This window comes from Sorex fumeus, unplaced genomic scaffold (genome assembly GCF_029834395.1).
Source record: "Sorex fumeus unplaced genomic scaffold, SorFum_2.1 ptg000044l, whole genome shotgun sequence".
Taxonomy (NCBI): domain Eukaryota; kingdom Metazoa; phylum Chordata; class Mammalia; order Eulipotyphla; family Soricidae; genus Sorex; species Sorex fumeus.
The window spans coordinates 52,973,973-53,209,760 of NW_026606101.1; the positions used below are offsets into that span (position 1 = coordinate 52,973,973).

The window sequence follows — 235,788 nt, forward strand, 5'->3', positions numbered from 1 at the left end:
CCCTTAGGCCACATCATCGCTAAACCAGGAAGCAACTAATGTTTCCTAAACACTGAGTCTGCTGGTTCCTTGATTGTGGACTTTGTAGTCTCCACTGGGGCAGGGCAGGAAAGCTTTGGTCTAGTTTTCCATTCTGGGCATCAAACCTAAAGCTTCACATTCAAGAGCTCTTCCACTGAGTCATGTTCCTGACATGCTTATGGTCTTTTATCTCCTGTTGGATAACATTGGTTTGTCTTTGCTCCTCCTACAGGGAGCTTAGGTTTATTGAGTTGCACCCATCATGGTGCTTCCAAGGCACACCCAATCCCATCAGGAACTCCTAGTCCTATGTTGCTTTTCTCTCCCCTTTGTGTCATTAGCATGGTTTAGTAATGTCCTTTTTGTATAGACACAGGATGACAACTGATGCTATGCTTTCGTAACATGGGAGTTAATTCACAGTGAATAATATTTACTCCTGGGCATCCATCATATTTACTTGACTAAAACCTCAGTTGCCCTGACTTCCTAACACCCCCAAAAGGAGGATCCCAGGGAGGGACTTGGATGGATCCAGGGGCAAAGCATAAGCTACCCTAGCATCAAAAAGGGACCTATACCATAAGAAGTATAATAAGTTAAGAGCAAGTTAAGAGAATGATCATGGAACAAACTCTGTTGTGACCCAAAAAGAAGTAACTGAATAAGGACACTGCTGGGGTTAGGAAAAACTAACCTGGCCCAAGAACTGTAGTCGGGGATATATAGCGAGATGTCCTGAGGAAGAACCACTTTTTAAGGTTAATATATCTCTTACTGTGTTCATACAAAATGACTAAAGATACTAGTATTTGATATGATTGTTTAAATAGATTACTACCCAAGGAAAGGAGAAAGCAATACACTCTTAGATGGAATCCCACCTTTGAGTGGATCTCCTAGTAGAGTGCTGAACCCTCAGATGAGATTTTGTCCTTGAGTTAATCTCTTAGGAGAACTTCCCCTGAAGGAGGGACTTTCCATTATGATAACAATAATAATGTTCAACCCCAACTGTGTGTACCCCTTGTGTACACCCAAAATTTCACTATTTTTTTTATAACAACTAAAGCTGTGAGAGAAGAGAAACAACTGTTACTGATTACCAACCAGCCCAAGGCCCTGTTCCTTTTTTCCTTCATTCCTCTGTCTATTAGCCCTCTTAGATGGGAGGTGGTTCTTGGCCACTGAACGCACCCACATTTTGAACTCACAATCCCTCCTCCCTGAATTATCATGGGGATTTAAACAGTTGGCCACCATTTACATTTTTTTACATTATAAAAACATTGACTTTTGAGAATTCTCAAAATACAATTCTCAAAAAACATTGACATTAACTTACACTTTTTCATTTCAGAGGCGTGAAAGTGTTAAGTCCTAGAGACAGAGATATTCCGAGAAGAATAGCTCATTCTCACATCACTTTGCCTCCAAAGAAAAACTGATGAGCATGGTGGTTAAGAAGTAGCTCTGAAGTCATACAGATATTGATTCAATTTCCACCTTTGCCAATTATAAGATGTGTGGCCATTGGCCAGCTATTGGAACTGCTGAGGTTTCACTTATCTTGTTTTCAAACATAGCTGATGACGCACACAGTACAGGGTCTTACCGAGGCTTAGTTACTGCGGTGCTCAGATCCTGGTACAGTACAGGCCTTGGAGATACTGTGGATTTAAGTTTAGACTAACTCAAAAAAGAAAATCCCACAATAAAGAGAGTCGCATATATTTTTAATTTCCTTGTGTACACCTAATCTATGTTTATACTAGACTAGTCTATTAATCTATTAATCTCCTGCCCCCGCGCCTGGCTGTCCTCGCCAGGGCCCCTTGGAGGGGAGCAGGTTGAGCTTCCCTCCCCGCCCCGACCAAGCTCCGGCAGCCGAAGACCTTCAGAACCAGCCACCACCATGCTGAGACCACTCTCCACACGCATGAAGATACTGGCAGAGGAACAAAGTCATGCGGGTTCCGAGGCTGAGATCTCCAAGCCTGCTTGGATCAGGGTTGAGAATCCTCCACCCAGATCCTCCATATTCCAGTAGGCGGAGGTCATACCCACCAACTGGCCCCCTGGCGCCGTGTAATCCCATCAATGACCAAGACCCAGAGACTATAAAACCCAGATCCCGGACATTTTATTATCTCATTCTTACTTTGGACAAACTGGCAGGCTACCAAATGTAACCTGCCCACATGGCAGAGTCTGGGAAACTCCCCGTGGCGTAACCAATATGCCAAATACCAGTAACAATGATGGATCTCATTCTCCTAACCCTGAAAGAGCCTTGAATCTCTGGGCTAGGATGAAGGAGACGTTACTGGGGCCTGCTCGAGGCAATCGATGAACAACAGTATGGTCGTGATTGTGATCGTGAGTCTATATTAATCGCACAAAAGCATTGTGTCTATCTATGGTATTGTAAACCAATGTTGACCTCAATTGAAAAATTTAAAAATAGTTTTGTATCTAAAAACATAACATACATACCCTAGTTAAAAAACAGTATTGCTGAAAAAATGTTAACCATCATCAGAGCCTTCAGTGATTTGTTTTGTTTTTGGGTCACCCCTAACAGTACTCAGGGGTTGCTCCTAATTCTGCACCAGGAATTAGTCCTGGGATGCTGGGGATTGAAACCCAGTGGGCCATGCCAGGCAAACACAGCAACCACTGTATTATCTCTCTGTCTCCATTTCAATGACTTTTAATCTTTTTTGCTGGTAGAGAGTTTTATCTCAATGTTGATGACTATTGACTGATCAGGTGGTTCTTGGAAGTGGAGGTGATGGTAGCAATTTATCAAAATAAGACAACAATGAAATTTGCTGCATCAATTGACTCTCCTTATCAAGAAAAATTTCTCTGGGTGGGGGAGAGATAGTACAGTGGGTAGGACACTTGCCTTGCAGGCAACTGATTTGGGCACAATCCCTGAACTTCATATAGCCCTCTGATCTGATCAGGAGTTATCCTTGAGCATGACCACTTGTAGCACATAAAACAAGAAAAAAAGAAAAAGAGAAAGAAAAAATGCTCTAACACATAGGAGTAGTGCAGTGGCTTAGAACATGTTTTGCAAGCATGTGGTTATAAGTACAAATCCCTGGTGTTCCCCATGTACAAGGTATAATCCTAGAAGCTCTGCTATTTAAGCTTGGCAGTTTTGCTGTATACAGTCATTGGAGCTGCGAGCAGTTTCTGATTACACCATACAGCCCGCAGAGGGATGCAACTCCCAGTGAACACTGCAACCAAAACTATGTATGAGTGCCATAGACAGAAAGCATGGTTCCTCGTGAATGTGTGGGAATATCTCAGAAAACCCCACACCACAATCATAATTTAGGTACTTCAAATAAAAGCGTGACTCCTTAGCAAGTATGTGTGCAAGCATCACAAGGAAAGGTGTGTAAACCTCAGTGAGGACACAGTTGAGTGTGTTCTAATGTGTAATCTCCAGAAAGCATAATAGCTAGAGAGAGGTGCATGTGAGCAAGCTCCAGAGATCACAATAACAGTAAAAAGAAAGGGAAGGAGGAAAGGAATAAAACAAACTCTGTTCTTCTCTCTCGTTTTTTCAAAAGAGATTTTTCTATGATATGTGTACTATTTGTCAACAATTTGCCCATTTCTTGCAAAATTGGAGTTAATCCTCTCAAACCCTTCAGTTACTTTATCTGCCCAATTTATGTAGTATTCTAAATCCTCTTCTGACATTTCAGCAATGCTTACAGAATCCTCACCAGAAGCAAATTTCATCTCAAGGAACCACTTTCTTTGGTCCTCTATTAGAAGTAACTCCTCATCCAGTTACATTTTGTCATGTGATTGCTGCAATTCAGTTATATCTTCAGGCTCTGCTATATAAACTTTTTTTTTTTTGCTGTTCCTGTCTCATCAGTCATTAACTTACTTCATAGAGTTAACATTCATAGCATTCGTAACGCCCGCCTGTCCTTTGCCAACTACAAGACCAAGATGACTGCCCTCTGACGTCCTGATGGATCTATCACATCTTCCAGAAGGGCAATGGAGAAGATTATCCATGACTTCTACTCAGATCTCTTCGATAGCCATGTCCACCCGCTCACATACCAAATTCCACAGGATGGATATGTCGTTCCCAATGTTCTCCCTTCCGAAATCTGACACGCCATTTCATCGGTAAAGAAATGAACAGCACCTGGGCCCAGACAAGGTCAGACCTGAACACCTGAAGAACCTGCCATCAATACACATCAATACGCTGGCTCAGCTCTTCACATGCTACCTGTCTGAATGCAAGGTTCCATCCCAGTGGAAAACCAGCAGGACTCTGCTATATACTGTACAAGAAAGGAGACATCCACGACATTAGCAACTATCGCCCGATCTGCCTATTGTCTGTCATCTACAAGCTGTTCACTCGAGTCATCCTGAATTGGATTGGTAGAACACTAGATGAAGGACAACCATGCGAGCAAGCAGGGTTCCGCAAAGGATTCAGCACCATCGACCATATCCACACGATAAATAAGCTCATTGAGGCTTCTCAGGAGTTCAAGATGCCGCTCTGTCTAGTGTTCATTGATTTAAAGAAGGCCTTTGATTCTGTTGAGACGGAAGTGGTCATTGAAGCCCTAGCCAATCAGAGCATTCAAGCTCAATACATCAAGATTCTCTGTGAGCTGTATTGCGGATTCACTACCAGGATCTCACCATTCTACAAAGAAGTAATCATCAATGTCAAGAGAGGGGTTAGGCAGGGTGATACCATTTCACCGAAACTCCGGGCACATCTCTTTGATTCCACTGTTCTTCCTGCATTAACATATGCCTCAAAGACCTGGGCCCTATGCAAACAGGATGAGAACGCTATTCGGGTCTCCCAAAAAGGAATCGAAAGAGCTATGCTTGGAGTATCACGTTTCACTCAAATGAGAGAAAGAATCCAGAGTTCTGACCTCTGTCTATGATCAAGAATCAGGGACGCTGTCTTGTTTGCCAAGGCGTCAAAAATCAGATGGGCTGGACACGTAATGAGATTTAGAGATGACTGCTGGACTAGAGCCGTTACTGACTGGATTCCACGGGACGTCAAAAGAACGTGTGGCCACCCCCCTACCAGATGGTCAGATTTCTTTATCAAGATCATGATTGATCGGTTTGAGGCTCTTCGTGTTCCTAGAATGAACAGACGCCATTGGGCTACACTAGCATGCGACAGGGACAAATGGAGACATTACTGGCGCCTGCTCAAGCAAATCGATCATTAACAGGAAGTCAAGTGATCAAGTGAAGTGATCATAGAGTTAAGGCCCCCAATATCATCCACTGGAGGTTGGCATCGATTTCGACTAAACTCTTATTAAAGTTGATATTCTGAACTTCTCTCATGAATCATGAATATTCCTAGAATGAGTGATTGTTTTCAATGTACTTTGCCCAGATCCGTCAGAGAAATCACTGTCCATGAAAGCTCTAGCTTGTGAAATGTATTTATCCTTCCTTCCTTCCTTCCTTCCTTCCTTCCTTCCTTTCTTTCTTTCTTTCTTTCTTTCTTTCTTTCTTTCTTTCTTTCCTTAGTTTTTGGGTCTTACTTAGCAATGCTCAGGGATTATTCCTAGTTCTGCTATCAAGAATTATTCCCGGCATTACTCAGGGAACTATATGGGATGCTGGGGATTGAACCCTGGTTGGCACATAAAAGGCAAGTTCCTTATTCACTATTCACTTTACTATCTCTCCAGATCCTGAAATGTAGTTTTTATTTGTTTGTTTGTTTGTTTGTTTTGTTTTGAGGCCACTCCAGGCGATGCTCAGGGCTTACTCCTGGGTCTGTACTTAGGAATTACTCCTGGCAATGTTTGGGGGATCATATGGGATGCAGGGAATTGAACACAGGCCATGTGCAAGGCAAACACCCTACCTTCTTTACTCTCTCTCTGGCTCCTGAAATATATTTCGGTTTTTTTTTTCTTTTTGGGTCACACAGGCGATGCACAGGGGTTACTCCTGGCTCTGCACTCAGAAATTACTCCTGGTGGTGCTCAGGGAACCATATGGGATGCTGGGAATTGAACCTGGATTGGCTGCGTGCAAGGTAAACGTCCTACCTGCTGTGCTATCGCTCCAGCCCCTGAAATATATTTCTTAAATAATAAGACTTCGAGAGAAAAATCCAAAAGACTTCTTGATCCGTGGGCTGCATAACAGATGTGAAAGCAAACATGAAAAAATGTTAATCTCGTACATCTCCACCAGATCTCTTGGGTCACCAGGTGCATTGTCAGTGAGTTATAAGATTTGAAATAAATCTTCTTTTCTGAGTAGCAGACTTAAAATATTCTGCAACCTTATTATAAAGTGATGTTCTTTCACTCGGGTTTTGTTGTTCTGTTAGGGAAAAAAGGTAGAGTGAATGTAACATCATTTGGGGTTGGGGTGAGGATGAGGAAGCACTGTGATGCTCTTTGCTTTGTGCTGGGGGACCATGTGGTACCAGCTGCAGCAAGACCAACACCTTAGTTCCTAGAGTATCTTTCTGGCCTCAACATAATTTTTGTTTTTCCCTTCCCACAACATCATTCATTTTTTTTTTTTTTTTTTGCTTTTTGGGTCACACCCGGTGATGCACAGTTGTTACTCCTGGCTCTGCACTCAGGAATTAGTCCTGGTGATGCTCAGGGGACCATATGGGATGCTGGGAATTGAACCCGGGTCGGCTGTGTACGAGGCAAACACCCTACCCGCTGTACTATTGCTCCAGTCCCCCAACATAATTCTTAAGGATTATTGTAATGTTAAATTGTTTTCTGCTTAAGTTCACCAGCTGCTTTACCCTCAACCCAGAGAGCCAGTCCTTGGAAACTTGAAAGGCAGGCATTGACTTCTCTGTAGCTCAGAAAGTTCTAGAAGATGACTTCTTTCAACAGAAGGAAGTTTCCATTGCAAATTATTGGTTTAGTGTAGCCCACTTCATCTATTATCTTTGTTGGATCTTCTTGTATTTTGTTGCAGTTTCTACATCAGCACTTCCTGTTTCACTTTGCCCTTGTCTGTCATGGCAATGACTTTTTCCCTTAAATCTGGCAAACCAAGCACTATTAGCTTCAGACTTTTCTCTTGCAGCTTTCTCACTTCTCACTTTCTTTATATAAAATTGAAGAGAATTAGGATCTTGCTCTAGATGAGACATTTGTTCAGGAGATATTGTGACTGGTTTTATCTTTCATCAAAGCCACTGAAGCTTTCTTTTTCCATACCAGCTACAAAACTTTCTTATCATCTATCAACTTTTGTGATCTATCTTGACTTTGGTAAGCATCCCTCACTAAGTTTAATTATCTCTAGCTTTTTGGGCCAGAGCAATAGCACAATGGGTAGGGTGTTTGCCTTGCACGCGGCCGACCTGGGTTCAAATCCCAGGCATCCCATATGGTCCCCCAAGCACCACCAGGAGTAATTTCTGAGTGCAGAGCCAGGAATAACCCATGAGCATGGGTTATGGGTGTGACCCAAAAAGTAAAAAAAAAAGAAAAAATATCTCTAGCTTTTGATTTAAAGGAGACATGTGTGACTTTTCCTTTTGCTGTTCAAGTGTTTGACTTAGAGGTCCTGGTAGAACTTTTATTGCTCTACCATCAGCACTGCTGTGCGTCTGGGAACAGGGAGACCAAAAGAAAGGGCTGAGGACTTGGGAAATAGCTGTTTGGTGAAGCAGCCAGAAGACATAACAACAGCTATCAAGTGAGTTTGCCAAGGCAACAGTAACATGAAAGATCACTGATCACACCACCATAGCAGATATAATAATATTTGAAATATTGTGAGAAATATTACAAAATGTGACCCAAGAGAGGTGAGCACAGGATTTTGAGAACCTGGTGCTGTTGTAAATATTGTCTTACCTCCGGGTTGCCACAGATGTTCAATTTGTAAAATGCACAGTATCCACAAACTCCAATAAAGTCCAGTGCTTCAAAATGAGCAATGCAAAGAAAGTCATTATTTCTTGGATCATTCTGGAATACCAAGATCCAAATCTTAACAGGATCTATTTCACCTCAGTAATCAATAACTGAGACTTACAGTTCTCTCTAGCTCATGAGATTTAAGAATCAATAAAACAGCCTCTCCCTCAGTGCCAGAAACGACAGGGTACAGGAAATGAACTATCAGAGGTCGGGCTGCACACAAAGCTATCTCAGATGAGTAACTTCCTTCTTCCCAGCAGTAAGAACATTCCACCAAGCTTCTGGTTATTCTCTCCAACCTTATTTATCACTTTATATGTTTCTCTTAGTACTTCGAAGAGACAGGCCGAAACCAAGTGTAATGATCCTTGACTGCTTTGGAAAGTCAGAAAATAATGAGCCAGTCCTGATTCCCCTCAGGGGCCTCATTATGCAAGGCTGATCCATAGCAATTTCTGCTTTTTTTCCCCTCAAATCTTTGGCTCTTTATGGATTTCCCTGGGTTGACCCAAGGCCCCTTATTACCATTTATAGCAGAATCAGAGTGTAGGCTCTAGTCCAATCACTGCCACTTATTAGCTAGGGTATCTTTGGCAGGCATTGCAGTTTCTAGGCTCAGTGAATTTATCTGTAACACAGAGATCTGTGGGAAGATACAGAGGGAAAGTCTTAGGAGTCCCCTAAATGAATAACACATCTTAGAATGGGTTGTTAATCAAGCAAGTGTATGGTCTCTCCTTAATTCAACTTAAAATGGGCTGGAGTGATAGTACAGCGTGCAGAGCATTTGCCTTGCAAACAGCCAACCCAGGTTTGGCCCCAGCATCCCATATGGTCCCCCGAGAACCACCAGGAGTGATTCCTAAGTGGAGAGGCAGGACTAACCTCTGAGCACCACCAGTGTGACCCAAAAAGAAAAAAAAGTCCTATATCTGCAAATAAAATCCTTCCTCTGTGGTTTACTTTGAATGTGGACCGTGACCCATGACCCAATTGCATGTGTTTTGGGCAAGGAACTACATTTCTTAGTATCTGTCCTCCCTGTAAGCTTTAGAAAGTTTTCAGGAGGAAATGGACACAGAAATGTGAGAGATGGTATCTCTTGCTCCCTGGAATTATAGGCCACTTGGTGGGATCCCAAAACATTTTGATGTGACTCTATTAACACAAGGACATATAGTTAATACAAGAGTCTGCACTTCTCATACCTCAAAGACTAACAAGCACACATGAATTTCCTGTTTTGGTGGACTTGCTCTTGTATTCTTCTAGATGCAGTCATTTTGAAACCATTCAATCATGGCTTCATGAGTTGTTAGGTGAGTGCAGAGGAGGCTATGAGCATCATAATAAAGCACTAGCTTTGTAATTGAAGTAGACAGTGTTTTATGATATCACTAAGAAAGTCTGTAAATATTGCTGTATTAGACTCTCAGGCCAATTGGATAAAATTGAGAGGCCAGAGACAGACCCTCAGGTATATAGACAGTTAATCTTTGACAAAGGAGCAAAAAGTCTGAAATGAACCAAGGACAACCTCCTTAACAAATGGTGCTGGGAAGACCATTTTTGAATGTTTTTGAATCATATAAAAAAAAAGAATTCAAACCCTTTTCTAACACCATGCACAAAAATTAAATCAAAAGCAGATTAAAGACTTTGATATCAGATCTGAATCCATAAATTATATGGAAGAAAACATAGGTGGAACTTTTTATGACACTGATAATAAAGATAAAGAAAGATAAACAAGTGGAACTACATCAAACTGAGAAGTTTCTACACTACAAAAGAAACGGAGAGTGACTACAGTAAAAAGACATTCCCCTAACTGCGTAAAAATATTCACCTACCACTCTTCTCCGTATTCAGGACACATAAAGTACTGGTAGAAATTTACAAGAAAAAAAAAACCAGCAAACTCCATCAAAATATAGGGGAAGATAATGAAGAAAAACTTCCTTATAAAAGGTATCAAGCCAGAAACTAAGAACTGTCTTCAGGATGAAGCTTACCAAGGTACAGGTAGTAGGGGAAGTAAGGGAGAGGAGGGGTACACTGGGACCATAGTGCAGGGAAGGAGACATTCTGGTTGAGGGTGGGTGTTGGAATAGTTTGTGTCCAAAGTCCTGCAGTGAACAGTATCGTAAATAAAGGTGCCTTAAAAAAAAAAGAGAGAGAGGGGTTGGAGTGATAGCACAGTGCGTAGGGCGTTTGCCTTGCATGCGGCCTGACCCGGGTTCGATCCCGAGTATCCCATATGGTCCCCTGAGCACGGCCAGGAGTAGTTCCTGAGTGCATGAACCAGGAGTAACCCCTGAGCATCGTCAGGTGTGACCGGGGGAAGGGGGGGGGAAGAGAGAGAGAGAGAGAGAGAGAGATTGCAGGGCCTATTTCTTTCACTAATCCTTATCAACATTCCCCAAATGCCTATCTGATTGCCCAAACACTTTTAGGGAAGCTGGTTACTGGTTAATTTAAATCACCAACTGGTGAGTTTCTTCACTAACTCCTGACAGAAAAAAATGTTACAACTTGTACATTCAATTTTTTCCAGGGAAACTACTCAAAGTTTTGCATTGCACACTATGCAAAGAAGGCCTCTAGGTATATGTGAAGTCCTGTTTAGTGACACCATAATCAAAAACAAACATAAAACAAGGTAGCCTCTTAGAAAACTTTAAAATTTAGCAACTACTCCAGTGTTGGGGGAATGTGATGTTTTCCAAAGGTTATTGCCTTTGAACTTAATGGGAATTTATTGGTGATGATAGTTAACAAGAATATGGCTGAGATTATAGTCATATCTCGGTTGTGAAAAGTACATAATTTCTTACCCTGGATGAATTTGAGGGAGATGTTTTTCTTGACCTTGGAACACCAAGTATGGCCCTGATGTAATTGTTGATTTTAATATTTTTTGCCCTGCAGAGGAACTTCTCTGGAACATGCAGAAAGAGTATTTGGCATAACCTAGTTAATTTTTCTGCAAAACTGTTGATTCTTAATATTGCCTGAGAAATATATTAGTAATTATGGATAGCCAGGGTCCAACTCTAGAGCCACCAAATGTAAGAGGGAGGATAAAATTAATTTTATCCAAGTTTTATTTTATTAAAGCACCATGAGTTACAAAGTTATTCATTGTTGGGTTTTGACACACAATGTTCCACCACCAACCCTGTCACCTGTGTCAACTCCCTTCCACCAGTGTTCCCAGACCCCTCTCTTCCCTCCTGTCACCATCCCCAGCCAGCCATTTTAAGTTTGGTTATTGAAGTTTGGGTCTCGTGATTTTGGTACTATTGACTCTGGTTTGGATATTTAGCTCTATCATTCCTTAATGTCACCGATGTACCTGAATCCTCTTGACCCCTGACCCAATTCCTTCTCATCTATCTCTTCTCCCCTCCCCCTTTATTCTTTTTCTTTCCTTCTTCCTATACTCTGGGGCCAGAGTGAGCTAGGCATCCCCCACACACACAGCCACCTTTTTTTTTTTTTAAATTTTCACAATAATTTATTATATTTAATATTTCAACACCAATCCCATCACCATTTCACCTTCCCACCACCATATTTTTTTTCCCTTTATTTTATTTTATTTTTTTTTACAGTTGTAGATTTACAATTTTTTGTGCTTTGGTTTCAATTATACAATGATCAGATACCCATCCCTCCACCAGTGCCCATTTTCCACCACCATGGATAATATCCCTCCCACCCCCATCCCCCCATCCCCCCTGTCTCTGTGGCAGGGCAATCCCCTGTGTTCTCTCTCTCCTTTTGGGTGTTGTGGTCTGCAAAAGAGGCATTGAGTACACACAGCCACCTTTAAACCACTGAACTTCCTTATTAAGTTACTTTAAATACCACGCGTTCTAAGTGATATTATGCTGTGTTTATCTTTCTTCTGGCTTATTTCATTTAACATGATACCCTCCAATTCCATCCACATTGCAGCAAATTGCATTATTTCATCATTTCTCACAGCTGTATAGTATTTCATAGAATTTATATTTTAAATGATTTCTACAGATTATTCCATAAAGTCACTCAGTTTTATAGAAAACTTATTTACCTTAACTGTCCACATTTCACAAAGAAATAAAGGTCATGTGATGTGGCTGAGGCTTGATGTGGTTTCAAGAGAATTGAAAATAGAAGTAGGTCTGTTGAGGCCTAAACTGGTGTAACTTCTATTGGGTAGTTTCCCCCAAAACATCAGCTCTCTTTAAGGTGAGTTTTTTTTTAATACTTGTGGGTAAAGCAAAATAAACAATGGCAAAATCTGTTGAGCATCCATGTCATCCAAATTCAATGCAGATTCCCTATCTTACTGTAACTAGTCATAAGATTCCAACTTCACCACTTATACTTGCAAACGTGGTTGAGTCACTTACCTCTAAGTTTCCACATCTGTAAAATCTGACAAATACAGCAGAGCCTGGCAAGCTACCCATGATGTATTCAATATGCCAAACATAGTAACAACAAAGTCTCCAATGGAGACCTTACTGGGCCCACTTGAGCAAATCGATGAACAACGGGAGAAGAGTGACAGTATAAATATAACAGAGTAGCTGCAAGAGTTCAATGGTTATACACTGATTGAAAAGTGCTTGATTGATGCAGTATCTGGCATATCTTAAACGTTCCCAAAAAGTTACCCATTATTTGTTTAGAATTTTCTCTGTGCCAGACACTATGCTAAGAGTTCTAGGGAAGCATTGCAACTGTTCACAGCATCTCTGCGAAGCAGGCTTTCTTGAGCAAGTCTTTCCAACAAGAAGATGAGAAAGGTTAGATTGAGCTTTCTGCTATGTTCATCTTTGGTAACCTGTCTTCTCAGAGGTATAAAAGAAGGAATAAGTTGTAGTGAAAAATTCCTCTAGAAATGATAGTTGTTAGTTTTTGGTAAATCTGACGAAAGTTTCTTTGCGTGGAGCCTGTCTTGTTTCTCTTAGTGTCCCCTGTTCATTCTGGAGTTCCTTGACCTAACCTTGTCCCTTTCTTGGCCCATAGTGCTGAATAAATGTTTGTCAAGTAGAATTAAATCTCATATATTCAAGTTGATTGGATGCTTCATTCTCAAAAATGTTTTTCTCCTAGGTCATTTAGCCCAAGTTTCTCAATTCTCAGTGCTTTATCTTGCCTTTCAAATACCTTGACAATGACGTTTCAATTCACCTTCATTCCTCTCCTGTGCACATTAAATGCTTTATTGCAAGGCTACATTTAAAATAGAGGAAAAATTGGAAACAAATCTGATAAATGTCTAGCTTCAGGAGAATGGCTGAATAATTTATGATTCAGTCCCACATTGCTAATAGCTGCTATTGACTGGTGCTGGCTATGTCATGTATTATTGTTCTGGGTACTTTTCATGTAATTAACTCACTTAATTATTAGAACAACTTAGTAAGGTTGGCACTACTATCCTCATTTTCCAGGTTAGGAAATAGTCAGAGAGGTTAGTTAATATGTCCAAGGTCACAAAAGTAGGAGGTAGCAGATTCTTCAAACTCTGGCAGCCAGTCACTACTAAATTAAGCCATTTCTCAGCTAACAAATGATAAAATAAACAACTAATAACTTGCTTAAGAATGTTTGTCTTAATCCCATCAAGACTGCAGGTAGCAAAAAAATCAATTGAGATATATATATATATATATGAAATTCTTAAGTTATACTGAGACTTAGGGAGAAAAGAAGTAGGATAGCACTAATTTATATTATGTTCTCAACTATAGACAAATACAATGACTGTAAGTGGAAAAGAAAATAGATGGAGATGTTAATTTTGCCTATGACTGATGGTAGAATAACACTCTCTCTTGCTTCTTTATTCTTGTCTGATCTTTTTTTTTTTAGTTTTTTTTTAATTAGTGAAACACCATGAGGTACAGTTGTAGATTTACAAATGTCTGACCTTTTTTAATTTCCTAAAGTTACTTTTATCTATTGATAGCACAGCAGATAGGGCGTTTGCCTTGCACATGGTTGACCCGGCCGACGGGAGTTAGATTCCTCTGTCCCTCTCGGAGAGCCAGCAAGCTACCGAGAGTATCTCACCTGCACGGCAGAGCCTGGCAAGCTACCTGTGATGTATTCGATATGCCAGACACAGTAATAACAAGTCTCACAATGGAGACATTACTGGACCTGCTCGAGCAAATCGATGAACAATGGGAGGACAGTGCAGTGCAGTGCAGTGCTACTTTTATCTATAAAAATCAGAAAAAGCAATTAAGAACAGGATTTTTATCCTACACACTTTTGGTTTGGGAGTCCATACTTAGAGGTTCTCAGGACGTCTCTGGGCTCTCTTCTAGAGGTTTCTAACAGCAGTGCTCTTGGGGATCACGTGGTGCAGGGGAACCAGATGTGCTTCCTGCATGCACTCAGACTATTGGGCTAATCTCGCTGGTCCTACATACGGTTTTTGCAACAAGACACTGTATAGAGGCAGACTTTGGACAAATCAACAACTGCCATCAAATGTTCTTATTATTGTTTTAAGCTCCTTAAACATTTGTTAATTTCAAAGAGGTATTTTTGACTTATGAACTCTCTTGTACAATATTGGACCATTTCTGCAGGCTATATACGACCATCCACAGGTCATATATACACAGGAAACCACTTTCACTGTTTTGGGGGGCAGTCGGGTGGGGTGAGGATCACAACTGGTAGTGCTCGGATGACAATCTGAAGTGCTGTGATCACCCTCTGTGCTCAGGGGACCACACTATTGTGCTCATGCCCCTTTAAGCTGTCTTCCCAGCCCTGGTTTCCACTTTGTTTCTGAGAGTTGCCTTTCAAGGGAAACCAGTTTCCTGGATCTTTTTGAAGGTATTCACTGTAAGAATCTTGGATTCCTCAGATCCTGTTGCCCCACGTTTCCTGCTATTGTAGGGGCATCTGGTCTTCTGGGAGCAATTAATGAACCTTGTGAAAGTATCACTGACAGTTTGATGGGCTTGGCCAGGGTTTTGTAACCTGGGGGCCAGATGTGGTATGAAGGTCAAGAGACTTTGGTTTCAAGGCGCGGCTCAACACTTACAAAAGGAATGTAAACAACTCACTTCATTTCTCATTTGTAGATGGAGATAATAAAGAGCCATACTTGGGCTAGGCAGATAGCTCCAACGGCTGGAGTGCATGCTTTGCACGTGAAAGCCCCCGATTTGCTTTCTGGCACTACATCATTGTCCCCTGATCACAAAACTGGTACTAGTTCCTGAGCATAACCAGGTGTGGTCTGTGTCCTCTCTCCCCTGAAGAGTCATCCTTACCTCAGAAGTTTTTGAGGGTCACAGAGATAGTACAGGAGGTAAGGCATTTGCCATGCACATAGGTGACCCTGGTCTGATCCCTGGCATTACATTTAGTCCCCCAAACAGTACCACAAGTGACCCCTGAGCACAGAGCCAAGTGTAGCCCCTGAGCACTGCTAGATATGTCCCCAAATCCCAACTCTCACCCCAAAGAAGTTATTGTGAGTCTTAAGGAATAATGTATATGCAAATATATTTATTAATGTGAAGGTCTATATTCATGTGAATTCTTTACTTTTCTTTTTGTAGTTTCTCACTTTCCCACATCTTCTGTAATCATGGAATGAGTTTCTCTCTCTCTCTCTCTCTCTCTCTCTCTCTCTCTCTTTCTCTCTCTCTCTCTCCCATTTAATACTATATGTTTTCTTTCCTTCCACTTATTTTATTTTTATTTTGGGCCACAGTCAATGATACTCAGATCCCCAGCATCCCATATGGTCCTCTGAGTACTGTCAGGAGTAATTCCTGAGTGCAGAGCCAGAAGTAACTTCTGAGCATCACCAGGTGTGGCCCAATTGCCCCCTGCCCACATCCCCCCAAAATAGTAAGGATTAATTGAGAATATGTACACCATCAAATATCAGCACATAGTAATTAATGAAACAGAAATATTTTGCTCAAACATAAATGCTTGAGAAAGGCTTGGATTCTCTTGGTCTCTCTTCATGGATCGAAGACAGCTAGACACTGAGATTGTGGGTCACACGGGACCCCACACAATATGCCTACTGTTCTGATCTGGTTATACCTTGCTTACCTTGGTTATATCCTGGTTATACTTTACCCATATCCTCCTTTGAAGTCTTTCAGTCACTAAGTTCTGTGTAGGGTCAGTCATTCCCTTGTCCTGTGTGATCCTCCCACAAACTGACTACTGTCCAGTCTCTGTCATCTAGTGCTCTTCTTGCCAGCTCCACTGCATGGAGCTCCTTATCCTTTTATGCAGCAGTCACAGGGTCAGTGCTGAATGGCTAAAGGATATCTGCTATTACTCAACCTATTTCTGTTCTCTGAGTTGTGTTCTATAGACTTGACTGTGTACAAATAGCTTTACCCTTGAAACTGGCCCAAAGTAGGAAACACAGACAACCATAGGTTCCTCTAATCCCAAGCCTACCCTTATACTGGATGAAAGTGCTGAACTGGTACGGAGAAGAAAGGACTGATCTGGGAAGCATCTGTGATGGGGTAAGGAAAAAAGATTGAGGAGGCTATTTTCAAGAGTTGGCCACTTCCTTCCTTTATATGACACCATCTAATAATCCCTTTATTTTTTTAATTTTTAATTTTTTAAATGTAGGAGTACTGCTATTTATTCAGTCACTGATTAAGCTGACTGAAGCTGGCATGAACTCCACATTCCTTCTTTTTTGAAAAAGTTTTTATTGAATATCCATGAGACAGAACATCACAATGCTGTTCATGATTGGGTTTCAGTCATACAATGAACCAACACCAATCTCTCCACCAGTGTACATTTCCAACCAACAATATCCCCTATTTCCCTACCACCACTCCCTAACACCCAGACTTTCATTCTCTCTCTCTCTCTCTCTCTCTCTCTCTCTCTGTTGTTATGAATTATAGTTTACAATAGAAGTACTTAGAGGTCATCATATTTGTTCAGGGTGCTCAGTATTTTTTTTATCATTTTTTTATTAGTGAAACACCATGAGATACATTTATAGACTTATAAATTTTTGTGCTTGGGTTTCAGTTATACAATGATCAAGTACCCATCCCTCCACCAGTGCCCATCCTCCCCCACCACGGATCCTAGCATCCCTCCCCCCCCCATCCCCCCCCATCCCACCCTGCCGCTGTGGCAGGGCATTCCCCCTTGTTCTCTCTCTCTTCTTTTGGGTACTGTGTTTTGCCAGAGAGGCATTGAGTGGCAATCATGTTTGGTCTATAGACTACTTTTAGCATGTCTCTCCCACCCTGGGAGGGTCTTCACAACACCCTTTATTTGGTGCTCTCTTCTCTATCTGAGCTTCCTTTTCACCTAGCACATGTGGCTGGCCTTCAAGTCATGGAGCAAAATTCCTGGTACTAATCTGAGCCATTCCTGGGTGTTAGTCTCCCGTTTTGTTGCTTTATGTTCCCCAGATGAATGCAATCTTTCTGTGTCTATCCCGCTCTTTCTGACTCATTTCGCTTAACATGATACTTTCCATGTAGTACCACTTGTATGTAAATTTCATAACTTCATCTTTTCTAACAGCTACATAGTACTCCATTGTGTAAATGTACCAAAGGTTCTTTAACCAGTCATCTGTTCTCGGGCAGTCAGGTTTTTTCCAGATTCTGGCTATTGTAAAGAGTGCTGCAATGAACAAACAATTGCAGATGTCACTTCGACTATACCTTTTTGCCTCTCTGGGATATATTCCCAGGAGTGCTATAGCTGGGTCAAATGGGAGATCAAATTCTAATTTTTTGAGAATCGTCCATACTGTTTTCCAAAAGGGTTGGACCAGCCTGCATTCCCACCAGCAGTGAAGGAGGGTCCCTTTCTCGCCACATCCGCACCAAGGGTGCTCAGTATTTTTATTGGGAAGGTAAGGTTGGAGTAATTTTTTTCCTAGGTGGCAGCTTTGGGGTGTGGATGTGACTACCGAGGCTTCAGGAACTACAGGGAGGTGGGGAGAGTTAGCCCACCCCGACCCCAAGAAAGCCTGGAGATTTCAGTCACAAAACCCACATACCTGAATTTTCAGCAGATTGTGTCTTGGTGAGTTCTGTCCTGAGATGATGAAGTCTGGCTCGGGGCATGGCAGCGATTTTGGATTGTGGAAGCAAATAGTTGCGGGGGCTCTTGGGTGGGCACCAGGTTAACCCGCTCCCCCACTCTGCCCCCCTGATTTTACCCTGGTCTATTCAGCCTTGCATGGGTCAGAGATTAACTGAGGCTTTTGATCTCTTTTGAGATTTATTTATGGGTCTTTAAAGCAAGACTGATAAATGAGCTTTATAACTGAACCGAGGGGGATTTGTGGTGTGGCTCCCACACACCTAACTTTTGGCTGTTTTGTTTCTCGGGAAACTTGGTTCCAAGTTGTTGAGGTCCAGTCAGAGGCACAGTGGTAGTTTTGGGGCATCAGGAAGCCTGAAGGCTGCTGACACATGGTACCAAATCCCCTCTAATTCCTTTATAAAGGAGGAATTTCTTGTTATTTCCTTTATAAAGACTCTATAACGGCACCATCTTTATTCAAGAGTGGTATGGAAGTATTCTTTTTTTTTAAAATGTAGGAGTATCGCTATTTATTCAGCCATTGATTAGGTTGATTGAATTGGGCATGAACTCCACCTTACTTTTTTCCTTCTTTTCTATAAATTTATTTATTGAATCACCGTGAGAGCAGTTACAAGGCTTTTGGGTTTAAGTCTCAGTCATACAATGATGAAACATCTGTCCCTTCACCAGTGCCCAATTTTCACCACCAAAAACACCCCCTTCCCAGACCCTCCCCCTACCTGGGGGGCAGATGATTTCCACATTACTCTCCCTCCACTTTGATTTCATTCAATATTTCAACCCCAGACCCACCATTATTATTTGGGATTTTACCCCAACACTCAGATCTGCCGAAAAGGCACACATAGACAATTTGTTTTATATTTCTGGTTATGAATAACATATGATGTCATGCAGTCGCAGTAGTGACCGCAGGATTTTGGAATTCTGAAATTTTAACAATGAAATCTGGAGGGATTTCTACCAAAACCCGCTGGGTTCTGAGATTTGTTCCTGAGTTTCTAGGATCATGGCCCTTAAGCAACCTGATTAGGAGCCAGAGAGGCCGTTCGTGGGCGGTGACTCAGGGTCTCCGGGCAGGGAGGAAAGGGCCGGCTCCACTCCCATCCTGTGAGTCCCTGTGTGTCTGTCACTGCGGGGCCCAAACCTGACTGTCCAATGGCCTCTGGAGGATGGTGGCCACCGAACTGTCAAGGGGGAGCAGGCGGAGGGATAGCACCCTTTCCCCCCTGGATGGCCCGGCGCCAGTAACCTACTGTGGGGAGCAGGGGCATCTCTGCCAAAAGCCGCTAGGTTCTGAGATTCGTTTTTGAGTCTTTGGCATCATGGCCGTTAAGCAGCTTGATCAGGAGTCAGAGAGGCCTTGCCTCCAATGATATAGCTGAGCCGGAGATGGTTTGTGGGTGTGTCTCCCACATACCTAACTTTTGGCCTTTACTTTCTTGGTAAACTTGACCCCAAGTTGTTGGTGTCTGGCCAAAGGCACAGCAGCAATTTGGGGGTTTTCTAGAAGTCTGAAGGCACCATCAGGCTGCTGATGCACTCTCCTCACAGGTACAGATTGACCTGCTGGCGGCACCATACCCCCTGAAGTATTCTTGATGTGAGGATTACTGTTAATCAATATATAGCATAGAATACTATTATTTTGGCTCTTTTGGGGGTCACAGCTGGCAATACTCAGTGGTTACTCCTAGCTCTGCTTAGGAATTAGTCCTAGCAATGGGCAGGGAACCATATGGGATGCTCAGGATCAAACCCAGGTGGGCTTTGTGCAAGGCAAATGTCTTACCCATTGTACTATTGCTCTGGCTCCTAGCATAGTGTATTACTTGTATTAGCTTAGTAGAATGCTAAAGTAACTGAGTAAAGCACGACCTAAACTATTATTCATGGCAGAGGCTGAGATCATAGGTGGTGGGGGCTGGGGGAGAAGATGGTGTTCAGTGGGAAGGTAAGTATATGAGAAACAAACTATAAAAGCAGTGGTCCCAGAGACAATATGCAGGGGGGCCTCAGAGCTTTCTCTTGGGGAGGATAACATTGTTCCTCAACTAATGACCTGGCCTCCTGCTTCTCAAGTGCAGACCAGAAAACCCCAACTGAGAGGAGAGCAACCTCAAGGAAGTAGCTTCAAAGGCAACATGCTACAGCTACTTTGGCCATGGAATTTTCCCAAAGGCATGTCTACTGTGGGACCACCTGCCTCAGAACCCTGTCTGGGGTTTGTCACATCATCTCCGTTCCACAACCCAAGAGTTCAGAACCGTTGTAAGTAAGTGTGTGTGTGTGTGTGTGTGTGTGTGTGTGTGTGTGTGATAATTTGGCTGGAGTTTTTCCTGGTAGAGAATTGTGGAGTGGGGAGTGGTCACCTGAAAAAGCACCCTTATTTTTTGTTAAGTTATTATTCTTTTTTTGGCTCCTTTTTTTAGGGAGGTGGGGTGAGGGGAGGGAGCAAACCCTGCAGTGTTCAGGGGTTACCCCTGGCTCTGTGCTCAGAAATTACTCCTGGTAATTTCTCTGGGGACCGTATGAGGTGCCAGGAGTGAACCTGGGCTGGCTGCTTGCAAGGCAAATGCCCTAATGGGTGTATTATCTCTCTGGTCCATTTTGTTCAGTTTATAACGTTGTGTTGACACAACAGTGATACTGAAGAATGAGCTGCTTAAGCCTTTCACTGTACTAGGAAGAGAGCCGAGATTCATATCCTCTCTTTCTTAGCTGACTTTAGTTTCACAGAAACTAGATAGGCCATCACCTTACTGATTACAGGTCAGAGACAACACAGCAAGCAAAGTGTTTTTGCTCCTCCAACAGTAAATATTATTGAATATCTTTCCCCTTGCCTGTTATTGCCAGAGCTCCTGTTATATCTCTGCTGATGTCAGCGTCAATCTCTGACCTTGCAGCCACTGCTCTTGCCATCCATTCCTCAGAAAGCTGCCACAGAATTAATGCGCAATCAGGTGCATATTGCGTGCACTGCAGGCAATTCGCGGGGAAGGATTTGGGCCCACACCGGGAGGTTCTCAGGGGCTGTTCCAGACTACAATGCTCAGGGGTCATTCCCAATGGTGCTTGGGGGAAGATACAATGCAGGGGGTCAAACTTGGACTCCTTACATAAAGCATTCATGCTGGTCATTTGAGTCATCTCCACGGTGCCCTATTTAATCTTTTTAATTTTATTTTTGCTTTTGACTCACATTTTGCTGTGCTCAGGGCTTTCTTCTGGCTCTGCACTCAGGGATCATTCCTGGTGGGTCTCAGAGGACCATATGTGATACTGGGGATCTAATCTTGGTTGGCTGCATACAAGGCAAGTATCCTACCTGTGGTACTACAGCCCCTGTGTGCAATTTTCTTACATCTTCCAGTTTCCTCAGGGTAATGCATGAACTTCTGGTGCAGTATCTTCCGTGAATGGCCTTCTGAAAATGTGTGCTTCCCTTCATTCATTCATAGCTTACTTTTATGAGTACCTTCTGTATGCTGGACACTAAGCTAAGCGCATCAGAGAGGCTGTTTCACATAATCCTGCAAATAGCGCCATCCCCAACATCACCATTTTATGGAAGATGGAAAGAGGTTCCCAGGGAACACACAGGAGACCTAGAGATGTGAATGTACTCTGCCTGGCAGCACACCCAACTGAAGGTTTGGTCCTGTGCAAAGAGTACTTCTCAAGTAGGATGGGGTGGAGGATTTGGGGAAGAAAGCAGTCGTGTTTCAAAGTAGGGTGCTGGGGATGAAGGGAGGCTGTCTCCCATCTCTGTCTTCCAGCGTCCGTGATGGGAACTGCACCTGGATTTGGAGAGACAATCCTGGGCCTGGTCTTCAAGCCTTGGCACTGTGTACCTGTATTAAGTTCAGGGAACCCAGACTGCTTCCCTCCTCCTCTTCACCCTCTAAGTACAGGAGGTGCTTAGCAGACGGTTGAGGGGCACTTATTAAGTCTGGCTGGGACCACAGACTTCTCTGTAGGGCAGTCCTTCATATTGACAATGTGGCCTAGGGACCATTGGGGATGTCAGTTGGCTTGTTCAAGAAAGCTGTTTCCTCTCATTTTCTCCTAAGAGCCCCAGAACAGCCCCAGGGAATGGATCCCCCCCATCCCTACCCCAAGACCCTCAGACAGACTGAGGCTGAACCTGCAGGAACTCGCCCACCAGTGCTTCTTTCTGGGTCCACTTCCAAAGTGCCTCTCCTGAGGTTGGGAGAGAATTGGTTGTTCCCTTTCCCATATAGTAAGCATCCGAGGCTCCAGAGGGATCCAGTGGCGGCTGTCCGCCGTCAGGAGCAATCCCGGGACGGACGGACAGCAATCCCCAGGTTGGCACAGGAGGCCCTGGATTCAGCCCTTGGGCCGTCCTGTCCCGGAGTGGGGAAGCGCTATAGCTTTTGGGGTGCCACACTCCGCCGCGTGGCTCCGCCTCCTGATTCCTGGGTCCGCGCTCCTGCGTGAGTGTGTGTGTGTGTGTGTGTGTGTGTGTATGTGTGTGTGTGTGTGTGTGTGTGTAGAGAGGCAGAGTCCCAGCATCTCCCGGTGCCCTAAGCAAAGCACCCCGAATGAGAACGGCCGCTCTCGAGCGACCTCCGGAGGGCCGCGGCGGTTTGGGGGCGCCGTGTGCTCCGAGCCACCTGGTCTTCCCGTCTATTTGCATAGCCGAGACGACTCACTCCCCCCCGCCCCTGCGCCGCGCTCTTTCCCCTCCTTCCCGGGTCCCCTCATCCCGAGCCCGGCTCCCCCCCGACCGCAGACCCTCCTTCCGGGACTCCGGCTGGCCGGCGGCCGCGGGGCGCGCAGTCGGGAGGGACCCGCGGGCGGGAGTCTGGGCCGGGCCGGCCCGGCTGGGGAGGACGCCCGGGGCACTGCCCGGCGCTAACAAAGGGAACCGCTGCCCGGGCTCCTGCGCTCGGCGGGCGGAGCAGACGCGGCGTCGGCGGCCGAGGAGGCAGAGTGAGTCGGGGTGCGGTGGGCGGCGGCGTGGTCAGGCCCTCCCCCCCGGGAGGATGCGCTGGAGCGCGGAGACGCGGGGCCCGGGGATCGGGGTCCAGCGCCCTCCGGGCGGGCCGGCCACCTTTTGCCTGGGGCCAGGCGGGGTGTCCGCCCGTCCGTCCGTCTGTCCGTCCTCCCGAGTCGGAGACCCTCCCGGCCTTCTCCGGGACTCGGCGAGCCTTAGGACCCACAACAAACCCACGTGCGCGCGCGGCCCCCGGGAACCCGGTGTCCTCCCCAGTCCCCCTCGCAGGGAGAGCGCTGGGGGCCGGGGGGCGGAGCCGGGGGCCGCTTTGCAGACTCCCAAGTTCATTGAGGTCCCGTGGGCTGCAGGTACGGACCTGGAAACTGAGGCCCGAGGGGAAGGTGGGGGCACAGGTACCACAACAAATGCACGTGCTCGGGGCGCTGGGCTCGGGGCGCTCCACCCGCGCTTAGGTGCCGCCCTGCGGAACCCGGTCTTTGTCTCCGGCGCTGGGGAGGGATTGGCGCCGGGGGGCTCCGCTGGCGGGAGGAGGAGGACGAGGAGGTCGGCAGAGACTTGTGAAAGGTACCACTTGGGGGCACAGACCCCGCCGCTCGACTGTGCAGGGGAGAAAGAAAACAAGAAAGCCAAGGCGAGCAGATCACCCCAGGCCCACAGTGTGCGTCCCCGCGCCGTGATGCTTTCAGGGGGAGACGTGCGCGGCCTCCGACTTGCATCTCCCCGAGGTTTCTTAGACGTGGAGGGGGGCGAGTTTAGGGCCCGTGGGGACCCCCAGTCCAAAGGAACCTTGTGCGCAGAGCCCCGCACCATTGTCCCCGCACTCCAGCTCCGCCTGCGTGGGGAGACCGCGAGCGCCTCCCCTGCCCGCCCGGAGAAAGTCCAATTTCAACTGCGCCCAGTGCGGTCTGGGGCTTTCCGCGGGCGCTTTGTTTTCTCGGTCCCGGAGCCTCCTCAGCCTGGGTGCCAGCCGTCTTGGTTTGCCCTTGTGTGTTTTTCTACCAGCAAGGCCAGCCGAGGCCTCTCGTTGTAGGAGCGGCCGATTATGATTTTTTTTTTTTTTAAAAAACTTCGTTCTGTTTTAAACGGAGCGAGGTTTCGAGACCAGCAAAGAGAGGGCATTTGGATTGCTCCCCTCCTACCCTCTTTGTTCCGCCGTGCTCAGCTCAGCTCTGCGGATCCTACTTAATCTGGCCTGTTCAGGCAGAAGTTAAACAGTGCGGGGTCTCAGTCAGCCTCCCAGGAGGTGGTGTTGTGGCAAGATGAGATCCTAAGGTTATGCGGGTGGGTAGGTGTGCGCAGGTAAGGGCTGAATCTTCGGGATGATGCCTCGCGGGCATCCCTGGATGAACTGTCTTGGGGGAGAAGGGGAGAGATTCCAGCCTCACTCCAGTCCCTTAGAGTCTAACAGGCAACCATTGTCCCCTGGTACTTTACAGGAAGCAGACTGAGGCAGGGGTGTGGGGTGGTGTTGGGGTGTACCCCTCACTCACCCCAATTTAAACTGGGTGAAATCCACAAGGGAGAAAAGGGCTTGAGTAGGGGTCACTCACTTCTAACAGGCCACATCTCCATGCTAATGACTAAGACAAGGGTGGATTCTATGTCTCCCTTCACCCACAGGGGCACTGAGCAGAAGAGAGTGGACTGAATTCAGATGGGAAACTTCATCCTTCCTGATCCCTCTTGAGAGTTCTGTATTCATTTGAGAAGAGACTTAACAATTCCTTAAGTTCTCTCCCTCCTGGCTGTCCTCTCTACCCCAGTGAAAACAGGACCAGTGAAGAAGAGTGGTGTCTTTTCCCTCAGCTTTTGTTTTGTTTTTTAAAGCATGGGCTGTGGGCTCAACCACACTGGGGAGAAGGTTTTCTTAGAGTTGGCGACCCACAGCCACCTGTGGGAGAACTAGCTTTGTTTTCACTTTTTATTTAAGTCCCCCCGCCCCCCCCCCCATCAAATTCCCACGGAAGTAGCATCTTATTTTTGTACGTGGCAGAGACAAAGCTGGAAAACCAAAAACCCCTCTTAGCTACACTCGGTTCTCTTCTTAGAGTTTCCAGGATGCTTCCTTTTCTTGGTATTTCTGTTTGGCATTGGAGTATGGTTTTTCTCATCAGGACACTTGCCCTACAAGGAATTTCTGTATATCTGGCCATCAACCCTTTCACCTTCTACACGGGAAAACAAGCCACTGAGGGGAAATTACTTGCCAAGGGACCCAGGGCCTGTACTGCCTCTTTTAGTTTATTTATTTTACATAAATGGGACAATGTTGCATCAAATGAGTTGTTGTTGGTACCCCAGAGAAAAGTGTGAGTTGTGATGGTTGTTATAACAGCACCCTTTAAGTCAGAGAGTGAATTCCTTAAGGATTTAAATTGGCTTTGGTTATTAAACAAAGCCATGGATCCCACAGGTAGAGATGGTGAAGAATATAACAGTTATTGGAGATCCATTTTTTTTTGTGTTTGCTTTTGCATTTACTAAAGCCCACTTTAGCCCTGGGCTTCCATGAAAACTCCTGCCCCATGTTTTCCCACCAGGAAGCTGATTGAATATAACCATAAAGCAAAGGACAGTGACAAATTACGAGAGAGGAACTTTACTGCACTCTTTATTGTTACCTGAGCTCTTGAGTTCCGTATTAGTATCTGCATAGGCTTTTCTTGTGGAGTGGAGGATGCTTAGGTCACAGAGACAGACAGAGGAGTGGGTTTGGGCCATCCCTCCTTTCTCCAGAGTTCTTTTAATAACCAGTGGGCTATATGGCATTGTGTTATATTGAGGGAGGCGATCATGTTTCTTTCTCCTGGAATTGTGGGTATCTAGTCTCTTGACGCATGTTTTCCACTGCTCAGACCTTTTGGCAGGCTTGAGTGCTCGCCAACTTTCTAAGTGGTGGAGAACGATGGTGGGAGAATAACCCTATAGGGTAAGCTCTGTGCTTGTAATAGGAGACCTTACCTAGTCATGAGGGCTGTGAATGCTTGCTAATCTATAAAAGGGGCCCTTTAGGTGCTTGTGAAGTGTGTGTAACTCTAAGGTAATTAAACCAATAGTGGAGAGCAATAAAAAGCAAGACCAGAACTTTCACACCCAAGTTAGAGCATTCTCATTCATTCTTTCATTTTGTGTTTATTGGTGCCAGTGGGTCTGGAAGGTTAGTTTTCTCATGCTTTGCCTACAGTCACAGAGAACAAGTGGCCTGTTTGCAGAGAAGCAATGCCTTTCACCCTGTTAAAATATTGTAGTAGCTTTCTAAGTCATTATATAAGGATTGGTTTAGCTTCAGAATAAGTTTGGTGTTTTATATTTTATTTACCATTCTGACTATAAAAATGTGTGTCCACTGAATACACTTTGTAAAGTATAAGAAAAAGCACAGAAAAACAAAAAATTCATATTCGAAGGTAATCACTTAACACTGGGCAATTTTCCTTCTTGCTTTTATTTTGTCACTAAAATTTTCTTTAAATGGTTGCGAGTATAGGATGGATGAATGCTTGCTTTTTTCACTTGCTTTTCTCGTTTAAGCTTCTTCTATACACATGTCATAGTTTACATCTGCGTTAAATCTGTGCCTTTTCATTCATCACCCATGCCAGCTGCTCTGCATCTCCATGGTCGTATGGTCCCATGGGTCCGTTTACTTCAGTGATCCTTTCAGCGAGGGCCTGGAGAGAAAAAAAGACTCCAGCATTCTCCCTCTTCCTTCTCCATCCATGTCTTAAGCATTCAAGCCAGATGCTTACATTTTATTGTTTATATGTATTTTTATTTTAGAAGTCTGAAATCCCATCGGGGGGGGGGGGGGAAGGTTTCAATGTCACTCTTGCTACCTCCCCACAACTTACTTTAACATCTTGGCTTTCTCTTTACAAATGTGTTCACTGAGCATCTCCAGGGTCTTTGATTAATTCAGTCCTCGAGGATTCACGAGCTCACTCTAAACCACAGAAGCAATAAGAAGAGTTAGCTTTTGGGAAGCTCAGAGTGCCGTGGAGGAGCAAGAGACCAGTGCAAGATGCTGTGGGACTCTAAGGAGGCAGGCAGCTGCCCAAGACTGCAGTCTGGGGAAGGCTTCCTGGATGCTGGCCATGGTCAGCCCACAGCTGATTTCTCCCTATTATAATTGACATTATGATTAAGAGTCATGTATAAATCGCTGTGTTCCAGACTTTCATAGGGTAGACTTCTGCAATTGGAATTACTGAGCCAGACTTTATTTTATTTGGTGTTGGGGATGGGGTGGGTTGTGGGGGGGGGATTCTCCCAGGGTAGTTTAGTGGATCACGTGCTTCTGGACATTTTTTCCAGCCCTTTGACCCATCACGCAGACCCTGGGCCACACTTTGATGTGATCATTTCATATTCTGCATAGATTTCATCCTAATTACATATGCAAGTCTTTCTGTTTTTGCTTTCCTTTTTTTTCTTTTTGTTTTTGAACAACACTTGGCAATGCTGGGGGACTCTTCCAAGTTTGGTGCTCAGGGGTTACTCTTGGTGCGACTTGGGGGAACCAAGCAATTGCAGGTACTGAACCTGGGGTTCCCACATATAAAGCGTGCTCTCAGGCCCATTGAGCCCTCTCTCCTGCTCTATTTACACATTTTTGAAAATATCTGAGTATTCTATGTGGGGACAGCAGAAACTAATAATATAGTATTTGGAATTTGAATTCTTGCTCAGCATTACTACCTGTGGAGACTTTTACTAGCTACGTAAGCTCACTATTTCACTAAGTTAAATGGGCATAATAATGCTTGGAAATTGTAAGGATTAAATGGTCCACTGTACTACCAGGTATACAGGAAGCACTCAGTACATCATAGATATGACTGCTATAATTGGGACTTTTGAAAGATTGCAGAAACTATAGAGCCTATTTAAAAAAAATTATTTTAATGGCTGATGATTAGGTAGCTTTCTATGCTGAGGGAAGCAGAAAATTAATTAAAATGGGACTTCCTACTAGGTGACAGACTGAGAGAAATGTTCAGTCGCATGTTGCATTATATTAAAAGTCTTTTCTTACAGGTTGGAAAAACAGCACAGGGGTTAAGGTGCAGCCAGTCCTTGATACCACATAGTCTCCTGAACACTGCCAGGAGTGGCACAAATCTCGCACCCCATTAAAAAAAAGTCTTTTTGTTTTTTGGACCACACCCAAGGATACTAAGGGCTTACTCCTGGTGTGGTACTCAGGAATTACTCCTGGAGATGCTCAGGGAACCATATGGGATGCTAGGGATTGAACCTTGTTTGACTGCATGCAAGGCAAATGTTCTCACTCTGTCCCCAAAAGAATCTTTCCTATTATAGAAAATTTCAGATGGTAAAAAGTAGAAAGAGTGAGGCATATGCAATCACTTATCCTCCACAACGATCAAAACTCAGGGGTTATCCCAAAGTCCACTCCAGATTACTTTGAATTGTATCTCAGACATCGTCTCAACCCAGCCATAGGAATTTTATTGCCATATGTTGCCCAAGTTTTTGTCACCCCCATAAACATTCTGTTTTTCTTTTTTAAATTTTTATTAGTGAAACACCATGAGGTACAGTTGTAGACTTACAAATTTTTGGGTTTCAGTTATACAATGATTGAGTACCCATCCCTCCACCAGTGCCACTCCAATGCTCCCAGCATCCCTCCCACCCCCCACCCCTGCTTTCCACCCCACCCCTGTGGTAGAGCATTCCCTTTTGTTCTCTCCTTTTGGGTGCTGTGGTTTGCAAAAGAGGCATTAAGTGGCAATCATGTTTGGTCTATAGTCTACTTTCAGCATGCATCTCTCATGCGGGAAGATCCTCCCAACACCCGTTATTTGGTGCTCCCTTCTCTATCTGAGCTGCCTTTTCCCCCAGCATGTGTGGCTGGTCTCCAAGCCATGGAGTGAACTTCCTGGTACTTACCTCGGCTATTCTTGGGTGTTAGTCTCCTATTTTGTTACTCTATATACCCCAGATGAATGCAATCTTGAATGAAGTGATTTATCATGGTTTACAATACTATAGGAATCCAGAGATTTAGCTTTATAGTGTTAGATGAATATGACTCATCACAACCACCACCAAAATTTGAGTGTGTTCTTACCACCCCTCCCCACTTTTTTTTTTTGCATGACCTTGGTTTCTATGTTGTTCCTATAGATAAAGGTAAAGGTAAAGGCCCTCCCGTTGATCGTCGATTTGCTCGAGCGGACCCAGTAACGTCTCCATTGGAGACTTTGTTGTTACTGTGTCTGGCATATCAAATACTCTCGGTAGCTTGCTGGGCTCTCCGAGAGGGGCCGAGGAATCGAACTCGGGTCGGCCATGTTGGCCGCTTGTAAGGCGAACGCCCTACCCACTGTGCTATCGCTCCAGTTCCTATAGGTCGAATATTATTTTGTTTGTTTTTGTGGAGGGGCCTCCCAACCGTGCTCAGGGAGCCCACAGACCACTCCTGGGAAAACTTAGGATTAGTGGAGCTCAGGGACCTCAGGGTTACATCTGCCATGCTGGAAATGAAACCCAGGTCAGTCGTGTGCCATGCATGCATCCTAACCCTTGTTCTAGATTCCTGGCCCCCAACTTCTGGGCTCTTTATTCTGTTCCATTGGTCTGGGAGCCTGTTTTATTACACTGTCTTAATTACTACCTCTCAATACTAAAGTTTATATGTAGTTTATATCAATATGCCTTCATTTTTCTTCTTTTCTCTTAGAATTGCTTTGATTATTTAGGGTCTTTGTGTTTTGGTTTTTTTATAGTAATGCAACATTTTGGAGGTGGGGGATATAATTCTGGTGATCATACCCAGGGCCTTGTACAGGAAATGCACGTGCTTCATCACCGAGCTGCATTCTCAGCCCTGTCCATGATAGCTGAGGCATTGAGTCATGCTGTCTTGGAACCTATCTCTACTGTTACTGCTATGGGATTTTGTGTGTGTGTGTGTATGTGTGTGTGTGTGTGTGTGTGTGTGTGTGTGTGTAAGAGGGAGAGGGAGAGAGAGAGAGAGAGAGAGAGAGAGAGAGAGAGAGAGAGGCGGGGAGGAAGGAGAGACAGATGGGAGGGGAGAGTGAAAGGCAGGGAGGAGGGAAGAAGACAGTTCATTAAATTTAGTTGCCTTATCCCAAAGAAATAGGTTGGACGCATTATAAAGTTCAGAGACTTGATTTTGCTCAGGTCCACTCACCCCAAGCCCCCACCCCTTAACCAGTTGTATGCTTTTGGCAAGTGGCTTTTGAATTTCCTTGAGCACGTTCATGAAAGTTTGGAATAAGGACTAGGAAGACAGGTTGGTGGCTAGAGTGCCTGTGGTGGAGGCAGGAGCACTGGGTTCTATCCTTGGTACCAAACAATCCTCTAGCACTGGCACAAGCCACCTGGAGTGTCAAGCTGGGAGTGATCCCTGAATACTGATGGGTGTGGCCCAAATAAAAAAAAAAAGAGGGAGCTGGAGAGATAGCACAGCGGGTAGGGCATTTGCCTTGCACATGGCCGACCCGGGTTCAATTCCTAGCATCTCATATGGTCCCCTGAGCACGGCCAGGAGTAACTCCTGAGTGCAGAGTCAGGAGTAACCCCTATGCATCACTGGGTGTGATCCAAAAAAAAAAAAAGAACAAAAATTTGGAATGGAATAAATAAAGTGACAGCCCAAGCAACTCGATTCTAGTTGAAGCTAAATCAGACCAACCAGCCTTTCTTGGAGAAGCAGTTTCCATATGAAACAAGGTCACAAGTTGGGGCCGGGGCAGTGACTTGAAGGACTGGAGTGCATGTCTTGCATGCTAGAGGCCCAGATTTAATTCTCAACGCTGCCTGGTTACCCTGGGCACCACCAGAAACAATATTGGAGCACAGAGCTGGGACTAGCCCCGAGCACTTTCCTCTGAACACCCCTCTCCCCACCTCCCCCACCCCGCCCTCCAAGAGATTGTCAGCCTGACTGCATCAGGATACACCAGTGAGCCTCACTGCCATAGTCTTTTTTTTTTTTAATTTTATTTATTTATTTTTTTTATTAGTGAAAAACCATGAGGTACAGTTATAGGCTTACAAATTTTGTGCTTGGGTTTCAGTTATACAATGATCAAGTGCCCACCCGTCCACCAGTGCCCGTCATCCATCCCCACGGGTCCCAGCATCCCCCCCCGCCCCCGTCCCATCCTGCCTCTGTGGCAGGGTATTCCCCCTTGTTCTCTCTCTCTTCTTTTGGGTACTGTGTTTTGCAAGAGAGGCTTTGAGTGGCAATCATGTTTGGTCTATCGACTACTTTTGGCATGCTTCTCCCACCCTGGGAGGGCCCTCACAACACCCTTCATTTGGTACTCTCTTCTCTATCTGAGCTTCCTTTTCACCTAGAGCCTGTGGCTGGCCTTCCATTTATGGAGCAAAATTCCTGGTACTAATCTCAGCCATTCCTGGGTGTTAATCTCCCTTTTTGTTGCTTTATGTTCCCCAGATGAATGCAATCTTTCTGTGTCTATCCCGCTCTTTCTGACTCATTTCGCTTAACATGATACTTACACTGCCATAGTCTTATCTTGACATGGTCGTTGCGGGGAAGAGTATCTAGCATACCACCAGCCCCCTAACACCGTGAAGTCTTCTCATTCCCTCTCTCCTGTGGCCCCTTTCTCCTGATTTCTGATCCAGGGCAAGGAAGCTGCTGGTGGTGCCTATGTGGTGGGCCCTCCCTGAGGCTCCCTTTCTCTCTGTAAGAAGAGCTGAGCTCTCCTTTCCTCCCTCCAACTCCGGTAGGCCTCAGTTTCTTCAACTTGCACCCAAGTAGGAACTTTTGACTCATAAGAAGCAAGTGAGTCTGACTCAGTCATTCAAGTTGCAGTTCTCTCTTGAGTCCAGTGGCATGGCCACGCTACCGTCTTCTGAACTGTGGTTGCACTGACTCCTGCTGGCCGTCACAGCAAGGATTGGCCGTGGGCATGCTGCACGCCATCCTGCTTAGCCCCCAGGGGCTCGGCGCTCAGCCGGCATTTGCCTTGCATGAGGCCAGCGCAGGTTAGATTCCTTTGTCCCTCTCGGAGAGCCTGGCAAGCTACCGAGAGTATTCAGCCCGCATGGCAGAGCCTGGTAAGCTTCCTGTGGCATATTCAATATGCCAAAAACAGTAACAAGTCTTACAATAGAGACGTTACTGGTGCTCACTTGAGCAAATCGGTGAACAGCGGGCAGACAGTGCTACAGTGCTATCTCTGACAGTGTCAAATAGCAAAAGGGGGAAGGTATGCTTACAGGGGCATCTTACAAATTAGAAATGAATTCCCATATCTTGTTGGATCACGTATTTCTACTGGGTTATTTTGTACAAGGTGTTAGTCTTTGAGCATAGAGTTCTTTATGAATAGTAGCGATTATATGTATTCATTTTTTAAAGTTTTATTTATTTATTTATTTATTTTTATTTTATTATTTTTTCTTTTTAGGTCACACCCGGCGATGCACAGGGGTTACTCCTGGCTCTGTACTCAGGAATTACTCCTGGCGGTGCTCAGGGGACCATATGGTCTGCTGGGAATCGAACCTGGGTCTGCCTAGTGCAATGCCCTATCTGCTGTGCTATCGCTCCAGCCTCCATAAAGTTTTATTTATTATTAAACAATTGTTTTGCTTTGGTTTTGTCTTTGTGCCACACCTGGCATGCTCAGGGCTTTCTCCTGACTGTGCTCCGGGATCACTTCTGGCTTGGGGGGAGCCATATGGGCTTGAATCTGAGTTGGCTGTGTGCAAGGCAAATGCCTACTACTGTAAAAGTAACAATTTAATTTTGAATTTTTTTTTGCTTTTTTGAGTCATGCCCAGTGATGCTCAAGGGTTACTCTTGATTCTGCACTCAGGATTTAACCTCTGGTGGTATGCGGGGAACCATATGGGGAACCATAAGGGATGTCGGGGATCGAACATGGTGTCAGCCATATGAAAGGCAAATGCCCTAACCACTGTACTATCATTCCAGTCCAATAGTAGTAATTTTAATTCTACTGTGGTACCCTTTTCATTTTCTTAACTTACTGCATAGAGTATTTTGATGATAACAGCTGATTTTTTTTCCTAGCTGCTTTTTAAAAAAGTACCTGATTGAAGCTGATTAGTTCTTCCTAATTGCTAAGTTTGCATCTTAAGTGGATATTGATTTTGTTGATGGCTTTTACTTTTTGCATATAATCATGTGAATATATATTTGTCCTATCAGGGAGGAATTATGCAGACAGATACTTTGCATTGCTATGATGACTCACTTTGTTTTGATTTGCATAGAGATGGGTTTGACATGTGAGTTCAAAAGCAATAGGATGTAATTTTCTTCCTTGTGACTTTTAAACTTACTATGTTTATATTTTTATATTGGTAGAAAATGAGTAAAAAATGTAAAATCAGTTTTAAAAAGAGATATAAACCATTGCTTTTCTTTGAGACTATTCAAATAGTGTCAAAAAATTATTTCCCTTGTCTTTTGCCTTTCACCCCCACCTTTCTGCTTCTCTCCAAAATGCTACGATTAGCAGGTTATTGTGGGTCTTTGCAGTCCTCTTTGTAATACAGTGAGAGGGTTATATTATGATGATCACTTTACAAATGTGCCTTTTTTCACTTTCTTGTTTTATTTATTTATTTATTTATTGACATTTTGGGTCACACCCAGCGATGCTCAGTGGTTACTCCTCACTCTGCACTCAGGAATTACTCTTGGTGGTGCTCAGGGGACCATATGGGATGCCGAGGATCGAACCCTCGTCAGCCGCATGCAAGGCAAACACCCTCCCTGCTGTACCATCGTTCCTGCCCCCTTTTCCTACTTTCTTGTATGTACTCAAGGCACACTGATAGGAGAAACGACCAGTGTCTGTTTATTTTTTCCATACTGGCATCCTATTCTATAGTTTTGCTTAACCATCCTTCTGTTGCTAGGCATTCATCTATTACCATAAAAATGTATTTGTAGATATATTAGACCTTGAACATATGGAGTCATAGTTTTAAATGTTCGTGGTGAAATGAAAACCAGCCCATACAGCTCTTGAAAGGGTGCCAAGAGAATGGACACAGGGAAAACTGTGGGTGGGCAATGGGATTGGGCGCTTCCAGGAAAATGCTGAGAGGCTGCCTGTTTGGATGGAAGGTTATTTTTGGAGCTAGCCTGCCTGCCTGGGTGCCCTAGACTGGAAGTGCAAGAATGAGCTGCGTCATCGTCTTCTCCTTCTTCCACCATCACTGGCACTTCCAAGTTTGTTGTTGTTCCCAGGGTCAGTGAGGACGGAGTGGGAGGACTGGAACGTGAGTGATGGAAGGGAGGAGAGAGCAGTGAAGGAGAGGAGTATTCGATCTCAGCTCTAAAAGAGGGTCTGTGCCAATTCTATGTTACTCTGTCTGCTGGTTTCCCTGGGTCTGAGATCGATCGTGATCAAATGAAGCACACCTCAATGGGCTGCTTAGCTGATGGAGGTTGAGGTCACTGTATTGGAGGTGGGGTGCTTGTGGAAACAGAGGCCTAGGCTTCATGGGAGAGAGTCCCACCTAGTGGCTGTTGTGGAGGAGAGAACCAAGGCAGAGTGGTCGGAGGTAGAGGTCTAGAAGGTCAGATTAAGAGAGAATTTACTCAACGAGATGATCCAAGTATAGAACATGCTGTTACAGGGCTGAGAGTTCCTTATCACGGTTGTATCCATGCCAGAGTCCTAAGTGAACTTGTTTGTTCTCAGAGGATTCCTGCTTTGTAGAGAGGCTGACCTCAGTGCCAACTGAGGTTCTTTGCAGTTTTAAGAGTCTCCTGTGGGCCAAGAAGCAGAAAGATGCAAATAGGATTGAGTGGGTGGGACTGATTGTGGACAACATCACTGGGGCAGAATTTGCTTCTCTGTTCTGGAAAGGTGGAAGAGGGTGGAGGTCTTCAAAGGAGGCCTAAGCATTCTCTCTTTCTCTCTCTCTCTCTCTCTCTCTCTCTTGGTATGTGTGTGGGGTCACACCCGGCAGTGCTGACAGATTACTCCTGGCTCTGCACTAAAGAATTACTTTGGGCGGTGCTCAGGGAACCATATGGGATAATGGGGATCGAACCTGGGTTTTTCTCATGCAAAGAAAGGGCCCTACTTGCTGGACTATTGCTCTGGCTCACATTGTCTCTTTTGGATCTTGGCTTTCCTCTTCCTGTTCTGTCCTTGGCTTCAACTCTGCTTAACGGGATATTCATGAATTATTTCCACTGGAATAAATATATCACATACACTTTTAGATGACCAGAAACTTTGGCAGCCAGAAAAGAACTACATGTCCTGGGAGGATGATTGTAAACTTTGTTCATGATGGCCTTTCTATATTTGCATTAATCTCCTGGGTTCCTTAGCATGGTGTTGGGAAGTCACTCGGCTGTAGTTTTAGGAAGACTTTGTTCTCTGCAACCTGGGGAAGTCCTCTGAGTTGGACTTTACAGTGTTCTCCTTGTTGAATACTTCTGCCTTTCTTTCCTTCAGATAAGAACCTCTGGGACTTAAGTCTTTGCTGAGTCTTGGTGAGGGAAACAGCGAAACTTTTGGGCTAACTTTTGGGCTTTTGCTGTATTCCTGGTATGTATCAGGCACTGTCTGTATTCTCTAACCCAATCCTCAGAGGAATACTTGGTCTGTTTGTATTTTTACCCCTGTTTTGCAGATGAGAAAACTGAGCTTCATGGAGTGGTAGAGACTCATCTAAAATCTTATTGCTACTAAGTAGTGAGACTGGGATTGGGCATAGCTCTTTCTCTACATGACATTATTTTGCTGCTAAAAATATCCAATTCTTTGGATCTGAGACATACTTAGTCCTTGTGTCTAATTGGGAGATTTAGTTGAGAATCTCCTTTCAGAAGTTGATAAAAGATTTTTTTTTTTACCATTCTCCTGAGAATATATAAATGAAACAACTCATGGGCTAGTCATGTGAAAATAACTTGGCGTTTGAATGCAGCATACATAGCATACATCGACTCATTCCTCTTGTTGTTAAGAGTTGTTTTATGGTCAAGTTTGCTTTGCTTTTTTTCCTTGCCTTGTAAGCTATACAAAAATCATTTGGTACTCATCTGATCATAGCTGGGAATAAATGCTGTGGAAATGAGCATGGTCTCAGGTTAGTGGGTTCCAGTGCTCAACTGTCTGTAAATGCTTTTTTGTTTTTTTTCAGTTTTATTTATTTATAAAAACTTTTTTTTTTTTTTGCCGCACTTGGTGGTGCTCAGGCTGGCTCTGAACTGAGAGATCACTCCTGGCAATGCTTGGGGAGCCATATAGGATTCTGGGGATCAAACCTGGGTCTGCTGTTCTAAATATATAGATGAGATCCAACATAAGCAATAAGGACTTATTTTGCAGCTGCATTTTCTGATTCCTTAACATTTTATCCTCTTGCAAGGTTTATTCAACATTAATTTTTTCATCAAATAGTAGATGTCTAACACATGCTGAGTATTGGGAATAGCTACATAAAGAACATGCATTGTAGATATGCACACATAGATACACCGTTCAGTGTGGCTAGCAGGGTCTTGACAGTATGTAACAGCTAGATATCTATATCAATTGTTCCTGTCTTCTCAGAGACCTCAGCTTTGTTCAAATGCTCATTTTAGAACAATTTTCTAAGCATTCTCAGTTTGAAGCATCCAAGTATTCCTATTGGTATGTTGCTTCTAGAATTTAATTGGTTATTCCCCTGGACAGAAACCAGGGCATTAGCACTGTAGCACTGTCCTCCCGTTGTCATCGATTTGCTCGAGCAGGCCCAGTAATGTCTCCATTTTGAGACTTGTTGTTACTGTGTTTGGCATATTGAAGACGTCACGGGTAGTTTGCCAGGCTTTGCTGTGTGGGTGAGATACTCTCAGTAGCTTGCCGGGCTCTCCAAGAGGGGAACCCAGCTTGGCTGGGCTGGCTGTGGGCAAGGTAAATGCCCTACCGCTGTGCTATTGCTCCAGCCCCAGAATTTAGTTGGTTATTGATCATAATATAGTTTGATCAATATCATGAGCTGGGTGTGTGCAGAGATTGGGAAGAAAATACAGCAAGGTTGGAACAACTTTGTCAAGGAGGGGGCGATACCTAAACTGAGTCTTAGAGGATCTTACTTATTGGCCTTGGGGATGAGCAAGGGAAAGAGCCACAGGGGCAGAAGTGCATTGCGGAGCTCAGTGTCTGTGCTTGGGAGCCCCTGGCCTCGAGCTGCCCAGGCTGGTGATCCTGAAGAGAGCTCATGAGACAGGAAGTGGTGGGGGACGAGTGGAACCATTCCAGGCACCATCTAGTAAACTGTTATCACCCCTCTATATGCACATGCTGTTATTATCTCCATTTATTAGGGGGGAGAAATGAGGGCTAGGTTGCTCAAATCAACAGGGAGTGAGTGGAGGTGCTTGGAATGAGGCCTCTTGCTCTGTTGTAACAGTGCCTGCAGGGGCGGCTGGTAGATGAGGCTGCCGGCCCTGCCGCAGTGCCCTCAAGCTTTCAAGCCCTCATGCTCTTGCTGAATCCTCTTCCTTCCACTGGCATTACTGTGTTATCCAATGGAGAGTTAAAGTGGGATTAGAATGTTTTATGTTGAAGGCTACTTCTGGATTGCCCTTCTTGCTTTTATGCTCATTGGGAAAGCCAGTGGTTCAGAAATCTTCAAGGAAAATTCTTACGTGTTCAATTGTGTGTAACAAGGCAGAGAGTTTTCCTTCCTTCCTTCCTTCCTTCCTTCCTTCCTTCCTTCCTTCCTTCCTTCCTTCCTCCCTCCCTCCTTCCTTCCTCTCTTTCTTTTTTCTTTTTCTTTCTTTCTTTTTCCTTCTCTTTCCTTTCTCTCTTTCTCCCTTCCTTCCTCCCTCCCTCCCTCCCTCCCTTCCTTCCTTCTTTCCTCTCTTTCTTTTTTCTTCTCTTTCTTTTCTCTCTTTCTCCCTCCCTTCCTCCCTCCCTTCCTCCCTCCCTCCCTCCCTCCCTCCCTCCCTCCCTCCCTTCCTTCCTTCCTTCCTTCCTTCCTCTCTTTCTTTTTTCTTTTTCTTTCTTCTTCTCTTTCTTTCTTTTCTCTTTCTTTTCTCTTTTCTTTTCTCTTCCTCCCGCCCGCCCTCCCTTCCTTCCTTCCTTCCTTCCTTCCTTCCTTCCTTCCTTCCTTCCTTCTTTCCTTCCCTCCTCTTTTTCTTTTTTCTTTTTCTTTCTTTTTTCTTCTCTTTCTTTCTTTTCTCTTTCTTTTCTCTCTTTCTCCCTCCCTTCCTCCCTTCCTCCCTTCCTTCCTTCCTTCCTTCCTTCCTCTCTTTTTTCTTTTTCTTCTCTTTCTTTCTTTTCTCTTTCTTTTCTCCCTCCCTCCCTCCCTCCCTCCCTCCCTCCTTCCTTCCTTCCTTCCTTCCTTCCTTCCTTCCTTTCTTTTCCTTCCTTCTGCCACACCTGGCGATGCTCAGGGGTTATTCCTGGCTCTGTACTCAGGAATCACTTTCTGATAGTGCTTGGGGGAACTGGATCAGCCGGGGTTGAACCTGGGTCAGCCGTGTGCAAGGCAAACTCCCAACCCACTATACTATTGCTCATGCCTCAAGCTTTCTACTTTCTTAATAAAGTCCCAGATTCACTTAATTGCCCCAGCATCACTTATAATTCCTTTAGTCCTTTAGAATTCCCTTGGGGATTGCAGAGGGAGCAACTTGTGTGGGATAGAGGAGGCCAGAACCCGTGGCCTTGAACTACCCTTTTAAGGATGCATAGGGAGGTAAGGTAGATGGCTTGGCAAGAGTAAAATTACTGTCTTCCGCAGTGATAAATGGGACACATTGGCCTTTTCTCCCATCCTCCGGGGCAATTTATGGCTTAGAGTCATCTTGGGTTGGAGATGCAGGAAGGGATATTCATTCGTTTCTTCAAATGAAAGGTTGTTGAAAATGAATCAGTCAGAAACTCAAAGACAAGATGATGAAACTACAGGATGAAATAAAAAGGGTAATTACACAAGTAAGGAAAAAATGAGGCTACAAATAACATCATTACAGAAAAAGGAACTGAACACAATCAGTTCCTGTGTACAGGAACTGAATACAATCTACCGAGAAATAAATTACTAACAGAAAGGAAGGTTTGAGGAAAATCCCAGAATATGCTGAAGGAAAAAAAAGATAGAGAAACTAACTCAGAAAATCAAGAGATCTAAAGGAATCAGAGATGAGCCCTGGGCTGAACAGTGGGGTGTCTGTGAAAGGGCATTTACCTTATCACCTTCCAGGCCCATGTGCAGTCCCAGGGAACTCCAGGCTACCCAGGAGGTAAGAAAAAGTCGCCTTTGGGTGGCCCTGTGCACTCTAAAAGTCAGGTTTGGGAAGGGCCTTTTTCCCCAAAGGAAGATGAAGAAAATGGATCCGGGGAGCCAGTCATCTCTGCCCCAGGGCATGCTGGCCAGCTCAGATTTGGCCTGAGCTAGAAGACAAGTTTAAGAGGGGGAGGAGGAAGGCCGAGTGATGGAGTGAGGGCTTTTACATTCACTGAGGTCCTGCGGCCCCAGCCAGCGAGGAAGTCGTTCTGTTCTCCCACACTCAGGAGATCAGGCGCAGTCAAGCTCAAGGAGGCAGGCCTTCTTGGAAAAACCCACTGGATGCTGAAGCTTAATGCAAAGCACACTTGGGAAGGAAAGATTCAAGTCATTTGACCCGGGCTTGATTCCTCACTGGGAATTAGAATGGGACATAACAAGAAGGTGGTAGGCAGTGGGAGCAGAGCTAGATGCCAGCTCCCATATCTCACACTATCTTAATAATGTGTCAGAGCCTGGGCTCCAACCTTTCAATTAAGGTTCTGTTTTTTTTGGGGGGGCTCACACCCTGCGATGCACAGGGGTCACTCCTGACTCTGCATGCAGGAATCACTCCTGGTGGTGCTCAGGGGGCCATATGAGATGCTGGGAATTGAACCCGGGTTGGCTATGTGCAAGGCAAAATGCCTTATCCACTGTGCTATTGCTCCAGTCCCTCAATTAAGGTTCTTTTTTTTTTTCCTTTTCTCTTAAAATTGCAAGGGGAAGTCTAGAAAAAAATACTTTCTCTCTTGGTAGAGAGACTTTTATTCACAGCCCAGCTTTTCTCTTTGCTTGACCTTTCTGTTTCTTAACCTTTCTGTTACAATGACAGTGAAATTAAATGTCAAACTATTTGACGAAGGTGAGCTATTTGACGAAGGAGTTCCCTGCATTATTCTTCCTTGTATCCCCTCACCCTCTGTCACCTGTCCACATGCTAACACAGAGCCAGGTAAAAAGGGATGCCATCTGTTCTTTTTTTTTTGTTCCTGGATGGAGGGAATCTTTGGGTGATTTTCAGCTGCGCATAATTTATTGTATTGTTTGGTTTATTGTTATTGTTGTTTGAGGGTTATACCTGGTGGTACTTAAGGGCTAGTCCTGGCTCTATGCTCAGGGGTCATCCCCGGTGGTACCGGAGATCAAACTTGAGTTGGCCTTGTGCCAGACAAGTACTTTAACCCCTGTGCTATCTCTGTATTTAATTTTTTTCCCACACCCAGCTGTGCTTGGGGCTGACTCTATGCTCAGGGATTACTCCTGGTGGTGCTCAGGGGACCATATGGGGTGCCGAGGATAGGACTCAGGTTGGCTGTGTGCAAGGCAAACACCTACTCACTGTCCTATCTCTCCAGCCCCTGATTTTCTAAAAAACTAATGGGCTGGTTCTGTTCAAATTGAACCACTAGGCCTGTTCTGTAAGACATCACTAAGTTCAAGTTCTGTTATGGGGTGTAGAAGAGAGGTAGCTGGGGGTGGGAGAGGGGGTTGAGTGCTGTCTCACATGTTTGAGACCCTGTGTCCACCTGCTTGCACCCAGTCAGGTCTTTTTGTCTAGAGGCTAAAAGAGTTGCAGGGCCCAAGGCACAGCCCGGAAGAAGAAAAAGTCACCTTTCCTGGAGTTGGCAGGTCAGTTACATGACAGGAACTCCAGACAAATACAAAATACCTTGTCAATTAGATGAACACTGGGGTGCTGGGACACTTCCCAGGGGAGCTGAAGTCTTCTGTTTTTCTTTTCTTTAAAAAAATTTTTTTTTTAATTATTGAATCACTGTAAGATAGAGCATTACAAAGCTGTTCATGATTAGGTTTCAGTCAAACAGTGTTCCAGCACTCATCCAGTGTCCCCAGTTTCCAGTGTAATTTCCCACCACCAGTGTCCCCAGTTTACCTCCCTCCCTCTCAAACCACCGCCTACTCCCTCTTGACTGTGTCAGGCAGGGAGGTGAAGTTGGAACTGGATGTGGCGGGCTGAGCTCAGCTGAGCTCCCATAGGTTGAGAGTGGGAGCAAGGGCTTTCCCGGCCTGGGGAACTGGAGCAACACAAGCACTTACCCGGCCTGTCTGAGTAACCTGGAGTCAGCTGTTGCGGTTGGAGAACAAAGGTGGGATGAAAGAACAGCTACTGTTCTTTCAGTGCCCATGAGGCGCGCACCCCACAGCCCTCTCGGCTGCCCCACACCCCCGAGATTGGGCACTACAAGCTCTTGTGTGCATCTGAGGAAACAGATTTCACTGTGCCAAGTTGTCTAACCGTGACTCTGCGACTTGAGCCCCCCCACATTTGTTTGTTTATACAGCCAAACCTGCAGTTAGTCTAATATCATGCTGCTCTTTATAGTGCAGAGATGACCAGAGCCAGCCACCGTTGTGAAACTTAGAATGTAAAAATGCATATGATTGGGGCTGGAGCAATAGCACAGTGGGTAGGGAGTTTGCCGTGCACGCAGCTGATCCGGGTTCGATTCTCAGCATTCCATATGGTTCCCCTGAGCACCGCCAGGAGTAATTCCTTAATGCAGAGCCAGGAGTAACCCCTGAGCATCGCTGGGTGTGACCCCCCCAAAATGCATATGACATCCATGTTTTTCTTTCTTCTTGATGTTGCAGGGATGGTGGGGGTGGGAGGAGTGGTTACAGCCATGCTTGGCTGTGGTGTTCATGCATTTGACCTTGCTGCCCACAAGAACTGCACCCATGGACAAACACAACAGGAAGTAGTGTTTGTACATGCCTGGCTGCCTTGTGTTGTAGACTGCACCATCTCTTGGGGAATTGGGGGTCCCAAACAGCAGGATGGCTGGGACTCCGGGGCAGGTGAGCAGCTCTGGGGATCAAACTTGTGTTCTCTGGCTCTCTGGCTCACAAGGCAGGTGCTTTTTTTTTATTATTATTATTAGTGAAACACCATGAGGTACAGTTGTAGACTTACAAATTTTTGTGCTTGGGTTTCGATTATACAGTGATCAAATACCCATCCCTCCACCAGTGCCCATTCTCCACCACCACTGATCCCAGTATCCCTCCCACCCCCATCCCCCCCATCCCACCCTGCCTCTGTGGCAGGGCATTCCCTTTTGTTTTCTCTCTCCTTTTGGGTGTTGTGGTCTGCAAAAGAGGCATTGAGTGGCAATCATGTTCGGTCCATAGTCTACTTTCAACATGCATCTCCCATCCTGGGAGTATCCTCCAAACATCCTTTATTTGGTGCTCCCTTCTTTATCTGAGATAAGGCAGGTGCTTTTTGCCACTGAGAAACCCCCAGGCCCTGCAAAATATATTTTGTAGGTAAATATTCTCTTAAAAAAATTTAAGAATATTTTTACGCGAAGAGCTACAAAATTTACATATATTTATATGCAAATTTATATGTAAGTTTCGAGGTAAATATAAAAACTGAAATTATGCTCCAAACTCTACTTTCCAGCAGCTGTGCGACTCCCAGGATGACTTAATCCTAACCCTCTCCCCTTATTCCTAAAGGGGCTAGTCACAGCGGGGCTGCCTACCCTGAGATGCTGTTTTATGTTGAAATTAGATCACAGGCGTGGAAAGACGAGGCGACACACAGAAGCCACTCAGAGAGCCTGGTACTGCTGTCACCCGGCTCGCTCTCCTGAGAGCGCAAACATCTGCTCCGCGCCCACAGGTGTCTATAACAATTCCCCAGTCATGGAAATGCTCCTGCAGGTTTTCCACAAACAACCGGGTGCGCAGGAGGGGCCGCAGCTCTCCTGACTCAGATCGGGAGAGCAGGAGAGGCCTGGCTCCCTCAGGCTGCCTTGCTGCCTGCCGCCTGCTGAGAGAATGCTCCTGTCGGCCTCCCTGGGCCAGAGTTGAGTCAGTGACCTGTCAGCAACTCAGTGAGTTACACTGTGCAGAGGAGGGTGTGGCAGGTGGACGTTTGGCTTTGGTGAGGGAGAGAGATGCTGCTATGCCCACAGACTCCTGCCCGCCCCCATCTGCTCAGAGGCTTCTGGTTTGAAAAGGGGCAGGAGGGCCAGAGCGATCAGAAGACTCTGGAATAGTCTGTCATCACCAGACAAACTGGATTCTGACACTGGGCTTCAGGGCCCACCCAGAGCCACACCCCAGGCCTGAGCAGGTGTGGCCTGAGGCAACGTGCATTTGCACTGAGAAAGTTTTGTGTGTGTGTGTGTGTGTGTGTGTGTGTGTGTGTGTGTAGCATTTGCACTAAGAAAGTTCTCTCTCTCTCTCTCTCTCTCTCTCTCTCTCTCTCTCTCTCTCTCTCTCTCTCTCTTTGTGTAGCGGAGAGGGAGTGGTTGATGATGGTGTTGTTTTAGCGCTAAACTGCTTCTGACTGCCCAAGAGATCAGTTCCTTCCTCTTGTTCCTCCTCTGTTCAGTCACCCTCAGCTTGGGTTGGGCCTCGTCAGAGTCTGGCCCCTGAGCCCTCTGGCATCAGAGCTGCAGGAGAACCCAGCCTGAGGAGGCCCGGTGGCCGGAGTTGAGAACCTACCGAGGCCAGGACCAGGATGTACTTTCACTGGTGAGGGGCATCTCCAGTCAGGTTCAGAGGTAAGAGCATCGGGAGGGTGAGAGGCCCCAGGGCGGTGGCTCTGGTGGGTCCCTTCTGGCCCTCTGGACAACTCATTTTCCACCTGCTTTGACAGGGAGCGGCAAGCAGTAAGGTGGAGGCTGGCATGACTCAAACCGGGGCCCTCAGTAGGTCCCCAGGATATTCCCAAGGGATCATAGGTGGAATTTGTATAGGTAGAGGTAAAGGGAGGCAGAACACAGACTAGGGGGCCATTGATAGAACAGGGGGCTGTAGGAAGGAACAAGATTGGAAGAGGTTGCTGTCAGAAAAAGGCTGAGGAACACCAACGCAGGGAACATTCCCTGGCTGGCCCAGGGGTTTGAGCTCTGGTAGAGCGTCAGACTCCAGATTATCCTTTTCCTCTTTATTTGCAGGCAGGGTTGTGTAGTTTGGACCAACCTGGCAGTATTCAGGATTTACTCCTGGCTCTGTGCTCGGGGATCACTTCTGGTTGCACCCTGGGGGACCACAAGGGGTGCTGGGGAATAAACTTAGGTCAGCCATGTGCGAGGCAAGCACCCTACCCACTGTCTCACATCACCTTCCTTGACTATTCTTTTTCTTATCGAGGGTGGTTGCAGAGTCAGAGAAATTTGTTCCAGGTGAGAGGGGGAGGCCAGCTGAGAGAGCAGTGCCCAGAGCAGTTAAGCTGAATCATCATTTATCTAAGCAGACTGCAGGGATTGCTTTTGTCAGTTGTACAGGGTGTTGGCAGGATGCTGGCCCCGGGCCTAGGCTGGGGGTGGATAATGACAGTGTTGGGAATAAAACCCCAGAAGATGCTTTGCGCCCCAGGTCTTGTGGCATTCCTTTTTTGCCCTACACAATGAGCACCTTATTCCTTGTAAATTTGAAGGAGAAGAAAGGGCCTAGGGAGGAGGTGATGAAGGAAAAGTACCTCCCGGGGAAACTTGGAACACTTGGAGAGTCCTCCCTGCTCCGCCTCCCCCGCCCTCAGCTTCCCAGCCTGTCCAGGTGACTCACAGTGGAAGGGGCTTCAAGGCAACTGGTCCTCTGCAGGGTCTCCTTCCTCAGGAAGCCTTTATCAGATTGGGGTAGAACATCCTTTACAGCCGGACAGGCTCAGGTTTAATTCCAGTGGTGCTGTCATTGTGTGATCTGGAAGGCTCACCCCCCTGCCCCTCAGTTTCTCATCTGGGATTTGCATTTATCATCGCGTGGGTGTGAGGCTTCAGAGTCAGCCCAGGGCAGCTATTTTTCATATCACAGTGGTCATCCTCGGCCTCTGGTCACTGGTGGTGGTGGTGGGGGGTGGGCAGTGAATTGGACATTCTTTGAGGTCAGGTGGATATGAAATGCACAAGGTAGGGCCTCTCCTTGGGGAATCTTCCATCCAGGAGGGAAATGTGCCTGGGCAGATGGAGGGGAATCACTCAAACTGCTGTGGCAGGGAAGGGAAGGATAGAGTGAGGTTGGAGAAGAGGTGAGTGCCCACCCCATCTCCTGGAAGTTTGCTGAGAGCATCTCAGTTGGAACATCACCAAGAGCGACAGGACCAGGGAGGAGGAGATTGACAATTGGGCTTTAGATTGGAATTTGTCTTTTCTCAGGGAGGGCTCCCCAAGGCACCTGAGCCCACAGAGCTTCTGTTCTCCGGCATTCCAGCCCAGGCTCTGTGGCTCAGGAAAATGTCCCCAGGGGTTTTGTTTTGTTTTTCCTAGCAGTGGGGTGGGCACAGAAAGGGATCCAGTCAGGCTTGACAACCGAAGAATGTGCTGAGGTGACACCATCACAGAGACCTCTCAGGGCTTGGGTCAAACTTGGGATCCTCCCCACAGAGAATAGAGCAACCGCCTGGTGAGACAGAGCAAACATGGAGCCTACGGGAATACAGGCTCCAGGGGGTGTGCGCTGGAAGGGAATGTGCAAAATGTTGGCAAGGAACGATTGTTTTTAAGATTGGGACACCCAGAGGGTGAGCTATGATTTCTGGCTGTTGTGGGGAAGATCATTGACCCATGTCCATTCATTGTGATTTCAGTGGTTTGCAAATGACTTCTGACAACCTTATATTTCAGGAGGCAATTCTCAGGTAAAGCAAGGGATGGAGAGTTAGCTCAACAACAGGTCCAGGGCATGCTCTGCATGCAGGGGGACTGTGTTCCATTCCTGGCTCCGTATGGGTCCCCAAATAGGACCAGGAGAGCCACCTGAGTACCGAGCTGGGAGTAATCCCTGAGTCCCATCAGGAATGTTCCTCAAAACAAGAAATAAATGTAGAACATATTTATTTGGGTTAAAAAATTGCAAATCCCAACACATACATACACTACTTCTGTTTCAAATGAAAAATTAAATTGTGCTCTGAAAAGGGATAAAGTTGTGGGATTTTGTGGAAGGAAAAGATTAGGTAAGTAGTTAAATAAAGAAAATAATTTTTGTTAACAGACAAACTATTCTTGCTTATACATAATTGTTTAATGCTTTTCTAGAAAGTATGAAAAGGGAACTGATGGATTAATCCTCCAGATAAAAGTCCATAATCATGTTTACATGATGTTGATGAATTACTAGTGTCTTTATTTTTAAAAGTGGTTCACAATAATTTGTCACATTTAATATTCCAATGCCAAAGCCACCACCATTACACCTACCCACCACCATATTTTGGATGTTTCCACCCTGACTCCCAAACCCTACTCCCAAAACCCTACCCCCAAAGAAGACTTAAATAATTTATTTTGTATTGCTTGTTATGAATAATCCACTGAAAATGATCCAAAAAGTTCCTTAGAGGAAAGTGTATAAAGATTTTTGTATCTCCATTTGCCACTGCATGCTCCAGGAATTCTAAAATTTTAAATATGGTTAGACAGCTGAGGTTAATTTTTTTTTAAACTGGATGGTTGGGGCCAGAGTGATAACACAGCAGGTAGGATGTTTGCCTTGCATGCGCCCTAACTGGGTTTGGTCCCTGGCATCCTATGTGGTCCCCCGAGCACTGCCAGGAGTAATTCCTGAGTGCAGAGCCTGGAGTAACCCCTGGGCATTGCTGGGTGTGACCCAAAAAGCAAAAAAAACTAAAAAAAAAACCTGGATGGTGACTTTGGGGTCTGAAGTCTTTCTTTCTTTCTTTCTTTCTTTCTTTCTTTCTTTCTTTCCTTTTTCTTTTTCTCTTACCCTCTCTTCCTCTTCCTCCTCCCTCCCTCCCTCCCTCCCTCCCTCCCTCCCTCCCTCCCTTCCTTCCTTCCTTCCTTCCTTCCTTCCTTCCTTCCTTCCTTCCTTCCTTCCTCCCTCCCTCCCTCCCTCCTTCCCTCCCACCCTTCCTTCCTTCCTTCCTTCCTTCCTTCCTTCCTTCCTTCCTTCCTTCCTTCCTTCCTCCCTCCCTCCCTCCCTCCCTCCCTTCCTTCCTTGTTAAAACATTGGCTAAATCAAGCCTCTCTCTATCATGCCTGCTCCACACAACTGAATGTGAGTGAACTCCCATCATCCTGACCGGTCTCACTGTTTTTCCTGACCTTCCCCCTTGAGTGGAATTTTGTCATCCTCTTACTACATTCCTTTGGCACAGTGCTTCTCAGTTCTGCCTGCTTTTAGCACTCCCTGGGGAAGAATATAAACAGTGCTGCTGCCTGAGTCCCACCCCAAACTAATGAAATCAAAGTTTTTGTGGCTGGACCTGGTCATCAGGATCCTCTCCTATAACTCGGAGTTGATTTTCATGGGCCACCCTGGTGGAGGCTGCCACTCTAATCTGGATTATGACTTCATATCCTTTTCTCTCTCTTTAAACTATTAACACCTCCTCTCCCATCATCACTCTCAGTTTTCCGTTTGTTGAGAAAATAATGGCAGAGGAGAACTTTCTACCTTTCCACTGACAAATTTGTGTAACAGAGGGACCACATTCTGCCTGTTAGTGGTGGGCAATGCTTTTATTTCTGCTCCTGTTTAAGGTAATGCCTCCACTTGTAGATTGCATGGCATTCATGTATTTAATGAAGAACATGATTCCAGCAAAAAAACTTTTTCTTTGTTTTCCAATGTTTCCCACTTTGCTAGAATAGCCCTGCTTTTAAGCACTTTCTTCATCTTTGTATCAATGACTGTTGTTTCTCCCACTGAAACCCACCCACACATATATGCACATGGATGGCTGCTGACCTCATACACTCCTCCAGCTACTGCTTCATCTCTCTGCTCCTTGAAAGAGTTGTCTGGACTTGCACCTTGCATGTCCTCATCTCCCATTCTCACTGAAATCTAGTCTAAGCTGTGTTTTCCTTCCAGTACTCCACCAATAGCACCTGTATTAGATAATCTCTATGTCACTAAACCTTATGGTCAAATCTCAGTCCTTACCTTAAGGAGCAGTAGCACTTGATATAGCATGCCCTCCCCCATGAAAATATTTCTTCTCTCTACTTCATACTCATTGCTCTCTTTTTCTCTTATAGGTTTCCCCTTCCCATTTCTTTTCATTGGCACATCTTCACTTATTTACTCTGGAGAGACCCAGGGAATATCTCTCAAATGTGACTTCTTCTCCCTCTCCTCACTCCCTGGTGATTGATTCTCATTCATATGCCCACAGTCCTCAGTGTACTGCTCCATCCCTAACCTTTCCCCTGCACACCATTCCTGTGCATTCAGCTATGGACTCAACAAGTTTGTTTAGATGCCTAAGAGACTTCTTTCTTTCTTTCTTTCTTTCTTTCTTTCTTTCTTTCTTTCTTTCTATATTTTCTTTCCATTTTTTTTCTTTTTGGGTCATACCCAGCAATGCACAGGGGTTACTCCTTGGCTCATGCACTCAGGAATTACTCCTGGCGGTGCTTGGGGGACCATATGGGATGCTGGGGATTGAATCTGGGTCGGCCGCATGCAAAGCAAATGCCCTCCCCTCTCTAGCCCTAAGAGACATCTTAACCGTGACAGATCCAAAATGGAACTGCTATTTTATCTCTAACGCAGCCATGTTCCCTTGAGCAAGTGATAGCAGCATCTTTCCTGTTGCCTGGGCTCAAGAGTCTAGATTTTGGGGATGTGACTTAGTGGTAGAGCCCTTGCTTGTATGCGTCAATCCCCAGCACTGCCCCCTAGTCCCCACAAGACAAAATTAGAGTCACTGTTGATTCTCATACTACAGTCAGTTTGCAGACTGTGTCAGCTGTTCTTGCACAGTAAATCAAGAAACTGGCTACTTGTTTGATCCACCAACTTCATGTTGGTCTAAGAAACATCTGTCTCTAATTTTTAGAATCACTTCATAATTGTGCCTCCTTCTTACATTCTTGTTCCTGTGGCATGTTCTCTTGTAGCAACTAAAGAGATGATTTAAGGACGAAGGAGACAGCTCAAAGGGTTAGTATGAAAGCTTTGTATGCCGGAGGTCCATGTCTGATCCTGGCCACTGTTCCTGAGAACTAAGCAGAGAGTAGTTCCCGAGTGCTGCTGGGTGTGGTGCCCAAATAGACAAATCATTTGAAAAAGAGGTAGTTTCATGGCATCTTTATTTGCTTAAAACCGAAGACTTGGAGCTGGAGTGATAGTACACTGGGTACTATTGCTGGGTTTAAGAGTCTAGAGTTTGGGGATGTAACCCAGCCGACCCAGGTTTGATTCCCAGCATCCCATATGGTCCCCTGAGCACCGCCAGGAGTAATTCCTGAGTGCAGAGCCAGGAGTAACCCCTGTGCATCGCTGGGTGTGACCCCAAAAGAAAAACAAAACAAAACAAAACAAAAAACAAAGACTTTTTCCTTCCTTCCTTCCTTCCTTCTTTCTTTCTTTCTTTCTTTCTTTCTTTCTTTCTTTCTTTCTATTGAGTCACTGTTAGATACATAGTTACAAAGCTGTTTATGGTTGGATTTCAGTCATACAATCTTCTAATACCCATCCCTTCACCAGTGTACATTTCCCACCCACCAGCAATGTCTTTAGTTCCCCTCTGCCAACTCACACTCACACCCCCCCACCCCCTCCACTCCCACAGCCTGTACTTTATCTCTCTCTCTCTCTCTCTCTCTCTCTCTCTCTCTCTCTCTCTCTCTCCCTTTTGGGCATTATGGTTTGCAGTGCAGGTCCTGAGAGGTTATTATGTTTGTTTCTTTATCTATTTTCAGCCCATGGTTCTTACCCAGAGCAATCATTTCCAACTATCATTGTCGGTGTGCTCCCTTCTCTATCCCACTGCCTTTTCCTCCACAGCACTTGAGGCAGGCTTCCAGCTGTGGATCAGTTCTCCTGGCCCTTGTTTCTACTGTCCTGGGATATTAATGGCTTCCCATTTCCATCTGAAGTTATTTCTTAGATTGGGATGGTGGGTGGGGCTGGAAAGGCAGCTCCTGTGGTAAAGCACATGCCTTCGAATTTGATCCCAAGCACCATGTGGTGTCCAAGCACTGCTGGAACAGCCCAGGTCGCCCTAGTGGTAACTCTGGGGACACCATGATGACAGAGATCATGTTGGATCCCCCTATACAAAACATGTGCTCCAGCTCTTTGAGCCATCTTTCCAAGGAGTAGAAATTCCGCTGTTAGAACTGGATTGTTTATAGTACTGGAAGTTCTGGCCATAGCAGTTAGGCAAGAAAAAGATATCGGGTATACAGATAGGAAAGGAAGAGGTCAAGCTATCACTATTTGCAGACGTTATAATACTATACTTAGAAAATCCTAAAGACTACAAAAAATCTCCTAGAAAAAATAGGTTTGTATAGTAAAGTGGCAGGCTACAAAATCAACACCCAAAAGTCCATGGCTTTCCTATATGCAAATAATGAAAGAGGAGAAAGAGATATAGTACTTTCTGGCGCCTTTCACTCAAGTACTATGTTTTTTACAGGTAGGAATGTCTGAAATGCTTTACCTGTTTTGCTATGCCCACTTCCAAAAGGAAATGGGACAAAGCTCAAGTCTCACACACCTTTGCACTTTTTCACAAGTGGCTCTTTGCAGACTGACTTGAGTAACATTTAGGGCTTGTTAGAAGAAACAATCCTTAGAGATTGGGAATTGGGAGAATTCATCCCAAAGGGATTGCATCCAAGGCCAATATTCTCCTCCAGGGCTTGCCTTAAGTAGGAATCTGCTCCAGCTGTAAGTCCACCAGAATAACACAGACCCTTGGGGGACTGGGGGTGGGGCCACTATATGCACGCTGGTATGCATGTGACAAGGCCTCAATAAAGCAGCAGTTTCTCAATAAGCTCTAGAGAGATTCACAGCAAATTTGAGGAATCTTGGACCCAGGAAAAACATTTTTGACTCCAGGAGTGCCAGAGAACCAAGGAGCCCTGGCTGGCCGTGAGGGCATCTTCACCTACAGCTCCATCATCTAGGGGGGTTTGGAAGGAAATCTCTGGGCCCCAACTTGGATGCCAGATATCTCCATCTCGAAAAGGCTACAAATTAGTAAATTCAGACAGGATCTTCTTTTTTTTTCTTTTTGGGTCACATCCATAGATGCTCTGGTATTACTCCTGGTTCTGCACTCAGGAATTACTCTTGGTGGTGTTGGGGGGACCATATGGGATGCCAGGAATTGAATCCGGTCTACTGCATGCAAGGCAAACACCCTACCCTCTGTAATATTGCTCCAGCCCCCCAGACAAGGTCTTTTTTAATTTAAAAAATTTTTTTTGCTTTTTTATTTTGGGGCCATACATGGCGGTGGTCAGGGGACCATGTAGTGCTGGAGATTAAACTCAGATTTCCCCATTACAGAGCATGTGCTTAGCCTGTTGCCCTGTGTCTCCAGGGCCCAAACAGGTCTTATTCGGAATCAGAATGGTAGAACAGATGGCAGCGTGCACACCACTGCCTCCCTCCAGTTCTGCCACAGAAGATGCCAAGAATCACAGATTCTGCATTTTCAGATCTAGGGTTGCACTGAATTTTCTAGCTTCCAGACCCCATTTAAGCAGAGTTCAGTGAAGAAAAGTGACTGCCATAGAGGCAGGCTGTGGGGAGGGGAGGTGGGGTAGTGGGAGGGAAACTGAGGACATTGGTAGTGGGAAATGTACTCTGGCGGAGGGATGGTTATTGGAATATTGTATGATTGAAATCCAATCATGAACAGCTTTGTAATGCTCTATCTCCTGGTTATTTAATTTTTTTTTCTTTTTGGGTCACACCCGTCAATGCACAGGGGTTACTCCTGGCTCTGCGCTCAGGAATTACCCCTAGCAGTGCTCAGGGGACCATTTGGGATGCTGGGAATCGAACCCTGGTTGGCTGCGTGTAAGGCAAACGCCCCACCCGCTGTTCTATTGCTCCAGCCCCTTCTGGTTATTTAATTTAAAAAAATAAATAAATATTTACTTATATCTATTTAAAAAATAGGGTTCTGAACATTACTGTTGAGGGACTCCAACCTTCCATGTGACTAAGTGCCATGTTGACTTTAGCCACCCTCACCTTCCACCCGCCCCCCCCCCCCCCCCCCCCCGCCTCAGCTGCAACATCTCAACCTGTCACATTTTCTCACATCTACTTGCAAACACAGAGAGACAAAATTCGTGTGAAAATGCCTCTGATGTTACTGGAGGTGTTAGAAATACATAGAAAATGCATACACAGTTGTGTACCCACATTTCCAAAACCCCCAACCAGTGAAAACTTACTTTTTTTTTGCTTTTTGGGGGGGCATAGTTGGTTCTTCTCAGGGCTGACTCCTGGGTCTGTATTCAGGGTTCACTTCTGTTAGGGCTTAGGGGACCTTGTGGGGTGCTGAGGTTTGAACCTGGGTCAGTCACATACAAGGCAAGCCCGATACACATTTACTATTGCTCCAACCCCAGACTATTTTTATTCTTAACTCATTTGGTGGTAAAAACTGACTTGGGAGTCACAGTTTTAAAGGGTGGAGGGAAAAAAAACCCTGACAGGCTGAGGGAAGGATGTTTATAAGTCTTCACTTTACCTACTTAATATAATTACGCATTTGTTTTTCTGCAGATCTATTTATCTATCTATCCATATTGACTTTTGGGCTATATCTGGTGGTGCTTAGGGCTTACTCCTGCCTTTGTGCTCAGGGATCATTCCTGGTTCTGCTTGGGCGACCATACGTGGTGCCAGGGACTGAACCCAGTTTGGTCATGAGCAAGGCAGGCACCCCACCTACTGGAGGGCCAATATCTTTGGTCATTTCTGCAGAAATATTAATTCCTATAAAAATGAAGAGTTGCCCCAATCCTACTGCCAGTGTTTTGTATTATCAAATCGAGGCAACATGCTACTTTTCTAAAAAATTAACAATTTTGAATTCTAATGCCAGTTTGACCCCAAACATTCCTCATCGGTGATTGTGACCCAGTGTTAAAGTTGGCTTAAATGTCATTTGAAACTATGCCTATGAAAATTGATATGTTTTCATGGTAAATAGGAAAAGTTTTATTTCAAGAATCTTTTTAAGGGGTTATAGTATCAGGGATGTAGTATCAGGGATTAAGACACATGTCTTCCATGTGGCCAATCTTGTCTTGGTCTCTGGCATCACAGAATCCCCTGAGCATTGTTGAGTGCAGCTCTGGACGCTTCTGAACACCATGGGGGTGGCTCAAGCCACACTGTAGACCCCAAGTAGCATGGGATCCAGGGGCCTTTAAAGCGACTCACTGCCTTTTTGGGTGAGAATTGCTGAGTGGGGCCCCTGGGCCTCTTGAGAACTACTTGGTAGTTCAGGGGGCCATGCAGTGACAGGGATCAAACTCGTGACTTCCATATGCAATGTGTTCTACAGCTCAACAGCCCTCTCTGCCATCTCCCTGGCATACACCCCCCCCCCCCCCCCCGCCTGGGACCCCCTTCCCCCACTTTCTTCTCTCCTCATTGCTCTCTTCCCTCAAAGAATCTTTTCAGGAGCACACAAGTTTTATTCTTTTAGATGGGGTGGTTTGGGCCACACCGGATGTGCTCAGGGCTTATTTCTGGTAGTGCAGGGATCAAACCAGGGGCCTTAACCCATGTACTATCTCTGGCCCCAGAACATATACAATTATTTTAAAAAATTTTTTTTAATTTATTTTTTTTATTGAATCACAGTGAGATACACAGTTACAGCATTGTTCATGATTGCATTTGAGTCATGTCATGTTCCCACACTCGATTTTCTGAGCTGATGAGAGTCAGGCACAGCAGGCTAAGTGTGAGACACCATTCTGAAATGAAGGGGCTGAATCAATGGCTGAGCACTGACCAGGAGCTCACCACCAGTGCCCCCCACCCGCTCCCCACAAGCTTTTCTCTCATCATGAAATGAAGGAGTGTCTTTGTATAAACTTAACAGCTCAGCTCAGGAGACAAGACCTATACACGATGATTTTTAGGGCTGTCTAAAGAAAATGAACAAATTACTCTTGATACCTTTCTGGTAAAATCCCCCAGGCCACCTGCTCTGCTTATGTGCACTGAGCTTCCAGTTGGTCTTCTTCCTTTTTTTTCCCCATTTATATATATTTTTATTTTATTATTATTTTTTTGCTTTTTGGGTCACACTCGGTGATGCTCAGGGGTTACTCCTGGCTCTGCGCTTAGGAATTACTCCTGGTGGTGCTTGGGGGATAATATGGGGTGTGGGAGATTGAACCCGGGTTGGCCGTGTGAAGGCAAACGTCCTACCCACTGTGCTATTATTCCAGCCCCTATATATAATTTTAGATTTTATATTATTTTTATAAAGCTGTCCATGATGATTTATTACATTCAATATTCCAACACCATTACACCTTCCCACCACCAATATTTCCAATTTTACAGCAATCTTCACACACTTTCTTCTAAGGCAATCCTTTTTGATCATTTTTAGCGAATTATTTATAACAAGCAATGCAAAAATGAATTATTTAGGACTAGGTTGGTGGTTGGGAAAATCGGTCTGTCCTCTAGTGTCTCAATTTTACATTTTAAATTAAGAAAAAAGCCTGTTTGCGGGGGGGGGGGGAGGGAAGGGGGTGCTCAGAAGTACAGTATTTGCCTTGAATTTGTGAGGTCCTGGGTTGAATTCTCAATACTGCCTTCCCAACCTTCCCAAGAAAGAGAAAAGAAGAAGAAACTCTGTATGTGTATGTGTGTGTGTGTGTGTGTGTGTGTGTGTGTGTGTGTGTGTGTGTCTGGGGTGCCAAGGAGATGACGGAAAGGGCCGGATTGCATATACTGCATGTGGGAGCCTCGAATTTGATCCCTGACTCTGCAGGGTTCCCTGAACACTGCTGGTAGTGATCTCTTAATATCTAGAAAGTAGCCCCCAGCACTGCAGTATGTAACACAACAACAACAAAACAGCAACAGCAATGATTAAGGTAAAAAAAGGTAAAGGCCCTCCCGTTGATCGTCGATTTGCTCGAGCGGGCCCAGTAACGTCTCCATTGGAGACTTTGTTGTTACTATGTCTGGCATATCGAATACTCTCGGTAGCTTGCCGGGCGAGCAACGATAAAAGTCAATAAAAAATTAAATAAAAATAAAAAAACCCTCAAGATCAATACATTTGAGTAATTTGAAACAAAAGTCCAAAACTAAGAGCAACATAAAAAGAAATTAATGAGAAATAGTGAAATGTATGTAACAAAAATGTTTCCTAAAACTTTACTTTTCTCCTAGAGGAGAAGGTTTCAGAAGTTTCCAGAAAGAAAACTGTTAGAAGTTTAGAAAGAAAAGAGTGGGGCTGGAGAGATAGTACAGCAGGTAGGGCCCTTGCCTTGTATGTGGCTGACCCAGGTTTGATGCCGAGCACACATATGGTCCCCTAGCCTCATGAGGAGTAATTTCTGAATGTAGAGCCTGGAAATTTCTAAGCACTGCTAGGTATGCACACCCCTCCTCCAATTTTTTTTTTTTTTTAAGGATCGAGCTGTTGAAAAGTTGAGAGTTTAATTAGTGACACAGGAAACTAAATCGTCACATAGAAAACTAAATGAACAAATAAATCAACAAAAGAGGCATTAATGGACTACAGAAATTAAAACTAAGGAATGTGTGTGGAAGGAATCAACCCTAAAGCACTCAATCAAGCTATGAACAATCTTTGATCTGGCCAAAATAATGTAACATTATAGTGTTGACATGATAAGAAATAAATTTATCCCAAAAGGGTAGGAGGGGAGAGAGAGAGAGAGAGAGAGGTGCTTTCCATAGAGACAGACTTGGGATGTGGGTGGCAGGGAGGAAACTGGGGACATTGGACATTGGTGGTGGGAAAAATACACTTGTGAAGGGATGAAGGGACAGGTGTTGGAACGTTGTACGACTAAAACTCAATCATGAACAGCTTTGTAACTGTGTGTCTTATAATGATTCAATAGAAAAAGTAAAGAAAAAAATTAAATTTATTTTTTAAAAAATAGACTTAATATATTAGAATGTGTGTGGGATAGTGGTCGGAGAGCTAAATCCTCAATTTTCTGTAGTGGAAAGTCGGTGAACTGTCTAGCACTGAAAAAAAGTAAATTAAAAAAAAAACCCAAGAGTGAATAGGCATTCACCAACATAACTCAAAATTGATGAAACAGTTGAAGGTTGTTACATCTGAAGGCAGAAAATAGAGGTTGGGAGTGGTGGAACAGCGGGCTATTTCTCATTACAGTACCATAGGACTTGAAAATCATGTATGTGTGTAGTATTGACTTTTCTGTTCGTTTTTTGTTTTTTCTTTTGAGCCTCACTCTGCAGTGTTCAGGGTTTACTCCTGGCTCTGCACTCAAGAATCATAGGAGTGGTGCTCAGGGGACCATATGGATTGCTGGGGACCTAAAATCATTCTGACCCAACTAGAAGATATCGTGTGGAATGAAGTAAGCTAGAAGAAGAAAGGCAAACACAGGATGATCTCACTTAATTGTCGTATATGGAATACTAGATGAGGAAATGTAATAATGGCGGGATGCCAAGATCACCCTGACTCCAGTGTTTAGAGAAAAGAAGGATAGAGAAGGAAAGAAATCAAGAGAATGGGAAGCAATGGGTGAACAGACATCGATCAGGACTACAGTAATACCGATGATATCGGTGAGTGGCATAGCCATATATCCAAAACACGGACTCTACAACTCTTGAAAATGTGAGAGCTAAGCTTAAGTCACTGAAACTTTGTAATGTGCCTATCAAGTTGACAGGTGGGGATGGGATTGGGTTGGGGTGGGGAGGGAGTATGGGACTCTGGTGGAGGAAAATTGACTCTGATGGTGGGATTGGTGTTGAAATATTATATACCTAAAATTCAACTATCAATCACCTTGTGTGTGTGTCCTCCCATTGTTCATCGATTTGCTCGAGTGGGCCCAGTAACGTCTCCATTGTGAGACTTCTCGTTACTGTGTTTGGCATATTGAATACTCTCGGTAGCTTGCCAGGCTCTCTGAGGGGGGCAGAGGAATCGAACCCGGCTCGGCCGGGCTGGCTGTGCACAAGGCAAACGCCCTACCGCTGTGCTATCACTCCAGCCCCATCAATTCTTTCTTTCTTTCTTTGCACTTTTTTGACCTGGGAGATAGTTGAGAGTGGTGGAGTGCATGTTTTACATGTGGAAATCCTGTTTTTGATCTGCAGTGCCAACCACTTACCCCCAAAGCCTACCACAAAAAGACTGACTGTCTCCCCATATATCCACATTAACACCAAAATCAGGCGTGACACCGAGAGACTGCTGTATTTATACCTGCACAGCACAGTGAAGAGCAGGAAGGAGCACGGGGTGATTTGCATACAGCTGTGGCAGAGAGCTTCCCTTTTTTTGCTTCCCTGTAAATAGATTCTCTTTCTTGGTTGTTGCTATTTTCATAGAGGCAACACTAATTATATAACTTTATATAAGGGGCATCATTATAAATCAATATCTGTTTATACCACTTTAATTTCACCACTGAACATTCCTATTCTGTCTTTTGCCAACCCTTTTATCTGAATGACCCACCTCTCTTTCTCCTTCTCTCGTGGTAATAGAAATTCTCACATCATTTTCTTCTTCTGGAACAATTCCCTCCCCTTCTCTTTCCCTCCATGGTCGCTATTGTTATTATGATGACTGCAGGGTGCACCTGTGCCTGGCTGTGGTACCACTCAGAGACTGTACATGAAGGTGAGGTGCCCATGGCCTAGGCCGCAATGATCACTGAAGTTTGTACCCCCAGAGTTGCTGTGCTTGTTGGGGGTCCCTTTAGTTTGTGGCGTACAAGTTATGGTTCGGCGCTGACACAGGTGCATTCTAGAAGGCGCACTTCCAGGGCCTGGTGCTTGCACCTCTTTCGGGTGGTAAAGCTTGCTGGGAGTCACCCTCTTCATGTGGTGCTCACACATGCTTGGCTGAAAATCCCTTGTAGTGTCCAAAATTGCCGACAGCTGTTCCAAAAGCAGAACTGCCAGAATCTCACTCAGCAGCCCTGAGGCTTGAACTCATGACCATACACTTGCAAGACAGGCATTTGAAGCCACTGAGTATTCTTCTGGGCCTCCTACACCATTTTTCTTTTTCTTTTGCTACAACCTGGGCTCTGCATAAACTGTTTACGAAGTCAGCTCTCCAAATGAAAAGCGCTTTGTTTAACTGTAGGAGGTAAAAGCCTTGTAGAGCAATAGCTTTGAAAACGGCGTTGTGTTTGGGTTAGTAACAACTTGAGCTCTGATTCCTCATCTGAGAAAAGGGAAAAATGCTCCCTGTTTTTGTAAGACCCTGTGAGGGATAAATGAATCATTCTGTCCGTAAAGTGTCCGATGCTTAGTAGTTGCTAAAAATACATTTCTTTTGAAGGAAGGGAAACCAAATGTGCTATTTGTTGTTCTCAGCTGGGACCCCCATACTGTTGGGTATGGGCCTCGCAGATGAGCAACCCAGAAAGAGCATGAGTTCTGGAATGGAAGAGACGGGCAGAAATAATCCAAGAAGACTCTGACTTTAGCAGAAGTTCTTATTGTAGTTTGGGTACTGTATCTTCTGAATAGCCTGCCAGGTCCAGCACATTTACAGAGACCCAGATCCTGGAATGTTTTATGCACAAAGATCAATACAAAAAGCTCTTAGCTAATTTCATTTTCATAGCCAAACAATGCAAGCTACTGTTCATAGCCAAATAATGTGGATTAATGGGTTCTGAATTACTAATGTTCCCTTTACCTACCAAGATAAATCTCAAGGTATATTCCAAGATAAATCCATTGTGCTGATTGCTCTTGAAAGTCAGTGACCTGGGTCTGAGTGTTTCGACAGGCTAACCCTGAGGCTCCCAAAGTAAATGGTACTGCCCTCAGGGGTGCTGAGACAATAGACTGGAGGGGACAGTAGTAGAAGCTAGTGCAAGTGGGGGGGCACGTTCTGTTTATTTATTAAAAGAAGGTAGATGTGAACTGGAGATAGCATAGTGGGTTGGGCGCTTGCTTTGCATGTGACCAACCTGAGTTTGATCTCAACATCCCATATGGTCCCCCAAGCACTACTGGAAGTAATTCCTGAGTGCAGAGCCAGGAGTAACCCCTGAACGTTGTGTGGTCCCCAAACAAAACAAACAAAAACAACCCCCAAAAGGTAGATGTCACACGGCAGGGGAGTTTCTGGGAAGGGAGTGATAGGTGAAATAAGTTTGATATCTCCTGGGCTCACCTCTTCTGACTCAAAATTGAGCCCATCAGTCATGGTTCTTCTTGCAGTAGGGGATTCTGGGTCATGAAATTCTTTAGGTGTTTGTTCTTGGAGCATTTCCTAAACTTCAATGGGTTTTTCTGATACTTGGCACAGTCTCCAAATCTTGGCTGTGGTGCAGTTTGGGCCTTGCGCATTGTATAGAGCCAGAAATGCTTGCTCCAAGCTCATGAGGTCAAGGCAGCCCTTGTTTTTTCTGCTCTCTTCCTTAAATCATCAGCTGCCACCTTTGGGTCGGACTAGACATGGAGGAGAAAAGGGAGGAAGTCAGGAAGTTGCCAGGGACTGCATGAGGGGGGTGGGCAGGGAAAGGGATAATGCAGAAATCAGGCTCTGAGTCCAGTTGTGAGCTGAGTGAAATTGGCTGCCTAGGAACAGAGGTGAGGTAGCACGGTATTACTGTCACTGTAGCTGTGACATCGCTGTTCATCGATTTGCTCCAGCGGGCACCAGTAATGTCTCCATTTGAGACTTGTTACTATTTTTGGCATATTGAATACGCCATGAGGAGCTTGCCAGGCTCTGTTGTGCGGGCGGAATACTCTCGATAGCTTGCCAGGCTCTCCAAGAGGGACGGAGGAATCAAGCCCGGGTCAGCTACGTGCAAGGCAAATGCCCTGCCCGCTCTAGAGATGAAGCCAGTAATCCTTTCAGAACAGGAGGGAGGTCAAAGAGCAAAAGATACACAGATTTAACCTTAGAAGTATACAGATGGCTCAGGGGTACAAGTTGTAAAAAAAACATTTTTTTAAAATTGGGTAGAAGTGATTGTTCCCTGAGGCTCTTCTTTCAACAGGAGAAAGTATTTCCCTCAAGCACAAAATGGTTGAGTAACCCCAACCCAATGTTCATTTCCAGCCTCTTTTGATCAGTAAGCTCTTTTAGCAACTGGGCCCTGGAGCCTAGCATTTTTATCGTGGTTGTCAAATTCTTACTTTGAGGACTGCATTTGCTCCTAACTGTGGTAACACACCCCACTTCAGACTCTCAAGCTGTCAGCGGCAGAATTTTGATGGACAGAGTGTTGGCATAACCAGGAGCCATGGAAGGACAGATAACCTTATCTCTTCCTAACTTTCTTTAAACGTATATTTCTCCTCTAGTAAAGATAGTCTGCAGTCCAAGCCTTAAAAATTTGTAATTTCTGTGTTTCTAGTTTTGTTTGTTTGTTTTTTGTGTCACACCTGGCCATGCACAGGGGTTACTCCTGGCTCATGCATTCAGGAATAACTCCTGGCGGTGCTTGGGGGACCATGTGGGATGCTAAGAATTGAATCTGGGTCGGCTGCATGCAAGGCAAATGCCCTACCCGCTGTGCTATAGCTTCAGTCCCTGTGTTTCTAGTTTTTGCTTGAAAATGTTTAGGCTGTATCTGGCAGTACTCAGGGGCTGCTCCCTGCTCTGTGCTGCAGCTCTCCCAGGGGACCATTTGGTGCCCGGGGAGACCAAACCTGGGACTCTGCATGTGAACTTTATGCTCCAGTTCATTGAGCTCTCTCTACAGTTTGTGCTATGAAGCAAAAGACCTACAGAATAAACTCCATCTGACTTCTTCTGGGACCCTTGCAAAGCTCAAAATAAATGTTATGCCTCAAACCCTACCAGTAACAGTATTGTAAGCCATAGTGACTAAAAGGAATAAAAAGGTGCTTGCCATAGAGGCAACTGGTGTTAGAATATTGTATCCCTGAAACCCAATCATGAACAACTTTGTAATTCATGGTGGCTCAATTAAATAATACCAAAATATCTCAAAATAATTAAAATTCTTTTATCCAATGGGCAGAAGTGATTTATTTAAGTTGACTGAGTTCATATAAACCACTTAATAGAAAGGGCTGGAGCGATAGCACAGTGGTAGGGCGTTTGCCTTGCACGCAGCCAACATGGCCGACCCGAGTTCGATTCCTCCGCCCCTCTCGGAGAGCCCGGCAAGCTACCGAGAGTATCTCGCCCACACGGCAGAGCCTGGCAAGCCACCTGTGATGTATTCAATATGCCAAACACAGTAACAACAAAATCTCCAATGGAGATGTTACTGGGCCCGCTCGAGCAAATCGATGAACAACGGGAGGGCCTTTACTTTACTTAATAGAAAGATCTCATTTTAAATAATTCTGCCATCCTTACAGCTCTGCCACTCTTTCAATTTTGCGTTTCTGCAAAGGACAGTTCTGCTTGCCACCGAGGACCATCCCTTTCGGTTGCTTCATGGTACCAAAAGTCCAGCCACAAACCTTAGAAGGAAGTTAAAAAAAATAAAAGGTGAGTAGCTGTAATGGATGGCCAAAGCTGGGTTTATGGGCTCACAGCTGTGTCAGACTTCAGTGTCAGCTGGACCCGGATCTAAACCGAGCTCTTCCGGAATTGGAAGATGTTAGGGGCCATGGATAGGATTATCAGGTAGACAATACAGTGGGGTCTGTGGGCCCTATAAGGCATCTGCTCTGCCTGGGGCTGCAGGGTTTCCTGCCTGCCTTGTGCAGAGCCTTTGCCCTGTTTTCCTTTGTAGCCAGCTTCCTCCGCCTTCCGCATGGCCTCTGGGTCTCTTTGTTTAGACTGTGCGTGGTACTTTCTTCTCCTGGCAGTGCTTCTTCTACCTTTCCTTTGGAGTTCTAGGGTCCATCAGCAATTGACCACTGATCTTTTATTTTATTTCTTTTTAAATTTTTTATTTAGTCTTTTGGATCATACCCAGTGGTGCTTAGGGCTTACTCCGCCTCTGTGCTCAAGAATCACCTCTGGCGGTGCTCAGGGAGCCATATGGGAGGCTGGGAATTGAACTCAGATTGGCCCCGTGCAAGACAGACACCCTCCCCACAGTACTATCTCTCTCTGGCTTCTACAATTCTTTTTTTCACGATCACAACCTTTGAAGAGTGTCGGATCTCGTTCTCTTATTTTTGAGCGCTGTACTGGGTGGTTGATTTGTTTTGGGGGATGGTAGTGGCACACCTGGCCGTGCTCAGGGGCCCCTCAGCTTGTTGCATGGTGGTGCTCAGGAGGCTGTGCCATGTTGGGGACTGAACCCTGGCCTTGTCCTCATGGAGCACACATATCTGCCCTTTGAGCTCTCTCCCCACCCTGTGACTGGCTTTTGGTGGCAATGGTGGTGCAGGTCACCCTGCTCTCCTACTGGTGCCTTATCCTCAGCTTGGTGAATTGCTTTCAAATCCAGGTTCCACCCTTGGTCTGTGTGGCACAGTGTGTGAGCAGGTGGGGTTGACGTTGGGGAGGGCAGGGGATGAACTTCATTCATTTAATAATATTGGAAGCCCTACAAACCTTTTAAGGGGTTTAAAAGGCAGGGATGACACCCCATGGAGTCTGCAGATAGTTGTGGCTGGAGGGTGGATACATGTGTGGATCAGCATGTTGGAGGCCAGTCAGCTGGGAAGGGGTATGAAACCTGGCTCCCCATGGCGCCCTGCCTGGGTTACAGAGCCAAGGGCATCAGTGAATCTGTTTAGACAGGCAACCTGGCGAATTTTCTATCATCTCTGGAAGCTGGGCCTGGACTACAAGAAGGGACGCCGAAGGGCTAGAGAGTGAGGCAGGGGTGCTCCTTCCTATGAAAGAGGGGGCTCAGCAGCCCTGCAATGCCCCTGCCCAGCACTTGACTCTCTTTCTGGGAATCTGGGATATGGGTAGCAGAATTTTCCCGGTAGGCTTCAGAGGTCCCCAGCTTAGCCGCATTTGCACACAGGGATCTCTTCCTGGTGACCTGCACACTCCCTGCGGTGACACAGTGCAAGTGGCTCCTGGTGTTTTGTTGGCATTAATTACAGCAAAGTAGCCTTCGTGCTGTCAGTGACATTTTCTTTTCCATCTCCCCGAGGCCTATGTTGGTCCTCTTCTTCCTGACCCACCCTCAGGCAGCTGGCTGCAGCCTCCACTTCCTCTATCCATCTCATCAGGGTCTCTCTCCTGGACCCCAAGCTCGTGTGCTCCCCCTCTTTCTCTCTTTCGACGTGGAATTCTCCGGATTCTTCCTCCTCCATCCATTCTCCTGCCTTAGGGATCTTCCTGTCAGCCTTATGGATCTTAGACTTGGGCTGAGCCGAAGTTGTGCATAGAAAGGGAAAAACCGGAAGTCATGTTCCTAGCCACGAAAGAAATGAAAGCCATGAGCCATGAGTTGAGGAGGCACCGGGGGAGGGTGGGCAATTTTGCCCCTGGCTGGGAAGAATTATTGTGCCACCAAAGTCGTGGAGGTCGCCTGACAAGATTGCTCAAAAGGCCTGTGAAATTTGGGAATCGACTTCAAAATGACTTCAAATTTGACTTCTGTGTTTTATTATTTTATTTTTATTTATTCCCAGCCCCCCAATGTACTCACTTTATTTACTCACTAATTAAATCAAAAAGGTTTATTTCTTTGTTTTATTTTGGGGCTACACCCAGCAGTGCTCAGAAGTCACTCCTGGCTTTGCACTCAGGAATTACTGCAGGCACTGCTTGGGGACCATATGAGGTGCTGGAATCAAACTTGGGTCAGCCGCATACCAGGCAAGCACCCTACCTGCTATACTACTGCTCTGGCTTTTGAGATTATTTTATTGTCATTTAGATAACTAACATGGTTATTAGTATAGTGTTAATGTGTGTGTGTGTGTGTGTGTGTGTGTGTGTTGGGGATGTGTGTGTGTGTTGGGGATGCTCCAAGCAGTGCTCAGAAGGACCATGAGCCTCTCCCATCATGTTTGGTCAACTTGGCCTGTGGTTCAATGTAGGGGCTCAAGAATTCACATCACGCTCAGTGCCTGCAGTGCCTGGGATTACCAGGTACTGGGGCCTCTACGACTACTCCTAGCTAGGCTCAGGGGACCAGGCTGTACTGAGCATCAAGCCAGAGTGGGCTGCCTTCAGGGCATGCACCTAACCCCTAATGCACCTATCTAGCCCCCAACTTTTATGGCTTTGTTGTATAGTTACTGCAGCTTCACCATTACCCAAGTGCCCCAGACCCTTAACCACTGTCTTTAGGTCACTTCCTGGTTTCCTCTGTCTTGTACCCTACCTTTCCTCCCCACAGCTTGATAATCTGAATTTTGTAATCAAAGCTAAGGATGTGTCATCAGTCATTCTGTCTATTCCCTAGCTTCTCTGTATACCACATATCTTGAGATCATCTGATATTTGTCCTTCCTGATTTAGTTTGCTTAAGACAACACCCTCTAGTTCCCTTCAAGTTGCAACAAACTGCAAGGTTTCATCGCTATATCTTCTGCAACTGTGTGTTAAGGATCAGAGAGCTCATGTGATTGGCAGCATGCTTTACATGTAGGAGACTGGGTTTGATACCTTGAGCATCACCAGGAGTGATCCCCAAGCCTAAAACTGGGCGTAGTCCCTGAGCACTGCTGAGAGTAGCCCCAGACAAGAATAAAACCCAATTAAAACCATTTAAAAATGAATTTATTGGGCTGGAGAGATTAAATACAGAAGGTTAAGGCACTTGCCTTGCATGCAGCTAACCCCAGTTTAACCCCTTCTGGCTGTAAACTAGTCCTTTCCTTAAAGACTGAGGTGGTGGGGAAAACAGAATTTCCCCCAAAGATTTAGTTTCAAGAAATAGCTGTAATTTTCAAAACCAAAAACCAAACCAAAACAAAACAAAACACCTACCAGAACTGGAGATTTTTGAAAATTTCAGCCTTTAGCAGTGGGGCCCAGTTGGTGTTCGAGCGACACAGTGGCATATCTTGTCCTTATTAAAATAATGTTACCAAAGTCGCAAGAGAAAACACTACCCCATATTTTTTTTGTTGTTTATTTAAAGCCAGGTAAGGACTCCAGAGATACTCAAAGCAAAGGATAGGAGTGCATATTTTACCTGGAGGGATCCCAAGCATTGAGCGCAAATGGGTCTATCCCACTTCCCCCCAATACAAAACAAAACAAAACAAAACAAAACAAAAACCCAGGCTAAACAAACAAAACAAAAACAGAGTCAAGTGATCAGAGAAAACCAAGAGGCACAAGAGGGTGGGTAATCTTAAAACAAAGAAAGAAAGACAGACAGAAAGAAAGAAAGAAAGAAAGAAAGAAAGAAAGAAAGAAAGAGGGAGAACCCTTCCATTGACAAGTATGTTTTCTAAAATTTCTAGATTACACATACTTGTAATTGCCTTTTCCAAAACAATCACTTTAGAAACAAATGCAAAGGGGCTAGAGCAATAGCACAGCGGGTAGGGTGTTTGCCTTGCATGTGGCTGACCCAGGTTCGATTCCCAGCATCCCGTATGGTCCTCTGAGCATCGCCAGGGATATTTCCTGAGTACAGAGCCAGGAGTGACCCCTGTGCATCGCTGGGTGTGACTCAAAAATCCCCCCCCCCCAAAAAAAACCCTCACAAAAAACAAAAACCAAAACACACACACACAAATGCAAAAAAGAAAAAAATCCCACAAAAACCCCAATGCTATTCACCCAACGACTACACAACTATAGTACTATTTGGGCTAAAATTCAGGTTAAAATTCAGTTAAAAATGGTCCCTGGAGGGGAAGGTGGGGAAGAATGAAGTGTGGACAGAGATGACAGTACCAAGGCATTTGATCCAGATAACATATTACTTAAACTATAATACAAATATTTCTTTAAAAAAATAAATAAAAATTCCCCAGATAAGTTAGCAGAAAATTAACTCACATTTGTAACAGTGAATTAATTCATTTGTCTTCCAAGGGAGTCAAAGGTGGATTGTGAGTCAGTTTAGGGCATTTATTGATTGAAATCACTTGTCCACAGCCTCAGTGTAAAACTCATGCTTTTTTTAAAACCACTAACAGCAAGAAACCAAAGGAATCAAGGATGAAAGTTAAGAGTTCACTTTCCCTACTCTGAGAGCATTTGGCCCCAGGAAGGGGTCAGGCCTGGGTGGGGAGGGTCAGTGTGAGCCCTGGGCTGCAGGTCTCCCAGGAAGGGCTGGGAGTGGGAGGAGCAAGGCTGCTTCCCCTCCAGCCTGTCTTAACATATGTAAGTGCCGCCACTGGGCTCCGTGCACAACTTTGCTTTGTTGTTTATCCCTGCAGGCTGGGTAGAAGCTCTGCAGTGAGCCCAGAAGGCAGCTGCCCAAGCAGAAGCTGCTCCTGAGACGGGCTGAAACAAACTGGCCTCCCCGAGCCTGCTCAAGCCCTACGGCTGGGTCTCTCTGTCCCAGCACAGAGGTAAGTTGTTCCCCCGGAATCCCACGCTTGGCACAGAGGTGCAGCCTCCTGTGGCAGGTGGCTGATGCTCTCATCCCTAAGGCTGGGGAGAGACGGGGACCCCTTTGTCTTGGGTTCATTCACATCATCTTTAGCCCACTGGTGGACAAAGCCACTTGGTGGCCGTCAGTCTTTTGGAATCTTGTAGGGAGTTATTGTTCAATTGTTGTGAAATGTGAACTCCAAAGGGATGGAATTTCTTCAAGTAAGACTGCCATACCAGTTCCAGGTGAATGCTTAACTTGGGTGCACTCTGTTTTCTACAAGGGAAATCCAGTTCTTAGGTAGCACGGTAGCACTGTCCTCCCGTTGTTCATTGATTTGCTCGAGCGGTCCCAGTAATGTCTCCATTTTGAGACTTGTTGTTACTGTGTTTGTCATATTGAATAAATCACGGGTAGCTTGCCAGGCTTTGCTGTGTGGGCGAGATACTTTTGGTAGGTTGCCGGGTACTCCGAGAGGGGTGGAGGAATTGAACCTGGCTCAGCCAGGCTGGCCGTGCAAAAGGCAAACATCCTACCGCTGTGCTATTACAGTTTTTAGGTAACTCTTTTTATTTTATTTTATTTTGTTTTGCGTTTGGGGTCACACACGGCGATGCTCAGGGGTGGTGCTTGGGGGACCATATGGGATGCCGGGGATCAAACTCCCGGTTGGCCGCATGCAAGGGTAGCACACCCTACCCTCTGTACTATCACTCCAGCCCATATGTAACTCCTTTTTTTCCCTCCTCTGTTTTCTCCCCTCTTCTTCCCTTCCCTTCTTCTCTGCGTCTTTCTCTCTCCCTTTTGCTCCATCTCTTTCCTCTATTCTCTCTCCATCTGTCTCCTTTCTCTCCCCTTACCCAGCCCAAGGAAGCCACAATGGCAAATCATACAGGTATGTTAGAACATTTCATTACATTCCTTGCTCAGCACTCCTCCCCCCATGACTTTAAAAATGTGTACGTGTCTGAAATCTTACATTAGTCATTTTTATTAAGGTGCTTCCATGAATTTCCTGAGGATGTAGAGAGGTAAAGCAGAAAGGTACAGTCAATTAGGGGGCAGAAGGATTTGTCTTTAACCTTTAACCTTTTTTTTCCTTTTTGGGTCATACCTGGCTCTGCACTCAGGAATCACTCCTGGCTGTGCTTGGGTGATCATATGGGATGGCGGGGATCGAACCCAGGTTGGTCATGTGCAAGCTAAACACTTTACCTGCTGCACCATTGTTCTGGCTCCTAGCCTGAAGGTTCTTTAGAGCCATTTCAAATTAAAACATGTTTTGGGGGGATGGGGAATTTGGGGGGCTATACTTGGCAGATCTCAGGGCTTACTACTGGCAATGCCCTGGTACCAAAATACGGTGCCGGGAATTGAACCAGGGTTGGCTATGTTGAGGCTAGCACCTTAATCCCTTTTTCTTTGATCCAAGAAACATCTTCTTTATCATTTATTTTTTCAGTTTGAGGCCATACCCAGTATTCATGACTTTCTCTGGCTCTGCACTCAAAAATCACTTCTGGTGGGGCTCAGGGGACCATATGGCAGGTACTAGGGATTGAGCCTGGGTTGGCCACATGCAAGGCAAATGCCCTACCTGTTGTGCTGTCTCCAGCCCCCCACCTCCTTATTTATACTTTTGTGAAGTCACACCTGGTGTGACCAGGGGGAAGGAGGATCTTATGGGGTGATGCTGAGAATTAAATCAGGCGAGACAAGTCCATACCCTCCCTACTATGTCTCTTCTCTGCCCTGCCCTCATGCCCTCGTACCCATTTTGAAATATTTAGGAAATTTGCAAACTAATGGTTAGGAATTGTTGACAAACTGAAATGGGTCATGGCATGAGAATTTGGCAGTACAGAAACGAGCCATTGCTATCAAACAGCTTTTTGTTTTGATTTTGTTTTGTTTGGGGGCTATACATAGCAGTACTGGGGGGGGGGCTACACCCAGCGCAGGTCTTGGTGCTCAGGATCCTTCAGAGTACTTGCAGCACTGAGGGCCAGTGCCCTGAGGTGTCCGGCCGTTGATCTAGTCAGTGTTCTAGGGAGGAGCCGTCTCTCCTGCCTAAAACATTCAGAACACCCAGGACTTACGTTTTCCAACCCCCCCAGGCTGTGAAGCTCCTGTGAGTCTCTTGCCTGCTCTTTCGGTCCTGTAAGCTGCTGGGGCTCTGGAAGCCTGTCTGGGTGAATGAATGACCCTGCCTTACGGGACCCTTATTTTCCCTGAGATAAGATCTCATTTCTTTTCTCCCAAGAGAGGTGTGCAATTCCAATTCCTATGTGTGGGCCTGTGCTGTAAGGCTTTCTGCCCGTGAGTTAATGGACGAACCATGGGTTTCTGGATAATGGAGAGAAGCTGGCTGATTTTGCTTCCTTTAGCTCTCACTTCTTTAGTTCGTGGTGTGTGTGTGTGTGTGTGTGTGTGTGTGTGTGTGTGTGTGTGTGTGTGTGTGTGCACGCTCATACATTACTGACAGCCTTTCATAAGGCAGATGAAAACTCCATTTACTGGTGGACATCTGGGGCAAATTTCCTTCCTGGAAAATCAAGAAGTTGGTCAGAGAAGTGTGAAAAGGAAGCTCTGGCACTGTTGGCTGTGAGAGCTGGGACTGAAATCAGCTTTGGGCTCCCGCATTTAATGGGGGGGGGGGTTGGGGGGGCACTTCCTGCCAAAAGTGAAGTTTAAACAAAAGCCTCTTTCTTGCAGGCCTGGCTGTCAGCAGATTAGACCTAATTAAATCAGCATAATGGAGTTCCAGTCTCTGACCTTCTTTCTCCCTTTCCTTTCGGAGGCTCTGGGCTCCCTCTTCCTCCCTGCTCTCACTCAGCCCGGGAGAAGGTGGGACAGAAGTTAAACATTCATTGATCTTTGTAGAATTGTGATTTGGAAAATTATCAAGGGGGCAAGGACAGAGAGGCCATGGCCAGGTCACTGGGCTGGTATGCTGAGGTGCCATCATCAAGGTGTGTGTGCAGGGAAGGCCAAAGCCCAGCTAGAGGAGGGGACACCACTCCTCAGGCCATGTAACTATGAGGACTTGGCCGGGGGTGACAGCACATGGATGCTCGTCCCACCTCTCCCCTGTTCAGCCTCTTCTCTGTCCTGCTGCCACAGCCCTCGCTGGCTCCAATACTATTTCCTTTCCAAACCCTTGGTTCCCCAGGCCTGTAAGAGGAGCTAAGACACTGAATTCTGAGGATTTCAGGATGTAGGCATGGAAGGGAGCGGGAGGGGCTTTGGCTCAGATGGCTCCTGGCTGGCTCTATGCTTTGTTCTGTCTCTCTGGGATCTCTTTTAACTTAGCAACCACCAGGGGTCCCACCGGGTGGATGTGGAAGTTGAGTCTTGCCCCCGTAAAGACACTTGCCCAGGATTTCACTGCTCCTAAACAACAGCCTGGTAGATGCGCCTCCGTGGAACCTAGTCTCAAGGGAGAAAGTGCTCCTGACAGTCAGCACTCGCCCCCACCCCATGGGCTGGAGTTCTCAAATCTAGTTGCAGCTAGCAGTATTTCTTCCCTTGGGGGATTATCCTTCCCAAGCTCTGGGGACTGCACTACCAGTGCCAGGAAGGTGGCTCAGGTGTGTCACATCTTAAGGACTGGCTCTTCCATAGGCTCTTGGCATGCACGTAGGATGGCATTGGAGCTGGGAGCATCCCACAAGAGAGTCCTGGGGCTGGAGCGACAGTACAGTGGGTAGGGCGTTTGCCTTGCATGTGGCTGACCTGGGTTCAATTCCCAGCATCCCATATGGTCCCCTGAGCACAGCCAGGAATAATTCCTGAGTGCAAAGCCAGAAGTAACCCATGTGCATTGCTGGGTGTGGCCCAAAAAGAAAAAAAAAGAAGAGAAGAGAAAAAAGAGTCCTTTAACCTGGTCCCTTTAGGGATATGTGATGCTGCAGGGTCAGATGGAGGGTTGGTGGCCCAGGTCTCTGTCAAGGGGAGGCAGGGGCCTCTGGACACTCCTTTTGTTTCCAGGGGAAAGGGGCTAGGTCCATCTGTGTTGTTTTCCCCTCCACGTTTGGTAATAGATCCTTCCTCTGAGCACAGTTGTTTTCAGAGATAGTCATTGAAAGCCTCCTGTGTGATAACCTCCATGTTCTGGCCCATCTTGGCAAGAGATTCTGGAGCAGCGTGGGAATTCAGTTGTGACAAGGATCACCGGAGTTACCCCTGTATTTTAGGACTTAGGATCATTCACGCTTCATAGTGGTGATCTGTCCTGAGAATTGTATCTTTAGTGCACCAACCCAAATCTGGAGGTGGGACCGGCTACGCATCCAGACTCACCTGGAGCCATTACAGTTTGTGCTGTCCTATCTGTGACCAAAACATGGATCGGGGCACAGGACTGTATACCACCATGCAGACTGTAATGATGAAACGCCAACTTTTTCTGCCAAGAAATCCAACAGGAGAAACGAACTCATATTGCTCTGTATGTCTCAGACTTTTGGGAAACATCCTCAACCTCCTGACGGTGGAATAAAGTAGGAAATGGAGGTACAGAGTCTTTGGAAGATCCCTGCAGAGGGGAAGGTCTGAGGGGAGGAAGCAGTGACAGAGGGAACAAATTGGGGCGGTCCTGCTAACTGGGGTGGGTGGGGGAGCCCCACGTCCACATCGGTGGATAGTCACCTTGCTGGTGTTTGATCTACTCACAAGGAAGAGAAATGTGAGTTGAGGCAAGGGATGTTGCTCAGTTATCTAGTCAGTGTGAGGCCCTGGCTTTGATTCCTGGCAACTCTCAAAGGAAGGCATGAAGTGATAGAGGGAAGGAGGAAGGAAAGAAAAAAAGAAAAGGGTTGAATAGATAGTACATAGTTAAGGCCAATGTTGCATTTTTCCATAAGACCCTCCACCAGCAAAAAGATTTCATTTTCCTTGAGGCTCACATGATGGGTAACATCGGCTTGCTTTAAGATGTTTTCTAATAGGAGTTACACTTGGCAGTATGGGGGCTTTATGTGTTGATGAGATGGAACTCAGAGCCTACCTGTCTGCAGCACAATAAAGCTCTTCTAGTTTGTTTGTTTGTTTTGGGCCCACACTTGGCTGTGCTCATGGCTTAATCCCGGTTCTGTGCTCTGGGATCACTCCTTGCAGCCTCTGGAGACCGTATCAGGTGCTGGGGATCAAACCCTGGTTGGCATCATGCAAGGACAAGCAACCTACTCTACTATCTCCCCGGCCCCCAGCAAAGCATTTTTCTTTTTTATTTATTTACTTTTTTAAGTTTTATTAGTGAAACACCATGAGGTACAATTGTAGACTTACAAATTTTTGTGCTTGGGTTTCAGTTATACAATGATCAAATAGCCATCCCTCCACCAGTGCCCATTTTCCACCACCAATGATCCCAGTATCTCTCCCACCCTCCTTATGTGTTTATTTAAGATGAAGTGTGTACTAATAAAATATTTAGAGCAATTTATCAACTGCCACTATATGCAATCTCAGTCATCTTTAGGGTTTGAGCAGATGTTATAACACCCCCAAACCATATGTATTGCTCAATGATAAAAATGTATGAGCTAAGTGAAATGAGTCAGAAAGAGAGGGACAGACAGAATTGACCGCAACTCATTTGTGGAACATGAAATAACACAACATGAGACTCCCACCGAAGGACAGCAGACACAAGGGCCAGGAAGGTTCCAGCAAAGCATTTCTAATTGAAGTCATGTACATTGTTTCTCAGATGTAATGTTATTACACACTTCAGTGTAAATATAACTTCCTCTCAGCACTTGGAAGTCAAACTATTTGTGTCATTTGATTATTGGTGTATGTCCTTTATTACAGTGGTCTGGAACTGGACCAATAATTTCTCTGACGTATGTCTATTTTATCGAACTGCATAACTTTCCAGGGGGGATTGCCTCCCAGGGATAAATAACCTGTATGTGTTGATTTTTTTTCTTTTACCGTGTGCCACCGTTTGTGCTCATTGGGAGCTGAGATGAAGAGCCCTCTGGTGTTGGCCCAGCAAGACTGTATTCTCAGAGTTTGGGCGTCTGAAAGGCCAAGGGAAGCTGTTATGCCTCAGGCTTCCTGACACTCTTGTCATCTTCTCGCCTTGCCACTGATTAGTGAGAGACGCTTTGTAGAAAAAAATTCCTTTTATCTACTTATCTATTTTCCATAGCCTGATCTACAGTAGGATTTGTTGTGTTTTGTTATGTTTTGTTTTGGGGCCACACCCAGCAATACTCAGGGATTACTTCTGGCTGTGCACTTAGGAATTGCCCTGGCAGTGCTGGGGTAGGGTGGGGGAGACCATATGGGGATCAAACCCAGGTCATTCCCGTGCAAGGCAAGCGTGCTACCTGCTGTACTATGACTCTGGGCAGTTTTTATCACGGGTCCATGCTCACAGTCATGCTACACTGTCTCTGCTAAGGTAGAAAGAATCTCCTGTGGCATCCACGTGAAGCAAGGGATCACCTCTTGAGAGGCAGAATCTATAATATAGAAGGTTGGAGGTTGGTCGTTAGCCTTGTACGTGGCCAACCAGGGCCAGATCCTTGGTATGCTATATGGTCCCCCGAGCGCCGCCAAGAGTAATTCCTGAGTGCAGAGCCAGGATTAACCTCTGAGTATTGCCAGGTGTGACCCCATTCGCCCGCAAAAAAAAAATCAAGATCACCCCTTGGGAGCATGTAGGAGGTTCAGCACTTTGTTAATGTTGAGAATGGAATTGGAGTGGGAAGTGCTTTCCCAAGGGAAGAGAGAGTTGCTTGGGGGTTTGCATCAGGCCTGGGTTGAGCAGGTGTGAGCAGTCTCCCACTTGGAAGACAAACTGTCCCCTGAGCCTTCAGGGCCTTCAGCTGCTCCCACACTGTGAGAGGTGATGTGGGGCGTTGATCTTGGGTGGCAACATTGACCTTGGGCGACACACAACTGCAGTGCTCCTGACTTTCAGGCACCTGCCTCTGGAGTGGTAACCTTGGCCCTGAGCTATAACAGATACCTCCCTTAAAGACAGACCTGATGGAGCCTGAGTTTTGTAGTTGACAGATTCCAGGGGTGGAGTTTTAGGTCCTCTCTGGTAGATAAGACAATGCCAAGATTTGGTGTATAGATTTCTGCAAGGACTGAGTTGGGTGTGGTGGAGAGAATGATGCTAAAGGGTGTTGGTTCCTTCTCTATGGAGTTGGGGATCTTTTCAAATGGTGACCACCCTAGTGCAAAACTGCTCCACTGTGTGTGTGTGTGTGTGTGTGTGTATACGTGTGTACCTTGCCCTAATTTAATCAGGGAAGAGTGATTGAATTCTAAAAGCATTCAATAAACTTTATTTACTTATTTTTTATTTGTCATTTATTTACTTATTTTGGATTTTTTTGGGGGGGTGGGAAGTGGGAGCACACCTGACTGTGATCAAGTTTTATTCCTGGCTCTGGGTTCAGGGGCCACTCCTGGAGGTACTTGGAGGATTGAACCCAGGTCAGCCACATCAAGGCAAGCACCTTACTCCCTGCACTGTCTTCAGCCCCATTTTAAAAATCTTTAAAATTAATTTTCTTTTGTATGTTTTGGGCACACACTTTGATGCTAGGGGTAGTGGGGGTGGGGTCACTCCTGGTGCTGATTGAGAGGCCACGTGGATCTGGGCCTCCATCATGCAAAGTATCTGCTCAGCCCTTAGAGTTCTCCCCAGGCTCCCATATTAGCTTTCAGATAGGCACGTGGCAATGTGCTTGCTTCTCTACTAGGCATTGGGAGCGCAAATGCCCCAGTCCTTGGGCTCCTATAGCATATGATCCACAAGGAGAGATTTACAAGTGGTAAGCAAGTAGCACAACCAAATGTTTAGTCATGAGCTTTGGGGATTGTCATGATGTTAGTGCTGTGTGCCAGGTGAATCAACTAATCTGCGATGGGAGGACCCTCACTCAGGTGAATAATCGACACCTGGCTTCTTACCCTTGACCCACTGAAGAATCCACGTGGAGAGTTCTATAGGATTAGTTCACCCTGAAGGCCTGACCCGACTATACACAGACCCTGGGCTCCCCCTCCCCAAGCCCAACAAGACTTCTGGGAATCCCCATCCCTACCTATTCCCAGAGCTCTGTGCCGTGAAGATGAGACGTGAGCCACCCCACACAGAGCTTCTGTTTGTGACTGCGCATGACTCAGTCTCTTTCTTAGTCAGCTGAACAGTGAGCCATTGGAGGATTAGTTTTTCCTTCTTTTTGGGACACAACCAGAGTCCTCAGGGGCCACTCCCATCTACTCTGGGGACGATGTGGTGCGTGGGATCAAACCTGGAACTCCCACCTATAAAACATATAAAACATGTGCTCCAGCCCTTGGAGTCAGCTCTCCTGCCCCCATTAGGTAGCTTTAGAAATGACACTATATTGAAACAGTTAATGAACTATTAATTTACCTATTATTCCATGAACTATTAATTTACCTGTAAGTATAAAGTCTGTGGTTGTTGAATTAGACAATCATCACTAAGGTTCAGTTTTAGGACATCTTCATCATTGTTTGAATCATCTTTACAGGGAAAAGATAGAAAAGTTCTTTTGCATGGAAATAATTCCATTATTATGTTGCATGAAATTAGTTGTGTTTGCAGCAGGAGGAGCTTATTAACTAATTAATTCAATTAGCATTTTGCCAAGAGGCTACAGAGGACCCCATCTGGGTGTGCAAAAGGGAAGGAAGGTAAATACTTTCTTGCAGTTGACAAGTTTGCACTAAAAATGGCTGCATACTACTCCCCCACACCTCACACCTCACCCTCGGCAGGATGGCAACAGAGTATGAGCCAGTTCCTACTCTGTGGCATCTTTTGGGGGAAGGATGGAGAGAGTTTGGGCCACAATGGCCGTGCTCAGAGATTACTCCTGGTTCTGTGCTCAGAGATCACTCCTAGAGGTGCTTGGGGAGCCCTATGTAGTGCTGGAGATGAAACCAGATTGGCCACACGTAAGACTAACATCTTAACCAGGGGACCTGGAGAGATAATATAGTGGATAAGGTGCTTGCCTTGCACATAACCTACTCAGGTACAATAACTGGCACCCCATATGGTCCCCTGAGCACTGTCAGGTGTGATCAGAGCCAGGAGGAAGCATTGAGCATCAGCAGGTGTAAACAATAAAACAACAAAACATTTTTTTAAAAAAAAAATAGGAGTATTGCTATTTATTCAGCCACTGATTAAGCTGATTGAATTGGGCATGAACTCCACATTACTTTAATAAAAATATTTTTTAATTGAACATCCATGAGATAAACCATTGCAAAGCTATTCATAATTGGGTTTCAGTCATACAATGATCTAGCACCCATCCCTCCACCGGTGTACGTTTCCCACCACCAATGTCCCCTGTTTCCTACCACCATCCCCCGAACACCCCTGAACCTCCCTCTATGGGAGGCACTTTCCTTCTTCCTCTCTTTCTCCTTTTCCTTTTTTGCATTATGGTTTGGAATATAGGTGCTAAGAGGTCCTGGTGTTTGTTCAGGACATTTGGTATTTTTATCAGGATGGTAAGGCTAAAGTAGCTTTTCAATTGGGTGGCCACTTTGGGGTGTGGATGTGACTGCCAAAGCTTCTGGAAGTACAGGGAGATGGGAGGTGGGAGGAGGTAGCCCATCTGACCCCGAGAAAGCCTGGAGATTTCAGTCACCAAACCCGCATACCTGAATTTTCATCAGATTATATCTTGGTGATAACAAATCATAGAGAGAATATCTCAGAGAGCCCAGCAAGCTACCGAGAGTATCCTGCCAGCAGCACAGAGCCTAGCAAGATCCCTGTGGCATATTCTATATGCCCAAAACAGTAACAATAATGGGTCTCATTTTCCTGACCACGAAAGAGCCTCCAATACAGCAGCATTGGGAAAGACGAGTAAGGAGAGTCAGCTAAAATCTCAGGGCTGGACAAATGGAGATGTTACTGGTGCCTGCCCGAGTAAATCGAATAACAATGGGATGACAGTGATACAGAGATATCTTGGTAAGGTTCGTCCTGAGACCATGAAGTCAGGCAAGGGGTATGAAGGTGATTTTGGATTGTAGAAGTAAGCTGCTGTGGGGGGCTCTGCTTGGACAGGAACCAGACTAATCTGCCCCTCCCCCCACTTCAATTTACCCTAGTCTTTTCAGCCATGCACAGGTCGAAGATTAACTGTGGCTTTTGATCTCTTTCAAGATTTATGGATCTCTAAAATAAGGCCAATAAGTGAGCTTGTATAGCTGAGCCAGAGGTGCTTTGTGGGAGTCGCTCCTATATGCCTAACTTTTGGCCATTTAAATTCTTGATAAACTTGGCCCCAACTTGTTGGGTTTGGCCAAAGGCACAGCTGCAATTTTGAGGTATCATGAAGCCTGAAGTCACCATCAAGCTGCTGATGCACTTGCCCCACAGGTACAGTTGACCTGCTAGCAGCACCATACCCCCAACAATAAAACATCTTAGCAGTTTTATTTATTTATTTATTTTTCTTTTGGGTCACACCCAGTGATGCTCAGGGGCTACTCCTGGCTCTTCACTCAGGAGTTATTCCTGGCAGTGCTTGGGGGACCATATGGGATGCTGGGGATTGAACTTGGGTCAGTGGCATGTAAGGCAAACACCCTACCCACTGTACTATTGCTCTGGCGCCAACAAAACATCTTTTTTAAAAAAATTTTTATTAGTGAAACACCATGAGGTACAGTTGTAGACTTACAAATTTTTGTGCTTGGGTTTCAATTATACAATGATCGAGTACCCATCCCTCCACCAGTGCCCATTTTCCATCACCACTAATCCCAGTATCCCTTCCACCCCCCATCTCTCCCATCCCACCCTGCCTCTGTGGCAGGGCATTCCCTTTTGTTCTCTCTCATCCGCTGTGGTTTGCAAAAGAGGCATTGAGTGGCAATCATGTTCGGTCCAGAGTCTACTTTCAGGATGCATCTCCCATCCTGGGAGGGTCCTCCCAACACCCTTTATATGGTGCTTCCTTCTATATCTGAGCTGCTTTTTCCCCTAGCATGTGTGGCTGGCCTCCAAGCCATGGAGTGAACCTCCTGGTACTTAACTTGGCTATTCTTGGGTGTTAGTCTCCTGTTTTGTTGCTTTACAGCAAAAACATCTTAAGTCCTGTACTATCGCTATCTTTCTGACCCCTGCCCTGTGGTTCTTGATGACAAGGTAAGGCCTTACTTTTCATTACCTTCTGTTGCATTGAAATTATTCACTCACTGGAAAGAAGGAAGTGTATTTTCTCATATCCTTAGACAGCTTACAATTTCTGCAAGTCTAGGCAGATTCAGAATCTTGAGAGAGGACAGTTGATGTGACATGTGATATTGGGGTAAGGGCTGGGTGTACTGAGTGAAGGAAGGCGCATATGCAGTCAGGGGGTAGTGGTGTAGGGGGAGGCCCATAGCTTAGGGGTGCATTTCTGCACTTCGGTGGTGTTATTTGGGAGCTGTAGGGAGGGGAAGGTGGAAGTCCCATCTTGTGTATTAAACCAAGGAATATGGATTCAGAGGAACAAACCCTTGAAGACACTATTTGTCATCTCTGAGGACTGTGTGATGATGCAGAGCCAGAGTTGAGAGTGTCATATTGCCTGAGGAGAGAGATGAGAAGCAGATGCTTTGGATACCTATGGATCTTCCTATTAGGTAACATGGACCTGACTTGGTCAGTGGCAATGTAGCAAGGGAAGAAGTGATGAGAGAAGATTCTGCCAGGTGAGGGGAGAAAAGTTTCTTTGCCCCAATCTCTTTTTCTTGCCTGTTTCACTTCAACCAGCTCCTCAGACTTATCTTCAGCACACAGAGTGGTCATTTCCAGCTCTCATTGTCATGGTGGTCCCTTCTGTATCCCAACTGCCTTCTCCCCCATCACTCTAGGTAGGCTTCTGACTGTGGACCCACCCTCCTGACCTTTGTTTCTACTGTCGTTAGGTATTAGTCTCATACTATTTTTTTTAAATATCCCACAAATGAATGCAATCCTTCCTTGTCTGTCCCTCTCCTTCTGACTTATTTCTGGGTGGAAAGTAAAAACCAAAACAGGTTCTACGAGTTGGCTTGGTACTTAAGGGTAGTTAAAAAAACAAAACAAAACTGGTGACAATAGTGGTGGAAAATATTAACTGGTGGGGGTATGAGTGTTGGAACATTGTATGACTGAAATCCAACCATGAATAGCTTCTTAATTGTGTATCTCATGGTGAATCAATAAAAATGAATAAATTAATTAAGTATGTCAAAGAAAGCCTTCCATAGGACGCTTTTGAAAATTCTATGGGAGAACATTTTTCTCCCTTCTCCCTACCACAAGAGAGCCCCTCTGGGGCTCCATGGTCTTGCTGGGACCAGTGCACAGTTTGAAGACTACTTATTCAATCCAGCCCCTCAACTTACCATTGAGACCCAGAGAATTAAGTGAATTAATCATCCATTGCCATACAGGGAGGTGTGGTTGTAGAAGTCTTTGATTATCCTCGTTGTTTTATATTCTCTTGTTATTTTTTGTTTTTGTTTTATGGGACATACCCAGTGGTGCTCAGGGCTTATACTTGGCTCTTTGCTCAGGAATCACTCTGATGGACTTGGGGTACTGATGTGCTGCTGGGGATTGGACCCTGATTGGCTGCATGCAAGGCAAGCTCCCTACCTGCTGTACTATCACTCCAGCCCCTGTACTCTCTTTCATTATCCTCAATTTCTCATCTTCTCCCCCTTGTCGAAGGAGAGTTGATACTCAAGGTGTTATCTGTACTTACAGATTGAGATTTAATACTATTTAATAAATGGAAAAATCCATTTATTGAGTGCTGACTATCTACCAAGAATATTTTAAGGGCCTTTAAATATATTATTTAATTGTTACTAGAAACTGTCTCTTTGCTTCTTTTCAGTTTACAAATGTTCTACTTTCTTGAAAAGTCCTACTGGGCTTTCAATAGGCATTGTGTCGAATCTATAAATTGCTTGAGGTAATGTGGTCATTTTGACAAGGTTTATCCTTTCGATCTATGAACCTGGGATAGCTTTCTATGGTGGCCTTTTAAGAACTTTTCAAAGTACATATTAGGACTGGAGTGATAGCACAGTGGGTCAGGTATTTGCCTTGCACGTGGCTGACCCTGACTCAATTCCCAGCATCCCATATGGTCCTCCAAGCACCGCTAGGAGTAATTCCTGAATGCATGAGCCAGGAGTAAAACTTGTGCATCGATAGGTGTGGCCCAAAAAGCAAAACAAAAATGAAAACAAAAACAAAAAACCAAAGTACATGTGGAGCACAATAGCACAGCAGGTTGGGTGTTTGCCTTGCATGTGGCTGACCCAGATTCGATTCCTCTGTCCCTGTTGGAGAGCCCGGCAAGCTACCGAGAGTATCCCGCCCACACTGCAGAGCCTGGAAAGCTCCCCGTGGCATAGTCGATATGTCAAAAACAGTAACAAGTCTCACAATGGAGACGTTACTAGTGCCCGCTTGAGCAAATCGATGAACAATGGGAAGACAGTGCTACAGATAGTGCTTTCCTGATGTAACTGAAGCTTAGAGGGAGCGAACTGACTTGCTTAGGTTTGCAAAGTTACCAAGTGGTGCTGCTGAATGTGAACCCTCCACATCATGTATTTCTTTAATCATTTACATAAACTATGTGCCTGCCTATATGCCTTGATGCGAGACATGATTATAGATCAAGGTAGCAAAGGTGTCTTTGTCCTACCCTCCTTGCTTTGCTTGTGAGAGGAGCCCTGCCTGCTCTTTATAAGGTCTCTGGGTTCCTGTGGAGACTGCTGTGTTTTTCAGCTGTTGCTGAGATGAAATCCAAGGCCTAATTCCTTCTTTAGCCAACAGTCACATGGATTCCTATCTCTGTGCCCCTGGATCTCTGAAACATTCCACTGAAACCTCCCTTCCACAGGGAAGGAACACAATTTCCTCTGCATTTCTTAGCTGTTATCACCAGCAGTTTCCTTCAGTTTCCCTAGCCCCACTCCTGGCCTCTCCCAGCAGAACTCCGAACCAGTTCCATGATGTTAGCCCTGATAAGGGCCAGTTATTTTGGCTCCTCTGTCCTAAGCTGCAGTGAAAATTTGGACCCAATGTTTTCACTTGTCACATTAGACTATTTGCCAGAGTTTGCGGAAAAAGGCCTGTATTATTAATGCCCTTGCCGAGAACAGCTGTGCCCTGCCAGATTGTTATGTGAGCCCTCTGTAAAGCCCTGAGCTCTGAGGCGCACAGCTCTCCAGGACCCACTGACTCAGGTGGGAAATGTGATCCTCAGCTCCAGCAGCTGCCAGCAGCCACGGAGAGCAAAAGGCAGCGAGGAAGGGGCTAATCAGAGTCTTACCCTGGGATTCACGATAAGCCAGTGAGTGGCTTAGGGTGCTGATTTCATCCCGGTGCTTCCATGGAAAAGCTGGATGCTCTGATAGGGCATTCTCTGCCCGGTTGGCTGCATCCTGTCTACATTCTCATTAACAGGGATTCTAAAAGAAGATATCTGTTTCACATGCTTGAGAACACTTGTTGTTTCTTGTCTTTTAAATAATAGGCATCCTCACAGGTGTGAGTGATAGCTCACTGTGGTTTTGATTTGCATGGAAGTCCTTATAGGCTGTGATCAACATCTTTTCCTGTTCCTGCTGGCCATCTGCTTGGCTTCCTGGAAGAAGTATATATTCAGGTTTTCTGCCCATTTTTCAATTCCTTTTCTTGTGGTGGTGGTAGTTGTCTTTGTGTTCTCATATATTTTGGATATTGACCCCTTGAAGATTTTGTCAGTATCTTCTCTCATTAAGTAGATTTTCTAGCATTTATTCCTCCTTGCCATGAGTGGAGGCACTCAAGTTTTGGGCATGGTCCGATTTGAGTTTCAATCTCCTCTCAGGCACTTTAATAGCTAAGTGTAGCGCTGAGCAAAAAAATAATAGGGTTACTGTTTTTAATAGAGTCCTTAAAGTCGGGGATGATGACATTATTAAGAGGCTGTGTTTATGGCATCTTGTCCCTTTCAGCACTCTGTAGATAGATGCTATTATTCTAAAATCACAGATAGTAACTGAGGATCAGTGAAGTAACAGTGAGTAATCAGTTGCCAGTTTTCCCGATCCTGAGAATCACCCAGGGCTCTTTAAAAAAGAACAATCTCTAGGCTCAGTGTTAGTTACTCATTAAAATTTTTAAAATTATTTATTTTTTAACTTGGGTGGTGGTGGAGGTCAGGCCACACATGACTGTGCTCTGGGCTTATTCCTGGCTCTGTCGTCAGGAATCTCTCCTGGTGGAGCTTGGGGAAACCATATGAGGTGCTGGGGATGGAACCTGGATTGGGTGGCAACTGTCCTACCCACTGTACTATTTCTCTGGCATCTTAGGTTTAGTTTCTTATTCAACCCAGTTGGGGTGGAGTTTGGGGAACAGTACATGTAACAGGTACGCAGGATGATTTTAGGACTTTACAAGGTTTTAGGAATTAATATTTTATGCTTTCATGCCAATAGGGTATGGTTCATGGTCATCAGCCCTTAGCAAAACTAAGTGTTAGAATTATATAAATTGGTTGAAAGGATATTGTGAAATGTCATCCTCTCTTAGGAGCTCATTGCCTTCGAATTAGACAGAGAATGAAGTCAAGGGATGTCGATTCTCAATTAGTCAATGCACATTCTAACATGGACTGGAGCGATAGCACAGCGGGTAGGCTGTTTGCCTTGGGCGGCCGACCCGGGTTTGATTCCTTCATCTCTCTCAGAGAGCTGGCAAGCTACTGAGCGTATCTCACCCACATGGCAGAGCCTGGCAAGCTCCCCGTGGCGTAGTCGATATGCCAAAAACAGTAACAACAAGTCTCACAATGGAGATGTTACTGGTAGGCACTGGAGCAAATTGATGACCAACGGGAGGACTGTGGTACAGTGCTGCATTCTGACATTCTAAACTCAGAACCATCTGTAAATGAAATGAGCTGTCTCCAAAGGTCTCTGTTGCTTGTGAACAAATGGACAACACATACTGGGGGTATGTATGGGGGTCAGAGTTTGAAGCAACCAGAATCCTACTAGAATGTGCTACATGCATGCCCGCACAGAGGAGGGCTGATTGTTTTCGTATTCCAGCAGAGCTAGCCTAGGGCAGGTATGCAACCAGGAAGGATCCCAACTTTGAAAGGAAAAGAAGGAAAGATGACAGAGAATGAAGTGTCTAGATACCTCAGCACTCTCTGTATTGTGGACTGAGGCCTCCTATATACTGCAGCCTCCTGGAGGTGCTGTAGAGACTCCAGTCCTGTCCCCAGACCACTAGGCAAGGCCATGTTTCTGAGGGACTGATGGCTGGGCAGGATCTTTTGTTTCTTATCAGTATCCATGGTTGATCTTGTACACATATAAATTATAGACTGTATTTCGAGAATATTGCCGCCATGCTCCAGGCCACTTTCTGGATGCTCGGGCTGAGCCTCACGCATGAATGAAGTTCCATGGAACCCAGGTAATGCGGAACTTTGTGACCTTGGACTCTGGGCTCAACGGGACCCTGGAGCAGAGATTCTCTGCCTGCCTCCCCCAGTCTCCGTGACCCAGAGGTCACACCCATAAGCCATTCTCTGCCAGTGTCAGATAATCTCATCAGTCACTCTCCAGAACTCATTGACTGCTTCTCCTGTAAGGGAGTATAAAATGAGGCTCCCATAACCATGCCACCGGACTCCATGCCAGATTGTTTTCACTTGGGGCTTTGTGGCCTTGAAACACATCATGAGACACTTCCTACCCATTTTCCATAATTACCACATCATATTTGATGGGGTTTAGATATTAGGCAACAAATAGTAGAGAGAAATATATATATATACACCTCTCGGAGAGCCCAGCAAGCTACCGAGAGAGTATCCCATCCACATGGGCAGAGCCTGGAAAGCTCCCCATTGCGTATTTGAGATGCTAAAAACAGTAACTATAATAGGTCTCATTCCCCTGACCCTGAAAGAGCCTCTGGTCATTGGGAAAGACGAGTAAGGAGAGGCTGCTAAAATCTCAGGGCTGAGATGAAGAGACATTACTGGTGCCCACTCAAGTAAATCAACGAACAATGGGATGACAGTGATTCAGTGGTACAGTGATTGCCCCATCAGATAAAAACTTGACGTCTACCTTGATTCATTGATCTGCTTCCAACCTCAATCATGATGGCAAAACACAACATGGCTTTCTTATAGACAATAATCAAGATGCAGGGCCTTCTTGATTATTCTTGATTATTTCTAAAGGAAATGTACCAGATGATTAGATCCATCCATTTCTAAAACCTATGCTGTCACTTTGAACACATATTCCACTTTGAACATCGATTGTGTGCTGGTGCTTTGCTTACTACTTTGCTTATTTAGACCAAACAACTCTGTGATCTATGTAATGTTATCTTTGTCTGTTTGTTCGTTTGTTTTTGTTTTGGACCACACCTGGTGCTCAGGGTTACTACTCTTGGTTCTATGCCCAGAGATCTTTCCTAGCAGGCTGGGGGGACCAAATGAGTGTGTGTGTGTGTGGGGGGGGGGGGATTGAACATGCAAGACAAGCATATTACTTGTTGTATTATCACTCCTGCCTCAGTAATGTTGTCCTTGTCCAGATGAAAAAAAAAACAAAGACCCTCAAAATCATCAGAACTGGAGATTTTGTTTGTTTGTTTTTTTGGGGGGCACATATCCAGCATGCTAGAGCAGGACAGATGACCTCTGGGTCATCTAAGGGGCAAGAGATGGGATCCCTTTTAAAGTGTTGGGGAGAATGTGAAGGAGGAGACTTGTTTATTTATTTAGGTAAGTTCTAGAGAAGTGTTTTCTAGATTTTTCTTTCAGAAATGCAATTTTAGTGGAATAATGTTGGTTGTTGTCAATTAGAGGAACAAGTGGAAAGTGGGGAAGTGAGGCCCGTTCAGTGTTTTTTTTTTCTTGAAAGAGAATTTGGTTTGAGGAAGTGAATCACTGAGACCTTCCCTCCCCCGCCCCCACCCCCTTTTTTGACTGTAAAAGAATAAACATTTGGATGTGAGTGGGTGTGAGTGGGTGAGCAGGGTTGGGGGTGGGGAAATGACACAATCAGCTCATTACATCCAGATTGAAAATGGAGCATTGTACAAATCCTATCTGGGCCTTATGTGAGAGATGCACTATAACTGTTTAATGCCCAGACCTTTAGCACTGTCCTCGTACCTAGAGAGTCTGCAGTCAATGTTTATACAGTATGGCATCCGTAACTGTAGGGTGGAGTGGCAGGATGTTGTATCAGCAGCGGCAATAACAAAATTCCAAGCATGTCTGTTGCAAGGAGAGGCTGACTGCCTTTTGCCCTCTGACTCTTGACTAGTGTCATCTCTCAAGGATCTACATCTCAGTAGTTCGGGCAACCTTATGTAGTTATTTTTCAGTTCCTCTTTATAGTGCAGTATGGTTAAAAAAAATTATTATTATTACCTTATTTTTTGGCTTACAATACTATTCATGGGCACAGCACCACACCCATCACGAGTATACCTGTTTCTCTTTCTCAAGGACCCCAATCCTCATACCTCTTACCCCTCCTCCTAAACACACACACACAGGTGTGTATGTATGTGTGTGAGTTCCCCTATTATGTTGCCTTTGGTCTTTGTTGCTATCTTAAAGTCCCACGTATGAGAGAAATTATTTTGTATCTGTCCCTCTCATTCTGACTGACTTCACTCAGCATGATATCCTCTAGTTCTGTCCATGTTGAGAAGTGCTAGAACCCCGAGATACCAACGGGAAACAAGGAAAAAACAGGGGAATCACTGATGCCATCAGACTTCTGTAGTTTACCTGAGGAAGCCTCAGCTCAACAAGCATAACAACGTTCAACAACAGAGCTCAGAAAACAATGTCTGAGCTCTGAGCAAAGAATCAAACTTGAAGAGAATTTGTTGGAAAACATGAAAGTATCATTTCGTTTTTCAAGATACTTGGGTGACTAGATTGCTAAGAGTTTGCATGGATGGAGGGTAATGATGGTGTGTGAGTCCTTGTGGGCTGCAATTAGAAAATGCCAAGTTGGATAGCTGATCCACATGGAAATTCATCTCTCACAGTTCCAGAGGCTGGGAAATGTGGAAACAAGTTTCTGGCATGGTGAAAATCCCTCTTTCTTGCCATAGCTTCTCACTGTGCGCTCGTGTATGGAAAAGGACTATGGCATTCTGTAGTACCCCTTTCAGAGGGCACTGATCCCATTCTTGGAGGTTCCACCCTTGTGAACGGTTCCTAACATTCCCACCTCCTCCATACACAAGTACTATAAGTACCCTCCTCCTTAATACCATCACATATAGGGAGTAATGTTTCAACATCTGAACTTTTAGGGAACACACAAACATTCCAACTGGGAAACAGTGGGACCAGAATTGATCAAGGGCAGCAAAAAGACTGTTTGATTCTGTTCATTCACTGGAGTTAAGCCAGCTTCGTTTCATAGCTCTGGGAGTTAGAATGAAATAATTCAAGTTTGTTTGATTTGGGGCTAGAGCGATAGCACAGCAGGTAGGGCTATTGCCTTGCATGCGACCTGAGTTCGATTCCTCTACCCCTCTCAGAGAGCCCGGCAAGCTACCAAGAGTATCTCGCCTGCATGGCAAAGCCTGGCAAGCTCCCCGTGATGCCAAACACAGTAACAACAAGTCTCACAATGGAGATGTTACTGGGCCCGCTCAAGAAAATTGATGAACAATGAGATGACAGTGCAGTGCAGAGTTTGATTTGAGTTTTGCAATAAAAAATTGTGTGTTTGTATATATATATATATATATATATATATATATATATATACATACATACATATATATATATATAGTGTCAACAATGGAATACTATTTAGCTGAAAGTAAAGATGAAGTTCTGCAGTTTGCTGCTAAGTAGGTGGCTGTAGAGAGTATCACATGTTGAAGTGAGTCAGGGGGAGGGAGAGGGACAGATACAGAATGATTGGTCTCGTATGTGGGATATAAAAACCCTTGGAAAGGGAATGACAAAGCCCCAAGACAACACAGAGGAAGAGCAGGAGAACTGGTCTTCAGTAGGAAGTTTGCTACTGAACTAGAGGTGGACAAGGGGAATAAATTAGGTAAGGGAACTCTAAGACAATCAGTGGGGGAAGGGGGAAAAGTGCCTGCTCCAGAGGCATGGGGTGGGGGGTTGGGAGGGAAACTGGGGACAGTGGTGGAGGGAAGTGGACACTGGTGAAGGGCTTGGTGTTGGAACAGTGTATGCCTGAAACTTAATAAGGAATAACTTTGTAACTCTGTAATAGGCAATGTTTAAAAAAATAAAATAAAATAACCTATATAGAGGAAAAAGAGGTGTTTTGGTACAGAAAAAAATAAGAACTGAGAATTGCAAAATGTATCAAGAACTAGGTTTTCTCCCCACCATTCACACAGAAAAGAGATAGCTATATAAAGACTTAGTCAAAGGCATATATGCAAAGAGATATACCACAATAATACTAGCAAATGACACAAAATTCACAGATGTCCTGGCAGGAAGCAGAACAGTTAGGCTTGTTTTTTACTGCTACCTTCAATAAAAGAAACATATTTGCAGACATAGCAAAGAGTGGAAGAACGAAAACTCCCTTGATGGGTTAAGTGTCATAAAGGTCTGCGCTGGGTCCTCATTTGGCTTAAAATATGTCCTGGGACACAACCTCAAGGCCCTGGGCCAAAGAGGGAGGAATGCATTTACTTAAATTCTGCCAGATTCTCTAGTATCCATCACAAACTTTCAGGAAAACGTGAAGAAGTAATATTTATGTATCAAAGGGATGATTAATTGGTTGATTGAATTACTGGGACCCTGAGAAAACTTGCAAATATTTTGCTGAAATACCATTGGATTCCTCTGCCTCAATGGTATTTCAGCAAAATACCACTGGAGAGCCTGGCAAGCTACCACGAGTATCCTGCCCGCATGGCAAAGCCTGGCAAGCTACCTGTGACGTATTCAATATGCCAAAAACAATAACAACAAGTCTCACAATGGAGATGTTACTGGTGTCTGCTCGAGCAAATCGGTCAACAATGGGAGAAGAGTGCTGCAGTGCTACCATTGGAAATCTTCACTGTAATTGGAGAAAATTAGGAAAAGAAAGAGAAATACAGCTTCATTTTTAAAAAGGAATCATTATAAACCATCAACCCAGGCAATAACTGAGACAACCAATGTGTTTTCATTTTGCTTTGTTTTGGGGACCACTTCTTGTGGTGCTCAGGGCCTATTCCTGGCTCTGTGCTCCGGAGTGATCCCTGGAAGTGCTCAGGAGGCCATATGTGGTGCCAGAAATTTGAACTAGGGTCTGTCATATGCAAGACAAGTGCCTTAACCCTGTACTATCTCTCTGGCTCTCAGATGACTTATGTAAAAAAGGCATGGTTGTTAGTATCCAATGTGGTAATAACTGTGCTCCATTAGGGAATTACCATTATAATTACCATTATCTAAAGCCCTGCTCCTTCTTACCCCAGGATATGAAACCTATGATTCTAAAAAAAAAAATTTTTTTTTTTTGATGTTGGGGCCACACCTAGCAGTGCTCAGGGTCTACTCCTAGCTCGTTGCTTGGGAGGGTCTCTCAGTGTGGTGCTTGGGGGCCACACAGCTAAGGAGAGAATGGGGGCCTCCTGCCTACAATGCTTGTGCTTCAGCTGTTGCACTATCCTCAGGCCCTTGAGGCTTTTAATTTGGGGTTTACATTCAAAAGCACAAACTTCTAGCCATAACTTCTTATTATGTAAGATAAATGTTCCCTGCTTGGCAGTCTCACCAACCTCTTATTCCACAGTGAAGCTACTCTTTTGTGGTGTCTGCACAATTGAAAGTTGGGTCTGGTTCTGTGGCCTATATTTTTTTTTTTTGTTTTGTTTGGGGGCCATTCCTGACAGTAACCAGGGTCTACTCCTTGCTTTGCTCAGAGGACAGTATGTGTTGCTGGGGATTAAACTGGGGTCAGTTACATGCAAGGCAGGTGCCTTATCCCCTGTATATTTCCATTTCAACTATAGTCTATATTTTAATGTTCATCCCAAGTATCCCCTTGATAATCAGACTTTGTGTGTGTGTGTGTGTGTGTGTGTGTGTGTGTGTGTGTGTGTGTGTGTGGTGGGCATATCTGGTGGTGCTCAGGGTTTTATTCCTGGGTCTACACTCAGGGATCACTCCTGGAGGGGTCCAGGGGACCATATGTGGGCCCCAGTAGTACTGGATATTAAAGTTGGTTGAACATATGCAAGGCAAGTTCCCTGCCCACTTATACTAACACTGGCCTCTAGAAGCAGACATTTTTCATGATATTGAAATAGAGAAACTTGATGGGAATTCTGTTGATAATTAAATATTTGTATTCTCAGTAACAGGGTTTTTAGTCTCCTAAACAAGATGTAAGATGTGTACAGACTGCTGCAATATAGTGCTTCTATCATTAATGAATGCTAATTTGCAGGAGTCAGAGAGTAGTACCAGAGTAGTACCTCCAACCATGGCTCATGTTTTCGAGGGGATTAGAGAATGCTTGCTAACAACATTCATGGGTAATGCAAAGCCAGGAAGTGAAGTAAATGCATGTAATGAAGGACTGAATATGAAAGAGAATAAACCAGCATAAAAGTAGTATAAAATCTGAGTTCCTAATACTAGTGGCCCCAAATTAGGTCACTGTGAGATGTGGTGAGAGAGACTGGCAAGAAAGATTAGTGAGCTCGATTCCAGTAGATGTTTAGCTGAGGATGAGCTCATGCGTGTGAGGTTGTGAAAAATGAACCAGAAACTTGTAATATCACATCCTAGATGTGAGGTCAGTCTCCACACACGCTGAGCCACCGCCGAAATTGAATGTGCTTAATTCTTCTTTTTATTTTTTTAAATTTTTATTTATAAACAAACCAAACACAAAACCCAACCAAACAAACAGAAAATCAAAAATTTGAGGCCTGTTTTACAATGCGAAGGAATTGCATAAAGACTATTCTAGTGCTGTGTTAGAGCTGAGAAAGGAAAGCCCAGAATGGTTAGATTAGTTGCCTGGGGTCAGGAAGCTGCAAAGTGACTTCTGGATTCTGACCAAGATCTGTTCCTCTTCCCACACTGGGAGACTGCCAGCCCAGGTCAAGCGGTGATTTGGTCCTGGAAGGATCAGTGAGGCAAAAGGGGGGAGCCAGGGGCTTGATGCTGTGATATGATGCCTGAGGATTTTGATCTGTTGTGGGTGTTGGTAGCATTGTATGTGGTGGGGAAGGGCCCACAGTTCAAAGTTAGGGGAGCCAAGTTCCAAGCTATTGTTGCACACATTACCTTCTAAGGAAGTAGCTGAGAGTCTACGGAGGTGAAGAGACCCTTTGTCTACGGAAGCACCAGCCAGAGTGAAAGGGGACCTTTCATTAGGTGCTGAGCCTTTCCTGGGCACTTGGGACCCTGAACAATGCTTTGCCTTCAGAAAGCATCTGTAGAGCCTGGTTCTAACACCTAGAGTGGACTCTGTTTCTCCAGGGCAGGCAGATGTCAGCAAGCTGGCTTGCCTTTCCCTGACCCAGTTTCATCCCTCTCCAGGAAGTCTAGATTGTTCTTTTTGGTTTCTGTTTTTGGGTCACACCTGACAATGCTCAGCAGTTACCTCTGCTTCTGTGCTCAGGAATTATCCAGAGACCATTGATTGGGATGCTGGAGATTGAGCCTGCATTTGCCGCACATGCCTTACCTGCTGTACTATCTCTTCAGCCTCCATGGAAGCATTTATGTGTGCAACATTGCAAAGAGATTTCCTTTGCCTACACACCTGTGCTTTGTGGACCATTGCCTCATTCCGATTCCTCCACACTCTTAGTTTTTCTTGGCAGCTTCTTTTTTTTAAATTTTTATTAGTGAAACACCATGAGGTACAGTTGTAGACTTACAAATTTTTGTGCTTGGGTTTCAGTTATACAATGATCGAGTACCCATTTCTCCACCAGTGCCCATTCTCCACCACCACGGATCCCAGTATCCCTCCCACCCCCTATACCCCATCACACCCTGCCTCTGTGGCAGGGCATTCCCTTTTGTTCTCTCTCTCCTTTTGGGTGCTGTGGTTTGGAAAAGAGGCATTGAGTGGCAATCATGTTTGGTCTATAGTCTACTTTCAGCATGCATCTCCCATCCTGGGCGGACCCTCCCAACACCCTTTATTTGGTGCTCCCTTCTCTATCTGAGCTGTCTTGGCAGCTTCTTAATTCTTGTCTGTGCTATAAGGGTTTGAGTCAAGGATGAATGTTGCCTTCCACAATTATCTGGTTAGAGAAGAATCTAATCCTATGGGTTAAAGAAGGGCCAGAGCACCCCTGACTTTCCCTGGGATGGCAGGAACTGGTGGAAGAAGATGCTAGGCAGATGGAGGAATAAAGTGGCATGCAGTGAGCTTGGCTCTTCAAGGTTCGGAAACATCTAGGGACATATGTATGTATTGTGGCACTCTTGTCTCTAGGTCTGCATCTTCAGGCTTTCTCACACTAACGTTAGTTTTCTGGGTGACTGCTCATTTGTGACCATCATTCGTTCCTTGACTTTAAAGGGATGAAGCCCTTCAGTATCTATTATTTTCCTTTTATTATAGTGTGCTTTTTGTGTTTTAAGGAATGCTTGCATAACCCAAGTTTATGAAAATCTTCAATACCTTTTCCCCAGAAGTCTTGCAGTTTTAAACTTTAGTTTTCCTTGTAGCACTGTAGCACTGTAGCACTGTCCTCCCGTTGTTCATCGATTTGCTCAACCAGGCATCAGTAACATCTCACAACAAATTGTGAGACTTGTTACTGTTTTTGGCATATTGAATACGTCACAGGTAGCTTGCCAGGCTTTGCCATGTGGGTGAGATACTCTCGGTAGCTTGCCAGGCTCTCCGAGAGGGGCGGAAGAATCGAACCCAGCTCGGCTGCATGCAAGGCAAATGCCCTACCTGCTGTGCTATCGCTCCAGCCCTAGTTTTCCTTAAACCTTCTTTAAAAATTGAGGTTCTGTGATTTAAAATACTATTAATGGTGTCCCATGCACGTAATTTCAACATCACACCCATCACCAGTATATTCACCTCCCTCCCCCAAGGAACCAGCACTGCACCCCCCCCACCCACTCCACACACACACACCAAACTCATTTGTGTAGATCATTTCTCTTGTTTTACAGCCTTTGGCCCTTCATTGCCACCTTGCTGTGTATTTTAATGTCCTACATATGAGAGAGAAAATTTTTTAAAATCTTTTCCTTTCTTTCTCACTGACTTCCGTCAGCATGGTATTCTCTAGTTCTGCTCAATTCAGCAAATTGCTGAGTCTTGTTCTTTCTTAGAACTATGTTGTATTTCATTGTGTCTATATACCAAAATATCTTGATCCATTCATCTGTGTTCAAGAATCATCTGTAGCTGGGCATTTGGGTTGTTTTCATATCCTGGCTATTGTGCAAATGTCCTTTTGAATTAATGTTTTTTTGTTTTGGGGACAGATACCAAGAAGTGGTATTACTGGGTTTCCAAATTTTAATTTTTAGATTTCCTCAAGTTAGCTCTGTGGTTGGAATATGGTAGAGTTAAGGCTCATTTACCCCTTCCCTACCTATCTAGGCACTTCAGAATAGCTTTTAAGAAGACTCCATGGAGAGATAACTTAATGGACTGAGTGCATGCTTTGCATACAAGAGACCCAATTTTGATCTTGAGCACTACTTGGTCCCCTGACTACCAATAGGATCTCTTGAGCATGGTTGACTTTGTTGGGAATGGCCCCCTAACTCCCAACCCCTCCTCACACACACAAAAGAAAACTTTTCCTTGACTGAGCTGCATTGGTATTACTGCAAAAATTAAATGTCTCTATGTATGTGAGTTTGTTTCTGGATTTTGTTCTTTTACTGATCTATTTATCTGTTCTTTGTTTATTTTTGGGCGATTCCTCGTGGTGCTCAGGGTTTACTACTGGCTCTGTGCTCAAAAATCAGTTCTGGCAGTGCTCAAGGGACCATATGGGGTGCCATGGATTGAACCCAGATCTCCTGCATGCAAGGCAAGTGCCCTATCCACTGTACTGTCTCTCTGGTCCTATTTATCTGTTCTTATACTGGTAACATTGTCTTGGTTACTGACAATTAAATCTTCTGATAATTCCAGTAGTATATATAAGTTCGTTTACTTGTTCTTCTAATGCCTTTTCTATTCTAAAATCCTTTGTGCTTCCTTATAAATCTTAGAGTTAGCTTGTTACTTTCTATAAATTTGCTATTGGGATTTTGTGGAAGAGGGCCCTCCTCAGCAGTTTTCTGAAGCCCTAATGGGCTATACTCATTGATGCTTGGCTCAGCTGTATTGGCCTGTTGATGAAGCACTCAGCCCAGAGATGCTATCATCCTTGGGCATGATGATGGCTTGGAGGCACAGAACCATACCCAGAGGTGCTAGATGGGGGAGGGTATGTGGTGCTGGGGATCAGACTCAGGGTTTTGAACAGGTATATACTCTAGACCTTTGAGCTATTTCTTTGGCCTCTGGTGGGACTTTGAGAATTCACTGAACCTTAAGATCAATGTATGATGATTAGTCAGGTTTTTGCTCCCTTTCAAAAGGAAAGAAAGAAAGATAATAAAAATGATCTCATTGAGTTTGGGGGAAAATGGATATTTCAACAAAATCAAACTTTCCAACTCAAATATGCTTATGCCCCCTTTTATTTCAGCCGTGATTTCTTTTAGTAAAGTTTCATAGTTATTAAAAAGTCTTGCCTATCTTTAATTAAATCTGCTTCTTCACTCTGCTATTTGCTTCGTTTCTCTTTGCTATTTGTTACTTTACTTTTTCACCTATTGCTATTATAAATGACATATAAGATCTGTTTTTCAATTATTTTTGGATTTGCTCTTTAATGCAGTATACATTTTTTTAAGAGTGGGTTAGTCCCCAGTCTATCAGACAGAAATGATGTGGAGGAATTATGATTCTGGACATGGTCATAAATCATTACTAAAATATCCTTTACAACTGAATGCTACTTTATCATTGCCAAAGCATTTCCTCCCCTCAGTGATCACAAGGGCGGTCAGAAAGAGACAGGGGAGCTATTATTATCTCATTTTCATTTGAGGAAACTTGGTCTCTGGGGTAAAAGTCTTATGACTGGCAAGGGCAGAGCCCCAGAACACAGGACTTTTGCTGAGTAGAGTTGCTGTTCTTTATACCAGTTACTCCCTGTAAAGCTGGTCATTTCGAGGCCAGAGATAGCACAGCTGTCTTGCATACAGACAACTCAAGTCCAGAAACCCATATGGTCCCCTGCCGGGAGTAATTCCTGAGCCTAAATGCAGATCCAGGACTAACCCCTGAGAATTGCTGGGCATGCCCCCAAAATAAAACAAAGCAAAAAGATGGGCATTTCATTTTAAAAGAAGCAACCTCTTGGGGGACCCTCCTGCCTGTCTCCTCCATAGACATTGCAGAAGGGAGGGAAGAAAAGAGCAGAGAGGAAAGGCATGAATCAAGAAGATTCTATATGCGACACTGACGGGGTGGATGTTGACTGTTGACACACCAGCAATTCTGTATGTTTGCAATGATGGTCCTTTCTGCCCTTCCCAGTGCCCTTCTGTGGTGAAAAACTTACATCACTCAAAGTGGCATCTTAGAGGAAAAACAACACAGGTAGAGTTAAGTAAAGATGAAAGATCTAGAGTAGTGTTTTAAGTGTTCTGCACTGAGCTATATCCACAGTTCCTGTTTCCTACCTTTTGAGAAATTTACCACAAGTGCTCTCAGTATGATCCAAGGCTCAGAAGGAAGAAAGAAGCTGTCTCCTTTTTTTTCTTCCCCTTTTCTCTGTCACCTTCTCTTCTTTGTCCACATCTAAATTACACAGTATCTTTTCTTGGGAACCTCAAGTCTTAGAGAATATATATATGTATAACATATATATATATGTTATATATATTCTCTATCTGTTACTACTCAACGATAAGTAACATGTTTTATAGTTCCATGGTTACTTCAACAATCTAGAGTTTGGGAAATATGTACTGAAATATTTCTGAAATCAAAGGCATGGCTATTTGGTGATTTGTTTTTTCAAATCACCTATGGGTGTGGGAGTGAGCAGGAATATAGACAAAATAAAATAGCTATCTGTAGTGGATAATTACTGCGTCTGGATAATGGGTCTACATAAGTTCATTGCCTTCATGGATCTCCTAATTATTTAGGAAAAAAGTTTCATGAAATACTACAGTCCCTTATTAGGCTGAATGAATGTTGATATTTTTTAATCTTGTTTATACTTTTTTTGTGTGTAGGGGGGACCGGCCCAGTGGTACTCTGGATTTACTCCTAACTCTGTGATCACTCCTGGCCATGCTCAGGAGACCTTATGCTGTGTCAGGAATTGATCTAGATCAGCCATCTGCAAAGCGATTGTCTTACCCTCTGTACTATGGCATTTATTCTTTTTTTTTTTTTAATTTTGGGCCATACCCCACAATGCCCAAGGGTTACTTCTCACTCTATGCTCAGTAATTACTTCTGATGGTACTCAGGGAACCATATGGAATGCCAGGGATTAAACTTGGGTTGACTGTGTGCAAGCCTGTACACCTCTCACTATCTCTGCAGCCCCATGTTTATTTTTGTTTGTTTGGGAGTCACAAATCATTGATGCTTAGGATTAACTCCTGGCTCTGCACTCCTAGTGGTGCTCCAGGGACCAAATGGGATGCTGGGGAAACCAGGGTCAGTTGCATGCAAGGCAAAAACCCTACTCACTGTACTGTCTCCTCAGCCCCTCTATTTTGTTTTCTTTCAAGTTACTATTTTGTTTTATTTTTTCTCTTTTTAATTTTAATGTTTTATTATTTTTTAATTTTTAAATTATTTTTTATTTTTTGGCTTACAATACTACTAATAATGATTTCTCATGGACATAATTTCAACACAACCCCATCACCATTGGGGTCCTTCCCCAAGGACCCCAATCCCCCTGCCTCTAATCCCTCCCCCATTGAACTCTATTGTGTGGGTCAGTTCCCCTGTTGTTAAGCTACTGTTCTATTTTATTTTTAAGTTTGTGATAATTCTCCAAGTTGATTTTGAGATCACTGAATATTCTTTAGACATATTAGAAAAAAATTAGTGGAGGGGCTGGAGCAATAACACAGCGAGTAGAGTGTTCGCCTTGCATGCAGCCAACATGGCCGACACAGGTTCGATTCCCAGCATCCCATATGGTCCCCCGAGCACCGCCAGGAGCAATTCCTGAGTGCATGAGCCAGGAGTAACCCCTGAGCATCGCCGGGTGTGACCCAAAAAGGAAAAAAAAATTAGTGGAGGGGCTGGAGTGATAGCACAGTGGGTAGGGCGTTTGCTTTGCATGCAGCCGACCCGGGTTCAATTCCAAGCATCCCAGATGGTCCTTCGAGCACCACAAGGAGTAATTCCTGAGTACAGAGCCAGAAATCACCCCTGAACATCACTGGGTGTCACCCCTCCCCAAAAAAATCAGTGGAATGAGGAAGATAGGGATCTATGAAATTAGGGATTGCCGTCTACTTGAGAATATGGCCAAAGGTGTATAGAGTAAAATACAGGACACAAGAGAGAGAAGGAGGGAGGGACTGACCAACCAGGGCCCTGGAGAGTCTGAGAAAACCTCAAAGTCCTTCAGCAGTTTGAAGGAAGATGAAGAATTTATCTATTGGACAAGATGTCAGGGGTGATGATTGAGTTCAAGGGTGAGGGCAGTGGTATAGGGACAAATGATGAGGTGGCATGAGAGAAACTTAGGTCAGCACAGCTGGAATGAGAGGGATGGGATGTTAGGTGCAGCAAAAATCATGAAAGGCCTTGTGGGACAGTCTCAAGGAACCTATGTGTTGTTATAGGACTGTACCCCTCACAGCAGCCTGGGGCTGCCCCTGCTACGCTCCTCTTGTGTGGGCCTTCATGGTTCCATGGAGCAGTCTCAAGGTCTTATGCATGCTAGACATCACTATTGTTCTGTCCCAGGCATCTGGATTTAATACTGTGTATCAGGAAGGCATCAAAGGCTAAGTTGGAAAACCCTTCTATTCCATTTGCTTTTTATAAAGGCCACTGTCAGCTCTGTGTAGGTAGACAGTGTATTACATGCAGTCCTGATTTAGAACAGAAACCCAGGCCCAAGAGAAAAACAGTCCGGAAGTCAGGTCTTCTAACCCACTTGTAGTTTTCCCCTGACTTTGCCATATGGCCTCTCTGAAGAGCTACACAAACACACAAATTAGCCTGCTACAAGTATTTGCCAGAACAAAAGCTATAAAGGTTTCAGAGCACAGTGAGAGGTAGGACTACAGCCAATACTCCGCTCATTCTTTAACTTATGTAGGGTTCCTGGGTGTGCTGAGTAAGGTTATGGTAACCTGTGAGAAATTGGTAATCACTTATATTTACAACTTGTCATTTTTCCAAAGTGCTTTATAACTATTAGGTCATTTAACATTCAGACAGTTCTCTGTGGCGATTAATTTTTTTTCATGTCATAAATGAATATTCTCCAGGACATGGAAGTAAGTGACCTAAGAAAAGAGATCCAAAAATTAGCCAAGCTAGGTTTTACACCAAGTTAACTCTCTTAACTACCATGTTGCTTCGTGGTTATGTTTGGTTTCATTTTAGCCATATTTGTACACTCAGATATTTAAACAAAGTTAAAGATGAAAATATTTGACTTTCAGCTTGGTGTTCTATATTAGCAAATATGAATCTTTTTTTAATTCAGAGGAACAGGAAGAGGAGAACTTTCTAGCTGCAAGAAAAAGAATAACTTTTTGAAATGACATATTATTTTACTGGAGTTCTGAGGGATGGATACTTTTTTTTAAGTGTCACACGGTTGTGTTTATTTTTTTGAGGGGGGCAGGTGTGAACCACACCAGTTAATGCTCAGCACTACTCTGAGGTTATTCCTGGAGGTGCCATGTGGTAGCAGGAATTGAATCTGAATCTCCTGCTTTGATACTAAGCCCTTTGAATTACTTCTCTAGCCCACAGGTATGCTTCTTTAACAAGATAAACTGCTTTTCTGGAAGGACTTCTTAAAGACTGAAAGAATGATGAGATCTGTGAAGATTGAATTTTTGAGATGGATACTCTAGCACTGTAGCACTGTCCTCCCGTTGTTCATCAATTTGCTGGAGCGGGCCCAGTAATGCCTCCATTGTGAGACTTGTTGTTACTGTGTTTGGCATAGTGAATACATCACGGTTAGCTTGCCAGGCTTTGCCGTGCGGGCGAGATACTCTCGGTAGCTTGCCAGGCTCTCCGTCCAAGAGGGACGGAGGAATCGAACCTGACTCAGCTAGGCCAGCCATGCGCAAGGCAAACACCCTACCGCTGTGCTATCACTCCAGTCCCAGAGAGATGGATACATTTTTTGAAAATAAAAATTGCTGAGGAAGAAGAGGTTATCCAATTATAGTTTCCTTCCACTACTCTTTATAAGTGAAAACTCTACAGAACACAAAACGCTGCATAAGGACCCTGAAAAATAGTAGAAGGGAGCAGGGAAGAAGAGTCAAAGCAGAGGGAGAGATTGTCCCCCTCCTCATCACCCATATGAGGATGAAAGCAAACGAAGATTCTGGTAGTTCATGGCTGGGAACCCTGGATGTGCCACCCACTAGTTCCTGACTTTCTGCATTCTTACCCTCTGATATTTTTTAACCAAAGGAATAGAACCATCATCCAGGCCTCTTTGAGGGTGAGGTAATGGAGATATTTTTTTTGGGGGGGGGTCACACCCAGTGATGCTCAGGGATTAGTCCTGGCTCTGCACTAAGGAATTACTCTTGGTATTGCGTGGGCGACCATATGGGATGCCGGGGATTGAACCTTAGATGGCTAAGTGCAAGGCAAACGCCCTATTATTCCCTATATTATCACTCTGGCCTGGTAATGGAGATTTATGGGAAAAATCCTGGTACACAGTGGTGAAATGTAAGATGGCAGCTTTTTTTTTTTTTCTTTTTTGGGTCACACCTGGCAATGCACAGGAGTTACTCCTGGTTCATACACGCAGGAATCACTCCTGGCGGTGCTCAGGGGACCATATGGGATGCTGGGAATCGAACCTGGGTTGGCCGTGTACAAGGCAAACCTGCTGTGCTATTGCTCCAGTTCCAAGATGGCAGCTTTTGACCTCTTTGGGAATCTGATGCTCAGAGTACAAAGGACAACTAGTTTTCTGCACACAGGCAAAAAGGAGCTGAGAGCTGGGTGCTCTGCAGAGAACTCTCCAGAAAATGCTGCTTGGGTTTTGGTCACTACTACTTCACCTTTTGTTGCAACCTCTTGCTTGGTGGTCTCATGGTACTGCGGGGTGATGGTGGCAGCTCTCCCAAGCCAATAACTCCATCTTGGGAGGCTGAGTCATCTGGAATGAATTATGATTACTGTACAGTTGTGAGTCAGTAAAAAGGGCACCTTATAATTCTTGGTCTGGAAATCAGGGTGAACTTCTTGTGTGTTTTTCTCACAATGTGTTTTCATACTCTTCAAAGCAAAATTCAGACCTTGAATCTGTTCTCCCCAAGATTGCCCAGCCAAGTTGGGGTCATACTGCCTCAATTAGCTGCCCCTTCCCCTTCATCTTCATTTTCCACTTGCACTCTCTGCCCAGACACAGGGTTTTTAGGTTGAACATATTCCCAGTACACACACACACCATCCCCCCTCGCAGCAGTAGATTTAGGGGTGAGGCCGGATAACCCTACAGCCCTCTCAGCTCGGCTCAGCATGAGTGCAGCTGACTAGGCAGAGAAATATTTCTTATGAAATCAAGATAGGGTGCTTTAGGCTCTGTGCCACCAGCCTGCCCTGATTTTACTGCAGGACCATGTGACTGATTTCCTGTTTTCTTCTCTGGCCACACTCCAGTGCAAGGCACCATAGGTGGGCTGGGAGGTGAAGTGAGTTTGGCCTGTTTTCTAAGGCCCTCCCGTTGATCGTCGATTTGCTCGAGCGGGCCCAGTAACGTCTCCATTGGAGACTTTGTTGTTACTGTTTTCTAAATTGAGGGTAAATCCAGAGAAATGTCCTCAGGCTTGATGGTGGGGATTTGGGTCTTCCGGCTCTTTCAGTCTCTGGTGGCAAGCCCTGTGCTGTGGAAATGGCAGAGTCATTTCTTCTGGTACATCTGCCACTGATATGTGAATGTCTACCTGCTTGTGAGCACAGAGACATCTCATGTCTTCATCTTGGTGACCATTGAGAAAGAATTCTTGATACCAGTGATAATTCTCAAGTCGTAACTGAACTGCACTTTAGTAGAAGAAAACTAAAAGTGTCTGACATAGGTATTTGCCAAACTCTGTTTCTTCCTCTTTGAAATGAGAGGGTATTTTCCTCTCAGCTTGATTTCCTGTGGCTTTAGAGAGGTGCCAGCTACACCACTATAACTCCTCCTTATCAATGATGTTTCCTTTACCCACACCCTATGAGAGAAGAAATAAGCTAAGAGAGGATAAGTACATGTAGCGTACCACATTAGATGGGGATTAAAGTAGAAGGCAACCAATCTTAGAGGGAAATATATTTTTACAGATACACACACATATACATACATACGAGGCTCAACCTTTAACAACATATTAGTAATCTCTTATGGAAGGGCTTAATGGCCCCTGGGTGAAATACAACAATCTTCACACACTCCCCTGAGGAAAGTTTTTTGGAGCATTTTCAGTGGCTTACTCATAACAAACAATAAAAATAAATTATTTATCTTTTGCTTTGGGGCAGGGGTTGGGGTTGGGGATGGAAATATCAAAAATAAGGTGGTGAGAAGGTGTAATGATGGTGAGATTAGTTTTCGAATATTAAATGTAATCAAATATTGTGAACTACTTTATAAAAATAAAATAAAATAAAATTAGAAAAAAAGTACATGCAATCTGGCTGGAGAGCTGGTACCTTGCTGCCATGCTCCGATACTCACAACTCATGACTTCGGGCTTCATGATATCTCTTTACGAATGACATACTTGGGTTCTCTGCTGTGGAGCAGTGAGCAAGATAACTACCAAAAGCAGTAAATACCAGCCCTTTTTGAGATAAATATTTTTCTTGTTCAACTAAAGAAAAATGATTCCTGGCACTCTCAAATCATACCTAGAAAATGAAGATTCAGTCAACCCTGGCAGCAAAGTCACACCCCTGATGACTCCCTGACCCTTCTGCCCATTCCCAGTAATGAAGCTTCTGTCCTCTGCCATGCCCGATGCAATCATTCCAATCCTCAATGTATCCTGGGAAGGCATGTAGGGGTTTTGTTTTGTTTTTTGGTGGGGGCTGGTGTTCCCAATCATTTTTTCAGAGTCCCTGAGGCCACTCTTGGCGACATGCATTCAGCTGGGCTAGAAGGTTCAATGCTTTGGGCCAGGTGATGGGGCGGGGCTGAGGAGAGGGGGGTGGCAAGGGAGCTATAACCTCTGGTTCTGGGGATAGGGGCATGCGGTGCTGGGGGTTGAACCTGAAACCTTGCATATGCAAGGCAGGTACTCTGACCCTGGGCTCTCTTCGAGGTCCTGGGGCATGTGATTTTGAGGCATCCTTAATAGATGAAAAAACTGGAGGGAGCTCATGCACTTACACATAGGCTAGATGGCTGCACCTGTGTTTTCTTGGTTTATGTTTCTTAAATCAGCATTGGAATTCTGGCTCTGATCATTTTTTTTTAAAATTATAGTTTAGGTAACATGGTCATAATAGTGTTAATGTTTATGGTATTGATGTTCAATTGCTTTATCTTCACCACCATCAAAGTGTCTAAGATGCTCTTCTATGACCAACATGTCATTTTTAGTTTGCCTTGTCCATGCTCCACTATCTTCAACCCTCCCTCCACAGTTTAGTTCTATAGTTGAAGGCCAAGATTTATCATCATTTGACACTGTCTATTTCCTTTTTTTGTTTCTCTATAAACCACAGGTGAGTGAGATCATCTGCTACTGGCCTTTGCTTTGACATTTTGCTTAATATGATGTTCGCAATTTCATCCAACTTGCAGTAAACTATAATATTTCATCTTTTCTTATAGCTATGTAGTCTTCCATTGCATGTATATACAATAACTTCTTTATCCATTCATCTGTTATTGGACATTTGGGTTGTTTCTAGATCTTGGTTATTATACTAAGAACTTCAGTGAACGTAGGGGTTCATATATTTTTGAATGTTTGTTTTTATGCTCCTGGGGTCTATGAAAACAAGTGAAGTTGCTGGGTCACATGCAATCTCTATTCTTACTTTCTGAGAAATATCCATCTTTTTTTCCATAGAGGCTGAACCAGATGGCATTCCCAATGAGCAGTGAATCAGTGGGGTGATTGTGGGAAGCCACCACCAGCTTTCTGAGACTAGACGGCTTTATGACCCCCCCCCCCTCCTATGCTATGTTTCCTTTTTGGTAAATGGCTTTAAAAATCACCTGCCTTGTGAGTAATTTTGGAGATGATACAGGTAGTTGGCACAGTGCCAGGCCTATATGCCTAGGAAGCAATAGTTGTTATTTGCTTGTTGGTCACTTGTGGGAATGGAGGTTGGGATAGCTGTGGGTTGCAGAATCCACATCTCCTCCTGCTGAGCATGTTCATCTCTTCACTCACTTGTCAGTTCCCCTCTCTGTTTTGAAACTTTTGTTCTCAACTACCTACCAGATGGGGCTGGAGCGATAGCACAGCGGGTAAAGCGTTTGCCTTGCAAATGGCCAAATATGGTTGACCCGAGTTTGATTCCTCCACCCCTCTCCAAGAGCCCGGCAAGCTACTGAGAGTATCTTGCCCGCACGGCAAAGCCTGGCAAGCTCCCCGTGATGTATTCGATATGCCAAACACAGTAACAACAAGTCTCACAATGGAGGTGTTACTGGGCCTGCTCGAGCAAATCGATGAATAATGGGAGGACCATGACCGTGACCTACCAGATAAGTACCTTCCTCTTCCAACAGACGATCACAATCATGACCATCCTGTTATTTGTCGATTGCCTTGGGCAGGCCTCAGTAACGTCTCCTTCGTCCTAGCCCTGAGACTTAAAAAAAAGTGCCATATTCAAGGCTCTTTCAGAGTTAGGAGAATGAGACCCTTCATTGTTACTGGCATTTGGCATATTGGGTATGCCACGGGGAGTTTGCCAGACTCTGCCGTGTGGGCAGATTACATTCGGTAGCTTGCCAGTTTGTCCAAAGTAGAAATGAGATGATAAGATGTCGTGGCCGCGCGCGCTTCCGGGAGCTGGGTTTTATAGTCTCTGAGTCTTGGCCGTTGATGGATTACACAGCGCCAGGGGGCCACAACACCCCCGCCTACTGGGATTTGGAGGATCTGAGTGGAGGATGCTCAGCCCCGATCTGAGTAGGCTTGGAGATCTCAGCCCTGGGACCCGCGTGCCTTTGTTCCCCTGCCGGTACCTTCATGTGTGCGAAGAGTGGTCTCAGCATGGTGGTGGCTGGTTCTGGAGGTCTTCGGCTGCCGGAGCCCTGGTTAGGGTGGGAAGGAAAACTCAACCCGCTCCCCTCCAAGGGGCCCTGGCGAGGACAGCCAGGCGCGGGGGGGCAGGACACTCTGCCAGATAAGTACCTTCCTCTTCCAACAGAAACTCATCATAAAGTCCAGTAAGACCCAAGTCTCTCTCTTCAGCTTTATCTCCAGATCAACTTGGTACATATGTGTACTGCCCCCTCATTCCCTGCTCTTGAGAACCTTTTGGATAAAAGAAAATGTTCACTTACTTGAAATGGAGCCCAATTAGTTAGTACTGGGAATATGAGGGTAACTAGACAATTCATGTCATTATTAGGGAGAAACTGACAAAGCAACCAAAGTATTTGGGTTCTTGTTTGATTTCTTATGATATTTAAGACAGTTGAGGGCAGGATGAATATCTATTACTTCTTGGTTCACTGCTCTGAGCTTATAGTTATCAGTATCTTGATTGACCTAATTGATGTAGTAAAAAGGCGAGCTTACAGCTCTTCCAGGTCAGTAACAGTGGGGTTGAGGGAGGATGGGAAGCCAGGGGGCTGCTAATTCTCTTGGTGACCCCCACTTCCCTCCTCTATGCTCTTAAGTTACACTTTGAGATTGGATTAGTGTGAAGGGGTTGGTACTGTTTTCTTTTTTTTTTTTCTTGTTGTTTTGGCCATACCTGGTAGTGCTCAGGAGTTAGTCCTGTTTCTGCCCTCAGAAATTACTCCTGACTTCAGGAATTACTCTTGGTGGTGCTCAGGGAACTATATGGGATGCTGACGATCAAATCTGGGTCAGCCACATGCAAGGCAAATGCTCTACCCGCTGTGCTTTTCCTGTGGCTCCTTTGCACATTTTTTTTTATTATAAAATTTTTTAATAGTGAGACATCATGAGGTACAGTTGCAGACTTACACATTTTTGTGCTTGGGTTTCAATTATACAATGATCAAACACCCATCGCTCCACCCATTTCCCACCACCACGGATCCTAGTATCCCTCCCACCCCCATCCCCGCCATCTCACCCTGTCTCTGTGGTAGGGCATTCCCCTCTGTTCTCTATCTCCTTTTGGGTGTTGTGGTTTGCAAAAGAAACATTGAGTAGCAATCATGTTTGGTCTATAGTGTATTTTCAGCAAGCTTCTCCCATACTGGGAGGATCCTCCCAACATCTTTATTTGGTGTTCCCCTCTTTATCTGAGCTCCCTTTTCCCCTAGTATGTGTGGTTGGCCTCCAAGTCATGGAGTAAAATTCCTGGTACTAATCTCAGCCACATTTTTGATGCCTTGCTGTTGGGTTGTTGGGAGGGAAGCACATTGGTTCACAGCAAGCACAGCAAGGCATTCCTAGGAAAGTCAGATGGTTCCCTCAGCCTTAAGTTTCCCCTTATGTAGCGTCTTGACATTTACAAGCACTCATGAGCGGTCTCTTGAGATTGATGAGAATTTTCAATTGATGCCTTTTCATTGTCAATACATGTCAAGATCTCATGTATTGGCAATAGCCCTAAGGGGAGATATTTTACTTCTGCAGACAAATGAGGAAACTTGGTACATGCTTGCTACCAGAGAACATTATTTCTCCCATCAATTTGGTCATCGATAATTGAGCAATTAAAATAATTTTTGTCTTTAACGAACAAAAATATGGGGGCAATAATATGGGGGCACTGGGCATTTATAAAATTATTGAAATTGATTAATCATTTAGTATAAACTTTTATTGCATACACAGTTGTCTTGTTTTTTGGGAACTGTAGTTTGTAAGCAATCACATCTATCACTTTCTGATACCTTATTTTGTTTGTTTCGGGGCCACACCTGGCAATCCTCAGGTGTTATTCCTGGGTCAGTGCTCAGGAATTACTCCTGTGGTACTTGGAGAATCATTTGGGTATGCCAGGATCAAACCCAGGTTGATTGTGTGCAAGGTAAATGCTGTACCTGCTGTTCTATCACTCTGGCTCACCTGATACCTTCTATCACTTCCGGAACCCAGAACATAGTGAGTAGTGGTCTGGGAATAAGCTCTCTCTAAGATCCCTGCCAACTTTCTGTTGTACACACTCAATACTTCTGAGAATTTGAGATTGTATTATGTCAAGGACCTCTGTGTTTCCTGAATAGTCCAAATCCCAAATGTTGACTCAGTAAATGCCAAAAGTCAACCATTTAATTATAAAAGCCATTGAGGATTGTTGAAAGATCCAGTGAGATAATATGTTAAGTGTACTGTGGGCATGAAACTTTCGTTCTACTGCTCTTATTAACTGAAAATCTTTTGCTTCTGGAGTTAAGTGAGCAGGGTGAGCAGGGTTCTGGCTGGGTCACCGATCTAATAAGACTTTTAGTATCAACACTAAATGCATGGTCTTCAAGAGAAGTTCTGGTTTTGTCTTGGTGGTGCTACTTATTAGCAAAAGCCTTTGAATGTCCTTAGGATTTTTGCTTCCTTATCTGTGAAATGAAAATCACAGTGGCAACCGTGGAGGATGGTGCATAGTGCTGAATGAACTGCTGTATATGCAGTATTAGCACCATGCCTGACATCTAGAACCAATCCCTGCCCCCGAAAGCACTCATACTTCTTTCTCTTCCTCTCTGTAGAGGGCTACACACTCCACACTCATAGGTTTTATGTTTGCTTATTATTTCATATCTAGTCCAAAAATCATCTTTATTCTTTAAAATGAACTACTCCCAACCTCAACATACACACACATCCTAATTTCTGGTAATTGCAAATAATAAGTGCTAATGGTATACTCTGGGCTTGACCATGCTTTGGAGACATAAAAGGGTGTTGAGGATCTTTATCCAGGGGGTCTTGGCTTATTCCTGCTTGCAGCACCAGAGGAGCTTAGGCCACAGATGTGTTAGAAACCTACTAAGGGTGAGGACTCCTCACCAAGGAATCTGGAGTCGTGGGCTGGTGCTGGTCTGCCCCTTGGATCCCTGAAGCTAAGGAGGGTTTGATGAGTGGGGAGTTTCAGGGGGGTGAGATTAACCACTAGTAGGTACTGAGATCTGAACATTTAGCCCCTGATGAAAAATATCCAAAGCTTTCACTGATGAAATGCTCCAATAAGCACAAAATAGGTTCTGGTCTGGTATTCTCCGTGTGTATTTGTGTATGAGTGTCTGTGTGTGTGGGGGGGTGTGGTGTGTGGTAGGGAGGGAAGTGAATACAAAAAAACCAATACCACAGACTAGAGTTATGGTAAAGTGAGTGGGGTGCTTGTCTTGCAAACAGCCAACTGGAGTTTAAATCTCTGACTCCCCAGATAGTACCCCGAGTCCCTCCCGGAGTTATTCCTGAGCACAGAGCCAGGAGTAACTGCTGATCACTGCCAGGTATAGCCCAAAATTTAAAAAAAAAAGGGAAAAAAAGAAGCAAAAGAAAACCTATCCATTGTCTCTGAGTGGGCAAGAGTTGTGAGCCAAGAGTGGAAGTTGAGACTTTATCTGACTGCTCAAGACTGCTAGGTCCCTCTGTCACCAGAAGGGTCCATCTTCAGTCACAAAGCTGTCTGTGATGTCTGATGACCAGCGTCAAAATTCACAGTTGAGAGGGGAGAAGAGTGAAGGCATCCCCCATTGATGCCTGTCTGTGTTCTGTCTCTGCTAGTGTATACCCATTACAACAGGTGCATAGTCCCATTCCTCCTTCGGATAGGGAGCCCAGAGTCCCCAACAGTGTAACCTGAAGTTTGAGACTGATGGAAAATGGGACCCTAACACCTTGTCATGAGTCCTGAGTCATCTGGGACAGTGCCCTTGCAGGGCTTTGGAGAAACTTGTTTCCTAGGGGCTTAAGATGTTGGAGCTCTTGAGTTGACTCACCGAGCATGTGAATCTACTTGAGGTTGGACTGGCGGGGCCCCTCCACTCCTAGTAGAGGCTTGGTCAAGGTATGTGTTCTGTGAACTCTCACATTCTTCAAGACCTCTTGCTTTCTGGTCTAGAACAATTAAACCTGAATCTATGAAGATTATGTGGGGGTGTCTGTATTTTCAGAGTGTGAAATGTGAACATGTACTGCCCAGGCAGGCTGGAGGAGCCTGACGGGTTCTAAGTGGTTCCTTTCTCCCTCCAATGGTTATGGGTGAAGGGTGAGATACACTTTTTGGCACAGACTTGTACCTACATTTTCTTTTCTTTTTGGGAAAAAGAATTTTGGACCATACTAGGTGGTGCTGAGGGACTGCTCATGGCTCTGTGCTCTAGGGATCACTCCTGGAAAAGCTTGGGAGACCATGTACACTGCCAGAAATCAAACCAAGGTTGGGCATTTTTTGAGGGGGGGGGGAGTCACATCTGGCAGTGCTCGAGGGTTACTTCTGGTGGTGCTTGGAAAACCATATGGGATGCCAGGGATCGAACTCAGGTCAGCTGTGTGCAAGGCAAATACCCTGCCTGCTGTGTTATCTCTCCAGCTCCAAATGGAACCTGGGTTGGCCTCATGCAAGGCAAATGCCTTCTCCCTGTCCTATCTCTTTGTCCCTTTATTTGAAATTTTCTTCACATGATGAAGAAACTTCACTTTCCTTGAATTGGTCCCAGAAACATCTATATGCTGAGATGAGAGAAGTGACCAGGTAACATTGTCTTGGCTTGAAGTGGAGGCAGTTGCTCTTCTGTGATTCTGGTATTTAGGACACAGCAAGGGACTCTGGTCCTATCACTTCCTGACTAGACAGGTAAAGCTGCAGTAGAAAAAAAAAAGGCACACAACCAGCAGCACCACCCCCAGCCCAGACGGTTCGGGAGGAAATAAAGTTAAAGATGTGTGCTGATTGTTCTCACTGTTGTTCTCACTAAAGACAGAGTTTGATAGTTGTTTGGAGAATGAGAGTACATTATCAGACACTGGGTATCAGCACTTAAGAGAGGTTTATTTTTCTCCAGTTTTTTGAGAAATAATGAAGTGTGTGTGTGTGTATGTGTATGTGTATGTGTATGTGTAGTGTGTGTGTGTGTGTGTGTGTCTAATGATTACCTTAAGAGATATGCCTGACATCCATCTTCTTTTTCCTTTTTTCTTTTTTGTTTTTTGGGCCACACTCAGCAGCAGTGCTCAGGGCTCACTCCTGTCTCTGCTCTCAGGAATTACTCCTGGTGGTGTTCATGGGACCATATGGGATACTAGGAATGGAACCCAGACCTGCGTGTGCTAGGCAAGCGCCCTACCTGTGGGACTATTGCTCCAGTCCCTGAAATCCATCTTTTATCTATACAAAGAAGAAAAGAGTTTTCTCTTATGACAAGAATTCTTTTATTTATTTATTTATTTTAAATTTTTATTAGTGAGATGCCATGAACTCCCTACTCTTTTTTTTTTTTTGGTCTGTTTTGCTTTTTATTTATTTATTTATTTAATTTTTAGACAAGAATTCTTACAATTTATTCACCATTGCCATATACCCTGCTTCAGGGTTTGCCGAGTCACTAGGTGGTTCTTATGTTTTTTCATGGCTGGGGAGACTTTTTCTATCAAGAATCACTTGGACATTTGTAACTTTATCTATGGGCTATACAATACAAGCAGATGGACTGTAGGCAGTCATTATGAGGCATGAGTGTCACGTAGCAGGGCCAGACCACATGATTACATGGATCTTAAACACCGCTAATGTGTTTCACCCCAAAGTTTTTATCTTTAGACCACCTTCACCCAATTTTCTCTTTCCCTCCAGGTTTTTTTTTTCCCCAGTTAACTGGTCCTTCTTTGCTTTTCAGTGTGGTGAGAATTCTCTGCTCTGTAGTCAGTCTTAGGGGTAGGAAGTATCCTCTAGATAGGGTCGCTGCAAAGCACGGGGTGTTGAAATGATGGGGAAGGAGGTGTGTGTCTGTTTGATCTGGGAGTCAGTAAAATTCTGCTCTTATATTGCTGTTCTGATTTTTGAGCAGTTGGGAAGCAGAATCTTCTAAAGTCATGTAAATCATCTTGGGAGCAGTTGAGAGTGGAAGGTAATTTTGCATGGGTTTGTTGTTAATTTATCTTTTAATTGAATTCCCTCAAATTACACAGTTACAAAGTTATTCATGTTTGGGTTTCAGTCATACAAAGTTCTAACACCTGTCTCTTCACCAGTGTATATTTCCCATGACCATTGTTACCACTTTTTCCCTCCCCCAAGTACCCTTAAGTACCAAGCCAAGTCGTAGAACCTGTTTTGGTTTTTACTTTCCCTCAGAGGCCAGAAAACTCATAATTGCATGGGGGTAGTTTTTAGGTCATGCAAGTCAGAATTTGTTTTTTTTTTTTTTTGCAAGTCAGAATTTCTTATCCAGGGTCCCTACACTTTTAGTATTTCAAAAAGCCAGGTGGAAGAAAGACACTTATCCCAAGGATATCTTCCTTTTTTAAAAAATTCATTTATTTTTATTTTATTTTATTATATTTTGTTTTTAATCTTCCTTTTTTGTGTCATCACACTAACCTAACTATTGAAAACCTTACTGGCAGCAATTTTTGTTCGGTTGAAAACTGAGTTTGTGATAAAGATGTGATAAAGAACTCATTATCTTTAAGTTTGACTGACATCTTTCAAAACTTGGGGAGCCACAGCAGGGGGAAACAATGAAAAGAGTCATTCCTTTGGCTCTCACTTCTTTTTCAAAAATAATTCCATCACTAATGGACTGACTTCTCTGAAGAAAAACATAGGCAGAAAACATTGAGAGGACTTGATCCTATGCACGTGGGGACAAAATTTTGGATACCCTAAAAATCCTGTCATAGAGAACGTGTTTCTGGTCATGAGAAATAAAGAGGTGCAATCAAAACAGTAGATTTTCCTATAAAAGTTTGTAAATTCTTTTTCCATATTTTCCACAAGTCTCACATAATGAGAAGTTGATGGTCACACAGCTGTGTCAATTCTTGGATTTGGAAGAAAATTACTGTGTCTTCCTTGCTGCAGGCAGCCTATTCAGTACCAGAAGGATCAGCCTCGCAGATACTCTTCCTCCTCTGAAATATAAGGGCTGAACACTTTTTTAAAACAAATTTTTAGAGAAGAGTTTTGTTTTATTTTTCTTTAACAAAAACTAAAGGATGTTTTTATTAGGGTTTTTGTTTTGTCTTGTTTTTGGGTCACACCTGGTGATGCTCAGGGGTTCAGGGGTTACTCCTGGCTCTGCACTCAGGAACTACTCCTGGCGGTGATTGGGGGACCATATGGGATACTGGGAATCGAATCTGGGTCAGCTGTGTGCAAAGAAAAAACCCTAGCCACTGTGCTATTGCTCCAGTCCCTTATTAGTTATTTATAATTTTCAATTTAAAAAATTGAGATCATGTTTTGCAATAATATTAATATGATTGTTTAATATGTACAATGCCATGCACCACACTTACCACAAGTGCGCCAATGTCCTTTCACCACGAGGTTAAAGAATATATATATATTTTTTTTTAAAGAATATTTTTTATAGTGAAAAGATTTAAAGACACTTTGAATTATGACAGTTTTTTTTGTGGGCATCTTCAGAAATCAATATCTAAATATGCCCTTCTCTAGTTAGAGTAAGAGACTTTTCACATAAATTCTTGAAAACAAACTGAAAATGTTCTAAAGTCAGAAAGAGATTTTCTCCAGTCACTTTGGTTAGGTTTTGATGCCCTGATTGATAAAAAAAAAAAAGCTGCCATCATCACCTTTCCCTTTTCTGTTTTAATTGTTCTTACTCCAACCCCTGTATCTTCCATTTCACATGCTACAAAGACACAATCCACACTCATTGTTAACCATATTACCTGGTGGATTTCAGCAATGAAATTGAAATATACTTTTCACATTTTGTAAATGAGCTTTGCTTTTGTTTTAAAAACAAATTGAGGCAATGTTGTTTTATCACACTACATTTTAGAGGTATAATTTCTGTTTTGGGGGGTTCACACTTAGTGATGCTCAGGGGTTACTCCTGGATCTGCACTCAGGAATCACTCCTGGTGGTGTTGGGGATCATATGGAATGCTGGATATTGAACCTGGGTTGGCTGCATATAAGGCAAGCACCTTACTCACTATACTATCTCTCTGGCCCCTCTTAGCATATAGGGCATTTTCTCTTTGATATAGGGTCTGAGGTGATATCTCATTATGGTTAATAATGGTGAACATTTTTTCTTGTATCTCTAGGCCATTTTTGTGTCTTTGGAGCTGTGTCAGTTGAGTTCGTTCTGCACATATTTTTTGCAGGGGCTACCTTTTGTATTAAACTATACAAGCTCTTATCTATTTGGAAGAAACTCGCTTCTTAATCATCTTTCTCAAAAGTGACACATATTACTTTTGCCCATTCTGCATTCCTGATGATTGCTTGTAGATACAGGGTATGTTCGTGCATGTGCATTTTCTAGAAAATGCAATCCCTAGCTGAGCTCCGTTTTCAACCAGCACTCTACATGGTGGAAAGACAGCTTTGTTTTGGGAGCCATGGCCAACCAGGGTTCTCCTGGGAGTGCTCAGGGGATTTGGTGTCAGGTTTAACCTGGGCCTCCATATGCAAAGTATGAATTCAGTCCTTTGAGCTCTTTCTATTCTCAGAATGAAGATAGTTTTAGTGACACCAGCAGTCAGCCATCACAGACATGAGAAAACAGGAAAAGGAGTCATTACAGGACTCAGCAGCAGCTCTGGGTGTGCAAAAAACTCAGAATTTTCAAGAAAGGGGAAACCTATTAATATGTAATATGTAGATTTCTGGAGATATGGACACCTGGACCACTTCTCAAAGACACTATGGTTAACTGAGGTATGCTCTGGGTGAAATAGGGTGTTAGAACCTTCAGTCTTGGGGCAGAAAGTTTGGATCATTAGGTCTATGGTAGAGATTACAGATTCAGAGATTAAGGAGGTGGAGATTGGGAAAAAGTAAAGGGTGTTACCAAAAGATCCACAATGTTGACCACCAACTCTGGTTTACCTGGTAAAGCATAGAAACTTCTTCTGAGCTTACCAGAGGCAAGGGACATATGTTGGTTAACATGTTAGAAAATCAAGCTTACTCCACAGTGACCCTGTACAAACATACAACAAGGAAATGCAAAGGTATATAAGGGCTTAAACTCTCTGATCTTCAGTTTCTTAGAATATAAAAGGGAATTGTGATAAAGGTAACAGGATAGTGATAAGGCTTAAACTTGGTAGTAGATAAATGGCCTTACACACTTGGATTAGTACTCCAGTATTTTAAAAGATTTTTTTTTTAATTCTCTGCAAACTTCAGCCTGCCACAATTGATTCTCAGTATAGCAGCTAGAGTGATCCCTTTCAAACCTCCATCAACAGAGTGATAAACATAATACTTTCAACTAACCTAAGACTCTGTGTGATTTACCTCTTCACACTTTTTTTTTGTTTATTTGCTTTGATTGGAGGTTATAAGGTCTGTTTAAGCCTTACTCCTGGCTCTGAGCTCAGGGATTACTCCTCCCAGTGCTGAGGAACTATATACAGTACTGAGGATTCAGCTGGGTCAGCTGTGTGCAAGGCAAGTGCATTACTGTCTCTCTGGCCCCTAGCTCCTAATAGTTTGCTGATTAACTCATCATACACTACCTTCTCTGCCATCTACGCTATTCCAGACTGCTGCATTTCTTGAAAATGAAAAGGTCATGTGCCTGTCTTGGGATTTTGTTGGTATCTTCAAAAGATACCAAGTTTTCTGGGGCCCTCTTCCCCCAGAAAACTACATTGTTCCTGCTTGATTACATTTAATCTTTACTCAAATGCCCACTTCTCAGTGAAATTTTGTCTGATCATCAAATTCGATTGATCCCTCCATCCTGGATTTCTCTCCTCCTCCCACACACATCCTTCTGGTCTAGATCTATGTTCTCAGTTGAGGACCATATAATCTTGTGGGCCCCCAGGATAATTGAAGGACTCACAGATAAAAATCATAAAACAGCAGAGGACACAACGTGAAACTAGGGAGTCAACAATTAGTGTGGAGGTCTGTGAGGCATAGGGAGGGAACAAGCTGGATGGGGGTCAGGGTTGGGGAAAGATTGAGAAGTACTGGTCTATATAACCATCTTCTACTCTTAAATTTTCTGCATAGCAATTGCTTCTTTCCAAAGTACTATGCACAAATCTCTCTCTCTCTCTCTCTCTCTCTCTCTCTCTCTTTCTTTCTTTCTTTCTCTCTCTCTCCCCCACCCCTTTGCTTTTTGGGTCATACCCAGTGATGCTCAGAGGTTATTCCTGGCTCTGCACTTAGGAATTACCCCTGGCGATGTTCAGGGAACCATATGGGATACTGGGGATGAAAGTCAGGTCAGCTGTTTGCAAGACAAATGCCGTACTTGCTGTATTATCTCTCCGACCCTGTTTTACTCTTTTCTTACCCATTCACTAGAAGGCAACTTCTGTATGACTAGGAATTTCTGTGCTTATTATCTGTAGTTTGACTCACAGTGGATAATACACATTTATTGAATAAATGAACCTATCATAAATATTGATCTATGATCTTTTTTCATTTGGTAAAGTAAGATCTTTTTAATTGATTAGAACTTATTTAGAAAGTTGTGAGGAGGGAGAAAGGGAGAAGTGTGTGTTTAAGAGAGAACACAGGCTTCTCCAGAGTTGAAATGAACAAGCAAAGAAACATGGAGAGAAGCAAGAGAGATACATGTTCAAGGGAGAACATGGGCTTAAAGAGTAAGCCTCGTCTATGCTATTCTTAGAGCGTCCATACTACCACAAAGTGAAAGACTTAGGCTCACCTAGATATTCAAAAATGTTGGGGCAATCATTGAACTTGGACTGCTGAATCTTAACAAGCCTTGACATTGAGCACACAGTTTATAAAAAACACATAGCAAAAAGGAGTCCATTAAATAGCACAGAGGAAACAAACCATCAGATGGATTCAGAATGTGGAACTCATTCAAATACACCGGGCACATGTCTCGGTTTCTTTAACAAGTATTTGTTGTGAAAAGGAAAGAAGTGAGGAATTGTTTCAGATTAAGAGAGAACTGAGAGTGACACGTCATCCCTCAACCATCATTCCCACCTTTCCACCCTGCCCAATGAAAATGTGCGAACCATATTCGGATTCTCATTCAGGCAATTTAACGTAAAAGACATTTTGCAGAGAACTGATAAAATAGACTATGCATATTGTATATAATATTCTCTGGCAGAACTGGCTGGGTCTGAGGTTGTGTGTGTGTGTGTGTGTGTGTGTGTGTGTGTGTGTGTGTGTGTGTGTGCATGTGCGCACATATGCTGATCCAAGATAATTAAAGTCCATAGTCAATTATTTGAAGTTTCTCCAGGGGATGGTCCAGTCCCAAACTGAGAAATTAGCCAGGGTTATTTGTTCATTCGTTACATAAATGGATGTCTTAGGGTCTCTAGATTTCCTTTTCTTTTGAAACTCCTGTCGCGAAGAGCTGGTGGACGGAACTGATAAGAAATCTGGCCTGTGCTTTAAATTGCTCCCAGAAGACAGTGGGGGCAGTTGATAAATAAAGCAAGGTTGGCAAAACGTTGATAATCTTTAAAGTTGGGTTATGAAAACATGGAGGCTCATTATGCTATTCTGTTCTTTATTTTTGTAAGTGTAAAGATTTCTGTAGTACACACATTCCTTTCTGAAGCTGAGGAGGAGGTGTGGAAACAGCTCCTCTTCCTGTGGAGGAGGGGAACCCATTTTTTTTTCTACTTTTGTCAGGTGTGAGTTGGGGGGTGGAGGACTGGGGGGGGGGGGTGGGTCTGGTGTGTGGGAGGAGTACTGTATTTGTTTCATTCTTTATAGGTCCTGTTCACTCCTTCCTCCTCTTCCCCACCACCAGCTGAGTGGAGTGCAGCGGTTTGTAATGTGGTAAGACTTGAGCCTGCTGGAGCTGGGGCTTGCATTGCCGAGTGGATGTTTATAGGAGGGAAGCTGTTGGGGTGTGAAGGGTCTGTTTTGCCAGGCTTCTATTTAATGGAAAGGCAAATAGACGTAGAGATGTGTCTGTTGAACAGGATCGGAGACAGCGGCAAAGGTTTCCCCTTCGCCCTGACTGTGTCACTCCTGGGTTCAGAGCTCTCCTTATTCAATAGCATGGTGGCCCTGTCTATGGAGGGACCCAGGATCCACCCACCCAACACCCCCATAAAGTTCAGTTCTCCACACTTTGAGAAATGTAGCGCGACATTTCTGAGAACTTGGTAATGTTTCCAGGTGCCTGCCTGGCCTGGAAAATGTCTTTCTTCTGATAAAAGACCCCTTTTGCAGCCTAGGACGGAACTGCTGGGGCAGTCAGGAGTGAAAGCTCCTTTATTTTTAGGGTTTTCATCTTGGCTGCATGGCCCCCTCCCCAGCTTCGGTTAGCAGCTGGCTGGTCCTCAGGTAAACACTGCTGAAGGCAGCTCCTCAGGCGTGTCATTCATGGCTTCTGGCTGCCTTCCACTCATCTCTCAAATCCACCAATTACAACTTTCTTCCTGTGACTTATCATCCTTCTGACTTTTGCTGCTTTTGGGAGCAAAATCGAAATGTTTTGACATGATGGCAACTGTTTTGACTTCTTCAGCTGCCACTGATAGAGCTCTGTGGGCAGGGGTTGAGGCGGAGCAGCGGGCAGCCTGTCCTGGCTCCTCCAGGTTAGCCAAAGTAGCAGAACCGCCTCAGGTGCTGCAGTTACTTCTGGAATGAAATGAACTTGACTGAATTGCAGGAGCTTAACTGTGTGCAGGGAACTTGGCCGAAGGGCAGAAAGCTCCATTAATTATTAGCCCAAAGAAAGTGATAACATCTGTCATTAAATTGTTGCCATCATCCCACAGAGTGATTTTTAAAGTACTGTTATAGAACGAAGACATAAAGTTCTCAGAAGTGATAGACTGCCTAACATTTTCTCACTGAAAAGTCAAGATTGGAATCTGAGCGTTTGAGATGGGAAAAGCGCCCACATCCTTTCTGCAAGTCCAGGGTATTTCAAAACTAATAGTTAGGGATAATGGTTAATATTTTCTAAAGCAAATAATTTCAAGATGAAGTTAGAAAAAGATGATTAGAATAAATAAAAATAAAGGCCATTCAAAACAGAAGCCCTATTTTTATTTACCATTGCTGTTAAATTTAATGGGGATAAAGTTACTCTTTCATATGACTGTGGAAGTTGATTATGCTGAATTTTTGTACCTTTCTCCTGCTGGACCTTGATGAGTTATTTTAGACTTACCAGCAGATTTCTCCACACTGTGGATCCATGGAGCACTTGCATCAGAACCATCCAGTGGACTTGCTAAATGCAGATTCCTGGGGCCCATCCAAGATGATTTGAGTCACAAAGATTGAAATAGAATTCAGTATGTGCATTTTATTAACTAATTTTAGTAATTCTGAGCCTGAAGCCTGAGAATCATTGTTCTTTGCAATGTTGCTCTCTTCTCTCATAGATGAGTGTAAACACCGAGGTGAATATACTCTTTCATTCTTGGGGGGGGGGGCTACTCTCCTGGATTGTTTTCTTTTCTTTTTTTTCAAATTAAGGGCTTTATTTTTTGCATAGAAACTTACAGATTCTTTTTTGTAAACTCCTTTTAGTGTATGTCAAGCATGTGTGGAGTGAGAACTGGCTGGGAGGAGGGGGCCAGCCCTCAAGTTGCACATCAAGTGCAAGTGGAGTGTGAGTGTAGATGGAGTTCTATGTAGATCCCACTGGATACTTTACCTAGCTGGGGGAGAGGGGGAGGAACTAGCAACAGAGAACTGCTAAGAAACGTGACAAGTAAGGTGGAGAAAAGCTGGGAGAGTATAGATGGTGGGAAGTAGGAGAAAGAAATGACAATGTGGGGCTGGAGCTATAGTACAGTGAGTAGGGCGTTGCCTTTCATATGGCTGACATGGGTTTGATCCCCTGCATCCTATATGGTCCCTAGAGCACTGCCAGGAGTAATTCCCGAGTGCACAACCAAAACAGCACACACACAAAAAAATAATAATAAAAGAAAGAAAGGACCAACTGTAAAAGACTGCAGATTGACTCTAATATCAGGGTTAATCTCCAGAGTGCTACTTGCACCTGTGAAATAGTTTTCACTTCATGACTCAAGCCAACTCTCTACAATCACAAGGTGATTTTTCCTTCCTTCCTTCCTTCCTTCCTTCCTTCCTTCCTTCCTTCCTTCCTTCCTTTCTTTCTTTTTTCTTTCTTTCTTATCTATTTATTTAGCCATTGATTAGGCCGATTGAACTGGGGATGAACTCCACCTTCCTTTTTTTCCTTTTTTATAAATTTATTTATTGAATCACCGTGAGAGCAGTTATAAAGCTTTCGGGTTTAAGTCTCAGTCATACAATGAAACACCCGTACCTTCACCAGTGCCCATTCTCCACCCCCAACAACCCCAGTATACTCCCGTCCCACACCCTCCCCCTACCTGTGGGGCAGATGATTTCCACATTACTCACTCTCTACTTTGATTACATTCAATATTTTGACACCAGACCCACCATTATTATTTGGGATTTTGCCCCAACACTTAGATCTGCCGAAAAGGCAACAATAGACAATTTGCTTTCTATTGTTGGTTATGAATAGCATATGATGTCATGCGGCTGCAGTAGTGGCTGCAAGATTTTGGAATTCCAGAATTTTAACAATTAAATCTGAAGGGATTTCTGCCAAAACCTGCTGGGTTCCGAGATTTGTTCCTGAATCTCTTGGATCATAGCTGTTAAGCAGCTTGATCAGGAGCCAGAGAGGCTGTTTGTGGGTGGCAACTCGGGATCTCCTTGGGGTGGGGAGGAAAGGGCTGGCTCCACCCCCATCCTGTGAGGTCCTGCATGTCTCATCACTGTGGGCCCAATCCCTACTGTCCAAAGGCCTCTGGAGGATGGTGGCCACCGAGCCACCAAGAAGGAACAGGTGGAGGGACAGCACTCTTTTCCCCCTTGGGGTGGCCGGATGCCGGTAACCTACTGCAGGGACCAGACTCATTGATGCATTTCTGCCAAAAGCCACTTGGTTCCGAGATTTTTTTTTTAATGTAGGAATATTGCTATTTATTTAGCCATTGGTTAGACTGATTGAATTGGGCATGAATTCCACCTTACTTCCCCCCCCCCTTTTTTACAATTTTATTTATTGAATTACCGTGAGAGCTCCAACCCCATCCAGTGAGGACCTGCATGTCTCGTCACTGTGGGCCCAATCCTGACTGTCCAATGGCCTCTGGAGGATGGCGGCCACTGAGCCGCCAAGGGGAGCAGGTGGAGGGACAGCACCCTTTACCCCCTGGGGTGGCCTGGTGACAATAACCTACTGTGGGGTCCGGATGCATTTCTGCCAAAAACCACTGGGTACCGAAATTTGTCTCTTGAGTCTCTGGGATCATGGCCATTAAGCAGCTTGATCAGGAGCCAGAGAGGCTGTTTGTGGGTGGCAACTTGGGGTCTCATTGGGGTGGGAAGAAAAGGGCCGGCTCCATCCCCATCCCGTGAGGCCCCAAGTGTCTTGTCACTGAGGGTCCAAACCTGACTGTCCAATGGCCTCTGGAGGTTGGCAACCACTGAGCTGCCAGGGGGAACAGGCCAAGGCACGAAACCTATTCCCACCTGGAGTGGCTCGGCACCAGTAACCTACTGCAGGGACCAGACGCATTTCTGCCAAAAGCCACTGGATTCCAAGATTTGTTCCTGAGTCTCTTGTTAAGCAGCTTGATCAAGATTCAGAGAGGCTGTTCGTGAGCTGCAACTCGGGATCTCCTTGGGGCAGGGAGGAAAGGGCTGGCTCCGCTCCCATCCCATGATGCCCTGCGTGTCTCGTCACTGAGGGCCCAAACCTGACTGTCCAGTGGCTTGTGGAGGATGGCGGCCAACGAGCCGCCAAGAGGGAACAGGCAGAGGGACAGTACTCTTTACCCCCTGGGGTGGCCCGGTGATAGTAACCTACTGTGGGGTCTGGATGTATTTCTGCCAAAAGCCGCTGGGTGCCAAAATTTGTCTCTGAGTCTCTGGGATCATGACTGTTAAGCAGTCTGATCAGAAACCAGAGAGGCCTTGCCTCCAATGATATAGTTGAGCCGGAGGTGGTTTGTGGATGTCTCTCCCATATACCTAACTTTTGGTCATTTACTTTCTTGGTAAACTTTGCCCCAAGTTTTTGGGGTCTGGCCAAAGACACAGCAGCAATTTTGGGGCATCGGGAAGTCTGTAGGTACCATCAGGCTGCTGATGCACTTGCCTCACAGATACAGATTGACCTGCTGGCAGCACCATACTCCTACCAAGATTTGTTTCTGAGTCTCTTGGGTCATGGCCATTAAGCAGCTTGATCAGGAGCCAGAGAGGCTGTTAGTGGGTGGTGACTCAGGGTCTTGTTGGGGTGGGGAGGAAAGGGCTGGCTCCACCCCCATTCTGTGAGGCCCTGCGTGTCTTGTCACTGCAAGCCCAAACATGACCATCTAGTGGCCTCTGGAAGATGGTGGCCACTGAGCCGTCAAGGGGGAGCAGGCACAGGGACATCACCCTTTCCTCTTGGGGTAGCCCAGCTTTGGTAACCCATTGTGGGGATTGGACACATCTCTGCCAAAAGCTGCTGAGATTTGTCTCTGAGTCTCTGGGATCATAACTGTTAAGCAGTTCAATCAGGAACCAGAGAGGCCTTGCATCCAATTATATAGCTGAGCCAGAGGTGGTTTGTGGGTATGTCTCCCACATACCTAATTTTTGGCCATTTACTTTCTTGGTAAACTTTGACCCACGTTCTTGGGGTCTGGCTAAAGGCACAGCAGCAGCTTTGGGGTATCTGGAAGTCTGAAGGTGCCATCAGGCTGCTGATACACTCTCCTCACAAGGTGATTTTACTTGGGTCGTCCACATAACAAGAAGACATGCATACAGTCCAGTAACAATAGAGTAGAGGGAGAAGTATGAACCACTTCAAGATGGAAGATCCAGAGACAGATAAGCTAACCAACAGCAGGTTTGGGGGAACTTAGTTTTCCTTCACAGCTGTCTACGGAAGGAAGTGCCTCTTTCCTGAGGGGTTGGAACCCAGCAGGCCTCATGGAGAAGTCTTTAGGCTACCTGTGGGGTATAGAAAACCCCTCATCTGATCCAATTCAATTATATCATATTTTAGAAGTGTGATATCAGGATGATTAATTTTAATTTAGGTCAGGCCTCTCTGAATGTGTTTATTTGCTCCTGCCTTTCACATATCTACTTCTCTTGATTGGAAACCTATTGGCATCAGTGGGATGCTGCTCTCTCTGTGATCCTTCACTTTTAATTAGTTAGGAACATTTCAGTGTCAATTCCCATCATATGAGGGTTGGATAGGGTCATTACAATTGTAGTGCATGTAATTTGGACTGGTGAAGACTCTCCACTGACCCTTTGATTAACAGTACAGAAATTATGGAGTGTTTTGTGACCCAGACAAGAGCTAATTCATGGAGGAGGGAGGTGAGAGGGGTGGGTTAAATAAGCGAATGAGAAGAAGGGAGTTGGACATTATGACTATTTGTTCTTTTCAGGAGTTTTACTACCAAGGAAAGAGAAAGAATTGGAGCTGAAAGGTGGAATAGGTCAGGAGGTTTTATGGAAGCGTTAGGGAAATGGAGTTTATTTAGAACTAATGCTTAATATGTGACTTCTATATAATCAGGTATCTTTTTCAGTTAATTTATTCAGTAAAACAATTTTCTTCTATCACTTCTTTCCTTCAGGCTCTTTGAAACTTTCCCTAAATATTAATTAACTGAGACGAGTGTACAGACCACTCATTTTTTTTGCAGGGCTGAGGGTTCTTCCAAGCTTTGCTCAGGAGGCCTGAGGGTCTGTCCTGACAATTCTGAGTCAGGTGCAAGGGCCAGAGGATGTGGAATTAGCTAGGCCATCCATCCAGAACTCCGGTGCCTCACACTGTGTTTCTGGAGGTGGGAGGAATATAGCTGCATTCAGAGATGCTCAGTGGACTATGTAATCTGGGATCAAACTGTGGTCAGCCACATGCAAAGCATATACTTTAACCTCTGTGCTATCTCTCTAGCCCTGAAGATAACTCATCCCATATATAATTTTTAATTTGGGAACCATACTTGAGGGTGCTTATTACTTCTGGTTCTGTGCTCAAAGATCATTCTGGAAAGTGCTTGGATATCACATGTGGTTCCAAGAATTGGACTGGAATTCGTCATGTGCAAGGCAAATGTCTAAAGTATTATTTCTTTGACCCATATGACTAAAGTTATCTTACTTTATTTTATTTATTTTTAAATTTTCTTTTATTAGGTAGTTCACAATATTTGATTACATTTAATATTCAAATGCCAATCCCACCGCCATTACACCTTCCCACCGCCATATTTGGGATGTTTCCATCCCAAGCCTCAATCCCTGTTCCAAAGCACAACTTAAATAATATATTTTGTGTTGTCTGTTATGAAAAAACACCCTGAAAATGCTACAAAAAAGAATCCATAGAGGAAACAGTGTGAAGATTGTTCTATTTTGGCAGGGACCATTAGACTAAAGTTATTTTAAAGTAGATTTCATCTATGAACATTTCACCTGCATGCCACATTTATAATGATACTGTGTATCACATAGTGCTATCATTACATCTACCAAAATTGACAGTTATTTCTTAAGATACTGTAGTACTCAATCTGTAGTCAGATTTCTCCATTTGCCCAAACGGTGTTTTATTCAATTCAAGACTCAAGTAAGGTCTGTGTAGTGTAGTAGAAAGCTCTGAGGGAGGGGACCCAGTGATACTTAGCCCTTTGATCCAGGCTTAATGGTCCAGTGCTTGTATGTGGCTGGGTGTTGCTTGGAGGGGCTACTAGGTCTACTAGCATCACTGCCAGGGATCACGCTCAGGGTCTTGCGTATGTTAGACTTGTGCTAAACCACTTGAGCTGTCTCCCTGGCCTTGGGCATAAATTTTTAATATTTTGAATCATTTATTTTTCATGCCTTTTGGTTGATGAAGCTAGTTCATTTACCCTATAGCATATTCTGTTTCCTAGATTTGTCTTACAAATTATCTCTGGTGCCATTTAACTTGTTCTTCTTTCTCTTCTATTTCTTTTTTAAAAAAGTGTGTGTGTGTGTGTGTGTGTGTGTGTGTGTGTGTGTGCGTGTGCACACGCGTGTGTGTGTTTATTTTGGGGGCTACACCTAGCAGTGTTCAAGGGCTATTCCTGGCTCTGTGCTCAGGGGATTGAACCTGAGTCAGGGTTGTCACAGCTACATGCAAGGCAAGTACTTTACTTCCTGGACTATCTCTCTGGCCCCTTTCTTTGTTTTTGAAAGCTGGAATTGCCTGCAGGATTTGAATCACATACAGATTGCACATTTTGGACAAGAATTTTTCACAGGTGGTGCTTTGTGCTTCACATTGGCTCATGTCAGAAAGCATTATTGTTTAGCTGTCCTAATACTAGTGATGTTAAGCCTAATCAGGTACCTTGAAAGAAAACCTAATGAGTTTTCTTTCAAGTTATTCAAAATATATGCTGTTGGCAAAGATCTTTGAGAGGGAAACCTAATCATGCAGAAGAAGGAAGGTTTTCCGGAAGAATATTCTAACTATGTTAGGTAATTCCTAAGATTATAATTTCAAGTTGATTAGAGGTTGTGGGATCTTGTGGACAAATTGTAATGTTGAATTCAGTCAATCAACAAAACAATCATGGGCATGAATTCAGGTAAATCAGATAACTGTGATATAAAGGCATGCACATAGAAGTTATATTTTGATAGCCTCCTTTTTTTTTCTCCATAAGCAAGTAGCAAGTTCATCAGGCAGTGGTGAAAATGAGGGAGGAAATTGAAATAGACCATAAGAAAGCGAAGAATAGTCACTTCCGATTGTAGTTTTCCTCATTTCTGCCCTTATACTTTCTAGGGCTTTATTGCCTATCTGTCTTGTTATTCCTTTGAGCTCACCAAACAGACTCCATATGGTCTCTCTACAGTCCCTATGTGAGAGATAGAGCTGATTGAGTCATCTGGGCTGTTATCTTCACACTGTAAACATGACGAGATTCTATTGTGTCTTCTGCAGCCTTATGGTGAGTCTAATGCACTGCTGATGCTCTCAACCCTCGCCAAGGGGCTCTCTGGGTGAACCAGCAGGCTGTTGCTCTCTTCCTTCTCTGCCGAAGCTATCCCAATCAGATTTGTTGTTTCTAACTAGTTGTTTAGAATTTCATCTGTGGATTCCAGGAGGGCTTTCAGTGTCATGGATTCTGCCACTACTCCTCTGTAATTTGATTAATTACTACCACTGTCACCTGGGTGCACTTTTTTTTTGTGTGGAGTTAGGATGGCAAGGTGTTGTTGGGACAGCTAAGGTACTCCAGAGGGTGTTCAATGCAGGATTCCAGTCCATGCTACTCATGGATAGGAAGAAGTGAAAACCTGGTAAAACCATTGGAAAACATGGTGGGGCGAGATGGTGGCTCTTGATGGCAGGACCCTGAGCTCAGTCTGATGGGCAATGGGCAGACCAGCTGAGCACCCAGCTGTGTAGGAAAGGGAGAAACAATGAGATGATGTTGTAGTTGGGGTACTATGTGTATGATCAGGCAAATGATCTTTTAGAAGCGCAGCACTGTTGAGGGGAAAGTCAATCACTGAAGCGGGCTAGATGGCCAACTCCAGCAACTTAGGGTCATGGGGTGTTGGGAGGGCTGGTGTTGGATCCAACTTCATTCTCTCTTTGGACATGACTGAGAACCTCCTAATTATGGCCCAGTGGCTTATCTAGATGCAGAGACCAGAGAGAAATCATAGAGAAACTTTCTGTCAGGTTGGGACAGACCTGCAAGTAGATAAATTGTTAGAAGAAAGCCCCAACAGGCACAGAGGAGTTGTTTTGATCTCTGTGAGGTCAAGAAAGGCTTCAAAGCACAGGGCACCACTTGAGCTGGTGTGGGGGGGATAGCCCCCTGTGACAGGATAGAAAAGACAGTTTATATAGATGAGTTTTGATGTGCAGAGACTTGAAGGCACAGAAGAGCTTGGGGCACTGGAGAACTACAACTGAACCAATCTGGACAAATTATTCATCTTCCCTCTCTGATTTCCTTTATTTGTAAAATGGGGAGGCTAGTGGTATCCACAGAGGAGAGATGGTGAGAGGGAAACAAAAATGATGTGTATGGTGTTCATCTTAGGCACTATTCCATCCTTTTGACTCTATTCTCTTACCTGGTTATTTAAATATCATTCCTAAGAGATAGGCTCTGTTAGTTTTACCACCATTTTAGGAAGATGCTGAATCTTAGGAGGTTGAATGAATGGTAATGTAGTTGAAATTCAAGGTGATGGAGTTGAAGTTTAAGATGCTGTAACTGGTGGGAAGTAGTTTGTACTTTTGCTTAAGTCTTTCTAATTCCAAAGCTCTGACCCCTTATGGTGCTGTCAGTGCTGTTGTCATCTGGTTGTTAAGGTTTCTCACCAGAGTGGAGGATTTTGTTACTGCTTCTGTTTGAAGATTGCCTCCTTTGATAACCCAGTCTCAGTAGTGATATTTTTGGAAAGACCTTATCACATATACCTAGATCAGCAGGTGTACCACTTTTGTTTCGATTCGTTGAGTTTTTGGAAATCCAGATTGGGGAGTGATTTTTATCTCATTGTGCAAATTATTTTAAGCAGAAGCATTTCCTGTGAGGAAGAGCTGTGTGTGGGTTCCTTTCCTCTGATTTTTGGGATGAACCCAAGTTAAAGTTTCATGTTTCAGCAGCATACATGTTGACCGGGGTGGGTGAGTGGGAGTAGCCAGGCTTCAAAGGCCAAAATCCAGAGGTCAGTGACCGCCATCATGTTCCCTGTGAGGTTGCCGAGAAAGAATTTCCCATCACTCATCCATAGACTCTTTGAGAATAAGCAGACCTCTCATTCATTTAACATATGTCAACCAACTTGCTCCTATGTGCCGGAAGTTTATCTAGAGAAAGATTCCTACTTACAAAATTTATGTTTTTCAATCCGAGACATTACTATAATCAAATAATAAGGTTTGACTGCACAACTAATTGCAAAACACTCATGCTGTGAACAAAACTTAAATGACGTGACTTTTCATAAGATGGGTAGCTATTAGAAACATTTTTCTGATTCTGCCAGGCAACCATTTCTTCAGTGAAGGAGAGCTTTGGACTTTTTGACAAGGAATGGAATGTCCCCTCTCACATTTGCCCTGTCAGTGAGCCCAGGGCCTACTACCTACTACTAGCGTCAGTTCCCTAAGCCAAATTCAGGTCTCAAAAAGAAAATTCCCTTCTTTATTCACGACCTGAAACCATGATGCCTTCCTCTTCATTTTGTTAATTTTTATCTGATAGGGCAGGCTTGTGGACCAATCCAAAATTCTATATGAAGGTTGAGGAATATTGACGCCAATAATTGAGTAAGTTTTGCCGTATTCAACTAACGTAAGGAGAATGACAGTAAGATGATCCTAAAGATGTGAATTAGTTTCTTGTTCTGTTAGTTTGTTCATCAGATATTTTGAGATGTACTGTGGGCCCGCTTGAGCAAATAAATGAACAACAGGAGGACCGTGACCAACAATGTACATTTTTTCTAGGTATTTGAACATGCAGACCTTTTAGCCCCACAATGACATGTTCTGTTTCATGTTTTGTTATTGTTGTTGTTTTAATTCGTTTAGGGCAGAGGTGTTTGGGATCAAACCCAAGTTCTCTTACATCTCTTACATGTAGTCACTAGTGAGTTACATCTACAGTCCTATATTTTAAACACTTTCTTTCCTATTGCTGAAAAATTCTTACACAATTACAATATATATGAGGTGGTGTATATATATGTGCGTGTGTGTACGTATATGACTATATACATATATATCATGTGGATATAGTTGAGCTATATCCACATGATAAGATATAGTCCTATTGTAGTTGGACTATTTCCCATGGAAAGCTTAGTTGTAACCTTATGTTTTTGAAAATGATAAAATTGCATATTGTTTTATAAAGTTTTATAACTTTTCCCCACAAATTTATAAAATATGGAGTTTTTGCATCTGAAAAATATATGTAATATTTTCCCTTTGGATTATTTCTTCAGTCTTATTTTCTGACAGTAAACTTATTTAATAAGTAATGAGCTTTTAAATCTATGACCTGATTTCTTTATCAAAAGGTTAAATTAATTATTGCTGCTCCCTTTAAATATGCCAATGTAATATATTTATAGTTTCTTTAGGACTTACTAATTATGAAAACACTGGCTAATGTAAATGCTGAAAGCTAATATTTTAATATTTCTTTTGTTTTTTTTTCCCCAAGATTACTTTCTTGTGCTTGTTAATTATATTTTTCATTTAGTAATTTGTTTGTATAGACTGTCTATTTTGGGAGACTTTAACTATATTTGCAGGTTGTATACCTTGTTCTATTATAGTATTTTTCTTTTTCATTTTTGCTTTTGCTTTTGGTGACACCCAGTGGTGCCCAGGGGCAGTCCTGGCATGGTGCTCAGAGGTGGCTTCTGGTGGTTCTGGCGGACCATGTGGCGCCAGGGTTTGCACCCACAGCTCCTGCATGCAAAGCCTGTGTATCAGCCTTTGGCCCAACTCCTTGGCTTAATATCTCTCCAAATACCGAATTTGGAATTTTCACATAACTGACTTCATTAAACTTTTCCTTTGCTATGTTTCCTGTATCACGTTAGAAAATAGAGCTGATAGTGAATTCTATTTTTAGGGCCTTAAAATGATATTTTTATACTATTTTTCCAGCACTGTGTAATCTGTGTATATTTTAGAAATTTTGGAATTTACAAAATTTTTCAAAAATGGACACATTAATTTTTTTTATCATCCAGGGCATACGAGTATGTCTGGGAGTTGAATTTTCCCAACCACATGCAAAGCAAGTACTTTAGTCCTGTGCTATTTCTCTAGCCCAATAAAAAATTATTTTTAAAAAACTCTTTCTAGAGTTTATTTGGGGAGCCACCTCATTTTGTTCCAAAGTGCTTATTTATGTAAGTCAATTCAGTGACTAGACAATCCTTTCCCCCTAGATTGATCTGGGTTGCTTATTTATCTGGTGACACCCAGCATATATTCCCGTTCAATTTTTATCTCCTATAAATCATTTCTGGGCTCCTGTGCTATTCATGAACCGAGGACACTGCATCTATACTATGCCTTTGCCTCCCTTTTCTTACGTAGGCTTTCTGGTGTTTCTCTGTCTAGCCATAACCTAGACTGGGGCTAGGCTGACCATGAGCAAAAGTGACTGTTTGTTAATAGTTAACTCTGCCTCTCCTGTGAAGTAAGCAGAGCTTGCATCCTCCCCCTCTCTCACACACACTTTTTTAAAAATTGCCTCTGCAGATGGTGTTTAATCATCCGCAGACAAATGAGCCTTGGCCTCCAGACCCAATAAAGCCAACATCCTTTCTCCTGGAGAACAGAGCCACTTCCTGAAGTCCTGGAGGACCAGCAGCCAGAAGCAGGTAAGAAGCCTGGGGGCATGTGCTAGGGAGCATCGAGCGAGGGGACACATTTCTGCAGAAAATGCAGAGAGCTGCTATTTTCGGAGAGTCACATGAGCTCATGGTCTGGTTATACTATTTTCTTCATGTTTTGTTTCATTTGTTTTGTCACTCATTTCGGTGGTGGGAGCTGTGGTGAATACGCCATTCATAAAAATAAACCATGAAAATGAGATTTGAAAGTATTTGATAACTCAGTTCACCTTTTACTGAGCACCTACTCTGTGCCCAGGGGTGCATTTTGTACTGAGCATATGGTGAGAAGCAGAAAGTCAGTGGCAGAAGCCTGAGTTTCAACAGGACTTTCTTTCTCTTGGTTCTGTATGAACTTAGTCTGTGTAGGTGTAATGGAAATTGTTACCATATTTTCTAGAAGCATCTTGGCATTTTAAGTAGCCCTAGATGCATCATTCGAAACCGATCACTGAGAATTTACTGTATTTGGTTTCTGAAGTGAGGCCAGGCACACTTGACTTGTGGTAGGTGTTCGTAGAAAAAGCATAACCACATACAGGGACCAGAACAGCGCTACTGGGGAAGAGAGCACCTCAAGTAAGACTGTCCTGACTGCAGCAGACGAGAGGGCAGTGGAGTGGAGGGCTGGAGGTTAAGGAGGTCAGTTTCTGGTGTGACTGGAAAATTCAATGCTTGGTATATTTTCCCAAAGATCTTGTTGAAGACTATGTTCTTCTTTTGGCCAGTGAGACTGCTTGCATGCAGTTTCTTCAATTTCCGGTTCATTAGAGAAATTTAAGATGAGCATGTCTTCAAGCACTTTAAGTGCTTATGACCAACAGCTCCAGCCAACTAGAGATTGGGAGATTGGGAGCTTACTTATGTGGTGTTAGGAGACTCAGGAATCAACGTGTCAGAATTAGCTCTGAGGCCATGAAGGAGGAGGCTGGACTCTCATTGTGTCTGAAGGTTTGGGGAAACTCTCTTCTTTTTTTTTTATTAACCCAAATCCCTTTCTCTCTTTTTCCTTTCACATTTTATTTTAGGCACTTTAATTTACAGTATTGATACTGGCAGAATTTTATGCAGAAAGCTTTCCAGCACCACACCCTCCACCTTCTTTCTTAGGAAACTCAAGCTTGGAGAGTTGGTGCTGGCAGAAAACTGAGCACTAGCTACTGGGACAGTCAGTGTGGATCCCTCCTGCCCACTGCCCCCACCAACATTTCCATTTTACTCTTTCTCACGAAACTTAAGTGCCAAGGTCCTCATTTCCAAATTACTAATGCACTTACAGTTGATGTATCTAGTATCTCAGTTCCTTCTTCTATAGATAGAGCCATTCAGATTTAGTCTACGTTTGACAGGATTATTACTAGGTCCTCAATATAATTTCTGTGGAAAGAGCCTCTGAGAGGTAAATCAGTGAGCCAGGAAATGAGTGTATCTGTAGGTGATGGTGAGGGTAGTTTTCTGGGTTGTCAGGGTATGAAGTCATTGCTATAGGGACTCTGATCCCTGAGTCCTGTTGGGTCAACACTGACTTCTCACTGGCCTTCATCTGTCCTTGAGTCCAAAAACCATGGACTGTTTTTAGAGTCAGACAGAACTGAACTGGAAGCCTGGTGGTTTTCACATGGATAAGCCTGATTTTATTCATTATCTCTTCTCATTTCTTGCATTGTGATAAAGATTAAGTGAGGTCTTGCGGGTGCCTGCCATTTTGAAGGGAGAGGGAGCTGTTACTTTATTATCTAGCTCTTTTTCTTTTGCTGTCTTGTGATTAGTTGTATTTGGGGTCTGAGGGAACCAAGTTGCTTAGTTTTCTGACTTGAGGCCACCAACCCCCTCCCCCATTTCCCTGACCTCATGACTGAAGATTCCTCATTGTGTGTATATCACATCACTTCCCAAACATCATAGGTCCTGGAAAGAAATCCATTTTCCCCAGGGTCACTGGTTCTCAGGGCTGGACGGAGTGGGGGGCGGGAGGGGGGGCGGTGAGAAGAGCTGCTTGGGTTCTGCCAATGGACTCTAAGAATATTTTGGATGTTGCTTATACTCAAGAGTCTCAGATAAAGGGCCTGCAACTTGGGTTTCCACTTAGTCCAGCACTCACTCTGGCATTGTTCGCTAGCCCATGTCACCATCACATGGCCCTTGGGCTGAGGAGTTGCTCTCTGTTTTCTCTTCAGAACACCTCTGTGCCTTAATATTCACGAAATATCACAGTCCCCCTCCCACCATCTTTGTTGGGCCCCTACAGCACTCTGTGGATGAGATAGGGCGTGCAATCTTGATTGGTAAGACATAAATATTTGGTTATTTAATTGACTAAAATGTATTTCTCATTTATCTTGCCTTCAACCAAATTCTTGGCTCATAGTTCCCCAAAATTATGGGACTTCCTAAATGTCAAGAGTAATAAATATGTCTTTTGTTATGAAAACAGAGGTGATTTCTGGAAGAATCTAAAGATGGTCCAGAGCAGTGTTTGTGACCTTTTTTTCAACTGTGGCTTCCTTCCTGTTTAACAACCCCGGCTCCCTTGTTTTCTTCCTGTGGGCCCTCAGCCTTATTAGTTGGCTCCCTGTTCTTATGCCATAGCCTCCCTATTTACATAATTTTCAGCTGGATCCCTTGGAAAATCTGGGGGTCTACAGGAGATCCATATAGTCCTGAAGAATCAGCCTTGTGATTAGAGGGATGGCATTTCCAGCCCTATCCCAAACCCCACTGCCTGGCCTATGGGAAGGGAAGAGATACTAAAGGCACTAAAGGTTTACTAAGTAAAGGCTAGTTAGTATTTAAGAAATATATTTTTTAATTGAACCACAGTGATACATACATTTACAAAGTTGCTCATGATTGGATTTTAGTAATCTAATGTTCCAACAACTGTCCTTTCACCAGTGTGATTTTCCCACTACCAATGGTCCCAGTTTCCATCCTTTCCTCCATCCCCTCCCCCCCAACTATGACAGGTCCACTCTCTCTCTCTCTCTCTCTCTCTCTCTCTCTCTCTCTCTCTCTCTTCTCTGCCTCTCTCCCCTTTTGGGAAGTAATTATCATTAAATTAGCCTTGCTCATGTAATAGTCTCCATTACTAAGCAAAACAAACCTAGAGAGGAGTTTGGAGAGTTTCTGGGTTGTTGGATACGTAGAGGGCTAGAGAGGATGGCATATATACATGGAGAGGGTGTGGAAGCTTCAGCTTTTTCTTCTTACCTTACTCTCTGTACGTCTTCCATCTGAGGGGTATCAGTAGTCCATTTAGGCTCTCATGCTTACTCTATAAAAGTTATGTGCAGAGAGCTTAAGTGGCTTGCCCAAGGTCACCAATGGCAAGAATCCATGTGTTTTGAATATGTAACTACCTTATTCCTGATACTTTTAGAAATAAGTCCTTGGAAAGTTGTGTATTCACTGGGCAGCTAGGGGGAGAGCCCTGGTGGGAGCAAACAAGGGCCATGCTTGTTGGTTGGTTGATCAGTTGCCATTTATTCCATTCTCCCTACACGTCTGTTGCAGTCTTACTATCCTCCCCATTCTAGTCTCACACTGTCCCCCATTCCCATCTCCTCCTGTCTCTCCTGCTCATCTCTCCATGTTCCCTCTCGCAGCTGCATCTCTCGTCTCTCCACGGACCCGCTCCTGCATTCTTCCCCCACATTCTTCTCCCTTTATGCCCCTTGCTAGTCTCTCTGTGCTCCATCTTCCTGCCCTGACACACCCCCCCCCCCCCCTCTCCAACTCCCACTACACCCTGTCAGGCAGCCAAATCAACATAAGAAAGCCCTCCCTTTGCTCACCAGCAAAATACCACTTAAGGTGTTTTTCTCCTTTCCTTAGTCCAATAAATTAATTAACATCTTAATTCTACTTCTTAATATTTATTTTGTATGGACACAGTAAGAGATACATTGAGTTTATAGGGTGACTCCCTGGGGACATCTCGCCACAGATTCCAACTACAATGCTCAGGCCAGATTAATCTTTCCTAACCCTAACAGGGTCTGAATCTAGTTATTACTTTTTGGATCATGACAGAATTTGTCCAAGAACATGCTCTTAAGTTACAGTTAAGTTATTGTGGCACTTTGGCCAGGTCCATTTTGATGCCAGGGTAGCACATAGCTCACAGCTTACCCTGGGTCCATCTAATCCCTTGTCAGGACCCTGCTTTTTGGGTGCTAGAAAGTATGGGCAACTGAGGCTGAAGTTGAGAGAACAGATGTTCAGGAGGAAAATTTCATTCAGAGTCAATTAACTCCCAAGTTATAGAAGCATAGCAGTAACTCTCTTCTTGTGTCCATACAAAAAGGACATTGCTCTGAATTAATTATGCAAAGGACTTAAGGAGAAAAGAAAAACAATATTTACAAGTCAACGGAGCACAAAGAAAGAGGTTACAAGTAAACACAGAGGAATGGGAACACTGTGATGGGAGTAACTGAATAAACCTAAGCTCTCTGTGGCAAGGTAGAAAGGACAAACCAATGTTATTCTGCTAGATTCTTGGGAACCTACTAGTAGAAAACCCATGGGATTAACTGTTTGGAATTATTATGGTAAGTAAATAAGTTTAGTTGTTTAGAAATGAATCTAATGCTCTTCAAAAATATAAGATAATGAGTTCAAAGTACTCTTGTCTTCCTTTCAGTTGCACAATAAATTGTGGGTAAATGAAGTAGATCTTTACCCGGGTACATAAAGAACACTCTCAGGTGCTGTTTGCTTAGTAAAATCCATTTTCTAGAACTTTCAACAGGTTTCAGTATAATGTGGAGGAAAGAACACGCATCCTGGGATGCAGTTAACTCTGGTTGGAACCTCAGTTCTTCCATGTTCCTGGTTCTGCACCCCTGATCCTGGCCACTTTTGACCTTGCTGGTCCTCAGTTTGCCAGTCTATAAAAATGGATATTATGGCCTCTTCATCCCTGAAGATAGTCAGGGCCACTCCACAGCCCAGAAGAGGCCTTTAACATGTTGTCTGGAATTGGGTGGCCTCGTGATTCTAGCTCTGGTGAAATTTTGAAATGACATCTTGTATGCATCTTAGTTTTCAGTTCCTTATTTGGTATTTTGCCTGCTCTCTTACCATGCTTTTCTATACCACAACGTGAATCAACTCATTACCACTCTTGCAACGCACCTGATAAAACCAAATGTTATGTTGTGAAGAAACTACATGCTTCTTATCTTACAGGAGTCCAACATCCCAGTATCCCAAATCTTTGGCATTGTCTATGACAGAAAGTTTCTTGCTGGTTATTTTAAAAGGATGTTAGGCCCCTTAGTACTTTAGGGAGTTTGAGTTCCTGTTATGTAGACAGCAAACCTACTCTTCTTTTTATTTTACTTTTCAACCCTGCATGGCTTCACTTAATCAAGTTGCATGGGGGCTCTGGGAACCCAGTGAGGTATAGGATATGGTTCATGACCTCCAGACATTCAAACAATAATCAGGAAGCTGACAGAAGGCAACATGAATCAAAAACTCTGATTTTTCAAAGGAACAGTATAAGAATGTACAGTGTACTTGGCTCAGAGGGGGAAGGAAATGTCTGAAGCCCAAACTAAGGGTGAACATTTTTTGAGAATTGCAGAAGGTTGCAGACCTGGTTGGAGGTAGAAAGTGGTCTGAAGTTTAAGCCTCATCATTCAAAGTTCATTGTTCAGCCCACAGCCCATCTTTTGCCAACTACTAAGTTTCGATTCAAACAAGAAATAAACATTATTTCTTTGCTTTGTCTCACTTCTTTTAGGCTTGTTTTCCTGCTCAGAATAGTGTTTTTCTCGAACACATCCTTCATTATGATTCACACCAACGTGAAGAAAAAGTTCAGCTGCATTGTACTGGTCTGTCTCTTATTTGCGATTATCTGTGTGTGGAAGGAGAAGAAGAAAGGGGGTGACTATGAGTCCCTTCATTTGCCCTCCGAGGGACTCCAGATCTTGGGTAGTTTGCAGACGCTGACCATGGGGTCTCTTTCCCAATCTGCATCTTCAGACAGCATCCAGGACCCACTCAGGGGAAACCAAGACCTCAGCAGGCTCAGGGGTTCATCAACAGCCAAGGTACAGACCTCCCACCTGGTGTGGAACAAGGACAGTTCTTCCAGAAACCTTGTCCCTCGGCTGCAGAAGATCTGGAAGAATTACATGAAAATGAATAAGTACAAAGTGTCCTACAAGGGGCCCGGGCCGGGTGTCAAGTTCAGTGCAGAAGCCTTGAGCTGCCATCTTCGGAACCGAGTGAACGTATCCATGGTAGAATCCTCAGATTTTCCCTTCAACACCTCTGAATGGGAGGGCTACCTCCCCAAAGAGAACATTAAGACCAAGACTGGGCCATGGGGCCGGTGTGCTGTTGTCTCATCAGCTGGATCTCTGAAGTCCTCCCAACTGGGCCAAGAAATAGGTGGGTTCTGGGGCTTTAAGGTTAATATCTGAACAGTCAGTGCTCACTTGGAGTAGCTGGACATCTGGACAGGAATGGAGATGAGGAGACCAAGTCTGGCTCTGTAAACTCAAGGAGTAGGTCAGCCATTGAATTTCAAGGCACTTATGGTTTACTCCTGTGGGGACAGCTGAGAAGATGGAGGCCTAGGTTCTTAGAATCTTTATTGATTACATAGCTTTATTTATTTTTTAAATCTGTTTTAAGTGCTGATTTCTGCAGAAAATGTCAGTTGCCAAGAGTTTGGTTGTTACTGATAAGAAAAACAGTATTTTTGAAAGCATATAAAGGCACACACCTGGACGTTATCATCAGGTTCAGAAATTCTATAATTTTACTTATTGAGAACAATCTGTGTCTTTTTGTTTGGTTGTTTCTTAGGCCATACCCTACAGTGCTAAGCATTTACTCCTGGCTGTACATTCAGGGATCATTCTTGATGGTGCTCATGGGGACTATATGGGTTCTGGGGTCAGCTTCATGTAAGGCAAGCACCCCAACACCCCCATCCCCTGCTTTGTCTTTGAACCTCAACTACTCTCATGATCTTCAGCTTTTCTCTTTGAAAAGAATTAGTTTCAGCAGCAATTTCTGACCTTGGGAACTATGAACCAGTTTTCATAGGCTCATGAATCCTTAATTAAGATCATGTGCAAGAGCATCCTTAAATGTAGTGTGTCTGATATGTGTGCATGTGGTCTGTGCATTTCCCCAGCAGTGTCCAAAGCTTTCAGTTGCTTCTCAGAAGAGTATTTACCCACCCCCCACATCCCTGAAGGTTAAAAAAATCACTGGAACAAACATCCGTTATTTCCTTTCATTGAAATTCTTTTAACTTAAAAGATAGAAAACATAGGGGCCAGGTAGAGAACTCAAAGGGCTGGAGCACATGTTTTGCATGCAGGGGTCCTAGGTCTGATTCCTGCTACCCCATGGTCCTCAGAGTTGAGTGAATTCTGTTTCCCTCCCGCACCCCTCACCCCCACCCTGTAGAATGTGTGTCCATATTTGTAAATATGTGGACAGTACAGAGCTGTGGATTTGTGTAAGTCTTCTTAGGCCCTTATTTTGTGAGAGTGTGTTTTTTGCACGATCGTGAAATGAATCAGGCTAAAGGAAGCAAAGCACAGGAAGCCTTGCTCTGCTGTCGGGTTCTGGAAGGTGCCGGAGCAGGTGAGGTCATGTGTCTCGTTTTTTTATTTCTTTCCTCTGACTGCCAGGAAAAGTGGCCTGAAAGCCAGGCACAGGCTCTCAAAAGAAGAAAGGCACATCCAAGTTAGATTTTCTAGCGCAGAAAGAAGTGATGAGGTCACATTTTGTACTTTTTTTTAAGTAGGCACCCTTTCTATCAGGAGTTGCCAAGTGACTAACACCGCCCGGAGTTTTGCTTTGGCTTTGGGGGTTTCTTTTAGACTTTGTTTTCTAGAAACCAAATGCGGTTGGTTTTTGTTTGTCCATAATGAACCCCATTTCTTTCGTTTCCTCTTGTACTCTAAGTGTAGTGTTTCTTCTTGTCAAGCTATTGTCTACCTGTCTGGAATAGTGTTGCTCAAGGCAGAGTGTCTGATACTTTCTGGAACCACAATCTTCTTTTTTTTGCACTCCACTGAAGTATAGAGTGTTTTAAATAAGCATTAGTTAAAATAATCTTTTCCTAGCACTGACAGTTATAATTTCAAATATAGTTCTTTCCATGGAAGGCCTTTGATCTGAGAGGCAATTATATGTTAGACTTCAGTTGTTCTGCCTTTAATTAAAATCTTTTTGACTTTTTAATTTTTTTGGAATCACCTTGAATTATAGCCATATTTATGATTGAGTTTCAGGGGGACAGAGTTTCAACACCAATCCCTTCACCAGTGTCTACTACCCTCCATCAGTATTCTGTTTCCCTCCTGCCCCCGGCCTGTCTCTGTGGCTCCTGCCTTTGATTTTTTTATTGTCCTTTTTGCCAACGCTCCAGTACACCACACATTTATTATTTCTTTTCTGAGGTAAGAATATCTAGAAGGGGCTGGAGAGATAGCACAGCAGGTAGGGTGTTTGCCTTGCACATGGCCAACCCGGGTTTGATTCCCAGCATCCCATATGGTCCCCCAGCTCTGCCAGGAGTAATTCTTGAGTGCAGAGCCAGGAGTAACCTCTGTGCATTGCCAGGTGTGACCCCAAAAGCAAAAAAAAAAAGAATATCTAGGATATACTATACTCTTTTAGTAGCTTTCAAATGCACATTATCCCACTGACCAGGGATTTTCAGAATTAATATTTTGCCTTTTTAATTTTATTTTTGTTTTGGGTCACACCAGGCAGTATTCAGGTCCTCTGCTCAGGGATCATTCCTGGTATGCCAGAGATCAAACCCCGGCCGGCTGTGTGCAAGGCAAGCGCCCTACCTGCTGTATTGTCACTCTGTTCTGCCTATATAGAGTATTCCTTCTGGGTGTGTAACATAACAGATATCGTAAGTCATCCATTTATTTTGTCTTTTATTCATCCATGGATTCTTTATTTTTCTTTTTGGGTCACACCTGGCATTTTACAGGGATTATTCCCAGCACATGAACTCAGGAATTACTCCTGGTGGTGCTCGGGGGGATCATATGGGATGCTGGGAATGGAACCCAGGTTGGCTGTGTGCAAGGCAAACGCCCTACCTGCTGTGCTATCACTCCAGCCCCTCATCCATGGATTCTTAAAAAAATAAATAGGAACTTATACTATTTATTCTGTTATTAACTAAGACCCTTAAAGTAAGACCTCTGACTATCAGACAGCAGCCACTGTATATCTGAAATTGGTCCATCCTGTTACCAACTATTAAATTTTATCAGAGCATTTTGATTTTTTCCCTCTTATAGTACCATCAACAATTTTTTTTTTATATTTTGCAGAAAACCTGACTAGTGTTTTCCTCCAAATGGGCACTATACTCAGGAATGGGGTAGAAGACTGAAGTAGGATATGTTTGTTACATAATCTTTTTTTTTTTGGTCTATTGCAAAATTGTTAACCAAATAAATTGTAGCAATGTCCTGTCTCTCCATCAGCCCCACCAGCCAACTAGGGGTATGCTCAATTATTTTCAGTTATTTTTTAAAAAATTAAACATGTAAAGGGTCAGTACTGTTAGAAGTCTCATTTTATGTTATAAAATATTTTAAAAAACCTTTATGCCATTAGGAGTAAGCTTTCCTATGCACCTTCCATGTGCTAAAATGCCTGCAGTGATCCGGTCAGGTAGGTTCAATTATTGGTTCCATTTTACTTATGCGCGTAGTGTTGCAACCTGAGGGGTTACACAATGGGTCAATAGCAGACTGGGGGCAAAACTTGAGCAGACTGGGACTTGAAACTGGTTATTTGACTCCACAGTCCCCACACTTAAGCTCCTGTACTCTTAAACCTCTTAGTGATTATAGCTTTATGATAAAACTTAAATATAACGTATTCTTATCCTTTGTCAGGTGATGGAGTGATGATCTCACTCACTGTCGTATATAAAGAAGAAAAACAAGAGAATAGACAGTATTGATTTATGGCAAACCTTTGTCCTTTGATTACAGAACTGAGACTTCCGAGCAGGGGGTGGGGCAGGAGGGGAAGAGAGGACAGAGGGGGGAGGGGAATTAGAAGGGACATATAAACACTGGTGCATTTTGTTGGGCACTTTGGTAGTGATGAAAGTACAGTACCTTCAAAACCAGACAGATTTCCTCTTTTGTAACTAGATTACCTGACCTAAAATAAAAATATGCCCGGTGAAGCAAACAAATCGTTGGGCCAGGGATGTGAATCAAAGAGTTGACACACGTATCTTGCACGTTTGAGACACTGAGTTCAGGTCCCAGTAGCTCATGAATCTTCTGCTCTAGGCCACTCCCCAGGTGGCTCCATGGCCACCTTAGTTCCTACAACTCCAGGCCTCATCCCTGAATCTTCAGGCTGGGCAGTGTCAGATTGAGTATCACTAGGAATAACCCATGCCCCTCACTCACCTAGCACTGTTGGTGTGCCCTCTGGTTTTTTTATAGTCTTCTTAATGTTTTTTTTTTTTTTGCTTTTTGGGTCACACCCGGCGATGCTTAGGGGTTACTCCTGGCTCATGCACTCAGGAATTGCTCCTGGCGGTGCTCGGGGGACCATATGGAATGCTGGGAATCGAACCTGAGTCGGCCATGTTGGCTGCGTGCAAGGCAAACGCCCTACCCGCTGTGCTATTGCTCCAGCCCCTTAATGTATTTTTTTATTACTCATTATTACTCATTTTATACTGAATGACAAAGACAAAAGGCAGACCACATAGAAACACATGTAGAGTGCATTTGGTGATCACACATTATCCTGTGTATCTGGTTTTATAGACCCAGTATGACACATGACATAGCAGGCTAGGAATGAGACAAATGTTAGCCAGCGTAAGTTCTTAGAAGACAGGGATGGTCATATTAAGGTCTTTAGATTTTAGTCTAGAAGCCATGGGGAGTCCTAGAAGGCTTTTGAACAATGGGGACTGTGTATGTCTAATTTCTCTGCAAATCTCCTTCCAGAGGACTTGGCCAAGACCTTATCATCTATTATTAGAAAGTGTCTCTACCTTCAGGTAACAAGTTCCAGGTCGGAGCAGTATTTGTGGCAGAGGAGAGAAAGGTCTGATTTGAGTGGCATCCTGTAGTAGAGATAGGATGGAGTCTAACCAGAAACAGCCTAGAGTGAGAAGTAGGAATGAGCTTCTAAGCTCAGAAACAGTCTAGGCCATGTTATCAGGGGAGCATGATTCTGGTAAGGACAGGTTCCATTTTTAGGATGTGCTGAGTCTGAAGAGTTTTCAGATTTCTCTGCATTCAGCATTTGATTCTGGAGAAGGGACAGTGCAGAAGATCAGATTTATGACTCATTCTTGTGAGGCTGATAGTTGTAATCTAGTAAAGAGCCCAATGAGAAAACTCAGGAACAAATTTGTAGGATAAGGGAAAAAATAGGTCTAAGAGCTAGGGGTTTATTGTATGGTAGAAGTTAAGGATAGATTGGACTTGGAGAGTGGAGGCACAAATCCTTTGGCAGAGCAAGGACTGAACAGACAGCCTGGGATTGAGTTGCTCAGTGGTCAGGATTGTTTGCAACAAACATTTCCTGTAAAGTACTAGTTAAGAAATAGTTTGAGGTTCAAAGCCATAAAGTGTTTGTCCAATCATTCTCTGCTGTGATAATGCAAGAGCGATAGCAGACAGTAGTAAAAGGATTGGCCTGGTTAGTACCAGGGATAATTTATCTGAAAAAACAGAAAAGGGCAAGATATGGCTTGTTGGCCAGAGTGTAGTTCACCAATAATGTTGTATCTAGTTTCCATAACCAGAATCAGAATATAGTTTCCAAAAATGGTTCATAATTTATTAAGCTAATCAGAAATTTAAACAAATACTTGGCCCAGAGTGTGAGACAATTCTTTTCATCATAATTATAGGCTACTTAGACTCACTGGACCTGGAGGCAGTGGATTCTGATGCTGCTTGTGAATTTGCTAAGAAGCTATTTTGTAGAATTTTCTAAACATTGATTACATTTTTTGTGCATATAGGGATGCATTTATCTCTCTTTTCTCATTCGCACCTTTTCCTGTTTCTCTCACTTTAATTTTTATTAACGAGAAGATGCTACTTCCTCAAGCCTTCTCTCTAGCAAGTGTTGTTTGCTGGAATCCTCCTAGTAGCTGTGATTTGTTCTTTTCTAGAGGCCTATTTGATTTTGGAAACTTCTTTAGCATTTCAATAGCAAAGGTTAGTTTGACCACCAGCATAAATCCTTTTACTTTGCTTTATGAGCTCCACTTATGTTCCTGTCTTAGATATTTCTTTGATTTTTTTCTTTTAATAAAATGCATGAAAAATAGAAGTAATTTATAGGCAGGAAGTCGCACCCAACTTCCCTGACTTGTGTGTTGTTTCCTACCCCCTATTAGTTTTCTTTTCCTGATTTATTTGTCTCCAGTGTAGTCTGGACACTTTCTGTGTCCTGTGGAAGAAAAAAACTTGCCTGGGCCCTTCTCTTGTTCACCATCCACTGGGTCTTAGTTTAGAGGTATTCTCTGAATTATCATTTGATCTGTAGAAAATATTCTCAGGGTTCCCGTTAGCTGAGTTTATTTGTGTTAGTATCAACCACAGTCTGTAATTATCACCAGTGTAAGTACCTCCTCAGTTCTCCCCTAGTAAAGACCTTCACTATATTGCAGCCATTGTCTTCACCATATGGAACTGTGCTTGGCAGACCATTGCACGCGCGCGCGGGGGTGTGTGTGTGTATTTGTGTGTGTGTGTGTGTGTGTGTGTGTGTGTGTGTGTGTGTGTGTGTGTGAGAGAGAGAGAGAGGGAGAGAGAGAGAGAGAGAGAGAGAGAGAGATACCTAGTTGTGCTCAGGGGCTAATCCTAGCATGGTATGCAGAAATTGTCCCCAGAGGGCTCACGTACGACAATAGTGCCAGAGATCCAATCCAGGCCTTCTGCATTCATAAGTATTCATACTAACCTTTTGAACCCTCTCTCTGACTCTGAATTCTCCTTTCATTGGCACCAAAAACCTATCCTAGTCTTTTTATGCTTGGCATTTTCCATTAGTCCTTCCAAATCTAATGTCTACCCTGACTGATAAGATGTATGGGAAAATAGATCTGGGACTGAACAAAAGACATGCTAGTATGAAAATAAGAGTGAGGGCAGGTCCTTTCCTTGAAGAGGAACCAAGCTTTTTCTTGATAAAAATTCTCAGCCACTTACAAGCAGTCTTTTGGCTTTAGAACTAGAAGTTAGGTGGAAGAAGAAAAGTATCTGGGGTATTGGTTCTCATTTGCCAACTGAGTTTCCAACAAGGACCTTTATCAAGTCAGGATCTCTGTTCTTGCCACATTTAATGTGCAGCTAAGTGATGTCCCCATGCCATAGTCAGCCTTATGATACTACACTTTGGTTTCCATAAAATTTATCCATGACTATGACTAAGCATTCTTTTTATTCAACTCAATTCTTCTGGGGTCCTAAAATTAATGATTTTATTGATCTGTAAATTGGGAGAGTTGAAGGTTTGAGACTTTCAAGTCTCAGGTTTCTGATGAGTTGTCATTTTTGTTACCAGTGAACTAGTCACATTGGAAACCAGTGACTGATTCTGATGAAACTTCTGGCCAGAGTTGTGTAAGGATATACCTTTGCTCTATTTGAAGATCACTGTGTTTGTCCCACACACTGATAATGTTTGAACTATGCCTGTCATGTAACTTTTAATTCGTTTTCATAAAATTTTGTCCTAAGAATCTTAGACATCTAGACACACAGTTTTTGTGAATGGAGTGCTAGACTTCTGAGTTGTAGTAGATATCTCACAACTGAAGTAAAGCTGTTGGCTTTCATTTTTTAATTCCATGGCTATACTTCTTTTAGATCATCTTGTATAGAGCCAAATTCTCTTGATTTATTTCTAGTATCAGATATGTAAATGAATGATCATCTCAAATAAACCCATAGGGAGGGAAATAGAACAATGGAAAATTGCCTCATTTTCAAAGCATGTGTAGATTTTTGTGGTGAAACCCTAAACTTGATTGATTGAAGTAAGGTTGAAGTAAGCTCACATAGGATCCTAAAGGCTCAGGATTGTGTCAGATCTTAAGTCATTAGTGTACTCTTCCATCAGATTGGTCAGTGCTGGGTAGAGCATCTTCTCACTTAACCAAACTGCTTAAAGATTATCCTCAAATAGCACAGCGGGTAGGGCATTTGCCTTGCACGCAGCCAACATGGCCGACCTGAGTTTGATTCCTCTGCCCCTCTCAGAGAGCCCTGCAAGCTACCGAGAGTATCTCGCCCGCGCGGCAGAGCCTGGCAAGCTACCTGTAACATATTCAATATGCCAAAAACAGTAACAACAAGTCTCACAAAGGAGACGTTACTGGGCCTGCTCGAGCAAATCGATGAACAACGGGAGGACAGTGACTGAGCCCAAGGATAGGGGAGTAGAGCCAGTAGTGAGCAGATTTTAAAGATGATCTGATCTTAGCTGTATTAGCTTCCTTTTCTCTTTTTTAATAGAAGACAATGGGGTTTATTTTCACCTTAAGATCTCCCGTGTGATCCCTGTTACTACTCGGGTGTGAGATCCTTCCTGGACCTCAGAGTCCTATAGGGAATGCTTAGGAAATAGGCTTGATGTCACGAGAAATGTGTCCTATTGGCTGAGCATGACAAAGTTTTGGGGATACTCTGGGACACATTGTCCTTAGATATAGACTGAGTTTATAGTAATACCTTCTTAGATCAGGGGCACACCTGGAAGTTCTTCAGGCTTGCTCCTGGATCTGTGTTCAGAGATCACTTCTGGAATGGATGGGTGGACCATCTGGAATGCTGGCAATCAGCCACTGTTCTGTCTCTCCAGCCCTCTGTGCCCTCATTTCTTGGACAGAGAGGAGTATGGCCTTGCTGATAACACCAAAATTTGGCTTTAATCCTTTGGTCCCCAGAGTAGTGATTCCACTCAAAGGGGTGTACTGGCCCTGATCCCTTTGCTGTTGTGCTTGATTTTATCAAATTGATTTTGAGAACGCCTCGGTTCTCTTTAACCCTTGGGTGACTGTGCAGAAAGGTGGCCTCTCTCAGTGATTATGATTTTCACAAATAATATAGGATCATTTCCCTCTGAGAACCCTGGTGAGATGAAGATTGGTAAATATTATTCTTTGCTCCTCCCCTTCCTCAATCCCTTTATCCCTGTGGACCTTTTGTTTTTCTTCATTCAGTGATGCTCATCATCTCCTTGTAAAAAAATTTTGTTCCCTTCTGATTTGTAGACGATCATGATGCTGTCCTGAGGTTTAATGCAGCACCCACGGCCAACTTCCAGCGCGATGTGGGATCGAAAACCACCATTCGCCTGATGAATTCTCAGGTAACATTCCTCCTGTGCAGATTTGGAGGGAGAGAGGCTTTTTGTCAAAGGTATCTCTGAGCAATACATCAGTGGTGCCAGCTTAATTCGAGGGTGTCCTTCCTGAGTACCAAATTCTTCCATCATTCAAAAAGGAGAGTCATAGATTCCATAATCGACTTGGTGAAGTGGATAGGAAAAAGTCCCTTTAATAGTAGACTGCACTAGTGAGGTGCCCAGAAAAAGCAGAGTTCTATGGTCCTGCAGCTGCCATGTTTTGTATGACCAGTGGTGTATGAGGGCCAACAGAGCAGAGACTGTCCAGGGTCTATGAGGAGTGTTAGAAAAATTACATGAAGGAAGACACGTGGGAGCACCTTAGTAGCTGTGAATCTTCCATACATATATGAGCCATCATTGCATCTGATTAGGTATATAATAATACAGCATTAGAACCTGTCATTAAAGGTAAAGGTAAAGGCCCTCCCGTTGATCGTCGATTTGCTCGAGCGGGCCCAGTAACGTCTCCATTGGAGACTTTGTTGTTACTGTGTCTGGCATATCGAATACTCTCGGTAGCTTGCCGGGCTCTCCGAGAGGGGCGGAGGAATCGAACTCGGGTCGGCCATGTTGGCCGTGTGTAAGGCGAACGCCCTACCCGCTGTGCTATCGCTCCAGCCCCTTTAGAACCTGTCATTACCTCAGGAATTCTCTGAGAGAATTCACTTTTTAAAATATTTCTATCCAGGACAGACTGGGTTCTCCATTCTAATGGGAAGTTGAGAAACATTCTGGCCACAGTTTTTTGTTAATGAGATTAATTAGTGGAAAGTATGAGATTATACAATTATTAAAAATAGACTACTAGGGCTCCAAACCTATTCATCTCAAAACCACTCATGTTGGTCTCTGTCCTTGTGAACTTGTCAACCATGTCTGTTCTGATGTCAGGATTTAGACTCTCCAGTAAAGTGTTTCTGGGTGGGGGGGGGGAAGGAAGTGCCCTTTCATCATGGCCCCTGTGGAGAATGCATTTCTCCCATCTCTTCCAGGCCTCTGCTTCTCTTTCTCTCATCCAATAATATCTTCATCGCCTGATCTTTAGAATTACTTGCTATTGGGGAAAGTAAAGAAACCAGAGAAACCAGATTAGAGTTTTATGGAAAGTGAGTGGGAGAAGTGACTGGCAGAGGCAGATGAGGCTAATTCTTTTACCAAATCTGGCTTTGAAGGGCATTTCCCAAATGGAACAAGTAGGGGACTCTCTGGTGGTCTGGTTGTTCCCCTCCCCCCCACACACACACTTTTCCTGGAGAGAATGGTTTCAAAGTCAGGAAGACAGTCATAAAGGGCTGTTGCTGTCTGTGCCCCTCCTGCGAGGTGCCTAGAGCAATCCATCTATAGAGAGAACGAGTAGAATTGGGATGGGAGGTGAGCTCAGAAGCAAAGACCCTGCCTTGCAAGTGTGAGACTCCCTGTAATGCACCAAGCACTGGGCGCATCCTTGCTGTAGGATCCCTGTGCGGTCAGAGTGTATAATTGATTTCCAGCCCCATTGTGGACAGGTACATATAAACTATCATCTTTTTTGTATCAACATCTCTGCATGATTTTTAATGAAGAACCAAAGGGCGATCCTGTAACAACTCAGACCTAATGAAAAGCCAAGGGAAGGTCACTTGGGAAGGAAGAATCAGATTTTGATCAACTCCTCCTCTAGCACTGGCTGTGTAAGTGACTTGAGCTAGTTGCTTCAGAGTTACAGGTTTGCTTCTTTGTTAAAGAAGAATAAGACATATTACCATGGGGCCAGAGTAATAGTACAGAAGGTAGGGCATTTGTCTTGCCTGTGGCTGACCTGGGTTCGTCTTGCCTGTGGCCGACCTGGATTTGATGCCTGGCACCTTTTGTGGTTCCCCCAAGCATTGCAAAGAGTGATCCTGCGCCTGAGTTGGCTGAGTGCAAAGCAAGCATTCCCTACCCACTGCACTATCACTCCAGCTCCTAGTCAAATTTATAGGTATGACAGGTCTAGGCCAAAGTTATAAGTGGTTCAGAAGATGAGTAAAAAAAAAAAACAGAAATTTTGACTAAAGGAATGGAACTGTTTTTCCATGAGGTGGGCAAGAGACAGAAGAAAATAAATTAAGAAGTCTATTGGGAAGATTGAGTAAGCCTGTCTGTAATTGTAATTTACAAAGCATTGTAAAACAATTGCCACAGAATTGGAATGTGATCAAGAGAAAGGAAAGGGTTGTTGCAGACAGTGCCAGGTTTCACTAAAGCACATTTGTTTCTGAAGCGCACTTTGATATCACTTTGCTCCCTCTGCCAGGGTTAAGAGATGCGTTCACACTTCCTGTGGCCTTCTTTCCACTCTCAAAAAGGCCTTTCTTGACTTTCATTGTGATATTACACTACGTCTTGATCCCTAGGAAACTGGTAGTCCATCATTTCTATCTCTTGTCCTGGCATCCCAGCTGTGTTATGGCAGCTTCTGTGGATGAGCGAGCTGTATCCCCACCATTGTCCTACAGAGAACAAAGGGCACCTAGGCAGCACAGTGATGGTGTGGCTCTCCTGATAGCATCTGCCTTCTAAGGGTAGCCAGAGCCTGTTCTTGTTGCGTGTCCTTTTCAACCACTCCTATCTCCCCCACACCAACGGCACAGGAAGTCTTTTGTGCACCTGGACTGTGACAGACCCGTTAAAACAAAAAGAGAGTGTGCTCATTGAGAACATGGCTCTTTATAGAGATGGTATCATAGCATGGAGTTTCAGCTTGGTAGATCTCTTCATGCATGTCTCTGCCATGTATTAGGAGATTCAGTAAGAAAACCATGTATAGCTTTGCTTGCGTCTTTAAATAATTCAGTTCTGATGATAAGTATATAAAGAAGGTATCATGAGACTTAGACCAACTCCAACTGGGATTATTGGGCTTGAAGGAGAAGATGGGGCAATAGGGAACCCAGAGGTTTTTGTAGAAGCTCTTGTATAGATTTGGGAGAAAAACCTATATACTTTGTGTGATCAAAACCCAAAGGTTACTATGCTGGCAGAAAAAAACAAAAACTAAGACTTCTTATGGAAAATATATTTACTTTATAGTAGGGGGAAGAGGGGTGCGGTGTGCACATGCGGTGTTGCTCAGGACTTGCTCCTGGCTCTGCACTCCTGCTGGTACTTGGGGGACCATATGGGAGGCTAGAGATTGAACCCAGGTCAGCCATATGCAAGGCGAACACCCTATCAGCTTTACGATTGCTCTAGTTCTTGTATTATGATTTCTTAGGCTGTCCTGACACAGTACTGTAGGCAAGGTGACCTAAATGATAGAAGTGACAGGAATATGTTCTATCAGTCAGAAGACCAAGGGATTCTGCATATGTTGCATGAGCCCACGTGCTGCTTATGCCCAGATAGCTGAGCCTATGTGGCACCACATCTCCCCTCTTGCAATGTGTATTTTCATGCTTCCATATCTGTTGCTGGGGTGTGTGTAGGAGCTTCTGTGTCTTTAGGGAAGCCCGCACTCTCTCTTGAGTGCATTAGTCTTGACTGTCTCCCACTTTTCCTCCCTCCTCCCCTTCAAAAACCTCCAAATAAAATCTGTTTTTACTTCAAAAAAAGAAAAAAGAAAAAAAAACAGAAGAGGACCAAGGGACCATCAATATTGGTTTCTGATCAGGCCTCACTTCCTGAGTCAATGGCTGACTTTTTTGTTGTATCCTCTTGTGGTCCTTCCTCCACATGCATGTGCAGAGAGAGAAATCTCTGTGTTATCTCCTCCTTTTCTTACATGGACAGCAGTTTCATCAGAGTAGGGAGAAAAGGTCTCTGAGGAAAGGAAAAACTAATATACTCACAATGGTAATATCAAAAGAATGCAAATATTGATGATGATCATTTTCTATATGTATCAAGGAAAAAATATGTGTGTGTATGTATGTAGGAAGATATACATATATGTGTGTGTATATATATATATATATATACACACACACACTGTAGCACAGTCCTCCCATTGTTCATTGATTTGCTCGAGCGGACCCAGTAACATCTCCACTGTGAGACTTGTTGTTACTGTTTTTGGCATATCAAATAGGCCATAGGGAGCTTGCAGGCTCTGTCGTGAGGGCGGGATACTCTCAGTAGCTTGCTGGGTTCTCTGAGAGGGATGGAGGAATCGAACCTGGGTTGGCTGCATGCAAGGCAAATGCCCTATCCCCACTGTGCTATCACTCCATATATATATATATATCTCCAGATACAAAGGAAGATAAAGAAATATATGTATGTATACACACACACGTATACACACATAGATATTATGCTCACCACAGACCTTTCGGTTCCCCGAATTTAGGTCACATGCTCTATGTAGTTGAATATTAGAACTTTGAGAAGAACCTTATATTCTACTGTCTTCTGCTGCAGCTGGGAAAATGACTGCTGTTAGAAGTTGTCCAGGCATAGCTGGTCATCCAGGTAGGGTTGCTCTGATGGTAATGTCCTAGCAACAAGGCACCTGAGATCTGGACACGGGAAGTGATCCACACTGGAAGAGTGAGATAGATAATGCATTCTCCCATTTCTCAGAGCAGTTTAGAGATAGAGAATATTTTGCTAAGAACAAGTCTCTGGGTTCTGTTCCTGGCACTGGAACAGAACCCAGAGACTTGGATTTCCTGGAAGTCTCAGATTACTGTCTCTTCTTTCTGGACCTTGGTGTACCCACCTGGGAAATGAAGAACTTGGGTCCAGTTTTTGGCACCTCCCAAGAGCTGTGGGTGAGGTGTACAATGTGTAGATTTTAAGTGTGGACTCTGGAACCAGACAGCTGGATGTAGATTTCCCTCCTTGTTTGCTGTAAGGAGCTTGTATAAATTACTCTGCCATGATGAGCTCATATTCTTATCTGTAAAAAATATCAATACTTACTCCCAGGGCCCTTGGGAATATGACTGAGATAAGACACAAAAGTGCCTAGTCTCTTTATGAGCATGTGTTGATAGTATTCTCCTCATTTCCAGCAAAGCAGAAAGCGATGTCTTTCTTCCTGAGAGATGGTGAAATCCTTCACAATTCTGGGAAAGTCTCAGAGCTACTCCTGGGCCCCTGCTTTACATGCTAAAGAAAATTTCTGGGCAAAGATCATTGTAACAGGATGCTTTTCTTCAAAGTGTGGTTATCTATAATCTCTAAAGTATGTGTAAACTACCTTCAGAGCAGTTTCCATCTCAGGAATCCTAGTGGCATTGTTTCTGTGGGCTAGTTTCACTTTACAACTCGAGCTAGCCACATAATCATACTATGAGTTTTAACTGGGGAGAGGGGAGCCCACAAAACAACACTCTATGTGGGCAGGGAGTGTTGTAGTCATTCTTGCTGTTATTTTCAGTCGATTGGGATTTGATTTCTGTTCTTTGTTCCACTCCATTCTGAGTAACATCATCTCCTACATACTCTTTTTTTGGGGGGTGAAGGAAAGTTTCCCTTTTTAAAAACAAAAGGAACTATACCCAGCCATTATGGAGACATGGACAGGTCATTGGCCTGAGGTATAGGCCTGAAGACTTTTGGGGGAACCCCCATGATGTGCAGGTGCTCTGCCACTGTAGCTTCCGCCCCAGCTCAGTTGTGGCTTTCTTAAGAGTGATGTGGTTTCTTCATCATTCAGTCTATGGATTTCTTTTTCTGTGTTTCTCCTTCATTCTCTTTCATTTTTTTCTTTTTGGGTCACATCCGGCAATGCACAGGGTTACTCCTGGCTTCGCACTCAGGAATTACTCCTGGCAGTGCTCAGGGGACCATATGGGATGCTGGGAATCGAACCCAGGTCGGCTGCGTGCAAGGCAAATGCCCTACCCACTGTGCTATCACTCCAGCCCCACTCCTTCATTCTTATTCTCATTTGATCTTCAAGACTGGTCCTGTGTGACAGACAGAGCAAGTGTTTTTATTCTTTCTCTGAGTGCTCAGCCCTCAGTTTGATATGACAGAAACCACATTGCCCATGTCCATGGTGAGGTGGAAATAACTAGGGTCAGACTATATTTACTGGAGTTGAAATGATTTCTGGACATCATTTTGTGTGTGTGTGTGTGTGTGTGTGTGTGTGTGTGTGTGTGTGTGCGCGTGCGCACGTGTGTGTGTATGCGCACCGCAGCCTACAGTACTCAGGGAGCTACTCTTAGCTTGGGATTCTGAGGTGACTCCTGATGGGGACTATGTGGTGGCTGGAATTGGACCCAGGGCTTCCACTTGCAAAGTATGTGCTTCAGTCCTTTGAGCCAACAGCTTTGTTCCAGATATCATTTTGTTCATTGAGATTCTGGCTATAAGGCTCACTCTCTTGACCTCTACCAAGGGGCTGTCACTGAGATATTTTCACTGATTCCACACTCTAAGAATCTCAACATCTGAGTAGAACTACTTCTGTGTCAAGGCTAATGGGTGGCTGAAAAATGTTGTGTTGAGCCCACACAATCAGGCATCTTTTCCTTCTCATGAAAGAGGCGTTGTTCCTGAACTGAGATATCTCACAGGGCTCTAGGGCCTGTGTGCCTCCATTGTCCTGGGATTAGCTGTAACTATACTAATGAAAGCTTAATCTGTTTCTTCCCACAGTTGGTCACCACAGAGCGGCGCTTCCTCAAGGACAGTCTGTACAACGAAGGAATCCTGGTTGTGTGGGACCCCTCTGTGTATCACTCAGATATCCCAAAGGTAAGTGTGTGTCTGTGGGATTGAGCATCCTATTTGCCTATAGAGTTCCCTAAGTGATGGGTTGTTTGAAGTCATGATAAGTATGAATCTTTCCTGAATTCTGGTTATGTTGGGTGATGAACACTCTACTTTCTGTGGATTAGAGATGTGGAAGTATTCCAGGCCCTGCCCTATGTGGTCACTGGGTTTGGATTCAAGTTTTGGTATTTATCAGAGTAAGCACTGGCTTGGCTGCTCACTGTCAGCTGTGGATGGTGTGCATTTAGTACCGTGATTCCTCTTAGAAGTAATATTCCCCACACTCACTGTTTTCTAGAATGATTCTCATTTCACTCTCAGAGCAACTTATTCTACAGTGTGTGGTTGATCTCTTTCTTCAGGAGAGGAGACTGGAGTGTGAACTGAGCAAGTCACTGTTGGTTGACTTAGTTTACTAACCCTAGGCCAAATGGACAGCATCCCTATGTAGGGGAAGAAAGGGGAATTTCGGGCCTGCTGAAGTCAGCCTCTGTGGAGTGGCCCACTCAACTCCTCACGATTGGTGATGCTTGTTACCTGGCTCTCCCCACATGGGCTTTACTGGCCCCAGGAGGATGGCTTAAGAGCAGGAGGAAAAAGAGCATCATTCTGGGGACATGGTATTCTTCGTTAGAAATAGCTTCCAGGTGTTCTTGATCCCAAGCACCTTCACTCCTTTCATTTCTACTTAGTTTAACACTGACTGCTACTCGATTTTCCACTAGTTTGATACTAATCTCATTTGGAACTCAAATTTGCCTGTATTAGGGAACAGACTCAGAAACTACAGATAAGGCAACTTATGGCTCCAATTCTCTCTTTTATCAGTGAGAGGTGGACCTTTTAGAAACCCTTTCATCTCTGAAAGTAATGGCTTTAATGTTCCTGAAGTGTGAAACTGTCTTAGGGTTCACTGTGTGTGTGTGTGTGTGTGTGTGTGTGTGTGTGTGTGTGTGTGCATGTCCCTGTGTGTGTGTGCCCTCTCGTGTGCCCTTCTGCTCTCAAGTGAGAGCTGGGCTGAGGAAAGCAGGTCCAAAGTCTGCTGTGAGGAAAGGGCAGGACCCTAGAACCCTGCTTGTGTCTTTTCTTCCTGATGAGGATGATGATCTGGGGAAAGCAGCATTTCTCTCCTTGAGAAGCTCCTTTGCTTCATTCTCAGTGGTACAAGAATCCCGACTATGGCTTCTTTGAGAACTACAAGAGCTACCGGAAGATGCATCCCGATCAGCCCTTTTACATCCTGAAGCCCCAGATGCCTTGGGAGCTGTGGGATATCCTTCAGGAAATGGCTCCAGAAGAGATTCAACCAAACCCACCATCCTCCGGCATGCTTGGTGAGTCTGTGTTTGGAGAATTCATGTGGCTGTTTCTAGAAGAAACAAGTTTTTCTTCCAGTTCATTTATTCCTCCCTTTACTCATTTATCTACCAGTCACTAGACCTTTCACTCTTTGGGCACTGTGAGATGCTGACTGAGATTCAGAGCGGAATAGGATAGAATCCCTTCCCCTTTTGAAAGTCCGGAAGGGGGCGGGGGTTCCAGTCAAACAACAATTTGCACCAGGCTCACAGGAGAGAGGACTCTTCTGTGGCCAGAGAGCTTCATGGAGGAGTACCACTGACAGGTAAAGATGCAAAAGAGGGAAGCCCAGACAAGAGGGGAGGCAAGAAACAGAAGGAGCAAACTGGGACTTACGTAAGAGTAGACCATTGGTGATAGCCGAGTGATAGCCCATCATGAGCCTGGTGATTGCCTCCTGGCTGCACATCAGCACGAATAGGAAGTTCACCTCTGGAGACAGATGAAGAACTTGAGGCAAGAGAGGCATGAGTCCTGGACATGGTGGCTGAGCCAGGCAGGGACAGGGGTCTTGGTCACCCAGGTCTCCTGCTCATGCTACGTTTGCATCTCAGTGTTCTGTGCCCCTCCTGAATGTGGCCACTAGGCCACATGCCACAGCTCTGTTCTTTTTTCTGGATGAGCAGATTCCAGTGTGTTCTTGTTCCAACTATCCGTCCCAAGACTGTCCTCCTACAGACACCATTGGAAACATTTTCTTGGGGCTGGAGCTATAGTACAATCAGTATGGCAATGCCCTTGCATGCTGCTGGCCCAGGCTCGATCCCCGGCACCACATCTGAAGTCACCTGACTTCAGACCAGGAGCAAGTCCTGAACTCTGCTGGGTGTGGCCCACAAATATTTTTTTTAATTAAGGAAAAAAAAGTTTTTCCCCAACAGTAACAGCCAAGTGCTTCCCTAGGCTATGAAAGTGCCCCAAAGAACTATCTCCCTGAGACACGACTCTCTCCTGAGTTGTATTGTCTTCTTTTTTGATATGGTCTATTGATGGTGATAAGTACAATGTGAACTCCAACCCTCGAGTGCTCTGGGTCCAGGTTTAGGGGTGTTTTGGAGGTGTGAGGTCTCACATGGCTCTGCCCTCTGAGTAACAGCCTGATTCAATGACGAGAATGCAGAGTGGGCATTGCGGTGCTAAATAAAATCTTTGGATAAATATCTGTCCATACGGGGAATGATCCGCTCTGGGGGGGCAGGGCCAAGCTGTCAGCAGGAGTCTCATCTCTGTGCTCCTCTCCAGGTATCATCCTCATGATGACACTGTGTGACCAAGTGGATATTTACGAGTTCCTTCCATCCAAGCGCAAAACAGACGTGTGTTACTACTACCAGAAGTTCTTCGACAGTGCCTGCACCATGGGCGCCTACCATCCGCTCCTCTATGAGAAGAACCTGGTGAAGTTCCTTAACCTGGGCACTGACGAGGACATTTACCTGCTTGGAAAAGCCACACTGCCCGGCTTCCGGAGTATTCGCTGCTGAATGCGGCCTCCTAGGCTAGGAATCTTCACACTGCTCTGTTGGGCATTTGACAGCTATTCTCTTGGCTACCCTGGGCCTGGCACAACCTGACTCCTAGATAATCCCAGTCTGCATCTGGTCCTCTAGGCCTCACCAGTCTGTAGTCACAGGGTGTATAAGCTCCAAATCCCCAGCACAGAGCTACACACACCTACACGGTCTGTGGTCCTTCCTTTCCTGTAAATGGATGCAAGGTCTACCTTTCTCACCAGGCTGCCAGTGCTGGGCTGTTTCCCCAATGATCTTATTCTTGCCATCCAGTGCTCTGGAGTGCTTGAAGTCCAAGAAAGACGAATTCCACTTCTTAAAGACATGCTCCCAAATTGTGACTTTATGTATGGGGGCGAGTAATGGGCACGGAAGGTAGGAACTGTCTCATTTCTCCAGAATTTCTCCTTGATTCTGGCCGAGGCCGGGTTGCAGTCACTGGCTGGCTTGGTGGGTCCTTAGCCCAAGTGCTGATGAGAGAAGGCTCAAGGCCTCCCATCCCGGGGAGATGAGGTACAGAAGATTCCATCTCCATCCACAGGTGGCTCAGAATGGAGAGGGAGAGATAAGTGGGACAGCTCTAGTGTGTGCCTTGCCAGAGGCCTGCGGACAGCAAATATCATGGAGTCCTTGGACCTTCCCACTGATTGGAAACACTATTGACGCTATTTGGAGCTGAGACATTAACCTCAGAACTTCTGAAACATGACTAAATAACCAGACATGTGTTGTTTTTTGTTTCTCTCTCACCCCCTACCCCCCTCCATTTTTTTTTATGGGTCACACCTGGCAGTGCTTGAGCCTACTTCCAATTCTGTGGTCAGGGGTGACTTCTGGTGGTGTTCAGGGGATTAAACCCAGACGTCCTGCATGCGGAGCACATACTCAGCCTACTGAGTTGTTTCTCTGGCCCTCTTTCTGCCTCTCGTATTCCTCTCTCACCTATCTGAATTCACAGGCTTCCATTTTTGGGGGGTGCACCCCAACCCACATCTGCGCAGTACATGCAGCCCCACTGCAGGCATCAGGAAAGCCAACACTCTGAGTTTCCCAAGCCTGACTTGGCCTGACCCTGTCCTGCCTGTTAGGTATCCTTCTGCCTGTTTCCAACTTTTGTTTTTGAATGACTGCCCCTTGTCACCATCTGCCACCCTTCCCTGTCCCATCTTAAAAGCTCTCCTCCCTTCTCTTCCTCACACTTTAAGCATTTCCCACTTTTAAGGTCTCCTGACCTAATTTTCTTGGTCTTCCTGGGCCTTCTGTGAAAGATGTCTCAAGGAATGTGGACGTGGCTCTCTAGAGCTTGAAGTGTCTCTCAGAGGAACAGAACCTTGGAACCGTAATTGATTCTCACAGCAGGATGCCCTCCACCTTCTTCAGCAAATGGCGACATCAGAGTCTTCAAGCAGAGCCCTGCCCATTGGACCTGCTCCCTGGGTGCTTCAAATTGCCTCCCCTGGTGGAGAACTCCACTGGACTGATCCAGCCCCTGTATAGCCTTGTGCAGGGTCACAAAGTAATGTGGTAGTGCTGGATTTCTGAACTCCTGGGAGCTACTCCTGTGTCCTCAAGGCCTCAAATATGAGCTCCCCTCCCGCCCCCCAGGAACTAGACAATTCAATGCTCAAAGAACTTCTAAGGGTACAGCACAGCTCTGGGGTGTCAGATTGCTGCTTCCCTATTTGCTAGCTATGCCTTCATGGGAAGATTCTCCTCTCTGAACTTGTTTCCACATCTGTAAAATGGGGAGTGATGAGCCTGCCATGGGCTGGCCATCATGAGGGATGCATGAAACCCTGTCTTGAACCAATAGCTGGCTTGCAGGAGATTCGCAAGAGCTGCTGGTTTCCTTCCTTTCTGACTGATCTACTCCTGTGGCCAGACCCAAGCAGCATCTTGCTCCGAGGGATGCCAGAGCACAGCCGTGTCTTCACAGAGTTCAGTGTCATGTAGGAAGAGAATTTGGCTTAGAACATCATGGACACCAACAAAAGCAGTGTTTGTGCAGAAACAAGCCCAACTTCTTCCCTGCCCGAAGCTCAGACCGGACTTTGTTTGGGAACGGGCAGGGCACAGGGATCACTCCCTGCCAGGTGGAACAAGCCATTCCCACCTTTCTGTGCCCCTGAGTTCCTAGCTTGTATTATATTGCACACACTCACTGCAGTTTTGGAATCAGGAGAATGTAGAAGACGATGGCCATTCATCAGCAAGAGGGGCATGTGGAGGTGGACACCAGTTCAACATTGGGTAGATGCTAGCTTTTAATCATTAGAGAAGGGATCCAATTAATTTAAGTACGTTTCTGAAGTCTGCTGAGTTCAGTTGTGATATTGATATATATATATATATATATATATATATATATATATGTAAAGTAAAAGTAAAGGCCCTCCCGTTGATCATCGATTTGCTCGAGCGGGCCCAGTAACGTCTCCATTGGAGATTTTGTTGTTACTGTGTTTGGCATATAGAATACGTCACAGGGAGCTTGCCAGGCTCTGCCGTGCGGGCGAGATACTCTCGGTAGCTTGCCGGGCTCTCCGAGAGGGGCAGAGGAATCCAACTCGGGTCGGCCATGTTGGCTGCATGCAAGGCAAACGCCCTACCGCTGTGCTATCGCTCCTATATGGGCTATTTGGAAATATGCAAATAAGATATAGGTATTAGGTGACATAATTTAAAAATCATGACTGAGTGCTGCACTTGGCTCCCTCTCGCTTTGGCCCTGTCTTCAGTAGTCATTCATGCTGTGTCTCGGATTCCTCAAAATGTGCCACCAATCAAGTATGCTGTCTTGGGCATGGTTTGGAGTTGAGATCTCCACCTCAGAAACTTCCAAAGGTTATATAACATTTTAAAATAAATATGTTTTTCTAAAAAAAGCCATGTGTGTCTCTCTTTCCTCTTGCTTACTAAGGGAATATCTATGGACACCCCCACCCCCCATGTCTTAATCCCATTCCTTTACTAATTCCTCTGAGACGTGGGTGCTGTTTCTTCAGACCTCCAGGAAAGAGATACTCAAGTGGCAGAATAGCGCCTGTGAGATATTCACTGCTCCTTAATTTTCCTTCCGTTTGCTCTTGTTTGGAATCCATCTAATAGGTGAGCAAGTGTTCACTGAATACATCAGGAAAGGACTACAGTCCTAAGACAGAAACAGAACAAAAGGAAGATCCATACCTTGGTTTCCCAAAGACTCAAACCCTGAAAGAACAGTGCTCCAAAGAGCCAATTGTGTACATGAGTATCCTGAAGAGAAGCAGGAGTATGGGGAAAAATGATTCCTTCTCTCTATGAACTTCCCACCTCTACCTTGGACTGAATGTGACCCTTAAAATTCATGTAAAGTCCTTAGTTTTACACTGTGAACTTATTTGGAAAAAAGGTCAAATGTAAACTTAAGATGGGATCATACTATTGCGGGATTGACCAGTGTCCTTGTACAAAGGAAAGTTTGGAGATAACCACACACACACACACCCCACAGGGAACATCCAACACAGAACATCCTGTGAAGATACAGGCAAAGATCAGAGTTATGCTTCTATGTGCTTCTTATGCATCTATAAGCCAAGAAATGTCAAAGATGACTAGCAAACCACTGGAAGCTAGGAGTGAGTCATGGGAAATTCTCCCTTCCAGGGAACCAGCCCTGCTGACTCCATCACTCAGACGTCCAGCTTCCAGAACTGTGAGACAATGCATTTTACTTGTGGAAGTCATAGTTGGTCATACTTTGTTTCTTTGGCAAATGAATACTTTCCCACCCCTGTTTTTAATTCTCCCATCTGCAACGAGTTCCTTGGATGGGGCTGGAAAGAATAGGCAAAGGAATTGGCTATCCGTGGGCTTGGTGAAAGGGCCCTGGCCTCTAGCAAAGCTGCAGGAAGGACCTTCCAATGCATAGAGCGTGACATCTTCATGGGAACTCAGTCTTTTTATTGAGGCCTGCGGAGTCACATGAGAGGCACAGAAATAGCTGAGTGAATAAGAATTATGAGGGAAGGATGCTTAAGTAGTTCCCAGAACCCAGATAACTTTGAGACTGTCCTCCCAAGTCCTGTGTACAGCGTCACAGGAACTCATAAATTCCTCATGCTCTGAGCATGAGTTTTTGTCTGGTTCTCTGAAAATGCGAGCTCTATAAACAGAAACACAGGAAAGTGACTTTCAGTAAAGGTGGGAGCTGAGAACTCTGCCAAATCCTCAGTGGCCCTCTGTTCCCGTCCTCAGTGGGATCTCTAAGAAAAGTATTCAGGCTGCTTTATCCCCACTTATTATTTGGATATACATTGCTTATATTTTTCCCCTTTAAAATTATTCATTCAGGCTGGAGTAATACTGCAGCAGGTAGGGCATTTGCCTTGCATGCAGCCCACTAATTTCTATCTTCATTACCACATTTGGTCCCCTGAGACCTCCAGGTGTGATTCTTGAGTACAGAGCCAGGAATAAACTCTGAATTCTGTAGCCCAAATACCAAAAAAAAAATTTTATGTTTTGTATTTTGGGTTGTGCTCAGGGTTTACTCATCTCTATGAGTTCAGGGCTTCTAGCAATACTCAGGAGACCATACATGGTGCCAGGGATTCAACTGGGGTTGGCAGTGTGCAAAAGAAATGCCCTACCATACTATCTCTATGACTCATATATTTATTTTGAACTAACACACCCACCACACTTTCTTATGTCTCTTTTCATTATTTTTCCTCCTACCCACCTCCACCCTCTTCCTGTCAAGTAGCCACTGATCTGTTGTCAGTGGCCATTGGTTAATTTTTTCCCACTTTATCTTTTCATCAATTTTATTTTCCTATACCCCCAGGAGAAATTATCTCGTGCTTGTCTTTTCCCCCCCTCAGACTTTGCTTTCACTTAATCTTATTTGGTTCTTTCCATTTTGCAGTAAAATACAAGATGTTATCTTTTTGTATTCTTTATTTGAAAGGGGAGCTTCCAAATGGTTCCATAGCGACCCAGGGGCCCCTTGTGTCAATACTTGATCAACTGGTCAGTGTTAGCTTCCAGGGATGGCGAGCTGCTCGGACCCTGCTGTGCCAGAGATTACCCAGCCAGCCTAGAGGCACTAAGAGATCTACAGGACCACACTGGTGGTGTTCTGAGTGGGGTAGGGCTCCACAGGCATACCGAGCAGTGCTCTGAGGACTGAACCTGGGCAGGGTGCTTATTTCATCCTGTGCGTCAGCCACATCTGTTCTAGTCATCTGTTTACTGCAGGCAGTTGGGTGGTTCTCATAAGCTTAGCTATCGTAAATGTCACTGCAACCAACATCCCACAGATAGGCATTTTTTAAAAAATTTTTATTAGTGAAACACCATGAGGTACAGTTGTAGACTTACAAATTTTTGTGCTTGGGTTTCAGTTCTACAATGATCGAGTACCCATCCCTCCACCAGTGCCCATTTTCCACCACCATGGATCCCAGTATCCCTCCCACCCCCCTCCCCCCATCCCACCCTGCCTCTTTGGCAGGGCATTCCCTTTTGTGCTCTCTCTCCTTTTGGGTGCTGTGGTTTGCAGCAGAGCCATTGAATGGCAATTGTGTTCGGTCTATAGTCTACTTTCAGCATGCTTCTCCCATCCCAGGAGGATCCTCCCAACACCCTTTATTTGGTGCTAGATAGGCCTTTTTGTGTTGAAGTTCTCATCTTGTTGGGCCACCTAGAAGTGGCCTATAAAAGTGGGCTGATTGGACCTGATGCTTCTTCTTTTCTAAGTTGTTTGTGATTGGGTTTCAGTCATGCAATGTTTTAATACCTGACCCTTAACCAGTGTACATTTCCTACCACCAGTGCCCCAGTTTCCTTCTTGCCATGCTGCTCCCCAGCCTGCTTCTATGGTAGGCACTCTTCTTCTTTCTCCTCTGTCTGTCTGTCTGTCTGTCTCTCTATCTCTTCCTCTCTCCCTTTCTCCCCCTCTCCCTTTCATTTTGGACATTATGATTTGCAGTACAGGTACTGAAAGGCTATGTTTGTCTCTTTACCTACTTTCAACCCTTGGTTCTTGTCCAGAGGTTCCATCTCTTTCTTGAGCCAATGGCCTAAATTAGTGGCAGGTTTAATTTCTCAGTGAACTCGATCCTGAGATGATAGAGTCCAGTTGGAGGCATATTGTGAGTTTTGGAATGTGGGAGCTGGCGCTGCTGGGATCCTGTTTGGGCGAGCACTGGCTGACCTATCCCACTCTGGGGTGCCTTGGGCATCTGGGCTATGTACGGATGTCTGAATACTTTTTTTGGGGGGGTCACACTGGCACTGCACAGGGGTTATTCCTGGCTCTGCACCCAGGAATTACCCCTGGCGGTGCTCAGGGGACCATTTGAGATGCTGGGAATCGAATCCAGGTTGGCAGTGTGCAGGGCAAACGCCCTATCCGCTGTGTTCCAGCCCCTGTCTGCATACTTTTGGCACTTGGTTGATCTCTTTATAGATTTATTTATAAGGCTCTGGGGTAGGGCCAGTAAATGACCATACATGGCACCAGAGGTGGTTTGTCACCGGTCCCACATCACTCTCAGCCCTGACAAGCAGTGATGTGCCCTATAGCCGCTCAACATAGCCTGATGACATGCGGACACAGCTAGAGCCCCGGTCATCCCACTGTGTGTGTACACCTTCACCTGTAGCCTGGTATGGGTCATCATGCAGCCCTGCAGGCTGGGCCCAAGGCCCCTCTGAGTAGTGTGAGCACCACCCACATTGCCCAGTCTGGCCCCGACACCCCTTGCCTGTCTCTGCAGCACCTCCTCAGTACTATTGTCTGTGCCCCTTGGGCTGGACCGCCTTTGGCACTCCCTTGACGCTTGTTTTGAAAGATATGTATGTTGAGTTCCGGAAGCTACTTGAGAGAGGAAAGATTCAAGTCACAGAGATGCTGCAGTCTCTGGCTGGCCTCAGGGGACCATATGGACTGCCAGAGATAGAACCCAGGTCAGCTGCATGCAAGGCTAACATCCAAGCTGCTGTATTTCTCTTCAAGCTCCTAGTTCTTAAAGAAATCCACACCCTGCTAGAATTTCAGTTCTTATGACTGGCACTAGGTCATGCTAGGAGGGGAAGAAGGGGAACTGGATGCCTCCAGGATCCCCTCCTTTTATTCCCCATGGCCTTTCTGGTTTCTTCTTTTGTGACCCTCAGGTAGCCTTCCAGTCAGTGGCTTCAGTGAGGGAGGACATTCTTTTATGTTTTTTATTTTTAAAATTTTTATTAGTGAATCACCGTGAGGTATAATTACAGACTTACAAACTTCAGTGCTTGCATTTTAGTCATCAGTGGTCGAGTATCCATCCCTCCACCAGTGCCCATTTTCCACCACCATGGTCCCAGTATCCATCCCACCACCCCCACCCTATCCCCCCACCCCACCCCGCCCTTGTGGCAGGGCGTGTCCCCCCCTCTCCTTTGGGGTGTTGTGGTTCACAATAGAGGTATTAAGTGACCATCGTGTTTGGTCTATAGTCTGCTTTCAGGGTGCAGGAAAGATTAGTCTTTCTTCTCTATCTGGGGGCAGGAATCCTTCAGCATTCATCCTTACAGTCAGCGAGAGTAACATCAGTTCCAAGAGAGAGGAAGTGAAATCCAGCCACCAAGATGAGTTTCTGCCTCCACTTCTCTCAGCATTGACTAGAAAACAGAGTTCTAAGAGGAAGAGGAATTCTATTTCTTCCAGTCCACAGTGAGTGGCATTAGGACAAAGAGACTAAAGATCAAGAGACTGCCCTACCCATGTTTCATTATCCCATGATAGAATGGGCTGGAATGTTAAACCTGGATAGTGAATAGGTAAATATCCAGTAACAACTGATAATTGCTATTAGGAAAACATTCAGATGTACCTAGAAAGAAATTACCACACAAATAAAAAAATACAAAGAAATAGGATTACACAAGATAAAGAACAATAAAGAGTAATTTTGGCAGGAATTTGGGGAATTTCAATGGGTGAACTTCTTGAGTACTGGGCAGTACTAAAATGCTTTTGCTAAAGCGAGAGAGAGAGAGAGAGAGAGAGAGAGAGAGAGAGAGAGAGAGAGAGAGAGAGAACAGCAGATAAGGTGTTTGCCTTGCATGCAGTGAACCTGAGTTTGATCCCCTGCACCACATGTGATTCTACCACAGAGGTGATCCCTGAGCAGAGAGCCAAGAGTAAACACTGACTACCACTAGGTGTGGCCCAAAAAACCCCCCACCTCAAATAAAAGGTTTTCACTGATTAGAAAAGCAATATATGTTATCAAAAAAACACAGAATCATAAAGGGGAAAAGAGATACCCTCACCATCCTCTCATCCAAAGATAGTTACCACTACTAGTTCCCAATTCTATGTTAAAATTTTATGTACAAATAAATATAATTAGGTATCATAAGAAATATAGTGTGATATATTTGTGCAAGTATACAATGTTTATAATACTTACATATTTACATATATTTTGAATACATGTTGATGTATCCAGCTCTTTCCTTTTTTTTTTTTTTTTTTTTGCTTTTTTGGGTCATACCCAGCAATGCTCAGGGGTTACTTCTGGCTTTGCACTCAAGAATTATTCCTAGCGGTGCTTGGAGAACAATATGGGATGCTGAGGATCAAACCCAGGCCAGCCACATGCAAGGCAAATGCCCTACCTGCTGTACTATCACTCCGGCACCTGTTCTTTTCTTCAGTTTAAAAATGCATCACAAAATACTTCCAGACTATTAGGAAATGCTTCAGAAATATTTGTTGAATGGTTGACTAAATTCAATCATAAGGACGCATAGAATTTGCACAATTTCTTCTAAAGTAGGACATGTGCTTTCTTTACACTTATCCTAGACAAAATTACTGCATATATGAGCATGCAACTTTCCCCCTATTTGTGTGCAGATGGTCTCTTTCTTTGCTGACTCCATTTTCTTCAAGTACTATTTTCTATTATCTGGATGAGCTGGGTTCGATTCCTCCACCCCTCTCAGAGATACCGGCAAGCTACTCACGCGCACAGCAAAGCCTGGCAAGCTACCCGTGATGTATTCAGTATGCCAAACACAGTAACAACAAGTCTCAAAATGGAGACATTACTGGGCCCGCTAGAGGAAATCAATGAACAACGGGAGGACAGTGACAGTGACAGTGACATTTATATTATATATATATCCTTTGGCTCAGGGATGATTCCTGTCTGACTTGGGGGACCATATAAGGTTCTGGGAATTGAACTTGGGCTGGCCACATGCAAGGCAAATATCCTCCCCACTGTGCTATCACTCTGGCCCTGGTTTGTATATTTTTATTATTTACTAATGTTTTGTTTTTTAAAACTTTTTGGCTAGCCAGCAGTGCTCAGAGGCTGCTTCTGGCTCTGTACTTAGGGAACCAGGTCCAGGTTGACTTGCTGGTGGCTCCCATGGGCCCCAGTGGTGATGGCAGCAGCAGCCCCTGCAGGAACCGGGACCTGGGCCAGGACTGCTACTGGTGTCAGCATGGGTATTCTGGGTGGGCTGCAGCCACTAGTCCAGCAAAACCTGAACAAGGAGGCCCATGACCCCCATCTCCCCCTACCCCCCATCCTGCGTCTCCAGACAGCTATCGCTTAGGGAGGTTTTCTTCCTTAATATGCTGCAGTTGTTGTGGGCTGGTCTGGGGAAGAAATGGCAATGGGGCAGCTGGACTAGTGGGCCTGCAGTGCAAGTGCATCAGCAGCTTGATGGTGCCTTCAGACTTCCTGATAGCCCCAGTTCACCACTGTGCCTCTGGCTGGACTTCAACAACTCAGTTCCAAGTTTCCTGAGAAATTAAACCACCAACAATTAGGTATATTCGAGCCACATCCACAAACCCACTCCAGTGCCACCAGATAAGCTCTTCTACGAGTCTTTCTCTAGAGACCCATGAATAACTCTCAAAAAAGATCAAAAGCCCTAGTTAGTCTCAGGTCTGTGCTAGGATGAAGAGACTGCCGTAGGTTGGAGCGGGGCAGGTTATCCTGGTCCCAGCCCAAACAGAACCCCCAGCAGCTTCTTACTCCCACAATCCAAAATTGGCAACATGCCCCCAGCTGGACTCCACTGTCTCAGGACGAACCTCACTGAGATATTAGGTAAAGGTAAAGGCCCTCCCGTTGATCGTCGATTTGCTCGAGCGGGCCCAGTAACGTCTCCATTGGAGACTTTGTTGTTACTGTGTTTGGCATATCGAATACTCTCGGTAGCTTGCCGGGCTCTCCGAGAGGGGCAGAGGAATCGAACTCGGGTCGGCCATGTTGGCCGCTTGTAAGGCGAACGCCCTACCGCTGTGCTACTGAGATATTAATCTGCTGAAAACTTGTTTGTGATTGCAACCTCCAGGCTTTCCCGGGGTTGAGATGGACTACCTCTTGCTATGTCCCTGCACCTCTGGAAGTCATGGCAATCACATCCACACCCTGAATCTGGCACCCAGTTTAAAGAAAAAAAACTATTCCCCAGCTGTGCATTCCCTGTAAAAATACAAATGCTCTGAACAAACACGATGACCTCTTAGGACATGTATAAGCACGTGAGTCTCCATTTTGAGACTTAATGTCTCCATTTTGAGACTTAGAACCTTAAAGCACAAAAGGAAAAAGAGACAGAGACAGAGACACAGAGACACAGAGAGAAACACAGAGAGGAGAAGAGAGAAAGGGATATATATATGTATGTATATATATATATATATAGAGAGAGAGAGAGAGAGAGAGAGAGTGAATGGGTGCCAGTCATATAAGCAGGCGGGGAGTGGGTGGTGGTAAGGGGGTGGTGATGGAAGGGAAACTGGGGACATTGGTGATGGGAAATGTACACTGGTGGAGGGATGGGTATTGGGACATTGACTGAAACCTAATCATGGATAGCTTTGTAATGGCCTATCTCATGGTGATTCAATTAAAAAAAAAAAGAACTGGCCTCCTCATTCAAACTGTATAGATTAGCTTCATCAAGAGTGATTGTGGAGTTCTGTCTATAGAGTTGTGGAGTCCAACCAGATACCATCCTTAACTCCACAATCACTCTTGGTTGGGGAGTATCAGGCTCTGCTCCCTGAACCAACATCTCTGTGGACTGGGCTCTATGTTCAGGTGGGGCACTGCACAGAATCATAATTATACAGGCCTTGGGCTGTGCTCCAGGATCAGTTAGGACCATAGTTTGGGCTTTGTGATCTGGCAGGGGTTCACTTTGTGTGCTGGCTGGGGTCCACTATTGGACAAGGTGGCTCTTCACCATTTGGAATGGGCTTTTCACCTATCCCACAGTTGAGTGGGATAGAGACTGCACTCTGCAATCAGGAGAATTTGCTGTCAGCAGTTCTTTGTACCATGAGATCACAGGCTATAATCTGTGATTTCGCCCCATTGTTGAATTATTGGGCTTCCTGCCTGCCCGAAAATGGGCAAAGGCTATAGCTATAGCCTGGGGTCCATTGCTGGGAAGGTGTCGGTGGGGCTCACAGCTTGGTAGGACCACAGACCTGGTACCACAGCTGCCCAGGCTCTCTTCAGGCTGCTTGGTTATGGAGAGCCACAGGATACTTAACAGTTGAGCAGAGCCTCTCACTGATTCTCCTGTCCAAACTGCGCTATAGGCTGGGCTGTGGCCGGGTGGATTCCCTGGACAGGTTTCCTGGATGGCTGGTGCTGGTGGCTATGTTCACTAGTTGGGGCGGGGGGGGGGGGGCTGCTAATTGACTTCCCTACTCAGATGAGGTGGAGATCAGTCTTCATGGTCCTTTGAGGGAACACTCAAAGCAGGCAGAATTTTTTCAAAAGAGCCACCACTGGCTTGCTGAACAGAAATGGGCAGAGTCATCGGCTGGATTTTCTGCTTGACTCTGGCTACAAGAAGAAAAACGTGGTGGGTCTCAAGAGGTGACTGCTGCAGGTCCCATCTCTTTCTCCGTCTCTGTCTGATACCTAATGCTCAAGCCCGGTGACTGGAGATGCATCCTGCTGTGGGATGCTCTGTATCCATCTTGGAATCCTTCTTTCCACTGCAGAAAGCACACTTGGGAAAGCCCCCTTGGTGTAGTGCTGTGTCTACCTGGGCCAGGGCCAATTCTGTAGAGTGGAACAGCTCCACTTACCCTTCAAGAGCTTCATTGTCGGTCTCAAAAGACCACGGAGAGACTTCTGCCCTAATCCTAGGTCCTCTCAGTGTGCCCTTGGAGGAGCTCTCACAGTGTCACCCGCTTTATGGACTGTGATAAGATGGTCTTCTGGTAAGGGGAACTGCAGTCAGGATTGACCTCTCTTGCCATCTGGATGGTGTTATTCCAAATATCCTGTACTTAGGGGTCATTTGTGTGTTTTCTTTGGAGAAATAACTATTCAGATTTATTTCCTGTTAAAAACAATTGGAGAGGAATCAGTGTTTCTAGGTTTATTATGTCCTTAGCAAAGACTGCAAGGAAAGTCACCTAAGAGAGAACCCAGAACGTTTTTACAAACCCTTGTGAGATTTGGCTCCCTTCACCCTATCAAGGTGCCCTCTTGTGTTTTTCTTTTCCATTCTCTAGTTATCTCAGCATGTATTGGATTACAATAAATTTATAAAGTTATATGTTGTGTGTCTTTCTCCCACAAGGTTGTAAATTTGCTTGCAAAAAATGTTTGGTTTTATTTGTCTTTATCCCTAATGACTACTGCTGTGTGGTCTCTGGGGGCGACTCGGGAAAACCCCAGGGGCTCTCCCTCTTGCTGACCGTGTTTTTTGGTCTCGAGCTGCTCACCCACCTGGGACTTCTGATGCCATGGGCGGATGAAGGAGGAAACAAGGGCCAGGCTGGTTGATGATCAATTGCCATTTATTCCATTCTCCCCATGCCTGTTCCAGTCTCACTAAGCTCCCCATTCTAGTCTCATACAGCCCCTCATTTCCGTCTCCTCCTGTCTCTCCCGCTCATCTCTCTGTGCTCCATCTCTAGCCTCTTCTCTAGTCTCTCCACGTGCCTGCCTGCTCCTGCGTTCTTCCCTTACATTCTTCTCCCTCTGTCCCCCTTGCTAGTCTATTTGAGCATCATCTTACTGCCCTGGTCTCTCTCTCTTCCCTCCCTCCAACTCCCCTCCATCACACATCCAGGTCAGGTAGCATATCAACATATCAAAAGCCCTTCCCGATCACCAATCAGGTTCAAGGGTGGAAATACCATCTATGGTGTTTCTCCTCTCTAGTCCAATAAACATCTTAATTCTACTTCTTAATATTAATTATTTTGTACGGACACAGTAAGAGATACATTGAGCTTGTTGGGTGGCTTTCCTGGGGACATCTCGCTATAGATCTCAGTCTACACTTCTCAGGCCAGATTAATGTTTTCTAATCCTAGCAGGGTCCTACTCCTGTTATTATTTTTTGGATCATGACAGAATTTGTCCATGGCCATGCTCTTAAGTATTATGGAACTTTGGCCTGGCCCATTTTGATGCCAAGGTAGCTCACTGCTTGCCCTGGTTTCATCCAGCCCCTCCTCGGAACCCTGCTTTTGGGGTGCTAGGAAGTAAGGGTAATTGAGGCTTAGGTTGAGAGAACAGGTGCCCTGGAGTGAATATCATTCGAAGTCAATTAACTTCCAAGTTACAAAAGTGTCTATACAAAAAGGACATTGCCCTGAATTCACTATGCAAAGAACTTAAGAAGAGAAAAGCAATTTTTACAAGTTAACAGAGCACAAAGAAAGAGGTTACAAATAAACACAGAAGAATGGGAACACTGTGATGGGAGTAACCCAATAAACCTAAGATCCTTGTGGCAAGGCAGAAAAGACAAACCAGTGTTATCCTACATACTGCAGAACCTTATTCACATAAATGATCAACACATTTGTTAAATTGCATGGAAAGTAATTGCAGTAATCTGGTAACTCAATATCGACCAATTGATTTTGGATCTATTGTTATTAGATAAACTCTTCAATACTGAAGTCATGCCTTAGAAAACTAAATTCTATATTAAATAATAATAAATCATTAGAGAATATTTTATTCCTCTATGCTTTATATTCTCTAAGTGGAAACAAATTAGAAGCCCAAAGCACTGTGCATTAATGGAACCATTTAGTTTCTAAAGCAAGCGCCCTTATTCTCTGGATACAGGGTTTTTATAACCTCAGCTTTGTAGAAGGATTAATGACAATAACAGGAAACAATAAAGCAATTAAATAACCAATGTGTAATACCCATGTCCTGGCACCACCCAAGGGAAACCAAAGTGTGTGATCAGAGAGGGTCAATAAATGGTATTTGCCATTTTTATAGTCTCATATCTTTAAAGATTTTTGTATCAGAATGCAGTAATTTACTCTATTAACTTTATTCTTTTTTTCTTTTTGGGTCACACTCAGCGATGCTCAGGGGTTAATCCTAGCTCTGCACTCAGGAATTACTCCTGGCAGTGCTGGCAGGGGGGACCATATGGGATGCTGGAAATCAAACCCGGGTTGGCCGTGTGAGAGGCAAACACCCTACCTGCTGTGCTATCGCTCCAGCCTCTATTAACTTTATTCTTAAAGGTTATTCTAAGTACAAAAAATATTTACAAAAAAAATAAAGCACACTTTGTCTTTTTTTTGAGTTTAGTAGCAAAATTATTTCATCATTATAAACAAAGAATATATAAACACAGATAATTTTTAAAAAGCATTTTTTACTTTATTTCTTTCCACATTTATATTTGCTATGTCATTCTTAAGAATAGGTCAACTTCCTGTTATTAAATACAGGATATTTCATACCATTTCCTTTACACAATGAAGGTGGCACAACAAAGCCCAAAAGAACTCTAAAATTTTAAATAAGGTGATACAGCCAGGGTTCAATTTTTAACTGGATGGTGACTTTGGGGTCTGAGACATCTCTGCAACTTGTTGCTCTCTTCTGAGAATTATTTGTAGTCTCTGGATCATGGCCGGTTAATGACCTTCTATGGCACCAGAGGCAGTTTGTGGGTATGACTGCCAGGCTCCCAGCAGTGTAGGGGGATGGTGACTTTGTGGAGTTTTTTTTTAATGTTTCTTATGTTTGAGATTAGTTGTGCTTCTTGGCTATGTATATAATAGTTTTATATTAGGGAAAATTTTACAATTACTTCCTTATAATTTCTTTTTTAAAAATTATCATGCCACCTTGGCTTCTGACCAAGTTTTCTTTTATTTTTTAAAAAATTTTCCTCTTACCAAAAAACCTGAGTGCCCGAGAACAGATGACTGGTTAAAGAAACTTTGGTACATTTACACAATGGAGTACTATGTAGCTGTTAGAAAAAATGAAGTCATGAAATTTACATACAAGTGGTACTACATAGAAAGTATCATGTTAAGCGAAATGAGCCAGAAAGAGAGGGATAGACATAGAAAGATTGCATTCATTTGGGGAACATAAAGTAACAAAATAGGAGACTAACACCCAAGAGTTGCCGAGATTAGTACCAGGAATTTTGCTCCATGACTTGGGGGCCAGCCACACATTCTAGGGGAAAAGGGAGCTCAGATAGAGAAGGGAGCACCAAATAAAGGGTGTTGGGAGGATCCTCTCAGGATGGGAGAAGAATACTGAAAGTAGACTATAAACCAGACATGATTGCCACTCATTGCCTCTTTTGCAAACCACAACACCCAAAAGGAGAGAGAGAACAAAAGGGAATGCCCTGCCACAGAGGCAGGGTGTGATGGGGGGATAGGGGGTGGGAGGGATACTGGGATCAGTGGTGGTGGAAAATGGGCACTGGTGAAGGGATGGGTACTTGATCATTGTATAACTAAAACCCAAGCACAAAAATTTGTAAGTCTACAACTGTACCTCATGGTGTTTCACTAATAAAAATTAAAAAAAAACAGAAATAATAAAATTAACTTAGAAAATTTAAAAAAAGTTTCCTCTTACCTTACTTAAATGCCATGGTTTACAAAGTTGTTCATGATGATTTGTTACAGATGTTCAATATTCCAATCCTGATTCCACCACACTGTCACATAGCAGCACAATAATTTATTATTTTATATTGCTTTTTACCGTTAAATTGTTAATGAAATTATCCTAAAATACTCTAGTAAAATAAAATTTGTGAAAATTGTTGCATCTCACCATCAGAACATTAAGTCTTTGTCTGATGGCTTTCTAACTGTTGCTGCAAGTTGATACTTCTGTGTTAATGCTTTTGTTAGTCAAGATTGGTTGGGTTCTACCTTGCATCCCATCCAATCTGGTGTGCTACCACTGGGATGTCAGTGTTATAACTGAAGTTAAAATTTTAACTGCGTTGTGGCTTTGGTGTGAGGGACTGCTGGGCATTTGTTTGGGTGGGAGCTAGCCTGCCCTGCTCTGAAAGTGCCCCAGAAGTCTCAGCCAGGGAGTGGTGTCTGAAAAATGTTTGTAGCTAGTTGATCTCTTTTGAGATTTGTTTATGAGTCTCTGAAACAAAGTCAGGAGATGAGCTTACTTGGTGCTGGGACATGGATGTCTCTCATAATTTTTTTTATTTTCATCTTTCCTTTCTCTTTAGGGGACTCTGGTAACAGAATGGTAGGCTGCTTATTGCTGTCCCATAGTTTTCTTTTTTAAAAAAATTCTTTTTTTAATTCTGAATAATATTTAATGTTATACCTTCAAGTTTAGTAATCTTTTCTTCTGGGTGTCAAAATTTCCATTAATTCAGAGTGGCTTTTTGCTAAGCTATTTAAATTTTCATTTTTCCTCTACTTCCTTAAATATACAAAATAAAGTTTTAGCAATTGTTTCAATGTTCTTGCTTACTAATAATACCAACTGTTATGCTGTTATTTCTGATTCAGTTTTGATTTATTTCCCCTTTTGTAGGTAGCATTTCCCTGATTTACATTCCTGGTAATTTTTTTATTGGATGCAAAAGCTTTTAAATACTTTTTAGGGTGCCAGATATTTTTATGCTCTTATAAAAATAGTCTTGGCTTTGTCTGGGATGCAATTAAGCTTTTAGCAATCAGTTTTTCTGTTTGCTTTCCATTTCTCAGGAGCCACTGTTCATTTACTCATTTATTTTTTGTTGCCCAATATCCAACATCTCAAAAAACTAATTGAAAAAAGAACGTTTTTCTTTGTTCATTAATTGTTTTGTGAAGAAGAGTTAATTAAGCTTTTGAATTCTGGTCAGACAGTCTTCAGACATTCTTTTTATTAAAACTTGGAGTAAATACATTTGTTATAGAAGTTTAACTTAAGTCAAACCCAAATCCATTCAACCATTTGCCTTTGACACAGAGATGGAGAGGCAATCATCTTTAGATGGCTCTCTTGCATCACTGATTAAAAAGCCTTCTGTCAGGATCCATTGAACGATAAGGAATCAGAGTGAAGTGAGGTTGCTTGGTTCATGTTAAAAGGACCACAATAGGAGATGTTAGAGATACTGATTTTTTTCTATATTCCTATCCTATGGAATAGAAAGAAAGGACATAGAGAAAAGGCCAAAAGATCCAATGAATCCATCCCTGAAATGTTTATGGGTGATTGAAAACTCAGTGTGGCATGAGTGACCTGAAGCTCCAGAATAGATACCATGGTAGTAAAGAGAAGCATGGAGCCAGCCGCACATCTAGGGGAAAAGGCAGCTCAGATAGAGAAGGGAGCGCCAAATAAAGGGTGTTGGGAAGATCCTCCCAGGATGGGAGATGCATGCTGAAAGTAGACTATAGACCGAACATGATTGCCACTCAATGCTCCTTTTGCAAACCACAACACCTGAAAGGAGAGAGAACAAAAGGGAATGCCCTGCCAAAGAGGCAGGATGGGATGGGGGGGTGGAGAGTGGGAGGGATATTGGGATCAGTGGTGGTGGAAAATGGGTACTGGTGGAGGGATGGGTATTTGATCATTGTATAATCGAAACCCAAGTACAAAAATTTGTAAGTCTACAACTGTACCTCATGGTGTTTCACTAATAAAAATTTTTTAAAAATCACAGGTTCAAGGCAGTTCTGCTTATAGAAGAAACAAAGTGTCCACTACTCTGAGGACAGATCCACTTTAGCTCAAAGCCTCTCTCTCCTATTCAGGAAGTTAGAGCTACCATAGACATATTTTTATCTGTGTCAGAGAAATTCCGTATAAAGTGTGTATGCATGAACATTCAGTCTTCCAGGAGGCAGAATGGGTGACATGACAGTGGAAACCACAACATAGTTGTTATCTTCAAAGAAAACCCACTCTTCCCAGACAAGAGATCTGGATGTCCTTCTGTAGTTTGTCTCTCATGACATCTCTGGTCTGGGGCTCCCTCCAGGTGGGCTGTTCAGCAACTTAAATAGGCCAGGACTGTGTAGTACCCATGTCCTGGCACCACCCAAGGCTCTTACTGTGCTTCTTCCGGTGTTAGCTTTCATCTCTTGCCAAAGTAAGTTTGAAGGAACCTTAAAAATGGGTGGAAACAAAGTTACATAAAGTTATTTATCAGGAAGTCCTACATCAGGAAACCCCTTGCCAAAGTTTTTCCGGAGGCATAATTAGATGAATGGAAAAAGAACCAATTTTGGACACAGCCTTGAAAGAGGCTCCATGCCCATTAAACTCCGCAGCTCAGGTTGAGTCAAAGGCCGGGAGCCTTCAAAGATCTCTGGAAGGAAATAGTTTCCAGGTCTTTACATAAAAATTTTTCTAAATGGGAAACGTTCCATTCCCAGAACATATTGCAGAGGAAAAGTGTGTGGTCCTGAGCAATGCTGAGTAAAAGATAAACAATTCAACTGAGAATTCTAGGTGAAAGTCCTGGGTAGCTGCTTTGACAATAAAATAATTTAACTACAGTAGATTATAATGCTCCAGGCAGTGCTTCCCATGAGAAGGGAGTTAGTGGTTTGGCCCACGATGGCTTTGCTCTACTATCTACTATTTACCATCTGCTTTCTTGGGCCAGAAGTTAGTAATCTCAGATTGTTCAACTTTAGCTTCTCTCGTGTGGATTATTTTCCATCAGTCTATAATAAATTACATAAGATATCGCATGCAATATTTCTTGTTTGCCATCTGAATGGCATCAACATGGCCAGCCCTCGACTCAAAAGTGATAAGACTTTCTAAATTTATCCCAACACTGAAGTTTCTGCTTTTGCTTCACTCCACAATTTCACTCAGGATAAACAATCAAGACAAATCCTAAAGTTCATTTAAAACACAGTGCTCTCTATTCCTACTCTTTACTAGCAAGGAATTTTTTTTTGGTTTTTTGTTTGTTTTAAACTACCATCTGGAACCAGGAAGATAGTATAGTGGGTAGATAAGGCCTTTGCCTAGCTAGCATGTGGCCAATCTGAATTCTATCCCTTACACCAATAGACTATTTCTCTAGCTTCACTAATTTTCTTTTTATTAGGTATTGGAAACAAAGTTGTTCACGATAGAATTTAAGCATGTAATTTTGCAACACCAATCCAATCATTAGTGTCAACTTCTATCTACCAATGACTCCAGGTTCTCTTCTCCCTCCCAGCCTGTCTTCTTAACAGGCATATTTTGAAGTTAAGTTACTATGGGTTGGTTCTCATTGTTGATGATTCTGTGGTTTGTATGTGGCATACCTTTATGTGACTCACCTTTATACCACTGATGTGCCAAAGGTCCCTTCCCCCTGCCACTGCTACCTCACATCTGCCTCTTCTTACTTCCCTCTTGAATTCTTTCCTTCCCTGTCATCCTCATTTTTACAGTCAACTGTGTCTCTCTTTGTTTTTTTATTTTGATTTTTAATAAAGTTGTTTATGGTGATTTGTTTCATTCAATATTCCAACACCAATCCCACCACCATTGCACCTTACCTTCACCATTATTTTCAGTTTCCCCTATCATCTCTCAAGCCTACCCCTATATCAGACCCTGAAAATTTTATTTCATATTTCTTTTTATAAATAATTCAATAAAAATGATCAGAAAACATTTTCTTAGAAGAAAGTGTATAAAGATTATTGTATCTCACCGTGTAGCCCTTAAGCCCTTGTATAAGACATTACTAGCATGTTGTTGCAGGTTAAGTCTTGTGTGTTTATATCTTGTTATTTAAGATTGTTACCTTCTACTTTACATCCCATTCAATGTGGAGAGTTACTCCTGGTTTATCAGTGATGCTGAGTTTGATGGTCAAGTGCTCTAGGAATTCAAAATTTTGAATGGGGTGATATAGCAGGAGTTAAATTTTTAACTGGATGCTGACATTGGGTCTCTCCAATGACTCAGCCTGGCACAGGGTCTGGAAGCATCTCTGCAACTTGTTAATCTCTTTTGAGACTTATATATGAGCATCTGGATCATGGCTGGTTAATGAGCCTATTTGACACTGGAGCAGTTCATGGGTGTGACTGCCAGGTTTCCAGAAGTATGTATCACATTTGTAACTTGAATTCCCTTTCCTATCATTCTGTATACCTCAGATAGATGATATCCTTTTGAATTTGTTTTTCTTATTCTGAGTTATGCCTTATTCATTTCTAGAAAATAAATTTTCTTCCTCATGTGAAGGTTTTTCTAATTAGAGGATGGAATTAAATCAAAGATTCAAGAAAACCACCAGTGAATTCCCTGCAGTGGAGAGTTTGTGTCTCTGAAGTCATTCAAAGTTGGTGACAGCCATAGGCCAGCATAAGAATAATTGCTCAGGGACTGAGGAGGTATATCAAAAAGCAAGAACACATGACTTTCATGCTGTAGGTCCAGGATTCAGTCTCTGGCACCATGTGGCCCCCTGAGCACTGGCCCTGGAAGTCCCAGGGCACTGAGTTCTAAGCCCAGAACCTTCTCAGGAATACCTTTTCCCCCCAAAATTAATATTTATATCATTTCTATACAGAGACTCTGGGATTAGACAATTGAGTTCATTCTAAGAAATCCTGAGAAATAAAATTCAGATTCAAAGCCCTATTAAATGGATTTCCAGAAGTCCTAGATATTACTAGTAGGCTTTAGGGTTTTTCTTTTTCTTATTTATTTATTTATTTATTTATTTATTTATATTAGTGAAACACCATGAGATACAGTTGTATGAGATACAGACTTAAAAGTTTTTGTGCTTGGGTTTCAGTTATACAATGATCGAGTACCCATGCCTCCACCCAGTGCCCATTCTCCGCGGGACTGCCCATCACCTCATCGGCACCTCCTTTCCAGGTGGGTAGGGGGAGCCAGGACTGCTGCTCCTCCCCCCCAGCCCCACGTGCCTTTTCTTACATGGGTCAAGGTGGGGTAGACATTGAGTGACCATCTGATTTTAGCCCCTCACCTAACACACAATGTAAAAGATAAAGATTTATATAAAAAAATTCTACCATAAGTATGACATTGTGATGGCTTATGAAGTGGTAGGGAAGAGCACCAGCCAGATGGCAACATGGGCTGAGGTGATTCCTACTGAGGTGCATTTATCCCAACACCTACCTTCCTTGTGTAACTACATAGCTTAAATATTAGAGGAGATAATGCTTATGTTTGAAAAGCTCTTTGAGAATTGTTAAGATGACAGAAAAACAATGTTCAAAACTCAGCTAAAGGGATACACATTTTAAACCACGGACAGGGTATCCCAAGTATATTGAGAAGCTGTGGCAGTTTACAGGTGTGATGTGCCTCTTGATGGAAGCATTTCTCCTTTGAAAACTAGGACATTTTACTCAGAGGATATAAGTTTTGGGGGTCAAAACATACAAAATCTTTCAAATGAGAATAATAGCGAATGGAACCATTTCCTATTTCTCCCAGTTGATTTTCAAATGAGAATAATAGCGAATGGAACCATTTCCTATTTCTCCCAGTTGATTTTCAGTTCTACCTATTGACAACACAGAACATCACTCTCAAGCATATAACCTCAAGACTGGCTCCTCAGCTGGGTCTTTAAGACATGCTGATAAATCAGTTACTTTGTGGTCCCATGGCTAATGATCTGAGGGCTGTGGAGAGGAAAGGAAATCCTATTCCTGGATATATACCAATTCCAAGTAAAGGAAACGCTTTTCTTTTCAAAGAGAAAAGAATTCAATGTAGTCAACTTCCCACCAAGTGCTCAACTTGAGGGTCGATGCTATATTTGGGACTCAGTGTTGGTTTCTGTTTCTGTCAGGCAGACATCAGTAATGTCAGTAGTTAAATTTGCATTGTGAGAAAGAGATGATGGTCCCCCAAATAATCTCTCTATCTCTTACATCATGGCTGCTCTGTTCACAGACCTATTGCACAGTGAGCAGGCTATGAGTAGCAGTGAGCTGACATCCATTGGAAAAGTCACTCTGTCCTGCTGGTTGTAATGCATGGATGCTTATTGTTGGACATTAAAAAAGTGATAAAAAGATGCTCACATTTGGAACCTACTCTCATTGTTTTATCTACATGCTTCATCTCCAAATTTCTTTATTCATGATTTTCTAATATTTACTCTTAAAACCAAGACATTAACTACTATTCGTGGGTTCACAACCTCACTGCAGGTTTTTATTTCTCCACACAAAGTAGATGATCACTTTTAATGCCCAGACTTTGGCAACCTGGAGAATTTCCCCTCACACTGTCTTTCAGGGCTACTTTGGAGTGCAGATGTAGTTTGTGGTAGATTTTTTTTTTTGGCCTCTACCAACCCATACCTATTTCCCAACATACCCATGAATCAGGTCTTGTTATTCCCCTTCTTTGTCAGTTGTTCAAAAGAAATTACTGTATAAAGCCATGGCTGTTAGCTGAAAAGTATTGTATTGGTGGTGAGTGATAAATGAGAATGGTAGCACATATTTACACGGATTATTTGTGCCCTCTGAGCCAGTTTCAACCACATCTAGGATATACCAGCTTTACCACACAAAGGCCTGCCTACATTAAGTCTTGGTAGCTGACAACTCTCAGCCCAACGTGGGCAACTCTGGAGCCAGAGTTCCTTGATTTCCTGAGACCAAGTACTCCTCTATAAGTGCTCAGTGTGTTGCCAGGAGGTGTTTTCGTTGCTACTGTTGTTTGGATTATGTATGATTCTCTCCTATAGGTGTCATGGTCTTTCTCTCTTCAATCTATCAAATAAACTCAGTGATAGCTCCCAGATTCTACACAGTAGCTGTGATGTTGATTTCTCTTATATCTCTCAAATGCCAAGGATATGAAATAAGTCAATATAGTCACTTCTCCCTGTATGCTGTTTCAGTAAAATGAAGATGAAAATTTTCAGTAATTACAAGGCTATAGCTTGTCAGGGTCTATGAGGACAAGAGTTGACCACACTCTGATTGGTCAGCATGATCTCTTTCCCAGGATCTCTTCCTCAGTGTGTGAGTCCATACATTTCAGATACCAACTGTCTTACACTGAGTTCTTTCACATTCAGTTCCTGAGTCAAGGATTCAAAGATGAGTGATCCTTTCAGAAGAAACTAGTATGGAAATAGGAAAAGCAGAATAGAGAAAGAGAAGAGACTAAATAAGACTGTGATTTCTGGTAGATCCTCACCTGAATTTGTGGAGACTTCTGGAGAATAACTTGTACCCTGTCTGAGATGGTGTGAGAAATAGAATGAGGGAAACAAGGTCCTCCTGATAAAAATGTTAGGAATATATGAACAGGAGGAGCTGTTGTGACAAAGGAATTTTTTTCCAACACTAAGAAGGTCGTGTGTGTGTGTGTGTGTGTGTGTGTGTGTGTGTGTGTGTGTAGTACACACATGACAGGGTAGTATGCACCTCTAGTGGGGCTTGCCTCAATTCATACCTCATGCCTATTTGCCTATAACCCTGTCACTTAAAACATTTAAAATGAAGGATCTGGACAGACAGTCCAGGGGTTAGTACACATGCCTTGCATGCGGTTGACTCCGGTTTCATCCTTGGCATCATAAGATCCTCCAGTCATCATCAGGTGCATTCCTGGAGGCCCTGAGCACAGTTGGTGTGGTCTCACCTGGTTGGTTGAGAACCACCAGGAGGAGTCCCTGGGACTTCTGAGTACCACTTGGGAGGCACTCCCAAATAAAAACATAATTGATAGAACATGAGTAAGTTTCTCTCACATTGCTAAATGTTGCAAGTTCTCTCTCATTGCTAGATATCTGTTCTGTGTCCAGTATCCCCTCTAAGATGTGGGCAAAAGAAAGGGAAGGAAGAAGAGCAAAGAGTCACTTATCCTGCGGCCATCCCTTTACTAGAAACCTCTTTCCATGTTTTCAGTTCCACCTCATTGATAAGAGCTGTGTCTCAGTCATGTTTATTGGAAGAGGATTATGGACAATACCTTTCTTTTTTCTTGTTCTTTTTTTTTTTAGCACATTGTCACCTTCATGAAAATAAAATTTTTGGAATTAAAGAATAAAAGAATAGATTGTGGGACAGATACCCAGCAATTTCTCCTGCGCACTATTTTGGGAAAGATGGCTTAGTATGACTTCTGGGAATTGTAGCTGTCAAAATAATTTTTAAGACAGGGCCCGGGGATGTAAACAAAACAAAAAAGAAGCTCTCAAAAGGAAGAGACTGGTGGCCATATCTGTTTGCCCTTTATTCCTTATATCCAAACTCCAGACAATCTGTATCCTAATTTGAAATTTTTCAAAACATCAGCGTTAGAACAGTGGCAAGTCACGAGCAGAACTCATAGCTTGAGAAGTATTTCACCCAGGGAAGCTTTTTTTTGGTATTTTTTCCCCATTCTGAGAGTTGGATATTTTTGTCAAGATATGAGGATGTGATTCCCACGTATTGAATTAATATCAAACACTGTGCTAGGATCCCTAGATGATTGGGTAGAACCTATATTTTATTTTATTTTATTTTGGGGACCATACCTGGTGATGTTCAGGGCTTACTTTGCACTCTTTGCTTATTAGTCACTCTTAGAAAAGCCAGGTTGATGGTATGTGGGACCTAGGATTGAACCAGTGTTAGCTATGTGCCAGGCAAGCACCTTAACCTGTGTTCTATTTCTTTATCTCTGGAATTGATATTTTAATACTGTGACAGAATTTTATTTCACTAACAAGAAATATTTTCTTTTCTTTTTTGTAACTCTTGACACTAGATTGCAGTTTAAACTGATGTTTTAACAAAAGGAATATGGGGCTGGAGCAATAGCATAGCGGGTAGAGCGTTTGCCTTGCATGCGGCCAACCCGGGTTTGATTCCCAGCATCCCATATGGTCCCCTGAGCACTGCCAGGGTAATTCCTGAGTGAAAATCCAAATTTTCAAGCTCATACAACTTAAAAACAACAACAACAACAACAACTGTCACCGTCCTCCCGTTGTTCATTGATTTGCTCCAGCGGGCCCAGTAACATTGTGAGACTTGTTACTGTGTTTGGCATATCAAATATGTCACAGGGAGCTAACAACAACAACAACAAAAGCAAAAATAGCTCTCTGAAGATCTGACTGGAGTTCCTGTGGGGCTATCTGAATGGCAGTCAAAGGGAGTTCAGCATGGGTTAAGGTGCATAAGTATTGTTCTAACAGGATGAGATTTTCTGTACTGAAATATTATTTGGTGTTGAAAGTTGAAAAACTTTAATACAATAAATGCAGGCCAATTTCTAGTACTCAAAGAGGCTAGAAAAAATTAAAACCAATTAAAAAACAAGCCAGCTGGCTTACTGGTTTAGATATTGATCAATGGATAAAGTGAAAAAAGAAAGATTGAGGGAACTCAGTGCCCATCAGATATAATATTTCAATTCAGAATTCATACAACAGCCCATGGATTCAGAGTACATTTTGGGAAGAGAACAAAGAAAAATAATGGCCTATGTGAGTAGGAGTGGGAGGGGTGAGGCTGGGGAATAACACCTGCTCTATGCCGAAAGACATTCTCTGCTTGAACTAGTTGACTTATAGTATTCACCTGAGATAAATTAATGTCTGCTACCCTCAGGATTTAATTCTGATATTTCTCCTAACCCATCAGTACACAAGCATTATGGTCTCCAACTAACTTTTGAGCATCCTATCACTAAATAAGTGAAGCCAAGCTTTCTTACTGGACTCTAGAAGGAGCCACCAGAGTTTGGTTATTCTTACATGAAGTCTATCAATAGAAACTGTTACACATATGCCAATTGTAAAGCATAAATCAGAGTATCCAAGATAAAGCATCTCAACAAATTCCTAACAATCTCTGATCAATAGAAATTACCCTAGTTTGTCTCCCAAATGGACATGTGTGGCATTCATATATTTTCATCTCTAACCCCCTTCAAAGTTATCTGAAGACAAGTAGACAGAAAGACTGTGTTCTGACTTTTTAGAAAAAGGTTCAGAAGGGTGTTTTCTTTTTGGGCATTTGGTCTATGCAAGGGAATCAACCTGACAGAAATTAAGGAGGAAATAAAAATACAATACAATACACTTCTGTATGGGAGAGGGAAATGGTTAAAATGTTGCTCATCAACTGCTCAGAATTTGATGGTGTTTGAAGTTTGGGTATTCTGTATACTATCCCAGACAGAGACTTTCCTAGGGATCAGAGGTTATGCCATATGTTTTCTAAGTTTGGTGCCTCCAAGTTAGACTTGATTAAAACTATGGGGAAACTAAACTTTAAATAAAGTGCCTCAAGCTGGCTGGCACACAAACAAGCTGGCACACAAAATTGATCCTGTACTAGGTACATATCTATATTTTGTGAGACTTCTGAGGTTGTGAAAGCATTCCTGGGACACTACTAGTAAATATCAGAGCACTTTCAAGTGATTGAAAGTAATAAAATACAAGAGAGATAGTACGGGGGGTGCGAGGTGGTAACCAGCATCCCACAGATCCTGGTTCAAATCCTTCGCACCATATAAGGTCCCTAAAACACTGCCAAGGAGTCACTCCTGAGGAGAGAGCCAGGAATAGACCCTGAGCACCACATTGTGTGGCCCAAACCCTTTCCCCCCAAGAGAAAATTAAATCTCTTTATTTGGGGTGGCCGATAGCACAGCGGTAGGACGTTTGCCTTGTATGCAGCCAACATGGCCGACCCGAGTTCGATTCCTTCGCCCCTGTCGGAGAGCCCGGCAAGCTACCGAGAGTATCTTGCCCGCACTCCAGAGCCTGACAAGCTCCCCAAGACGTATTCGATATGCCAAACACAGTAACAACAAAGTCTCCAATGGAGATGTTACTGGGCCCGCTCGAGCAAATTTGGGGTGGCAGCGATAATACAGCAGATAGGGTGCTTGCCTTGCACACGGCCAATCTGGGTTTAATTCCTGAAACCCATGTGGTATACTGAGCCCCACCAGGAGTGATCCCTGGTGGCAGAGTCAGTGGTCAGCCCTGATCATCACCAGGTGGGGCTCTCCTGTCCCCTCAAAAAAGTCCTGTAATTTGTACTAAAACTTCTTTGGGTTTCCAATGTGTAGTTAAAGTTATAAACCAAAAATAGTTTTTTTCAAGTTCACAAACTCATATTTTGAAAATTATTAACATATTTTTAATTTTAGTATTTTAAATAGCTGAAAACGTATTATGTTTATATCACTTCCTTCTAGACTTCCCCTTTCTGAAATGGTTCAGGTTGTTCACATCGTCCTACAGCTAAAAACAACTTCAAAGGGAATAAATAAACATGTGAAAAAGAGATCGTAATGACGGGAGGGATAGTTCAGAGGATAGGGCATTTGCCTTGCATACAGCTGACCTGGATTCTATCCCAGGCATCCCATATGACCCTTCAAGCACCACCATGAGTAATTTCTGAGTACAGAGGCAGGTGTAACCCCTAAGCATCTCTGGGTGTGGCAGAGAGCGAGAGAGCAAGAGCGAGAGCGAGCGAGTGAGAGAGAGAGAGAGGACTACATTATAAAACTACAAGAAATAAATTTTCAGGCAAAAAAAAGGTCTAGAAATGATTGAAGTAAATAAACTTTCTGTGAGTACTAGTTAACCCAGAAAATTAAATCTCCATTGTGATGGATTCTGAGAACAGAAAAAAAATGGGGGGTCACTTGGAGAAACATCGCCTACAACAACCTGGGTTCATGATCTCGGGAGGAAGGGGAACAAGGATTAGAATAATTTGAAGAGAATCAAAATATAGGAAATAGTAAACTCTGAATAGGAGTTCACAGATTTCAGTGCCCCAGGAATCTGGCAGAAGTAAATGCAAGTATTCTTCAGTGTACTTTGATCATGTACTTTGATTCTAGTCCTCACAATACAAGATTGCAAATAATGAACAGAGTAAAGCATAACCACTATATAAGAAAGTTGGAATCAGTAAAGAAAAAAAGAAAAGAAAAGAAAAGAAAAGAGATCAGGAGATATTCGAGATAAGTCTTAATATGGGACAGTCCAGTCATTCTGATACATGCTCAAGGGTTTGAAAATAACTGCTTTGGGGATTTTGGAGGTTTCTCTTTGTTGTTTGGGAGGTGTTTTGCTTTTGAGGTCACATTCAGCAATGCCCAGTGGTTACTCCTGACTCTGCACTCCAGAATTAACTCTTGGTGTTGCTCAGGGAACTACGTGGAGTGCAGGGGATTAAACTTGGGTTGGCTGCAAGCAAGGCAAACACCCTTCCCATTGTACTATTGCTCCAGTGATTCCAGCTTTGTGTTTGAATCATATAAATAGTCACACCACAAAAGTATAGAATTTTGGAAAAGGCCTAATAATTAGTCTTTGTAACTAATTTCCGAATGATAATGGTGCAGAGGAGGACTGTTATTTGGAAGTGGCAAGTAGAAATTTCCTAGAATGCCTATAATTTTCTATTTCTTGCTCTGGGTTGTGATTCTACAAATGCAATTATTAAACGTTACTGGGCCCGCTCGAGCAAATCGATGAACAACACGGGAGAACAGTGACATTGACAGTGACAGTGACTTAAATCAATCAGTTGGTTTGCAAGACAGCATATATTTTAGGGTGCAACTTCACACATCTTCATGGTTACCACACCATGGTTACCACACTATTGAATGATCAGTACCTCTCCACCACCTTCTTCTGGGCTTCAACCCATTCTCCCCGGTCCTTTACTAAACTCAGTCCTGCAGAGTCTGAGGATCTGTCCTTTTTCGCTTTGTTACTTTATATCCCAGATCAGAATAAGATAATTTAATATTTGTCTTCCTCCCCTTCACCCTCTATGGTCTCCCAAGTCTGCAAGGGGTAACTCCTGAGTGCAGAGCTAGGAGTAAGCCCTGAGTACCGCCGGATGTGGTCACCAAAAAGCAAACAAAAAAAATTATAAACAGAGGTTGAAATTTTTTTTAGGGTGTTGGTTTGGGGCCACACCTAGCAGTGCTCAGAGCTTACTATAGACTCTGCTCTCAGGGATCACTCCTGGCAGTGCTCGGAAGACAATAGGAGATACCACAAATTGAATCCTGGTAGCTAAGTGCAAGTCAAGTGCCCTACCTTCTGTACTATTGCTCCAGTCCCATAGAAGTTGAATCTTATCAAATACATTTTATGCATATGATCATATACATTTTATTTCCTTATTGTTATATTGTATCAAGCCTATTTAAAGTGGAAGGTGAGTAAATATAAAGCTTTATATTAGTTTCAATTATTAGACTCCTCCTCCTTCACATTTTATTTTTATGTATTATTATTATTATGCTTTAAAAGTAATTTTACTACTTCCAAAGAGAGCTTATTTTCCTTTTATATATGTCCATTTTGCATGTTTAGAATCACTTGAGCTCTTTCTAACTACTTCAAATATGAATAATAATCTTGCTGTGTAGAGCATTATTGGTTGGAGTTCTTTTTTATTTAGGACTTTGTATAGAATGAAAGTTGTAGGAGCTCTAATTTTAAATATACTCTATAAGGAAATATTATAAGGGCTGGAGCGATAGCACAGCGGGTAGGGCGTTCGCCTTACAAGCGGCCAACATGGCCGACCCGAGTTCGATTCCTCCGCCCCTCTCGGAGAGCCCGGCAAGCTACCGAGAGTATTCGATATGCCAAACACAGTAACAACAAAGTCTCCAATGGAGACGTTACTGGGCCCGCTCGAGCAAATCGACGATCAACGGGAGGGCCTTTACTTTTACTTACTTAAGGAAATAGTGATAAAAATTTCTGATTCTGGCAGCTGGACAGCTGCAGCCTGTGCCTTGTGATGGACACATAGGTGTCTGAATGACAAAATGCAAGGTCTTGAGGAGGTACTTTGTTCAGGGGCACACTATTGACTGAGGCTACAGAAAAACATTCCATTGGATTCCGTTGGGTTGTGCAAAACTGATAAGGATCCTTATTACAGGTGTTAAAGTCATGACACATCTAACACCTTTATGTGGTGGAATCTGGCCACATCTCTTTGCTCAGTTCCCACTAGGATCCTGCCATCGAAGGCAGCAAGAATTGTTCCTGAATTCTGACTGTTAGAGACAGAGGATTTGGCTTGTGAAAATCATATTTTGTAGCCATATGAATTAGTTCTCTGGTATTTTAAGATAATGTAGTTGGGGAACTTGGAAAGCTTCCCATACTGGACAGCAGATTCTGATAAGTTTAAGCATCTTTGCTGCAAGGATTTGGGTGGGAGGTCTGAGAAACCACCAACTCAATGTCTTCTGTGGAACTAACTACAAGGCTTCCTCCACCAAGTCTTACCTCAGTCCACTATGTGATCACTCCAATACAGAAAGTAAAACTCACTTAAAAATTAAAAACAAAAAGGCATAATCAGAGGGTTGGAGTAGAGCTGGTCTAAGCAGAACAAGTTATCCTTTTCTTCCTATTGTTGACAATGCCTTCAATACTGAATTGGTCTTTCAGAAGTATATTCTTATTCAACTGGCTTGATGAGAAAATTCCAGATTATCATGTTATCATATTATCAGAGTCTCCTGCCCCCGCACCTGGCTGTCCTCGCCAGGGCCCAATGGAGGGGAGCGGGTTGGGTTTCCCTTCCCACCCCGAACAGAGCTCTGGCAGCCGAAGACCTCCAGAACCAGCCACCACCATGCTGAGACCACTCTCCACACGCATGAAGGTACTGGCAGAGGAACGAAGGCTGCAGGTCCTGGGGCTGAGATCTCCAAGACTGCTTGGACTGGGGCTGAGCATCCTCCACCCAGATCCTCCATCTTCCAGTAGGCAGGGGTCACACCCACCATCTGACCCCCAGCGCCGTGTAATCCCATCAACGGCCAAGACCCAGAGACTATAAAATCCAGCTCCTGGAAGCGACATCTTATTATCTCATTCTTACTTTGGACAACCTGGCAGGTTACCAAATGTTACCTGCCCACACAGCAGAGTCTGACAAACTCCCCATGGCGTACCCAATATGCCAAATACCAGTAACAATGATGGGTCTCATTCTCCTAATCCTGAAAGAGCCTTGAATATGGCATTTCTTAAAATCTCAGGGCTAGGACGAATAGACGTTACTGGGGCCTGCTAGAGGCAATTGACGAACAACAGGATGATCGTGATCGTGATTGTGATCATGTTATAACCAAGCTAGTCTTATTAAATTGGTTATTTCACTTTATTTGAGAATGACTATTATAGTGAAATAAAAACAACATCTTTTATGAAGGGCCACAAGCTATAATTATTACTGACTTTTGAAACATCTTGAACCCTGGTAAAATTTAAATTTAAGAAATCATACTTTCTAATTTGCATATAAGTGGATCAACATGGAAAATATCATACTAAGTGAAATGAGTTAGAAAGAGAGGGACAGACATAGAAGGACTGCACTCATTTGTGGAATATCAAATAACAAAATGGAAAATTAATACTCAAGGATAGAAGACATAAGGACCAGGAGGATTGCTCCACAACTTGGAAGCCATCCTCGCATGCTCGGGGAAAAGGCAGCTGAGATAAAAAAGGGACCACCAAGTAAAGGATGCTTTGAGGGCCCATTTGGGATGGAAGATGCGTGCTGAAAGTAGACTATAGACCGAACATGATGGCCACTTAATACCTGCATTGCAAACCACAACATTATAAAGAAGAGAGAGAGTAAAAGGGCATGTGCCTTCCACAGAGGCGGGGGGAGGAGAAGATGGGGGTGGTGGTGGGAGGGATACTGGGAACATTGGTGGTGGAGAATGGGCACTGGTGTAGGGATGGGTACTTGATCATTGTATGACTAAGCACGAAAGTTTGTAAGTCTGTAACTGTATCTCATGGTGAGTCATTAAAAAATAAAAAATCTTAAAAAATAAAAAAAATGAAATCATCCTTCCAGACACTGGTGGTGAGTGTAAAGTTTGGAATATCATTTACCTGAAATTATCTTATTGACAATATTTTAAATCACGGTGCCTAAATTGAAAACTAATTTTTAAAGAACAGGGTTAAATTGGAATAAAGGAAAGAATGAATGCTTTTGATATATTTTAATAAAAATCTAAAAATTAAGGTGTAAGTTAATCTATATTTATGATATAAGCTTATTTTTCCTATCCTCAGTTCTGTATGCTCATCTCCCCCCATCTGCTGAGGAGAGCCCCTATTTCTTTTAAAAGAAAATATCTTACGGAACTTCACCATTATTATTTATTTCATTACAATCTAAGTGCTGTCTTTTCCTTCAAGATCACTAAATACTTTTTGTTGATCTTAGAACATCAGGTTTATATAAAAATGAATGCCACTTAAGAACTATATAAAGTCATCTAGGTCACCTGAAGAAATGGAGAGAATTCTGGTGACAGTTCTCAGTTAGATGGTCCCATCATTCTATCCCATCATTATAATAACCAACTGACTTGAAAAACAAATCTCAAGTCTTTGAAGCATCCCTCTGTGTTAAGATACTCAAAGTTGCTGCCAACAGATTCTGTAAAATGTGTAGGTGTATCTGTTGATTGTCCGGTTCTCCCAAATGCCCTCTAGATTATGAGAACTACTTTGAAGGACTGGAGATCTGTTATCATTTGTGAGTTTTACTGTGCTTCATGTGTGTTGTCACTGTCCATGTGGTCACCTTTAAACCAAAGCTCCCTATATAAACCATGAATATGTTTTATTCTCAATCACTTTATCATAAACAGAACTGATAAAATTTCAGTCTCAGCTTCTTTACAGCAGGTGACTTCTGAATAATCTTGAATTTAAAAAATGAAAATATTTCAGTAAAATGGAAACTTTCTTGCAAGTAGTTTTTTAGTATTTCTAGAATTATTAGTTATATGCATTTTATGAAGATTCCTCAAGTATTGACTACACCTGTCTGTGTCATTAGTTAATATTTTGTTGACTTGTAGTGAGACCAAGGATTACAGGACCATTTTCTGAATTATTTTCCATAGCATAGCCTCAGCACAGTGGTAGGGCCTTACAAGCGGCCAACATGGCTGACCCGTGTTCGATTCTTCCGCCCCTCTCGGAGAGCCTGGCAAGCTACCGAGAGTATCTCGCCGGCACGGCAGAGCCTGGCAAGCTACCCGTGTTGTATTTGATATGCCAAACACAGTAACAACAAAGTCTCCAATGGAGACGTTACTGGGCCCGCTCGAGCAAATCGATGAACAACGGGAGGACCGGACCGGACCGGATGTTTGTATACAACCTAAAATCAAATGTTATTTAAAATGATTTTTATCTACATGCAACATTCCCATCTCTATATACCTTATGATAGCTGGAATCTTAAACTCTTCTGTATCTTTGGAAATTGTTTAAAAAAAAAAACGCTGAAAACAGATTGTATGTGCTGAAATCCCAAGGCTGCCACTTGCAATCAGTGTAACCTTTACACATTACTAAATCTCATTTGTTCTTTATTTTACAAATATTTTAATATGAGAATAATAAAATCTAATCCTTCATTGGATATTTATGAAGGTGTATGTGTGATGATTCAATGTGTTCCCAACAGTAAAACTCTCAGGACAAAGCGGTTATTGTTATAGTTTACTTTATTTGCACACCGTGGTTTACAGAATTATTCATAATAACAGTTGTTATGGGCTTTCAGTGTTCCAACAACCAATCATATCACCTGAATAAACTTCTCTCCACCATTGTCCCCGTTTTCCCAAGCACCCTCCAAGCTTGCCGCCTTAGCAGGTGCACAATAATTTGCTCTATATTGCTAGTTCCAACCAAATGGCTAAAGGATTATCAAAAATAATTCAGTACAAAAATAATTTGCAAAAACTGTTGTATCTCACGATTGGGTGGTTAAATCCACTGTCGGAGGATTTACTGAGCTGTTTGTTGCTCACTGAGCCTCTTGCGTTACGTCTATTGAGTTTAGTTGGCTGCTATGTTACTTCCTCATCTAATTTAGTGTGCTCATCACACTGGAATTCCAGCAGTGTGGAATATGGAGGTAGGGTACAGGTGGCCATGCGGACCAGAAACTTCAGGATCCGTAGAAGTGGGATGAGTCTGCAAAGATTCTTTGTGAAGCCTGGAGTTAGATGGCCACTGGCATGACAGCAGCAGTGGCATGTGGGCACAGCTGCCAGGACTTCAGTACGGCGAGTGCAAGGCCCACCCCGTCGAGAGGGAGCTCCAGAGCTTTCAGCCAGAGGACAGGTGTGTCCATGAATTTCAGCTGCTTGGCTTGCATCTCCCGGGAGGGTTAGTTCAGATGCAGGTCAGGTCAGGAGTTGACATGGGGTGGCTGTGGAGGTGGTCGTGGCTTTCGAGGCTTCCGGAAGTACATGCCCGCCCCCACTCAAAGAAGACCCAGAGCCCTCAGTCTAATAATGAGTACCAGGGGTTTACCAGATTTCGTGTCTATGCAGAGATTTTTTTTTAGTGAAGCCATGGAGTTAGGTCATAGGCCATTGGCATGGTGGCAGCAAGTGGCAAGATTGACATGTAATAAATACTATACCAAATCTGAAAGCAGTTGAGATAATTCCAGTTTGTGTTGTTTTTGCTATAATAGTCAAACAATCTTGATAATTTAATAGAAGGGCGTCACATACGCCACTTACAGCTGATCATAGTATTTCTCTTGGATAGATATACTAAGGAGTAACTGAATAAATGATTGAAGTTCCCTCACACAAAATGTAAAACTGCATTGAGGCTGCCTACAGTCACTGAAGTCAGCTGTAGGGGCGGTGGTCACAAATGTTCCTAGTTCTTTGATATTCAAAGCATAAAACACAAGCCCAAACATACCATTCATGGCAACAACAAAGTAACTGCCCCATGACATTTGATAATAAGATTATACATACATGTGTACACATACATAATTAACTAGTGCATGCTCTCTCTCTCTCTCTCTCTCTCTCTCACACACACACACACACAGAGTGCTACAGAGCTCTCTTGTTGAAAGCTTACTGTGGTACTCAGATTTCATCATCCTCTACAACAATAAATAAAGACTTGAAAAAAAAACACTTTTTACTTACAAGTCTCTGAGAGATGCCCACCTTTTGGGAGTAAAATCTCACTCTGGTTCTGACTTATTGTTGAGTAGAGCTGTAGAAAAGAAAATGGTGTTAATCTAGATCTTTAAGATTCATTTATGTAATCAGAAACATATGCTGAGGAGGGAATTAAAAAAAAGTCAGAGACTAAATTTACTTTGCTTATTCTTTATTTTAGGGATTATTTCATAAGACTCCCTCCGCATATGAAACAGATATTTTCCCATATGACTTCTTACTATCTCGAGTCAGTTTTATTAAAATTCAACATACATAAATATTTTGGTAATTTGGCTGTACTAAAATGAAGAAATTGGCAAGACTAGTACTTTTCATCTTAGCAATGAGAATACTGTAAAATAAACTTAACTTATCCAGGGGCTAAAATGATAGTGATTGGATCTTTTGATTTTTAGTACTAAGAATGTCACATTCTGGGAAACTCAGACCTAGATAGCTCATACTTGTCCAAGCCAAACAAATCCCTACTCCCGAAACTCCAGAATATCACATTCAGACAACTGAAAATCAAAGTTAAAGAAAAAAACCTTGAAAGTAGCCACATGAAAAACACACATGATAGATGAACAAATGCAACCCAGTATACAATGGTGTGAGATTGTCAAAGCACAAACAAAACAAAACATCAATTTATAATTTTATGCCCAGGAAAATACCTTTCAGAAAGAAAGGAAACATTGAATTTTAAACACAGATTCTCCTGGGGTAAGAGAAATAGTAGAACAGGTTGGGGACCTGTTTTGGACACAGCAGACCAGAGTTCAGTCCCCAGCACGTATGATCCCCTAAGCTCTGCCAGGAGTGCAGGACCCTGAGCACAGTTGGGTGTAGCCAAATCCCTATTAAAAAAAAAAACAAAGCCCACAAAATCAAACTAAAAACCATAAAGACAGATTCTTCCAAAGGCAAAACTTATTATCAGTAGACCTAAACTAAAATCAAAGTTAAAAACTTCCCCCGAGGGGCTGGAGTAACAGTACAGTGAGCAGGGTATTTGCCTTATTATGCGGCCAACCCAGGTTTGATCCCCAGCATCTCATATTGTACTCTGAACACTGCCAGGAATTAATTTTTGAGTGCAGAGCCAGGAGTAACCCCTGAGCATCATTTGGATGTGACCCAAGTATCAAGGAAAAAACAAAACCCCACCCAATTCCCCCAATAGGATGAATACAATAACAAAACTTGCTTTTTTACATGATGAAATAATTGGAATGAAATTAAGATAGAAAAGATAGACACCATTCTTATTTATAATTGCTCTAAAAGATAAAAGATAAAGCAATGGCCAATGGCAATTTTATCCTTCCTGAGATTTTGACTGTATTGAGATGTGAGCCACAACCACAGCTCTGCACAGATCCCTTGACAGTTGTTCTTGAAGGCCATTCCACTAGAAAGAGGAACAGTTTCCAAACTGAGACTCTCACATCTGAACAGACCTGAGTTTCAGAGATTCTAAATAAATACTTTCAGGTTTATTTTTGAAAGAGGAAGCCTCAGTTTTTCCTTGCCAGTGAGAGAGGAAGCCACAGTTTCCCCTTGCCAGGTGTCCTGTCTCTACCCCCATCAACCTGACGCACATTTCATGCTTAAGGACCACAGTGTTCCTGTTGCTTCCCAGAACCATGAAATTCTGCCTGGAGCCTAGGCTGACAGGGAGACTAAGAGGAAATCTTGTCGGTAGAAACTTAGACCAGCTAGACATCCCTGTGATTTTCTGGTATCTTTTGCAAACACCTGCCAACTGCTAAGAAGTGCAAGGAGCCTTTGAAAGGGCCGACACAGAACTCCCTTTTCTTAGTTCTATACTAAATTCCTCCCCACGTAGGGAGCTTCTTTTCCTTTCTCTTCTACTTTCCGATAAACATTTGTACTTTCCAACTCTGAGTCTGAGCATCTTTATTACTCGATATTTTTGTTCTTGAAAATACTGAAAAATCTGGGAACCACAGACAAAAAGAGACCTGCTATCACTGCTCCAGCATCATTTGCAGCACTTTCCAGGGAGCTAGAGGTTCTAGGGGATTTGGGTTAGGGTCAGCACATCATACATATTGACTTAGAGTGCACATCTTCACTCACCACACTGCTTTTAAGAGTCACTTGAAGGACGTGATGGTAAACATATCAGAGTCCTGGACCCAGAGGATGGCTCCATGCAAAATGTCTGCCTTTCACTTGAATGGTGATGGGAAAATTTGAGCAAAATTAATGCCCTAAATGAGAGAGAATTGGGAAAATTGTCTGCCATAGAGGCAGGGTGAGGACTTTGACGTGTATGTATGTGAGGGAGGGTGATACTTGAGACAATGGTGGTAGAAAATGTGCACTGGTGGAGGGATGGGTATTTTATCATTGTATGAATGAATCTCAAACATGAAATGCGGAGGGCCCGCAAAACCACTCTCCGGCCCGCGGAGTTGGCCCTAGGATCCGTAGGTGCAGGGAAGGACCAACCGAATGAACACAAGACACAAGAGACAGAGTACAGTTTAGAAATAGAGAGAAAAAGGGACAGCACTTTATTGAAGGATACAGGCTGTTTATATAGGGTCCGGGCAGCTCAGTCAGGAGCAGAAGCAGTATAACCATATATGGTAAGGTCAGCAACAAGAGCTTTACCTAACATTCAAGGTAGACATTTGTACATCAAAGGGTCTTGTGGCAGTAGGTGCATCCTGGAGGTTACTATAGATAAGGCCAGATAAGCTGTCAGCCTGATGTTGCTTGCTATAGATCAGGCATCCACTGAGATCAGGAAGTCCTGGGAGACTGTCACCAATGTCTGTCCCAAGCAGTTCCTAGCATGGGAACCACGACCAGGGTCTATGAGAGGGCTCTTGGCTTCCCACAATGAAAGCTTTGTAACTTTATCTTACAGTGATACAATAAAATGAAAAGTAATGTGGAAAAAAATGTTTGCCTTTCAGTACGAGGTTGGGAGTTCAGTTCCTTTGCAATGCCTATATACACTGAATACTAACCACTATGTAACCAGTATGTACTAACTACTACACTATCTCTCAGTCCCTGAAGTTAATGACTTCTTAAATCGGTGTGACAAACCAAAAGAAGTCAGGCCAGGGCTGCTGTCCACCATTCAGAGAGCCGTGGACCAAAGGCTGGTGAGGTTCACCAGCCTTCACGTGGTGCGGGCATTCACGCCCTCCTTCCCTGGGGCTCCCTTTCCTTCTCTGCCATGTCTCTAGAGTTCATGTTCAGGAAACTTGACAACTAAATAGACAGAGCAGTGGGAATAGCTCTCCTAGCACCTGCCTGGATTCTGCAGGCAACAGAGGACAGGAGTTTGAGACATTTTTTCTTCTTCATGCGACTAGAAACCGGCAGTTTAAGACTTCTTGTGGCTAGGGGACAGTGACTTTTAAATAGTGACTTTTAACTATTTTCTAGGTCTTAAGGTTGTGGTCGATATGGGTGTGGTGTTCTGTTTTTGTCTTTTGACTGCACTCAGCCATGCTCAAGACTTACTCCTGGCTCTGAACCCAGGGGTCACTTCTGGCAGAGCATGGGGGCGTGGGGGAGGCATCTGAGCTGCTGGGGATCAAATCCAGGTTGGCTGCATGCAAGGCAGTTGCTTCACTCTCTCTCCAGGATCCTGATACGGGCGTTTTACTAGATATTTTAAGTAAGTAGTTTCGAGAACTACAAAATCTTGAGAGTAGTGCTCTCTCAACGGAACATAATGTGAGCCACATACGTAATTAACATGTTATTGTTGTCAAGCTAGAACATAAAAACAGGAACTGGAAATATAGTACAGCAGATACAGCTTGCCTTGCATGCGGCTGACCTGGGTTCTATCCCTGAAACCACCTATGGTCCCCCAAGCCCTCCAGGAGTGATCTTTGAGCACAGAGCCAGAAGGAAGACCTGAACACAGCCAGGTGTAACCCCAAACAAAAAAGTAAAACAAACATGCAAATTAATTTCAATGCATTTTATTTGACCCAATATACCTAACCTAGGCATGGTGTCAACTGGTCATCCAAAAAAATGTTTCACACTAAATTTGGAGACCTCCAGGGGTTAGAAAGAGAGCTCAGAGGTCACAGGTATGTGGCTCACGTGCACAAGGACCTGAATTCAATTCCTGTCCCCTACTCCAGCAATCCAGTCTCTAGCCCTGGACTGGACCTGCTGAGTCTCAATAGTGACCACATCATAAAGCCTCGGACATTTGTCCATCTGACCCAATTGTCTGAGTGTCCCCAGGTGTGGCCCAGGGCTCTGAGCACCTGCTTGGGAAACTTTCAACCACCAAAAATTGAGAACTCAATCTTGGTTGACTTTACCCATCTGATACATCTTATTTCAAACCCATCTGATACATCTTATTTCAACAGCTTAGTAGATACTTATGGTCTGTGACTATAGCTTTGGGCAGTACAACTTGCGCATTGCAGATTTTTTTGAAGTCTGATATGTCAAATATTGATGCCAACCCCCCTCCCCCTCCTTCCCACCTCCCCCCAGACCCTTGGCATCTGTTAGAGGAGATCCAGATTCTTTACCTGCCTCAGTCTTTCACCAAGACCCAGAGACTATAAAACCCAGCTTCCCGAAGAGAACAGCGCAAAGTCTCCTGGACCCGCACCTGGCTATCCTCGCGGGGGGGCCCCTTGGAGGGGGGCGGGTTGAGTTTCCCTCCCCGCCGGGAGCAGAGCTCCGGCAGCCGAAGACCTCCAGGACTAGTCAGAATGAACCTCGCCCACAAATAGCCGGGCATGATGCGATGGTTGACCTTCAAGCAGTTAGTACTGGGGGAGTGTGCACCAGCCACGGGGGGGGGGGGGCGGGGGGGGGGGCGGCGTTCCTGCCTCTGAACCTTCCTTGGTTGCTCCAGGGCCCTGTAAGGGACCGGGACCCGTCTGGGGCCGTCCGCCTGCACTTCTGCCTCTCCGCCACGAGGGGGCCTCAGACCTCCGTCTGCCGGAGACTAAGCAGGCGCGAGGCTCCACCCGGTGCGGCTCCACCCGCTGCCCGCTGGCGCCCGGCGCATCTCAGCGTGGCTGCGCGGTCGCGGGTGTCTCGTTGTCCCGTGGCCTCTCTCCCCTGACTGATGTGCAGGAGCGGCAACCGTGTTAGCGCGGGTTTAACCTTATCGGGGTGGGTCCTGGCAGCGCTGCTGGGAGGGTGGTTCTCTGGGCGACACCCCCCCATGTGGCGCCACCTGGTGGACGAAGCACGCGCCAGCGCAAAGCTTGCGACGGTTTTGGGGTACCTGCGTCTCCCCATCACCGCCCAAACTTGCCCCAAGCGTTATCCTCTATCCGCAAGGGCGCTTTACCCACAACGTAATTCTCCGTTGGACAAACAAGTGAGAAAATTTGCAAGCCACAGGCGATAGCCCGCAAGAGACTCAGCCTGGACTCAAGGGGGTCAAGAGAAGGGAAGCTTCAAGATATCCTGGGGTGGGAGTGGGGGGCTTCTCCTCTGTCCAGCACCCAGCTGACTCTCAGAGACTAACTAGAACCACCGCTTTCATCTTTTTCTTTCTCACAATCTGCTCGTCTTCCTCTCTGGCATCAAAATGACATACGTCACAGATTCCTCATTCAACATTTAGAGAAGGTTACTTGATTTTAAAATAGCAGCAATCAAACTAATAAGTTCCTGTTAATGCAATATCCATGGTGATTGAAGTTGAGCAGAAGGCAGGGTAAATCTGCTCTGTACATATCAGCAATCTTGCCTTTACTATATGCTGGATCTGCAGGAGTGCATTGAAACCCTGTTACCACTTTAGAGTTGAAGGAGCTATCTAAGAAGTGAATCTCCTTTCCGGGGAGAGAACAAAAGGGAATGCCCTGCTACAGAGGCAGGGTGGGATGAGGGGGATGGGGGGTGGGAGGAATACTGGGATCAGTGGTGGTGGAAACTGGGCACTGGTGGAGGGATGGGTACTCGATCATTGTGTAGTTGAAACCCAAGCACAAAAATTTGTAAGTCTACAACTGTACCTCATGGTGTTTCACTAATAAAAAAAGAGAGAGAGAAATTAAAACAAATAGTGAAATAAAAAAAAGAAGGGAATTTCCATTCCAATAAGTGGATGTGGAAGTGTGAAGGAAAGGCTTACTGCTGTAGATAGAATGCACAGAGATGGTGAAAACTTTTTCACCATCTCTGGGGCAGGATGGGCATAGAACAGGAGGAGGCAACCGGAGTAGGGAGAGCGAGTTCCCTCCCTTTGAATAATGTGACATTTTAAGTATCATTCTAGAATACTCTGTGATCACTAACACACACACAGACACAACACAGAGAAAACTGTAATGAAAATTTATGCGATTTTTTCAGAGAATAATTTTTATTATTTATTGTTTTACTTTAACTTTTTAAATTAAGACATTGTGACTTACAAATCTGTTGATTTACAAAGCTGTTCATGTTAGAATTGTTTCAGGAATATAATGTTGCAACACCAATCCCGCCACCAGTGTCCCCAGGGTCCCTGCAATCCCCAAGCCTGCCCCCTTGGCAGGAACATTACAAATTTGTTTCATATTGCTTGCTCCAACAAAACTTAAAGAAACGGTAACTAAAATTATCAGAAGATAAATCAACAAAAGTCAATTTGTGATGATTGATATACAATATTAATGAGTAACCATATACAATACCACATGATGGGAGATTTCTTCTGTCCTTTAAAGAAGCTCCTTCAAGTCTTCCTTCCTTCCTTCCTTCCTTCCTTCCTTCCTTCCTTCCTTCCTTCCTTCCCTTCTCTCCTTCCTTCCTTCCTTCCTTCCTTCCTTCCTTCCTTCCTTCCTTCCTTCCATTCTTTCTCCTCCTCCTCTTCTTCCTCCTCTTCCTCCTCTTTCTCCTCCTCCTCGTCCTCATCGTCCTCTTCGTCTTCCTCCTTCTAGTCCTCCTCCTCGTCCTCCTCCTAGTCCTCCTCCTCTTTCTTCTGTCCTCTTCCTTCTCCTTTTCCTTCCTCTTCCTATTTAAATATGGCAGCTCTTTTGCTTCTTGCAAAACTGGTTTTAAGGCTATGAATCCTCCATATGACCTATCCATGAATAGGCAAAAATTTTTCAATTGCGATATAATTGATATATAACATTGTTTTGGTTCTGGGTTGTATTCTGTCATCTTGTACTGCCTTAAGTTTTAGACAAATAGCAAGGCCTTATTATTATACTGGGAAGGAATGGGAGACGTTACTGATGCCCACTCAAGCAAATTGATGTCAAGTGTTCAAGTGATCAAGTAGAATTTACACTTTTATCTTATTTTTATTTTGATAAAAAAACGTATATTTAGCATAAATGCCAGCTTAGGGATTTATGTAAAATATTTTATTATGATAATGATATACTTATGACTTTTGTTTAAAAGATTTTATCCATAATAGGCATTGAATTTTATCTAAGGCCTTTGAATGTCTAAGATCTTGGGTTGATGTGTCATAATCTAATATGGTAAATTTATTTTTGTATGTTGAAGATTGAACCCAGAGCCTCATATGTCCAAAGCATATACTCAGCCACCAAGCTACATTCTCTGCTTAGTATGGCAATTTTTATGATATTCATGATATAGTCAATGTTTTTATACCTGGAATAAAAGTTGTTTGGCCATGTTGCTTTAGTGTCTCAATATGATGCTTTATTTGGTAGTTTTGAAAGTTAGAATTAATATCTATTCATAAATGGTTTTCTTTTATATACTTTTTCCCTTCTCTAGTCTCATCTTGGGAGTAGTAGAAAATGGAACTCCTCTGTGATGTCGGTAGGAAAGTGGTGAGCACGGCTGCCTTCCAAAATGGACCTTCGATTTTTCCTGTGCTTTATAACAGAACAAAAAAAGTGCTGGAACCATGTGCATTTTTAGGTCCAAAATAGTCCCATGTGGAATATCTTGCTTTAATATAATATTTTTTGAAATATCAGTCTTTGAAAACTTTAAATAAATTTTATGAGAAATAATACCTTGTATCAACTTTATTGAGATATATATTAATTTTATACAAATGTATACGTATACCTAGATATGTATATCTATACATATATATAGATAGTTGGGAGGGCATATATGTGTCTTTGTATACACACATTTGTATCTTATTGTGTATATATATATCTTCTTGGATAAATATACCAAGGACATATGTTTATGTCCAGTGGTTCAACGCTTGGGCCAGAGAATGAAGAGCTGCAAGGTCTGGTGGTGCTGGGATTACTGAATAAATATCCATTATTTTTACTTGATTTACCAGTCTCCAACTCCAAGGTTTGCTATGCATTGCTATAAAAGATGAATGAGTTGAGTGTGCCAACTTATTCTCCCAATTCTTTCCTCAAATCTCATTAGGTATCTTTCTATGTTGTCAGGATTATTACATCAACTTTCTGCATTATTACAATCCCTGTATTTGATTTAATTTTTCTCTTACAATAAAGTAGATTTATTTTCAGTGCCAGTCCTATTATGGTCCGACCCGCTCATTTGTTTCTCAAGTAAGTTCTGTCTTCTAATATTTTCTACAAACAGGGCTCATCATATGTCAAAAATGTTTATATTTTGTCTTTATACTTGAGTGATATTTTGAATGAGTAAGTAATCTTTGCTTAAAAATTCTTTAAGAATTTTATAAGTATTTTATCACTGTTTTCTGGTATGAGAATTTCATCTGGGGAAATGTGAAGTTAGAAATTTTATTTTTCTTTGTAAACAACGAAATGTTTTTGCATAGTTCCTCAAATGATCGTTTGTCTTTGAAGGTCTGTGACTTCATTCTTATATGTCTCTGTTGTCCAATTCGACATCTTAACAGAACTTTTTTTTTTTTTATGACATCTTATTGTCTTATCCCGACTTTGGACAAACTTGTAGGCTATCGAATGTAGCCTGCCCACAGGGCAGAGTCTGGCAAACTCCCCGTGGCGTACCAAATATGCCAAATACCAGTAACAATGATGGGTCTCATTCTCCTAAATAGCCTTGAATATAATCTCAGGGCTAGGATGAAAGAGACGTTACTGGGGCCTGCTCGAGGCAATCGATGAATAACAGGATGATGAAATGAAAATGAAAATGAAAAATGTCTCTGTTACTTGTTCCTGGCACCTTGCTTTTAATTTTGTAATCTATAAAATTTTGTGGGGCTAGAGCGATAGCAAAGCAGTAGGGCGTTTGCCTTGCACACAGTCAACATGGCCGACCAGAATTCGATTCCTCCGCCCCTCTCAGAGAGCCCGGCAAGCTACCGAGAGTATCTCGCCCGCACGGCAGAGCCTGGCAAGCTCCCCGTGAGGTATTCGATATGCCAAACACAGTAACAACAAAGTCTCCAATGGACACGTTACTGGGCCTGTTTGAGCAAATCGATGAACAACGAGAGGACAGTGACAAAATTTTGTAATTTTGTAATCCAGCAAATCGATGAACAACGGGAGGACAGTTACAGTGACCTTTTGCTCTTATTTTTGTACATTTCTCTTTCTGGAATGCTTGCTCTTCTGATATTGGCTCTCAGATTGAAAAATTGTCTTACTGTGGTAAGAATCACTGTTACTGTCCTCCCATTGTTCATCGATTTTCTTGAGCGGGCCCAGTAACATCCCCATTGAGACACTTGTTACTGTGTTTGGCATATCAAATAGGTCACGGGGATGTTGCCAGGCTCTGCAGTGCAGGCGAGATATTCTTGGTAGCTTGCCGGGCTCTCTGAGAGGGGCGGAGGAATTGAACCCAGGTCGGACGGTTGCTTGCAAGGCAAACACCTATCTTTTCAACAAAATTTAAGCTATGCATTATTGTTAACTGTAAGTAGAATGCTCTACAGAAAATATCTAGAACTTATTCCTCTTAACTGAAACTTTATGCCTAATTGTTAACCCTACTCTAACCATGTCTCTACTATTTACTCTCTGATAAATATGATTCTTTTATTCTGATATATTTAATTTTCTTACTATGATTTAGTTACTCATAGTTGAGTTTCAGGCATAAATGTTCCAGTATCAATCCCAACACCAGTGTTAACTTCACTTTGTGATGTTCTGAATTCCCTCCCACCCCACAACCTGTCTTTGGCAGGCACATTTTTAAGTCTGGTTATTGTAGTTTGGGTCTCACACTTACAGTATTGTTGACTCTGTGATTTAGGTATAAACATATATTGAGTTTAAGTACAAAAGCAATGGCTAGACATCAACATTTCCAAAAATAATGTATCAGAAAAATTGTATCAATATTAATAACATAATTTCAAATAAAAAGTATCATGCAATATTTACAATTATCTCAAAAATTGTATTAATATTTTGGCTTAGTTTAAGTTAAATATCAAAATTCACTCAGAAATATTGCGATCTTATTGATACATGTTAATGAAATAAAATATTCTTTTAAAACATTTTTAAGGTCACACCCAGTGATGCTCAGGGGTTACTCCTGGTACTCCTGGCTCTGCACTCAAAAATCAGTTCTGGCCATGCTTGGCGGACCATATGGGACAGCTGGGATCGAACGTGGGTTGGCCACGTGCTAGGAAAATACCTTCTTCGCTGTACTATGTCCACAACCCAGGAGATAAGGACTGGAGTGATAGTACAGTGGGTAAGGTGTTTGCCTTGCACACGGCCGACCCAGGTTCAATTCCTCTGTCACCCTCGGAGAGTCCAGCAAGCTACCGAGAGTATCCCGCCCCTTTGCCAGAGCCTGGAAAGCTCCCCGTGGCATATTCGATATGCCAAAAACAGTAACAACAGGGGCTGGAGCAATAGCACAGCGGGTAGGGTGTCTGCCTTACACACGGCCGACCCTGGTTTGATTCCCAGCATCCCATATGGTCCCCTGAGCACCGCCAGGGATGATTCCTGAGTGCAGAGCCAGGAGTAACCCCTGTGCATCGTCAGTGTGACCCAAAAAGAAAAAAAAAAGTAACAACAAGTCTCACAATGGAGATGTTACTGGTGCCCGCTTGAGCAAATCGATGAACAATGGGAGGACAGTGCTACAGTTGACTAAGCAATATTTCTATTCTCAACAACTTGTAGTTCAAATAATTTGAAAAATTATTGTATTCGAATCAGTCTTTTTATCTTTATGTCTCTATTTTTTAAGTTGTAGGCATAGTAGCTTCCAATATTGTTAATGGCAGAGTTTCATGCACAAACGTTCCAGCATCACAACCCTCCACCAAAGTGTCCACTTCCCTTCACCATTGTCCCAGTGTCCTCTCACCATCGCCAAACTTACCCACTCCTGCTCCTCCCCAGGCCACCTAATGAGGATCTGTTCTCAGTCTCTGTTACCTTTTGGTGTTTGTTATTCTTCAACCACGCTTCTTTCTGTCCCACATATGAGAGAGGCTATTCTGTATCTGTCTCTCTCCCGACCAACTTCACTCAGCATGATGCTCTCTAGATCTATTCGTGTAACAGTAAATCACAGTTTCATGTTTACTTATAGCCAATGTGTATATGTACCATCATGTCTTTTTTTTCTGTTTATTTTGGGGGGGCACACCCAGCAATACTCAGAGTTTAGTCTTGGCTCTGTACTCAGGGATCACTCCTGGAGGACTTGGAGGATCGTATGGGATTCCAGGGGATCAAACCCAGGTTGGCTGCATGCCAGGCAACTGCCCTACCCTCTGTATGGTATCACTCCAGCTCTATCATTAGTGTCTTTATTCGCTCGTTCTCTTACTTAAAAAAAAGTATGTAGTTTTGCATTATAACATTTTGAAGTTTCAGATCTGCATCTTTGAAAATAAGCATGAAATATGCTATTTTAAGTTTATCACTCTGAGTCGAAATCTGCCCTTCACCTTTCCCCTTTGCCCTGGTTTACCCACCCCATCCCCTTTCCTTTCAGGGAACCACTAATTGGTCCTTGAGACCAAAAGGTTATTTTTGTTCTATTTATTTTATGCATTTATTTTCTCTATAAACCACATATGTGTGAAATCATTTGATATTTGTCTTTGTTCATCTGGCTTATTTCACAAAGTATACTCTCAAAGTCAATTCAAATGGCAAGATGTCATTTATTTTTTTAAGTAACCCAGAAAAACATGAATTTGATTATTTATAAAGGGATTTATGCAGACCCTGATCTCTATGACTGACTCATATCACTTAGCAAAATGTTCTTAAGGTTCCTCCATGTCATCACATATCACGGAATTTCCTTCCTCTTAAAGCTTACTGATATTTCAGCATATGTATGCCATGCTTTAAAATCTACCCATCTATATACCAATAGATTATTAAGTTGTCTTGAATGAGAAGATGTTAATATGTGTTAAGATTCTGATTTGAATGGTCTTGAATAAACTATGTAGGATCATGTGGAGTTTAGGAATTAACATCTAAACTATATAAGGAACTTACAACTCCATTATTTTCCACGATATCAATTACAATTTATGAATTTGTTAATGATACAATTACATGCATGCAACATTCAAACACCACACTCTCCACCAGCTTATCTGCTTTCCTTCACTAATGTGATAAGAACTTAAAAGAAAACCACCAACAGTTCAAACCTCTTCCCCATGAAAATCCCCTGATTAACTCCTATGTATGCAAACCATTCCAGGTCAAGGTAACTTGGAGAACATCCATATAAAACTCCATCTTAAAAGTCATTCAAAGCTCTCTCTCTCCCTCTAAAGAATCCCCGATTCTTTCTCAGTGTTTTTTTTTCTTTATCTCCAATTATCGTCCATGAATAAAGATTTTCTATTTCACTGTTTCCTCCGTGCTGAAATTCTTTCATGAGAGGATAAAGAATGGCCTGGAAATCAGGGCAGAGGTTAGTATGGACTATCCTTTTCTTCCCCACTTTGTTTTTTTGCAAAGAACAATTCTGCAAAAAGAAAATCCTGCAAAGAACAAATCGAGCCTAAGACTGTGGGTCCCAGAGAAGTCAGGTGATGAGATTTTCTTTCACACTATGAAGATCAGATGGGCCTTGGGTGCAGCTTGATTGCTGCTCAGCAGGAATTGGTGGGACACTGCATACATGGTGGACAGATGCTCACGGCCGACTTCACCAGTCCTGATACCACCTTCCGTCCTGAATGCATTTCCACGGGTAACTGAGGAAGAGGGAGCAGGAAGACACTAACATTCTTCCCCCTCCCCTCACTCCTTGCTTTACTTGTCTCCTGCAACACTAGCTTCCAACTTCCATCTCCAGGTTCTGTATGATAACCATGTTGCCGGTAGGACACTCAACACCCATCAGCAGAGGAGTGGGATCCCCAGGTGGCTTATGTGAAGAGGAGAGGAGTGAGGTGGCTGCCTCAAGAAGGAAATCTACAGCTTCCCTCTTTACCCATCTCTGTCACCAGGGCATGTGTCCGGGAAATCTAGGACTGATGAAAATCTGTGATGAGCCTCTGCACGATACAGATGCTTGTATTTCCCTGGCTCCACGAGACTACCCTAAAAACTGCACCTGAAATCTACTTGTTCTGCACAGTACCAGAAATGATCCCTGCCACTTAATTTCTCCCAGAGCCAGGGACTCAGGAAGCGAGGAAATGCTCTTGGCAGGAAAGGAAGTTAGTCCTAAATCTTACTCAAGCCTTTTGGGTCTGCCGCCTTTCCTTCATAGGGGAAAAAAGAAAAAGAGTCAAAATTTCCTTTGACACAAACATGCTTATTTAGTAAATAATAGGAAGGAAGGAGAGGGGTAGATTTAGGTGCTCAAGAGAGAACATGGGTTTCTCCAAAGTGAAAAATGCCAAGTACACATTCTAATTAGAGATGTGCAGGCCAGTTCCCCCAAATGGGAACCCGTGCCCTAAGATACTCCAGAGAGGATAAGGGAGTACGTGCATGGCCTCTTCCTCTGCCAGTTACTTTTCTTTTTTTTTTGCTTTTTGGGTCACACCTGGTGATGCTCAGGGGTTACTCCTGGCTCATGCACTCAGGAATCACTCCTGGTGGTGCTCGGGGGACCATATGGGATGTTGGGAATCGAACCTGTGTCGGCCATGTTGGCTGAGTGCAAGGCAAACGCCCTACCCGCTGTGCTATCGCTCCAGCCCCTGCCAGTTACTTTATGCACAAGTTTTATCGAGCTGGAGCGATAGCACAGCGGGTAGGGCACTTGCCTTGCATGTGGCCGGCCTGGGTTGGATTCTTCCATCCCTCTAGGAGAGTCTGGCAAGCTAACGAAAATATTCCGCTCGCACGGCAGAGCCTGGCAAGCTCCTCGTGGCGTATTCAATATGCCAAAAACAGTAACAAGTCTCACAATGGAGATGTTACTGGTGCTCACTCAAGCAAATTGATGAACAACGGGAGGACAGTGACAGTGACATTTTTACCCAATGTGGCCCTTCCTATTCATTGCTACGGTGGTTGCCAAGAGCGTGGAGCCCTCAAAGGCCTTTTGGTATTTTCACCTGGCCTTTGTTCCAGTGGTGGGGGCTGGCCACCACTCTTCTTGCAGCTTGTCACTTTCCCCTCTGCATCCTGGCATCTTTGCATCCTACCTCCTGTATCTTTGCTTCTGGCCTGCAATTCTGCATTTTAATGGTTTTCCAAGCTTCTGAGATGGGTCTTTTGTGTGTCAAAGGCCTCATGCCTTTGGACTGGTTTAGGTTTCAGAAAATGTTTTTTTTTTCCCCAGTAAACATTATTTGGTCCCCAGCCCCCACTCATATTCCTTCCTGTCTCTCAATGATTCTTTTTATTCTGTAGATACAGTTCCATTACCAACAATAAACTAAGTTTCAGGAAGACAAGGGTCTTGTTTTTCTCACCTTTCTGTACCTGCTGATTAATATACACCCGAGCATATGAGCATATAGTATACATGTCACGTGTATCCAAATAAACTGAACAGAGAAAGAAGGGAAGATATGGAACTCTCAGATGCGAAGAAAATAGACACAAGAAAAATGCAGACAATCTGTTGAACTTGTTCATGTCTGGGTTTCTCTCATACGAAGTTCCAACACTTGGGGCTGGAGCAATAATACAGCAGGTAGGGCATTTTCTTTGCACGCAGCCAAAACAGGTTCAATCCCACATGGTCCCCGTGCACCACTAGGAGTGATTCCTGAGTCCAGAGCCAGGAGTAATCCCTGTGCATCACTGGGTGTGTCCCAAAAAGCCAAAACAAAATAAAACAAAACAAAAAACCTACAAAGTTCCAACACTCATTCCTTATAAGACATTTTTTTTAAAAGGCGAATTTGCTGCCCTCTTGTGTCTTACAACTTCTATAACACCATCAAATATTCTCTTATTTTACAAGTAAACAAAGGGCTACAGAAACCAGAGAGAGCTTCACCGGGCCACATTGCTCAAGTTACGTCTAGGAGCTTAGGAGACCATACCTCTCAGTTGCAAAGAAATCAACTGAGAGAATCTTTTATTACTCACACCAAGTTCTTCTCTGTCTCTACTGAGTCATCAGAACTGAAAGGAATTTGGCAGGAACAGTTTGCCAAGATAGAGCTGGGAAGTGTTCAGGCACCCAGAGGTATGCTGTTGTATTTCTAATGGTGTCGTTTGCAGCATTATTAACTCAGATACTAAGCCTTACTCTAAGCTGGGGAAATTCATTTCTATTTCGTATTTCTTTTTTTCATGCACTTGAAGTTAATGGAGTTTCAGATATTACACTCAGCAGCGGAACACCAGACTGAAGGACGTGGGACTGGGTAAAACAGTGGAGATTGAGAAGAGATCACACTCAGGGTCCATGTCAGAGATAGAACCCACAGGACATATCAGTACATTGAATGAGAGGGAGCAACAAGTTTAGTGCCGGGGATCTGGCTCGGTGAACAGGGCCTAAGCCGGGGTGCCTCTGAGTATTAAGAGACCATACAGGGGGCTGGAGCAATAGTACAGCAGGTTCAAGCCCTGCGCATGGCTGACCTGATTCGATTCCCAGCATCCCGTATGGTCCCCTGAGCACCGCCAGGAGTAATTTCTGAGTGCAGAGCCTGGAGCAACCCTGAACATCGAGGGGTGTGACTCGAAAAGGGAAAAAAATACAGAAATGAGACTAAAAGAGTGGGATTGGGGGCTGACACTCTCATGGACCAAGAGCCTTTTTATTCCCCGCAGGAGGTATTTATTGCCTTATCCTAGAAAATTTGAATGGGAAACAACATCTTAATGGGGGATAGCATACTTTGATTACAAGAATAACTATTCTTAAAAGAACTATTCTAAGCTCAGCTATTACGTATCTTCATGCTTCGGCAGTTTGGGACAAATATCTTTCTGTGGGCTCCTTCTAGGGGTCAGCTTTCTCATAGCAAGGAAGTCAGGTCCCGAGAGCAGTGAAGGGACCCTGGTCACAGTGATGTTCCCATCAGCGCCACCAGAGTCCTGATGACTGGAATCTTGTTTTTCTGTCCACTCAGCAGTCTGCTTCCTCGTGTAACTTAATCCACCCTGGTCCCCAAGATTAAGATGAACATTTCCAAGTGGTTGTAAGTCTGGGAGAGAGATCAGAGCTGAAGATGAAATCATAATTGGACATCATGATAGAATAAAAAGTGAAGCTGCATGCTATTTCTTATGCAATGGGAGTGGGAGAAAAGAAGTCTGAGGCTTGAACACAGGAACAAGTGGAAAAGGAAGTGGAAGCTGCAAAGGAAACATAAAAATGGTCGGTTATATAGAAGGAAAAACAAGAACTTGATGTTTGAAGCTAGAAACAAATTTACAAAACATAGTTCAAGAAGAAAAGTAATCGAGTTCTCCAAAATTTGATTGAAAAGTCTAATAAAGTGAAACAAGCATTGATCACTGGGTACTTCAAGATTGATCAATTCAACAAGGATGATCTTACTATAGCCTTAAGACTAATATTTCAGAGGGCTTTTATTGCCTTTGAATTCATATCTGCTAACACTAAAAACATTGCAAAAAAATGTTTTTAAATGCCCCTATGATTTTCTGCAAAGAAAGTCATCCAAAAATGTTAAAGAAAAAAAATTGATATCTATCTGGCTTAAAAGTTAAGTACAAATACCCAGACACTCTTGATTATTCTTCCCTAGAAGCCAGAATACTGACCTGATATCTGACATCATCTGCTCAAGTTGCCAGAAAGCTGATTTGCCAAGAAATGCTTGCTTTTTAAAAAAATTTTATTGAATCACCGTGAGATAGCTACAAGCTTTCATGTTTGTGTTACAATGACACAATGATCAAACACCCCTCCCTCCACCAATGCACATTCCCCACTGTAAAAAATTTTTGAGGGCGGCCAGGGAGGCCCCGACTGCTCACCCAGCGGGGGCGCCTGGGCCCTGGGGTAGATCATGGAGGACAGGAGGGCCAAGCTGGTTGATTGATCAGTTGCCATTTACTCCATTCTTGCCACGCGCCTGCCCCAGTCTCTCTGAGCCTCCCATTCTGGTCTCACACCGCCTCTCATTCCTGTCTCCTTCTGTCTCTCCTGCTCATCTCTCAGTCTATCTTCTGCCTGCTCTCTCTTTCTGTCCAAAGCCCTTCCTGACTGCCCAAGGGCAAATACCTCCTAAAGTGTTTTTCTCTTTTCCTCAGTCCGATAACTGTCAACATATCAATACTAGCTATTTTTGTATGGACACAGTAAGAGATAACATTAAGACAGCTCTCCTGGGAACATCTTGCCACTGACTCAGACTACAGCGCTCAGGCCAGATTAATCATTCCTAACCCTATCAGGGTCCAAATCTTGTTATTACTTTTTGGATCATGACAGCATTTGTCTATGACCAAGTTCTTAACTTATAATTAAGCATTATGGCACTTTGGCCAGGTCCATCTTGATGCCAGGGTAGCACATAGCTTACCGCTTGCCCTGATTCCATCCAGTCTCTTGTCGGGGCCCTGCTTTTGAGGGCAGTAGGAAGTAAAGGCAGCTGAGGCTTAGGTGAGAGAACAGATGCCCAGGAGGGAAATATTACTGAGAGTCACATTACAAAAGCATGTTTTCTTGTGTCCATACAAAAAGGACATTGCTCTGAATAAACTATGCAGAGGACTTAGGGAGAAGAGATACACAATATTTACAAGTCAACAGAGCACAAAGAAAGTAACAAATAAACAAAGGGAATGGGAGCACTGTAATGGGAGCAACACAATAAACCTAAACTACGTAGGCAATGCAGGAAGGACAAAAGAGTGTTATCCTATACTCCACCACCAATATCCCCGGTATACCCCCCCCCCTTTCCCCACCCTCCCCCTGCCTCCATGGCAGACATTGTTCCCCATAATCTCTCTCTACTTTTGGGCATTTTGGTTTGCAATGCAGACCCTGAGACGTTACCATGTTTGGTCCTTTATCCACTTTCTGCACACATCTCCCATCCCAACCGATTACTCCAGTCATCTTTTTCTTAGTGATCCCTTCTCTATTCCAGCTGCCTTCTCCCCTTTGCTCATGAGGCAGGCTTTCAGCTATGGAGCAATCTATCTGTCCCATGTATCTACACTGTCCTCAAGTGTCAGCCTCATGTTATGTTATTTTATACTCCACAAATGAGTGCAGTTCTTCTATGTCTGTCCCTCTCTTTCTGACTCAAGAAATGCTTTCTTACTGACCGATGTCATTATATAAATGTAGGTTTTCTTCTACATGGCACATCATAGGAAATGTCATACTACTTTCCCATGGACTCCAGTATTATAGATAAGCTTTAAGTTTATATGAATATTTGTAGATTCATATTATGTCACATTATAAATTATAGCCTTTTTTAGCTTTATTAGTTGGGGTATACCAGAAAAACAGAACATTGTTCACTCCATAAATACATGAACCTGTATATTATGTATCTGTATAATGTTGATATAGGTATTAAGGGAGTGAAGAGAGATTTGTTGTATAGAATTGGTTTGTTGTCAGTTCATATCTTATAGAACAAGAAGAAGCTTATGCTCTATTTTGAAGATTGATAAGTCTCTCTCCCTGTAGGAACAGTCAACATTTATGTTTTTTCAGACAACAACTAATTTGATGAGACCAGCAACATAAGGGAGACTTCACTCAGTCCATTCCTTTATTCAATCCACTGATTTAAATGGTATTTTAATCCAAAAACCCTATGTAGAAACACCCCCAACATATTTACTATTTTAATATAAAATTTTTAATACCTGGAAACCGTACAGGGACCTGGTGGCCTTCAGCAGTATTGGGCCTAAGCATAGAACTGTCAGGCCATTACTGCTGGGACTAATCACCAGTGGATTTGAAACTCATTAAAACAAAACAAATAAAAATGGAGTTCAATAATTCTGTTGAACTATTTGACCTATTCTCCTAAGACTCACGCTGGCCCCAGTTGAGAAAATTTAAGTAGTGAGTTCTAAATAATTTCTTTAATTTTTATACTGCATTTAAGCACTTGAACTTCTTTTATTTGAAACCTATAATAGAAGTTTCTAATATATGTATTCCTCAATATATCCCAGCCTCCAGAGCAGATGATTGATTCTAGAAGTAGAGAGAAGGGGTGAGAGGGTTGAATTTTCAGCTGGTTGGAAACAGGTCCCCAGCTCTAGGACACAGATTACAGGTTTCTGAGAAGGATGCTTAAAAAGATGAAAGTTCATGTCTAGAAACTTGTGAAAGGGAATTCCCAGGAGTTTAGAGGTGATGAGAAGCAGTTCTCGGTAAGCTGGTTGGCATCAGAAAGGGCCGGCCTAAACTTGGCTACACAAACAGAGCACAGACTCTTTTTAACCTTTTTAACTCTTTTTAACCAGGACTCTTCTCCCCTTTTCCTTCCTTGGCGTATTAGAAAAAGTAGGGAAGCTTGGGTGTGTTCTGTGGAGGTGGATATATCAAAGCTCTGAGACCCTCAGCTTCACCAGTCTGTCCATACAGAGTGTCAATGGGAGGTGGACAGAGAAACTGAGACACGAAACAGGGAAAAGTGGTTAGTATTAGGCTGGAGAGATAGGACATGGTTAAGGTGCTAGCCTCGCACACGGCCAACCCGGGTTGAAGCCCAGAGCTGCATCTGATTCCCTGAGCACAGTCAGGAGTTATTTCGAAGCTCAAAGTCAAAAGTAAGCCCTGAACAAGCCAGGTATAGACCATCCCCACAGAAGGTAAGTGACATCACTAAATTCAACTTGAAGCATTGGAGAAGATCCTGTATTACCTTGTCTCATTCCTCAGAAAGTATTTCTGGCCCTGATTCATGTGGAAAACTGCTGAGGCTTCCTTTCTGTTTTTTTCCCTTTTTTTCAATAATTTCACATGGCAGAGCCTGGCAAGCTCCCTGTGGCGTATTCCATATGCCAAAAATACTAACAACAAGTCTCACCATGGAGACATTACTGGTGCCTGCTCAAGCAAATCGATGAACAATGGGAAGACAGTGCTACAGTGCTTCAATAACTTGGGACCATGGATGCAGTTCAACTTTCTCTTTGACCCTTACTTTTGCCTTGTAAGGCATTTATCACTCTCTTGTCTCTCATTCCCCCTTAAAACTGTTCTTTTCAGAAATGTTTTAAATGTGCAGCATTGGGTACAGAGTGAGGTGCCTAAGGACGATTTCTGGCTCTGCTTGCATTAGCTCCACAAGCTGACTGAGAACTCTGACGCGGAGATTAGTACCTTAGTCAACTGAGAAAAAACTGAAGAAGGGAAGCGCATGCTTAAAGGCGTGTTGTGGGCTTAAGTGTTATTTTCAGAAATTGAAGAATTTTGATTTCGCTGACTTCTAGGGAGTTTCTTAGAAACATCATCATTCATTCTGAAATAAATGTCTTTGCTTTCATTTTTTTTTTTTTTGAGTGAGACCACTGTTTTCTCTCTGTAGGCTCTTTATGTCCTGGAAACCTTTTCCAGTTAATTCATTATGGTTTTTCTTCATTCTTCTCTTTCAGCCATCCTGAAGTGTGGCTATTTCTCTTCTTTCTAATACAGGGATCAATGTTTTGTCTATAACAGTTAGGTATAATAGCAGGTAGGGTGCTTGCCTTGCACACAGCTGACCCAGATTCTATCCCCCACCCCGCATTCCATATGGTCCCCTGAGCACTGCCAGGAGTAATTCCTGCACAGAGCCTGAAGTAACTTCTGAGCACACTGAGTGTCACTGCCCCCAAAAACCCAAACAAAACACTCAGTTTCTGACTTAGAACATACTATTGCATGCATACTATCCAAGTTTGGTAAACAATAGATTTGAATTCAGTGGTGACAAACAATTTTATTTTTATTTTTATTTTTATTTTCTCTTCACTCAAATGAGAGAAAGAATCCGGAGTTCCGACCTCCGTCAACGATCAAGGATCAGGGACGCTGTCTCATTTGCCAAGGTGTCGAAAATCAGATGGGCTGGTCACGTAATGGGATTTAAAGACGACCGCTGGACTAGAGTCGCTATCGACTGGATTCCACGGGAAGTCAAAAGACCACGTGGCCGCCCACCTACCAGATGGTCAGACTTCTTCATCAAGATCCTGAATGATTGGTTCAAGGTTTTTCATGTTCCTAGAACAAACAGACACCATTGGGTTACACTAGCATGCTACAGGGACAAATGGAGAAGTTACTGGCGCCCGCTCGAGCAAATCAACGATTAATGGGAAGTCAAGTGATCAAGTGATTTGAGTGTATGTGTACTTATTTATTTAGGCCCCTGAGTAGTACTCAAAAGACCTGGGAATGCTGATTCTCAGTCAGTCAAGCCATCTGGTTGATTCTAGGGCCTGAAGATATGTGTTACAAGGCTCCCACAGACCTGACAATCAACAGGGTCAGTCTGTGGTATTGGAGATCTCTAGGGTTACACTTGCAATGCTGGACAATGCTTGGCATGAGGGAGGGGCCAGGTGGTGCCAGTGCCGGAGTCCAGGTTGGAAGCATGCAAGGCATGCACGCTAACCTGGCACTATTTCCTCAGTCCCTCAGTTTTATTTTTAAAGAGAGAAACTACAGCTGGATGAATTAGTTCAGGTAAACAGCACATTCTGTGTACTTCACGCAGGACTCAATTTGGAAACCATTGCAGAGTCAATAGCAAGGAACATCTGAGCCCTTAAGGAAGCAGCTTAATTATCCAGGCCTCATTTATTCCTTAAATGAGTATTGTGCAGGGCTAACTCTGGGCTCAGTAAGAGCTGCCAGGGAGGAGGAGGAGAACAATCCTGGGGGCAGAGCATTTCAGACAGCGGAAGGAGGGAGACACTCTGTACTTCTGAGGGCCTCAGCCCTACACTCGGAGAGCGAGAGCGAGCTGAAGTGAAGGCCCTCAGGGTCAGTCACAGCCCCAGGGAAGCCTCCTGGGTTTGTTTTGAACGTGTTGCTGAGGATAGTGCTTTTCCTGATACCTCTCTGTGACTCTCTAATGAAGACCCATAGGAGCGGGTTTGCTTTGGACTCAGCATCTGGATGGTGTTCGATCTGAAAATCTTGTTTGTTTCTGCTGAGAAGACACTGAGAACTTTTTCATGATTGCGTCTCCCCTCACCCCCCGCAACCTTCTTCGCCTACATCGATGTTTACAGACACAGTCCATTTGGGGTCCCATCTGTAATGCATTTATCAGCATAGATGGAATTCATTTGGGCCTGAACTCTAGGGCTGGATCCAGCTTATTTACATGTGTACTCTTTTATCCTCTGCATTTGTTTTCAGTGATTTATAAGTTTTATTATAAAAATCACAAATGAATTTAATTAGGAAGTGGAGTTCAAGGGCCGGAGAGATAGTACAGTGAGGAAGAAATCGGCCTTGCACACATCTGACCTGTGTTGGATCGCCGGCTCCCCAAATGGTCCCCTGAGTTCACCCAAAGTGATCCCTGAGTGCAGAGCCTGAAGTAAGCACTGAGCACTGCTGAGTGTGGCCCTAAAACTGAAAGGAAAAAGAAAAGAAAAGAAAAAAAAGAAAAGAATAATTCAGTCAGACTTTATATATTCATTTGAGACTAAAGCTATCAAGATTTTGCCAATTGTGTGGATTCTGTGTGTGCATGTAGATATATTTATTATTTTACTTTTTTTCTTCCCTTGACTTTGTTGCTGGAGGGATGTTTGAGGGTTGCATGTATGCTTGGTTGTGAGACTCACCAGTGAGATTGCACCTCGTACTTGTTGTACATGCTCACTGGGGTTAATGCTTGTTGAATGGTATTGTTCGCACACATTCTGTCAGCAGTGTGGCTGGTGGTCACTGTGATGCTTATGTAGTGCTCCTGGGAAGTTCCTTTCTTTCTGAGATGTCACATGTCTTCTGTGGCTTGCACACACCTGACTGCAGTGCAGGGGAGATTATTGCAGCCCCAGACAGCAGAGATGCCAGAGCCACGCTCATGTGGGAAGAACAGGGATTCCACTCAAGGCCTCATGCTTGCAAGATTTGTAGTTTTACCCAATATCCAAAGAAAGTATATGCATTACATTTTGTGGTGCATCTTAATTCTCTTCTAATTCATAATCACTCCCCTCTCTCTTTGTTTTTCCTGTTGCCACATACATATTTGGTGTGTGTGGGGCAGTCATGTGCCTTGCAGAATTTTTCCACATCTTGGACTATGCCAATATCATCCTTGTGGTGTTTGAGTATTCATCTACATTTTGGATTTCCTTAACAATCTGGAAGACTGAGTAGATTCAGATAGAATTTTTGATTTGAATGCATTATAGTTGTTTCTGTATAATTTAATATTATTATATCAAGAGACACACATCTTCCTTTTTATGGCTAATCTGTTTGTGTATGTGTGTGAATGTGTGTGCGTGGTGCTGAGGATTAAACCAAGGGGCTTATGCATGTGAGGTCCATATTCTAATATGAATATTTAGTTCATTAAAATATTCCATAACTCATTTTAATACATTTATTGCCTTAGAGATGAAGCAGCTATTTCCTGAAGGGGTTTTGATTTCTTTTATAAGAAATTTATTTGGAGATAACAATATGTGTGTTTGAGACAAATTACTACCAGAAAGAAGAGTTCTTCTAGGTTTGCACTGTGGAAAAAAATATGGAATAGAATCTATTTTTTTTTAGCAGTTGGGGCTCCCAAGTGGCAATCAAGGAGGCCCTGGGCTCCTCCAGTTGATACTCAGCCAAGAAGACTAGAAGTTCACTGTAAGGGCTCAAGGAGGCGGTGCTGCTGGAATCCTGCTGGGGGTTCCTCTGGTCACCCTGGCAGTGCTCAGGGCACTCCAGGACTGCCCCCAGCAATGCTTGGGGAAACATGTGGTGTCAGGGATCAAACCTGTCAGGGGCTGGCTGCATACAAGGCAGTCACTTGGACAGTTGTAGACCCTGTCTCCCAGGGTTTTTAGCCTTCATGAGAAATTGTAATTCATCATGTGATTATACTTCTGTTTTAATTCAAATGCAAGAAAATAGGCATTTTAATTCACCTTTTTATATTTTATTTCTCATATTATATAATCCTAAAAATCCCAATTCCAAATGACAATTATTAATGCAGTGATTGATATAATATCTTACTTGCTCTGTCTCAATTAATCGATTTCTTTTGGGGAGAGGGGTTACACTGGCAAAAGTCAAGGGCCACTCCTGGGTTTGTGTTCAGAAGCTATGCCTGGCAGTGCTTGGGGAGCCAAATTTAGTGCCAGGAGTTGACCTAGGGTCATGGCTATACCACATGCTAGGCAAGCACTTTTACTTTTGAACTATATCTATATATTTCTATTAAATCACTGTCTTCCTGTTGTTCATCCTGCCAGTACCCTCATGCGTGTGGAGACTGGTCTTAGCATGGTTGTGCCTGGTTCTGGAGATCTTCGGCAACAGAATAAAAATAAACAAATGGGACTATATCCAATAAAAGTGTTTCTGCATGGCAAAAGAAGCATAGGCTAAAAATAAAAGAAACTTACTCAACGGGAGAAAATATCTTCACTCATCCCATTAGATAAAAGGCTAATACCCAAGAATTCACAAAGGTCAACAACAAAAGTACCAAAAAGCCCTATCAAAATATGCGGAGAGGACGAAAAGGACATGAGGCTTCTCCATGTCTCCAGATAGATGGGTCTGGGCTGAGAATTCTGGGACCTTCTCAAAATGGCACAGTAGTTTCCAGCCACTCCTGACTCTCTCTGGCATAAATATAGCCCTGCTCAGCTCATCTGTTTTATCAAGCAACTAGGCCACCAAGTCATTTCAGCTTCTAAGTTCCTGGAGTACATGACCACATATGCGGTCGCGGGTCACTTACAAATTTCATAGAATTATCAGCCCAGTAGGAGCACAGAAAATCTGATGGGAAAATTGTGCAGAAGACCACCAAGCTCAATGAATGATAATAATAATACAGAAGGTTCAGCTAGCACCAACCAGCCCAGTAAATCTCTAGACTACGACCTCAGTCACACGTCTTATATTGTAAAATATAAACAATGATCACAAATTGAATTTTATTAATATATATTTTGACAATTTCATTTGCCTTTGTGTTGTAACAAGCAATATGAAGTAAATTTATTTTTGGCTGCTAAGGGAGCTGACTTGGGGGCAGGGGTGGGAAACTGCGGACATTGGGGGAGAGAAAGTCACACTGGTGGTGGAATTTGTGTTGAAACATTGAATGTCTGAAACAACTGTATTATGAACAATTTAATAAATCATGGTGTTATAATCAAAATAATTCCAATCAAAAATAATCCCAAACAGAAGTGTCTGGAGAAAATAAACAGATACTTCTCTGAAGGAGACAGACAGATGGCCAATAGGCACATGAAAAAGTGCTAATATCACTTTATTATCAGGGAAACCCAAATCAAGATGACAATGAGATATCATCTCACACCAGTAAGAATGACACATATCAAAACAAAACTAATCAAAACAAAACTGGAAACAATCTGTGTTAGTGGGGATGTAGCAAAAAGGCAACTTTCCTCCACAGCTGCCGGGAAATGTTGCTTGGTTCAATCCCTATAGAAAACAGTATGAAGATTCCTCAGAAAAGTCAGAATAGAGCTGCCATATGACCCAGCAATTCCAGTTCTTGGTATCTACCCCAGGCCACAGAAACATTAATTTAAAAGCACAAATGCACACTATTATTCATTGCAGCACTTATCAAATAGCTAGGTTATGGAATCAAGTGATCAAAGGTGATCAAGTGATTTAAGGTGATCAAAGGGATGAATGGTGATTGTATAGTATATAGCACACACATACACATACATATTTGAGTATCTATGTGTATATGTATACACATATACACAGGAATACTTTGCAGTGCTTGTAGTATGCGTCTGGACTACAAAGTCATGTAGAAATGAGTTACAGCTAATGAAGATACACTATTAATAAAATTAAATTAATTTTGGACCTTTGTGGTTTATCCAAGATTTTCAGAATAATTTTTAAATTTTAAATTTTATTTTTATAAAGTTGTTAACAATATTTGATTCCATTTGAATATTTGAATACCAAACTCACCACCATTACACCTTCCCACCCCATATTTCTATCCTGACCCTCAAACCCTGCTCCTAAAGCAGAACCGAAATAATTTATTTTGTATTGCTTATTATGAATAATCCACTAAAAATGAGACAAGAAAGTTTTCTTAGAGGAAAGTGTGTGAAGATTGTTGAATTTTACCTAAGAGCCATTAAGCCCTTCTATAAGATATTAGTAACATGATGTTAAAGGTTGAGCCTTGTGTGCTTATATCTATCAATTTTCAGAATAATTAAAAAATAAAAATTGTATAAAATATAAGAAGATAAATGTTCATAATCTGAAATTTGAACAGAAAATATAACAAGTAGAATTTCACAACAAATTCTTATTTTCCAATAATAAAAGCAAACTTCCTAATGATTAGTCTCAAACCTTCATAATGTGAGCACTAAGCATATTTGTGGATTATGCCTGATTGAGATTTCAGTTGGCTGTCTGTGTGAAATGACTTCTGTAGGAATACGCTGATCTTCACTACCAGTTTACGTACTCACCGAAGCTCATCCATTGGCCTGTAACATAGGTATATTTCTCTCTAATTAAATGTAGATCTGTAAAGTAGGGTTGAGTCATACCAGATGTGCACTTACATCCCAAAGATTGAATCTAGGTCTTTTGGAATGAAATTCTTTGGAAACTAGCAACATTTCTAAAAAAGAAGGGAAAATGCAGCATCAGAACATTAAAATCTGACAGGAAGCACAGCCTATGCATAGGTAGGTCAGATGGTCGAAACGTCTGCTGCTGTGGCTGCCATCTAGGGAGAATCATGGGCCAGGCTGCCCACGATTGAAAGCTCAGGTACAGCCTCCCCTGGCCTGCTCAGAGCTGTTTCATGGGAAAGAAACCTCCGGACCCGCTCCCCCACGGCCTTAAGAGCTGATTGGAAAGCCAATCACCAAGGAAAGTGCTTTGTTGTCCTATATTTAGTTGATCTTCCTATGTGGAAAACCTAAGGCCCAAATACAGAATTCTTTTTTCCCTCCAGAGAGGATTTAAGTTTCTATTTGCAGCCAGCATTCTGGGGAAATTATTGTCCCGCTTTTGCTTTTGTTCCTTTCCTCAGACTTTATTGGAGAACTTCGTTAATTCTGATTTCCAGCCCAAAGTTTTCTTCTGTGTTATTGTGCTGCAATTGGCATTTGCCCTGCAGGCCACTCTCTCTTTTCCTGCCCAACAATAATTTCAACCCAAGCATGACGTAAATGTAAACAGAACATTTCCACATTCTGCATTGATCTTGTTCTTTCTCACAAGTACCCCATGAGGTAGTAGAAACTAATTTTCTCTCCCCCACCATGCTGAATCAATCGCATGAGGAAACAAGGCCTCTTTGAAAAAAATTCAAGCCTCTCCAAAGTCACTTTGCCATTAAGTGGCTAGTTTGATTATAATCTTATTTTTTTAATAATTTTTTTTATTAGTGAAACACCATGAGGTACAAACTTTCGTGTTTGCGAAGTACCTATCCCTCCACCAGTGCTCATTTCCTACCACCAATGATCCCAGTATCCCTCCCACCACCCCCATTCCATTCCCTCCCACCCCATGGCAGGGCATTTTCTCTTGCTCTCACTCTCCTTTTGGGTGTTGTAGTTTGCAATAGAGGTATTAAGTGGCTATCATGTTCAGTTCATAGTCCACTTTTAGCCTGCATCTCCCATCCTGAGCGGGCCCTCCTAGCACCCTTGACTTGGTGGTCCCTTCTCTATGAACTGCCTTTTCCCCCAGCATGCGAGGCCGGTTTTTAGGCTGTGGAGTAATCCTCCTGGTACTTATCTCTACTGTTCTTGGGTGTTAGTCTCCCATTCTGTTACCTTATATTCCACAAATGAGTGTAATCTTTCTATATCTGTCCCTCTCTTTCTGACTCACTTCACTCAACTTGATATCTTCCATGTTGAACCACCTATATGCAAATTACATGATTTCATCTTTTCTAACTGCTGCATAGTATTACATTGTGTAGATGTACGAAAGTTTCCTTAACCAGTTAATTGATTATAGTCTTGTCAGGCTCCAAAGTACACGCTCCCAATCACTCTGCTTCCTGCCTAGTACTTCTTAGAATGGACTACGGTTATGTCGATCTGATTTTTTTCTTCATTTCAACCTGATCTTCATGCTGTGGACCAAGACCCCTCCACCCCCTTTTTTTTTCTACACCCAGAAGTGCTCAGTGTTTACTCCTGGCTCTGTGCTCAGAATTCACTCCTGGTGTGACTATATGGAATGCCAGAAATCAAACCCAGGTTGGCTGTGTGCAAGGCAACTTCCCTACCACTATAGTATCTCTCTGATTCCCCCAACCCTCTTTTAAAACAACTAAGATACTATCAGTCCAACAATAGTTAGGCCATTGCCCTACTTCCCACAAAAATGCCCAAAGGGCACAAATGCTACAACAATGGAAATTAAATGGTGAGGGGACATTTGCCAGAGCTCAGGAAGTTTCTAAATGAGGTTGGAGAGTGTTAAAATGATACGACTCATTTTGTTTTTTGTTTGTTTGTTTGAATTGACTATAACTAAAGATATACAGTTACAAAATTGTTCATGTTTGGGTTTCAGTCACACAATGTCAATCATCTGTCCCTTCCCCAGTGTGCCTTTCCCACCACCAATGTCCCCAGTTTCCCTCCCACCCTCCCTTCCCCCAGTCTGACTCTATGACAGGCAGATATAGTCCATTTTGACCTGTGCAGCATAGCAGTAAACATAACCAACCAGAAAGCTGATGTGTCCTCTGCTAATCTCACCCGGGTTAGCCTGGGTACTCAGGGGGGTTGCCCCCTGAAACAAGGTTGCTGCCGCATTCCACATATACTTATGATGCCAATAGAAGTAGTGCGCGAGGAGAATTAATAGGGTTTGCTAGGGTAGATGCTTGGGAGACAGCAAAAGCTAGGTTTCTGTGTGATTTGGGATAAAATAATATGCGAGATAGCTCCAATAGAGATGTGGATGGGTCGGTGGAAGTAGATGGATGAAAAGGAAGTAGAGGTAGCCTTTGTTTTGTGCTATACAGTTGAATTCCTCATCCAGCACCTTTCTGAAGTGCCAACACAAATTATTTTTCAATGCCCTTCCAGATTGTGCTGTACACATTGTAGTTCTGTGTAATGAATGACTACAAAGTGATTCAAAGTTATGTTCTTTTCATAGTCATACAAACCAGCAGAAGAAGTGAATGTTTAACGTGGTGTCTTACATCATATTCCCCAGGCTTCATGTTCTCTTGTTGAGACTTGTTAAGGAAGGAAAGAGGCAGGTGTGTGTAGTGGTGATGTTTAATCACTTTAGTGTAAGGGTGACTTATAAAGTATGTAAAGGATCAAGGTGACTGAGCTAGACTTTTTGGATGTAGATCTGGAGACAGAGATTTGTATGCTCAGTTTTACTGGCAAATGTTCTTGTGTGCTACATATATAGTGAGGTGAGGAGCCTGGACTAAAATAGATAAGAAACTGACATTCCATATCAGGTGCAACTGAGACCCACCTTTACCCAAGAGCACTGAACTGGGATATCTCCTCAGAATCAGGCAAAAAGAAAGGCAGGCATTTGGATACTCAAGTCAACCAGCCTTTGGGACTCTATTCTGAAGGGTGATTCCCAGAAAACTCTCATTCTGCTCATTTCCCAACTGAGGGATGGAGATATCCTCAGAAGAGAGAGACTCTGAATGGAGTGCTGGCGTGAGATCTTGAGAGGTACATGATACAGCTGTTTCATCTCCAACCATTCAATACACTTCTACAGTTTGCAGCCACAGTGCTGAATGAGACAGTGAATACTCAGGCTAGGCTCCATGCAAAGAGAGAAAAAGAAGATCAAAATTACAAAGGAGCAAGAAAACAAGACAGAAAAAGATGATTTTATCTCTTTTTTTGCCACACCCAGAAATGATAAGGATTTACTCCTGTGTCTGTGCTCAGGGATCACTCCTGGAGAGCTCAGGGAACCACATGGATTGCCATGGATTGAACCTGGATCATCTGTGGCAAGGCAAATGCCCTACCTGCTGCACTATTGCTCCAGTCCCAGGAAAAGGTCATTTTCAAGAGAGGATCTAAAAGATTTCCTGTGGGAAATAGCTTTAACCTGGGTCTGAAAGATTTGATAAAGATTAGGGATAAAGCAGCAAGAAGGTGGGCAGAAGGACTCATATGGGGGAGCACAGAGGACTTGGGCCAAACTAGTGATGGTCAAGGCCTATTCTAATCTCTGTGTTCAGGATCACCTCTGGTGATGCTCAGGGGACTATGTGGTGAGAGAGTTGAACCAGGTCAGATGCATGCAAGGCTAGTGCTTTAACCTCTGTACTGTCTCTCTATCTCAAAGGGATTCATTTATTTAAAATTTATTTATTTATTTATTTATTGAATCACTGTGGGAAAAGTTACAAAGCTCTCAAGTCTTGGTCATGCAATCATCAAACACATTTCCCTTCACCAGAACTTACTTTTCACTACCAAGAACCCCAATATACCCCCCTCCCAACCCTCCCAATACCTGTGAGGCAGAAGAATTCTAGTTAACACTCTATCTACTTTGACTAGATTCATTGTTTCGACAAAAGATGCACCATTATTATTTAGAGTTTACACCCCAAAATCAGACCTGCTGAAAAGGCATTGTGAAATAATTTGTTTTCTACAGCTGGTTACAAGAACCAAACAATGTCGGATTTTGGATTTCTGGTATTTTACTTATTAAGTCTGGTAGTATTTCTGCCGAGAGTCAGATAATTATAAGATTGGTTTCTGTGGCTCTGGAGCACTGGCCATGCCAGAGAGCTGCTCATGAGGGGGCAACTCGTGACCTGGGCGTGAAGGACGAGCTGGGAACGCCCCCCTTCCCATCAGGTTTCAGTTGCCCCATCACGACCAGAGGGAAAAAGGCGGAAGGGAGCAACACCCTTTCCCTCCCGGGCAGGCATAGTGGTGTGGATTAATGCATAGTCCATTCACTTTTCTGCCGCAAGCTGCTGGGCTCTGCATTAGGTCCGTGTGCTTCTGGAGCCATGGCCGTGCCAGAGAGCTGCTCATGGGCGGCAACTTGTGACCTCAGTAGGGCATGAAGGACAAGCCGGGAACACCCCCCTTCTCAAAGGGATTCATTTTTAAGTACTTAAAAGTCTATAAAGATTTTCAAGTAACAGAACACTGCGAATAAGGCAGTCCTGATTTCTCAAAGCAAATTTTCTGTGAAGCCTTTGGATAAAGCATAGACTAGAGTAGAGGAGAAACCCAAGGGATCTTGTCCTGGCAATGTTTCATTGCAACATGGAAGAGGGTAGCTGTGGAGGTGTTCCCTGGAGGTGTTACCTTCAGCATCCTGAATTTAGTGAAAGTTTATTCTCAGAACCATTTCTGAGGCAAATGGTTTGAGATAAGGGCGGGGAAAGCTCCAAAGATCACTCTTAGTTCTGTCTTTGCCTTTTAGAAGAGTCTTGAGAACAAACCTTAGGTCACTGTATGGATGGAACAGGAAAGAAGATGAGTCAAGGGCCAGAGAAAAAGTAAAGTGAATATGGCACTTACCTTGGCTTGTGGCCTACCTAGCTGCATTCAATCCTGGGTATCCCATGTGATCCTGGGAACCTGCCAGAAGTGATTCCTGAGTACAGAGCCAGAAGTAACCCCTGGTTACTAATGTGGCCCCAAAACCAAAAAAAATGAAAAAGATAGAAAGAAAGAAAGGAAGGAAGAAAGGAAGAAGGAAGGAAGAAAGGAAGAAGGAAGGAAGGAAAGAAAGAAAGAAAGAAAGAAAGAAAGAAAGAAAGAAAGAAAGAAAGAGAAAAGAATCAGTTTAGTGAAGAAGAGTTTCTGAAAGATAGAGACCTTTGTTAATAGGGATGTTATGAAGTAGTATGTTGGCCATATGGGTTCTTCCACATAGAAGATATTCAAACAGAAGATGGAAAGTAGATAAGGTTAGAAAAAAATTTCTTTCAAACTTTGGTACATCTACACAGTGGAATACTATGCAGCTGTTAGGAAAGATGAAGTCATAAAATTTGCTTCTAAGTGGATGGTCATGGAGAGTATCATGCAAAGTGAAAAGAGTCAGAAAGAGAGGGACAGACATAGAATGACTGCACTCATTTTGGAATATAAAATAACATGATATGAGACTAACACCCAAAGACATCAGAGATAGTAGCCAGGAACATTGTTCCATGGTTGGAAGCCTGCCTCATGAGCTGGGGGAGAAGGTGGCTGGAATAGAGAAGGGATCACTAAGTCAATGATGGTTGGAGGGATCAATCAAGATGGAAGATGTGTGTCAAAAGTAGATAAAGGACCAAACGTGATAGTCTCTCAGTATCTGTATTGCAAACCATAATGCCCCAAAGTAGAAAGATAGTGTATGGGGGAAATTGTCTGCCATACAGGCAGAGGAAAGGTGGGATGAGAGAGATACTGGGAACATTGGTGGTGGAAAATGTGCACTGGTGACGGGATGGGTGTTCGATCATTATATGACTGAAACTCAGACATGAAAGCTTTGTAACTGTATCTCACGGTGATTCAATATAAAAAAGTTTTTTTCTTTTGGGTTGGCAATTGATTTAGAGTATCATTAAAGCTTATTCCAACAGAGATGATAGGGTAATTACTCACATTTATTTAATAACTATAAAATGCCATTACATACCATTTACTATACCAAATATAATTAAAAACACTCTGATCACATTGCCTCACTTAATCCTCACAAGATTATGTAGTGTGAATTATTACTCTGTTGATTTCATAGAAGAGAAATTGAGACTCAGAGGGATAACATCATTTAGTCCATTGTCACACAACCATGAAGAGGTGACACTAGGATTTGAACAAAGACAGACTGATTCTGGAAGTCCAAGATCCCAGAAGCAATGTGATGAACATCCTGTGGTCACTTTCATATTTAAGAAAATAAAACAAGTAGTGATGTTCTGGTGTTATTTAGCTTAGTCATCTATGCAGTGTCTACAGATACTATTACTCAAGGGGCATGTTGCTCCTATTATCTCAGAGAGGCGTGAGATAATCAAGCCCTTGACAGTCTCTAAGTAGCAGGTTACTCAGTAGCTGCAGGTATGTTTCTAGGTTTACAGGCATGTTTATCTGCGTTTTTTGTGTGTATGATTGCAAGTGAGTTATGAATGCATTACCTCACTTTCAGGTCATGCATTCATAGTCTGAGTGGAAGTCCATGGCAGGGTGATAGTTAAAGGAGATCTTCTTGCTTGAAAATCACTGAGGATAAAAGTACTTAGTACATTTGGCTCTGGCGTCCGTAACATCCCTATTTTCCTGCTGAGTTTAAATGATTTTTCTTTCGACAATTATTTTAGGGAGAGTGGACTTTAAATGTGATAGATGGCAGTACACTCCTACATTTATTATTCATTCACTATTTATTGAGCATCTACTATACATCAGTTAAAATTCCAGATGCTGAAAAATTTTGTGGTCTTTTGACCAAGCATTGCATTAGCTGAAGCAGCTAAGTTTGAGAGGCCAAACTAGAGGAATACATAGTATATAAGTGTTTTGAAAACCTGCAACTGACAGAAACGTGGAGAGGGAAGATAAGACTATACCCATAGTTACTGTCTATTACAGTGAGAACAAGACCCAGCTTCTTGCAAACTCCCTAGCATGGCTCTGTGTAAACTGTTATCAGGTGATTTAGTGATTTCTCAAGGAACCATGACACAGTGAAGGGATTCAGTGTTGATCTCTGCTATTGGCATTTGGATGCTCAACAGTAGACTTATATCGGTCATTGTGACAGTCCAGAAAGTATTGTTTCTAATTGGGGGCTCACTCTAAAGCAAATAAAATTAACTTTAATTTGCTCTGGTCTGTTGCTTATAAAATTTGTCTTAAAATATCACCCTTAATGCTGAAATGGCTTGCCTGACTCAATAGTAGAATGGGTTTTGGAAGATTCAGTTTAGAGCCATCTGTGTGACAGTGCCATGTAGCATAGGGAAATGCTTTACAACACGTGGCATACACTTTGAGTTAACAACTAAGAATCAATGTTTTTCCTAGCTCCAAGAATTTAGAGGTGAAAAAGTACTCTCAAAATGACACCCACTAGTACACGAGTATTTTTTTTCTTCCTCTGCCCACAGAGTGGAGTTCTAAGGTCTAGAGGTCTTGTTTCTAGGGAACAAAACAATAGCTTTACTAGACTTGAAGTTGAACAGGCTACCTGGGTTCTGTAAACCAATAAATCAAGAGACTATGGTGGAACATGCTGTTTTGACTGAGCAGTATGGGGTATTCTGGGAGAGAAAATTGGCTGCTCTATTGGGCACATTAAGATCCTTGGTCCCTAGGAACTGTCAGTAGATACTTCTATTCATTGCTCTAATGCCACCTCTCCTCCTTCTCAAATGCCCTTTAGGAATATTAAATTGTCCCTGTTGAGAATCACTTTTAATGTGGGAATCACTTCCAGAGTGATAATGCTTATTTCTGTGACATTGTATTAAGCAACAGTAGCAATCATAAAATACTTCATATGGCCTAGATGACAATTTAGGGACATGATAGTCTTTCTTTTCTATTTATTCATCCCACTCTATTCTCGCTGGGAATATACTTTTAAGCCATTATATGTATTTAATTTAACTTCTCAAACTTTCTTAATTTGATAGGAGTGAGTTCATTGATTCAACTAAGTTTATTTTAGTGAAGCAAAATATTGAAAGAAGAGAAATGTGTTCAAAAGAGAACAGTCTTTGAAAAAGCCAAGCTGTCTAATTTTAAAGATATTTAGGTTGCCCACATCTCAATCGAGACTATTGTGGAAGCAAAGTTCATTTAATAGAAGGGTTACTCCTGGTTCATGCACTCAGGAATTACTCCTGGCCGCGCTTGGGGGACCATATGGGACGCTGGGAATCGAACCCAGGTTGGCCGTGTGCAAGGCAAATGCCCTACCCGCTGTGCTATCACTCCAGCCCCAGAGAAATTACTTTATTAGAAAAAGCGTTCTATGATACAGAAGTTTGTAGAGCACTGGCTTCTTCATGGAAAGCTCAGGTTGTAAATTAAACTTAATTTGTGCCAATGGGGATTGCATCAGCTGGTTATACTTACACATTCACAGACACACATGCATGTACTCACACACAACTCTGATCCTTACCTCCTGTGTTCTTGTTTTTCATCATAATGTTTATCATAGCAACAACTGCAAAATATTTCTAGACAATTCATTCCTGGTGCTGGTTAAAATATTCTGGCTCCAGGGAAAGTTTCATAAATTCCTCTTAGCATCACATACTTTCTGAGTGTGGTTTTGGCTGTGACTGTCACTTAGCACAGCTCCCTTCATACCTAGGAGACTGGTAAAGCCCTGTAACTATTTCTAAGTGAACCACTTTCATAGACAACAATACTGAATTGTAGGATGAACTTAAATTTCTTCCTATTCCATATTAACAGCCAATAATTCTGATTTAAATCCAATAAGGAGCTAGTGGAGCACCACCTTCCCTAAGGTCTTCAGCTTATCAACCTTCAAGGAAACAGATAACCAACTCCATTCAGGTATGCCCCAAGTGCCTCAACAGGAATGGGTCTCCTCACTCCAGGATCTTCTCCATCTTTCCTCCTGCCTTCTAAGAATTCTAGTTTCTAAGTATAAAGCACTTTGAAATTATATTTGGCTAGAGTCAAAGCAGACTTCAGCACTGTCATCTACTTTATGACTTCATTGAACATATAGACCAACTGAGGTCAAGAGAAAAAGATGTGAGTTTTCGAGGGTCCCAAAGTCAGCCCGCCACAGAACTGTGATATATAGTCATTTCCTGACTCCAGCTCATTGCCCTTTCCACGGAATCAGAGTATCCATCAACAAATGATTCCGGCATCACAGAAGATGGGTATACTGACTGCTGTCTTTATGCACTCTATTTTCATGGGTTTTTTTCCTTTTTGGGTCACACTCAGCAATGCTCAGGGGTTACTCCTGGCTTTGCACTCAGGAATTACTCCTGGAAGTGCTCAGGGGACTATATGGGATGCTGGGGATTGAACCCAGGTCGGCCACATGCAAGGCAAACGCGCTACCCACTGTGCTATCTCTCTGGCCCAATGCACTCTATTTTCACTGGTAAGATTTCAAACTTAATTTCTCTTTTAGATTCAAAAATATTTATACTGGGATCTGTGGACACTGTTGAGTTTAGCAGCAGAGGTAATAGCTTCTGTAGTAACCAGGAGTTTGGCAGATAAAATGCACCTCAGTCTCTTCCCAGGGGATACGATCTTAGCATGGCGTTGTGAACTATTTGCTGAAAATACATGAATTTCAATTCATGGTGTTATCCAGTGACGGGAAGTTAGAAAGATGCATTTATTTAGCAAATATTATATTCTAAGTCCTATATTTGGCAGTGTAGTGATTAAGTTAGGACTTTAAAACAGTCTTAGTTTTATTAATTACTAACTGTTAAATCTCAAAAAACTTAACCGAAATTCCCTGCTTTAATTTACACATTTCCAAAATAAAACTGCTTCTAGTATTAGTAATATTATTATTAGGATGAAATAAGGTAATTCAAATAGATCACTGAGATAATATCTGATAGCTAGTGTTATATAGAATTGTTGTGACTATGTAAATGAAAACTAAAACCTCAATACATGAATAAATTTGTTTTTATACAGAATAAAATGATGGACGTTCACAATGCTTTTGATAGTTTTTCTGTCTGAATACAAAAAGAAAAAATAATAATAAGGAACCCAAGTGATTTCTGCATCCTTTATTTTAACCATTGCAGATGCTTTTCCTTGTTATCCCATAATCAAGAATAAATGGTGGCTAAACTATTGTTAGTCAAGGTATTAAGTATTTATACAGAGGCAGTTTCCATCATGAGATGGGAGATATAAGTTCTATTTCATCCTTAACCTTTAGCATTCCTCCCCTGCCCACCCTTTTCCCCCATTTTATTTAAACACTATGGTTTACAAAATTGAACATTTGTTACAAACATTCAATATTCCAGCACCAATATGACCACCTCCGTGACCTTCCCTCTACCATTGTTTCCATTTTCCCAACCACCCTTCAAACCTATCCCTATAGCAGGCCCAAAATAAACGTATTTTAGATTGATTGTTAGCATTAAATGACAAATGAAATTAATATACAATATTTCAGTAAAAGAAAATTTGTCAAAATTGTTGTCTCTCCCAGGGGGACATTAAGTCCTTGTCTGAGGGTTTATTATGTGGCTGTTAATAGTTGAGTGTTCTGTGCTAATCAAGTTCAGTTGGCTTCTACAATATATTCTCCAAATATAGCAGCTCCATAACCCACAGGTCATACTGTTCAGTGAGCTTGCTTGGATTCTTCTGGCCACACCAACTACCTGCAAAGTGAAATCAAGGCCCTCTCTCTCTCCAGGAAGCAATGGTTCTGATGCTTGAAATGTAGGCACATGATCTTTATCAATAAGGTTGGTTTGGTTTTTTTGTGGGGAGATGCCAGGACCTAACCCAGGCCAGTCATGGATTATATTATCCTATATTCTCTACCCCTATATTATCACTCCAACATCAATAAGTTTTATATAAACTAGTACAAGAATATAAATATGAAAAGTTGAAAAAAGACAATGACTTTAATTCTCCCAAATAAAAGACTGGCTAAATAAATAAGTATATATTTATTCATCCAATCTTTTATCCAAGCATATAAATATTATAGGCAACATAGAAGATATTACTATGAAGTAATATCAATTACATAAATTATATAAATCAATTCTTTTGGCTTTTTGACCCACTCCTGGCTCTGTGCTCCAGAATCACTCTTTGAAGGCTCAGGGGACCATATAGGGTGCTGGGGATTGAACTGAGATAAGCAAAAGCAATCTTATTCACTGCACTGTCTCTTCAACCCCCCTAAAACATATTTCTGATATAATTTTATTTAAAAAAACAACCACAGCATGGCATGTAGCGTGTGTGTGATGTATGTAATCATATATGTTTCTGTCATGCACATAAATGCATATTTATGCATATACATGTACAACATGATGGTAGACTGTGTGTATCATAATATAAAAAGTGAGGTGGTGATTATATTGGATAGTGGTAGAAAGCAGAGGCTTATTTTGGTTATTTTAACTATGTAATCTAATTTTTTATAATGGGACCATGGATTTCGCAAAAGAAAAAGTATTTATCAAATAGCAATAGAACTGGCATCTAAAGTCAAGGCTGCTTTTCCCACAGCACCTGGGCTTCTGTTTCCTAATAGTAGAAAGTTATCATTTGACTTCAGCCAGGCTGATGCAATGACTCTCATCTTTGTGCTCAGGCGGCTGCTATTGCAGTGGCTGGTCCAGCCTGGACCCCAATATATTCAGCTTCTTGGCTACATAGTCAGTTGTAATCACCTAGCTTAGAGTCTGACCCATGAATAATTTTAAAGGATTGCTATGGGGTCAACAACTTGGATTTGGATATAAAATCTGCCCTTTATCAGTTTCAAATACCACTCATCTTTGCAGTGGTATTAATAATCTGAGGCCAAGAAACCTCCAGAGGTGTTTTCTACACAGCAAAGTGCTGGTGGCAGACGGGTCGGGGGAGGGGAATAGAGTTTACTGTTATTGCTGCATCTTTTAGTCGGTTTTCATCTTCCCGCTCCTTGTTTCTCTAGGCTCCCTAGGGCATCGTGGTTACCTTAGTAGCCAGATGCTGATGAGGCCTCCAGGGGCAGCCGGTCGAAGCCCAGCCAACAGCCAGCTCCTTGCCTTTGCATGCCCTTTGCAGGCAGAAGTGAGATGGTCTGAAGCTCAACTTCCTGCCAGGGCCCCTACCCTGTGTGGGGTCAGTCAAACTCAGCAACCTTGCTTCTGAATTCTCAGCTCAAGGCCCCCCAAGCACCCCTTTGGAGACTCCTTTCTCCCCACGCTCTGTCTCTTGGCGTCTTGCCTGGTTGCTGTGGCAACTGGTTCCAGTGCGGACAAAGGAGGGAGCTGGGTCCTGCTGCTGCTTCTTCTCAGTCCTGTCGATGAGGATTTTTAGACCTTGGAGACTGCGCTGCCCGGCCCTGCACCTGCCCTCACTCCCCTCATTCTCCATCAAGTGCAGCTTGCCCTCCCTTGCCCCAGACGAGACCATGTGTAAAAGCGTGACCACGGGTGAGTGGAAGAAAGTCTTCTATGAGAAAATGGAGGAGGCCAAGCCAGCAGACAGCTGGGACCTCATCATAGATCCCAACCTCAAGCACAACGTGCTGGCCCCAGGCTGGAAGCAGTACCTGGAGTTGCATGCATCAGGCAGGTGAGTGAGCCTGATGTGGGCTGTGGGGCACCCTCCAGGGGGTGGGGGAGAGAGAGAAAGAAGGGGGGTGAGAGAATCCAGGTGCTAAAGTTAAGTTTCACTGTTAGGCCGAGGTAGACTGGGAGGCTGAGAAAAAGCCCCTAAGTGGAAATTAAGACACCTGTATTTCACTGTGTCTTGTCCACTGGGTACTTTTGTAACTTTCATTCTGGTTTCCCCTCTGGAAAATAAGAGGGGTTATTATTTCTAAACTCACACATTTTGAATATTACTCAATTTTAATTATCTCTAGAAAATGGCCCAAAATGAAGATAAATAGTGGTAGTGGTGGTGGTGAGTATGTGTGTGTGTGGGGGGAGGGGGCATAAGGGTGGGGAGGGCAGGCATGGGGCCCAATGGAGGGTCAAGAGGTCTGTGCTCTGGTCTGCAAATAGTTCCATTTTAATCTATTAACTTTGCTTGACTTCATACAAAATATTAAACACAGGAGATGTGCTGGAGACTGGCTCGACTCTTAGCTCCAGGGCCCTTGATCAGTTCACTTTCGTTCCAGGACCTTGTTTTCCTCATTTTCAGAGGGAGGTGTTAGCCAGACTCTGGCCTTGTGGTTTGTGGAGAAGCAGCACTGTCATCACTTAGAACTGTTAGTGATGCGGGAGCTCAGACCCCGTTCTAAACCTCTGGAGTCAGAATCTGCCTTTCAGCAGGCCGCTGGCTGACCCACATGAACAACAGCATCTGAGGTGTCTCTCTAGCACAGTTATCTCGGGGTTTATATTAAGCCAAGGTTTACTTGCTGGGCATAGAATGGACATAAGGCCCTTCTCTAAGGTCTTCTTTCCTGGGCCAGTCCACTCCATTCAAGAAAACATCTGTGGCCCATCTGTTGTGCATGGGGGACTCTGCCTCTATTCAGAGGTGTGTGTGTGTGTGTGTGTGTGTGTGTGTGTGTGTGTGTGTGTGTGTGCCACTTTCCTGTTCTGTCTCTGAAAGAAGAAGAAGAAGGGTAATGAGGTGGTTTCTCCAGTTCCTACATTTTGGCATTTTCCAATCCAAGTTTTGTAATCCAGATGGTGAGAAGGGAAATACTCCCAAAGAATGTGAGCAAAAGAGAAAAGAGGAGAATGAAAGCCAGAAGCCCTTAAACTGGCTGGAGAGAGGCCTCCAAAAGGCTGCACACTTGCTTGCAAGACCCAGCAACTTCTCCAGGAGCTGGAAGTCTCCTGGGTATTGGGGGGTTGGGTAGGGGTGGGGATGTGTTTCCAAGGGACCTGGTTGAGAGTCTGTGATCCCCAGTAGGTCCCTATCAGCTTTATTGCTAGGGACTTGGCAGTGGGCCAGAGACTGACATGGGGTCATGGGGTCATGTTCTGAGCCAGTTAAGTCAGCTAAGGATAGAGTGTTTGTTGTGGCCTGCCCTCCTAGCATGAGTTCCAAAAGAGGCTGGAGCAGAATGAACTCATTTGGCGCCTCTTATGGATTTCAACGTGAGGACAGATGTCCAGTCCTTGTCCTGGACACTTGGACAGCGCACATGAATGGAGACAGCTAGCAAAGTGTTAGGCAGCTGAGTGCGGAGCGTTGCTGGATGCCCGGGGCCACCTGTGCAGTCGGCCTGGTGCTCCCAGCACGCACAGGGAGGAGGCTGGGTGGGCACTGGGGGGAAGTTAATGAATCCAGGGGTCCCCAGAGGCTCTACACTCCTGGTTTCCCGGGCACGCTGTGTCTACTGCCCCCTAGCCCCTTCTTCCACTGTCCTCACTCCTTCCTCTACTCCTCTCTCCCCGCCCCGCAGGTTCCACTGCTCCTGGTGCTGGCACACCTGGCAGTCGCCCCACGTGGTCATCCTCTTCCACTTCTACCTGGATCGCGCCCAGCGGGCGGGCTCGGTGCGCATGCGCGTCTTCAAGCAGCTGTGCTACGAGTGTGGCACTGCACGGCTGGACGAGTCCAGCATGCTGGAGGAGAACATCGAGAGCCTCGTGGACAACCTCATCACCAGCCTGCGCGAGCAGTGCTACGGGGAGCGCGGTGGCCACTACCGCATCCACGTGGCCAGCCGCCAAGACACGCGGCGGCACCGCGGTGAGTTCTGTGAAGCCTGCCAGGAGGGCATCGTGCACTGGAAGCCCAGCCAGAAGCTGCTGGAGGAGGAGGCGACCACCTACACCTTCACCCGGGCCCCCAGCCCCACCAAGCCGCAGGCCGAGGCGGGTTCCGGCTGCAACTTCTGCACCATCCCCTGGTGCTTGTTTTGGGCCACCGTCCTGCTGCTGATCATCTACCTGCAGTTCTCTTTCCGCAGTTCCATCTAAGGGCCTTTGATGGGCCCAGGGGGATTCTCTCGGGTCGGAGGTCTGTGAGGGCCAGCTGGTGGGAAGGGGCAAAGAGGCTGGCAGAGGCACCGGCTTCTGGCACCGGCACCTCCACTGACTCATGGGGACCTTGGACAAAACCCGGATGTTCCAGATGTAAAATCAAGGGTGTGGGGTAGATCGTTGATTTTGCAAATGGAAATCCCCGAGCCCAAAGTTCTGCGTAGATGCCTCAGGGACTTTTGGATTTGGAGGGTCAACTAAGTGGCTTTCTCATCCCAGCCCACCTGCCCCTCCCCAACTCCTACCTCCTCCTCTTGCTTTAATCAGAACAGTTCCATCTTAGATGGACTTCCACGTAGTATAAGAATTTTGTATGTTTTTTTTAAAAAAGCAAGTTCACCTTCTTTTAAAAAGTTAAAAAATGGCAGGTCTGGAAGATTCAGAAGGCATTTTTTATAGCAAAAAGCTGGTCCTTGCTCTTCTTTGCTCCCTTCCTCTCCCCCTCTTTTCCTTCTACATCTCAGGCTTCAGCCTTTAAAGCATCCTCTGCTTGGTGGGTGGGCTTCCCCGCAGTTGGGGCTTCATGCCCTGTGCAGAGATTCCTATAAAAGGGCCGGAAGTCCGGGCTTACCGCTTCCAGTGCTGCTGGCCACACAGGGTCTTTGTTTCTGTTCCCCACATGGACAACTTGCAGCTGTCCTTCACTCAAGGTGGATTCTGGGATCTGCCTGGCGATTGCCAGTGGGTGGCAAAGAGGGTGATTGAGAGGGAAACTTAGAGAACTAGGCGTCTCAAGTCTGAACATGAATTAATTGGTAGAGAATTTGAACGGGGGAAGGTTTAGAAGGTATTGGGCTGGCATCAAAGCACAACTCTTGGGAAGTAAAGTGATATTCTTTTCGACAGAGCCTTCAGAATTTTAGTGACAAATTCTGCCTAATTTTCAGTAGTCTTGATGGCTGAACACAGGAGCTGAGACAGAGTCTCCTGGGCTCTTTGCTGAAATCTCAACTGGAAACTTTTCCACATCGGCCATACTGACTATCTCGACAAAGATCTGCTGTCCACGCAGAACTGCAGGAACTGGGAGAAAGAAAGGAAACTTTAAAGATATGAAGCAATTTGCCTGAATACGTGGGGGAAGTGCAGAGATGCGTGGTAGAATACTACATTGCTTTATTTATTTATTTATTTATTTATTTTTGTGCTTTTTGCGTCACACCTGGAAATGCACAGGAGTTACTCCTGGCTCTGCACTCAGGAATTACCCCTGGCAGTGCTCAGGGGACCATATGGGATGCTGGGAATCGAACCTGGTTGGCCGCGTGCGAGGCAAACACCCTATCCGCTGTGCTATTGCTCCAGCCCCATCCTACATTGCTTTAAAATGGGATGCAGTATGGTTTGATGCGGGAGGGGAAGTGTAGGTAAGGAAGCAGAAAGTTGGTGGGCAGATGCTTTCTCCTTTTTAGGGTCCTCACTCATCACACCCATCAATAATTTGACTTCCTCTTCTTTTTCCTCTGTTGCTCCCCTTTTACAGACAGAAAGCCACCATCTGTAGGTGGAGGGAGAAGATTCACTTACGGATAGGATACGTTATTTATTTGTGGCTTTGGGGCCAGACCTGCATGTTTTCAGGGCTTCCTCCTGGCTATGCTCTCAGGGATGACTCCTGGTGGGGTTCAGGGATCATTTCTGGTGGGGATCAGGAGACCATATGGGGTGCCAGGAATTGAACCTGGGTTGACCAAGGGCAAGGCAAGTGTCTTACCAACTGTACTATCACTTGGGCCCCAGGTGGGAATTTTTAAAATCTTTAAAATAAATCTTTAAAATAAATCTTTAAAATAAAGATGGGATAACATCAATCAGACTTAGTAGTCATTAAAGTGTGCTTACCACACTATTTGATTTGTAATATGGGTCGCTAGATGAATTTTCCCTTTATTTCGGCAGTGCCCATGGGAGATTTTTGTTGTCTTCTGTTATTCTTAAGGTCTAGATCAATAGTTTTCATAGTCAGGGATACAGGCGGTCCTTGGTCAGTCATCTGAGGAACCTAATTTAAGGCTGGTTTTATGCTTGCCCTTGATATACTTCTAGTCATTGGATTATTACTTCTTTGCTTTATTCACACAGTATTTACATTTTTATCCAAGCCATGCTTCCTGAGTACCTTTCCACTGGCAAGTTCTGTTCTAGATGCTGGGATCCTGAGGGCCCTGAAGAGAAACCTTGTCGCTCAGATATCTCTCCTTGTGCAAAGTTTTCAGCCCTGGTGGTACTTTAGAAATCCTGGTGGAGGGTTTTAAGAAAGTTTTTAAGGGTTTTAAGCAATTATTTAAGCTGATGGAAAGATAGAACAGCGGGTATGATGCTTGCCTTGCACTTGGCCAACCTAGTTTCAATCCCCAGTAGCCATATGGTTTCATGAGACTTTCTAGAAGTTACCCCTAAACTCAGAATGAAGAATAAACACTGCTATTAATAGTACTTCTGACTATGGCCTGAAAGCAATTTTTTTCTTTATTCACTATGAATATTATTTTTCTTTATTAAGTAAGAATATTAATAAAATATTCTTTATTTTTTATTGAGTGATTATTTGGGGGGCCACACCCAGCAGTGCTTAGGGCTAACTTCTTGCTCTGTGCTCAGGGATTGCTACTGGTGGGGTACTGGGTACTATGTGGGATACTGGGGACTGAATCCAAGTGGGGTGTGTACAAGACAAGCCCTTTAACTGCTGTATTACTCTCTGGACCAGAAACTTCATTATTGAGCCCTGCCATCCTTGCCTGGTGGCTCATCAAAAGTTGCTAAGTCCCCTTTATCCATAAAATTATATTTCAGATCCCTAATGAATACCTGAAATAACAGATAATACAAAACTTTCCATGTGCTATATATTTTTTCTTACACATGTATCCCTGTGATAAAACTTAATTTATACATTGGGCACAGAGTAAGAGATGAACAACTAAGAATAGGAAAAAACATAACAGTACGCTATTATAAAAATCATGTGAATGTGGTCTCTATTGTTAAAAATGTCTTTTTGTGTGTAATTGTTTAGACCATGAGTAATTAAAAACATGGATAAGGCTGTAATTTCTTGTCTATGGCCATGCTCCTTGCTGGACTGTAAGCTCCAAGAAGTTCAGACACAATGCACTTTATTTACTGCTACTGAATACATAACAAATGATCAGTAAATATTTATCAAATGAACACATGAAACAATGAACTTTCATCAACAGTGTCCTCTGCCTTTTCCACCTGAGATATAAGTTAGGAGACATAGAAACCAGCCTCTAGGCAACCCCAAGATGGGAGAGAATATTGTAAATATCTCTTCTGTGTTCCCTCTGGTTTAAGGGAAGAAATTGGAAACTGGGGACTACCTCCTCTAGACCAAAAGGTGGCCCATTAGTGGGTATTGGCTCAAGAAAAAATAAAAATTCTAAGATATTTTCTATTCTCTAGAATGTGTTTTTTTCCTCTGAGATTAGCATTTGTGAGGTTTCAGAATTCCTATAGATTTTAGTCAGCAAAGCACATTTTAATAAAAATAACTTTCATAAGGAATCACAGACTTGGAGCCTCCTGCTAGGTTGTGTTGTTGAAATGGAATCCCTGTTTTAATTTTCTCCACTCCCTGTCTCCTTTATTATTTCCCCATATAGTTGTTGTAAGTGTAGAATCTGAGTCTTATTGGCTTGGGCCTTCTCTTGGCTAAGACTTCTCTGGATGTTCTCTCATTGTTCATATTGCCAAATACCACATGATGAAACTGTTAGATGTATCTTAGGTGTCATAAATAAACATTTTAGGACTTTTTAGGATTCTGGGCTTTTCTACAGAGCTTCTGGTCGCTGATGCTCAAACCAGGAGGAGGGCTCCAGGCACTGCGTTGCAGTTCCAGAGGTGAAATTTTCAGCGTGAATGTCAGCAAAAAGTGCTTCCTTGATCACCAAATTCACTGGGCAGGAGACCAACCTGGAGTAGGTCAGATTGTGAGATGCTCCAAGAACTAAGTAGACTGCCAACAAAGGACATTTTCCAGGGTAGTAAGTCCATAAAAGCTATAAAACAGATGAGATCTACATCCCTTATTTCATGAATAAAAACTGAAATCTAGAGAAAGTAAGAACAGAATTGTATGACATAAGTTAAGTACAGATACTGAAAGTTGGGGTTAGTGCTCAGGAAATGCTTGAGTCCTGGCACTGCTACTTACAATTTGGTCTTTAGCAAATGACTTAAGGTTTTAATGTTTCATTTTCCTCCTCATCACAATGGGAATAATTCTGTTTCCTGTAAAACATGGCACAGCTCATCCTCTTCTCCCCACCCCCTTTAGCTAGCACCCTCCTTTTCCAGTTTTAAAGGGGTCTTTCTTTTTTACCAGCACTTAAATATGTGTGTGTGTGTGTGTGTGTGTGTATGTGTTATTGGTTAAGATTCTCTGATTTACAGTACTGTTAATGATGATTTTTCATGCACATAATTTCAATAGCACACCCATCACCAATGTACCCACTTCCCTCTCACAAGGACCCCGAACTTTCTTCCTCCCTAGCAATTCACTTGTGTGGATCAGTTCTCCCTTTATGATGCTGTTGGACCTTCATTGCTACCATTATATGGTAGTATTATATCTAAATTCAAGGGTTCTTTCTAGTGGTTTTTGTTCTATTAGTAAATACTTTAAGAAAAAACAAAGTGAAGGGCAAGGGTTACTTTCATAGCCCAAGGCTTAGAACTGATTTATTTAAATAGAGAGGGAGGCCTTTCCCTCCCCCCCTCCACCTTCTGTTCATACTTATTTCAAAGCAATGAATGACTTCATTTTTTCCAGTGGTGTGGAAGCCACTCTACTTTCTTCAAAGATAGCCATTTAAAAGAAATCTCCCCAAATAGAAAACACCAGTGATTTCTGGGCTCCATTCCCACTGGCTGAAATACCCAGAAGGAATATAGTTATTTTCCAAGTCCCATTTGGTTCCCTGTAGGACGCCTAGCTAAGGAATTTCCTTTGGAATTGTTTTTGGCAATGTGTGGGTACTGCCACATGCTCCAGGGAAATGAAATCTTTTTGACTGGCTCATGACTGCTCCTGTGAGGGTGATGGGTGTTGGTCACGATATATAAAAAAACTGTCTGGTCGCTGGAGAGCCTATACTGTAGTTCATCTAGTTTGCTCCCCAAGAATTTCAGTCTGTTAAGTCATTTGGAATGTGACCCTCTTATCTGAACCTCTAAAACATCTTTCTTTCTGGAAGCCAATTTTGATAGCTCGCAAGCTACCGAGAGTATTCGATATGCCAGACACAGTAACAACAAAGTCTCCAATGGAGATGTTACTGGGCCCGCTGGAGCAAATCGACGATCAACGGGAGGGCCTTTACCTTTTTACCTTTAACACTGACTAGATCTGTCTCTGAAGAAGTTCACACAAGCAGTAAAATAAATTATTGTGGCTTATTATGGAGGCAGGCTTGAGGGGTGGTTGGGAAAACTGGAGACAATAGTGAGGAGGGGAGGTGGCATAATGGTAGGATTGGTTTTGGAATACTGAATGTCTATAACAAGTCATGAACAAGTTTGCAAAACAGAGTGTTTATATAAAA

The 235,788-nt window shown here is 43.6% G+C and overlaps 2 protein-coding genes across 3 annotated transcripts; both read left to right on the top strand.

The window, feature by feature from the left end:
• The first annotated feature begins 23,402 nt into the window (after positions 1-23,402).
• On the top strand, positions 23,403-155,131 carry ST6GAL1 (ST6 beta-galactoside alpha-2,6-sialyltransferase 1). 2 transcript variants are annotated; one of them, XM_056121338.1, is made up of 9 exons: positions 23,403-23,634; positions 61,654-61,786; positions 66,559-66,693; positions 127,630-127,751; positions 133,516-134,171; positions 143,047-143,144; positions 149,757-149,855; positions 151,033-151,207; positions 152,475-155,131. In XM_056121338.1, exons 5-9 carry the CDS (start codon positions 133,565-133,567, stop codon positions 152,714-152,716), a joined length of 1,221 nt encoding a protein of 406 aa, XP_055977313.1. In that variant the 5' UTR covers positions 23,403-23,634; positions 61,654-61,786; positions 66,559-66,693; positions 127,630-127,751; positions 133,516-133,564; the 3' UTR covers positions 152,717-155,131. The 2 variants fall into 2 exon arrangements, with proteins under 2 accessions (XP_055977313.1, XP_055977312.1); XM_056121337.1 differs by lacking the exon at positions 23,403-23,634 and adding an exon at positions 56,727-56,898.
• Positions 155,132-227,562: 72,431 nt separating this feature from the next.
• Positions 227,563-230,149, top strand: RTP1 (receptor transporter protein 1). The gene is made up of 2 exons (XM_056121339.1): positions 227,563-227,834; positions 229,630-230,149. The coding sequence occupies exons 1-2, from the start codon at positions 227,563-227,565 to the stop codon at positions 230,147-230,149; spliced, it is 792 nt and encodes a 263-aa protein (XP_055977314.1).
• Positions 230,150-235,788: the final 5,639 nt, after the last annotated feature.

What these genes read in the sequence shown, in the direction of transcription:
- ST6GAL1 (XM_056121338.1), top strand. Translation starts at nt 133,565, where the DNA reads ATGATTCACACCAACGTGAAGAAAAAGTTCAGCTGCATTGTACTGGTC. An exon ending in TTCGCCTGATGAATTCTCAG is followed by an intron (nt 143,145 to 149,756) that starts GTAACATTCCTC and finishes TTCTTCCCACAG; the next exon opens with TTGGTCACCACAGAGCGGCG. An exon ending in ATCACTCAGATATCCCAAAG is followed by an intron (nt 149,856 to 151,032) that starts GTAAGTGTGTGT and finishes CTTCATTCTCAG; the next exon opens with TGGTACAAGAATCCCGACTA.
- RTP1 (XM_056121339.1), top strand. Translation starts at nt 227,563, where the DNA reads ATGAGGATTTTTAGACCTTGGAGACTGCGCTGCCCGGCCCTGCACCTG. An exon ending in GAGTTGCATGCATCAGGCAG is followed by an intron (nt 227,835 to 229,629) that starts GTGAGTGAGCCT and finishes CCCGCCCCGCAG; the next exon opens with GTTCCACTGCTCCTGGTGCT.